Here is a 227,682-nt window from a genome sequence, read left to right as displayed (position 1 = left end):
TTGTTTTTTAAGAATATAATATACCTAAGAAAATAAAACTAAAAAATGATTATGTTTGCAAGATTGTTTGGGGGGGCTTGGTGGGCTTTTGGGGGGCTAAGCCCCCTCAAGCCCCCCCAATTTCCGCCAATGTTCAGTCGACTCTAATTCAGCGTAAAATCTTTTAAGGTGATCCCTCAAATTGCTAGTATTGCCGCTTGTCTTATATTCTTTTTTACATTTGTTACATTTTGTAATTTTCCTTATTTCTCGTAAAATGTAATCAAATGTTAAAAATTTGTCGACGAGACATATTCAAAAAATATTCGACGCTATTACACAAAACACAATTCAACACTATTAGATAACTATCACTTTCCTTTTTTTACTTGATTAGTGTTTACTGTTTTATTTTTATACCAAACAAAATACAAATATAATTATTTTCAAATATTTCCAAAAAAAAATTATCGTTAAAACTATGATAACTGATAAGGACTATCGCTTACTATTGATAGCCTAAAAATTAAATATCGATTGTAGACGATAGTTTGAACTATCAATAGTGCTATCGATAGTTTCCCACCACTAGTGTTGTGTACGTTGCGTCTGTATAATAATAAATTATAATAATTATCACGAAGGGTTTTACCCACAATATTATATCAAGTTGTATCATTCTAATTGCCATCTTTTCGAATATATTGATATTGTTATATAATATATATATTATATCGTTTCGAATTTCAGAATTCACAAAATAGTCATGTCGTAAGTTGATGGAACGGAACTTAATCGAACACGAATTATTTAACTCGTTTAATTTATTGCACAGTTACCGCGCACACATAATGAGCAATCACTGCAAGGACATCACGGACCGTGGAATGAAGAGTGCTTGGTTCCTTAAATGTGTGGGATGCAACACTAGACGGATTTACTCATCGCATGTGTACAAGTGCACTGGTGAATAATTTGTCAATCCATTATGCGCTCACTGGGCCGTCGAGGAGATTTGGGACTATTTTACCCCAGATCCTAAATTTTTGGTGGCCACAACATCCATTGCTTTTGTTATTAACCCCATAATTGCTCCTGGTTTGCCATTGTATAGGTCTTACTAAAATTTACGACGGCCCTGTGCACTCTAATGACATTATTTCTGTTGCATGTTAAGATATTATGTTAAAATAAATAAATCAACGGCGTTTGTTGTTGTCTCATGAATATTTTTTCTCCCGGTGTTTTATAGTGTGTAAGGTGTCCATACACAAACGTTGTTGGGAATTCGGTCAGTGCTGCGCGATCAAGGCTTCAAACGAACGGTCGGCCACTATCGCCACTGGAGTTGAAGTCTCCGAGAACGCAGGACCATCTGCACGGACGATGGTGGACTTATGCGAAGTCTCAACAGAGACAACCATAACGCATTTGGTAGAAAGTTCAATGCAGACGAACGTATTCGACCAATTACACGTCTCGACTTTGACCGATGCGTTAGACCAGTGTCACACATCGACTCAGTCCGAGGTGTTAGACCAGTCTCACGTGTCGACTGAGACCGATGTGTTGGACCAATGTCACGCATCGGTTCAGACCGAAAAATTGAACCCGTGTCATGTGTCGGCTCAGACCAATGTGCTGGATTTAGACCAGTGTCACGTGTCGAGCCAAACTGAACTTGGACATGACACTTAACCGATCGCCAATGAAAGTGCAGTTCCTCCTGGGGATGTTCCGATGTGCGAAAAAATCCACAGTGGACCGGCAATGGCGTTAAACAGAAACGTTCGGCTAACGACCGCGATATCCACGAATAACATATAAACCGCGTTATCGGGGCCAGACTGATCGATTCGGCGAACCGATTTAAAATCGTCGGGAACCAGCCGCAACATGTTGCGGTTTGACTTTACCGATACGTTTCGGAAAGTATCCCACAACACCATATTTTGTATTGAGCTGATTACACCATACGGATTATCGGTTGCGGTTTATAATGTTTTATATAGCAGTTTATAAATTATAATTATTTTATAATTTAGATGGTATTGGTTCATCAAGTTCACCAGCAGCTTCGGCCAAACAAAGAATCTCCGCGAGAGAACTCATTTTTAAAGAAACTCTATTTATTAATATTAAATTGCATTAATTATAATATAAGAAAAACATTGAATACCACGTATACCTACGTAAATCGTGATATAATATTTAAAAACTTACCTGAATTGTATTTAAATATGTATTCTAAAAAATCGGTGTTTTCGGAATAATTTAAATCTTGAAATGTTTCAGTGAAATAGCGGACAACACATCCGAATACTTTTGCTGCAGATTGTGAACTACGTAGTTATACTTAGCACCAATGTACAAATTATTTTCTAACATTACGTAATGACAACAGTTTGTATCACACATATTTCGTTGAAATCAAATCAAAATGTTAAACCTTTCTTATTAATCTTTAACAGTTTATAGAAGGTATTATAGTAATAAAGTAATCTCTACCAGCTAATTCTGTTGAAATCAAACCTAATATAATATATTATATAGTATACTATACTATAACCTAATATATAGTCCATGTAATATATTTTCCAAAAACAGATTATTTTAAATTAATATATTTCCCGCGCTTTTTAAATCGGCAATCGATAAAACGCATAGTGTGGTCAATCTTCCCGATTGCGGTTAATCGGGATACATTTTATTGGCAACCGACAAAACGCATAGTGTGGTCAATCTTCCCGATTGCGGTTAATCGGGATACATTTTATCGGCAACCGACAAAACGCATAGTGTGATCCGGCACTAAGACTTAATGACGATTGACGACTGACGTACCTATTAACTATTAATATTAATAGATATATCGATATAGAAATATCGTTTATGTGAAACGATCTTATCAGTTAACGCAGTATAAATATAAATACAAAAACAATGATATACACAAATTGTATTATATTATGAAATTTAGAACCATTTTCTAAATACCACGAACGAAGCACTATATCGCCGCCCGTATGGCCATAAGTCGATCAACGCTTATTATGGATATTTCCTATTTTTATTTTAATATTCGATAATGCATTAGCCTTTAGCCGTTCGTCTATTAGCACATAATATTGAAAAAATTATCTCAAAAATTAATTTATGATTCGAAATTTTAAGAGTATAAAAACATAATTAATAATTTTTGTTACATTCGATATTTTTCATTTTATAATAAGGGTTCCGGTTCAGTCCCGGTTCCCAATATTTTAAGGATTCTTGGATTCCAGAACCGGTTCTTTTGGGTTAAGTTCCAGAACCTCCTTGCAATAATACTTGAAGATGAATAATGTTCGACAATGAAAAAATAAGGGGCAGTCAAAAATGATGTGGTAGATGTCGCAGTTAGCTCCATGAGGGTAGAGAGTTCAGGGTATAGAAAAATTAAATGAGGGATGATGGTTATGGCCAAAACGTAGTCATAAATATTAAATGATTGTGAAAGTTATAGAAAAACGGATTAAGACCCTTAGGGTCCGAACGCACTGCGGTATTTTCGCCGTCGGGTCCGAACGGTTTTACCCGAACGGTTTTTTACGTTCACACCAAACTGCTATATTTAGACGGACTGCACCGCACTCGACGGTTTCGCCGTTCTCCGCCGTCGGTCGCCGCAACATGCTGCGGTTTGACGGCGCTGCCGTTGTACCGTTCGTAAAGTAAACACATTGTTTCGATGGAAAGGAACCCACTGTGACTATAGTCAACGGTTAATTTTGTAATTTTTCATATACTTATAATTTTTTTCTAATTCACCAAATGCTTCTGCGACAGCAATCACTTTAAATAAATTGTCATAATCATCTAACTCCATTCTAAATAAATTAAATGTAATATAATAAGTAGGACTATGTATTAAATTAACTAATAATTTAATTTATAACTTACTTACATGTATTTAGGTGTTTGTGTATAAATCGTGGTACGTAGGTATAAAAAATTTAAATTTACAGTATTAGATATAGTGAAATATAGTAAATACAGTAGATCACAGACCATAGTAGTTGGTTAACCAACCACTGTACTATCAACTATCAATATTCAATTTTCTTATGGAAATTAGAAATTGATATTTAGCCAGTTTAGGCGCGAAAATTTAGTGATAACACCTATTGTATTAGCGGTAAAAAATCGCAGTGCGGTGCGGGTCGTAAAATCCGCAAACGGTAAAACCGTTCGGACCCGACGGCGAAAATACCGCAGTGCGTTTAGACCCTTATTTTGCGAATGGAAAGGAAATCAAAAACCTATTTAAAAAAAAAAAAAAAATAAGAAAATAATTATATTTTTTGTAGAAGTGACCACTTGGTCATCTATTTTATCTCCTAGGATACTTAATTATTACTCACACGTTAATTTTACCATATAAATGTAATTCAGTGGCTCTGGAGCAATAACGTAATAAATTATAATATAATGTACTATATAAGCAGTGCTCGTGGGGGGACGCAGGGGGACGGAGTACTCCAACGAATTTTCAGAAATTTTAGCGTCCCCCTACTATTATTACGCTATAATCATAACGCTCAGCCAGTTTTGGAGACGCTCTTTTTTTAAAGTAAATAGAGCCCCTTTCTTTAATTTTACCAAATCGAGCACTAACTATAAGAATGCTTGTGCTCTGAAGTCATACAGTCCAGACATTGAGAATTCATGAAAATAAATCTAAAAATTGTGTTATATACGTAATTGTCACTTAATTAAGTTTTAATATCGTAGGTTTAGATCTTGAATTTTACTAGTAATATCAATTTAATATTTCCAAGTTCTAAAATAATTAGTTTAATTATTAGTATGAACAATTATTACTCGATGCATGAATAATTGATCGAATGATAAATATAAATGTGTTTACAATAAGAAAACTTATTTATATTTTTGAAAATTAAATAGATCAATTTTTTAAACATACCTACATTATGAAGCCATTAAAGATAAATGAAAAAATTAAATACCTTATATATACAGTCGACTCTCAATAGTTCAAACCTTCGGTAATTCAAAGCAAATGCTTGGTCTTGAAAATCACGCGGTAATTCGAATAAGAACAATGCATTTAAGTACATTTGGTAATTCGAAATTAAATTTTGGGAAAACTTGCAACTAACACGTAACAATTCGAAGTATCATCTGTCCAACGCTCGGAAATTCAAACTATATTCAACAAATTTAATTTATCTGTATTCTTATAATCTTTTTGTTAATAATTTACTATACAATTGTGTAGAAATTTAGTGCATTATTTTCGATAACTATAGAATTAATATTGTAAGAACTTTATCGTTTTATTTCTTAATCGTCACTAATCGTAATTTATCTCTTCGATAGCCGTCAGCCGAATGTATTATTTTAATTTCGTTTGGTCAGTTGTAAAATTCTTGTGATGGTTAGGTTTCAATACTATTGAAAAAATGAAACCAAGTAGAAAACCATTACAGATTTCTTCAAAAAATAATAATTATTTATAATAATAATTTAATTTACATAGTATAATTATTATGTGGTTAAAATTTACATTTTAAAAACAATAAATAACTAATACCACCTAAATTGCTGAAATAATTAATAACTATGTACAATAATAAAAAACTAAATTTTTCTCTTAATTCAGTAATTCAATTTTTTTTTTCTCTCATTTTTTCTAACTACACAACAATTCGAACTCTCGGTAATTCGAAATTTTTCAACAATCCCGTCAAATTCGAATTATCGAGAGTCAACTGTATATATATATATAGCTAATTCACTCGGCTTTCCACGTGTTTCATAATAATTTTTTGTCAAGACATTAGATTGAACATTAGTTGAGACATTTACATTTGGAACTTGAAAAACCAGTCAGGTCAGGTACCGATAGTAGTTTTATGAATTCTAATACTTTTTAACACGTATAATAAATAACTGGAATAATTCCAATAGTATTCAAATGTAGAGAATTAAAACTAGGCATAAAATTTAATTACTCTGTGATGTACTCTATCGTTGAAAATAAATGTAAGACGTTTGTACAACGATTGTATGAGTAGTGTTGGAGATTATGCGTGACCACCAAATTACTTTTTCATATATTATTATGTGTATGTGTATTCTGCGTACTGTATTTTTTTTTTGTTATTCCAAGAATAATTCTAAATTTATATAGTTAAAATTGTTTATTATTTTAATGTTAGGGCAACGTGGTGTTAGATTCTAATGGCTAAAGGCGACATGAACAAAAAATGATGAGAAACACCGATCTACGCGTTTCAACGCTGTATTTTATTTTATACTCTTACAAAGTATTAATGTGGAATGTATTTTAAAACGCATACTGTACAAATGTTTATAAATCTTCAGTCGGCACCCTTAGCCATCTTGGGCGTATTCAGATGTACATATATTCACTGGTGACCGTCGTAAATAAGACCATGTGCACGTGTACACCTGACCGCACGGCAGGGGTTGGTTTTTATGTAATGGCTTTGTTCACTGTGGAATGTTGATTGTTCAGTAGAACTATAAAATAAACGACTAGAGGGGATGTTGTTCGGCGGGAGGACTGTAACAGGTTTTATACATCATCCGCCCCAGAGATGCGACGGTCTGACGGAGAAAAAACTCATACATTTTATTGATGAACGATAATGTCTGGAATAATTCCATTTTCATTTAAAATAGATCTGATCAAATACCGTTGTATACTGTTATTATTTATTTTTCTCGAATACCACACTTATCCTATCACTGGATTGTGTAACAAATTACGAGTATATTAATATTATAACCAACTAAAATGATTACCGTATACCTATACTGCTGACTCGGTCAAAATTATACATTTATGTTATTACTCTTATAGAACAATTTAACTAATTGCAATAAAATATTATGAAAATGAAAAATTATTTAAATAGTCCTTATAGTTTTCGGTTGGATTGTTCTGAACAAATAGTTGAAGGTTTTATATATATATATATATATATATATATATATATTTAAACGAATTATTACAAATAAGCAAAACCATAACTAGATCAAATAGGCACTATCATAACTATCACATACTATACTAGTAAAAATTTAACTACGAAACTAATAAAATACGCCCGTGAAGTGGGAATTATGCGTTCCATCGCTGTTGCCTATCAAATCGTACATATCTTTAACATTTCATAATACAGGTATTACATACCTTTTGACTAAGTACAATAAAATATTAGTAATGATTTTGAAAATGTCAATTCAATTTTAAACTGACGCTTATAGTTTCCAGATTGCATTTATAATTATTAATATTATTATTTTTTTTTATAAAAGTTTAAAACTAAATATTTGTATTTATTATTGATTTAGATAAACAGTTATAACATTTGTAATGTATTATAAATAGTTATTTTGATAGGCATAATTAATTAATTGTTAAATCAATTCAATGTTGAATATTTTAAATTTTGTTTTAATGGACCGTTATTTGTTATTGGTCAAATCGGTGTGTTGATGTTACACACATATCCCCACGCATTCATACGGTGGGTAGCCAGATTATTTGATGCACTCCTCGAGGTACCCGGACCAGCCGGATCATTCAAACGAAGACAATCCAGCGAGTCGAACACAGGTGCTCAACAAGTGCGTGCCACTGCTAACGAATATCAAAACAAACCAGAACAATAGGAGTTTTTTTCCAGTTTCCCGTATTCCAAAGGTAAATATATTAGTTACCATATTAATTATGGTATTAGTTTACTTATATTGATTTATTTTATAATTATTCACAAATAGAAGTATACTTTTACGAATCGAAATATATACACATAGTTATATATTATGTTCAAGGCCATATTAAAAGGATGTTTCATGGAGGGAATAGTATGATTAATACAATGACTGAAAAAAATGCAAGTTTTGTTTTCACGTTTTATAACTAAAAAAAAAACTATTTTATGGTGCATATGCATAAGTCTTAAGATTGTTATTTATATTTTGTGGGTATATTAAATATTGTGTACATATGTACTAAAATGGAAAAAATATATTGTGAACGAAGAAAGTAACTTTTTAATAATGATGTTGGTTATTAATTATCCAGTGTGAATGTGATGCAATGCAGAGCTGTTGGGGAATGAGGTAGCAACATTTTAAATACGATACTGCAGTATATAGCTATTTTGTTTTATTGTTAATTTTTCAATTTTATTTGTTTGCACTAAAAATATACAGATACTATTATCAGTACGTAAACACAATAGCTATAATATCTTAAATTGAGTTAATCTGCATAAAGATATTGTGTTTTTAATGCAAAAAATAACTTTAAATATTTTATTTATTTAGTTTTTATTAATTAATCTGCGGTAACTCAGGTTATTGGCTGTTCGACGATTTTTAACAGTGCTATAGTAGTTTTTTTTTTAGTTGGTTTTATTGGTTTTAATTTATGAGACACATTTTAGATGTTGGAGTGGGGAGACCTGACGGTTTCTTCTCTCTGGACGGTCGTCCCGTCCACAAAGCGTAACTGCCGGTGATCGAGTTTGAATCGGTAACTGTACGTTGAGATACAAGCGCCTTTTCTCGCTCGGTCAAAATACTCCCTACTATAAAAAAAAAATTTTGTACTACCCATATATTCCAAAAGATGTATTCTTCTAATTCTTTAAGAGAACCTCTTCCTTCACCCACGGCAAATCTTTGCGATTTCACAATTTTTAATTACTCCGAATAGTATAGTTAGGTAGTAATCGATATCATTCAATTTTTATTGCAAGTTGGTCCTCGATAACAAGGAAAAATATTATAATTAGTCACTAATTTTAATACATTAATTTTCATAAATAAAAATCAAACTAAATGAAACGAAAAAAATTGGAATACATTTTTTCGATATAAGTACTTCATTTTTAATTATTTGATTTATTTAATATCATTATATATTATTTTTACTATAATTGAGAAGATCGCAACAATATTTATGTTGAATCTTGTTACTTTTCGTAAAAAGTCTTTTATGTAACAAAAATATGCGGAGCAGGGTAGATAAAAAGTTAAATTGTGTCGGAATCATGTGTTACCCTTTATAGAGACGTAGAGTTATTTTAGACATAGGTGATTGTACATTTATAACCTGTTTAAATAACTTGTACACATAATAGGTAATTAAGATTAAAATCTCATAATGTAAAATTTTCAAATACATCAAAATACCAAACGTATATTGTGGTATATTATTGCGTCTGGTGGTATATTATTAACATTATTATGATTAAGGAACAACATGGACAATAGTGGCCGAAATTTATGTGTTACATAAGGGTGTAAATAATACGTTTTTCGAAATTAAAATAACTCGATTAACACAAGAGAACTCTTTTGTTGGAAAATGTATAGGTAGATCGATGTATCGAAATCGGATCGTTTGCATTAGATACATTTCCCTTCTCAAGATTATATATATAAAAATTTTAATTTACAGTACATTTTCAAATACAATCTTTATAATGCCACTGTAAAAAAAATTCTGATATGATTGTGAATTTGAATGATTGAACAATGTTTTATGCGTACTTACACAGTTATTAAGGTTTAACATGAATATTCATAATAAATGTGTTCGCGCAAGTGTCGCCGAATAAATTGCCTGCGCGCAGGTTCGGCTCAAGTAGTAGGCGACATATAACATTTTCAAACTATAGATAATTTGTAAAAAAAAATATATATATTACAATTTCTAGTATCTAATTATATCAAATTATGTGTAGTAAAAAATAAGACTATAAATTGTTTTGCTTTATTTATATTAGTAGTGGTTTACTTAATTATCTATACATAAATAAATATAATGAACTGAGAATTAAGTCTATTTTAGTATTGCTTACGTAAAAAATAATATTTAATGTAGTATTTACATGTAACGAGCGGTAAAACTTAAATTTAGCTTTGGTGTGAGTAAATATTTGAGCCAGGCCTGCCTGCGCGATAAGATCTTTGTGCGACGACCGGTCCGACAAGCGACGTGAACATCTCGATCTTGCGAGAAACCATCGTGCCGCCATCATTACGCTTATCATCGGACCGGGGAAGCTGTCGGGCTGTCGAACGCGACGCCCTGGCTTAGTCGTACCTGCGTAACGCTCGATTGGCAATGGGACTTGCCGTTCACATAAGTCAGTGGTTTCCAACCTCTTATATTCTAAGCCATCTTCATAGATTTTGAACAATCTCCCCCCCCCCCTTAGTATAAATTGAAAAAAACGATCACCTTTTTTTTGTTTAATTTTCAAATAAACTATGAAATATTCGGAATGACTACTTTTTTATTGATTATATTAATTTTAAAATATAAATAATAAAATGGAGTAATCAATTAAGATGAAAAATTATAGTAATAAATTAGTATAAAATATTAATAAGAGTAAATAAAAATAATATTAATGCTGACAACACTTTTCTTTCGACAGTTTTTTTATGTTCTGCTCAATATTTGATAGAGAACGGTTAAAGAAAACCTGTCAATTATTATTTTTTTCTCTACGTTTTAAAATATAAATTATTTAATCAATAAAAATTGTACTTCGTAAAAACTGCTTGCACCTCCCCAGCAATGTGTACACGTCCTCCAGTTTGGGAACCAGTAACTTCCGTGAAGTGGTTCGTTCGTTCATCGTTCACTAAGACCAACTAGTTCGTTCAAATATGTCTACGTCGAGTGAACAATTTATTCGTAATACGAATGACGGCAATTAATTCGTTCTTCGAGAGCGATATACAAGCTCACTAGTTTACTCAGTGCTTCTCAACCTTTTTCAAACGGCCACCCCCCCCCTAAAAACCAGAATGTTTTTCAACGCCTCCCTTCGCTTCATTAAAAAAAAAAAAAAATAGTATACATGAAATGTTTATAATTGAATAATAAATAATATAGATGTAAATGTAAATATAATAAAAATTAAATGTAAAATTTATGTTTAAATATAATTTAAATGTTTTAAAATGTATTGATTAGTGAAATACTTGGTGATTAAAAGCCAATTTTTTTACGTTTGGTTCAAAATTTGTTAGATGTAAGTCTCCTTTTTTGACGATGTCTAGTCGATTTCTTTTTTCTGTTATTAAATAATAACGCGCTACCTTTGATATATGTAGTTTATATTTCATAATCACGAATTTATTTTAGAAATTGATAAACGGAAATCAATTACAGATAAAATCTTGATACGTTGCTTTGAACGGAAAAAAAGTTCACCACCCCCTAATCACCCAAAACGAGCTCACCGCCCATCGGGGGGGGGGGGGGGCCGATATTGCACCCGTTGGGAAGCACTGGGTTAACCGGTTCTAACCGTTCAGCTGGACGATTGGTTTAATTTAACTACACGTCCATGTCAACTCTCGACATGGTCGGTTTTCGTCCGACAGCGACGTTATGGTCACAGTAAAACGCCGTCGTACTCAGGTGCGGATCCAGAGTAATTATTTGGAGGGAGGGAATTTTATACTGTGGACATAATGTATATGTATATGTATATGTATAATGTATAAAATTCAATAATTCTAGAATATTATAAGTATTACCTTTTAACATAAATATTTCTTAACACTGCAAAGGAAAAAAACTGTCAACTAAAAATTTAAAAAAAAAAATAAGTAGGTACATTGAAAAGAACATTTTATTTAAGAACAATAAAAAAAATATTAAATATGAAATTTAATTAAAAATTATTGAGAGAAATTTTATTTTATTTTGATTTTTGAAAACATGTCATTACATAGTTGCTTTAGAAGAATTATAATTGTTATTATTGCTTAATATATAATGTTATAATTATTTTTTTTAATTATTTTGTTTCGTGAGATTTGAGGAGGCCATCGTTCCCATGCCTGGTCTCGGCGTTCGTCGCACGTGCCTTCAGCGCGGTCGCGGGCACAACCAGTCGAATGCCAGACCGTCTGAGGTATTGGCGCCTCGCGCTTCGTAACTCATAACGTTTTTAATTTATCATATTATTCCATTGTATCGTGATACATTATTTCCTTTATATTGTATTGCGCCACCATGGTTTTTATTATTTATTATTATTAGGGCTCGGATGTATTAAAAAAACCAAAATATATAAATATAAATATTTAAATAAAAAAATCACTTTATACGTGACGAAAAAGAGTTAAAGAACGTATGATTTTCTATAAGTAACCAAGTTACAATATTTTACCAAAATCTATTGTTTTTTTTAAAAATAAAGAAAAACTAAATAATTTAATTAATAGACAAAAATATTGGTTACATGGTTTTTAAAAATATATTATGAATGGTCGAAGATATGATCAAATGTTTATTATTATATTAAAATAATATGAAATTTCCGTCATCGTTATTGAAAATAGATAAAACTCGGATAGCAATAAAATAAAACTAAATAAAAGTAATGAATAAACAATATATGTAATAGTTATTGAAGAAAATTTAATATTTTAGTTATTGTATTTCACTTGAACGTCTGGCGTATTTATAATTTTATAGTTGTTATTTTAAGTTGTAATTTATACGTTACTGTTTCAAAATTTATTTTGCAAAATCCCTAGATAACAAATTAATTTAATTGGACTCATGAATAATCAAATAACTAGTTCTAAATTGCCTTCTAAGAGGGTCTGTTTATCTGTTTTATTTTATAATTTGTGTTTAGTAAACCTAAATTAAAATGTTAGTTCACGCTTGGTTATTGATGACTGTTCAATTTTATGGAAGAATTCTCGAATTCCAATACATGATAATTCAGATTGCATTAAGAAACTGAAAAAATTATAAGAAGAATGGAGAAAATTAGACAAAAATAAAACACGAACAACAGAATTACAAAAATCACATTAAAACAAATTCGAAGAACAATTAGATAAATAATTTGATATATTCCACATTATAATGCCTTAAATTTAATTAAAATAAAAGAAGATAAGCAATTTTTATTTAGACAACGAGAGAAAGGTCGTCTTGGTTCATATTCGTACGAATATGAAATTAGCGGATATTGAAAAACGTAAAGCAACTTTTAAAAAAAATAAAGATGAACAAAAAAAACAACGATAAATGGAAACCTTAAAATTCACCGGTAAATTAATTAAATATAAAAAATGAATTTATATACATATTTTCTTAATTTTTATTAGTATAATAATTTATTTTTAAATAATGATTTTTTAGAAAGAATTCGACTTCATAGTTCATCTAGTTCTGAAGATCAAAATAATACACTTTTAGATGAAGTTTTAAATGAAACTCCTAGTTGTTCATTATCAATGCTTAGTTCTTCAAAATCAATGTGGGTTAAAAAAAATATTATGACATCTCGCTTATCAACAGCTCTAGGTAAATGCAAAATTAGTGATCGGGATGCAGTGCATTTATTAACAGCTGCAACTGAAAGTTTTCAGGTAAATTGTTTGGAATTTATAATAAATAGATCAACTATTAAACGAGCCCGTGAACATTTTCGTAAGTAGTCATCTGAAGCTATTAAATTAATATTTATTGATCAAAATTTAAATTATATAATTGTACACTGGGATTATAAAATATTGCCCGATATATCAAGTAAAGAAAATATAGATAGATTTCCTGTAATTTTATTGGCTTTGAATGTAAAAAAGCTTTTAGGGGTTTCTGCTCTAACTTCAGGTACTGAAGAAAAAATATCTTCGGAGGTGTACAGTTTATTATTAGATTGGAATTTGGTGGATAAAGTTTAGGCGTTTGTATATGATACCACAGCAAGTAATAGTGGTTGTCTTAATGAGGAATGTATTCTTTTAGAAAAATTATTAAACCATGATATTTTATTTTTCGCGTGACGTCATCATATATTTAAGATAGTTTTGCAAGCTATGTTTGCTCATTTGAAGATTACTATTTTGAATAGCCCTGACATACCCTTATTTAAAAATATAGATTTAAGCGATTTTAGAATATATTTTACTTTTTAAAATTCGCTTAAAAATTTGAAAGACGTTATAAATTACATCTCTTTATTTTGTATATAAAGATTAAACAATAATTTCCCGAGATATGACTACAGAGAATTTCTTGAGCTGGTTTTAATATTTCTAGGAGGTTCATCTCCTCGTGGAATTAAATTTAGACAACCAGGTGTTTATCACTTGGCACGATGGATGGCAAAAGCCATTTATTGTATTAAAATTGTATTATTCAGTGATCAATTTAAAATTATTACAAGAGAACAAAACTCACTCTCGAAGAAGTTTGTTTTTTCATTGTTAAATGCTATATTCAAGAGTGGATCACCGCACCAAATCCAGTTACAGAACCCATGAATGATTTGTTGTTTTTAAAAAAACTAAAAAACTACAATGGTAAATTAGGAGAAGTCACCATAAGTAAATGTATTAAATATTTATGGTATTTGAACGAGGAATGTGCCGTGTTTTCTATATTTGACGATCGTGTTAATAATGAAACAAAACAACGTATGGGAAACTACATTTTAGAAGGGAAAGAACAATATAGTTATGACAATGAGGAAGAAATGAGGAATCGAAAAAAAATTATATTTAAAGTTTGATGACTTAACTCATTTTTTAAATAAAGATCATCCATTTGATTTATTAACTAATAAATCGTGGAAACTATTTGCACGGTTTCAAATTTCTGATATATTTTTATGAGCAGATCCAAGTACATGGAAAGACATAGAAGAATATAAACAAGCTAAAGAAGTTATATCGTCATTAAAAATTTTAACGATGTAGAAGAAATAGGTGTTAATTTGATGGAGGAATATAATCAAAAATTTTCCAAAAATGAAGAACATAAACAATTTACTTTACAAGTAAATATAAAGAATCAATCGAATCTTCAATCAAAAATACCTAATAATTTAATATATTTTTCTGGTTGTTCAAGAACATTTTCCGGCTGCAGTCGTGAAGGTTTAAAAAAAAAATTTTTATATTAATTTTATTAATTATAATTTATATAATATTCTTGTAATTAAACTGAGAAATTTAACTATAGCAACAAAACTGTTTATTCGATAATATTTTTACTCATAATATTATTTGTAGAAAATTAAATTTTATTTAATTAGTATATCAAACTTTTTTTTCATATCTTCAGCATTTAACTATAAGTGACCTTCATCCGTAAAGATCATTAAAAATATCTAAATAACAGCAAAAAAGATTCCGAAAAAATTCGTATTTTTATTTTTAGATAACTATTTGAATATTGATCATGATAATGATTAATAATAGAGTATATAAATAAAATAAATAAATAAATACATGTACAGCCAGGAGTATTATATTTGTAATATACGACCGGTTTATAATTAAAAAACAATCATCAGGTATATACGATATCAATAAGTCGCGATCTTGTAGCATTATACATTAAAATATTAAAAAGTCTAATCAATTTTAAAATCTTAATAATAATTTTTGATCTTACTATTTAAGGTTAAGGCAATCAAATGTCGGACGAAATGCCATATTGTTTGATGATTGGTCATCACATCTGCGTTTCAACCATAAAATATTCCTTGGAGAAATGCGTATTTTGCAATGAGAGATGTTTGTTCCGTTTACATAAAATGCTGAAGTGTACTGGTAAGTTGATTTTATATTCAAATGTAAGGTTCTTATTTTTTCATTTTGTTATCATTATGTATTTTAAGTTTAAAACATTTTTAGTTTTCTTGAATTTTTTTTAAAAAATTATTTAATTAAGTTGATTTTTAAAAAAAAAATAATATCATTATAGTATTATATTATTATATTATTATTATATTATTATTCTATCATTTAATTAAGATAGATATAGAAAGTTGAATGTAAATCTTATATAGATACCAAATATTAAAATACACGCAAAAATATGAAATATTATTTTTTTATTTCTTTTTTTTTCAATGTTTCATTTATGTTCATAGTAATAATAATTTTTTTGGCATAAATTGTTAAAAATTAAATGTACGTTTAAATCAGTGCTTCTCAACATTTTTCAAACTGCCACCCCCCTAAGAAGTAGAATGTTTTTCATCGCCCCCTCCCCTTCACTTCATTAAAATAAAAATAAAAATAGTATACATGAAATGATTACAATTGAATAATAAATAATATAGATATAAATGTAAATATAATAAAAATAAAATGTAAAATTTATGTTTAAATATAATTTAAATGTTTTAAAATGTATTGGTCAATGAAATGCTTGGTGATTTGAAGCCAATTTTTTTACGTTTGGTTTAAAATTTATGAGCTGAAGCCGTTAGTCTCCTCTTTTGACGATGTCTAGTCGATTTATTTTTTCCGTTATTAGATAATAACACACTGCCTCTGATATATGTAGTTTATATTTCATAATCACGAATTTATTTTAGAAATCGATAAACGGAAAACAATTACATTTAAATTTTGGTACGTTGCTTTGGAAGGGAAAAAATTTCACCACCCCCTAATCACCCAAAACGAGCTCACTGCCCCCCAATCTCCCGAAACGAGCTCACCACCCACCGGGGACGATATCGCCCCTTCTGGGAAGCATTGGTTTAAATAGCTAAAAATAAAACAATATTGCTTTCACATCTCTATGATTATCAGAATAGCATATCAATATTCTATCCAAAATTGTATTTAATTGTTTCACAGTGTGCACAAAAGTAATGCACATAAGGTGCCTGATGGTGTACAATCACCTCAACCATCGAACCTCCCGAATAAGAGAGCAATTTGACCAAGGGAACATTTCGGAAATTTCAAAAACCAACTAACTATTATTAATCACAATTTCAAAATGCTTGAACATATATTAATATTATTAAGAATTTCAATTACATGCAGAGGCTACAACAGGCAGTTATCACGAATGGCAAAGACGATGAACAGATGCAAGCAAGGGCGTCCGTAAGAATTTGTCAAGGGGGGAAAGGTATTTTTTTTTATAATTTTTGTTTCATTATCTAATTAGTGATAAATAAGGTGCGGATATATATGTATTTAAAATTAAAAATATGTACTTATATATGTATTTATTTTTATCAAAATATATAATAAAAATACAAGATATGCAAAAAAAAAAGTTTTTATTCTTGAAAAAACATTACAAAATAAGTACCTAGGTACTTAAATATAAATCATACAACTACATTAGATTATTAACATTTATTACACTTGTCACTTGTGGCTTTATCACATGCATCACAGTACAAAATATTTGAATCACTACGAAACATTTCTTCCGGAAAATCCCGCACATACCTCATTACGAGGTCTCTTTTTTTAGGAGCAATTTTCAGCATTTTTAACTAAACACAGTATTAATTAAAAACTAAAAAAACACATACAAATAACAAATACGAAAAACACGAAGACACATGGACACTTCTCTAAAGCCGGTCCCACACGACTCGTGTAATCGGCGAATATTCGTTAATCGTACTACTTTGCGAGTCGTGTGTGAGGTATTTAATCGTAAAGCACGACGATTATTTTTACTCGCCGAGTCACTCGCGATTTCCCGTCGGTGTCGGATACAACATGAGTGACTCGTGCTGATAAGAAATTTAATTTTGGATTTTCCCCCAAAATAGACTATTATTTATTGTTAATTGTTGGCGATTACGAGTCGTGTGACGACACGAGTCGTGTAGGAGCAACATAATTACAAACATCGTACATCGTACAAACTTGGCAAGTACACTCGCCGAGTATACGCTCGTAAAGTACCCGTGTCGTGTGGGACCGGCTTTACGAGTCTACGACAAATAATGAAATTAAATATACTTTTATCGAAACGCGTACAGCATTGCAGCACTGTCGATAATATGTGATAACGCCGATAACGATCACATACAATGCATAAATATGTACATTATACAATATTAAGCTTTGCCATGATTAATACCTATAATTTTTAGCCATATATGATTGCATGGTGTGGACTTGTTATGGGTACAATCGAGTGATTTCAACAATCAAGACGTTAATAATCGAGAAGATTTAACAATCGAGAGATTCACTTGAAAAAAATCTCTCGGTTAGTACTTACGAGTAATAACTCGTAGTTGATAGTAACTATTTACTGATTACTGAATAAAAATTTAAAATTCTAGTAGGTAGTACCTAGTGTAATATTATATTATGAAATCGCTCGTTCGTTTGAACAATAATTCAACTAATAAGTACGTTGTATTACTTATAATAAATACATTAACCATAATACATTTTAATTATATACCATATATGAATGAACCATAAAATTAAACATGTATTTTTTTGGGAATATTTTAGTTTATTATCAACTTCATATAAATAAAATAAAACTACATTCTTGTTTAAAACAATAAAAATTGATACTTATTAAATTACAAATCAATATAAAGTAAATAAAGAAAAAAAACGTTCTAAAGTAAAAAAAAAAAGTTAAAAAATATTTAAATTACTGTTTAAAAATATTATTGTGACTAAAAATGGATAAAAACTAAAATAAAATATAATATCACAATATCATACCATTAAAATTTGTCAATTTTAAACTACTACATTTGTAATATTTAATTTAATGAATGCATCTTTACAAGCAGTGATTAAGAATTTGAATTGTTGGATTCAATGATAAAATACCTAATTAAATTTTTAAACTTTAAAATATGTTATATATTATAATTTTAAATAATCAAAACTGGGTGTTGGGAGTTAGAATATCCAAATCTAATTATTATTGCTGGTATGGCAATAATAAATTAGTACCATTTTATTCGCTCATAAACGTATAGACGACGTTCGCGAGCATTCGCGAGCGTTCGAAAACGTTCGCTGAATAGGTCGAATAGACTCGCACGACGAACCGATCACTGTCGGTTTTTCAGTTATGTTCAAAGGAACACCGCGAGCATTCATGTCACCGTTTGGACGGTATATTAGTTAATTCAAACGTGCGTTATAAAATAATAAATAAATAAGTACTTAACTTACACTTTTTTATTATCTATTTGAAAATGGATTGGGATAGCAAAGATTGCTTGAATTTAATTGAAGCATTTAGATTGCAAGAAGTGTTGTGGGACTCGAAAAATCCATCATATTTTTCAAAAAATGCCAAACATGATGCTTGGTGTCATTTGGCAAAAGAAATGAAAAGACCGGTTGAGGAAATTAAAAAAAAATATTAAGCTTACAGGGATCATATCGTAGAGAAAAAGCAAAAGTAAAAAAAAGTTATGGAACTGGAAAAGGTAAAGATTAAAAATTAATAATTAATAATAATTAGAATGAAAATTTAGAAATTAAGTACCTACCTACTTATAATATTATTTTTAAAAGGTGCCAACGACATATATCACTCAAAATGGTTTGGTTTCGACGCCATGCATTGTTTTTTAGCTGATAGAGATGATCCAATGCCGACTATGACATTCTTGTAAAACTTTGAAAATGGAAACTGTGTACATCAGACTACATACTATTTAACAAATTAGCTCCTCTATTTTCATTATCGATGTAAAGTTTTGATCTCCAAAAACGTCTTTTACGTCGAACTTTTTTTCTTTGATTTTCATAAGTTCATACATTACAATAAATGCTGCACTTGCAACTTGTAAATGATTACTCATTATTCACCAATAAAATAATAATTAAAGAATTGTTATACTTGAAAAATTGTTTTTGTAACACTTTTTTTGTATTTAAACCAAAACACTACGTTTCGATACTAAAGTATGTTAACAATTACTGTACTCGACTTTGGAATGGGCCCGAACAGCTACGAATAGTATATTTTGTGCGTCGCACATACAATATGTGTCCACACGAACAAACAGAATTCGTCCGAATGCTCATGCGTGCTCGTTCGCGTTCGAGTGAGTTCACTTCGAACGTCGTACAATGTTCGCTCGTGAGTACGCACCTTTAGACCTTATCTAACCTAACCAGCACTTTTCACTCGATTACTTCAACTGATATAGGATTTTGTTACCGAGAGAATAACTCGGAACTAAACGAGTGTATGAGTAATCGAGCATTTTTCACTCGATTATTTCAACTGATTTTGATTCCGAGAGAATCCTCGATGATTTTCAAAACAATCGACAACAATCGATTACATGGAACAATAGAGTATTTCGAGTATTTTCTCTCGATTGTTCCCATCACTAGTGTGGACTATGGAGAGTTGCAACTCGTGACTATTATTAGCACACGGACGGACTGAAGAAGATAACACATAATACATAACGGCGATACAGTACTAATTTTGTAAATAAATGAATATTTAACAAAAATATGTAATAGCTATAGCTTAAAATTATCGGATAGTCATGGAATATATTTATAAAAATGAATCATTCGAATATTATTATTTTCAACAAATATGTAAATACATACAAATCCGCACTCTAAGTACCTTATTGTTTTTGACGTGTTTTCTATTATATAGGTAGGGAACGTAAAAAATTAAATTATTAATTATGTGTATAGTTAGATCGTTCCCGGTGTGCAAAATCCTATAGCATAGTAGTCGCATAGTTGTCACACTGACGGTTGAGAAGTTACGAATAAGTACCTGTTGACTTCTCAGAGATGTGTTATGGACGCTTAACGCCAGGTTGAACGAAGTAACTGTATGCGATATCAATATGTGATTACTGAGTAGTCAATAATGTCATATTGAGAGGTTAATAATGTTAGTACATAAAAATTAACGGAACTTCTCATTTTCTGAGCATAGACTTCGCAATGATTATTGCCAAGAAAATAAAAAAAAACCGTAAGTTTATTTCATGCTCGCCGATATTTGAATCGTTCACCCCTACCTACCTATTCCTAGACCTATATTACTGGGACACCCTATCGAGACATTTAGTAATAAATAAGTTAGTATACTAAAAGTAAAAGTAAACATTATATATGTAATATTAGGCTGGGGCCACACGAGCGTACAAAATGGGTCGATACGCACGTACTTTTTGACGCGCGTCGTAGGACTACATTATCGGTTATGGGAGCAGACAAACGAGTAAAGGTACGGTTCCCAAGGCGCGGCTGCAGTTCGCGACTGAGCTAGAGCCGCCGCGGCCGGCGGCTCTACCGCGACGAGAGCAGTGTATCGCGACAGCCGCCGGCCACTCTAGTCGAAAATAGTGTTAAAACTTTTGCAGTCGCTGATAGTAGTATATACATATATTATATACTACCATAATTGAACAAATATTCTAGTATTGAATTATAATAATATTTTAGTATTATAATATAATAATATCAAAAATTGTGTTTTTGTCGGAACACGAGGATATACTTTTAGAGGAAGTCCGGAAAAATCCTGTTTTATACGACAGTGCTGATTTAAAGTACAAAGATATAATTCTAAAAGATGATATTTGGAAAGAAATTGGCTTGAAAATTGGCAAATCCGGTAAGTAGTTTAAATTATTTTCACATTCAATTTATTGGTTATTTTTTTGGTACACCATGATACAAAATTGTTGAATTAATAATAATAATAACTATCGGTTAACTCGTTATCGTATTTAATATTATACACATATTCATATTAATGTAAAATAAAATAATAATGGTGGTTTTATTATAGCAGATGAATGTAAAAAACGTTGGAAAAATATAAGAGATACTTATAATCGAAACAAACGTAAATTGGTCACAGGTTCATCTAGAACATCAAAAAAAGTATGGCCTTTGGCAGCACACGTTTCATTTCTTGATGGATTAGAGTACGAACGAAGGTACATATTCATCATAAATATAAATTTAATAATCATAGTTAAATTATGTAGAATAAATAATTATGCATGTCATTCCTTATCTGTATTAAAACACAGTGGGGTATAAATGATAAATAATAATATGTTTTAAAATAAATATTTATGGACATTGTAATGTATTAATATCTAAATATACACTAATTCCCGCTGGAAAACAAACACAGACACGTGAAGACACCGAGACGCAAGATAAAAATGTAAATTGCATGTTTACAGTAATAAGATAATAATAATATAAAATTATTGAAACATATTCATACACATTAGTAACCATCATCGGTCATAATAATTTACAAATTATTACTATATATTTTGTTTGTTACATTCGATACCAGTGGTGCTAAATAAAAGTTAAATTAATTTTTTTTCCAAATTAGTTTATGGCTTGATATAATATTAAATTAGTTCATAACAAATCACATATTATTGTTTGCAAAAATGAATATTTCCAAAATTAGTTAAAGAATACAGTTAGAGAAATTCCATTTGCAACTAAATTCTGCAGCTTTGGATTTGAAATCGATAGTACTTGGATTAAGTATAAAAATTAGAACTAATTTTGTTTTCAAAACGGCCAATGTTTGTTGATCAATTTTGCTTATATAGCTGTGACAAACACGAAAACCAAATGACAATGAACGAAAAGATTCACCAGTAACCATATATCTACAAAAATATTACGTATTAATTTATTATTAGCCTATACATATTATTTTTAAACAAATGTACACATACCTCAAGGTAATCGCCAACTTTTCTGCTGCAAAAATGGGGGTTTTCACTCTATTTGAAGGTTGTTTCGTAAGATTGAATTCAACTAAAGATAATATGAAATTAAACTGGTTGTGATTGATGCGAAAAAACTCTCGAAATTTTGTTTCATTTTCAAATAAATGTCTATTTATCAAAATTTCAAAATAACCTTCAGATACACGATTATTAAATAAAACCTTAGTTGGTTTCCTTTTATTTAGATTTAAGTAATAACGTAAAAATAAATTATCTTCTTCCTCCTCTTCTTCAAGCAAATCAATGATCATTTTGTTATTATTAAAAACACACATTAAATCGGACATGGTTTAACACTTAAAATATACGTTTTAACACAACAAAATGCGAAGAACGACTAAACATATAATGATATTATGTTTAAAGCCGCGGCGATTTGTATGTCTAGGAAACCAGTCAGACTTCGGCGGCTGATCGCGTGGCTGGTCGCTGCGATCGGCCGCCGCGGTTAGCCGCGCCTTGGAAACCGTACCTTAACGCACGTTAATACGGACGTCAAATTTTATCGTCGTATTACCTCTTCGACGCACGTACAACGGACGTCGAAAATATCAACGCCAAAATTAAATTTGTATTGTTTTAAAATGTGAACGTCAGCTGCGTGGTCACACGGGCGCACTTTCGTATGCAGTACGCACGTTATCCAGACGTTTCTAATCACCCGTCCACGTGTAATAATAATAATAATTAATTATAATACTATACAAAAATAATTATAATTATTATTATTATAAGCACAATAATAATTATTATGGCAACATATCTTTTCGAAGTTTATAGTACAACTTCACGTAACGACCATTTTTATATCGTTCACAATTAATTGGATAAACCCAATGTTCCCTTTTAGTCCGTTTTTGTTTTAGGTATAAATATGTTAAAGAACTAAAGGAAAAAACTTCGTCTGGGTCCATATTTAAAAAAAACTTTGTGAAAATAGTATGAAAACGTATAAAATACGTATATAGTATATGGTATAAATACGTCTTTACAACTTTACAACCAAGTAGATACTATATACAAAAAATAATAACAAATTTTTAACGGACGTCATATCGACGCTCGTGTGCCCGCTCTAGCGCGCGCGTTAAATAGTACGTCCGTCGCAACGCGCGTACTAAGTGCGTCCGTGTGGCCTCAGCCTTATACAATGATGCGTTTATAAATAAATCGGTGATGGTTTTTTTTATATCGAAACTGGTGGTAAATATACTTGTACATGTATTTGCAATACATTTTTATTTTTATCGTATATTATAATATATAAACTATTTGGTATTATTAGGAATAATTTTCAAAAAATTATTTAGGTATATAATTTATTATATTCATGTTTAATAATAGATACTTTACTACTTTCAAACATAAAACGTAAAATGAAATGTAATAAAATGGCGAGCAACGACCACAAAATAAAATAATAAAACATAAACCATAACCAAATCATAAGTATACAGTTCGACAGCGACCATCGGGATGACGAAAATATACAATATTCAATAACAACGTAATTATATAATATAATATAAAATAAAAAATAAAATATAGTAAAATATTATTTTGCAATCGTGAAAATCAACTATTATAAATGTTCGATGTCAACGAATAACAATATAGCATTTTTTTTTTTTAGCAATCAATATGATGGTGAATTCCCTAATAAGCGACCAAACAACAATTTACATGCTGCCAGCATAATATTTTATAAGCTAACAAATCAGTTGAAAATTATGAATATCCGTTTGATTTATTGCAAATTTAATTGTTACTATTCTCTCCCTTTTACAGTATTGTTAATGACGAATTTAAAAGTGTCCATTCTTTAACTACACGTAGGTATTCGCTGTATGATTATAATTGACAGTTTTGGGAATAGATAACTAAATTTTTATCTAGATAAAGATAAAGAATAAATATTTTATCTAGATAAAGATAATTAAACAACCATTTTATCTAGATAAAATTAAGATAAATTGTATAATATGAAAATTTATATTTTTCGAAATAGATGTTTAACTGTTCTATTTTCATAACCAACACAGCCACAGAATTCAATGTCCTTTTAATAGAGCAGAGAGATCTGGATGAATAATACGTATAAAATAGGTATTAATATTAATTGTTGTATATAAGCATAGAATAATAAATTACAGCTAGTAACTTACTACTATCTACTACAAATCAAGTCTTATTTTTAAGGTATAAACAATAATAAAACTTTTATTTAAAAGAACATTATTATGTTATAATTAATACACTTTTAAATATAATTGCATATGAAAAAAATCTTTTAATTTTAAGCAACACAATTATATACAAATAGGTACTTGATACATATTTTAAACATTTTTAACATGGCTTACTTCTACTAAAATTTATTTACTAATTTAACATAATTTAATAAGTTTTCTCTACTTATTTGAAAAAAAAAAAAATCATTCAGTAGACTTGCAACATAAAAGCATTTCAAACACATCATCACTAAGATGATTACGTCTGGGAGTTAACACCTGTATAGCTTTGCTAAACAGTCTTTCAACCGGAGCTGACGACGGCAAGGTGGTGTTATACTTAAAAAATATTTGCTTAACAATTGGAACATCATTAACTGACATTACTTCTTTTTTCTTTGAGTTAAGATATGTCAATGCTTCAGCACCAGCTGTATTGGAAACATTTGTATCTATTTCAGCTGAATCACCATCTTCGGACGGATGAAAATATGTAGTTAAATTTCCAGATAAATTGCTGTAAAATTCATCACTAGAATCACTGTCTGCATTATCAGATGCAGATTCAGATACAGAATTTTCATCTTTAAATGTATTACATGCATTCAAAAATAATTGTTTACATAAACTTATGTACCTTACTGGAACCCAGGACATTTTAAACTTCGGATGACTTATTGAGGCAAGAATAAAATCTTTGCTTTTTGCATTACTTAAATCATAAATGTAGTTAAATCTTTTTTCTAGAGAACTTATTAATGCTGAAGCTAATGGTTTGCAATATTTTACATTACTTGATTGAATTAACAATTTTCTCAAAACTATTAATGTAGGAGCAACATAACCTAAATAACTATTTTTCTCTCCTTGTAACTTGTCCATTGAATTTGATAATGGTTTCAACAAAAGACAGTATTCTTCCAAAAATAACCACTCATTAGGTTTGAATTTATTTAACTTTAATACATCAAATAAATTATCCAATTTCTTTTTGTGTATTAACACTTTTTGAGTAGCATCATATTTAGAGTTCCATCTAGTAATAACTGGAATGGGAAACTTACAGTTACAATGTTCATAGACTTTATCAGAAGCTACTGAACTTCTACTAACTAAATTCCAAAAAGCTTGTAGCTTGTTAAAAGTAGTTTTAGATAAACGATTATAATTGTCATCAGAAATTTTAGATATATCTGTAGTAGAAATAAAATTTAGAGAATGTGCTACACAAGTCATGTGTTTTGGTAGACAAAAATTATTATAGTTTCTATGTTCATTAGTATTGTAATAGTTGGTTAACACTGAACCAACATTAATTCTTTCAATATCAGGACAGTTGTTTTCATTATCACTATCAGAGTCGTGATTATAATCGATTGCACGCTCGGTATCTGAATCATCAATAGTAAAATTTCCAACATCGTATTCGTTTGAATGTTCTAATACATTGAAATAATTGATATGAGTAATGAAGAGAAAAGCAGGTATAAAGTGTAAGACAATACTCTTAATAATTAAATATATGTTGACAATTTTAGTTTACGTGAGACACTGACCGAAAGGCGAAATGATAACATATTAATGCACTAAATAAAATTAAACAAGTTGATAAAACTAATCTAAATGATGACGCAGCGAACGCAGAGAGAAACACGTCTATTCGCTATGACCGACTATAGCTAATTGAAATATATATATATATATATATATATATATATAAGTATAAAAGCAATTAAGAATAAATTATTTTGCCTTAATACATTGTTATTTTGTTTCGTTTTCATTTTCCCCATAAATTTTTAGTTGCGTACCTACCTATATTGTATTATTTACGTCAGCTCCAATCTTAATTTATATTATGGGGCAAATGTAAAAACGCACATAATAACCATTCGAAAACTAATATAACATACTGATTATTTGTTTAATTTTTGTCTATTTTCTCCCTCCCAGATTTTTTTCTTCTATAGTGGCCACTAAATTGGGGAGGACGCATGGTCCCTCTCCCACCTGTGGGTGCCTTTAGTGGTAGTGGTAGTGTTTAAAATGTAGGTGGGCGGTCTGAATTAATATGTGCACTCCTAATATAAATTATCTCAATCCGCCACTGTACATAATATATACACAAATGTGTTTATAATCAACAGTATTACATCAACCTTTTAACAAATCAATAAGTACTAAAACATCATCTCATTATATCTACTTAACCTTTGACTGATGGTTAGATAACTGATTAATCTTTGGGGAAAGTGACAGTATAATAAGTATAACTAGTATAAGTATCTCTAAAAACAAAGCTGTACAATTTATATTAATTTAAAACATTTATTCTTGATTTAATCTAAAACAGTTACTACACTAATTAATAATATTCTTTATGGATATTAAATACTAATCTACCTTTTAAAAAATTTCTTTTCTTTATATTTTCAAATTATGTATTTTAATACTGAACATAACAGTTGTGTCAGTAAAATGTCGAATGTTATTGAAGTGCCATCATGGACATAGGTTTGGTAGTTCTGGTATTGACCCTAAACAAAAACCAAACTTTTTGTCCGGACTTTTCTTTAAATAAGTATTTAAATAAACTGTACAGTTTTATCTCGGCATTTTCAAAGTATTTTTATTTTATATTAATCAAATAATTCAATACGATAGTGGATAATATGAAAAAAATGGGAAAAATTTATTTCGGTTTACCACGTTTGTCTGTAAGTGAAGTCACTAAGGCATGAATTGTGAGTAAATCACATTGATTTAATTTAAATAAATATAACAATATGTTACGTTCTGTAATCGGAGATTACTTTCATAACGACTTCATCGAAGGAAATTGTTATAAACAGAACGATTCAAATTGATCTGAAGTCTCCGAAATTTGGCTAAAAGGTATCAGGCAATTTTAAATGTAATATTTTCATTTCAAAACAAGAGTGGTGTTTTTATCCTATTTTATTTTCCGATAAAAATGCACTGATCAACTAAAATAGTGCGCAGTCTCGGCTTGCAAAGCTAATTAGTAAGTCATTACGAGGATTCTCGACCGCAAGTAGTGCAGATATAGTACGACTTATGGTACGTACACTTGACGTCTGCAGTTGCAGTTTCATAGAGGCGACGAAGAGGTACACACAATGGAAATAAAAATATTGATTTTATATGTTTACAAAACCATGATTCGGTTGTATATTTTCTTTTTAAACGTTCACAAAATGTAAAACACGGACAAAAGTGTACGATCGGAGCATCGCGACCTAAATCGTTTCAAAACGAAAATAAAAAATAAAATACAAAAAAAATATTGCGTATGGTGGTCGGTGATCGGACGGGAACACGTGAAATCGGTTGAAAACGGTGATGGCATTCGACCGGCGAACGGCAATACGTGCCGCGTACGTTTACGGGCGCACACGGGACCGCCCGGACGACCGGTAAACGTCGCCGTCCGTTATTGACGACGCAATACGCGACGGACATGGCACCGGAACAGTTGGCAGACGGAACAGCGGTTCCTGGGCCCCGGAATCGGTGCGGTCGTCCCCCGGACGTCGCCCAGCGGCAGCCAGGCGTACGCTATTTGCTCCGGCGTGACTTTGTGCTCGGACACCGTCCTCATCAGCCGCGCGACCTGCGGGTCGTCCATCACGTAGATGATCGTGCCCGCGGGCAAGACGGCCACGCGGTGCGGACACGGCGGCCCGTAGTTGCGGTGCGACGTCACGTACGACCACCGAGCCGTGCGCAGGTCCAGGCGCCACACCTCCGGCGAGAACTCTTCGGTGTCGTGGCCGCCGGTCATGTACACGTGATGCTTGTCGGTCGGGCACTGCGTCCACCCGAAGTTGACGCGGTCCGACGGACGGTGCCCGTAGCGGCTGTCGGGCAACGTTTCCATTTGGTCCCATCGGTTCGCCGACAGGTCGAACACGTACATGTTCTGCGTAACATAATCGCGCGGCCAATGAGAACGACGACAAGTTGTTGTGCGCCCACTGCTGGCGACCCACCGTCGGTCGGGTCAGCCGCGTCCGCACTAGCGTAACAATCAAAAAATATGTGTGTACGTTCGCGTAGGTTCGCGAATAGCTAACCAGTAAATTGCCTTATAACTCGAATAACTTTTCCGAATAACTTCGTAGTAGTTCGGTCTATCGTTGAGTGTAGACGTATACGAGTTAAATGGGTATAATACTTAACTATTGTAATCAAATATTCTAAATGTTATGCATAATGACTATGCTGCAATGGCTGTCGGCAGTTAACTAATCTTAAAAGCTGTTTGTAAATAATATTAGTTTGATTTTGTGTGTCCCTGAAAATGTTCGAAGACGTGTTCATACCTGTCGTAACATCCTTTGATGTTACGTCGAAATACCGACAACTGACGGACCGCCGATTTGTTCGTTGGAATGTTACAAGTTCGCCCATTTGTTACACACGAATCTTGTTCGCGAACACATGCTCGTCGTTTTGTTACGCTAGCGTGGACGCGGTTTAACGTTACGACGAACGCTTACGAATCATAATACTAAAGGTGGAATACGTTTTTTCTGAGTGTTTGGTATTTTTTTTTTTTTTTTAGTGCACGAATGCATAAATATTACAGTCGTTTTGAGGAGTATATAAACATCCGAGGGCTTACCATCGTTGAACAATCGGTAAACGATCCGAAACGAGTTTGGAAGAGTATTTGGTACAGTACGACGGAAGAGTTGCTTAATGTTAAACACTCAGGGATAGCATAGGCAGAGTACTAAAGATAGAAATCGGTAGAGAGGAGTACTTTATCACTCTACTTGCTTTCATCGCCGTTTTAACTGTACTCTATCACAATTCTACTGATGTAATCTAGTTTATTTTGGTACAGTAAAGTAAAATGTCTTCATACTGTACTCTCTTCTACCAGATCACTAGTTTTGCGTAAACTGTTATTCTACTAAAACTAGTAAAGTTAAAATAATAGGTAAGCGTACTATATCAAATATTCTACCAATGTAAGCCCGACTTAAAGTAATCGTAAATGTGCGTGGTTGAGTAAGTAGGTGTACGGGCCCGCCGAAAAATATTTGAATTTACGTTCGCCATTTGTAGAGGTGGTTAAATTTAATTGGATGTACAGCAGATACGTCATTCTATTGTTAAAATGGCTGGAACCCGATTGAGCACGATTGATCTTTTTAGTAGCCCGATTGAGCACGGTTGCAATCAAACAATAGGAACCAAAAAAGAACTCAAAAACCACACGATTGAGCACGAAAATGGGTGTGACGTTGCCGCTTTGTACCATAGAATATTATTCGGTGCACCGTATTACTGTGCCTTCAAGATTTTTTTATAATTATTATGTAATTCAATTTTAGATTTGTAACGATTATTTCATAATTTAAAATTTTTACGGTTCAGGTTTCCTAAAAGAAATAACTTTCCAATAGAAAAACGACAAGACACTTTTTTTTCGCATTTTTTATATTGTTGGTGTACAGAGCTCGGTGCGTCCATATTATTATTACAAAATAAAATACAATTGAATATACTCGTATTTATTTATAATTAAAACTCTTTTATTGAATTTTAATCACATGTTATAATTACATTTTTTTTTTCTAAAAGTAGCATTTATACAATTGTCATGAAAAAGTTAAATGCTTAATCTCAAATGCTCCATGGTTTGTTCGAAACGATGCACTGCACTCAGATTTTAAATAACTAACCATCAAAAACTATATCAAGGAACTATCGGTAAGCTTCTTCAATCAATTACCAAAAGCAAGTGGTCCACAGCATTATAGGTTGAATACCCGTCCGAACAATCGTAGACTTCAATGTGGCCATCCTCATGACGTCTTAAGTCCCTAATAACTACTATTATATATTATGTATATTTGTTTTATATATTATTTTAACTGTTAATTGATTCGTTATGTAAAAATTGTTATTCTTCCGTACATTTTAAATCCATAGTTCTAACTACTTATACCATACGTTGATCCAATTTACAAAATGTCAAAAAGTTTAATTCTTTACATCTAAGTTTATATGATGAATGTTAGGAAAACTTTAAATATATATATATATAAAAAAAAAGGTAAAAATTTAAATTTTTTTCCCTAAATACTTATTTTCAACTTTCAATAGGTTAGGTATTTAAGTAGGTTGTCAGCATTTTTAAATTCAGAGTACTCACGATAAGCCTTTATAGCAGTATTTTTAACGTACGGTAAAGTCAAGGTGCACGCGACAGTTTTCGAAATATTGCGCCATAATTTTACTGCATGACACTCGTGTGTTGTGCTCTATTTATTTTAATTTACTTTAACAAAACGCGCAGCAAAATTACAGCGCGGTAAAATAACACTAGTGTGTTGCCAGCCTCCTAATAGTTAATTTTCAATCTGACAACGTTGTACACAATATTTTTTTTTTACCTTGCTCAATCGGGTCGTCAAAAAGGTCGGCTGATAACGACCGTGCTCAATCGGGTATTACTGGTTAAAATAACTGGTAGTGCCTATATGTGTGGACGCAGCCACTGGACTTTACAGTAATCGTTTGTACATTATTCACGATAGAAACATATTTTCAACGATAGAAAGTCATTTTGAAAATTAAATTTATTTCGTTTGCTTATAGTTCTATATGTTGCCAAAATCATGATACTCAAAAATAGATGATTATACTTTATTAGTTGATAGTATTTAATATTTCATTTATAAATAATAATATACCTAATATTAAATGGATTAATAGATTTACTGGAAAATATGGGTTAAATTTAATTTTTGATGCGTTCAAAATTCCAGACAGAATAAATTTATGGCCAGCGTAGAAATATGCGAGCTGAGAAAAAATTGAAATTATTCCACTGATCACTGATTATTGAACAATTTTGTTTAGAACCGTTGGGTTCTACCAACGAATAAGTTTTCTTTTCCATGTGTTTTTAATAAAAGAAAACTGTACTAATGATCAATTTCTCTCGTCATGCAAATGTACAGACTGTAAATATTTTATGATACAGAAAAAATAAATGTTTTCCACACGTTCCGTCCAAAATATAATATGGGCTTATATGTTTATGTGTATTATCTATTTTTATGTTAAACTGTTTTGAATAAATCGTTAAAATGATATATAATTATAGTTAAAATTTTTAACCGCAAAAACGCAAACCTTTTTCGATTACTGTAACTACAGTGAGCGAACGGAGAAATACATGACATTATTATTTATTATAATGATATATTTGGACTTACTTTAAATTGAACCAGCGATTCACCATTATCGTTCGGCAAGGTATGGGTGAACAAGAATATGCGTTTGTCGTAATAGACTGCTTGGCATTTAACGGCCTGCCTGGACAACGATTTGGACGAAATTTCGTGTAATTTCCATTTCTTATTCTTAATATCAATATTATAAACAGCGATTTCGGTTTCTTTCGAAATATGTGAAGCAACGACAAATAAAAAATGGTCGTCTGTTAAAATTCGTTGACTTATCCATTTTCCACTAACATTGAGTTTAGATACACCGATTTCATCGAAGCTCAATCCTTGTTCGTTCAGATACCCTAAACAAATACGGTACAAACACTTTAAATATTAGGTACCTACTCATGCTTGTCGCACTATAACGTATTAAAATTAAAGTAATATTTAGCGTAGTAGAATCATATTTATTAATAATACCGATTCGAGTGGTGTATGAAGAATCGTCTAAGAATATTTTCCCATTAATTATCAAAAACTTTCCTTTGTATAACACCATAGAAAAATCGTATAAATTATATGGTAAATTTTGACATCTCAACAATTGCCATCGTCCATTTTCAAAGTAATACTTTTGGAAAATTCCTTCCATAAAATGCTAAAATTCAAACATTTAAATATTGTTTACTAACATATATGGTATATATAAATATAAAAGTACAAAAGAGCTGAACAAAGGTGCGTATTAAAAACATACAGTGTATCCGTAAGCAATGATGTATTCTTCATTATACACGATATCTTGCAACCGTATCGATTTGTAATCATGGGTTTTTCCGTTGACCGGCTGCGCTGTTAAATTAATGAAAGCCCCTGTCATTGATCTTGATTATATATAACACGGTGCAAACTAAAAAAAACCAGTAGCCGTTATACGGAAACAGGAAAAACAATTTGTATAAACTCAGTAAGTAATAGTTAATTAATTATTAAAATATAAAAAAATAAGTAAAAAATATAAAAATCAAAATTCATAAAACCCTTTATTTATTCATATCAACCATTATGCTTGGAAGAATTTTTTATGCCGGGTAAAACGGTTTTCATTCATGGTTTTGAATGACTTGAAATCGGTTAATGCACAACAGCTAATTGTCGAGGACATACAAAACTACTTTATCAAAGTTTTGTCGGGGGAAAAGTGTACATGATCTGTCATCAAAATATTTACGACCCGCACATACTTTGTGATTTAATAGGGTATGAGGATGGGGAAGAGAATGATTGCCTCAAATTTGTATCGTGTTTTCTTGTAGATACCATAACAATAGGTGAAACTGTAAAGACACTAATATAAGAATAGTATAGAACGTAGTATATTGCTGGTAATTAATACATTCTCAATACTGTCTCAGTTAATGCGCTGATATTGAGTTTCTGAGGTATTATTTCGGTATTTTAAAGCTTTTTAATTAAAAAAAGTCTGTTATATTTTTGTTAGCACGTTTATTTATTTTATTTGTTAGACGGCGACGAAAACTTTTGAACAACTGAACTGATATAATAATAATATGTATGGACAGACAGTCGAGCAAATATTGTGCTATCTACATTTTGACAGTGATAAATTGAAAATAATAGCTATTAAATACCTACTCATTACTGTGAAATTACCAAGAGGCGGGTGTATTGCCGATATTTCAGAAAATTAAAAAAAAAGACACTCTTGTGATTATCATTATCATCATAAGAATATAATAGTTTACACGGTTGTAATAATATGTTTATTTTCACGATAACTGATGAAACATTTCAGAATCCGTTCTATGTCATAATGAACATTTATAAATTGTAACAAATAATGATTTACATTTAACTGCCATAATGGTATTACAATGTGTTTTAATAAACCTTATGAATAAAATATGGCGGCAGTTAAACGTTATAAATTTAAAAAAAACATTTTCAACATTCATCGAATAAAATTTTTATAAATTAAAGGGGGGGGTCCAGATAACCAAAACATCCCCCTTGTTTGCGCCACTGTTCACATAATTTGATGGATAGGATAGAAACCGTTTAAGAATTATACTAATTGTTCATAGGGAGAACGCATTCTATGTCATCGTTCTATCTTTGTCTAGCCGAGTTATGCGATTGGCAGTTACCTAACGGTGGGCGAAGTTCTGGGTACGACAGCGGCCGTCGGCGAGCTAATATGTGGGCGTCCAAACTTCCTTCTCCATGCTATCACGCCGCGCTGCAGTTTTGATACCACACCGATATTGTACACAAGCAAAATTTAATATTTCTATTAACTAATCGATTAAATTTTTAAAATTCTCAAATTAGATGGCTCGTCTGCACTCAAGAACACAAAGTACTCACGTTTAAAAAAAAAAAAAAAACATCACATAGGTTTTGTAGAATTTCAGATATAACTGCCATAAAAATCCCCCCCCCTTTTCATACTATAATATGTATTGAACGTTATGCTTGAAAATTGCCACTACCCAAACGATCTCTGAACATCGTTTAAGATGTTCTCACATCAATAATTATTCATATAATACATTAAGTGTTGCCGTTTTTGTTTTGTAGTATACTGTAAACGTTCAGTCTCGAAACTTTTCATTAGTACATACATTTAATTGTATAAAAAACACAATTTATATCTGATTTGTGACCAAGATATGCCAAACGATGTTATAATATTGATTTATAAGTTAAAATTATAAAAAAACGTATGCTGCATATTGTAAAATTGTGATTTTTGTATTCGTAACTACTGAGCCATTAAATATTGGGAAATTTTTGGGTGTGGTTGGTAATTGGTTTTTGTTTGTTGTGTGGAAGGGGGGGTCGGTGGATATTTTCTCTGGACAGTCGTTTTGGCCAAAAAGCGTAATTACCTCGACCACGTTTAAACCAGTGGCAATGCGTTTAGACACAGCCGCCTTATCACAATCAGCCACGACCCCCCCCCTTTCATATTAAGATTTCATTTACCTATAATTGCAAGTATCTAATTATTCTCACTTTTTATTATTGAATAATTTTGAAAACATTTTAATTTATTAGTTTATATTGTACCTAAAAAAATTTTTTTTAATTAAATTTATCATTAACTTATGTTACCATTTTTATTTATATTAGCTACTTATTTTACTGCCATTACATAAATTGCAAGAAATAAAAATCAATATTTGAAACTAAAATCGAAATTAAAAAAAAATAATATCAATAATCAAAATTGAAATTAAAATCGAAATTTTTTATTTCGATTTTAAGTCCGGTTACAATTAAATTGTAATTATAACTCGATTATAATATAAAAGTATTTCATGCTATTAAATCGTCTTTTTAAGGATTTTTGGTATTTATCGGTCATTTTATTTAATGACTTATAAATAATTATAAATCGTACACCTTTTTAAAATTTAAAAAACACAATATTAAACGTAAAAATAAGATTAAAAAAATACTTTATTACAATTTAAAATATTTTTTCTAACAAAAATGTTTCGTGAATTTTGCATTAAAACATCTCAGGACGTTAGAACCATTAAAAGTAGTAATTTAAATAATATTCGTAAATTTTTAATAAATAACTTGGGTTATTCGCTGACAGTCAATTTTCAGTTAGCAGTTTGACCATAACTACATTTACTTACGCAACTTAACTATCCTGTTACACTATGATGCATAGTATATAATCGTGTAATTGAACGATTTGTGACAAAACTAAACTAGTGGGTCAAACTGATCAGTTGCATGTGTGAACTCGTTGTCGTATAATACTGTAGAACTCACTTATGCGATTAAAGTATAGGGACAATGCTCATAAAAAAAAAAAAAATAACGAGACTATTATATAAGCACAATTGGGGGGCTTGGGGGCTTAGCCCCGCCAACATTAAAATTAGCACCCAAATCATCATCATGATTAAAACAAAAAATATAAATTTTTCTACATAAAATAATAATTTTATAATAACATTTAAAGTTTTATAAATTATGACATTTATTAGTTCCGGTCAGTTCAGCAACATGTGAACGTTCATTCTCTGCTATGCGAAGAATAAAGACATGGCTAAAAAATTACATATTTCAAGATGTATTTTCCAATCGATCATTATTGCAAGTAGAGAAAAAAATGTTTACCCAATAAATTTCTACAGATATAATTTTTGATGAATGCGCCAAATGCGACAGTAGGTTTTTAAAAAAAAAAAAAAAAAATGTAATAATTATATTTTAAATTTATGTAATAATTGCATAGTTATTGCAAAGATAGTATATAAAATATTTTTTGCTGAAATATTATATCTTTGTTATGACAATTTATGTATAGGGCAGACGTCATTAAACGATAATGTGTTTTAAAAATGTTAGCCCCCCAAATAAAAATTTCAAATTGCGCCAAAAGACAGTTATTACTTCCCCTATCAAATTGCATCACAAACATAATTATAATAATTATAAATATAATACATTTATTTTTAAATATTAGAAGACTTTTTTTTTTTATTTACAAGAAAATAATTTAATTTTTATTATTAAAATATTTAAAAATAGGAATATTATTTCTCATTTTTACTGATTCATTTTTTTAACTATCAACAAGAAAAATACTTAGAAAAAAAAAATAAAAAATTAGTTATCTTCATTATTCATGAATTTGATAAACCTTTTTTTACAATTTTCACTTTTTTAGTACTTTTCTGAAAAAATTATTGAATTTAACAATTTTCGTAGCAATAAAAGAAATTCACAAAATTTTGAACAAGTAAAATTTTTAAAGTGTTTTTTTGCAATAATTATCGATCTTTTTAAAGTTTATACATATCCAATTAAATTTTTTTCTCTTTTGTAAATTAATGTAATAATATAGAAAAAACGAGATTGTTTTTTTAAAAACAGGATAAAAAGCGTCCGATTTGTTTTTTGTCGGCACAATTGGATATAATTATCGAAAAGGGATAATCCGGTTTTAAACGAGACTACTGTAGTGGTTACTCTATATTTTGCGCAACTGAAAATTATGAGCCTTTAGAAGAGTTTAATAAGTCGATAAATTTACCATAAAAATGCGGACGAAACGACTGACGTAAAAGCAAAACGATAAAAAAAAATGTATAGGTTTTTAAAATATTAACCCCTAGAACCACTAAATTAAATAATAAAAAAAAAACAGAAAGTATCACGGACGACCTAAGGTAGACCTGAAGACGTATATACGAGATTAGAAATATAGATTTATTATGTAGGATTGATGTAAATATTCTGAATTTAAATCACGTGCTTTCATATTATCCGTAGGATAGGATTGAACATTTTTAACAATTATATTTGTTCAAAAGCCGCGTCCAGATTGTAACATTTTAACATAAAAACAAATAACAAATAACAATAACAATAACAATTGTTTGTAACAAGTTCTACAACATCAATATTAAATTTAAAAACTCGAGTTATTAACATCTCTGAACAAATAAAAATAATAAAATTAAAATATGAGGATGTTAAAAAAAATCAATAATTCAGTAGTCTGCGTAATGATGTCTAGTGAAGATGTAGTTTTTACTGCAGCAGTATGTATAATTTTGAGCGCTTGTTCCAAGAAAAAGAAACAAAAAAGGTTAAAAGAGAATAAATCATTTTAAATATTATTTAAAAAACTCGCCGTACTGTTTGGGTTTCACATTGATAACAATTATAACAACGATTACACATTGATAAACCAAAGTTAAATTTTAAAATTTTATAAATTCCGTCCAGATAAGCTTGTAACTGAAGTTAGTAACATTTTTTTGAAATTTACCGCTAATTAATGGAAAACATTATTTCTGTTGACAACAATGTTATTAATTTCAATTTTAGTAACATTTACAAAAAATAAATAACATACGTTATTAACTCGTGTTAATAACAAATTTACAAAATCTGGACGCGGCTAAAGAGAGAACGCGCGTTCAATGCCATCATTCTATCTTTATTCAGTCATTGATGGGCGGATACTATAGGGGGGTAAGGTGCGGGGTACGCAGCGGTCTGCGACGGGCAGTAATATGTGGCCGCCCAAACTTCCACCTCCACGTCGCATTTTTGTACCGTCGCGACGCGATGCAGTCTTCACTCCGAACCCATATAGTATACACGGAAAATTTAATATTTCTTATAACTGTTTAATCGTTTAAATTTTTGAAATATTATTAGACGGCTCATCGGCACACAAAGGACTCGCGCTTAGAAAAAAAATCATGCAAATCGGTCCGATATCAAATATAACCGTCACAAAAACCGCCTCTCTTAATAATAATTATAATATAATAGGTATCGAACGTTACGCGAAAAAATTAACGCTGGAACATTTTCATTGTCCAAGCGGAAAGATCTGAACGTCGTGTAAGACGTTTTCGCATCAACAGTTAATCAATACTCGTGATTAAAATAGCAAATTATTATTTGAAAATAATTCATACACAATATTAAACATAATGTACTGACCTATGGTGAAGGTAGCGGCCGAAATGAATGTGGCAGTTCTTGTTGTTCGGTTTGGTGACAGTAAATTTCGTTGTAGCACATGTGTCAGGACGCCAGATGTACCCAGGTGTTAATTGTTCGGTTGCTTCGATGCGAATGAATCGGACGATGATGTGATAGGGTGTCCAGGGTCGAAAACAACTATATGTTTATAGACCTGATTTTTTTTTATCCCCCTATTGCTTGTAGTTGATGCTATATTGTATAAAAATATACACACATTTAGTAGTAGGAGATGTACGAGTAGAACCCGTGTATAACAAACTCGTTGGTTATTTGAAAACGATTTGTTAATAGAAATTTAATTTTTTTTAAATTTAATACACTTTCTATTGAATTTTAAAAATTTCCCATTCGCATTATATTGAATTGGATACGTTAAAATTCGCAATTCGGGGGCAAAATATTATAAAAATTATACAAATTTCTATTTAAATCTTAAAATGGCAGATTTATTAAAATTTGTCAAGGAAGCTATCGAAATTTGCCACGTCAATGAATATCAACTATTAATTTTTATTTTCCATTGCATTTTTTTTACTTTTATTAAATGTTCACAATCTCGAGTAAAAATCAATAAATAAAATATTGATTTTATTTTTATAGTTACTTACGATTGCTCTGAAAAAAAATCGTCACGCTAAGCTTGAGACCTACTGAATACAGATTTGTCTGATGTATACTGATCTTATAATATAAGATATATTATTATATTATATAGGTTCATAGTTACCTTACATAGTGTACCAATTATAAGTATATAATAACTCTTAACCACAATTCACCAATTTAAGATAATGTATTTTCTGTAAATAATTTATAATTTTAATATTAAGATCGTATTTTAGGATTTTCGTAATCATCATCACCACTTATTGATAATTATTTTAGCTACAACGTAGGTCACGTGGTTGTCACGTTGTCGGGGTTTATGTGCATTGTATATTTTATTCATGTTGCAGTATCGAGCCTGTATCTGGACCTTTTATTTCATTTTTTCGGGTGGGTTACATTCCTTTGTATACAAATATAAACGTTTCCCACAGTTAAAATGTGAATAATGTATTTTCTACATTCCTCCCATTAAACCTCTTATCGACCTTCACTATAGTAATAACACAAATCAACCCCGAACCCCTGTCGTGCGGACCGGTACGGTCATCCCACATGTGTGTGTATATTACCCATGTACATACACACACACATTAACATATATATATATATATATATATATTGTATTATGAATACAAAATCCTGTAACATTTGAGTTTTCAGAGAAACTAAAACCACTTTTATAAATATTTATGTATAACTGCCTATGCCTAAGTTAGTTTCTGTAATTGAAAAATGTTGTCCTTAACGAATAAAATATAATAATATTTTTTTTTTCTCCAAAACTGTTTTTTAAATGCATGAGATAGAATAAATAATTCATGTCAATACGTTCTTCTAGTCAAAATTCTGTCCACAAAGAATATTGAATAAGTAAAATTAGGTTGAATTAAATGTTTCCAGTTGCTAGGGAAAAACATTTTATAGATCGTCACTAATATAACATTGCCAAGACCAGCAGCGCCGAACACGTACTCTGTACATTCCGTAGTTTAATTGAAGTGCCTAAAAAAATTGGAATGTTAGTAAAATGAAAATGATCATTAAAAAATTAAAATTACAATTTTTATATAATACTTGATAAGTATTTTATATTTAAAATAGTAAACGTATATTAAATAATTAAATATTATATAACATCTTTAATAATTCAAAATGTTTAAAAAAATTTTTTGATGTCTGAATGGGTGGTAAATTTGAAGAGGGGGTGGGTAAATCTAATTATTTGAACTGTCAGTTTCAATATTCGACGCTACTGACTCATTTTGTAGAAAACAAAACAATTTTAGTGTCATATCTGTTATTTTCAATTATTATTTTTATAACATATATTATTTTTCGTGGAATTATTATTACTTACCGTACTATCTATTGTTCTAATATTCTAAAATTGTTACCCGTTTATTAATAAATAAATAAATAATACCATAAATGATTTAATTAACTTTTAACCAAAAATCTTTATAAATAGGTGTAGGCATAAAAAATAAATAATAAGAAAACTACAATAGCAAATATTCATATATTTCTGGGTTTTTAAATCTGGGTTAAGTTTTAGATTCCAAATGAAATAAAGAATATATTGGTTTTACCATGATGTGATATTTTTTATTTTTGTGTACTCGATTTTGATCAGAATTATTCCGATTAACACCAAATAAAAATTATAAGATAGGGAATAGGTTCTAGTTTGTACTTTTGGGTGTCATTTTTTTCATTTCTATACAGTATTCTGAATATTTGAGTAAAATGAAGAAAACAAATAAGTTTCAATCGATATTCGAACCCTTACTACTAAAATCATCTATTATTTTGTAGGGGACTGTGCAAACGATTTCAACCAGAGGAATTGATCTCTCATCATGCTCTAATCATAATCATTGAAAATTTTCGATAGGAAATATTGTTTGATTGATACTTTGAAAGGATTTAGTGACTATCATGGAATTCAATAAAATTAGTTAATAACACTAAATTATTATTTTTATTTGTTAAAAAAAATCCTTTAAAAATGTTTAATGAGTTAACTAAAAACAGGTATATTGTGATAACTAATAACCAAAAATTATTATAACCATTTAATTTAATTTTGATATCGAATTCAGTAAATATCTCATTGTAGATTTTTGATTAATAAGCAATAATAATCATAAGTAAATTATAAACAATATTTTCCTCCTAAATATGTATTCTTTATTTACCTTGTCATTGTTAAATGCCATTTTTAATTTTTATTTTATATTATTGAATTACCATCTGTTAAATAAAAAATATTGATTAAATAAGCTTTTGATATAAATGTGTATACGTGAAATACGTACCTACATAAGTAATGATATGACTGAACGCGATAATTAAGATTAACTAATAAATTAAACGTGATCGATGATAGTGTCGGTTCCAAGTCGGGCCAGGTAAGGCCATGATTTTTTTGAAAATTCTTGGTCCTATCACTGGCCTAAATTGTATACATTTATTCATTTTCACTAACATTGGTTTAATCAATGTAATTCAGGAACTCAGGTATAAATCTTTCGTGGACAGTTTTTGTTTGAGATCATCAGATGGTTAAAATTTTCGCAATATTATAATTTTCACCGGACTAACGTTTACTTATGGTCGGTTAGTTTCTGGAATCCGTATCATACGAGGTTCGCCGTCTACATAATTATAAAATAGAAATAAAATAAAAAAATAAAATACCTTTTTTTAAATATTATATTTAAAATATTAAAATAGAATAAAAAAACCTAGAGAACATAGAATTAAAAAAAATTCTAACCGTAAATTAAACCGTAATAATAAAATTTCCAACGGCACGAAGTGTTCCCATGCTTGACTTCAGTGATTGGATAAGAATTGGTGTATTTAACATGATTTGGTCGTTGGTAATTCTCTATGTTATTTATTATGGAATATTATAATAAGATATATGCCTTAACCAATAAAAATAACAGTAGTGATTTGATAAAATTTAAAAATAGAAAATATGTAATAAAACTAAGCAAAAGATTATCTTTGGTGGAAAATTACATTTCCGATACATCAACAGCTTTATTTTATACAACAAATATTATAAAACAAGAAAGTAAAATAGATAATATTAATTATAATAAATTATAATAACTAATTTTTTTCTACGTATATAATTTATTTTCATTATCTATCTGTACAAACACCATTGTAAAATAAAAACATTACAACAGTATAAATAATTGTTAGTCAATAGTATTATAATTTTGACTAAAAATTATAATAATGAAATTTACCTTTTACACCAATGACATCATGTATCCTTTTTAGCGCTGAACTAAATATTTGGTTTCGAATCAGTTTCTGATTTACTCAAATGTGTATGTCAATACATAGTTAAAAATAATACTTAGATACCATTTATAACTGTTCTAAATAAAATTTATGCATATAAGAGTATATTTGATGATATAGGTAGATACGATCAAACCGTAACACGTTTGAGTATAGTCGACCCTAAATGCAACACGTTTGGGTACAAATGAACACACCATTTGGGTACACTATGTATCTAGACAAATAACACATTTGGGAACATATTGATAAAAATTTGGACGCGATTTATTGACAATTATTGATTTGGCAACGTCATATTTTAATTGTATTTTTATTTTTTATGAATTTACTAAATTTATAATTGTTTATCGCAACGCACTTTTTCCCATGTTTGGTCTCAAAAACATCGGAAACGTCTACGTCCATAATATTCAGGACCGGCCCAAGCAAAAATAGTGCACTAAGCGAAATTAAATTTTGCCGCCTTAAAAAAAAAAAAAATTGAGATCTCATTTTAACTTATTTAAAAGCCTCTCCCCGTATTTTTTATGTGACATATCTACATAAAAAATATTTAAATTTTTTTCTTTATATATGTACAGAGACTTAAAAATTATTTCTATAATTATCACTCAAAACACATCATTATTGCTATGGCGACTATCGGAAATCACGGAAGTAATTGTGTGGTTATTTATATTTTTGGAATAATTGAAATCGCCCAGCATAGATCTTTATATAAAGTAATATAATAACTTTGGGTATATCTCGTTTTCGCCAAAAATCCGGTATCCTGATTTACGCATAGCCCTATTTCGCCAGAAACGAAAATGGTATGATTTTCGTTTCCGCCAAAATGTATTTTTGTGAAAAGACGTTTGGGAACCATTTAAAATTGTTACATATTCTTTCATTATACATTTTAATACAAGTAGATAACAATGATATATTAGTCAAATATAGGCACAATTATATTAGAGTTTTTAAAATATTACATAATTTCATATTATAATATGTCCATTCTATTTAACTATTTATAAAGTATAAAACAAGTATAGGTTAAATATTGTCTCGGTAGAGTTTTGAATAAACACATATCGTCATTTTTAAATATTTAAAAATGTCACAAAAAATATAAATTATAATACAAGTATATGTCAAGTTTAAAAAAATTTCATTCGTTAGTATAGATCAGATTTTAAAAAATGTTATAATTAAAGGAAACAGTTTTGACAAAAGTGTACCTATTAATTTCATTGGAATTTTTTTTATACTATTTTGAGCACCGTTAATTTTGATATATTTATATATATGTATCTTGTATAAACCATTAATATGTCCGGGGGTGCCAAATTATATTTATAATTTTAATTTATTTGAAATGTGCAATTGCCCTTGTACTTGGTAATAGTCGTTATGATTACGTTTGAGATGCAGCTGTCCATCTTTAAAAAAAAATTAAACTTCACTGGTTAGTCTAGATGTCGTATGAAATTAGTGACAGAGTAGACTAATATTCTATTTTGCGTTATCGTAACATAAATCTACTTATAACCATAGTATATTTTATATTTCACAATTACAATACATTATCATTTTTATTTCTGTAGTCGTTAGCTCTAATTGATTTATAATCGTTCAGAATACGGGTATTGGCTACTAAGATTCTTAAAAATGTTCCAACGCATGCACAAGTCAATGGACACGAAGAAAATATTTTTGCTCCGGTTGTAGGGCAGAAATTTGATGCAAACCGTACCGAAAAAGAAATAGAAATTCACCTAGTATCGATTGACTTGTATTAATTTTGAAAATGATTGAATTCGTTAGTCTATTTTCTAGGTTTGCTCAGAAATAGATTTACGATTTTATTTTTAGTTAATATAATATGATACATAGTACGTTTATATTTTTCTCAAAATAAACGTATACTTGACTTAGTTGTAGATAGCGACAAAATGAAAAATATAAGATTCCACTTTCGAGCAAACTTAGAAAAGAGGAAGACAAACCAAAATTATTTTTCAAAATTTAAATTGAGCTACTGGAAGTATGTTTAATTTACTTTCGCTTATTAAGTTAAATGTATGAAAAAAAAAAAGTGGTCGCTCCAGCCCCCTTAAGAAAAAAATAATTCTTAACTATAAAATAATTGTTTAAAATTATTTTAACAAACCCCTTACAAAAATACTTTTTTATAAGCACGTCTGTACTTTTGGTTATCTAACTTCACACTGTGTGCAGTTCATGTTCATAAAATATGTGAATCCATCAACAAATTTATATTCTTGTAACCGTATGGTTACACGTATTTTAACTTTATTTTTACCTTGTATCTTTTAACCGACAAAAATTAATCGAACCAATAATTGCAGAAACGTCACGAATTAAATATCTTATGAAATTTAGATATTAGTAAAAATGTATACTAGTCATGTGTTTCTATGTGTTTAATATATGGTAAAAACGCTGGTTATTGTTATTGATTTATCTGATAAAAAAAAGAATATTTAAAGAAAGACATTTTTACATTCAACGCACAGAAACACATGACTAGAATACGTTTTTACTAATATTTCAATTTCATAAAATATGTGACATTTCTGCAATCATCGATTAAATTAATGTCTCATTCACTACATAAATGATCCAAAAATTCAATGACATCGTTTTGTGAGACATTTTTTTAATACAGCTTGTCAAGGCCGTAACTGGGGGGGGGGGTCCAAGGTTTCGGACCCCCCCCCCGAAATTTTCAAAAGTAGAAACATTTTAGTGATGAATATAGTTTATTAGCTATAAATTGTATTAAATAATAATGTTAGACACTCTTGAAATTTTTTTCCAGTAACGGCCTTACTTCACGTTGCAAATCTTTTATATATATTACATACGAGGCTTTTAAGCGCATTGCTGTTAACTGCCAATGGGTTTTATATTACCTTAATATTTTTCATTACTGAATTTTTATTTTACGGTAATTTTATAATTTCCTTTGTTTATAATATTATTATTATTCAACCCCAATATTATATAACTTATAAGAGAAAAATGATATTAATCATTAATCATTATTCTATTGGTGCTGTAAATTTACAGTAATAAATATCCAATAATTGTAACCAGTAGAGTTAATTGCTGTATTTCAAACACTAATGTTTTGTTTTTTCACATACATACTAATTTAAATTTTTTCCAGTTTATGTGTTGATTTAATGAAAAAGCAAAAATGATTAATAATATTTTTACTATATTTCATTCAATTTGTATGCTTTTTTTTTAACACTTTGACAAAGAATAAAGAATATTATATATAATATGTTTTATAATAATAATTCAGACAATGAAAGAAACAAAATAAATAACTACCTATCTAATGTATACACACACTAGTACAACACACAGGATTATAAAATACCTTAAATTGATAAATGTATTAAATATATATTATAAATTATTATTGTACAAAAAACGATGACACCATTTAGCTAATTAAAAGGAAATTTGGCAACGGAGTATTGTTTTTTTCAACAAAATCTATTGCGTTGGCGATTGATAAAATATTGATCAATTTTTTTTTTTTTTTTACAGGTTTATCTTTATACAATATAACAACAATCTGTCTAAGTAATTGCTCGTTAAAATTAAAAAAAAAAAAAAACATATTTACAAATAATAAAAATAATAATAATAAAAAGTTAAACAGACTTTTTTTCTTGTAATACATTAAAACATCGATTCACATTCAAATATTATGATTTGATAATAATCATAATACTATAGTTTATATAACAATATTATGTAAAGAAAATAAAAAGTAAATCTATTCATTATGTATGTACGCATATGAAAAAAAATAAAATAATAATAATAAAACAAAAAACAAATATTTGTTGGAGAGGAGTTGAGGAGACGAAATAGAGAGAACAAAATTAAAATTGAAGTTATAAAAAATATCAGGCATTGTACCATGATGATGGAAACTGGCGTTTGAGATGGGTTGGGAGAGGATTAGCGAAATTGACTTCAATAAATCTACTTATTTACTACATTATCTACCTTAATATCTAATTATTTACATTATTACGTACAACTGAATTATAATATATGTTTGAAGAAAATTTAGTTTTGTCTCTATAAATGCTAGTCTCCTTATATACGTTATAAATATTTAATAAAATTATTATACAATATGTACAAAATATGCATAAAAAAAAAAAAATAATAAAAAAAAATAAAATAAAATAAAATACAGTAGACTAATAAAAATTTCTTACCATCACGATAAAATAATAATAAAACAGAGATCATAAAGCCGACGGCGGCGTTTGTACGACTATGTATCAATAACTATATATATGTACAGGCAATTAAGTATCTTCTCGTTCGAAGAAAATAATAATAATGGTTACACAAATTTTAATAATATTATATTATTTACTATTTTGTCAATCGATCACTGCGATGTAACTCGCCGCCGTTACGGCAAAACATAAGAAATTACAAAATCTCGCATATATACTATATAAAATATGTACATGACGCACGCGCTTGTGTGTGAATGTGGTGCGTGTGTGTGTACAATTTTTAAAATTGTATTATCACAAAAGATTTATTATTTACACATAAAATATATTATTAATAAATTAGCAACCGTTAAAATAACGTTCGTATTTAAAATTTTACTTTGCCAGTTCAATATTATATTAGGTCTATAGAAAATTAACGGAGACATGAATAAAATGCTTAACGGAACGTTGTCTCCTACAAAAATTATTATTAACAATTTACACTAAAAATATTATATTTATTATAACCACTAAAATACAATATTGTTATAAACGCGCGATATTATTTTTTTCTTTTTCGTTTTACTAATAATTACAGATTATATAATATAATAATTTATACATTTTTCTACACGTACGATCATTACTGTAATAAAATAGTAATTTATACTACACATTTACGTTTGGTTAATATTGGTCAACGACTACCAATATACACTATGCGTATACACACGTATCGAAAGTATATAGTATATTATGTACAGTACTGTAATATATACACATACACGTTATAATGCATATATCAGTAGTCGAGTGTACTGGCCTTTTATACTGGTTAATAAAGCGGTGTCGGAACGTAGGCGGAGATAACAAAGAAAAAAAGGATCAACAACGATATGAGTTGACGCTACTCACTCAAAGACACACGCACACGCACACACACATAATATAATATGACATTCTGAATGACGGCGGAAGAAGTGGCATCGACCGGTTAACAGTATCTGCATAGTAGACGTAAGACGAGGAGAAAGGACGAACATTTTATGTAGTATACACCTAGTCCTCGTCGTGACTGTCGCCACCGAAGGACGGAGAATTGGTCGGCGAGTACATAATATCCGGTGATATTGACCCGTCGGGCTGATACCCGAAACTGGTGCCGGCCACGGTGGGCCCGGAACCCGAAGGGCCTGAACCTTCACCTCCGTAAAAAATCTGACGCATCTCGGTCCGGCGCTGCCTCATCAGCGTTTTGTACTCGGATATCCTCACTTTCTTGCCGTTCATCATACATGTCCGCTTCGGCCTGGGTCGGTATCTGTAGTCCGGGTGCTTTTCCATGTGCAACTTGGACAACCGCGACTGTTCCTCGTAGTACGGCTGTTTGTCAGCGTTTGTCATCGCCTTCCATCTGGCACCTGAAAACCACACCGTTTTAATAAATATTTTAACGTATATTATGAGTTTAAGCAATAGCGTGACATCATTTGTAAAAGTGCATTTGGGCTCAATAGTAATGCCTAAAATGGTAAAAACAGGTGGGGAACTCTAATTCGTTTACAATTTCTAGGAATTAAAAAAAAATGTATATTGTCTAAAACATTGGAAATAATAATTATAATTTTAAGCGCTTGAAGTGTATTTAAAAAAAAGTGGGGCTGATATTTAGGTTCTCTCAAACTCAGGTACAAATACTATTAAATCTGTTATGTACACGTTTAAAGGTTACCTACCTAATATTTTTGAAATGTTCGAATTGTGCATATCAGGGCAAGCTTTCAAAATCTTTCGTCTTTCATCTTTAGCCCAAACCATGAATGCATTCATGGGTCTCTTTATGTGCTCGCCATCTTTCTTTTGTTGTCGTATCATACGACCTGCAGAAAAAAACACAACATTGTTAAACATCATTAGCTTTATTAACATCGTTAATAAAATTTTGGAAAAATGGTTGCACTCGTAAAATATACAGATTATTAATGAAAATCGCTTGCGATCCCATCATTTTTGTAATGCAACTTTCTACGATATTTCTGTATAGTCTAGGTAGAATGAAAATTACTGATTTTACACTCACTTCTATCGCTAGTATCATCGGCGAGTTTAAAGTTTGGATCGCCGGATCCCCAGGCTATAGGAAATTAACAAAAAAATAATCAAATCCCATATCAATAGGCAACAATATTTTATAGTTATCGCGCTTACCTAAATCCATGTTTTCGGAAAGTTCTTCTCTATGGAGATGCAGTTGCTGATGCTGTGTATACAGTTGGAGCCCTGGATAAGGCGACATCTTGTCGCCGTCCTTGCCGGGCGATAAGCTAAGTCTTTTACCTGTAAAAACAACATTACATCGTGATAACAATAATATTTGGCTACGTGATGAGTTTATCGGGGATAAATATAGCATTATCATTATTGTTATTATAATATGTTTTTTAATCGAACGCATAAACTTTGATCTCCTTATTCGTCTACATTCTATATTATATTATTTTTACACGTGGTTTTCTTTTCAATTAGATCGCGACCGACGAACGGTTTAGATAGCAAGAAGGTTCAAAGTGCAGTAAAAATATTATTTGTCCATTATTATTTTAATTCCAATGAGACTATTATATTTTTCATTTTTGCCAATTCATATGTATTTTACTATGAAATATATTTTAGTGTTTTTTTAAATTTAATATTAACACACAGTTATTGTTTAAATCGATCACATAATTGAAAATAATAAATATATATAATATAAACAGTGAAATGGGTATTATGTATTTGTACAATTACACAAGCACAAGTATCATTACAGTTTTTTTAAGACAGACGAAAAAATAAAAGCGGTTATTAATTAATTACAAAATTAAATATATTTTAATAATAAGGTGATTTATCGCTTGACCTCTTACGTGTACATCGATAAGATCCATTCAAGAGACCCAAACATTGAAGTCTGACCCTATAGCAAGTCGTCAGGCGACACCACTTAGATGCCGTTAAACGAGTTATTGAAAGAAAAAACACGCGGGTATTCTTCTCTTTTACATTCATGTTGTGTTTACAAAATATTAATGGAAGAAAAATATAAAAAAAACCCTACAGGTTAAAACAATATTGTGTTTAATCTGAAACAGAATACAATAATAAATTATATTCTCATCAGACTCGTTTTCAAATTATCGAACAACGCAGATGTGCGCAGATAACACAAGAAAATAATTATTGCATTGAACCGTGAAGCGCCGAGGTAGGTTCGATAAAGCGAATAATAAGTCATTAACGGTTTACCGGATTTCCAATAAACCGATTTCCAAGGCTCACACGAAAATAATTTATACTGTTTGAATTTTCGCGACTGCAATTTTCGTTGACTCATATAGGATTAATGGCACACATCGGTTCTAAAAGAAATGAGTTATATTTTTTTTTTTAATAAATCTAACTATATTATAAATTATTACAACCGGACAGCTACAGCATAAAAGTGTATTACATACTCAACATTATTATACGATTTTCAAGCAGTGATTTTAAAGTATAACATATATACATATAAACATTATACATATTTTAAGTACCAAAATAAATGTTGAAGATGGTTTGAATATTAATATTATAAGGTATTATAATAAACGGAAATAAAAAAAAACTCACCGGCCGACGAGTTGTGCAGTGGTGGCGGAATGCCGGCGTAGGGCATGAATCCTCTAGGCACCGGTATAGGTGGAGGCAAGAGTTTCGGCGTGGCCGCGGCCGGTGGACTGACTAGTCCCTGGCCCGAACCGGACCGCCTGTTGGTCGTGCTCAGCGTGGTGGCCGGCGGGGACGAGGACGAGTTCCAGCTGACGGTGACGTCACCCAGAGTCCTCTTCTTGAACACGGATTGTTGCATTTGGAAGTGGTGCTGTTGCTGCTGCTGCTGTTGCTGCTGGAGGTGCTGCTGCTGTTGCTGCTGTTGTTGGTGATGCTGTGGCGTCGTCGACGGCGGCGGCGGCTGTGGTTGAGGCGTGGGCGACTTGCGTTTGGTCAGGTTCAGTGGCGCATCCGGGTCGGCCGCCGATGATTGTTGCTGCTGCTGCTGCTGCTGCTGCTGCTGTGCCTGGGGCGATGGCGTGTGTTGCATTCGCTGCAGTTGCTCCTGTTGCAGTTGCATTGGACACAGACTAGCCGACGACACGGATGGCGGTCTGCCGTTGTTCGACCATCCGACCTGCGAGATGAGCAAAAACCAAACAATGAACATACATTCGAATTCGATAAGAGAAACCGTAGGAATATTATTTTCGTAAACATAATTTTTAGAAAACAGCAACGCGATTCCTAATAACAGAGAAGACGGCCGAGGAAACGTTAGGTGAAAGACGGAATGAATACATCGAGGTCTCATAATCAATTTTCACGCGGGTATAACGTCGTATAATACAGACGTCCAGATGCGTACATTTACACAATCCAAAAATTGATAACCAAGCCGAGAGTAAAATATGTTTGTAAAAAACATCGGGTACTTACGTTAACGTTGGTTGTCGTCGCCGTCGTGGTTGAAGGCTGCTGCTGTTGACCGGCCAACGTAGATGCGTTGGAGCAATTTGACAAATTGCGCAGTTGATCCAACAACGGTAGAAAGAACATCGACTGAGGATTCGGTAAGCTCGGTAATCCTTTTAGGTGTCCGAACTGAAATCGTGAAAAAAGAAAATTAAAAAAATAATATCACGGAACGGTATATTTATAATGATAACAATATATTAATAGTAGTGATATATATATATATATGTATGTTATATATTGAAATGGATACGACGAAATATTGTGCGACTTGCTTACCATGACAAAGCCAACAGTGACTACGACAACGATGAACAACGGCCACTTAAAAATCGCGTATATTTGATTAATGAATGTTTATAGATGAGCGGACGATTCTGAGTAAAACATAAACTAATATATGTGAGTGTGTCACATGTATCTGAGCCAAGTATATAAATTCTGCACACGACTGTCAAGGGACGGCGGTTTTTTTTTCTTTCGTGTCTCGTTTATACACTCCCCCACGTGACAGTTTTATTGTTATACGTCGTTTTTTTTTAGTTTTAATTATCCGAATAGTCAAAATCTTTTTTTTCATCTCGATCGCAACAGCGAAGCGGTGTTCCACCGCCTCAGTATTCACACATCCTGCTCCCCCTCTACTCCTCAGTCCTCATCACCACGTTAATTCTCATTTCAAACGAAAACCATTTCTGTGAGGAATCCAACGCATCAAGTACAATATCGTTACGCATATGTGCTAATTTATTTATTAATATCGTCGTGTTCCGGTTTCCGGTGCAATTTAAACATGTGTTTTCGTCACGCAATTCTTACTCCACGGTGAATCATAAGCATGTCTAGTTCGATTCGCAAATCGTATTTTCGTCCGAATGGCGCATAGGTATGTGTATATAAATTTAATACGATATCGGTAGGTTCTACAGGGACGATACTAAAAAAAAAATCCATACACTCGCACACATGGAGACTCTTTTTAAACGCACATCATAGCGGTTTTCAAGTGTAACCGGAAGTAGTGACGCACTGGTGAAAACCAATATACGATGGTGAACCATATAATATTTGAGTCGATGAGATGTGTATATGAAAATAGTTACCGGTTCTTTTTTTTCATCAGCGTATACATGCGTTATTTGCAGACTCGGTTCGTAGTGAAATACAAGTGAATTGTTGTTTGTTTAATTCTTTCGAGTTCTCTGGTCCACACTCACACACGCACATGAATGCAGAGCATTTTTAAAAGATTATGGCCGAAAGACAAAGTGCGAAATCGTGGCAACCGTCCAGTACTTAAAATATAATAATATACCATCGTCGTCGTCGTATGAGAGAGTATATGGCAGCGGAGCCTAGCGGCGACATTTGAGGCAACCATCCAATTCTTTAGATTTATTATTATTTATTAGATTATTTAACGCCTATACGACAATTTCCTCGTATACACACTGACACATATACATGACGGCAGCAATTCGACCGGATAATAGTGTGCAGTAATGTGCGCTTGCGAAACAGACAGAACAGGGCGTGAATAATTTTGGAAGAAAAAAAAAACTAATTTTTACGTAAAAATTGGTTTTTATTTCTACCAAAAACATATATATATATATATATATATTAACGAGTTTCTTCGGAAGGGCGCTAAGTTTTTTTGGTGGTGTTTATATATTTTTTTTTTCGTGTCATATTTTCGCATAAAGTGGGTTTACTGGCAGCATCGGAAAAAGCACTTACGGCAAGCAGTACACTGTTACGTCACCTTTTCTGTTGACTTATTCATACAATGCTCGCTTCAAGGATAAAAAAGAAAATGCTTTTAAATTATTCTTTTTGTCGTTGTTTTTTTTTTTTTTTTTTGTGTGATGTGACCCGAAAATTTGCGAAGCAAAAGATTTTTATGTTTTTTTTTTTACTATTATGTATTTCGTGGGGGCGCGCGTAGTCATTTATGAATATTGAACGAACCCGACCACCACGGTCGTTACGGTCTTTGAATCGCACGCCTTGTGTTTACCCTTAAACGCGAGGTTCTTTTCAATTTTTAATTCACGATACTTATCGATTGCGACCAGCACGGAGACGTTGTATAATATTATTCGATCCGAAGACGACATTAAATAGCCGGCACAGCCGTATTCGCTTGTCAAAAGTTTGGCTCAGCAGCCGATGAAAACGGAAAGTAAAACATTTCGCCGGGACGTGATCCGTATACGTGTTTTCATTATTTCGCTTCCGTTCGGAAAAAAACAATTCGAACATGATCATTTAAAATTAAAATCTATACAAGTGCGCACTACTGTGTACGCGCCACGTCGCGACGTCTCCGGGGCAATTGAAATGTTATAACGTACACCGCAGAGGAGATTTCAACACACACATAAGGACCGCCCCGCAGATTCGTGCGCGCACGCAATGCAATATGCGTGCGCGGAGGACGTGTGCAGTGTTATTGTTGACAATGCACTTCAAAGTGAAACTGTGTACGCTGCTCGAGCACGGGCGTGTGTGCACGCGCAGAGGAAGCAGCCCTCGCGTGGTGTGTCTGTTATTATTATTTTTTCTTCTACCCGAATCACACGAGTGGTACGTATATGCCAAATGCAAACAATGATACTACGTTCTAATTATTCTCCACATATTGTGTTTAGTTTTTACCGTGCTCAGTTTTTTCGCCCTTCACCCTGTCGTCCCCATCCCTCATCTTGGCAGTCAACGGAATGACGAAATATATAATATATATATATATTTATATATACGTGTGTGTGTGTGTGTATGTATACATCTATTATATATATTTGTTTTGGATTATTGAGCGCGTGCCGTGTAGAGGAGGAGCGACATCGGACCCAGGACCTCGGAAGAAGATAACCGAGGATTAGGTGAATAATTATCGTATACGATTCCCCACGTCCCCTGACCAACGTGTATATAAAATACACCGTTGTTGTAGTGTCGCATGTGCACAATTATTCTCCGATTGATCGGATCCCCGTATACACGTGCCGCCGATTTTAGAGATCGAGATCACACGCGACCTACGGTTTTACTATTATTATCATTGTGTATATACATACATATATACACTACTAGAGTCCTCGAATAAATAATTACATTACCATGCCGCAATTCCAATTATTACGTGTTCGGTTTTCTTGTATTTTTATAATCCACGTGCGGTCGTCTCTGTACGTGAAAATCTACACGTTCCCAACGAGTTAAGAATAATATTGTAAATTTCGCGTCGGGGTTCGATCGAAAATACGCGTATACACTTTCAATAACCGCTTACGTACCCAACTACAAATAGAATCCGAAAAAAAATTTTCCACTACGTCTTAACCACCATTGCGTAATGATTGTTGATTGCGAAACGTGACATTATAGTTTAAAAAACGACTAGTCATAATTTTAAACGCTGTTAATTTAAAATAAACCGTTTTATTTGGTTTACATATATTATTTTATATCATGAGAGTTGTATGAAAACACGATGTTAAATAGTGCCTGATTTTGACACAGTTTTAGTTAATGTACATAATTATTATGTATTTTATATTGTGTAACTGTTTTAAAGGATTTAAAGCGCGTCAAAAACGTTGATCGATAAATTCGGGCAACTCGTGGGCAAAATACTTTTGTTGTTGATAATCGAGAACAGATGCCACAGCTAACATGTGATTCCTATACATGATAATAGCACAAACTACACACATGGCATATGTGTGTAATATTTATCTGTACGTTTTTAATATCTATATGTGCAACACAACAAAGGCCAACAATACAGATTAAATAGTAAGTGAGTGTGTGTGTGTGTGTGTGTGTGATTAGCCCTTGAGGGGATTGTGGCTGAAGCGGTGGTATCAAAGAGAGATAACATTGCGGATAATACAACGTGGACGAGCAAACAATGTAACATTTTATACACATACACGTTTTATGTGATATCGAATGATGACGATAATATGACGACGTGCATTCTCTTTAATAAACAGCAAAGTAATAATAACGTCCCCGCGGTCCAGCGACAGACATTCATACACACACACACACATGTACACGATGTGTAATCACAACGCTTTGTCGTCACCGACTATCCACACCGAGAAACTTAGGGTCGACCCCCCAGAAATCATTAGGTACATTACGTAGTTATCCAGTTTTTCCTCTCCCTCTGTCATCATACGTACTATACACACGGTTTTGTTTGTTGTTATTTTGGGATTTTTTTTTATTATTTTCACGTATATACTATATACTATATACATATAATAAGTACCCCGATGGTCATTAGCTTTCACTTGTCTCCATCAATAAACTAAATGGACTGTTGTCGAATCTGTCAACGTAATGTGTACTGTATTGTACACATAAAGGTATATAATATGTACATGATTGTGATAGTTTACACTGGAAGAGGGTTGTGATGCTTACATTATCTTGTCGCGTCGAAACTAAAAAATAGAATGCAGGACGTCAAACACAAAGGGGTAGTGCGGCAGAATGACAATACGAGGAAGGCCAATTACGAGATTAACATACGACGAAATCTAAAAGCTAATTACGTGTTTAGTACCAAATGAATCACAACGGATTTTTTGAACCGATCGTCGACGGCAAGTGTACATTGAACGGAAAGGAATCACATACGGGTATACTTGTTCAACACGCGACATTTGTTAAAGTGTATGTATTTAAAGTGGTCCAACTGTACAAGGAATATTAATAAATCGTGAGTTTCAGATTTTAATAATTATAATAATAATAATATTATTGAATAACTGTCGTATGTTTAATATAAAATATTCACGTAGAACTAAATAATTATTTTACCACCACATATATATATATACATTTATACGATAATTACATACAAATATATGATGATAATGGTTTTATAAGCGATATCAATAGAACTATTAATTATTGTTATATTATATATTTTGTTGGGCTTAGTTTTGTATTATATATACAATTAAAAAATTCTTCTTGATATAGCCAATGATTATCTATAACTAAAATATTAATTTCATTTTCGGTAGATTTGGAAGTTATGGGAACAAAAATTAGCGGTTTTGAAAATTTACCGTCGGTTAACCTATATCCAGTAGTAACTTAACAGAGCAGATGTTAAATCCGATGTTATGTGTATAGTTTTATACATTATCAAAAGAAAAAAGAGAATATAGTGTTTGGTAAAAAAATAATTACTGTATAACTATAATTATATTTTTTCATACTTTACAATATTATACATGCAATTGTGCACAGATATGCACCTACTTAATTGTGCGATAAAAAACAGTTGACGATAGAGGTGGTACACTGCACACATCCACTGTACACAAATGGCGGTGGAAAACGATGAGTGGGCGGGGAAAAACTCTTTGAGTCAGGGGGATACACGATAATAATAATAATCGTAATTATAATAATAATAATTATAATCGCTAGTACCTATACACATAAGACCCACGGAGAACGCGAGAACAAGTCACAATGGCAAACGCCAAGAACACTAACACAAAGAGTTTTCACTTTAGAAATAATAATAAATCCGAATGAATAATAATAATAGAGTTTTGTGTTACTTCAGCGGTGGTGGTGAAGTGTATATGACGGCCGTCCGATCGGCGCAAGTGTAGGCAGGGGTGTTTTACAAGTGTGTCGCGGTTTTTATTTTTTAACAACGCGGTTATTTCAAAGAATTATATTTTTAATGAGGCCTAACCAACCCTCACTCCTTAGTCCTGAGCGTTATAAACAACCGTCACGAGGTTTTTCAATATACATACAATATACACCTCTGCACACCTATATACATATATAGCTTGTACTACCTCCCCTCTCGCTTGTGCAACGTTACTTGTCACCATAGAGAGAATTAAAATAATAATAATAATAAATACACAAAATCGGATTTATTATTGCAGTATAATGAATGTATTATAGTGTGTGTGTATATATTTTATCTTTATGTTATATACGAGGGTAATCTAAAAAATAAGGTCTCCAAGTATTGAGCATTGCAATGGAAAAAACAAACACGGTTTGTCAGTCGACTTCTTTTTCATTGTTACATCAGTCATTTTTTTTTTTTTTTTGTCTAATAAATCACTTCTAAAGCGTATTTGTGATTTCATAAGACAGGCTTAAGTTACCGTACTATTCTTAAATTATTTTCTTAGTGAACTGAGCAACCGTAGCTTTTTAAGATTTTGTGGAGGTGAAATGTCACGAATGTGTTGTTATTTTATTTTTTTTTTACTATAAAAGCCTTACGCTGTTTATCAATTGCGACAGGTTTTGGACCTTTCGGAGTAAACATTTCACCACCACATGTATTTCGCTCCGTACGGGGAACGTTGATTGTCAATCCCATAAAAAACGATTGTAATAAACAAAACTAATAGACTCAATATACATATATCTTTCTGACCAACTCGAATCAATTAATAAAGGAACGATGTAACGATGTAACGATGTAACGATAGAAGTACTAATTTTGACTTGGAAATGTTCAAAGAGCGCTAAAGCGTCGGAAAGTTTATTTTTTTGAGATAACGCTCGTAATAGTTATGGTGCAGAAAAGTCGAAAATTTCATCTACACACGAAAATGTTGTCAATAATATACTTCATTATTGATATTTTTTAACGGCGCATCGGTATAAAGATATCGCAATGGTGTGCGTGCACGTGCGTTTGCCAAGATAAGAGTAAAATTGGTTCATTAGGTCGGGCAGGACGCGCCAAAATAGTTGCTGCGCGATTTCACTTTTCTAAATAAAAGTGTGTGTAAACATATGTACGCGCATGTCTCGAGTTCTTTCCGGTTAATTGATTAAAATCTTTGCCAAAGTTCAGTATGAAATGTGTGTCCTCTTCTCCGCTCGAATGGTTTAGATTACTAATGACACTGTCGACCGCGATTTGACAATGGCAAATTGTTGTACCTGGCGACGCATGTCTTCGTAAAAATAACGTTTCAATCTTTTTCGTGCGACGTGAAGTGAACGACTTACGATCATCTACGAGTAAACCCAGTAACTATGAATTACGTACTCGTGTGCGCGCTACACATGCGTTAATCTAAAATTGTGAAACATACAGTACATGTTCTTACTAAGTTTCCGGAATAGGAAATAAATCGAGTCGCAGTGGACGAGACGTTCGTAAACTAACTATAACTAACTAACTAACTATACATTGTGTTTTACATGAATTACTTCGCTATGATAAATTTATCATTAACGATGACTTGATCATTTATCCTAATTTCCAAACACGATTTCCTTCTAAAAAGTCTACGGCGATGTTGATGAGATTAAAAATAATGTTTCCGAGCATAGCAATAAATGTATAACCAAACTATAAGTAAACGGGATATAAGATAAAAGTACATGAAAAATTCACAAGGCAATGTATTAGATGGGAGTTGAGAGTTAGTAAAAGATTAATAATTTGTATTTTGACCACGAAATCTCTTCCTCACCGCTGCAAAATATCACATGGATAACCCTGCACACATAGCGAAGTTGTCGTGCACTCGTTGTGTCCCTGTAGCTCTTGACAAAAGCGTAAATCGTTAAAAACCTTTTAACGGACCTAGCTAAGACCGAGACTTTGCGCGGTTGCGTTAAGAACCATAATGCCATATCTAGTCCCCACTCGCTCCACGTTTACTACCCTACTCTTACTCTTGTAGTTTTGTAATCTTCTTTTTTGTCCCGTGTGAGTTCATCTTCTATTTTTTTCCTCTTGTTCGTACATACATGACCTCGTAATACGTTTGACATTTACCATATGTTCGTTTCCTCTGTATACGCACATACAAAACACTTGTCGTGTCCGTAAAAAAAAAAACAGCTGATAGCACATAGTGCACCGGCGAGCATCCTGTACACTGTACACACGCTCGCATAGCGTGGACCTTTTGTTTTCGACAGGAAACGCGTTTTATTGTTAATATTATTATTATATTTGACACATTTTATATGCTTCGAACGATTAGTACACAGCGGTGACTGTGATATATTAAATCGTCACGATTCTTTCGACTTTACATCATAAAGTATAATTTACACGCATGCGCGTCATATACACAACCAAGCTATTATTACGCGTGTAGTGTACCCGCACGTCCGCCGAATAACAACGGAAATTTATTTTGAACAGCGCACGCGACGGTTTTATTTTTTTTCCTTATAGTTTATTGGCCTTGAGTGCATCATAATATAATCGAGCGACGGGAAAAAAAATAAATATTCCGCGCGAATAGCTAATATGCCGCCGCATTCCTCTGGGGGAGGAACCCTTGTCGTTTTATAACTATAATTATTATTTCCCCGTCAAACATATATATATATATAAACGTACGGGCGTAAGGACGTTTTAACGAATATCAAAAATAAACTCGGCCGACCGTTGTAGAGCCGTCAACACACGCGCGAGCGACAGTGACGACGACTAAGAAGATAATATTTTTTAAATCGGTCTCCAGGTTAATTTATTACAATATTTATTCGACTCTGTGCGTGCGCGAACGTACTGTGTACGCGTGAATACAAAAGACAAAGACGGTCATTCAGAGAGCGACGCGCCAACAAAAAACACATCATTTAATGACGAAAAAGAACGTCGTCTATTATATTATTATGTGCGTACGAAACTGTAAATAAGATTTCCTCTATTATAAATTATTAAAAACTCGCAGCGACCACTGGGAGAGGGCCACGAGTGTGGGGTAAAATTATGTGAAAATATTACACCACATGCCTGAAAAATATGAATTATGACAACTTTGGCGACTGTTATCATTTTTCCTCTCCGCTCCGCTCTCTAACCGAACAGTCGTAAACACGGATTAACCGTGTGTGCTGCTCTGCTGCGCGGCGTATAATGCAATGAAGGCGGGCGGCGACTTGTATTACGAACCGTGCATTACGGAAATTAATGATCTCGTTAAAAAAAAAACCCTCCGACCTTTGTGATTTGTCGTTACAAACGCACGTACATTGCTATTATTAAAACACGGCGAAACAAACGCCCTTTGAACAGAAAATTAAACCGAACAAAAACCACATGGATATCGCGCGCACACACGTTTTTCGATCACCTGCAGAAAAAAAAAACCAACCGCGAAAACCCTGAATTTTCGCATCACGAGGGAAACGATTCGGTCGTTATGCGCAGGGACGTGCTCCGCTGCGGCGCAGGCTTCTAACGTGTATAAGCCGCTCATTTTTCGGGGGAAGGTTATTGCCGCCAAAAGATTCTCATCATATTCTTCGACACTGGTTGCCGCGACGGTCCGCTGGGAATCGGTCGGCCCCCCCGGACGAAAAGAGATTAACGCGCGATTCCGCTGCGGTGCGTACGCGCACACCGTCGCGGTGTCCTCCTTGTCCTTTCACCATTGAACCGACACAAATGTACAACGACAGCGAAAATATTATCGGACGACAATATCATCCGACACGCGAGTCGTTTTCACCCGGATTGTTCAACTGAGTGTGTGTACATAAATATAAGATTTTATATATATATATCTTCGCGCGCGGCGCGCACGGGGGTAATTATTGGGCTTCTGAAAAAATCGTTTCCGACAAGAGAGCATCGCATGTAATAACAAGGGCTGTACAAGGAAAAATACATGGCCAATAGAGAATTTACTACGGAGATTACCCTCCGCTGCACGTTAACGCACGCGTTCAGTTGACTTTATCCCACAACCGTCCACGGGATTTACGCGAGAGACGATATTTATTATGATTGCGATACATTGCCGAGATGATTGCTGAGATGGTGGTGGTGGTGGTGGTGGTGGACCGACAGTGAAGGCGTCTTTAGAGCGACAGAGAGTGAGCATTTTGTCGGAAAACACATATTGCGAACAGATTGTGTTTCGGAGAAGAAAACAACTGTCAAAAATTCGAAATAAAATGAAATGTGTCGATGATTTATAGCGGTCACCGGGGGTGTCTAGCCGATCGAACTGTTTTAGAAGGTCGTACCAAAGAAAAAAGAACCCCGCAGGGTTCGGATTACGTTCGAAAACAAAAAAAAAAAAAAAAGGGTCGTTAAAATCGAACGAACACGAAACGGTCATTCTATCGCAGACGAGAACCTTCGGCCGTAGTATGTTATATTGACAAATCGTTCATCGGGAATAACAATAGCGTACGAATGCTGTACATTGTAACAGATGTGAGATAGGATCTAGTATAATACAAAAGCATAAAATCTTCGAGAGCACAAGATGTAAAATATTCCTGGTGTTGGGGATTAAAATTTAAATTTTCTACACTGTCTGTTTTCAACAATTGCTGAAATTACCTGCGCGGATATAAATAATATTTTTATGTATATTATACGGAACACAATTTAATATGTCTACACGCAGACACGCGTTATGGTCATTTGACTATTTGATGTATTATTTATGAACGAATCATAATATACCTCGAAGATGCAACGATATACGATGAGCGCGCACGCCCGTTCTTGATCGGTTTTTCCTTGGGAAATCGGATACGACGCGGAGGGGAAAAATGTAAAATAAAATCATCGCCGCGCGCCCCGTCTACGGCACACACGAACACAGGTGCGAGTCGTAATAAGTTTTTACATAATAAAACATACATCGGCGCAGTGACGTGTTGACAGGAGCGGTTGTCAGCGTGCGGTTTGTCGCCGCCGCCGCCACCCGTGAAACCGAACTGCGTTTTGTAGCGTGTGACGACGTTATTACGCGGCGCAAAGGATATAGGAGAGAGAAAAAAAAAGGTAATAATAAAACGCGTGCGCCATCGATTGACGTCTTGCACCCGTTACCCGTATGTGTGTGTCTCGGTTGTCGTGTACGGCCGAAGAAATTAATTGGCCAGGAGAACGAGACGCACATTTCGAAAACACGAATGCAGCAGCAACAAAAAGCATTCGTCTTCGTAATGTTATTGTAACGATTATAATTATTTTCTTCTTGGGCATTTATTCGTTCGACACGACGTGACGAAATATTTATTTCGTGTCTTAAAGTTGTACGTGTATCATTATTATTAATGTGCACTGTAGGGTTGTCCAAAGCGGAGGATAACTGACAATAGCGATCCTCGACGTATTGTACAGCGGTTATTATAAACACAAGTTCAAAAACACACACACACAAAAAAAAAACCAACACATGGTTGATATGATGCATTAGTAGGCAAATTATAAATCTTTGGTTGTATTTGTAACTAAACTGATTTTAGAGTTGATGACATAATATGCCCAGGTAGCTACTACATACGTCGCCGTGGAAACATACCAATGTATTAATTATACTTAACTATACTTCCCCGATGTCTTAAGACAACAACGATCTTAGTTAAGTTACAAATTATTATAAATCATAAACAAATAATAGTACAATGCTTTTTCTCAAACCTAAACAACCCGAAAATAAAATAAATTATGAAGTATACATCATAACATACTATAGCGTCTATAGTCGAATGAAAATCAAATTGGTAGATTTTTTTTCTTTCTTTTAAATTATTTAACTAGGAATTAAATACATATGGAACGGTTAGACTATTATGTTCTAATTGAAAACAATTAGGCTTTTGAAACAATATTGCAAAATTTATACGAACGCTTTAAAAAGGAAATTTATGCACATAATTATTTAATTTCGCTTTGAGACTATAGAACGAACAAAACTTAAATATTTTTTTTATCGGATTAAACAAGGCGTCAAAATACATCATTCGAGAAACACAAATATAAAAGTTGAACGCATGGGTATGGCAGAAGCACTGAGACAAAAGGGGCAAAATAAAAGTTTGTCATAAACGGACTGAAGAATATACCTTTCGTTTCTACCGAATATATTGTGACAACGACGGCGCTGCGGTCGACCAAAAAGCAGGAAAAAAGAGACTTAAGATGATTATTAAAAAATAGCGAACAGTAAATAATTCTTTTATTGCGGTTCAAGACAATTTGGGTGATTATTATTATTATTTTTTATCTAGTGGTATATGTACTTGCGAAAATCTTATTAAACGCTTACGCTCGTTTTGCTATAAGTATAATTAAAATTTGTTTATTAAATCGGAAGAATATTATCTCTATAGGGAAAGATCATACCCTCCCGTTTTCTCTCGAGAAATATAGTACGTATATACTTGCGTGTAATCCGACAACGTCTAAGCATTATATATACAGGGAAACCGGGATAAAACGTAATTCAATTCTGCAGGCTTTATATATGCGCAAACCATGTTATAAATGTTATAAATGTATACTGAATTAAAAGGTTAAGTAATTTGTACATGAATTCGTATTGTTTTTTTTTGTAAAATTATTATTGTTTTAGAATTAATAAAGTTAACAATAATTATGTTATTGTTGTTATATTATTACTGTATATAATTGTAGTTTTGGTATAAATTATATACATGTTATAGCGATATATAGGAAGCAATGAGCGTACCTTAAAAGATTTATGTAAATGTTTGAGAAACTGCAGTTAATACATTTATATAAGGTCGAATGGAAGGGAAAATAAAGAATTTATAAAGGAAAACGACGAGGAAAACATATAGATAACATCCTTTGTCGCCTTTCATTTTCCGGAAAAAGGGTTAACAAATAAAATGATGTTTTCCGTTAATTATGTACTTTTAACCGTTCCTTCCGAGAATTACCCTTCGTATTTTACTTTCGCACGCCCACCGCCGCAAACAACTCGATACAACGCGTATACTGTTCAAATACAATATAAAGGGTCCTACGGAAAGACAAATGATAAAATAAAAATACTTCTATAAAAGGAATTTAATAATTTATTTTTTAATTTTTCTCGTAGCAAACTCAAAGGCTTCATCGTCCGCTTATTCCAATAGTATGTACGCGGTTTCATACCAACTATATATATGTTGTAAAAATTCAAACAAAAATTATTTAAAAAGAATTAATAAACTGACGTGCCACGATATTTATATATATATGTATATACTTACTGCTACATCCATTATTAAGTATATGTGAATATTGTTAAAACAGAATATAACACAATAACTGTTAACGGGAATATTTTTTAATTTTTATTTCTATTAAAAAAAACCTGCAGAAACCATATCGATTGATGACAAATAACATTTTGTACCGTGTAAATAATACACCATTGTAAATTATGAATATTATACTATGCACATGATGAGCGAATAAATAATGTAAAGGATCGGATGGACGTTAAATCGATATGCGAATATAAATATAGAATGATATTTAACGTATCTTGTATTTTTTTCTTTCTCGCGACGATTCCGTGTTATTACCTTGGTTCGGCCAAGAAAATGTACGACGAGCCCAAGGAGGCGGTTTTCCGCAGTTTGCTTTCCGAACAGGCGTGACGAGGAAAAACAATAGGAGAGGAAAAAAAACATTTTCGGAGGGTCTGCCGGCACGCGATTGGCGCGACCGACGAAGGGCTGCTATTGGCTGCTGCCGACAACAATACATTTTCACGTCGCCGCGGTCGCCGCCACGTGCACATGCACACAGGTGGACACAAACACTGCGCGCGAACAATGGCGATGGCGCTCCTTCCTCTACCTACCGACTACATATAATGCGGTGAAAAAAATAAAATAAAAATAATGATCCTATTGTATTATTATTCTCCTCTTCTTCCTTTTCCTTCACGTAAATCATACACACGCATAAGTGCACGTATAGTATTCATCTATAGTAATATATCTGCACATATTTACCACTTACTTACGTTTTTTACAACACTCAGCCATTAAAATCGAACATATTACTGTTTTCTTCTCAAACGCAAATACAGTTCCGGTTTATGTATTTATGTATCTAATGTTAAGGAAATCCATATCGAGATATTTAAAGACTACAATATACAAGAAACTCAATTTCGCACGTTTCCATAAGCTTTTTGCTGGTTTGGGAAAATTCAGTTTTCTTGGTTAATTTATAAGGCGTAGTATTTTACATGTAATTTTTGTAACAAAATCGAATTCTAAGTATACGCGTATAAAAAATACTTACGAACTCTATTAATATTATACAATACGATAATCTCATAATGTAAGTACTAGGCGAATGCATACAGATAATAACCAAAAGGAGAGGGGAAAAAACTATGATTTTTGTAAATGTTGACAATTTGACATATTCGTGCAATAAATATAGAGTTAATTTTGACCACGTAATATAGTAATCTCGACAAACCAATAAATTTTAAAACAACACGTTTACCACACCCAATATAATACAATATATAGTATACATATAACTAAGGGCATTGTTTTCAGCAGTAGCGATCGTTTTGAATAGACAGAAAACTCGTATTGTATCCATTATAATATTATGTATACATATACTTATAATATGCACGGCAGGGACATCGTATATTAATTATTTAATTATAAAACTTATCCGGGAAGAGGACTTTTAATTAAAACGGCAGCACGACGACTTTGCGAAGGAAGCATATGTGTGATGGCAGGTCTAAGGTTACACACGCTGCAACGAAACGAGGGTACCCAAAGCAACGTACACCCATATATGATATAGGTATGCATACAGACAGTCGTGTGGGAAAGAAACCAAATTCTACCCTGTCGGCCCTTTTTCGTGAAATACAATCCACATATATACTAATATACAATGTAATTTATTATTAAACTGCTGTAGAGATTTTCGGTTTTATAAATATACGAGTATAAGGACCAAGGATGATTTCCGCATGGGCAAACGACACGTATATTTTATTGTTGTGTTAAGTATATATACTATGTATATTCGCGAGACGAAACTAAAGTCGTCGTCGATAATGCAATAATGGGTTCGGAGACTGTTTCCAGATGTTTACGCGTGTATACAGATGGTTTTCAGAACAAATGGACTAAATGACGACGACTATGGTGCGTCGCACATATTTATTATATATATGCATTATACACGACAAGTCAATTTTCTGACCTACATATGTGCGCGGCAGTAGACGTTTTTCAAAATCTCCAAACATAATAGAAACACGTTTAGGCGTCGTATGGTAGCAACATATTATTATATAAAACATGCTGTTGAAACATATTATATATATATATATATATATATATATTATGTGTAGGTAATTTTACGTATATGAATATCGGCTTTCTGTCGAAAATGACAAAGAATAATTTACCGAAACTTATATAATATAACGTAATACAAGTACTCGTTTACTTTTCTGATAAATCATATTTGTTTTCTCTTCTTCAATATATTTTTCAACAAAATTCATTCGGGAAACTCGACGTTCAATAACATGGATGAAAAAGCAAAGTTGATTCTTTGAAAATATATACATAGCGGTTTCACGCACCGCTTGTCCATAATAAACATGCGCAAAGGTTTAAAATAATAATTAGAAATACACAGTACGCATATAGCAGCGGGATAATAGCAAATTATGATAATACTATAAACACGGTACGGTACTTAGCAGCTTCAGTATAATAATAATACATTACATATTTCGTAACTCAAATTCAATGTGAACAAAAACAAGTCAAGATATACAAGTTCTTGAGTTTTAAAAGTTTGAGTTATAGAATTCGAGCACATTCCTACTAACAGTGTTTATTATTATTCATCGGAATCCTATGAAGATACAAATACACTTTGTATATGTATGCAAATACATTAACTTTTAATATGCATACGATATTATATAAAATAAATACAAAGTATATTTATATTTACCATTATAATTCTTCACACACACGTACACAAACACATTGGATGTGAACCTCGCTGCCAAGGTGAATGGAGTCTTAGAATAACGCGTTAAAAAAAAAAAAAAATGATGCAACCCGATGAGACAAGCTGACAAAAGGTGCGTATATGGCAGGTATATCGTTGCCACCGACAGAGTCAACCACCGCGTTGAGTTAAAAAAAAAAAATAAATAAAAAAAAAACAATTTTATTATTACAATAAAGCCTAGGCAAATAGACAATGCGTGCATTGTACGTGCCCACAATGGCGTCGTCATTATAATACAAGTAGGTCGTCGTGGTCAACAAAAGTTAGTGTATTTCGTTTTGAAAAAAAAATATTACGAACAAAAAAAATATATACGTGTAATAATAAACCGAAGAAATAATAATAAATAGTACACAAAACAAACAGTACTTTGATAAATGATTTCTTTTTCTGTTCTTATCCTTCGCTTCTTTATTCTTCTCGCCGTTGCCTACCGCCGCGTGCGCGCGTCGTTGTTCCAGTCTCACAATCGCAATAATACACACAATAGCCGCCATTTTCCTCTGTTAGGTTAAGACGACGACGACGATGATAATAATAACATAATTATTGTCGTAGTGTAACGCGCGAGAAGGAAAAAACTATGTTCTAGCTCTCATTTGATGTAATAAATCAATCGGCCAACAAACGCATACACCACGCATACCAGCAGCCCAGTAGACTACATTGCAAATATGATCCAAAACGTTGGAACATCAAAAACAGACAGCGATCGGTATACAAATATATTTTGTACTATAATATGTACGAAGTATACTGGTAAGATTGCAGTTGATTCAGTGCTATTACTTACATAATCAAACATCGACGTGTTGGTTTATACTAAAAATAGATAAACATAAAATCGTGTCTAATGATATATAGTTGTAGAGTGCATCACTGACTACTAACTTTTATTTTGAAATATAATATGTAGTAGAAACGATTGAAAAACAGAGGACCGGATCCATCAAATTAAAATCAACAACAATCGAACTGTTAAATCGACGGATTTCAAGACAAAATCTTTGACGTCGGGTACCCATCACCGACGGAGTCACGGATACGACGGTACGCGTTTTAAACGTTGCGCCCGTGGCAGAGGGACTGAATGAATAATTGTTGGCAAATCTTCGGACAGGCGTGTGCGACGAATTCTAATTTAAACACTTCGCGCTGCGGTCAAAGTACGCGGTGTAATGAATTCTTTATTGTCACGCACCCACATTCGTGGTATAAAGCAGGAAGTGTGTAAAGACGCGGAGACATTTGATGTTCATAAAATATTTTAATATCGATATTGCACATATACCGCTGAAGTATACGCACGCGATTGTAGCCCTTTTATTGCACGTTGAATACAACTATCTACGGATAAACTATTCTAATGAGCGTTTGAAAAAACATAATTTTTATCGAAAATCAAAATTGAATACAATTATTTGTGGTAAAAACACGTATGCAAGCATACAACTATTACTATATACTATTTTGTGTTTCTGTGCGATACATTGACGTATACTAATATATTATTTGTGAACTAGTTGATACATTTCTAAGGGTGCTTCGAAATGTTTTGGAAAGACTATGCCCTCTCAAGTTTTCATCTTCATTTAATTGTACAATAAACACGGCATCGTCGGAACCCGCTTTCGTAAAACCTGAGACACCCTCTCGATTAAGTCGTCGGCGACACATTTAAGCCCGTCGACCGTGAACGATTAAATGCCTGTCTGTTATTATAATATGCTTTGTACGCATTATTAATTTCATACACACGCACTCACTCGCATTAGCTGTACCATACGTATACCACACAAAACATACATATTATACATATTTTGGTACACGTCATGTATCGTTGTACAATTTGATGTTATGTATATACATGTATATGTGTAATACATCCCTCGAGGACCGCAGTCTACCTCGTTTGTGTCGATCGCGTGAGCAATAACGCAAAATATCAAACATATGTTTATGAATATTTAATGCACCGGCGGCCACTTTACCAAAACCCTCGTCGGAATTAGCGGTGAATAGTATTATACGCGCATAGCGGACTGCAGAACCCCGACGATCACTGCAAGAATACTATTCTCCGTAATAAATCATATTAGCAACCCTTTCCGTGCCGTCCACCCACCGTATGTCCGGTTCTTCGTTTTTGTTTAATTTTTTTAATCCTACTGTCGCAGCAACAGCCGTTGGGAAAATTAATCAAAAATGGATTTTACGCGCGCACGCCTCGTCTCGTACTCGAGCCCTGTCGGATTAACTTCTCGTTATACACACACAAATACATTACACTACACACATCAAATGCGAATGTACGTATAACATATAAATACCTACAAAACGCGAGCGGCGTGCACGTTTTTTTTCTCGTAATGATGTTTTGATCACGGTAAAATCCCGCGTAAAACCGTGTCAGCCGATTTTTAATTTCCAAAACGTTTATCGTCCGCTGACCTTTAGCAAGATCCTTTTCGAAAGCATTACGCGAAAAAGTTAAAGAGCGCGGCGCGGTGCGAAACACAATGCCGACGGACGGTTGGAGAGCTGTTCCGATAAATCTGCACTGCGGCAGCGGCTTTGTGCGTAAAAGTGTATACATTACTACTACCGCACCAGCGTTTTTACGGTCATTTGAACGGCAGAGCACGTCCGTTCGTTGAAAAGTTTACATAATGGCCGGAAATAATGAGATATAACCAGGGAAACAAAATGATTATAATATGCGATACAGTACGAGGGGGTCGAATACACGGTGAACGGTGGATGTGGTGTTGGTCGGAGGAGGGAGCGCAAAAGGAAAGCATTTCTTTTCAAAAGCACAGGAGCAGATTAAAGTCCGAATGCGGAACAAAAGAAAAACGGCAGAGTAATGAAAAAGAAAAGAAGCGTGTATAGTATGCGCGCAGCCGGCGTTGTGTTATTAATGAAAACGAAGGAAAAAAAACCAACTACACAATATAATTTAGGTAAAACGGCTCGTCTTTCCACGTACATAGTGGACTCTTCTCCGGTTTTTTTTCCGACTCGTCCCAAGTCCCAGGCTTTTTCAAAGTATATTTTTTATTTTAATTTCTCGTCGAATGCGCACAGCCGGCCGTCCGCCACCCGCTTATTTCCACATGCCACTGTGCGCACGCAGCACCGCGTAATAAAATCAGCTCTTTCAATTGTGCGGAATTATTGCGCGAGCGAGACTTTTCATATTTCCGATCGTAAAAATGCTACCTAACAACGGCGGCTGCGGTGACGTACAAAAGAAATCGTAAAGCTCTATCAATGTACACTAATTAAACGGACTCGATGTGAAAATAAACTATCAAAACAAATCGATTCCGTTGTAATTATTGTTATTATTATTTTATTTTTATGTCGAATTAAGCCAATGTTTTTTTTTCATTGTGCGCTCGAATAAATTTCTGCATAACCGAATACAACGAACGAGTGTCATATGGGCATATAATACATTTGTACGTATTAATCGAAGGATTTCGCACAATACATGTGGTTTTTATTTATTCGAAATAATATAGTCAATAATGTAATGTTCAAAACGAAATGCTAAAAAATAATTATATTTATATACTTACAGTGCAATAACAAAACCACCCTTTATTACGTCAATACGATAACGGTGCGATGCGAAACATTTGAATTATAAAAATAGTTTGATTGTGTGAGTGCGCGTATTATTATATTATGACACAGCAAAACCGGCAGTAAATCAAAAGTTATTATGAAACATAAATGTCGACTAGAAGAGAGAAGGCAGTTAAATATTTTTTCTCTGTACTCGTTTATGTATATATAAACATATGAACGTATCACTCGATCGAGAACTCTTACGTTATGAACGATGGGTGTCTGAAAATTGTCCAAGTGCTTTTCTTCGTGTATGCAACAATGCAGCTGTATCAGATATCAGCGATTTTCAAAATGTATATACGTGTGTGGGCTACGAAAGAATTTTAGATGGCCTCGCGAAATATTTATTATTATTCGCTTTGACAGTGAATAAAATCATTACGATAAATTTGTACACCGATTTTTAACAACCAATTATATAATTGTATACATACCGCCGCCGTTGTAGTCGCAACGAAACATAATAATAGCAACGTCAACATGAAATTAAGCCGTAACCCATTAAAAAATTCCCCAAATTTCACCCAAGGGGTTCGATTAGTAACAGTTAACATAATTATTCATACTTATACTTTATATAAGCACCCGGAGATATGGCATGAAAATCAATTACCTTATTCGGATGATGTTGTTGAGTGAGCAGCTGTCCTTGTAGCTGTTCCCGGAACAATTGCAACTGTAAAATCATTTCCGACAGTTTGCGTTCTTTTTCCGCTATTGTTGTACACGAGTCATCCTGCAATTGCTGCAGTAGTTCCAACCCCGAAGGCACTACTTCGCCGCAGTCCATATCCACACCCATATCCGGTTTACTGTTGACAAAATTAAATATTATAGTAAAAAACATATATTTACTACTAATATATAAGATTTTTGCATTATTAAAAATCATCAAAATGCATTCAAATTGGATTTAAAATTATTTATTATTTGATATTGGAAAAATCTATTTAGCATCTTATTTCTACTAATCACACACGTTTAGTAAAATTATAATAACGAGTAAATACCAGTTATTTTAAACTTCACGAAAAACATTTTTTTTTTTTTACAATGAAATAATACAAAATATAAACAAAACGGATAATAATAAAACATCTAAGACAAACAATATTTTGAACTATTCGTTAACATATTATTGTTTTTAGAGTTATAAAATAAACTTAACAAAAATATGTTTATGTTATGTTTATGATGTACGAATCGGAATGAATATTAGAAGATGTACCAGCAGTGTAATGTAAACTGTAGGTCTAATAATGGAAAAAACGAGCATTTGATGGTTAATAACATAAAACATGTGTATTGATTGAATAATATTACTTATTTACTTTGGATTATTCTCAAATAATAAGTACACATATTTTTATTCACAATACTGTACACGGTGCATTACGCGAGCATATGTTAATTTCATATAAATTGTTTACCTTAATTATGCAGCCAGTAAACATTTTATCGTTTCAATAGACATAAAATCGTTATATAAAATTAACTGATTTCACCTTATCAATTTAATACGTACAAAATAAGTGCTAATTAAATATATAACAACGTAAGTATCAATTCTTTAATTATATTATATATATAAAAAAATAATAACCAATCGGAATGTATACGAATAGTTCTCTAAATTCAATACAATATTATATTTATCCGTAGGCTTATATACTCATTTGTATAAAATAGAAATCATTCTCCTTCTCTCTCTACTTTTTTTTGAATGAAATAAAAAAAAAAAAATTGTCAAAAAATCCTTAAAAGTATACATTTAACTCGATTCAACGAGTAACATATTAAATTAAGTCCAATAAAAGTACATACATATTATATACACATTCTATTATATACTGTATACAGATCGATTTGAGTTTCGACTTTTTACGAAAGTAAATCGAATCAAAAGTGAGTGGCAGCAGCAATGAAACAAACTATACAGTCGACAAAAATAAAATAAATTCAAGACATTTTCGCATTAGAAGCTATGTAAACATAAAAAAAATAAAACAATCAGACGGAAAGAATTATAAAAAATATCGGTTGCGTAGGGGAGGAGGTAAGTTCTATCTATTGAATAATGTGACACATATATTTTCCGCCAAGGAAGCCAAAGCACATGGGAGAGGTAAATCGATGGTGATTTATACGAGTTTAACCCTAAACAAACGTACTACCCTTCCGACATCGGTGCGTACATATACATACAACTACTGTAAGTAGATATTCGTCGTCGTGCGCGTGTATATATTGAGTACAGTGTTTTATTATTTATTCACAGGACCCTTGGGGGTGCGACCCCGCGCATCTCTCGTCCCCTATACATATGCAATTACCCTTTTGATCCTGCCTGTGGCGGTTGTGCTACTGCACTATCCTTCTCTCTAGCCCCACGGCAGGACCGTTTCATCCCGTCTATGCCACGTATCCTATCCCAAGAAATTTGTCTCTTGTTCTTTCACTACACACATACGCAACCGCTGCCGTACATATATTTATTATGTCGACGCCACCGCTGGATGCCCTTCGTCCGAGATACAGAGCAGAAAGTGAAAGAACCCATCCCCGACGGCTGCCGCGCCCATTATACTTTTATGTTGCTCGGTCGTATATACACAATGTTGTTATTTTGTCAAGTGCCCCGTTATATATCTATACACACATGTGAATGTGAACACGAGTAGACACGCATATATGTGCGTCATGAATAAGTGAACACCGTCAAAAAAAAAAAAAAATAATAAAAAATTAAGTTCCGTTTTCTAATAATCGTTGTTGTATATGTGAGATATAGGCTTGAATAGGTGTTATTATTGAAAAACCTAAGAATTTTCAGCAAGACACTAAGATCCAATTTTTAATTGTTTACACTTAATCAAAAGTTAAATCGACTTGATTCCTAAATTTAAAAACAGTTGATATAATATATTATCGTATATATTTAATAAAATCAATATATACGAACATAAATCTATGATTTGCACAAAATCTAAAAAGATCTAAAAATTAGTTGTTAGAATACGTTAATAATTTCAATGGTTACTAAAGATATTCTTACACAAAGCGATATATCTAAACGTATAAGACTATATGTACAACGTAAGTATAATAAAAAAAAGTAATAACAATTTAACAATGATTATAAGAACATTTGCAAACATTATTTGGTGAGCTCTGAATATGGTGAAGGCTAAAAATATATTTCAGATGGATGAACCCTTTAAATAGCGGTAATGCAAATGATTTCGTTTTGGTTTTAAATTGTAATAAATATAATTAATTTTTTTTTTTTAATCATTAACATAATTAGACAATAGAATAATAAAATAAAATATTTTAGAAATTATTGAATTATTTTAACTAAACTTACATTAGAATAAATAATATAAAATATATGTTACACACATTAATATACGCAATACACGTAGTGTCGATGGAATGTATACACAACATGCAAGAAAAAAATTAAAAATATATTTTTTATTTTCTTTTTTATATACGCTAGCAATACATTCGTCGACAATGAAATGATTACGTGAAACGTTTAAAAAATAAGGATAGACAATTATAGGTATTATATATAATATATATATTCGTTAAATATTGTGTTTGGAACTCACTTAAGTGGTTTGAAATAATTTAGAAAAACAAATTCTTCTTGATGTTTGTTACCCTTGTAGCCGTAATAATATTTTGCATACTAAGCAATTATTGCTAAAAAACTCATCACTGCGATGACGATTTAATGTGTATGTTATAGGCAAGAATTTGTCTGAAAATATGATTATAATTAATAATGTATTGTCATCCGGCAGGTGCGTATACTAATCGGCTCTGTAATTCAGTATAATGTGTTTTTACAAATAAATCTACATGCGAATACCATTTTATCACTACGTGTAATCAACTTCTGTCTCGGCATTCCGATCCCGATAAAAAATGAAAAAAAAAAAACTGCAGAAAAATAACTATAGTGTAGTTTAATAATTAAAATATATTATAATTATATTATTGTTTTCTACCGCGGACGAATCAAACATTAAAACCTAGATTAGAACTTGACCTATACTCTTTTCGAAGAGCAAAAAAATAAAAAATAAAACTTCGGACATCGTTATTATATGATTTAACCCCGCAGCCGCGTCTGGTGGTCAAGTGCGTGGTCGTTAATTTATAACTTACAAAAGTGGTTTTCACATAGCGCGCAACTACGTTAGACAAATATTGCTGTTACTTCAATTGCAAATATAATTATGGCCCTTGTACGATGAAGTATTATGTGTTGTGCATTGTTATAGAAAAAAAATTAATAATATACTGTCGGTAGTGGCAGAGGCCATCTTTCAATGACCTTGATGTAAGAATAATAATAAAAAAATTAATCGTATAAAATAAACAATAAGAACTAAGAATTTAGACAGTACTGCAAGGGAAAAAATATGTAGCCATACTATAGGCGACAACGATATCGAAAATGGTAAACGTTAACAGCTAGAAGGAGTATCAATAAGATATGTCTTATCTCTATCTTATTCACTATTTTCTCTAAGCAGCAACTAAGAGAGAATCTTTATAGAAATAACATATCATGAATGTTAATCTATATAAGTTACGTTATTCCATAATATATATATATATATATATATTAATAATTGATTGACAAATATCGTAGAAAAGTAAATAAGCGATATTATTTGCACGAGTCACGTGCAAAGTGGACAAAGTAAAATGTATATGAATCATTGACGTTCATTGTTCATAGCGAAAAGTTCATAAGCGTAAAATTAAAGAATAAAAGGAATAAAATAATATGAAATTATTACGACCCGTAATGACCGTGCGCGCAGCTATGTAACCGAAGATAAAAAATAAAATATTATTTTTAGAGTATTACGATTATTATATTATTTGAAACATATATTATAACAATTAGGTATTAAAAAAATATTCGCCTTTAACCGATATTTCACCGGTCACGGGGGCAAAAGTTGTTCGGAGCAATATGAAGTAAAATAAAATAAAATATATAGAACAAAATTAACTATGTACTTTTATATTTATGAGTTTATTATAATATATTATGTGTACTTAATGGGAGAGGTATTTTTTGTAATAAATAATAAGAATAATAATAGTTGCAAAAGCATCATTATGCAACAAAATAAAAAATCTATAATGTTCTCTCTAATCAGGCCTCGAGCGAAAGCACACATACTACAAAGTAATAATAATAATAATAGGTGTAGTACTGAATATACAATGTTAAGACGGCAGTTCTACTCGACGCGTTCGCAGTTCATAAATCGTTTAATTGAAATTCAGATAACGGCACTATCGCGCACAACAATATGATTGCTTCTATTACTATTATGATAATCGTGGACGAGTGATAAAAGATTTTTCATGTGGATACAACAAACCAGGCACGTAAAAAGGTGCTTATTTGAGGGGGGAACGGGAGATTAATCTTCTTCAAAATTATTGGGTATTAAATAATGTGCAAAAGAGTGGTATAAACCGTATATCTTAATTCGTGGTTACTACATTACGAATTTTGAGGGAGGGGGCGATCGTTCGTACCGCCTTCCTAAATTACGCGCCTGATACCAAACAATTTGATATCGGTTCGGAGTGAAAACGTAAAAATAAATATAAAACATACTACTGTGCGGACAACGACGCCGACGAACGCGATCGCGAAAAAAAAAACCATTACATTTGTTATAATATACATTGCGCATATCTACCTACACGCGAGGGAAAATAAATTACCGGCTTCGTGAGAGGGGGATGGTAGGAGGGGGCGGGAAATCAACACGGTCGTTTATTCGTTGTCGGTTAATCAATTACGCAACGTGCGCCGGCGTATTATCTAAAAATAAATATAAAAAATCACCTTGGACGTCCGAGAGAACGATATGAGATTTCGGAAGAACGCCGTCACGTGTGTGTACCGACCGCGTACGGGCGTCGGATGTTGTAATCCCTCAGCGCAAATGTAAAACGCGACCAACACCACCGCCGCCCAGGAGTACCGTGAGAAACGGCCGAACGCGAGGAGGCGACAACGTTTTAACGAAAAATCCGAGCAATATTTTTCGCGAGCAAGATGGAATCGCACAACGCAGTCGAAACGCATAATTTAATTTGGAACAATACGTCGCGAACGTCTGCTATATAGCGGTAACCAGAGCGGGGTTACGGGAGGAGAGGGATACCGTTAGCATCGTCCAACATGCCCTACGATATTATTATAATAATTACTATCATTTAATTGTTATATTAATATATTAATCGTAGCTTTTTGACCAGCATTCGTTATCTGGCGATGCGTGTTGTTTGTACAAATATACCTAATGCAATCGATACCTATATTAATTAATAATTAATAAGCATCGGGTGTTCTGATTCATGATATAAAGAAACGATCGTATGCTATCGGCGATGATTATTCGGTTCGCCCGCGATCGATAAGGATGATCAGAACACATACATATGATATACATATCATATACAATATGATAAAATATAAATATACACACATTACTCATGGCTGTATCGTGCAAAACGTGTTCGTCGCGCACAGCGGCATTATAGTGCGTTGATTTATGACTATTTTTTTTCGACCATTTATTATTTCGTCGAATAATAATTATAATTATACAATGATAATTCTCGTCGGATACGATATTATTTGGTGAGAGTGTGAAAAAAACACATTTTTTATCTCCGACTGATAATAACGCGGCGGCAGCGGAAGGCTATAGCACAAATGTGAGGATTCAAATGCAATTTTACAATATAATTCATACCGTCTATTCATCTCATCTACTATTGTAGCCACGAGCGAGATAATAATGTTTTGATTTTGTCTGTTTGTATAACTTTGAGTAGAGAAACGTAGGAACGAAAAAAACAATATTGAAGAATGAGATACTTGAGACAAAGTATAATATTAGAACTAATAAGTATAAGAGATTATAACACAGAACTTATAAAAAACATCGAGTCAGTAACAAGGGTTCTTTTTGCTCTTGTTGAATTATTAAGGGTGAGTCTTCTGGCAATTATCATTTGAAAAAAAATAATTTTGCACACGAAGATCGACGTGATATATACCAAATATATATTTGCAGAGAAAAACTAATAAATACCTATCTATCAAAAGTATCATAATCAGGGGTTAAATATCCGATTGATATTTTGCGAAAGACTTGCGGTGGAGCTTGTCGAATATCTTTATCGTATAGGTTGAGCTCAACTATAGCACGGCGTATTTTGTGCACTTGTCATCAAACTCGTCTCGTTTTGCTTCGATCGGTAAACATACATATAAATAAGACATAACTACGACATATGATACTGCAGTTACTGGTGGTACCACGGCTACGACGATTATTATTATAATTTTTTTTGTTATTAATATTAAAAATCTAAAAATACGAAACAATAAACCTACTAAACAAGCCGTGGAGAGCAGCAGCAGTAGCAGCAGCAGCATAAGAGGAATTAGCTGTAAATATATTATATGATAATAATAAAACCGAAAGAGCGTTTATAAACGCGTTGCGTACAACGGAGAAAGATAATGCGTGCGTGAGAGGGTGGACAACGCGTGAAGAGTGGAGAAGGCGCGCGCGAAACAGAGCTGGTCCGTAGAGGCTATAAAACCGAAACGCGGAGGTTTGCCGCGGGGCAGATAAATTTTGTTGGCCCTTGGCCACGGTTTTATATACGATTGAACTCGGTGTATGCATGTAAAATGTGCGCCGGATAGAAGATGCGGTGCACGGGGAGAGGGCGAGGATGCTATCCATTAGCCCTAGGATCCTCCTCACCCTCCAACCACGGTATGTTGTAATTAGACAATTAATTTACGACGGGCAACCTAAGCTGCGCGGAAATTTATTAGAGATCCGTCATGTAGAGTAGGAAATTTGTATCAATTTGTACACATAACATGATATTATAACGTAAACTCGTCGTACGTGGACGAAAAGACTACGCGAGCTTTTTTTTTCATTTTTTTCGACCACAGCAGAAGGAAATTGTCAAACCTTTTTTAGATATTTCAAAATTATTCAAGAACAACACGCACGGTTCACCGTAATATTCATATCTTTCTTTGATAACATAACGTATACGTCATTTGAGAATTATAATACACGTGGACACTGCAGTGCGTGTGCACGAAAATAAATCTACGAGATTCAAAATACTACATTCATGCTGTCGTCAGTGCAGCACTCGAATGCATAAATAAAATGTCGGATTAGTGGACACTTGTTTCGAGTGCGGTAAGTATGAAAAGCTATCGAGTAACATGATTGATTATGAGGTAATAACGTATTTAGGGCTAAATAAATTTTCTAACATACTGAACAATGCACCGATAACATTAATTTTATTAATAATAATAAGAAAGTAAAATATTTTCATTATTTAATCTCGATAATGTAATATATATTTTATAATCTATTTTTTGCAAAGATTTTACAAAAAAAAAAAAAAAATAATAAATAACGTAAAATCATTAAAAATGTATTGTTAATGAACGTTGATGCCAAGAATACACATTGTAATAATTTGAACAGATTGACATATTTGGCGTGCGATTTTTCCTTTTTTTTAAACGTTGGTATACACAAATGAACAAGGAAATTAAACTAGATTAAGACAATAAATATAGGTTTTATTTTATTTATATCGTTACAAATTTAAAGTCGATGATCGACAGCCGTGAGTAGTGAATAACGATTGTAACGTCATATTATTGCCGGCGGACAACGGGTTTAAAGTTCGCATAGATTACCCGTAAAACAATTATTGTACGTGCGGAACACGGCAGAGTGGCGGCAGTGGCCGGTCGACTAGCGTGTGCGAAACGTACGCGGACAACCGTGAACCTGCGCACACTTATAACCGCGGCGGTAACAACCACGTTCGCGTCGTCGAACATCCTTTCGAAACTTTTAAACTTACCCCAGACCGTAGTTGCCGCCACTCCGTCTGATGAGCAACATGCAATTCGAACACATGGTGATTTAATTTTCCGTCGTCCTGCGTCTCTTACCGTTTATTATCTTTTTGCGACGAGAAAAATAATATTTCCTGCGGCGCACCCGGCGATGGCAAATCGATCGTTAGGCAGAAGGTTAGCTACGAGGAACCACAGGGCAACGGCGCGGTACAGGTATATTCGGAATACGACTTTTGGGGGTGCACGAGCCTGCCCTGTATTAGTGCGCGGTAAACGCGTCGGACGAACGCACTGAATTACGAGCGGGACACGGCTTTGAGCTGAGCGCTACCGGAACCGAAAATGTGCTCAATAATTTTTAGACGTAGGGACGACGAGCGCGCAGCGTTACGGCCGAGATTGAACAACGACGACGTTTGCGTTCGATTATTAGTATAATAACGATAATAATATGCATTCGACGCTACTACGTCACTACGGGATTAAAACATTAGAGCGGTTTGTGCGTGCGCGAGCGCGTGGTCGAGTGTGTTATAATATTGTATTATTGTTAAACACGTCCCGCACAGTCCCCGCCCAAAAACTGCGCGAATGCCGTACAACGCGATATTTGATGTGTATATGCAAGCGTCGGCGGCGGTGGTGGCGGAGGAAAATACGACACCCGCGTTCTCCTCTCTTCAACTCGACCCTTCGTCGCCCCCTCCACGATATTTCTCGATATAGCCAACGGATTGCTATTTTTAAGAGCATTATCTCTAGAAGAACAACAATCGACTTTCCATCGCGGAACAATACTCAATTATAATACATTAAACGGTATAATTATTATATACGAGAACAATCGAATGCGTGAAGTGTACGACGTACACTTATAAGGTAGCTGTAAAGGTACATGATCTCGAGTGGTCTATAAAAAAAAATTTCTTCGAGTATCTCATCATGAATAATCGTTTGTTGTTAATATTTTTTTATCTTCAACGTATACATATAATACCGCTTTCGATTGTCACCGAAAACTAGAACGCACACCAACCACACATATTTTACCTGCTCATCAATCACTCACAATCATATTGTACCTACCATCAGAGGCGTACCCAAGGGGGGGTGGTTTAGGTTCGGACCCCCCCCCCCATTGAAATTTCTACATACTCAATGGTTTAATAGTAAATAATATATAGTGTATTTTAATTTCTCATTACCTTCAATATACAAAGCTTATAGATTATATAATATACCAATAATATATAAACCAAGTTTAATTTATACTGATTTTTTTTCATATTATTTCTTATTATTAATTAAATATTATATTTTTTTATAATATTTTACATCCAAATAAAAATTGATTTCAAATTATAGTACCTACCTATTGTAGTAAACCTTTATGCACAATATGTATAATGTGTGCATAATTATTGTGATTTTTACTATAGCTATTAACAGTAATTTGTTGGTATTAAATTAAACTATAATTATAAATAGAGAACAGATAAAATAAAAACTTTGGATCCCCCTAAAAAATTCCTGGGTACGTCCCTGCCTACCACCGTACAGTACGACCACCAATTCTAATCGTCTGCGGGAATGAAGTTTTTATCACATTTTTTACCTACACGAAATGAACCGAGATTAACGTGACCGAAATTAGGATTATGGATTTTGATACCTGCATACAAGAGTGTGTTTGTTGTAGATTTCGTAAGATATTCAATACCGATTGGACTTTCTATCATAAAACATAAAATATGCCGTAAGCAAATGCCAAAATCAGGCATTTTATTAAGGACTCCGCTAAATACCTACAAGAAAATCGTCAAACAATGTTATTTTAATGTAGTTTTACTATCCGTCAAGGTGTAAATGTCTTAACAGTCTTATTATATTTTCAGCTTGATTTATTTATACACCAACAATACGTTCATACATATATATTAGAGAAAATATTAAAGTACTGAGGTCGTATAAACATACAAATGGACTGACCTGGTTTTGGGAGACTCAGGACGTTGGACGGCCATCGCGATACCGTGATCGTCTCTGATGTGCATTTTCGACGAGATTTTTTTGAGCACGTCGTCCATGGACCGCTTATTATTGTTATGGTTGTAGTTGTTGTTGTTATTGTTGAGGTGCATGAGGTGAGCGAGCTTGTCAGCTTCGTCGGTACCGCTCTTACGGAGCCGTTGTTCGATGTCAAAAAACGGCGAGCCTGCAGCCGCGACCGCGGCCACAGCAGCTGCGGCCTGGACACCGTCCATCAGGTGGTGGTACGGCGATGACAGGTGTTCTTGTTGCTGCTGTTGCTGCTGCTGCTGGTGGATGTGGTGGCCACCAGCGTTTAGAAATGCTCGTTCGTACGCGGCCGCGGCCACAGCTGTTTCGTAGAAAGCGGCGCTGGGATTGAGCATCTGCTGGAAGGACGTTTGCATGATCGGCGGCGGCTGGTGGACGGACGACGAGTGCTGTTGCGGCGGCGACCCTGTCGACTGTTGACGAACGTACCCGGCGTACTGCTGCTGCGACGCCCTGTGGTCGGGCGACGCTCCGAGCGCAGCCGCCGCGGCCGATCCGGCAGCCGACGAAGGGCTCTCGGTGCGTTGGCGTTTGTTGTTGTTGTTGTTGGTGGTGTTGCTGCAGGACGATTGTCGACCGGCGCCTTGGACGGGCGACGAACCGGACGCGTATCGGCCGCCACCACTGCTACTGTTCTCGCTGTCCGACGACGGTGACGGCGACGTACCACCGCTGCTGCTAGCCGGTCGGGCGGTGACCGACGATGGCCGTGGGCTGTTGGTCATCACGGGGCTGCCGCAACTCCTGTCCGTCACAGTCGCGGACGCGGTGGCCGTGGCCGTTTCCATGTTACCGGTGGTACCGTCGTCCGACTGATGGCCGCCGCTGCTGCTGCTGCTGCTGCTGCTGATACTGCTCCTGCCGCCGCCGCTACCGTTCTCTTCGGTCGCCGCAGCGGTACCGGTGGTGCAGCCTGTCGTCGTCGTGTCCGACGCGCTCGTAGCGTTCTCTAGCAGTTTGGACGGCGGTGATTTACGTTTCGATGACATTACACTGCAACAGTACAACACGTGAAAATGTTAATACCGCGAATAATTTTGTTTGAAAACCAAAGTGCACCCCGAAGTCGCGCATTGAACACGCTCTGCAGCAATCGGGGAAAACGAAAAAAAATAAATAAAAAAATTATCCCAACCAGTTAACTCGACCCGTTTTATGTGTATATTGCTGTAGCAGAGTACGATCATTTTTGTAATTGTTCACGTGTGAAACGCGTTTTTTTCCAGAAAAAAAAGAAAAATAAATCGAACAAATGACAAACGAAGAATGGCGTATCCGTAAATTGTTATACTATCATATTCTGATGTGTTAGGTCTAAACTTGTATGTAAACTATGGACGGGTATAAATTCAAAATTAACTTATCAGATTACGAAAGTATAAAAAACTTGTATACTATTATAAACACTATACATATTATACTGTAAGGTGTTTATTATGTCCTCCAGCCTCGTGGAGTCGACGTATTGCGTGAGATCAGTTTTATCAAATATTCGCCGGGTTCGGTCGACCGCACGCGCGTATTAAAATATAATAAAATCATTGTTGTACAGTACAGTGTACCGCTTGGCATTATTTGATGAAGCCGATGAAAAAAAGCCATGTGGAACTTGACTAAAAATTAAATTCTCATGAAATTTCTCCTCATAACTGTGGTCCGCAATACTCATAACTTCACTGTAACTTCTGCCTCGTGGCATCAAATTATTGAGTAAGGTCAGTTATATCGGATATTTGCCGGCTTTAATCAAACGCACGTGTGAATGAAAATATAATATAACCATTGTTATATAGTAATGTACCACTAGGCATTATTTTACAAAGCGGATAATGAAAAAGAGGCGCGCGTGTATTGTAATAAAAAATAAAAATAATTGAGAGATGTCTCTTCATAACGTCATAATATCATCTATTTGTTGCATGCAAAATTATTTAAAAAAAAAAAAAAAAATGGAAAATGCATAATGAGCGTATTTATCAAAAGATTTTCTAACAAATTTGAAAAAAAAATGTATACACAAAACAAATATATATATTATACAGTCAGAGCAACATAATTTGCTTTTCAAGCACGTATTCTTTATTGCGAAAAAAACACATTTTGTTTGATTTATTGGAGCTATCGGTCAATGCATTTTCACGTGGTTCTCTTGAAACGGTTCGATGAAGCGAACAAATGGAATTCGTTCTCTCTCTCTCTCTTTCTCAGTACCTAATGGTTAAATATATATTTGCAAACACTATATATATATACATTTTACCATTTACAGAGCACATACACTCATATGTAATACTGTAATACTCATGTAATACTCGCACAACTAAATCGTGTTTTTTATTATTACGCTTATACATATTTTCAAGACATTTTAGACTTGAATCGTTTAATTGTTTATAAGTATGTGCTACAAGCGAACGTTATGAAGGCAAATTTCGGAGTCAAAAGAGAAGGTTACGCGTTAGAGGTCAAAAAATCGATTTAAAATATATATGTGTATACCTGAATTTGTATTAAAATTATCAATGTTTTTACAAAAAGTTTAACGAGGAAAGACAATTTTAATTATGTTATCCGTTGTGCATTGATAATATTCTGAAACAATAAATTATCATATATACCACGAATGACATACAGCACCGTCGTGATAAAAAAAAAAAAAAAACTAGAAGATACGACAATCCTTTACATTTAATTAGTAAACCGGACACGAGTCACCGTAGACGCTACTTATTGGACTTTAAAACTATTTTAAATACATAATTTTACACAACACATGATGGGTAAAAATATAAAAAATCTTTCACGGAATTTTATATAAATTTCAACAGTTTTTATTAAAAAGCACACCTCACATTAAAATACATAACAATCTATTTCTAAACATTAATATTACTATGTTATTAATTCACATTGATATATGTGTTATGATAACAGAGTAACATCAAAACGACGACGGACTACACGACGAAAGATGTCTTGAATAAACAAAAAGCGTAAAAAATAAAAATTATTGAAAAAAATTATACTTAGGTAATACACGACCGATAAAACTAAATAATACACACACACACATACACGCATCATATACACATGCGCACACACAAAGCGGTACAATTTTTTTTCCCGAGGTTATCAACTCGAGCAAACGGTCCGCCGATAACTCTATGGCAGACTCGAATTTAACAAAATACCAATTGAAAAAGATAAAACACTTTTATAGTTTATACAAGCATATATCAATCATTGTTATTTTTTTATTGAATTTATTGACGATTATTTTTATAAATTATGCATAAAAAATAATAATAATAATAATAATAAACGATGACCCTTCACACCTTGTAACATGCATTTTTTTCTACAGTGCTCATCTTCTTGTCTCTCTTCATAGCGCGCGCACTCGGACGCACCACGTATGTGTATAATGAATGTTATACGTATAAGAACATTTCAAAGAGACCTCATTGCCTCCTTATAACACATTGAATACACATATTAGAGAACGATTACAACGAACGATACGACGAGAGTTCAGTAAATATCAACAACAACGTATACAATAATATCTAACACTTAATAGAGTTCTACGAAAAATATTAAATTTATTTCGAAATCACCGATTAATCTGTATTGTTCTTCTCTGACAATTGACATTTTTCACTCTCGTCCTACGCACACCGCATTTTCCGCAGTCTCTTTCCGTTCAACCGCTATCACATACTCACGGTCTTTCGTCACCAATCGTTGTTTCAATTATAATTATTATTACTGTACTGTATACATACAAACACTCATACGGTGAATTGCGATTTAAAAAAATGATTTATGTTTTTTTTTTAATACAGCACTACTTACTTTCACGCTCTAAACATTACAAACTCGACTTTGAATAAGTCACACCGATATACATCACATACTTTCAAAATACATGCATTCAACTTTAAAATTACATATTTAATAAGTTAGTATTTTTATTTATAATATATAATTTACTGAAGCTTGAGCTTTTGAATGGAAATGATAAATATGTATAATTTATAGAATTTAACGACGAAAGTTTATTCTCCCGCTACCATGTAGTTTCAGCAATAAATTAATTAATTCTTATCGTATCAAATATTATTACGTGTAAGTGTAACATGCAATGAACAGACTGAAAGCAAAATAATAACACTCCTTGTCGCTGGGACCGCCAAATACATGCTCCGGTAATTTAATTGCAATAGCAACTACAATTAACGAAAATAAATTTTAATCGAAAATATCACAAATGCAATGCAATCCAATAACAAGAAACAGACCGCATCGTCTTGTGTTTATTCGACGGTCCGATTTATAGATATAAATTAATATGTACATATGTTCATGGATTAAGATGTGCACGTATTTATCAACGGACGGAGACGGGTCGCAGCAAATCGGATATACGTTTATGCGGCAAGGGTGAAACGATGGATTTTCGCGACGGCTAAGAAGACTCGCAGGAAATGGTCGTAATTTCCCGCGCGCATACGCGTCTTTGCAACGTCTTCATATGTGTTTAAATTGAATGCGAACGCCAAATGAACATAATGCACAGTTCTCCTACACGGTAAAACGTAACCCTTCGGAGTCATTGGTAGTGCATACGTGTGCGGCAGTGAGGAAATCACATTGCCACGCGATGAAAGACGACGCGCATATAAACTACGACGAAGGGTCAGCCATATATTTTGCGTCAAACGTCTCGTCAACGCATCCACGAAGGGAGTGAGGTGCAGCGGCATCGCGTGATTGATAATCTTAATAATAACCAAAGTTCACGATCGTATGCTGGTCAGGTGGTCAATCTCGACGAAAATTGTAATTTATTCTATTATGCTCTTGACCCGCGTCCGAATACGGTGAGAAAATTACAGACTAGCCCGAGATGTCTCCAAAAACCGAAGACAAAACCGTTGATATTTGTCTAAGAACACTTATTGCGTACGCATTGTGTATGCATACAGACGTATTACATCCTAATATAACGTCGAAGAGCGAACCGACGGACGAATTGGATTTTACGGTTTTTCGAACGCTGGTATAAATCGTTCGTCGCCATTGTTGTTCGCGTGATGATGACGATGACGATGATGGTGGCGATGATAATAATGATAGACACCACACGACTATACAAACCCGGTCGGTGGTCGGGGGAATGTTTACACATAACGCCACCGCCGCGGTTGTTCCATTAAAAAATTCTCGAGTTATTTAAACTGTGGCGCGCGCATGTTTATACACATATAAAAAAGAACGACGTAAACATTATACGCACATTATATCCTCGTGGCGTGTGTTGTCCACGTGCGGTTCAACGAACCGTTTACCGAATGGATTTTAAAGAGAATAACAAGATAAAAACAACAAAAAACCGCCCTTCAAATAGTCCGAACCGATATAGTAATACATACGCATTACCTATACATAAATGATACGCTGAGCCGTTCGCTTAGATGGCATTAGCATTTTTTATTCACCGCCGTTGCGCGCCAAGACACATTTTACGTATTTTACATTTTTTGTTGGTTTTTCGAAATGTTAACAAGACAATTTATGATTTTAAAATACATAAAAATTTAAACGGAACGCTATATAAATAAATCTGTATTAATTAAAAGAATGGTCATCGCCCATATTATATTAGAAATATATGATGTGTTACGATACGGGAAAAATTTTTTTTTTAAAAAAAAAAACAAATAAATATATAAGAGACAAAAATAAACGAGAGCACGGGGTCTGCGTTTTCAAATGAAAAATACAGATACAGATACACGCGGACTATTATTATTTTTTGAATCCAATGAATAGAGGAGTAACGTCACCTCAAACAAGTCTCCAAATGAGTAGCGTATATCATTGACAAAAAATAATACGTATATAAAATCTACTGATTGAGGGCGCGCTGTAAAAGTTCAAACGATTTTCGCTCTTTATTGTAAATATTTTTTTAATAAATATTCGATATCATATTTCTAATCACTTTGAAAGCTCGATTATTATTCTCAGCTCGTCCACCCATTAAATCCATACAAACCCACACAGATGCACATACATATCAATAGAAATGTTGTGGCGACTATACGCGGTCCCTTCGTAATACATTTTGGTCCGTTCATTCCGTGAAAAGGGATGTAGAAACAACAACTGCAGTAAATAGTAGCTATCAGAAATAAGTTAAAAGCGTTTCGAGTGGAAAAATAAACTTACTGAAGATGTACGAATTGTAATATACTTAATGCATATTATTAATAACATAATGTATACTTTCATACAAAGTATTAATAATATTGAATGGTTAGGTTAAAAGGTCGTCGGAACCGTATATTGTATTATTATTATATAACTATACTATACGTAAACTTAATTATCAATCGACAATAAGCCCGCGAGTCTATTATACCGAGTGATTAAAAAATACAGTTTTAATATTGGAAACTTAAAATATATATGTATAAATAAATATGATTTTATCGGTATTGGCCGACAGTGGAAGGGAATAGGAAATTCCACAAAAAACAAGTAAAATACGTATTTAGGACATAAATCAAAATAGTTAAAACTGAAAAATGTACGGTCGAACAAGTCGCGTAAGATATTTACTACGTGTTAGAAAACTGAAGCACACCCCGCCGCCACCGCCGTCGTTGGTTTGCAAATTTCAACAAGTAATTTTTATTATATATAACATTTATAAATGTTTTATTATAATTATTTATTTGTTTTTCACCACCGTAGCAGCAACAATAAGTAACGCGATAACAACATGTACTCAGCGCGGATATGTGTTGATGATAAACGCGCTACAATTTTATGGGCTCGTAAATTCTCTCGGACATCACATCATATTGTTCGGTTGTTTTCGACCGGTGATAAAGCAGAATGCAAATTAATATTGTCTGCTCATTCCAGAACACCAGACTGGGTGATGCGTTTTTTTTACACATAAAATAAGAACGAAAAAAAAATATACGACAACTGCGACAGAAATTAAAAATTGCACAGACGCGGTTGGCATCAACAGTTGTTTTTTCACGCGAAATCCCTATGCCAGGAAATCCGTAGAGTTTAAAAATCATATCAAGATGATTGCACAACAAAATAATAACAATAATATTGAATTATAATAGAAGTTCATCGCATATAGTAAGAATAAAAACATAAAATAACTCCATTATTTAACATAATTATTGTTAATTATATTATGACAATTAATACATATTTAACATACGGGGTCATGCATATTATATATGATTATTAAACGTTTTTACCGTACGATTTGTAACAAGGATGAAAGAGTGATCATAAAATTGTATATTATACGTAGATAGAAAACGATTTTTTACAACAAATTAACGAACAAGTTTAAAAAATTATTGTACAGGTTTTGCTAGCTATACGGCGATACATATTATATTGCTGTGCATATAGATTTAAACAACTAACGAGTCATTATCAAGGAATATATAAATCTATAAGCGCCGGAGGAAAACGCGCGTACAACAAATCATACAATACGTCGTTCATAATAGCTGCATTCGGTTTTTATGTTGTACAGGAATTCGTTTATAAGTACGACGCGTACGAAGAAAGGCGTCGAGACAATATAAGTGTACAGAAAACGTATATAATAAATATAAAGGCCAACACATAAACTATTTGTCGATTCCCCCTTTTTTTGGGGTATTTTCTTTCTTTTATTTTTTACACGTCCGGGGCCTTTTATATAAATATAAGTGTTTTTTTTTTTTTTTTTTGTCGATGACAAATGATCCGGTAAACGGTCGAGTGTTTTTCTATACATCCTATACACTTACTCTATTATATACTTGTATATTGTAAAGCGCGTACAAGAGCGCTTACTATACGAACATAATATTTTCGAACACAAATCACCCGTGCAGTCTTTCTGGAGTCTAGGCGCACGCGCAAATACACACAAGACGTCAATATACAAACAGGAACCGATTTTTTATTTACTCAATATATATATATATATATATATATATATATATATATATATATAAATAGACGCATACACAGATGTGATATGTGCAGCGGTCGTGATAGTCCGGGAAAATCGCAAAGTTATATTTTTCTCTGTTTTTTCGGCCGCAAAGGAAACAAAAACGCCAATGCGGTGGATATCATCCATTATTCATCGTCAGATCCTGTGTAGTATAGTAAATTATAGCACTGGCGACATTTTTTTTTCAAAGTATACGTGTATACAAGTTTGTGTGTGTGTGTGTGTGTGTTTTGTTTCCATCAAAAAGCAAATGCAATGCTGTTGAATGATAAACCGATGACGATATTGCTCCGGTGAACATCATCTGCGCGTATATATATATACACAGGTATATGTGAAATACGATCGCGGACCGCTGTAATATACATTGTAGAATAACACACACACACACACACACACACACATGTGCATTAACCTTATACAGAAAGTATTAACGAATGGACATCACATACTGTCAAGTATTCTGTAATATATAAAAAATACGACAACCACGTACATCAATATCGATGAAATCCTATCGACAAAATGTCTTTATTTTTCGACGAAAGAGGTGTTTCGTCATTGATGACGTACGATCGAATTAAATGCGTGTCACGTGAAGTTCTTCAAATTTTAATTTCACCCGCCAACAATTCAAAATAATATTTATTAAGGGTCCGAATATCGAATTTATTTTTAGGATTTTATAATCGGGTAGGTTTTTTAATGTTTAAAATAAATTATATTATCAATAACCATTTTCGAATGTTGAAACATATTTTACGTCTATCATAACATTAAATACACATCACGATCGCTTACCCAATTTTCAAGATTACACATTAAAAAAATATCAGTAAATAATTTTGATAACTGTAAGTATCTTTGTATTGAACATACACACACACACACATCATTCTTATTATAAATATTAATAACATTAATTGAACAAAAAAGAATAAGTATACCTGTTGAATTGATTTCGAAACAATAAAAGCAATGATTTTCGAAAGACTATGTTTTAAAAATGTATGTAAACCAACAAATACTAACAAATCCCTTACATTCGTATAGCGTTATAATTCGACTTTTAGGGGGGATCGGATGCGCTACCGGAAATAATCGATACATAATCAAGGCAATTGGTCATACCGAAGTAAGTGCACTCGGCCGATTACCATTGTCACGGCGGCATGACAATGGGCCCGTTGGCTTTGAAGTCTATTATTATTATAGTTAGTGTACGCATATGGTCTGTAAACACTACGTATACACGCGTCGTATTTGAACTGCATTCGCCACTGCACAAACATGCATATACACGTATTTAATACGATGTTTAGGCACTCAGGTACACCCATTTTAGTGTTAAAACGCGCATACATCAGTTGTGGCAAAAAATCTTACACAGTCACAAGTGTACAAAACACTACAACGAAATAAATACTTGCCAATCGACATAAATGTATGCGGCGAAGAGCGATGGTGCGTTTGTTCATTGGTTTAATACTTTTGTAGTGTATGCACGTCAGGTACGTGTAAGTGTACAGAGTATACAGAGCTTCAAGTGACAAAATACGCATCAGGGGGTTGGGGGGACCGTATACCGTTTGTCCGTGTACCTATCCATACAAATTAACTATCGGTTGTACGTACAAAATTATATGGTATAAAACGACTCCTTTATATTTGATAAGATTAAGTTATTGTTCGTAAAATACTGTTTCTCAAACCACAAAATATATTCAGAGCTCAAATTATCTCAGCTACGGTCGACTGCTGCTGACGAGACGTAATTGCTGATTATGACATAAAATAAAACAAATAGTTTTTAAAGTTGTACTAATTCTTCTCTCCTTCCACTTGAAGCCCTGTAATACCTGCACGAATTTTTAGTCGCTTTCGCGTGTACAATCGAGACATAGGGCGTAGAACAGTCCTACACGGTAACACAGGAAATCGAATAACAGAAATAGAGAACGGACACGAATTACGCGTAAAAATAGACGTACTCTCGTCTCAGACCGAGAGGAAAAAACGAAATATCTGTTCGTGTGTATAGATGTCCTAGCGCTGATAACCCGCGTCGCCGTCGCGCCGTCCACTGAGAGATAAAACGCGATGATAAGGTGACACGCACCACCCCCCTGTGGAGAACTACTGCCAAATGATCCGTGCCGACCGCATGACGAGACTTTAACCTTTTTGTCAGTCTCTAGCTAATTGTCCGTCAAGACCCTTATACATGCGACGTCTACACATATAGGAATATACGTGTCCACATTCGAGGGGGATTATTTTTACACGGACTGAAACTGAAGAGAAAGAGGGGAAGAAAAAACAAACACGATTCCAGATAAAAATGTAGAAAAAAAATAGAAACCTCATGAGCGGCCGGCGGTTGCGGCAATGACCTTGCGCGAAGACGAACAAAACTTCGATTGTCTGTTACTGACACACGAACGTTGCTATGGTGTAAATAGGCGTAATTAAGAGATGTGTTTTGTTAGGAAAAAAGTAATAATAGTAATAAACCAATTCGAGAGGGTCACACGAAATGAATAACGACGAGTGTAGAGCGACACAATTAGTTCGAGAAAACAACGCTTAAGTAGAAAACTACAATAGGCGATGAAGTTTTATGGTTTTTTTTCCGCTTAAAAAAATACACTTTTTACTGAAAACAAGTCTATTATCTTCAACACTACATGATATATAATAATAAGTAAATATCGATTAAAATCATAATTTTACGTTAAAAATAAAAAGAAGATATTTAGGTATTTATATTTGTTGCGTATTTTAAATGTTACATATACGATAATATAAAGCATATATATGCATAGATACGTTCTCGTATACATGCATGCAATACATTTTAAATAATATATAATGATGACTATTAATAGTAATAAAAGGTTCGAATGAAGCATCATTTTTTGCTTTATCGTCACCCAATATAAACGAATAATAATAAAATATCACGTGGGAAGAACTCATATTATAATAAATACGATATTTTTTTATGTGTTTATGAGTGTTATAGATTAAAAACAATGCACGCAATGTTGACCGATTTCATACATCCTCTGTGCGCACTACTATCGATAACTGTATACGACGAAATACCGAGACGGCGACGTGAATAAAAATCCGTAGCAATCCCAGTAGCACTCGGGCGTGGTTTTTCGAAAAAGTGAGCGCGGGAGAGCAAAAAATAAAATTTAAAAAAAACTGGTAATTACACGACTCCAACCGTATTCGGTGTGTACGCATACATGTTTAATAGAGTTATATATGGCTGTCAGAGTACGTCGAAAATATGTATAACCAGTCGCACCCCGCGATAACCATCTCAATACACGCTATAATATACGTAACGGCGTACGGTCAACGAATGTTCATTGTCCCGCTGTCGGTAATAAAAGTCGACTATATACATTGCACGCAGTACAAGGCGTTTTGCGTAAATTTTTAAGAGAGTTTCCACCGTTTTAGCACTTTGATTATCAAAAAGTACAGTGATCTCTCAAACGCGTTGTTCGGTTTCATTATAACATTTTGTTTATCTTTTTTTATTGCATGCCGTCGGAGAAGATTGGTATGGGAAATGCATTTGAAACACAATAGGAACGATCGATTCGAGTGCGACATTAGAACCACGTGCAATGATGAAATTACGAACGACGACTTGTCGACATTGTGTATAACATTATAGTAAAAATAATTTATTTATAATATATATATATAACTCGTATATAGTTAATAAACAATAATCATATAGGTACAATGTGTGCCGAAGTGAAGTGATCGGCCGCCGTCGTATGAAAGTATACTAAAAATGACGAAGATATACCCTATAAAAGAGGGTCTTACTTTTTTATTTTTTAAGTTAAGGGAAATTTACCTTTATTTTTATGTATCTTTAAAAACCTTTTACTATTTCAACGTGATTTTATTTTTATTTTAAAGCTATTTAATTGTGCTATCAATCAACATATGCAATGAAACCAAAAAGTATAGAAATTAATTTTATTAAATTGAAAAAAGTAACATTTTTTTTTTCTTAAAGTGTTTTTAAAAGTGAATCGCGTATTTGCTATAGTTTTTCGTTTTATTTTATTGTTCTATCATTGATTATATAAAAATCAATGGTTCTATTTAATAATACCTAGAACATTTTAACATTTTGGTTTTCATATCTTCCATGATTGCAGGGCCGTCTATTACGCTGTCACTATCTCAGTTTTCTTAGAATCGAGTGTAGGTCGTTAGCTTTTATTTCTTTGATACATTTTAGCTTTGTTGTGTGTACCTAGAAGATGTCTGGTTCAACTACTTATATCAAGCAAACTTGTAATCAAGTTTCAGAATAACCAGGTTATTTGATTTACCATTCGATTTATTTTATTACCCCGGGGGGAACACGCTGTTATTGAACGATTGCGTTTTATCGGGGAAAAAACTGCAAGCAATGCAGTGCTCGAACGTGTAAGTATAATATGCAAGAATATACATTACGTCGCGGTCGTTTACACTGTTTATGTGTCCGTTGACGTTTTCGTTTCCCCTCGTGTCCGCGGAGGAGGACGGCGACGACGACGCCGGAAGTGGATTTAAAACGAATTTGTCACATACGAACCGAAAAACAGTTCTACCGCGGACACGGCCGGCGGTAGAGGCGGCAGCCGTTTGGATAAAAATAGTGTTTAAAAAAAAGACGAAAAAAAAAATGAAATAATAATAATAACGCGTACGGAAAAAAAACGGTTTAGTCACGGTTTATACGAGTCTCGGTCGGGTCTCCCCCGTCCCCCGCGCGCCTTAACCCTCCCACACGTTTGTAATACCACCGCGCGTGTGGTTTATGACGTATCTGCTACCACTACTACCGTACGCGCGCGAGTAAGTACCCCGTCGCTTCAAAACACTAATGTGCATTTGCACGCGCACGCGGAAACTTTATATAGAACAAAGGACATTTTTATTTTTTTTTTGTAACCGAGAAACTGCAACACGGTCGCGGTGGAGGAATGACACATCTGGTGAACATTTCGTGAAAAGACCGTGGAACCCGTAGCCGAACACAATAATAGTTGTTGTTGTTATGTCGTTTTTATGTTATTGTTATGAACATAACACGTGCGCGTGCGCGTCCAACACTGTATGGCAACGTTATTGTTATCGTTTCCGTTCGGACGAGAGGTGTCGCCGCGGCGGCGCACGGAAACATCGAGTCGGGAAAACCGGACGGTCGGCGTCGCGCGACGGACGAGCGCTGCCGCGGGTTGCACGACACTCAACCCGTCACATTTCCAAACCGTGCGCGGAGGACGGCGTGCCCGCCTCCGTCGGCGAAACGTGGAACCTACGCGCGCGCGATATGTCAACCGGGCTCCGCCACGCGAAGGCTTTTACGACCAATAAAACCAACGATAATGAGACGGATTTACCGTTGTTTGTTTTAGAGCGTTTTAAATTGAAAGGATACTATTTTAATCCTTTTGACGCACGCGCCCCCCGCGCCCACCGAGACTTTTACAACGCCGATCCGGAATGCAGTCCAAAGAAAATACACGCGGCAGCCCATTTACCGAAACCGTCACTGGACCGTTCACCGAAAATAGATACCTTTTTAACGGACATCCGTATAGTGTGAAATCATCTCCGTCACGACGGATCCACGTCGTCGTACCCGGGGGGCGACACACTAACGAGTCCGGCGGACTGTGTAGGCAATTTCAATACGTTTTTTTTCACGTGCGCGCGCGTACGAGTAACGATTAAATACCACACAAACTACCTTAACATACTGCGATACGTGTTTATTCGAATTATTTGATTTACTTATTGATTTCTATTTATAAACTGTTTGTCAATATATCAATTGAACCATTTAATATATTTTCTTCATTTTAGTAATATTTTTATTATTTATTCAAATTGTCATAAGAAAGAAGGTGGTGTACAAGTTGTCTTCTAATTTAATCTTAATAACGGTTAACTGGAACAATAATAAAAAAAACTATGATTTGAAGTTAATTAATAACGTTTATAAAAGCTATTGAAAACTGCTATACAAAACACTTGAAACTCGAATCGTTTATAATAAAGCATAATATAACAATGTTGAATACTGTAGTCCGTTTAAAATTACGATTTTTCGAGTATTTTTTGGTTAATATAAAAGACCTTTGTCGATCTAAGAAAATGAAAAGCGGTATTTATTATTTATAATCGCCACAACGTATAATAAAATGTTCATTAAGAACAATGTTGATTGAAATTCACGCCGCAAACAGTAAAGAGCTGTAAGTTCATCTTGACGTGGTGAATAAATGACAACAATATACTATTTTATTATGATTACATCGTATATATATAGTGAAAACCGCATGTATACAATGTACATTTAGGACTATCGTAGGTGGGTTTACGGCCGAGATACTGTTCAACGCGTGCACGAGTACAGCATATGGATGCTATAAAGTCGGTTGATTTATACAAATTATTACAGAAGAAAAGACTGAATTTAGAGGAATCGTATTATATGGGTTTCTCCCCTGACACGACAACGGAACAAAACGCTAAGGGCCAAACCTGTTGGTAGAACCGAATTTTTTCTTTTCTCTCTTTTTTTTTTTTTTTTTCACGAACACATGTGTATACAAGGCGTAGTAGACGCATAGGAATCGGTCTGCGAACAGGGGATAATTACTGCAATGGCGCAGACTACGATACAGGAAGACACATTTCTGTGTGCTGACATAGGATTCGCATTGAATATTTGTTCATCCTGCTGGTTGTCACTATTACATCGTTTTACTTAAGCAGTACATGGCATTACAAAATAGACCCGCACCAAATAACCAAATACAAGAACGAAAATATTTTAAACACTTATAACACGTTTACGCAAAAATATAAAATTGCGTTGTTATTTGTGCCCGAGTATTATAATATATAAATATATATTTGTATAAATTTAGGTACGTGTTCGTGATAAGGCGCTTATCGTAAATTAACGTCGGTCTCTGGCAACCTGACAGCCGCGTTCACTAATTTAATTAATTCGAAATAGTTTCTACAACATATATATATATATATATATACACATATATTATTATTATAATAATACCGATTATATTGATAACCACGTAGGAGACGGTGGGTACTGAAGTGAATGCGAAATGATGTGTTATCAGCAGAAATAATCAAATTATTATTTTTAAGGGTTTTCACGGCAAAGAATACACGAACATCGAAAATAACTTCTACTTTTTGTTTTTAATTACTCCGTAAAAACAACAATTCCAATACGAACTACAATCGAAAGTATGTAAATCGCAGCACGTGTATTGCAATTCATATCATATTATGATTATATGATTGTCTTTTATGCAGAAAAAAGTCTTTCGAGATTATTGAAAAATTTAAGTACCTACCCCTGGTCCCTATCCTACGCGAGTGTACTCTATATAAAACACGTTTAAGACAGAGCCATCGTCGTCGTCCTTATCTCGACAGAAATAGAGAGGCCGTCGTAAAATTGTGGAATCATTCTGAGGTTTAATATCTTCAAGATGTGTGACAAACGACAAATGATTACATGCATCCGATATTTTTGGTAAGGAAAAAAAAACAGAAAATACCCGTCTTGCGATTCTCCGTTCAGTCACAAATGGGCCAACGTACGAGGAGTACCTCGGATGGCACCGTAGTGCAAGAAGAGTAGGTAATTATATTATTTTACGTGCAGTGCACTGGCGCGGTCGTTAAAACGAAAAAACTAAAATACACCCCCACTGCCCCGCGTAAGGCTCATTAAATTGATACCCTCACCGCCGGAAACGACGTTGTTGTTGTTTTTATTGTTAACACGACTTCCAGATTAGTCGATCCCGGTCCCGAGGGCGAGTCGGAAGAGAGAAAAATGAGATCTCTACGAACGCACAAGGGGCGCGACGGCATCAAGTCGTTTTCGATGTGTGTCTTCTGCGATACGTTATACAGTCGATGGAATCTTGCCCGTGGTACACCTATACTATATATGCGTGTAAGGCCGACATACACATACATTTTATACACATAATTGCCGACGATTATTAATCATCGTCGAGTATGTACACCGTTATAATTATTATTATGCCAAGCTACTGTGTATGTACGAATGTGTCAATGTCGGTAATGTGCTTGGATTGCACATGTGAACCCGTCGAACAACAGACACTCCATTATAATTTACGTATTACATTATATATTATATACGTTCGTATACGGCACGTATGATACGTTTATATGGAAACGCGCGAATGGATCAATTCCTTTGCGATACGCTCCATTTATTAAAATTTAAATAAAAAGGAAATTAATAAAGAGTACCCTATGTACAATGTACAATATGCGTGTACAGTGCGGTATTAATGACGTTTGTCGAGTTAAAAACCGAACCTTCGTTATAAAAATATTGCGCACGGGCGTACCGGTATATACGTACAATATTATATTGTGGTCAATGAAAGCGCTTTGTTATCGTTCGACACGACGACGACGATGACGAGGGTGCGCGACATGGCCGCATTATCGGCGACATCAGACGCGTTTGTTAATATTATGTTATATTCAGGTTGGCTCATTAATTGTAATAATATAGATTAACGCATTTTTAAAGGTAATTATGACTTCCGAAAAAAAATTTATAACTCTAAAAATATATGATGACAGCGAAAAAGTGTACTTTAACCAAGATCAATTATTACTTTAAAATTCCGCATATAACTCATTAAATGCTAGTGATTTTGTGCCGCCGCTTTATTCGTTCGGTTTTAATTCTATAATTATTTTTCTGCAGGCGAACGATAAACCCACCAAATATCAACGAATAAAAATTGATTAAAAAGAATAAAAACGAAACGAAAACGAATTGATTAATTTCACACAAAAAAAAAAAAAAAAAAGAAAAAAGGGAAAGGCGATTCTTGTTGTTGAGCGTTATTGAGGATGATTATTTTTTTCACCTCTCAAAGGCAGGACAACACCATTTACCTTGTATTGTGTACAGGTATATTTGTATGATATTAGAGTGTTGGTACTAAGTATTTTAAATTGTTTGAATTTCACGATGAAATAGGAAGTCGATGTATCATAACATCCAAGTATAGTAGAAAATTGGTTGTTAATTTTAATCATGTAACTTAACCTTTATCAACAATATTATATAATAAATATAAAATGTAATACATAAATAATGGATGCATTAAATAATAAAATCATTGTTAGAATATTTATAAAAAATACTGCTTTTGTAAGACTAAACGTCATTTAATATTCAAATCCAGAAGCGACTGGATCATGAACTTTTTTATTCACTGATCTACCAAAAAGTTTGGAGCGGGTGTCATCTTAATAGATGGGTCTTGGTCTTGGCCACTGGCATCAATAAGTAATATAAAATGTTGGTAATTTAACAGAAATTAGGTACATTTTTTTACCTAATATGATTTTTTGGTAGGTGGGTGGTTGCTATTAACTGTGCTTGAACCAACAACTGAAAAAGGTCAAACCACCTATGTTCAAATCAAAACTAGTTAAATCTTGAATTCTTATGGCGTTTGGGTACTTACAAGTACGACGCGATGTACATTTCAAACGTTATCAACAGAAGTTTTTCCCCAGGTCGACCGGCACACGGCACCAACAAAAATATTAGTTATAAATAATAATAGTCCATATAATAAATTAAAATCATCGTTCCTGCATAATGTATATCCATCACACACGCGTGCACACAGTACACAGTAATTCGATAAAAACACATACACCACATATAAGTAATTTACTAATTCGCAACGAACACTTTTTAATTTTTTTCGTTTCAAACTTTATTTACGACCGTTATTGTTGTTACACGCCGTCGATTTTTATCCACATGCTTGCCCGATTTATTATTGCATTCCGCCGTATATATGTATATATAAGAATAATGAAATGTGTATATATTACGATATTGGTTCGGCCAATATGTAGTAGAGTTTTATTTTTGATTCCAGACGCGTATAAATATATACGCCTATTTAGATCACTAGCAGTGGTGGCAGAGTCCCATATGTATCATTATGTTATTATTATTACACTACTGCGGTGTACGAGTATAATGCGAATTTTCGTCCGTGGCGAAAAATTTTTTTTTTTTTTTTGTTCTATAATAAAAAGACAATCTCTCTACCCCCACAGTATAATTAACTCAAATTCTTGGAGAATATTTCATTCAGTGTTATTTTTTTTTAATTGTTCAAAAAAAAATTCTGTTACTTTGCCATATTATTACGGTTAATGTAATAATATGATATTGTCGAGGCATCGCGCGTGTGTCACGTATGTTGTGTGTATGCGTATGTCTTGCGAAGAAAATCTAGTGAGGATTTATTCGCTAAAAATACGGATTTCATTTGTATTTTATTTTTTGCTCGGCTAAAAATCATTCAACAAATTTAACATAACAGAGGACGCCCGAAAGTAACTTGTGTTGTACTAGAGACAATTAAAAATAGTTGCATCTAAATATAGTTAATTCATTGCACGTCCGAATATAAATTTCATAAAAAGAGATAAAGGGACGTAATAATAAGAAAATAAAAATAACGTTTAATATTCTGGTTTAACTACATGCTTTGTCGTAAAATAATAAAAACGTAATAATGAAATTTAACCCAGGATATTATTATAATACCAAATATACGCGTGTGTACTCAAGTTATCAAATGTCATATACAGTAAATAATATCTAATTATTACAATATGAATTGTTATTAAGATATTGCCAATCTTTCGATCGATGTAACACGTTCGTAGTATAGAATATCTGTTTTATCAATAATCACAAAAATTAAATGTTCATTAATCGTACAACCACCACCAATTACGGAGTTAAAGATATTTCGTCTGTATAGTAATTCGACCGTAAGCTTTCTGAAAGTTTACGAAAAAACGATTATTTTGAAATAAATTCTTCGAAAACGTCGGATATGCAGTAATTCGGTCGTAAAATATTGTTCACGCGTGCGCATTATGGCATTTAAAATGTGGTATTCCGAGACAAAGCATTAGAAGCCCCGAAGATAAGTTTTGGTACAGGTGATTAAACATTTCCAGAAATCGTAACGCTTTACCTTATCGGAGACATAAAAGAAGTTCAGATGACATTTGTTAGATAATAATATTGTACGCATCGGCCGGTTTTGGACGATCGATAAATTTGTTATAAATACAGCGAAAGAATGAATAATACGAAGAGCGTTTTCCGAGACGTGCACGTTGGAATGCACAAATAAAATTCAATTAATCGTCCATACGGCCACGAGACGTTGATTGCCGTCGCTCCGACGAATACACACGATTATAACAAAAATCAGGATAGACTTATGAATGAAGCAAAATAAAAATGAAATAGCATTATAATTTTTAATACGTTGAATTAGATCGTAGTACCCAGTATAAATATGAACAGAAATAAAATATGTAAAAGAACAAGTGTAATTATACAAAACGCATAAAAAAATAAATCGTTAGAACGCTGCACCAGCCAGGCATGAGTAACAACGCGAGGACAACCGCGTGCGCGAGTGTAAAGTGTAAACTTATAACATTTTCTCCTTTGATTAGCAATTTTCGTAGCCCATAAACGACACATGGGGTTTTATTTATAAAATAAAATTTTTAATATATTAAACATTTTTAACATTATACATATTATACATAATTTTAATATACGTACCTACACGTATAAATGTATACTTTTTTTTGTCGTAGTACCAATGATACATGGACGTATCATGTTAATGAGATTAAACGACGCGACGAAAATATCGTTTGAAACTGGGCACGCGAATTTATATATTTATTCCATTTTTTTTATTTTTTGTCGGCACATTTACCAAAAGACGATGGAACACCGGAAATTCGTTAACGTCGTCAATCTTTTTATGTGTGGACCTGCTAAACGGTTTCGGTCAGTTTCAGATTATAATAAAGTCAGTAGTTACACGAAACCTCATAGAGTAAAAAGAACTGGGTTTAATTCATAGTTTCTTCTGTTGAACAATGCGATAGTTTTTTTCTTATTGTACCCACAGCACAGCGGGAGTTATTTATTTTATTTTAAATTTTTCAACGCGTTTTTTTATTTTTTAAATGTTTTTATAAGGCACGTGCGTGTACGCATAAAACACGCCTCCCAATCCTTGATGACCGCAATGCCAAGATAGTTATACCAGTGACAAAAAAAAAAAAAAAACATCAAAGACCCGATGCAGTGTAAAAATCGCAACACCTTTGTAGATGTCATCCGGACAACGTAAGGGTCCATTGCCACCGCCGCGGTGTGCAATGAAGGGAATTATGATAATTATTAATATTTCTAATGGTTGAAAAAATAAAAAATAAAATACATTATAATACTATATATACACCTGATATTATACACGTGAGACATCAAAGCGGGCAAAGTTAACGGATGGGCGGAAAAAAAGGTTTACACGAACACAACATGTATGTAGAAACAATATGATTACCATTGTAGTTGTTATATAAATATTACTGTCAATCCGCAAATATAATTATTATTGTGTTGTATATTTATATACGAACGATTGGGTATATACACCACTACCAAAGTGTGTCAACGGAAACGATAAAATAAAAGTATAAAATATAATTACGAATTACGATAAATTATGTTTATTATTTTCCTGTGAAAAACGCCCGCATGGCCAACAATAATTTTGTTGTAATGTATCATAATAGTCACATCGACCTGAATATAATGTAATAACTTGAACAAGCAAATTGAACACAAATAATTTTATTCCGTACTGATTATGTGAAAACAAATATATATGTAAATATAAACGAGTGCATAGATTTAGTGTAAGAAGTACCTATAATTGTATTTTCATAGAAGGTTCGCATTTATTTTCACGTGTTCCTATATTTCGTCAATCATAGTTTGTATATAATTATAAATAAAAATAATATCATAATGCCTTGGGTTATTATTTCGTAGCTTAATAAATCGTAATATCATTTTCATCGTATTCGACATAACGGTTCGATGAATGGTTCCCATGCAGTGAAATTCGAATTACGAGAGACAATCGCGTGTCTCGATAAGATTTCTTTTAACGAGAAAAAAAAATTGATAAAATTCATTACCAACACAATTTACAGTAGTAGCGCAGCAGTAACCGCTTTCGGATCAGAACCGAATCGTAAAACAAATTTTGCAGCGGTCAATCGAATGCGTTAATGGTAATAAAACGTCTTTGAAAACCGGTGAACGAATCACGATTGCCTAATGAATCGCGTGTGCACTTAATCATGGAATTATGCACGGTGGGGGCAAAAAAAAAAAAATGGCAAACTATAACAGTCGCCGGTCTAACCGCGGTCACGGTTCGGAAAATGCTGTTAGATCCGAGGATGGTGTGGAGATGTTTATCGTTTCTCCGCCAGAACGAAACGTACTTATTCTACCCCGAAAGCCGACGAAACGGCAAAAAAAAAAAATAAAAAAATAATTAAAAATCACTAAACAAAACGTATCAGCGGAAAGAGACTTACCGAGATGAGTATTGTGAACGGAACGGACGACACCGGCCGGGAACGCCATCGGGAGAAAGAAAAATGTTGCACGATAAACGTCGACGACTGCGGCGGCGGACACGGCGAGCGAAGGATCAGCCGAGTGCGGAACCGAACCGGGGGGCGTGGGGAAGGATTAAAATTGTTTCGTCGCGGAAACGCGAAGCAGCGAGAGCGATGGCGTGGAGAACGGAGGAGCACTCGTGTCGAATACGGATTGAGTGCATCGATCGTACACCCGAGAGACTGCAGCAGAAATATAAGTGTGGAGGGAGAGCGAGATGTCCCGTAAGCGCGTGATAACGACGTTTGAGGTGTACGCGGCGCGGGCGAGCGAGCGAGCGAGCGAGCGATCGCGCGGGACGAGCTGTACGCGATGTGCACACCGTAACGTGCGAGGTACACTGACTGACTGACTGACGGACCGTTTGCTCGCGTCGGCGGCGGCGGTGGCGGTGGCAGGCGGGCGGCGGAGTCGTGGCCGCCGCCGCCGCCGTCGTCGTCGCAGTCCGTCGGAGGGCGGTGATCGGCGGGCGGGTGGAAATTCGGGTGGCTACGGGTGCTGCCGCCGTGCCGATGGGGTTTTCGGTGTCGCGCGCGCGCGCCCGACGCGAGCGTGTGTGACGTCGATCGCGCGCCCGTGTGTGTGTGTGTGTGCGCGACGGACGCCGGTGGTGGCGATTTCGGTGCGCGTACGTACACCGCCCGCCCCCCGCCGCCGGCCGAAGGCGGTGTGTCGCGCGCGCGGCGTGGAGGGGTGGCCCATACCTTTTGTCTCGGGCGAATCAAAAGGTTGGAAAACAAAGAACCGCCGCCGAGACGGTCCGCAGGCATGCGCCCCGGCCATTGTTACGGGCAGCCGACGACGGCGACGACGGCGTCGGCGACGGGGCGAAGCGGTCGACGGACGGTAGCGGCGGCGGTTACGGTCAGGCCCGGCCCTCCTCCTACTATTGTCGCTCGTTTCTACTGCACATCGTTCATATTGTTAACCGTACACCTTTCCTTCCGTCTATTGTTGATCCGTACCGATCACCTTCCAAGGATTTTACGCGCGACGGGGCGCTTATGCCGTCCCCGATCGTACCACCCCCGTAAACTGTTTTTGGTTTTCGTTCGTCGCGATCATTTTTTTTATTACGTTCTTTCCACGCCTAGAAAACGTTCCGACACATGTACACGTCCGTTGAGCATCGATTTTTGCCCAATCGGTACGAAAATCACAATTGCTAACCGTTCCTCCGAAAAATGCGGTCCTAATCGTACGTTTCAGTAACGGATGGAGGGGAAGGTATACGCGCCGATGTCACCCACTCGAGCCCGTAGAGAGCTCGGGGTTAACAATGCGTGTGGCTTTCGAGGCAATCATAATATGCTACAACATTAATTATTAATGCTGTATCAATACTCATATTTGGAACCCCTGCAGTAAAACACCTGTGTGTCACCGCCAAACGAATATTTTCAACAAATGAGATTGATCAAACATCATTCAAAAATTTAAACTATTATTCTGATGTATTATCAACGATTACTTATCAAATAGAAAAACAACGTGCACAAATATATTGACAAAAATATAATATGTGCATTTACAAAATATCAAAAAACTGTATTTACATAATTATTTTTGTATTTGAGAATCAAAATAATCAAGTCTCAATTACTGTTCATCAATGAAATATACCGTTGCATAAGGTATACTTAAAAGGTTATTTTCCACTTAATAATTTTCATATATACGTTTCAAGTGACTCGCAATAGGTATTTAAAATTAAAATTACTGTACTGTACTGAAAATTGTACTCTCAAGTTCTTTTATCTTAATCAATGTGGTTCATAACCTGAAAATTAATCTCACAACTCAGTCAGTCTTAGACGTCCGGCACTGTATTCTACTACCGTAGCATTTTTTACACCCTAGAATCGAACTGATGTCTGCGACATCGATTACATGATTATACGTACACTGTAGTACACTGGCCCCCAGTGTCGTTGACAAATAATTCAACAGAATTTAACTATAACCTTAAATCATAAAAGGTTACTATCCACGGAGCTTTTTTATATATATATATATATATGTAAACATATAATTATTTATACATGCTTAGTTTTGATTTTAGTGTATCAAACGCAACAACAGAAATTATAGCAATGTTTCTAGTGTTCACTTGTATTCGTGTAACAAAGCAATGATTGCAGCAATAAACACCGAAAATGTTGTGAACGATCATACGAGTACAGACAATCTTTTCGAAAATCAAAAATTACTTTTTCCTCGACAGATTCGGAGCCGGAAACACTATTCTATACTATTCCAAATTAATGATACACACACTGCTTTTATTTTTTTTCTAGTAATTATTATATACAGAGCGCTTCATTACGTTCATACGTGTCATCATCAAAACGTGTCTAAACACTGTGTATACGAATATATATATATATTCATGCTGTGATCACGTAACCCGATTCTCTTTCGTTGAATCTGTTTTTTTTTTCCGAATACGGACGTATATTTTTTTTCTTCTTCTTCTTAAACGTCCTCAATCATTGTTGTTACACATATTATACATAATATAATATTATACCGTTGATAAACCCGAGCATGTGCCCGTGTATGACCACTCCTATACGTTTATACATATATAATACACGTTTGTACTTTCTATCACAAACCCAACGTTCTTATCGTTCATCTGTGTACGCATGTCACTATATACATAATATGTCTCGGACGTCTACAATTTACATTTCAACGCGCATATTTACAAACAAAATCGCTATTGCGGCAACTAAGGTTGTTGTTCTATGACCGATCATTTTTATTTCATATTGCGATCATTATTGCACTTTCTACCCGATGAGAGTACACACACAATAATAATACGAACGCGTGTTATTATCATCAAATTCACGTCACCCGTCATCCATTTATCCGACGACACATGCCGTCCGCATCCGTTATAGCGATCTTTACTAATAAAACCACTCTTATAATATATTTAAATCCATATTTTATTATTCCATGATCAACGGGAACTGCATGGTACCTACTGTTTAAAACAATCACATATTTTCCAATTATAATTATTATATTTATTTATTTATAAACGTGTATTTGAGATGTTTCAACTCTTTAATAAAAAATAAATAATTTTTCATACATCTCAATGCATATTGTCAATAAATTAATCGAAATACTACATCTAAAATGGTTTATATTTTTCATAAAATAGCTGTTCGAAGTATAACCACTGTCAACCATTGTAACTTTTAGTATAAACTTTAGGACACTACAAGGTGATTTCATTGATTTCATTACGTTTTATTGTCTAGAATAAATATTATTTAAGTTCCGATATGTGTAATATCATAAATCTAATAATTTTTTACAAAGTTCGTTATTAAGTTTTTTTTCTTTACATATTATTAATCTCTTGAAAAAAAACTTGTTATTGATATCACCACTACGTAATTTGGTCAAAAAAATGTTTTTGTTTCATTAAATATTTTAGAGCAGTTCAAAATATATACAAATATAAACAAATAAAAGACAAGTACATCATAGAACATCATTACATAATTTCTAAAACTACAAAAAAATAATTCAGAAAAAATAAATCCCGTTGCAGATAAGAAAAATGTATAAGGAATAATAAGATTTATTAGGCATAAAGAATAAATTGGTTAGTGAGCAATTTTTGTAATGCATTCCGTGCACATGTTACATGGTAACAATGAATATCAATGGTTATCCCACGCGTGTACCTACTACTATAAAAAAAAGTGGATAGTTGTATATATATCATAAATTAAAGAATTACTATTATTTACTATATATATTTAATTTGATTGTTCGAATTTTAAATTTACCAATCCTTCTATGGTTTAAAATAAATTTAAAAAAATATTATTTCAAGTAATGTTTATTTTCAAATAATTTTAGGGCCAAATAAGTTAGAATATTGCGTTATGATTTTAATAAAATAGCAAAATAACAAAGTAGCAAACACGTAATGTATATTAGGTTATAATCAAGACTCGGAAGTTGTAGTATTAAAAATGTTACTTTTTAGCTCTTAAATATGCACTTAAAAACTTTAAAATATGCGCTATAAATAGCACGAAAAATCAAAAAATATGCATTTAACTTGAAAAAAATGTAATTTTACAAATTGTTGAGATCATTAGACACAGTCTGGACTGATTGAATTATAAATTGTTAGCAAAAATGTTAAATTACTTAAATATATTTGTAAAAATGTACTTATTATTAAATTATTTTATGTAATTACCTTGGAAATTATCCTAGATTATTAAAATGTTTGGTAATCTAATGCAATGGTATAAGGGAATAATAATGACATCACTAACTATTAATACATCAAATTGTCGATGAAAAAATTAAATAATATTTGATGAGGTCTATTTATTTCCAATAAGTAAAATATTTTTTAAAAAAATAATCAAATAAATATAATTATTATCAACAAAATGTGATTATTTCCTACATTATGTAAAAATATACCAGAAAATAGCACTCTAAATTAGCAAAATAGCAATAAAACCCGTAATTATGCAAAAAATAGCAAAATTAAATTTTGTGTATGATATCCGAGTAGTGAGAAACATATTTGCATCTTACTTTGGATGTTCTAAGATGAACCAAGAAAAATATGCATTTGCTAAAACTTCCGAGCCCTGGTTATAAAATACATTTTTATCGTGGAAATAGATTATAAATGATGTATATTATTAAATAGAATTGAAAAATCAGAGAAACTCGTAAATGACAGAAAAAGTACCATGTAAATAAACGAGTCGTAGTTTCAAGTCCAATAGAGCAAGAAGCTCTGTTAAGGAAAATAAAACAATAATGGATACATGATAATATATATCTTTATCTCTTATAATTTCCAGATATAGGTGATACAGGTATGGTTTTATAATCACAACCTATGTGATCGATTTAGACTTAATATAACTTTATAATTTAAATTATAATATATCTTCAAATATACGTAAAAATATTACTGCACAATATGTATAGATAAAATCTAGTAAATCTATTTTTTGAATTTCCGAAAAACAAATCATTCACACTGAAAACATAAAAACAGACAAACCCAAAGTATAATATAATAAATGGGGATGTTAAACACAAGATGTAAATATTGTACATCAGCAATAAATGTGAAACTTTTTGAAAATATTTTATTTAACCTCATTTAAATATTTTGTCGATATTTTATTGAGACGTTTAATTTTAAAGTTTGTCTAGAAGTCCAATTGATACTTTTGTTTCTGATTATACATCAAATTGTGGTATTTTATGTTTAATTTTCTGTTGGAGTTAAAACAGCAATTACGTTAATGTATTTACTGCTTACAATAAAGCTGCGTCCAATCCAAATTTGTTGATAATTCATCTATTGTATAAATGAACCTTGATAATCATTAATTAAAAAAAAAAAAATTAATTGATAATATTAAAATATTTTGTAAATATTATTTGGAATTATACATTTTTCATTATGACATCGGCCTTGAATGTCAAAATGGGAAGCTCGGCAAACTCCTGCTCCTATTTACCTATTTTTCGTTATTGTTCGTTTCATAATGATTTTTTTTTGTCATTAAAATGTTTTCATCGAATCTATGTAAAATTATTTCATATAATATGGTGATAAAAGTATTATGTGATTGTCGTTCATTTTCAGATTTCATGTTTTATTATCTACATTTATTTCATGAATTATTTTAAAATACACTGCAATCAATGTGTTATATCAGTGATAATCGATAACTACGACATTATATAAGTTTGTGAACTCAGAATACAAAATTTGTCAAATGCATAAGCGGATATGATTTCAATTAAAAATGTTCAATGAATCCACGCAAAGATGTAGATAACCTAAAGGTTAACCTTTGCTTAAACACATGTTAAAGAATATCACAGGCAAAAATATTAATGGTGAAACAATATTTATTTTTAATTTGTATATGCATAACAATTCTATAAATTTTATTCCGATAACCCTGAAATTTACTTAAAATAATTTATGATTATTTTATACATACTCGTATTAATGAATTAATGTATGTACACGTTATAATCAATGCTTAAACTATTATTTAAACAAATTAAAGAAAAAATTATGTGTGATGATAAACATAATTTAAAAAAAAACTATTTATTAAATTAAAAAAAATGTCCAGGATTATACACTAAGTTATTACTTAATAAACTGTACTAAAAAATATAAATATACTAAAAAGCCACCATTTAATTTTTTATTGATCAGGCCTGTATTATATTAATATTTCGCACTAAATATAGAAACATAAATTAGAGCGAATGTTTTTAATATCAACTCAATGGAAATGTAAATTATGTAGTCAACTATTTGTTAAAAAGAAACTTATTATGTCATGAGAAATATCATAAAAAAAAGAGTATTCAACGGATATATTTCTTTAAGTATTTACATAAAATTCCGCCCGGAAAAACTCAATCAAAGTATACAGCAAGTAACAAAGTTTAAATCAATAAGTATTTATTTTTTCATTCATTGTTTTACATAAAAATATGATTGTTTAACAAACTTTATATTTGTTATTTATTATGAAATAGATGAAATATAAAATTTAATGTTTTCGAACACTCTTTTATTTTTCCGAAGTGCATCCTGGCTTCGTTAATGTATAAAAATAAAAATGTGGGTCGACTCCAATAAGTATGAGTTTTAATAATTATATAAAAAATGAAGAACTTGAATGATCTCGGCATCCGACTTCATTGGTAATTAATTTATTTTATTAGTCATTCTTTGTTTATTGACGAATATATAAAAAAGTGACGAAGGCGATCATATGAATAGAGCTCTAATAAATATATATATATATAAAATCAAATTGAACTAAAGAAAAATAAATACATTTTCCCAGGTTTTGGCGGCAGAGTTGGTAACTGTTTGGCAGAAAACTAGTCTACAACAACTCGTATTTATTATTATAATTTTTTCTCTCCCCCAACCAGCGACAGAGTTCATAATTCTTCATCGCTGTGTGTTTATTATTATTATTATTATTATTATTATTATTTATGAAATATAATTAAATGGGTCGCTTTCACAATATATAAACGGCGGTCCTTGTTATTACTTTGTACAGCTGCCATACCGAATCGGTTGGCCCATGACGTTTGTTTGTTTTGCGTGCTTCTATAAAGACTACGCGAAACTTAAAATATCCTCATCTCAAAATATCAAAAGCAATAAAAAACGAACATGTCATAAACTGGATTTTTTATTTCTATACAATTATAATATTATTATTATTATTATTCACCAAATAATACTATTAAATTCATATTTACGCTGTCGACTGTGCATCACCGAGTGTAAATAATTAAACACAAATAAATTGATATACAGTTATGACGTTGAGTATGTACATACTGTCTCGCAGTTTCGTGTATTGACCTGAGCTGGTAGGTCAGGAAAGGGTTTTGGACTAAATATATATACACGTATAAGATGTGGCTTTTGGGGAAATAACGATCGCTTTGTCGGCCGTACCCAAGGGACGAAGCGTTATTGATAGCTTCCACTGACCCCCTTCGAAACAGACAACTGTTCAACGTCTTTTCATTCTCACTACCTCGCTATTCTGTGTATTCTGTGCACAAACTTCTTATATCCAACCTGCCTGGTGCACGAAGTTTTTTTATACACTGAAATATATATATATAGGAGAATGTAAGAAATGAGACACAAGCGATAATGACAATGGTGGAGAATTCAAAGCAAAACCAAAAACCAATATCAAACCATCGGATCCTGCCGCAGTGGCTAGCACACGGGGAAGTAGTGGTGAGAACGAAGGACAAGAGAGAGAATGGAACACAGTGTCGAAAATAAAAGGACGACGACGACGTCTTGCTTTATCGATCGTACTCCAAAAGTAGACGAGGGTGGGGGGGGCCTTTTGAAATAACGTGCCCCCCTTTGTATACTCGTTTATATACAGTTGAAGGGACGACTAAAGTCGATGAAACAGTTGTGTGGGGTTACGAAGGGGGTAAAGTTGTGGACCCGCGCAATGGGAAACACGCCCACCCGTACCCTTCCTTTCCCCCCTCAAGGAAAAAGGATGCGAATATCGAGTACAGGAGAATTTCAAGGGGGATCGTGAGGTAGAGGGGTGGGCTGTACATAAAACGCCCAGAGCATCGTCTTGTAAGTTCTATATATATGTACAATACACGAATGAGCGAACGAAGCGCGAACGTACGATAAACCGCAAGGCAACGGCGTATAATACCCGATAACCTTTCTTCTCCCTCTGACCACTACACTCCTGCAAACCTTGCAAGGAGAAAAGGAAATATTGTCGATTTTCTCTAGAATATATACATACTATATCCCTTTTGTGTGTTATTCTCTTTCTTCATACACACACACTCACAAACATTTATTATACAAGTTACATTGTATGCGTAGCTTAAAAAAAAAAAAAAAAAAAATGTTATTTTTGGCGATATATTTACATACAAAAGAAAAATATAAATGTATAAAATGCCATTGTTATAATATGCTTTTTAAATACAAATTTGGTGAGAATTTACAATTTTTCAATAATACTACTGGGTTAGTTAACTTTTAGGATTATTATGAAATGTTGATATTTTAGTAAATATACATAAGTATTGCAATTAAATATCATACTCGGTGAATGCAATTATATGATAATTATGTTAATTTAAAATAATAGATAATGAGTTAGAAACTTTTGTATCATGCAAAGTATTTGTAAATAATTACCTTGAAAACAAAAATCTTGAACGTAAATTATTAATAAGATATTCTTGTGTCAAATTTTGCTTATGATCATTGGTATTTGAAAACATTTCTCTTAAACCTATAAATTAAAATAAAACAAAAATCATAAAATAAACCAATAAAAATATGGTGTACAGTTTTTTATTTTATGTGATGAACAATTTAATTAATAGTGTCCTTTGAAACAAATAATGTTACAAGATACATCAGATGCTTATCTGACTTAATTCTATATTTGAAGGTGGGTAGCGAATAAAATTTCACTTAAGAAGAATGGGGCTATATTTATTATATCCCCCCCCCCCAAAAAAAATATCCTAGATGTACCCTGGGAGTTAGTTAAAACAACATTTATTGCACCTAATATGAGTACCTTTTTTTTAAATTTACACAGTATGAATTTTGAAAACCTAAAATCTTCGAGGTCTTAAACACATAAAATAATAATACAATATACATTAGGTACTAAAAAAATTTTTTTTCAAAATAATAATCAACAATAGGTAATAATAATAATAGGTAACAATAATAATCAACAATCTTGCTAAATCTTAAATTCCAAGTTTCTTTGTAATTTTCTTAATTGTATTTAAATATAGTAAATATATAGCAAGTACCTACATAAATATATCAATTGATGAGGTTGATCACCTTCATCGCAGTTCTCCCCTTCTCCCCCATCAAATACACTATTATGATACGTAATATTCCAAAGGAAATATATGGTAAATTATTTGAAAAGAGTAACAATATAGGTATTTATGTATACGTATATTGTATAAATAAAATGTTAGTTATTTGTAGTCATAGTTGCAAGTTAGCGTAGACTGGTAACAACAAAACAAAACTGATTCTGTCAGATTGGAATAATTTTAAAAATAAACAAATTCAGGTTTGCTAAGTAAGCGGATAAACAAAAATAATAATATTTAATTTTTTTCGTATTATTATATTGATATAATATAAGTGCGCTATATTTTACAATTTACGTTCATCGTAAAATTCGACTTCATTCAATGTACATATTGTCAAAGACCAAAATAAAACGTGATAAAAGAAATCAATAAAGAGGTTATACACGTACGATAGTTATTCCTGTGTGCTATACAGAAGCAAGGATTAAGAGTTCTGGAGAGAGGTATGTCAAGAGATTTAATCCGATCCAACGACGACGAGGGCATTTATTTATGCATGCGCATTATGTATATTTTGATACGAGACAAACTCGATGGATCCCAGTTTGGTCTTGTTGGAAATGTTGCCAGATTTGAACACGGTAGACGACGGAGGCGATGGATTGGAAGCGAACGCGGGGCGGGGGGAGGACGATTGTAATTTTTTTTTTCGGAAACGGCTGAATGATAATAGTAATAACGACGACAAGCAGGAATTTCGTGATGGCAGAGTGGTACGTGGGCGGTGAGAACCGTGTATAACGTTGAGGCTTTAAAACAGAAGTTCATTATGGCAATTAGTGTCGCGCTCGTCTTTCGGCAACGGAAAATATCCTCCACAAAGACAATAACGACGACGACGTTTCCCTAATTCTATAATCTTTTTTTTTCCTCCTCTCGTTTGTTGTCCGACCGTTTGCCCTCTGCACGCGGTCGAATAACGAGAAACGAAATCACTTACACAATAGACGCACGCGCGCGCGCTCACCACACACAATGTCTTCGGTTGCCAATTAGCAGCAGCGCCTAACCAAACCCCGTCGTCGTCGTCGGCGTCTACACAGAGTCAGAGCACAGCGAAAACTTCTCGCGGATTTACAGGCGATTCTCGTCCACGTTCCCACACCACTCGTCGTCGATGGTTTTATTCGTGAAATTAATCGCACCCCTTTCCTGTATTGTACATACGCGCTGCACGCCCCTTGCCCTCCTACACACACGGCCGGCAATCATTGAGCATGCACACAATGTACCGCGTTATTGACTGTGTTTTTTTAAGTGGCTGTTGCTGCGGCGGAGGAATAAAAAACTAAATAAAAGAACGGCACGTGGACCCCTCCTCCACACCCGGATTTGGAGTAGCAGTCGCGATATAACCGCGGAAGTAGCACCAGGCAGCCACGTGTGCACCCACGTGTATGTTTGTGTCCATACCGACGACCCTTTAGGGGTTTTTGATTTTATTTTTTTATTTTCCCTAAGACTTTGAACGAACAAGTAGAAATACGTTTTTCATTGAAGGACATATTATTGTATTATAATCGTCGTGGGTACGTTGCGTACAACTAAACCGTGCAGTGGTTTCGAATCGCAAATGATGGACGCACAAAATGCACAATTTATGATTATTACACTTGGATACGTGCTTTGTTTTTTCTTTTAATTATATACACAGAGAATATATATATAAAAATATACACGTTTATAATTTATGTATGTTGTAAACATGTATTATTTTTTTGTATATATACCAATGAGTTGGTTGAGCACTTAGTGAGAGGGAAGACTCATTAAAAATGTAATAATTAATCTAAAAGAGCGAATGAGTGCACAAAGTGAATTTCATGTACGGTTGTCCCTACAGTTATGCAATATATGTACGAGTGTTCCCTTTTTTGATAATTTTATTTATGTTTTAATTATTATTTTATCCCCTTGTTTGCTCTTCTGTCTATTTGATTGTCGGTGATTTTATGTCAACGAATATATTATTATTCGACCAACCCTCCACGTAATCATCAAAACGATATAAAAGCGAGCACAAATTAATTTTAAACAAAGATATATTTATCACAGATTGATCAAAATGAATTTTTAAGTATATCAACACGTACACAATAACTTGTATATTAAGATAAAAACTCAAATTTGGCTAAAACTAAGGATACTGTTTTATAAATATCGAAGACGTTCGTAATAATGTGTTTTAATTATTATTTATGGATAATTCAACAGTTTACCGTAGACATAGAATACATCTGAGAATAATCCTAACATCGTAAATAAGCTATAATAGCTCAATCGATGAATAATATTGACATTTTTGAATATTTATTCTATTTTAGAATGTGAAATAAAATGTAAACATTATTTTTTCAAAAATATTTATATTACTTTCAAACACAAAGTTAGTAGAGAAGTCAACGATTAAATAATAAATTACCATTAGGTACCTAGGTTTATCTTATAAATTGTACAATATATAATAGTTTTGTCATAACTAATCTGTAACAAATATTCAAATTTACTAACACATAATACTAATACATCATACTCGTAATACACTACATCAACAATAGTTATAAGACAACTTATTATTTTATAAGATAATTATTTTTGAATTCCGGATATAACACCACTGATCTTGTTATATTTCTTGATTTTTAATTTCATTTAAAATGTAGTCATTTATATTGATATATTTATCTCCCATGTAATTTAATTAGTCCTTTATAATGTTCAATAACAAGAAATAAATGAACTCGTGATTAATTTGTCTCGGAGCAGTTTTAATAAAGCGTTTAGTTTTTGTCATACATATTAATTAAATTCCGAATGTTAATTTACAATACAACGTTTCCGGCAGTAGGTATTGGCGTACAATTGATAACAAATCGCATACAATATAATATACACTATATTACAGTGAATGATATAATATTCTCAAGTTAATTTCTCAATGTACTTATGACGATCAAATAAATGCATAATGTGATTTTCCAAGATACTTTTAAGTAGATTTATCAAAATTCCCTTTCCTTGTTCATCGAACCGACCATAAACAATGTGATGGGAGTAAGAAACGCATAAAGAGCGAGAATCGGGGTGAGAAGCGGTGAAGTGTATACAGATGAGAAGCAAAAGATAAAAGCAAAAAGGACCCAATTTCATCCGCCGCCGCCGCTACCGTCTTTTACAGTATAACGTAATTAAAAACTTTTGCCAGGGCACCATAAATAAATTGCGTTGTTTTCCTACTACCATAATTCCTCTTTGTGTGTTCGTTTTCAACACTATACTATGCTGTATTATAGTTATCAACTTTTGTCACTCAGAACATTTTTTTTTTTTTATTGCCCTTAACTTCTTGTCGTCTCTTAAACTCTGTCGCCCACGTGTAATCGAATCACGAAATAATGTACCTACGTGCATGTACGTCCTAAGCTTGTGTAGATATATGTATATACTTAGATATAAACATAAGCGTACGTGCTATTAATGTTTGAAGTAAAGAATTAATTAATAGAAAATTAAAAATATAATATGCATTGTTGTAGCTATTTGCAATATTTTGTTAATTATTATTATACACGAAACACTATAAAACAAGTATATTAATTATAAATGATATATAGTTGTAAAAATATGAGTAGTTATGAAAATTTAAATAATATTTGTTTATTTACTTATTTTTTTTTTATATATATTGGTTTATATAAATGTATGGGTTAATTTTCATAACATTATTATTTAAGTGAAAAACCTAAAAATTTAACCGCATTATCTTATGAGATAAGTTTATTATGATTTTTGACAAATATGTGTAAAAGATACCTAGGTATATTATAATTAAATAATGACATTTAATTGAAAACAAATGTTAAAGTCATATTTATTTATTCAGTTATTTTGGTGTAAGGAAAAATATTGGTTTCATTATTATTCAATTAATTGAGTTTTAGTTAATTTTAAATACTTAGAATTCATACTAAGTAGTCATGAGTTATTGTAATGTAAATAGTAAATATTCGTATAAAAAATGAGTGATAACACATTTTTTCATAATATAAATAAGAATTGGTCTTTCTTTTATAATTTATAATATATGTTTCGTAATAGCAACAGAAGTCTGAAATTGAAAGCTTTTATAGTACGTACAAACTTTGAAAATAACCAACAATTTTGATTGGGTTTTTGAAAATTAATTTTAAAGTCCTATATTAACTATTTTAAATTGTTTACAAATATCGTTTATACCTCTACATAATTTAATTGGTTTTATTGATTATATCTATGGATTAAATTAGGATTGCATAGTTTAATCATTGATGAGAGGTTATTTTTTTGTTATATTTCGAACATATAAATAAAAATTGTTCCCCGTAAACTTTTTACTTTATTTTTAAATACGTTTAAATAAATTTTTACTTTATTTTATTACTTAATACAGAGAACGGTACTATAGGATATATAAGCTGTAAAGTTATAAAATAGTAAAAGAAAGTTAGCCAATTTTTTTATGCTACATACTCTGACTTCTGTATATTATAATATAGATACATATTTTAAGTTTAAGTTAAGGATAAGTGTGCTAAATAATTTCAATACAATTTAAATTATTTTAAAATTATCCACCATAGAAGGTATTAAAAATATTAAAAGGACGAATTCTATGACTCAATACCTACCAAATTAGATTTATATACATAAAACATTTGAACTTACGTATACTCCTGACAGCACGGTAAAAGTACATCATTCACATTCGACAATTATTTACGACCGTTATATTATGTATCTAATATCGTAATATATTTATTTCAGGTAACAGTTCAAGCATTTATATTATAGCGAAATAAATTAATTTGTTAATTGAAGTATACTGTGATCATTGATCGGCTGAAATCTAAGACATTTAAAGTATCAGTGCTAATATATAGAGTTTAGATTGTTAGAATGAAAAAATGCTGATACGTTGAGATAAACTATTACGTCACAGATGTTGATGTAGTAATCTATTAATTCAGTCACATGTTTAGTACCCCAATTTAATTTCCATTGGCCCAAAAACTACAAAATATATATCTTATAAATAGAAGTAAAATATATTTTTAATGTTATCATCAATTAATTTGAAAGTGGGAAATAAAAAAAAAAAAATTGAATTCTGCTTTTAGTAATTCATGGCGCGTGTGATATAATATTATACGACGGATGAACGCAGTGTATAAATATATGGTCGTGTCTATAACAGACAGAAATATAAAATACGAGGAATACCTTGCGCGACGACATCCTGTTTCGCAAATAAAATATACATATGTACGAGTATATATCACACACACACACTTATATATAAATAATATACACATACAAATAAAGAAATAAATCAAACCGATCTAGGGCTTATCATTAATATATACATACATATATAATACATCTGTGATGTACATATATTTATCTACCTCCTGAAGGTGCCGTTAGTTGGTGCTTCTGTGCAGGACACGGACGAAGACACGAAGGACCGACGACGTTCGTGTACCGAAGGACGGTGCATGTCGGTAGTACGCATTCTTAATTAATAAGAGGGCGCGCGCGGAACACTTTGTGTTCACGGGCCATTAATGATGCACAGCAAACGAGTGTACCGCGGTGGCGATACACACCGGAGAGGGGATGGAGATCGTATTATTATAATAACGCGTGAAGAATTTTTTTTTTTTCCTCGCGTTAACGGAAATGCGGTGGCTGCGATGATACTACGTGTACATATTATGTTATATACACGTACGCTTATATATTTACATAGGAACGCGCGTATATACACGCGTGAAGCCTGTACATATATACAATTATTTATAATATTAGTGTTTTTTTTTATGAATGGACGACGGTGTGTGGTGGTATACTGCGGCCAGCGCGTGCGCGTGAATGTACACGTATAAATATTCAATCGCCTCGTATGTGTAAAGGGAGACGATCGAATAGGAAAAGTCGACGTTGCGGCGTATATCATACGCGTGCGTTGCTGACTCGTTTCCTTTGTGGCGGCCAAAAATAATACGCATTTTTGTTTGTTCTTTCTTATTTTTGACATTACTGTATTATTTTCATTATCATTCGGTTCTGTGGCTCGGCTTCAGTGTTTACAAAAAATAGTATATACTACACGATATAGCTGTCCCGCGAATAGAGAGAGACAGTGATCGTATGGTGCGAGGAGGAAAGTAGGAGGTCGGAGAGCGTCTTTTTACTCTCTATATGTTTTGCAAGTGCGATTGTTTTTTTTTTTTCCTCAGTCACTGGCGACCGCCGTCGACGTCGGAAAGAATCGTCTTTCCGCCGTGGCTCTTGTCCAGCAACCGTATATTTCTGGTTTTGTGTGTACACATATAATACGTAATGTGTGTGTGTGTGTGATAAAAATGAATACGTTCAACGATAAACGAAATATGAAAATAATAATAATAATAATAACGATAATGACAATAACGAAATGTGACAAATTAAAAAACAAATTATATTATGGACAAAAGTAACAGAGATGTTTATAAAAAAAATAAATAATTAAATAAAAAAAGGTGTGCGACGGTTTATTTTTAGGTGACGTAGAAAAACTGGCCGGAAGTCCATTCCACCACTACCCTTGTCCCCTCAACAACGTATTCCGCTGCCTACGCAGTTATTCCAGCGAGGCTGTGGTTCATTAATGAGAAACAACGACGATGATAGTTTTGTGAACCTGCCTGCTGTGATCGTTTGTTCGGTCCACCCGGGAAAATTATACTTTATTTTTTTTTTACGCATATACGAACACACACATACGCATACATGGATGGATTAGTGGATAACTAATTTGTCTGCGGGTGACAAATTCCACGAGAGAGAGGGATTTGAGAAATACAAAAAATTATATTAGGGCGAGATACGAAAATAAACACACAGAGCTCGAAAAAAAATACGAGTATACGTCTTTTTCTTTGATTTGTATTAGGGTTAAGATAATGATGGGTAAAGTTAAAAAGAGAAAAATTGTAACGCATCAATAATTTTTTTTTAACATATAAATATATATTTACGACGATCGATTGCTATTAGACAGTTACTAATTTATAGATGTACAAAAAAAGTATTATCTACCAAAGGTTAATAATATATCAACTTATTTCAGTAAATGTGCGTATAATTATGGAATGCCTGGGAGGATTTGAAGTTTTATAAATATGTCTTCAAAATTATTTCTTTAGCTGACAAGTAGTCATTATAGGTACACATTATCATTGTACACAACAAACAAATGCGGCCAAAACGTTTTATATCATTATTTACATTGAATATAAATGATTTTCATGTAGTGAGCATAGGCGAACTTTGAAATGAGTATACACTGCGTAAGCGTTGTCTAAGTATATGAATTAGTAGTCCAGTAGTCAATTTATTAAATTATACAAACTATATGACTAATAAGGAGAATGATACGGTTCAATATCGTTGATATAAAAATTCTCTAAGCGAGTAATTATCTTATTTACATATTTATTGTAATAGTAAATGTTTCGGGTGAATTATGAATTATTGCATTAACATTAGCTGTACGAGTTACGTTATTTACGTTATCAAAACGCGATTTATATTATTTATTGTTCATAGAAACCTTTGAATAATAAAAAAAGGTGATGTTTAGAGCGAAATCCCGTGCACGGGGATAGGACGAGTGGTTGTAATAATATTCGATACGTCGTGGTTGCTGCTGATCCGCGTGGTGTCCACGGGTAGATTAACAATAATATTGGATTAAAAGAAAACGCCTTGAACGCTGTGTTGTCATACTGTTGTGCAACAGCTGTGTGCTAAGTAGAGCCTACACAATTCGCCGTCTGACCGGCCACCGACCGTTTTGGGTCATACAAACCGGTTGCATATAATAACATTTTATTATGATTATATTATTGTTTTACGCGTCAGGCACAAATAGAATAGAAAATAAAAATGTGTTGAATTTTATACGAATCAGTTGACGATTACCGTAGTATCGTCATTACGACTGACACGTTGTGTATAATGATAATAATATTATTATATGATATACACATGCATGGAAAACGAGACTTTCTTCGTTTCTAACACTATGCACAAATTAGTTCATAGATAGATAATGATATTATTTAGGTACAAGTTATTCGTATGATGGTTATTATATTATGTGTTATATATATACTTACATGATGTTTTTGTCCCGTTATTCTGTTGTTTGGCCGCGGCATCGTCCTCGGCTAATGGCCTGCGAAAAGAAAAAAACAAACGTTAATTCATCAATATCAAGCATGGTGTAAGGGTACGTCTATATATTATTGTTGTTACTTATTAAATATAGCATACAGACTGGTGGTTCAGTTATAGAAACAGAATATTTTATTACAACTGTTCGGAATAATAATTGGAAACGTACGTTTTGTCACTCCACATGACAAGTCCTGAACACATACACACGCACACACACACACACACACACACACACCCGATGGTATAATAATAATTATTTTATCGCAGACATGCAGAAACACATTTGCGTGCATATACGTATAGGGGAGAATTGGCATGGTTCAAGAATTTCTCGATGAATAATACGCATAATTAAAATATTGTCGACTGGAACAGATAAATAAAAATATGCACAATATTGCTGCAATGAATATTCAGAGTAGGTATGTATATATACAATATACATATTATCTACCTTGCAGTATACGTATTCTGTATGCCTCAATGGTTGTCTTCCAGGCATATACAGTATTTATTTAAATATAATTAATCATTACGTATTCATTATAAAAAACATATATACATATTCAATTTTTATTGAACTCCCTTTATTGGTGATTTAATAATAATTAATAGTAGGTAAAAATTGTTTTAAAATAGTAATGTGATGAGAGAGAAAAAAATTAAACGGAATTGAAATACGTCTTAAGTAAACTATAACATATATGTATATTATATGGACATATGATACTTATATACATACGTATATTACATTATTCATATGTATGCAACTATATGTTTTGGTGTTCAATATTTGACTTCAATAAAAAATCTGTATCGAGTGTAGATGGAGGTGAAAATAAAATTTTTTATTTAGAAATATAATTAACTTGTTCACTTACAATGACTATTGGTGTATTATATACAGTTATTTCAACACCATTACCAGAGCCGGATAAACCTATAAATGAATCAATTAAGGCTTAAGGCTCTCGAAAAAATTTGGTCCGTAGAATTTTTTTTTGTAATGAGAAAATTTAAAATCTGTTTACAGGTAAGAGTTAGTTATAGTTAGGTTATATATATAGTCAGTTAGGTTATAAACCGACACACTAAGTCAATGGATAGACTCGGAATTGGCTGAATTATTTGAACGTTTATCGGGGACAAATTCGGCCGACAGAAATAGATTACATCCAAATATCGGTTGAACTAATCACATTTTTACAGTATACACACATGTATTTCTATTTATTTTTGTTTTAATTTAACGTTCAATAAAGGCTATTTAAGAATATTAAATTTATTAATTTTTTTCATTCGACCATTTTGTAAATAATGTTATTCATGCGAATGCCGAAAGGAAAATGGCAAATATACAGTTCATGCACTGTGGTTATAATATTATAAAAATTAAATTAAATCCTACAAATATTATATTTGTTTGTTTTCGTTTTATTTCTGTAATAATAACATAGGTGCGTTGGTTTGATTCAAATAAGGTTGTTACAAAAACAATTACAAAAAAAAAAAATTAAAAGAAATTAAAGTTATTCTCATGAACCAATTGAAAAATAATTATTTAAAATAAACTTTTTTTATATAATAATTGATTAGCTTTATGTGCTATAGTGCTCTAAAACATAAAATTGACGCTAATAATTGCGTAAGAAAATTTTAAATTAAATTACTATCCAAAATTTGAATGGGTATGGAAAACGAAGAAATACAAGAAGGAATGAAAAATTTGTTAAACAGGTTTCCAAAAGATTTCCCAGGCAATTTTATAAATAAGGTTAAACAGTTATTACGATTTTCATCATCATATTGATTATTAATCATCACGAACGAAAAAAATAATAAGAATATTTTGCTAAATATGTATAGTTGATTTAAATTTGATTTCAAATGTTGGTTATAACGATTTTATTTTCCGATTAAAATTATTAAAATATATAACGATCTTCGCTATCACAAAATAATCTGCAGAACTTTGGAATTTTGAGCTTCGAGATTACATTTATAAAATCTCTAAACCTTAATGATGCTATTCGAACTTTTTTAAATTAAAAAGCTAAAAAAAATTATGTATAGATGAAGAGGATAGACAAGTAAACAATTGCAACGATCACAGTGACTAATTTTATAATAAATATACAAATATTTTAGTGTTTACCTATAATTTAGTAATGTTCTTGATATGATAATGTAATTTTATTTTTAATTCGTAATTTAGAAGCACGGTTGAAATATAGGACACATAAATCTTTATTTTACTTTTTATGGTCGATTAGGTCCGTCTGATTTATTTGCTTAAGGCCTGTAAAGCACTTAATACAATACTGTTCATTGCCCGATAATTTTTAATGGAAATAATACATTGTGTACGGTAATATAATGAAATTACAACAACGCTGCGTCACTTCTTAAGCATCATATAACTCTTCGGAGTCTCTGCCATATTGTAGAAGCAAAACACATTTTGAAAAATTTAAATACAAATGACTTTTTTGAAAAAAATATAAAATAAAAACCTATAATATAACGTGAATTTATATATAACGTGAAAAAAAAATGAAAAACAAAATATAATCAAACTTATTTTCCTGATCAGTGGAGATGGTCAGTCATTCCATATGAATATTTAACAAGGAGTTCTAGCAAAAATATATATTATGTTATTATTTTGACAGGATCACGATAATATGAAAGTATAGCGGGTGTAAACTTATAACTGTTTTTATTTGATACGAATATATTATGGGTATTATAGTATGTTGAATAATGATATAAGAAAAATTTTAGAGTAATGAAATGTATGAAAATGGATTGTATTTATATACATGCAATACAAGTCTAGTAAAATAAAGCAAATCTATCGTGGTTATTTACCAAAAGTAAATTATTTGAAACAAAATATGACTTTAAAGTGATATTTATTATCAATGACATGAAAAATAAATATTAACACACCGATACACTTAATACAACCTTCCGATGGTATGATGTGATTCGCATCCAGGGACTATTGTACTCTACATCGTCATATAAAAGGGTCGCAGGTCGTTATATAACACCGAAATAAACAACAATTTTATACCATTAGTATTATTGTTTCAGACTTCAATATCATATGATATCTTGCACTAGATAATATACAGTAGACTTCTAACATATAATAACGTGTGGTCTCGTATATTCGACGAGAACACAATAGAACAAGTGATGCAATTGTAATCAGTTATAGCAAGCCGAGCACTGCAAATTCATTCATTACAATATAAACACATCATTCATACATGTATATATGAATGTAGTGACTTTTTTTAAGCGGTATCAGAATTTGGAACGTCATCAAAATAGGTCAAAAATGTTTGCGGTTGAAAAAATATCTGTACTGTATTATCAGCAGAACCGCATTGCGTCCGCTAAAAAAAAAAAAACCGAGAGATGAGATCCGATACGCAGATCTTTGTAGCAGTAAATCCATCCATAGGATTCGTGGAGAGCTCGCAAGAGTTAAAAAAAAAATTAAAAAAATACAGACCACCCCACGATCGCGATTGTTAATATTTCGTTTACGTTGCTTACGAGCTACTCAATCGTCGTCTGTTCAAGTCACGTCGCCCTAATGGATAAATAATTATACACTGCTGCAAAACCGATTGCGAGGGAAGTAAACGACTACAACGAGCAAAACGAGGGTCGTTGAAGTAATAATAATAATATGTACATATATACGTATATAAACTGTGATGTATCACAATTGTTTTGCGGTTTTGGCTTAAACGGTTTGACCCACTTGTTGTTGTCTCCCTTTTGTTTTAGCCTCCCTCAGACAACAAAATAGAGGGTGGTTGCAATGCGTCCGTTATAGGTTGTACGCACGTCACACACGACCGAAACGCAGCAACAGGCCGTCGCCGCAGGGTTTCCGCCGCCCCTTTTCTCGGCATAAACCACATATTTATACTAATACTCTCACCCCTTTCCCCCCATACACACACATACACAATGTCATAATTGTAATACGATAATTAATATATAAAAGGAATATATGTACACGGTTTCCACGTCAACTATTAATTTCGTTGGGATATTTGTACCACAGCATGGTTTTAAAATGTATATTACGTTTTTAATCCATTTGTGAACCAATGACGACTAAAGCTGAAAATTTATAACATTGTATTATAGGTACATATGAGATTTACCTTCTATAATTTACTTGGTACGATCAAAGTAACTTAAGATAATTGAAAGTAAGGGAAACGTTAATATTGGCTCAATACCTATATTATAATATCAATAGTTCATTACAAAAAATAACATGTTTTTATTTTAATACCATATTAAGAATATTAAATCGTGGGATAAAAATCCCTAATTTGGATATAGGGATATACTGAGTTTTAAGCTTTTTTATTTTAAAACTGCAATTTTCAAGAGATGATGCATTGTCTTTGATATAATTAATTATATGATTGTTATATGATGAAAACTATGAACAAAATAAATAATAAAAGAATGGAATCTTTCTTTTTTCATTCACTTTCAAGCATTAAAAAACGTAAAGTGAATAAAAATCTAACCAATAGTCATTACAGCTAATAATTACACTGCAGGAATTTACATGATATCAAATGTGTAAGAATACACACAAATGAATTAATTTATGTAATTATAATATTTAACATACATATTACTTATTTTTAATCAAGTTATTATATTATTTATATGTTATAAAAATTAATCGTCATTATTTATCGTACACACATAATATTTTTTGTTTGAGTCATATATTTATGTTTTTCGGGGCGTCGCCCGATTGCGGCCCAAAGTAACCTTTTTACCTTTTCACCTATCTCGATTGCGGCCCGTACATAGCAGGTAGGAATTACTATTCAAGTGGTTATCAAAACCAAATAAATATCCCGATTGCGTCCGATACGTATTTTGACATCGTAATCAACTATCGTAATCATAATTCACACGATAATCGATATTCGGCGTGGTAATTTCCATAGATATATACAACAACTATTATCTATTTTTTTATTGCAGACAATTTATTATTTTGATATTCGACTATTTATTGACTATTTACTGACATAATTGTATTTCATATCTTTTTATATTTTAAAAAATGTATTATTTTACTATTTTACTATTTGTTACTGCAATCTTGTAATTATACTTTTAAAATAAATATTAAACATTTTGTGAACCAATTTGTGACTGGACGCAATCGGGATACTTATATTTGGGATAAAATACGACTATCTGGATTCGGGCCGCAATCGGGCAACTCCGGTTTTTCGTATTAAAGTGTAAATATTTACTGTAATATATTAATTGCATAGGATTAAAATATTCGATAAATTTAACTACAACTAGCATATTGCACATATCATATGGTTTAGAACATTAATAAGTTAGAATTTAAAATAATGGAAACACGTTATTATACTCGTTGTTTGTTTTTAAATTTACGCAGTTACAAAACCACTTAACATTTAAATAAATATCACAAATATTTTGATAAATATATCGCGTTAATATCTTGTATTTTGCGTGTAAAATATTATAAATCAATATTTTAACATATAATTAAAAACCCTCAACACAAAAAGCCACGTGGAGTAGGCACTGTTCAAATCGACGAGATCGATTTTTGATTCTTAATAAGTATTTGATGACTTGTTGGGTAGAATATCGTTAATTGTTGTGACGGCATTTTGAGATTCCAGAAGAATGGTCAAAGTATAATACTTCGCACGACTTAGCACAATTCTATCGAACAAAACATCATATTATATTATGATTATAAATGTTGATACCGTGCGTGTACGATAGTAAGATGTTGCAGACGGGTTAACGTGGTTAACCGTGATCGCGGTGAAAAAACACATACGTATTATTGACTGGGCAGAGAAGGAATAATAATAAGAAGAAATAATAGGAAGGAAGAAGAAGAAGAAAAAAAAATACAATTTTCTTCGAGCAAACGAGAACGAGGGACAGAAGGAGGAGGACGTGACAGATTACCAGTTACCGTATATGCGAGTACCTATACATATATATACCAGAACCGTTTTTTTTTCTCCACCGTGCGCGTCCTTTCAGTGCTAATGATGACAATAAACGGATCACGTGCTGCCGTCGCCGTCGGAGTCCGTTGCCCGGTGGTTTCAATTATATGTAGCGGTCCACCGGGAGCGAAACACCGCGGTTATCGTCTCACGTGGATAGATACTCTACACGTTCCACCGTCGGACGTGTACCCGGCAATACCCGAAGGGGTTACCAACACTGCAATCCATAACCGAGTATATTATACGTGCGTATGTATCGTTCCACGCGTACATACGATATTCGTACACGGTAGGTATACTACTTACGGATTTCGTTATTCGCTTCTTTTTTTTTATTTTTTGTTTAGTCATTATACGTTTTACTGCTGCGTGTGCCCGCGCGCGTACTCGACGGTAATAAATGACGTGCGAGAGCACATGCGTTGTAATAGTGCATTTTTTTCTCCAGTTACACCGATTACAATACGTAATATATAGTAAAGGTGCACGAGAGAGGGATAATACTACTACTACGGCGATGGCGACGACAATAACTACTACTACTACTACTACTACTACTACTACTACTACTACTACTACTGTTATAGCGTATAATATAATATACCTGCGGCCGACTCGGGTAATGGACTAGTGACAGGCGCCCATCAATCTGTTGCCAACAATCGGACCCGTTTGTTTTCGGACAAACATTTTATCCATTAGTATATTTTTCCGTCTTCCCCCTTCGCGTCGCTCCTCGTTCCTGTACGTGTATATACGGCTCTCTGCAGTGTGCGCGTTTGTCACGCCCTTCCTTCACCTCTCGTCTTCTGCGTATTCTCAGTCGCTGCGCTACGGCACGCGGATCCATTCAACGCGACCGCACTTTTACTACATACTTTATTACAGTATAGAAGTATACGACGAGCAGCTGTGTGTACTACAATGATCGTTAGCCCCGCACAACGTTAATGGCTTACAGATTGTTCTTTTAGTTTGTAACAAACACTCAATTGTCATGCGGACCGTTGTTCTCTCTTCCTCTCGCATGCACACGTACATAAACATTATTGTGATTATCGTCCTAAGTCATTTTTATCTCGTCCCCGAAGTACTTGAATAATTGTATTTATTTTTAGCATATGTTACAATTATTCGATTGATTATAACAGTTTCGATAAGGTATATAATTAGAGAAAAAATATATTAATATTAATAACAACCTTAATGTGCATTACATATATATAGTTTGATACATTCTAATAATTATTACCAATCTAAATAATAAAATAGCAGACTTAAAAAAAAAAAATGTAAAATTATGCCATAGACCAATTACATGGACTACGAAACGAAAAAATAAAAATGACTTTGGTTCAATTAATAGATGGTTAATTAATATAACTAATGGTGATACTAAAATTTGTATACGTCGGTTCGTTGAAGTGCTAGTCTAAGGGAGATAGCCGCATGACGTCACAAGATCACAAGGCACGACGGCGGCTTATACATTTGTACAGAAATTACCGAGGCGGTCTAGGTTTTCTATTAATATTTTTTGTTGTATTAAACAAAAATGAAAAATTAAAGCAATTATATAAGGTTTCAAGCGGTCATACTGGCTTGTACATACTGTACAAAATGTTTTGCATGTGGTAAATCTTTTATATAATCTTTGGTGATTATAACTTTTTTTAATGCATACGTAGGTAGTATGATTCGTCATCGGATTTCAATCATAGTTTTTCATTTATTTTTTCGTCTGTTAAAAGATCATGATCGCATGTTTTTTTATACTCTTTTTTACTTCTTCCCATTCATGCCTATTTTTTATGCAATGTAGTGTAAACAATTTATAATTGACCGTCACCATTGCAGATTTGCGAAGACCACCAAAGATAATTATTAATACTACTTTTCCATAAAAAGGCATTTTCTTGTTTTTTTTTCTAATCAAACGATAAAAATATTCACGTTAAAATAATACATTCTTTTACAAAGACGTGTAAACGTAAAATGCGGTTAATCGTCGTTTGTCAAAATATAACATATTTTATTTTAGAATTTAAATGAAAACATAATTATCCAAATAGAGTTTTTATATATGTCCGTTCATTGTTGTGACTACGAAGTAATTTATAATAGAATAAGTATATTATAAATCTATAATTTTATAACTACTTTGTCGAATATTATAAAAAATACAAATAAATAACCTAGTCCACGTCGGCGATTACTGTATTAAAGTATAGGCCGCCTCCGCGGCGTGTGATATAACGTCCACGATTATTTCTTTTAGGATCTAGCGTCTCAACGAATCGATGCGCACAAATTTTAGTACCACCGATTGTTATATTTATTAATTATCTATTAATCAAGCCAAAATCATTTTTATGTTTCATGGTCCTTTAATTTAATCTCTCGCTATATGAAAGGTATTAATTTTCTAAATATATATTTATATTTGCTTACATTTAAAATAAGATTTCTGGTCAAACCTTCCATTAAATTATTGTACTGCTGTTATGCGACACTAAAAGTTTTAATGAGTAAAAGAATAATAAAATTACGTGTACACTTCCATCATTCTATACACCTAACCATTAAGTATATACTCAATTGCATATAAAGCTATGTTGTTATACATTTTCAGACTAAAAATACACCCACACTGTTTTAAATTACTCGAGCTAATTATTCTGTCAACTTTTTATAATTACAATACAATTATTATCAGTGTGTTTGATAATATTTTCTTGTTGACGGATAAACACCGCCCATCAAAACAAGACTACGGATTTTCGTTAATTCAACAAAGTATTTATTCCGTAAATTGTTTCAAAGTAAAAAAGTTACACTCGGGTGGTCCGAGCTAAACGGTCGGAATGAATTCTTCTTGTAAATAAATTTTAATAATATGACATAATAATGACTTTGTTTTCTAACGATGCGGCACAACGTCCAGATCGGTCTATTTACAAAAATGAATTGACCGTTTATAAAAATCATAATTCTACGGAGGTTTATTATTATATTATAATTCGATGGTAACGTAAAAAAATTAATCATAATAATAACAGCATAACTATAACGCAAACAGTTTCTTCTAACCAACTAATACACCACTTAAGCTATTACACGCAGTAACATCGATTGACACACAGTATCTTCTAATAGCAAAAAGCAGAATAATCTAACTTAAACTAACCTAACTGTTAAAATATTAACAATTTCTTCATATTGTGGAAAAAACTATTCTACACTGATTCTCACAATTAAAATAGATATGGTACAAAAATAAAATAATAAAAACAAATAATAAATATATTGTTGCATCAAGATGTTAAATAGACAATATGCATAAATGTGTACAAATACACATGCATCTTCAACCTTAAGTAATATATTAATCCGTGTGCTTCTTAATTCAGTAATCATTATAGTGATTTGTTCAACTGATAAGTAGAAATGTAGAAGTTTAAGAATTTAATCTAATTTAATCAGTTTTATTATTATGCTGTTATTATTTAACATGGAATGGGAAATAAAAATAGATTGATTATCTGCGGTATGCAAAAACGCGCATTTTCGCATAAACCATAATTAGCAATTTCATCTTATTTATTTGGTATTCGTTTAAAAATTATTAAGATTCCTACAAAAGCAATCAGCTAAATTACTTCTCCTAAACCAGCTTGAACATTAGTTGAAATTAGGAACGACCATGTTCAGCTAGCTGAATTTAGGAACATATGGAATATTGTGATAACAAATCTAACAGCATTCAAATATATCCCTATTATTTATATATTTATGAATCAATCGAATTGTTCGACGGTTTCATTTGCATTTAAAAATCCCGCGTTGGGATATAATTTTTTCCTTGAGATATATACGATTGCAACACATATCATACAGAATTATTCAACAACCGAAATACATGTACATTTTTTATTCCTCGGCGATTCGACCGTATAAAATTCGGTTAGGTTAGAATAGGTATGTCATGGTATATCAATCGATACCGCCAAGGATTGAAATCAAACGAAATCGATGAAAACGATAACGTTTTGGGTGACGTCTCATCAAACACGCGAGAAAACTCAATGACAACCACCACCCATCGATTGACTAGTGCGTTCTGACTTCTTCTTCGGGCAGTTGCAGCTACTACTAGACGCACTTTACCCGTAAATATGTACTACTCTCTGTCGTCGTCTCTTAATCCCTTGAGGCTTTCTAATAGGCTGTGTAATTTCCGAACAAGAAAAAATAGCATATGCGATGTGTGTGCGTATGTGTATATACAGGGGAATATACGTTTACACGTTTTACCGAAAAGCCCGGAGCGCACTGGAAATGGCACGCCCACGTGCTGCAGTCTTTTGGGCCGCCAGCTAAACACATGTGGGAATCGGCTGTATCGTACGTACATCATATACCTATAAGCAAGAATGCGGTGTGCTTCAGATGAGCGATTTGACGTCGCGCGCCAGCACAACGGACACGCGTAATAAACCGAAACAAAAACGGTTGATGGAATTTCGACGGTGCAATGAATACGATACAAACGCGTATAAGTTGATGGCGTAGCGCACAAATGTGATAAGTAACATTTTCTTGAAAAATTAGTTAAGTGCATATTCAATTAAATCATAAAATTCTGTACATTATGCACAAACAAAATTATAACGTTGTTCAAGTAATTGTTGTTCTTTAATGAAATTAGAAGAAAAATGTGATGTGTTTAAGTATTGCTCTTTACGTGTACAAAATGTGTTAAGTACAATATTTTTTTTTCAAATTTTTTTTGACAATACAAATGTGGTGATTGCAAGTTTTTTAAACATCATTATTCATTACATGTTAAGGAAAATACAACAAAAATGTCATTACAGTTCGTTACATTTTTGAATTGTTAAAACAGCTCAAACTAAAAAAATCATTCTCGTGAACGATTACGAAAATATCACTTATCACACTTATACACTGCGCCATCGATATAAACACCATATATCTCACCGAGTGTATGGACGTATACTATATCAGGAGACAAATTATTAGCGGTCGGATATTTATCTGTGTTGCAACATCGCGATCGGTGGCAGTGCGATAGATTATCGTGATAATTTTCACGCACACATTGTTCCGCGTAAATGTATCTATAGTATTAAATTATTTTTATTTCAGTGAGCCATCAGAGAATAGGACTGAATATTAAACAGATAATAAAAAAAAATTAATTTAATTTGGGCTGGTGGGCGAATAAGTTTTTCAAGACTATTACACTATAACAGGGATGGCAAATCCATGGAATGCTCAGGCACGCAAAAAGATTTTGTGGGCACGCGAAAATTTTTACTTATATATATTGTATAATATATGAAGGGTACAGGGAAAAAACCAGAAAAGTCACTTTTTTTCCGTAATGGTTATTTTGGTATCAAATTATTTGTATTGACGTATTCTATAATTCAAGAAGTCGAATCTGGGAAAAAAGCAGATTAGTCGTGAGTTATGACCACCGAAAGTTTTGGCATACAGGCAAAAATTATTAGGTTTTGAAATTAAAAACACGTTTTTCTCGAAATAAATAAAAAGTAACTTTTCTGGTTTTTTCCCTGTACCCTTCATATAATATTATAGAACCTATAATATAATAATATAATATAATATAAATAATTAATAAAGCAATATTATTATAATTATTATTATGTACCTAAATTAACCTTTTATACTAATACATTAATTATACAATCAAATTATAATATAACAAAATATAGTATTTTTTTCATGGCACGCTCTACAAAAAAAAAAAAAAAAGGTAATTTTGGGCACGCAGTGTTTAAAAGATTTTCCTTCCCTGCACTATAACATACAGATTAGTTGATATAATAAAAAAGATATATAAGGAGATAATTTGCGAGTTTTCGACGGATGTATAAGGACTTTTACCTAAATAGAACACAGAAAAAATTGTACTTGGATTTGTAATATGCAAGCCTATAAAAATAAAGGATATATATATATATATATATGTATGCACACATACACGCATGTAAATCGATAACACCACACGGCCGTAAAAGGCGTCTCACCCGAAACAAGGTTATCGCACGAGTTCTGGTAGAAATCCGAAAATATAGAACACGCAGACATCATATTAAAGTACGCGTGTATTATTATAATTAATATCTCCACGTCGTGCATACGTCGAGTAGGGTGTATGCAGCTAATTACTAGTATTATATCAATGCCTCCGTGTGACCAAACCACACGCCGGCCAGAAGAACCGAGTACTTATATAATGATATACCGCATCGCATAATATATAGAATATTATATTGACGTCGCGAGCCGAAAGTGGTACAAATATTTTTTTAAAACGGATTATAATTATCTAACAATGATATATTTAATGTACATACCATATATAAGTATATAATATAAATAAACGTAAGTGTACCACACTTGTATAATAATTTGTGTTTTTTTTTTGTTAAAATTTTACATTACATTGTAAAGGCATGGTAATATAATTCCGAAATCCTAAAAATTGTTTCATTTTATGAAGTAATTGGTGATATTTTTTCTTAAAAAATTGATTTTTATTAAGCTAGATGAATCAAGTATATACTGTGAATCGTATACCATTGTTTTTATCGTCAAATACTAAATTTAATACATTCGACTCAGAAAAAACTCAAGATTAAATGGTACGATCAAAATTAGGGTTTTTTTTTAATGAACTTGCATTTAATTTTAGAATACTTTTAACATGATACTTTTCAAGTGACATATTAATTTAAATAGGCATATTTAGCATATTTTAATTATATTAGTTAATTTTGAATTTTTTAGACGATTAAAGGATTTTAGCGTGTAAAATAAGGTCATATAAATTAAGTTTTTGATATTTCTAAAGCATTAAAACTCTAAATACTCTAATATTACATAATATCTAAGTAATAGGTATTTGGATACAGTACTTGATATAAATAGGTGTAATCAGAGACGTATTCAGAAATTTGGCACCTGAGTGCTAACGTTTTCCGCCCCACCCCCACATATAAAAAATTATTTAAATTTTTCCACCTACTGAGCACATCGGAGCTTACCTTCTAGTAACCACTCGTAGGCCATATAATAGCCTTTACATTATCGTTATCGTTTCAAGCGCTTTCTAACTTATTTGTTACATTTTTGTTTTTAATGTATTCACTTTATGTATTCTCTGGTGGAACCAGTTCCCATTAACTATTTAATCAAAAATGTCCATTAAACAATTTTTAGTTGTTACAAAAAGAAAACACAGTTTAAACTTTAAACAATATGTTATCTTTATAAATTAGTCACAAATATAAAATAGGTTTATTTATTATTTATTATTATTAAATTTTAATTTTTTATATTATGTTATTGTATATCTCTATTATATATAAATTGTAAGTCTTTTTTTCGGATTATGGATTACGTATGGTACAACAAATTATACCTAAAACTTTTTTTTTTTGCTTATTTACGTTTTGAAGGAGAGGTTTTTCGTCGAAAATTTTTGTCCCCCTCCCTCCTCCTATGAATATTTCCAATCTTAGAATATTATCTTAGATAAAAAAAAAAAAACCAATTTATATTATTGTTCATCAACATAAAATGGACTAAGTAAAAACCATATACCGCCCAGGGCTATCGCCCCCTCTACCTCACCCTAAATACGTCACTGGGTGTAATAATAAAAGTAGAGGCATTGACGCGTGTAAATCAAAATATAATGTATTATATTGTACTCTTGACCGTACCGTGTTAGTGTATAATACGGTATGAAAATATGATATACAAGTAAAATATAAGCCTCGCACGAGGGCGTTGGAAATGAGAAAAAGGAAACATATATAGTAAAACTTTTTCTTTTTTGCTGTAAAGTAATCGGCGATGGAACTGGGGAAGTGTTAATAACACACCGCGTGTAGGAGGAAAGAGATGAGACAGTCGGAGGCGCACGTAATGCCTCGGAGGTTTTTGTGAGTATAAAGGTCTAAGCTCACCCCCCTCTCTCGTCCCTCCTCGCCGCCATGTCGTATCGTTCATTTTCCCTGTACATCTCACCATCCTTGCCACCGGCGGCAAGGGACGCACACACGAGAAGGGACGTATTAAATATGTGACGATTCCGATGGTGCGCTTTCACCGAACAGCAACATAATCTTTCAATATGAGACTACCGTCATCATTATCACTACACATTACACCGTTGTCGTATTGACACTCTCTGTGGACGGCTTTGCAGCCATGACACGAGTTTTATATGTCTATACACACTCACACACACACACACACACACACACACACACACAAATATAATACGTATATAGTAGTTTCTTTGTGTGCGAATGTGTACGTATACTATAATCCCCGGAAAGTCTGTGGAATTGACTCTCTTCTCTCTATCCGCAACAGACTATTATTATGTGTACGAGTGCATTACACACGGTACCCGTTGTTGTACTTCCGTATACGATCTGTTCGACAATACCGTCAACCAATTAGTATATATATATATATATATATAGATATACGAGTATATATGAGTGTGTGCGTGCTCCGCAGGACGCTATACTGTCGATAATGCGCCTACGAAAAATATCAAACGCGAAATAGGAGAGAGAATTTGGTTCCGAATGTTTACAATATCATTTGAGACTTATAAATTGTAATATTCCGCACGCGGTTACATCGTTTACATACGTCGAACGAGGGTAGTAATAACAAAGGATTATACGTAAGATACATATAGTATATATATGTGTATATATATATTTGATTTCGTACTGCGGTTATAACGAATAAGTATATACAGAATTGTAACAAAGAATAGTCGCACGATAATCCTGTAGGAAGCATAAAAAAAAAGAAACTGTGGTGTATACTTATAAGATGGAAAACATTTCGGGGCGATGACTCTTCGAGTTTTTGCCAATAAGTTGGGATACAACTATAAATAAGTTGTGCAATTGTCATTATTTTTTATCGATACAGTTGAAACCATTTTTTAAGAACACTTTTGGATCAAGGTGAAATGTGTCCATTGTTTCTAATAAGCAATTGGTTTTATTTATTATAAAAATAATGCATAAATCGAAAAAAATTATCTACTGTGAAAAAAAATGTAGGTATGTGTTAAATAAAATATTGTTGTCTGTTGTTTTGCGTCGAGTAATTTGATAATCATGGTTTCGTACAAATAATGTTGTCCAAAGCCATTTTCATTCGCACGGTGCAGTAATGCTTTCCCGAGGATACTTATAGTTTCTACAATCTCTTTACTTCATGGAGATGCTACGCTTTTTTTTTTTAATCATCAGTGACAGCTGTTAAATTGTTCGAGGGTTCATAACCGTATTACAGATCTTTTCTTCTGCTGGAACCTCTGTAACATTGATGTGTGAGTCCATATCGATCCAATCTTCGAACACTTCTCTTAAGAGTTCGACTGGTTTTGACCGTAACGGCATGAGGTAAAGTACATTGTAATTACAATACATTTTTTATCGCCAAGTAAACGGAATTTTACTAGAAGTGACCTTGGCACTTATTATTTTAATAGACAGATCAATTAACAATGTTTTAATATACGGCCGATTCATCCCTAGACATTTTGTTTCAATAACGCAATTGTATCAATTATCTGTGTTCCTAATAAGCGGCTTCTACTGTTAAAAATTATCCAAGGCTTTGCACCCGAATAATTTTTTCGGGTTTCTGGTTTCGGGTGTTGAATATATTCCGGTGTTCAAACACCGCAATACAACATTTAAACAGACGTTTGGGTGTTATAACCGTTATTATTCGGATTAATATTGGTTAATACGGGTGTTAAGTAGTCAAAGAAAAATATTATTTTTCATTGGTGGAGGGCGGTGGGGAGGCTGAGCCCCCCTCCACTAATGAAATATTTATATTTTTTGTTACCTGCCTATGTAATAAAATATCAATTTCTTATACAACTGTGCAACAGTCTTTTTAGACCAAACTATTATTATGTTAATTTCAAGCAATGGTGTAACTACGATTTATTTTCGGAGAAGAGGGTGTTATTTTATATGTATATGAAGCTTATAAATTATAATATCTATTAAAATTAAAAGTACTAACAATATGTCCTACTCATAGTTAGTGCGGGCATATCGTATGCGACAAAAAACAATTTTCTATTCTGCGTTTGTGTTTGTGGCATAGATGAAAATCGGGGGGGGGGGGCTAAGCCCCCAGAAATTTAAAGTACAGGTCTTAGCCCCTCTAGCTCTAAAAATTGTTAAGTGACTAAAAATACAATAATTATTATAATTATAAAATGTATTTTTAATAACCAAATTAAAAAAAAATATTCTGTGATAAAAATTAAATCAAATTCGTAAGATTTTACAAACTTCTTGTCATGACTTGGAACGATTGCAATTAACATAATATTAATAATATGTAATAATATCCGTAAAGGTTGTTTAATTTAATTAATTAATAATTTCTGTTTGGTAGGTATTCATCTACTCCAAAAATGTTTAAGATAAGGCACATAATTGTTTTTTGTTTAAATTTTTGATTAAAAATGTCAAACTGTCTAAGTTCGTAAATTACCTTATTGATATAAATAATTGCGTGCAGTGGTCTCTATAGGTGTAATAAGCAAATAATGCTTAGCCCCCCCCCCCCACAAATTTCACCAAATCTCACTAAAAATCTCACTGCACGCACTAAAAACGCACTAGCTAGAACATAGCATAATACAAAAATAATAATAATTTGTATTTATGAATGTTATGATGAAATTATTACACCAACAAAAATTGACAATTCACGCCATAGACATATGTACTACATGTCATACACTGAACAAATATGAATAACGCGAACAACAATTTAAGTAATCATACGCGAGGAATCAATTCTATTTCAGAGACTTACAGTATTGCAATAAATAACGACTTGGTGATTCGTGGAAGACCTATTACCTATTAAATTATAATAATACAACGTATCCCCTTGGGATAATTTTAAAAATAGTATCCCGGTTTTTTACACTTGAACATCCAACATACCTACCATTCATGCACACCTGTCAATATGATATATAACTATTGTCTTTATTTAGATAAATTTTGATTAATTAACAATTTTGTATATTAATTGTGAAATTATTTCTGTGAATAATAATTTTACTATTAAACAACTAATGAAAAAATTGAAATAACCACAAAAAATACATACAAAATGATAGTCAAGATTGTAAAATAAAAAATTATTCGGGTATCGGGTTAAAACCAATATTTTATTCGGGTTTTGGTTAATTCAGATGTTTAAAAAAAAAAAATCATTCGGGTTATATGGGTTTTGAGTGTTTGATTTTTTAAGGGTTTTTAGGCATGTTACGGGTTCGGGTTAATTCGGGTGCAAAGCTTTGAAATTATCCTACATTGTGGGCGGTTTTATAGTAAAAATGGAAAATATTTTAAAAAAAAAACCACTGATAGAACCTACACCAATTGGATGATTTACAACTTCAGTACGAGTACATGTCAGTCGAGAACTCAAATATAGTTTTTCTAATTATGTAGTGATTAAATGCCGGATAACAATGATGGTCGCGTAATCAGCTGATAACGTGGTTTATAAATTCATAATCCGAAAATTGATGAGATGACGACGTGAAAATGATACATTTTATACGGGTTATTGATGTTGTTGGGGTTTTATGGTATCCGGAATGCGATCGCAAAACACATTCTCACGCAGGTGATTTTCTTCGGGGTTATTTTTTAACGGAAAAAAAGTGATTTTAACCCTACCAATGCATTATACACATAATACATCCGTCGGAAGAGCATGTGCAGAGATAGCGGCGCCGTAGCGGGTGTGTCTGATATTTATGAGACGTTTGTCTCGGAATACACATGGATGGATGAAAGAGAAAAAGAATTATATATAAATGTAATATACGCGTGCATATTACATATATACATATAATGTTTGTCGTCTCAGTGATATTTAAATAGCTGTTGTATATAACAAGCACTCGGTGCACAAGCGTTATCCTCGTATTTGCCGGCAGAACAGACCGTGTTGGTGGCCGCTCAAACCCTTTCCTCCGGTGACTGTGGTATTTTGATTTATGTTACCTACTTAGGACCTCCCCTGGGACCCTTCCTTCTTGATGTGAAATATGTACACTACAGTTTTGCAGAAGCAGCAACAACCGCTTTGATTTGTCTACCGTGTAACCAGCTTTGTCTAAACGGTCTGTGAACGATTTGTCATTTATAATTATTTATTGCACGAGCACCGCACAGCAGCACTTGCTGTACAGTCGAAAACGCACACGATGCGAAGGTGCATGCGCACTCTTCTTCTCACAGCGTTATTACTACGCGAACGTACGAGACGTAATCGTGCGATTGTGGTACTGTTTTACGGTCGGCCACGAACTAGTTAGTCCCTCGTTTATTTTTTTCGATGACGAAGCCACACCGACGATTCACCCAAAATCGTTATAAATACATGCGATACTATCCCTGCGTGTGTTGTACACAATATAATGAATGCACGTGTTGTACGGGTGCGTGTGTATATTATTCTGTTAGTGCGAGAGAAAACACATACACAAATACAAGGCGACGACGGATATAATGTGTGTACATACCCGTAATAAATACAAGAGATCGGCATGCAATATAATATGATATTTTTACTAGTCATCGTCGATATATAGGTGGCAGTGACGGTAGGACGAGATAAAACGCGTACACATCGCATACAGCTCGTATCGTTCCACGCACAATGTCATTACGCCACGATTGTAAGAGGGGTAGCAGTAGGGGATGCAGAGAGACGTGCCCGCGAGGGGGTGATTAATGTGAAATCCATACCCGGACACTTAACGCTGGTTATGTCAAATCCCAGTCCGCCGTCGACGCAAAACTTTCGTCGTATATACATGTATACGTCGACGCGTATACTTCAAACTTTTCACGCCAAACTTATATGTATATAGGTGTATTCATGTATACTTCGTACCATAAATACACACACATACACACACACACACACACACACACACACACACATATATATATATATATATATACTTCTCAAGCATCCCTTGATGTGTATATACGTGGTGAGCGTGGGTAAATACGAGCGGGAAGGGTAGACAGGGTGCAATAATGAGAGACGACGACGACGACGACGATGGCAATGCAGCAAGAGAAATGCTGAGAAATCGGCAGCCAGAAGAATAAACAGGATGATGGATCGTGAAATTTGCGAACAGCTTTTTTCCCTCCACTATACTCTTTCCCATTTCAATACTCTCGTTTTTCCCAACAACACCCTTAATAGCTCGTTCAAACGCGTTTTTCGCATCGCATGGATTTTAAACATATACACGTCGTACAACTATGTGTATATATATACACGGGCGTTTACCAAAAACACTACACATATTGGCAATAACTGAACATTTTGTAAAGTTAAATTGTTGACATGGTTAAATTTTCGAAAAAAAATCGCGTTTGGTAAACGATATTAACATCGAATGATAGCCATTACGTAAAAATGTATACAAATCTTCCAATCAATTTTCTTTTATAAAATATATTTAGTTTGAAAGTAAAATTTGAATGTTAAACCTTAATTTTGAGCTCTTCCCTTGAATTTATAACGAATGGCTTCGTCTCAATGTCTCAATGATCTTCGTGAAATATATTTAAATACTAATTTGAGCCATTAAAGTTTCCCGAGTTAAAATATACGTTAGTGGCATATTATTATATAATTTATGTAATATGTAATAGTAATTAGTATATGACAGGTAATCTTTTACCGATTTAACTCCTTTATTTTGGTATAAATTAAGTACTTGAGGTTTATTCCAAACTATTTTATATACAAAATTCATTGTATTTGTAATGAAAAGACAATTTATACACTTACCTACAAGTATGTAGGTATGTATACGATGCACTGCAAGTCTATAACTTAAGAGACTAAAAAGTTGTAGCCTTTAATCGATAATCAGAATATTATATTACATTAACCTTTAAATATTATTAAATATAATCCCAATGGTTGAAAATGGCCATGACTTTGGTAGTAACAATTTTTGTTTTTTGGAACTGCTATGGTATTATTACTTTTATTATTATTATAATTACTGTTATATATTATTATTAATATATTATATTACATACAGTACCATGCGGTAATTATTCCTCGAAAATGTTCTAAAAAACCTGTACAGGAACTGTACACACATGCACACACACATACACACACACACACACATACACATTTATATATATATATAATACAGTAATATACATACTGTCAAAAATAAATCTAATACGACCGAGTCTCCTCGTCCGTCCCCTTGCTTGCAAATGCCACCGTAGTCGTCGCGTTGTCATCAATCATAACGTTTAAAACGGTGCCACGTCGTGTAACTTTTGAAAACAGCTTTTCTGTTGTTACACAGGTTTTAATTATCTCGAGCTGCAACAGGGACTAATGATGGATGAAGTCATTTTATCATATACACCTCGCAAGATAACGTCGAGTTATCCGGCTGGTCCCACTTGACATATTTATTGTGTTCCTGTAAGGAGCAGGTTTTTTTTTTTGTTTCGTTCGCCAAACAGAGCCGCCGCAGAGATTGAAACAAACACATCCCGGTAGATGTATAAAACGTAGCTGTGTCGTTTTTATGTATGTATGTGTGCACACGCTACGTCGGCAGCTGCACATGAAGCGTGCGAGGTATGCGCAAACGAGATTTTTAAAACCTCCGAAAAATGGCATTGTACCGAAAATTCGGCGTAGTTTTTCCCCTGTGGAATTAGTAGAAGGAAAAAAACACCTTTGCCAATGCCTTTATTTATTCTTCGTGACGGAGAACATTGAAGGTTCTGGTGGTGGAAACACATTGAGTTGTGTTTTTCTTTTCTTTATACACGCTACACTATATTTTGTTCATCGCATTAGTCATGCTTGAATGGCCTCCTATTTCATTTTAAATTGCATTACAGCCTTGCGTTTGTGCTCGACGACGACCGATGGCAAATTACCCAAGTTCATTTCGTTTTGGAATTTCCGAGGTGCCTCGGTGACGCACATTACGGGTAGGTAGTAGCTTTTTTTTTGTTTTTCTCTTTTTCGACGGTGAAAAATTACATGAATTGACATGCGCATACGCATTTAAACAGCTCAATTATGTGGATTATTCAAAGACGGTAAAGTCGTGTAATTTTTAATTCTTGGAAAATTCGAGAAACTTTCGACTTACTCTCGACAATGATATTCGATGTAATATTTCTGGTTCCGAGAGTTAGAGGTATTAAATACTTGTTAACATATTAGAAAAACGTTAAATCTTCACCCTTGAAAACTAATTCTAAGCAAAAGTCAATAAAATTCGAGTAGAAGTTTCTAAAAAAAAAAAAAATAAAAAAATATACTTAAATATAGTAAATTATACTATATTTAAGTAAACAAACGATCATTCTCATTCAAAGACAAAACTAGAGTTCAAATCTTGGAGGAACTACATTGTGAACCTACATTCCCCAAAATTCTACATAACAAACATTTATATTATACCATAATTACATTCACAATACCATTTTACGAGAAAAAATTTAACACATTCTATTTTCGTATTATAGTATTTTATTATGTTAAATTTGTATCCGTCAAACTAAATTGCCCATCAATATTAACAAATGTGTTTAATATATCATCTGAAACACGGTCATTAACAATAGATATTTTAAATTCACTACGATATTGATCACGGGGACGTATTAAATTAAGTTGGGGATGTTTAAGCATCCCTTAGCACCCTCGCAGTTGTACCACTTCCTCACCAAAGTGCATTCGATTGCCCAATAAAAACGAATTCGCTGCTGGACAAGGAATAGATAAAAAAATATTAAGTCATGAAATCATAGCATTCCAAAGTTTGTTCGAAATCCGAAGTAAAAAAAAAAAACCACCCAGACGTGGATAATAGATGTAGTCAACCGGGCGTGTCGCACGCTTGCGCGCGCAGATACAAGACGCGGGTCGTCCAGAGAGAAGAGAAGCGCTTTGTGCGCGTCGAAACCGAGTGATTGATGTGTGTCCAGCGACGGCAACGCGTTACAATATTATATATAAATTATATACGTCCACAGGACGGCCGGGATATCATATTGTGAACGTGCGCCGCGGACCCGCTTCGGCGAACTATCGCCTCTTCTGCTCGTCCCGTAGTAATTAACCGTCGCCACTGCAGATAGCGGCGTCGACGCGCATTATAGTGGCGTGCCAAAGAGACGTGCGCACACGGGGTAGTAGGTAGTAGCGACACGAGCGCGTGTGCCGTTTTCCTTTTTATTTTCTCTCTCTCTCTCTCTCTCTCTCGCGCGCGCGCGCGCGCGCGCGCGGGTACGTACACACGGGATGACTTGCAACCCACGGTGTTACTGGCTGAAGATAACAAGACCGACCGGCCTCTGATTAATGAACGTTAAATGCGCTTTTAATACGTTTACACGGACGCGCGCCCGGGCGAGGCTGTATATTATGTTATACATCATTATTGTACGACGTGTATGCGTACATATATAAATGTATTAGATATCGTGTGTACACAGATTTCTACCTTCCCTTCCAACCCGGCAACGTGTTATTATTTTTCTAGGAGGATGTCTTTTTTTACGGTTCACCGGATCGCCGTTGTTCGCGTACATGTAGAGCGGAAAAAATCAAATCCGAATTGAAGTAAAAAAAAAACTTAATACGCATAATACTACATTACGTTACGTATACTTCGTCGATTGTTCGCTCGTATACGAACTGCAGGCACGCGTTGTATTGTGCTCCGTAAATACGTATAAATATGTAATATTACACCACGCGTACGGTAAATTAAGCAAATTCAATTCTCTTGGAAATGCGCGTGTGTGTACGTATATATATTTATGTATGCCTACTAATGTGCGTTTTTGTTTCACGCTTGCTCTTTGCTACATTATATGAACTAGATATAAAATGTTCGCCACAAGTATGTAATACAATAAATAATATACACCGCGTGTGTGGCTGCTACAGGGACATGAAATGTAACGTTAATAATTATTACGACGACAACGAATATGAAATGCGAAGAATATTGTGTACATTACGCGTGTCATAAATATATTTGCTGCTAGCGTACGTTTGCGCGGGCTTGGATAGAAATGTAACTAGAAGAAACGTTGACTAATGGCTAGATTAATCTCGTTTATTTAACCATCGGGTTTTCATTCGTCGGGTGCAAAGCGTTTTTTCATTTTGTCAATGGTTTTAAAATTTAAATTTTGTAAGACCAAAGAGAAATAAATAATACTATTATTAATAAAATTACTTTCCCGCTATCGGCCGAAATTATTATCCAACATTTTATATGCACTATATAAAAAAATCGACAATAACATAAGAAAACGAATTTATAACGGTTCAGTATACATTTTTTTCTTTAAATGGTGTAACGTTTTCTTGAAAATTTGAAAATTGTGTGTTATAGCCGATTCTACGCCATCGTGGGTTAACTTAATGATTTTATAAATTCTGAACTTTTAGTTTTCGCTTAAATTCGTTTTCTGTAGTCGCCGTTGTTTAGGTGCAGGTGTTTTGACACATATATTTGACACGACGTCTCGATTGATTCCAAAAAGGAAAATCGAAAGATCTTGATGATGGAAAAGTTCGAATTGGCATATCTGCATCTCTCAGGAGACAAATATTATATGTTCAGAATTATTCTGTTGAATTATCGGAATTTTTAAATTTTGCCGATTTATTCGTTTAATACGATATTCCCTAGTCAAAATCATGCGATAAATCCGCAATAACAAAAATAATAGGATAAAAAGATAATTAAAAATCAAATTATTAGAGCTTATAGAACATCTAAAATTCATATTTTAATCTTAGAAAAATAGTAGACATAAGTTTCTACGATTATAAATGGGAATTTATTCGTTTACAAGGAAAATAAAATATTGGCTACCACCGTTATATTCTTGTGGTGTGTATACTCTAATATTACTACCTAGTTTTATTTTATTGACATAACAGCAACGTTTTGCAATTTAAATATGTTATATTCATCTACCCACATGTCTGCTCGTGTTTAAGTAGATAATATACATGAAAGTTTATTAGACATGTGATGTTACGAAACTTTTTGATATACATATACCCATTACTTATATTATTGTAGATTTATATTATATCGTAATAATTAATAAATATGCAATCGATAATTTACGAATATTGAAGTATGAGCAAATTTGTTACACGACCTCAGATAATAAATAACACTCAATGCCGAACTATGACTTTTTTCATACAATTTCGACAAAATTTCAATATTGAAATGATATTTTTGTCTTATACGAACATTGTCAGTCAATTAGTACGGAATGTAATATAATTATGTTTCACATACGCATCGCAGACGAGTGCAGTGTTATTATTCGAAAAGAGTCTGGGTCCCTAATTTTCTGTGTGCACTGCGACATAACATATAGCAGAACGAAAAGGCAAATAATATGCGTACGTGCTACGGATTTGTTTAAAATGTAAGAAGTGTTCCTTCACGGATTTTCATGTACACGAAAAAAGAAAGAAAAAAAAAGAAAAATGCGTACGTTTTGTAATAAACTTTTACCGTGTAAAAGAAAAAAACAGCAGAAGCACATAAGACTGTAACAATAACAAAATGTCGACAAATTAACTGTAAAAAAGTAATCGCATGTATCTTTACCAGAGACCGTTCAATTTTTCAATTTTTAACCGGAAGAGCAAATATAAATGAATAGGATTATACGAGTTTCAAACGCGAGATATCGAATATGAAATTTTCTGCAACATCGACAATATATACATACATTTATTATTATACTATACACGTTATACATTACATAATATGAAAACACAATACCTACACATTGTGTGTATCTCCGGTTTATCTGCACCGACCCACGATTCGCGTGGATGTATAAATAACAAGACATTTATAGCAAACGACGTGGTTCAGCGATTTTACCGATGCAGAAACTGGCGAGTAGTTATCCATAACATGACAAGGACTGACTGAGAAAGAAGTCAGGAGTATCACGATCGACCTTTCCGCGTACGCAATACACAACGTTGAGCGAGGAGGAACCGACCGACCCCGATCGTAGGTTTTGGAGGCAGGTCGCCAACGATTGCCGTTCGTGATTTGTGGCTCAGAGTAAGTACTAACGGTCTGTTCACGTCGGAATCGGCCACTCCTGACTTCCATCAAACGGAAAGCAAACAAATCGATATCAATACACCACGGACGCGATCCGTTTGATAAACCGATCCGAATACGGTGCACGACACCGAACAAAGACGATGTGGAAATCATTTCGCAATGTTTGCAGACTGTTCATACGTTATGCGTATGTGAAAACATATCGGTTTGCACCCGATCTGTTAATCATAATAACTTCTTACTTACATAACTCGCTGACCTAACCGTTCAAAAATAATACCGACCGTTTGCAACAATCGTTAGAGTAGAGCCCGATGATTTCGGCAACATTACTCGGAGTAATATTAAAAAAAAATAATCGTCTAACATATATAAGCGCGTGAAGCCAGAGAATAATTTTGAAATTTTTACACCCTAAAAATTATTTCCAGGGTATTATACGGCGGCGAAACGAAGGAAAAGAAATGATGAAATACGAGCACGCGCACATCCGTGACGGAGGCAATACCGTCGATGAGGCAATGTGGCGAATGCGTAGTCTCCACGGAACGTCAACGGTGGCGGCGGCGGCGGCGGTAACACAGACGGTGTTGAAGACGACAATGTCGAGGACCAATACTCTTTTGTCAAAGCATTTTTATTCACAATCATTTTTATCTGTACTACAATGAGGCAACATAAGAAAGCATATTATTTTTTTATTCACTTTTTACGTAAGTTTAGTCCAGGTTATACTGTAATAATAATAACAGCATTGTTGTACATAAAAACAGTAGTAGCAGACCCTTATATGCTACCGCTTTTACACTAAGGGCACGTATTTATATTGTTTATATTCATATATCATCGAACTATTGTGGTGGCACGGCCGGCAGTGTACCGTGGTGGCAGGGCAGTCGCGATTGCTGTCGTCCCTTGCGACACACAATATGCTATGAAATACCTTTTGTCGTTTTTTTTTTATTCTAATTTTTTTCCATTACGAACCAGTTGTAAAACATCGAAACGTTCTTCCGTTTTGTTTTGCAAACATACTCGACCGCATTGAATTATTCATAAAATATGTTTACAAATACTACACACACACACACACACTCATGTTTACAGATACGTATACATGCACGCGAGTATAATATATATTTATCCTTTGCGTAGGAATCGTTTTTTATCTGTGCGACAGGTCTTTCCGCCGCGTCGAGTTATCTGGTCTTACATACCATATACCTAATCGAAAAAAAACTGTTATAAATGCTAAGAGACCGCGTGTTCTTTACCGGAGTAGCGGTCCGCTAGACGTTAACGTGCACGTCCGTAACACACGGAAACTCATCGGTAGTAATTGTATACATAATACCTTTGTTGCTATCCGCACATTTGCATAAACACGTCTACCTGCGACTTTAGCTTTATTTCGTTGTTTATGTTGACATTTCTCCCGTTTAACTAATGTTTCTTATATATTCCCCTATCCCTTGCACAATTATATATATTTGTTGATCAATCATTTACACTCTTAACGCGTCGGCCGACTTTGCACATAATATAATAAATAGTGCTGTGAAATTTAACACGAATTCAACAGTGTACATATCTATTGAAGTAACCAAATAAAACATAATATACCTATAATATTGTGTAGCCGGATAAAACCTTTGTTGGGGCCACGGAAATAAAAGTTAAAAAAAATTCACATTTTAATATGAAAATACAATACATCAAATCTTGTCATGTAGTTAAAAAATATACTTAATAAGTAAATTTAAAAATGGTTTAACATTTTGCCGAGACTATTTCAACAATTAATATATTTTATCAAGTGATCGTTAAGTTCGTAGTATATCTAGTAAATAACATCAAGGTATCGTATATACAGTTTTATTAAGTCCCGCATTTTACCGATGGTAAACTTTGTTATATCTTTATTATTATTTTAGAATAATGCATGAAGTTCAAGAGCCTTCAATTGGTCTCAACTTCTATAAATCATATTCTACTATTACGTTAATAAAAGCGACTGCGGCCATACGTTGGACTCTCCAAGTAAGTTTATATAATTATAATGTAGTCATATATTGCATATATATTATATTATCGTACCAAAACATCGGCACTAATTATTATTATAATAAAGTATTAGTATTATTTTTATTGTTGTTGTATATATGCAGTAAGTAGTACGTAATGTTACAACTTTCTCTCGAATACAATTTATATGTGTTTGTTGATGTGTATATCGAGGAGCGGCTCATTTGACAGTTCTGAATTCGTTTTATAAAACGTCACAGTCAGTTTCGGTGAACGAACGTAATATCAATTATTGTACACTTCGTTGACCCTTGAGGATATATGTTACAATAATTACAACAAAATGATGAAATTCACGGTGAAAAAAACATGCGTAAAAGAAAATTATAACAGGACAAATTGACTTAAGATATATTTCCACGATTCAAGATAAATTTTAAGATCGAACCAGTGGCGTTGAAAAGGTATTATTTTGAAGCAGTTGCTCATATAACATTTTTGATGGGTGGATGATCCCCCTGTCATAAAATACTTTGTCACATAAGTGACAAGATATATCATAGAAAATATGAATTTTCTAGGTATAAAAATATCGTATTATTAACTTTTCAACGAAGATTTACAATTTTTTATTTCATATATTAATGTAAACTACGCATATGCGTATGTAATTTATTTATTTTTGAATCCAAAAAAGACTAGTTTGTCTCGCGCTATAAAAACCGTGCTAACTCGTCACTATGTGGTGAAGTGAGTAGGGCACTCGCTTTTTAAAAATCAATTAGAATTCCGATAATAACGTGCACGCTCGCATTATGGTTTTTTTTTTTATTTGTTCTCTGTAGCTTTTCTCGGGATAAAAGGCCCACGCACGAACTATTATATGCGACGTACACGCTTCTCTGATATAATATAATAACATATAATAACATAATACGCGCATAGCTGTCGGCCCGACACGAGAGAGGCGCTCGTTGACACTTGTTTGATGGAAGACACTGCCGAAAAGCTGCGGCGGTGGCATTATATCGGCGCGCGGCGAGTGCGACAGAAATACGCGTATAAACGAGCACAAAAGGAGACTGCGGAGGCGGTGGCGGTGGTGGCAAAGTAACGGAGGCAATAATTATATATCGGGCACCAAGATGGATCACCATCGTTCACCACTACCATCGCCGACGCCGCCACGACTCACGACAATGTCTGAGGGTCGGCTGCGGAGGTGAGTAAGGCCTTCCTTTTCATCATCGCCACTGCCAGTCTAGGCAATACCAATTTTCTTTTGACCCTTTTCATTATTGAAACGCGCGTGAGAGCAGCGTTTTCCTCTCCCGCCGAGAATTTTGATTGAATACTTATATCCCGTCGCCACCAAACTATCCTTGCGCAGCACCCGTAACGTGCACGTCTCTGTTCTCGAGTTTCTCTCCCGCGAACACGCCGTGTCGTTCGATCGGATTAAGTTTTGAAATAAAAAAAAATAATAATAATAATAATAATAATAGCGAGTAATAATATAAAATTTTCACGAAGGTTTTAAATTAAGTTAATGATTCGTTACGACACGCCGATGAGGTGGTGCTGGTGGCTCTCTCTCTATTTTTCTCTCTCTCCTTCTTTTATCCACTATTTTTCCATTCTGTCTGTTTCCGTCTCGCACTCTTCTGCCACTGCCGAGAGCTTTATTAACGCCCGAATACAATATTATAATATTTTATTGTACGCCTATACTTCGTACGTATGTACGAACGCACACGCCCCGAGTGCCGGCGTAGATTTTTCGAGCATGTACACGCCAAGTGCTCGACGAAGGTTTTGTACAAGGAATAATAATAAATAAAAGGAAAATTCACACGAACGAATTCATCCGGATGTAAATTAGTGTCGTCTAGCATAACTATACACACATATACACGCTACGCAGTTATTAAAAGAAACATTCTCAAAAGGAGTACTATACGTTATAATATTCGAAGTATTCGTAATAATAATGATTTACAAAATAAAACGCTAACGTATAATCTTGCTAAAATACTATGTACGCATATAAGAATGCACCGCTAACACAGCTTCCGTTCGCCTATGTACGTACATAAAAATATTATCGACTGATAATAATCTAAAAGTACAGTAAACCGGCTGTCCTGGCTGCAGGTATATATAAATAAAAAAGGGATTAAAAATTTGTTATTTTTCGACTATGATTTTTCTTTTCTGTTTTTTTCGACGTTCTGAAATTCATTCAGTTTGATTTTCACCTGAGGCCATCGTGGTTTTTTTAGAAATATATTTTAGTCACTCAAACACACACACAAACACACACACAAAATATATAATTGACAACTGCTACAAATTCAATTTATAATAAACTTTTGATAAACAACTTTCAATCTGACAAGTTTTTGATTTAGTTTATCTCCTTCGACGTAAATCCTTCTCTACCGGAACGACCGTTTCACAATCAAATTACATTTCCAACGAAACTAAACACTGTATTATTTTGTTTTATAAATTTAGAACACATAACCACATATATTATGTTGAATTTAATAATTTTACTATGGAAACTATCAACCATCCGATTTTTTTTATCTAAGTGAATTTGCAAAGGCATCTATAATGTTTGTATTTTTTTATTTTTTATAATTATTTGATTTCGATTTTTCTGAAATATTGTAATAATGTAAAACTTAAATGAATATCTAAACGTTTATAAATTGTACAACTCGATATCACCGAAAAATTTTGTTCCAATGTTATTATATAAATATATCATTAAACGCGTCTTTATATCGTGTGTCGTATTTCATGACTGTATTGAAATAAATAATCTTAAAAAAAACCACGGTTAAAACGGCGTGTATTGTTCTAAGTATAATAGTATATAGTGTGTATGTAATATTACTCTTTTAATACGTTCAGCAACAATTATTAAATTGTATTATACCAATGTCCGATTACGAATATTGAACTCTCTAATTTCTAACTATATATACACACAAGCATATTTATTTGCTCAAAGGATTTTGTACAGTTCACATAATTGAACTTTATTCGCTATATTTTAATGTGGCCGTTTATTTATTATGTACCGTACTAAATAGAAAGCATATATGTGGCGTATAGAAACTTGCACGTAAATATACATAAGTGTATACTGTATACGTAGTACATGCAATATTATATACATGTATAGCTTAACAGCACTGCCAGTTTTACGTCATGATTCATTGGTTCAGTTGTAAAGCAATTTACGTACAAGTCTCGTTCTTTACATAAACTTGGCTTGTAACTTTGATAATGTAAAATCATCGTAAAACTATATTGGCCGGCGTAAAATTTTATGGACACTTATATAAAGAGAGAAAGAAAGAAAAATAATAAATAAAGAAAACCCGGACGGGGTAACCACGATTTAGAGCCAATGGATTGTACGGACCATAAACAACAAGAGCCGAGCACACCACCACAGTTATCCTTAAAATGTAAAGGGCGAAAATAAACAGCAGGCACACGTAAAAAAACATTGAAAGAGTGAGAGAGAGGGGAAAAAAATTGAAAAATAGCAGAAATACGACGGGAGCCCGTTTGCTCGACCGGCTCGAATTTATCGTTCCCCAAGGATTCGGCCCTTGAAAATAAGAAAACCTTTAAATAACCATATAAATATGATCATTGCCACTATGAACTACCGTATCGGTTGCAATGGTGTTTTCTATTTTTCTCTTCTTATTTTTTCTTCTTTTTTTAGGCATTCGCCCACGGTCCGTACATGTTCATATATATACGTATATGTGTGTGCGTGTTATAAACCTAATACAAATTTCATGACTGCAATTTCAAACCGTTTCCATCCAATCACTATTGTCGGCCGCCCACGTGTCCCGATATCGATTTTCGCGGGTTCCGAACAAATCTATTTTTCTTGCTACTAATGTTACACAACGGTGTTTATGTACCAATACGAAACTCCGTTAATGGTCGGTTTCACGTGCGTAGTGAAATCCCGCATTGCGTTAACATAATTATAATAATAAACTTAACGTGTGCGGAAAAGATTTTAGTACATACACTACTACACTACGTCAGTATCAGAAACTAATAGGATCTCGCGTTCTCCGATCGGAGGCTTCTTCCCTTTGTGCGTAGCCAAACCATTTTAATTGCATCGTGAGAAAGCTGTTTTAACTTTAATTTAGAGCCGCGAAAACAAGAATAGCTATCCAGCATCGTCTACTACGCAAACGGTTGTCGTTTAACGACTTTGTAGATTTGTTCGTTCATATGTGTTGTTTGCGCTCATGTATACATTATAATTGCAGCAATAATAAGGTTAAGAGAAGAGAAAAAGTTTCGAGAAGACTACATGTATATTATATACCGCAGCACTGGTAGCAACTAAACGTTTAGAATTCGACATGCCTCCGGGAAATCGGGGAACAAAACGAGTTGATCAAGATGAATGGTCGATCGGATCCATCTCGAAGCGACACGACGCAAAAAAGAATTCATTATGCATTTTGTACCGCCGCATATATAGAAGAGAAAGCCATTTTATATTAATAACCATATCAAAACCGAAGAGGATGTATCATGTATTACAAAGTGTACCTATTCATATACGATGGAAGACCAACACCTATGTGTACAGATATATTATGCGAGTATTTATATAAACATAAAAATGTACATATAGTAAATTAGTATTGTCGTGCATTGATCATATCGACTAAGTGAAAATAGTTAAATGTTTTTTTCGTTTTAACGTAATACATGGACAAGGTTAAACAAAAAAAAATAAATATAAAAAATATTGAATTTTGGTGAAATTATTCATCTCATCGAACCGCAACTTTTCAAACTGTAAAGATATATGCTCATCAAGCTCTATGTGTACTATATTTATAGAAAAATAGTGTAATGTACGTTAATTACTCGTTCGGGGGCAAATATTAAAGTTACAAACAAGTTATTTCGGTCAACATAATATGTTGATATTACGCATATTATGTGCATTATGTGTGTACACATAAAATGGCAAAATCAGAATAAGTTAAGATTTTAGGACCCCAGGTGTTTTATTTTTCTTACAAGTTGTTCACTCTCTAAAATAACATGACCTGTATATCAAACATTATTCGTTTTTTTATTTGAATAAAAACATAATGTAGTGATTGCGTAATTTCTTCGCGCTGTGGGATACGTGCACCGTGAACAACAATATTCGACGAACTGGTTAAAACAATGCGTGAAAAGGGAAAAAATTTAAGTTTTACTACTTTTTGCTCAGCGCCTATAAATATAGTATACATTTATACTTGGACACATCATGTATATATTTTTTGTTCCCCCTTGCGTACTTGTTTAACAAGCTATTGAACACGTATATTTTTTTGCTCTGCCGTCCGCCGGGGAGAAACGAGACAATCGTAATAGATATAATTGGTAACTGAATTCCCGGGAATGCTACCGTATTGTAACGTAAGATGCGTTGGTCGTGGTGCGCGCGCCGGGGGAATGATAATTCAAACATAATTGTCACCCGAAGGGCAAAAGTTTTGTCGTCGGGCGATGTGGGGCTTACAGAAAAAAGGGTCGAATTCAGCACACGTCCACTCTCATTCTCAAACTTTTATTCTACACCACCGCCGCAGAAGTAGCAGTTATTACGCGATTTACTTCTAAGAAAAAAAAAAAAAAATCCCACGAAAAACATTTTTACTCTTTTCTTCTTTAATGCAACGTAGGCCACCAACCACTCGGTAATATTACAGCACCAAGAGGCAGTAGGGGTGAAAAGGTCGAAAAAACCACCTCGTTTTGTGTACCGACCTTTAATGAACATCCGCTTGTCAATTACTATCAGTTAACAACTCGAACATGGAATATGTATAACAAATGAACCGGCAAAGAAAAGGGTTCAACAAGAAGAAAAGTGAATGGGTAATCATTAATCATTTCGTCGTTGTCGTCGTAGTCGTATACAATTTTCCAAGCGCATAAAGGTGGTGGTACACAGAGGCTACGGAACTCGCGGAGGGTGATCCCGCGCTCAGAGCCAAAAATTGACAACACTTGTGTATAATGGGAAAACCGAGTTATTATTTGACAAAAAAAAACTCCAAGAAGATTCCACAAGTCAGAGAGAACGATGATATTGAATGAATAAATTAAACTGTACGTTAAAAGGGATTGAACTCCGTAGTCCGTACTGTATATTGTATATAAATGGAAATTATCTGTGGACATCAAAAGAAAAAAAAGTTTGTATCAACGATCAATATTAATATAATTTCTCCGCGTTAATCTACTGATAGCACTCATTTTATAGTATTTAACTATATATTTGAGTTATATTTATCCACGATCAATATTTTGTTTGAGGAGCAATGTGACTATACATTTATTTATTAAAAATCAAAGAGGAAAAAAAATCATTAGGTACATTTGGAGAAACTATTTTGCCTATAGAAACTTGGTCGAACATAGAAGCTATATTATGCAATATATAAATTATATAACACACATTTTTGAATTTTGATATAACAGAATAATTACTACTCGCTTATTATATTATTGTGTTCATGAATTGATTATTTGCTTATTCGCATTTTTTATAAACAGACTTTATTTTTTCACATTTTATATTAGTAAATTATATTTATTTTAATACAATAAAATAGTTACAGTTTGAAATATTTTTAATGCCAATTCGAAACACAACAATAACTATAAAAATTCATAAATCTATTTCAATTCAACGAGGATGACAACACGTTTTAATGACAAATGAAAAATAAAGATCGAGAAAATGCCATTACTTGAGCCGAAAAATACTATTCCGAATTCTTCAAAAAATTTAAACGTCAAAAAAAATATACGCCCAGATCGGTATGATCTATTACTGCACTGCAGATGTTTCATAAATACGGTGCTGGATTAAGGACCGATGCCGCCCTAGAGCAAACAATGTTTGCCCCCTCCACCTCAAAGAAATAAATTTTAAGTGAAACCAAAAAAAAAAAAATCCTGGTTTCTATATATAAATTAAAAAAATAAAATATTATTATAAAATATAGGTTAAATGTAATAATTAATCTACATAAACCAGTGGCATACCCAGGATTCATTTAATGGGGGTGTTTTAAAATTGAATAGACTTATGGTAAGTGGAGGTTCTCCCCCTTCCCGTATTACATTAATGAATACCATGAATTTATATAAATTATTATATAAATGAAAACGATTATATTAAGACAGTATATGTATAATCTACAAGTTGTATACAATGTTTCTTCGAATTACGCTGTAAGTTTGCAATCTGGTGAAATACCATAAAATACGATCGAGGGGGGTTGTTCTAACACCCATATCACCCCTCTAAATACGCCCCTGACTTAAACTAAAAAATATAAATAGGTATATGTTTAATGTCACAGAATAATTTTGCAAAGAATTTTTTTGAACTAGTGGAAAATATTGATAAAATACAATTATAATGCTAATAAATTGGTTCTAAATATACAGATAATAATTTAAGTAATTTTTAATATTAACGCCAATTAAAAAAAAAATTATAACCATATAACTATGTATATATTATATATTATTATTTTTTTTTTATAATATTATTTATTTTTCTTTAATTATATTTTTTTTATGGATTTAACAATTACAAGTTTTTATGTTAGTTCTTCTCACTTCATTTCTCAACCAAATCAGATCCTGTGCATAAAATTGATAAATTGGACATTTTTTCTTGTATTAATGACGATCTTAAATAATTTTTTTGAGGCTATTTTACATATAGACCATAGACAATCATCTCTACGTTAAATTTAATCGATGGTTTTAGTTTTCCTGATATTAATACTTCAAAATCTACAAATTTAGAACTATTCATAACAAATTATATCATGTAGAATACTAATTTTATACTGGTTTACATGATTTTTTTCATTAATTTTATTTGGCGTTTTGCACTAAATGGACGATAATAATAATAATAATAACCGTGAGTTCTTTGATTTTGGTTTAATTATTATTTATTACGTATCTACAACTATCTAGTGAGTAATATTATTATAAGTATTTAAAATAAACAAATTTACGAAGGATCTATAAACTGTAAAAACTAATAACAAAATGTAATCAAAATTTATAAATCAATATGATTGTGTTTGTAATGCCAATAACGTGTAAACATGTCACAGCATTTTTTGATGCGGCATCGTGGTGTAACCTCTGAAGTCACGGGCGTCGTTGAACGTGAAAGGAAAGAAAGGAACGTATTAATTTTTTCCGGCATGCTGGTAAATACTGTTGACCGCCTAATTATTTTAGTTTAGAATGAATTTTCTAAAAATGTATTAATCGAATAGGTTTGGCCCCATACGTATGAGGTACCATTTTTATTTGCAACACTTTGCTGAAAACTTAGCCTAATGCACGCAAATTGATAGCATGGTGAGGAAGAGTGGGATCACTGCTGAGTGCTTGGTGGCGCGTTGCCGCGTATCACCACGCCAACAGCCGGTCTGACACGCCGCATGTCTTATGTCATAAGATGTTTCACGTCAAAAAATCAGAAACTGTGATGGACACAACATAAGAAAACAGTTATCAAGCAATAACATTTTAATTCGTGGGCACATTGAGTACGAACCGAATATGATGCATTCAGGGGCGTCATTTCAACTTTTGATTAAATTTGCCAACTTCATAATATTTAAAAAATTATAGTTACCTATATATTTAAATATTTAATATTTATGGACCATGGACCATCAATAAAATATTTTTTGAAACAAAACATGTAAGAATTAGTAATTAATAATGATGTCGTGATGATAAATAAAAGAACATGAAACGTTTCAATTTACTCAATTAAATAATAACATTAAAGATAGTAAAACATTAATTTATTTACTTATTCTATAGGCTATAAGTTACTTATCAATAGGTTTAACGGAATAATAATATAAATCTAATTAAATAAATACTAATAATTTTATTATTTGTAAATTTAATATTTTACGGAACTTATTTATAAAAACAAAAAATTGTATTTCAAATATAATGTATCATAGTTTGAAGTAAATAGGAACGATTTTAATGGTTTTTTTTTTATAGATTATGAGCTCAATTTTTATGGTATCGATATCACGAAAACTGTTTTATAAAGATCACATACATAGAAATATATAATATACCAAAAATAAAGTTTATAAGGTTTGCGTATTAATAATTGTCATAAACCGGGCAAGAGCGAGTATTTCCCAACTTTTAATAAACCGTGAACGTGTATTTAAAAAAGAATATTATCTGATTTCTGAGTACAAAATAGTAAATAAAAATTTACTATTTACTGATTTTAGCATATGATCATCGGACAAAGAATTGACGACTTTTTAAAATTTCTTAGAGTGGGGCATTTGCCATAGTCTGCTTTCCCCCAAATGACGCCTCTGGATGCATTTTATGTCAGATGAGTTGGACAAAAATTGTGATTTGTGTGATTTAACCGTAAAAGTGTAAGGTAAGATTCAAAAATTTAGAAAGTGGCAGAAGGCCATCGATATTTTAATAACGGCTTTAAAATGCACTCTTTGTACGTCTTCGTATGGGAATAATAATATATTAAAAATAATAACAATAATAATAATAATAATAATATTGTTGTGGCCTTCCCGGATGCTAAGCGGGGCACTTTTATTTTGGCAGTAACATAGACAGGCCTCAGTGACAGAAATAACTGTAAGCTATAAAGACGACTAAGAAATATCTGGCATGGACAAAAAGAATATGAATAATTTCATAGTGTACTTTCATTGATATTTATGTACATAAATTATACGCTAGTTTATTACTTTGCGTCAATGTACACATGTATAAATACTTTAAAAAAAAATTGCTAACAAGTTTACACTAAGGATTCTATCGTGTACACTCTGATGATATTAAACAAAGATCATTAAATTTAAAATATATTATGAGGGTATTTTTATTTTACTATCACTTTCGTGATTAAAAATTTATTAGAGCGAATACATTTAATTTTATAGTTACAATACGGTATAGTTTGTCATTTGTCAACAGTAGAATGTTTTGGATATAATTACAATAATCGGTAATTCTATATTTGCATTTGAAATTCCTAAATATTTTTTGAAATATAGATAATATACTATGAGAAAAATATAATTTTTAAAGTACGTAAATTTAAGTTACTTTTGTGATGAACAAAATATAACTAATTAAAAAAATCTGACTGAGTAGATAATATAATATACTTGTAAAATGTACTCGTTTAAAAATACTTTTATAAATTATGGACGATTTTTAAACATTCCTTTGATACGGACGAACAATTTATTAGATTTATTTTTTTAAAGACATCTTTCTTTAAACTATCTTTAGAGTAGTGGATTGAAGACTTCGGATCACAATCTACAATATATATATATTATGGTATAAATACATATGCAGTACATTATATTTACTTCCCACTCTCTAACTCTCTAATTTTCCGGATAGATCACACAATTATTGGGTTAGTCGAACATTTACTAGATGAATTCTTATATACTACTGCTATTGTTATTTGTTTACTATCTGATAGTGATTATTGGTATCAAACTTTTGCCAAACGTCTAATTTAGTACAATTATGCGTTCGCTTGACCGTTATTTTCTTCTAGTAAACTATTTCAAATACTTTAGCGATTAATACTTTAGGAAAAGGCCACTGTACCATTGTGAATAAAATATTTGTTTATCAGACAAAAACCTATGAAGCAAGCCGATTCCGTTTTAGAAAAAAAAATTTCGATATTATATAATAATTAATTGGTTAACTATATTCGAATCATAGTGCTCGTTTGATGCTTATTAATTAATTTAATTAGTTCTTACTGTTGGCTTCGAGACACGAATTTGTGCTTCCTCAACAGGATTTAATTCTATTTTTCTTTATAATTATATAAATACGACAAGAATTATTATACCTACATAAAAACAAAAAATGCATTTATTACATGAATAGTCACGTAGAGCGTAAAAATATATAATTACTCTAGGGAAAAAATGAAGAAATTAAAATAATCACCTGACGACTTCTAGCCATGGCACAACGCGTGTGCGCATTAAGTCGTAGATCGTATAATCACTTTATGGATAACGGAGTCTGTTAACACGGGATTATGAATGATACATTGGGGTGTGTAGTAGTAGACATATCGTCATCATATACAGCTAACGAAACGTAACGGGTTTTATACACTTTTTTTTTTTTTTTTGACAACTTTAGTTAGGAAACGAAGCAATTGAGAGACGAAGAACAAGGGGAAAAGGGCGTTATTTTATGATAAAAAACAAATTGTTTTTTATTCTTAATTTTTTTTTACACAACCATTACTCGAATACAAAAATAAAACACTACTTCCGCCGTTTAAATCCGAAATCCATGCCAACTGTTGTGCGTTCGGAGTCGAATTCCACGCGCTCCTTAACTGGTTTATAGTTTAAAATATTAATGTGCGTGAGCGCGTACGCATACACACGCACTTGTAAAGAAGACACACATGGTGAAAGGATTGGTACACTGTCGTCTATTTACAGGTGACGGCAGAGAAGAGATGAAGAAGGACGCACGTGAAAAGTTTAAAAAAATAACCGAAGGAATTAATATATGTTCTACGGTAAGATTAATATAAGTCCCTTGAGAGAAGTATGTACACATACATACACACACGCTCGTGCACACACATAAATAAATTTATATATACGAACGCTGGAAGATCCGAAGATAAATATTTTCATTCGTATTAGAACAGTTAACCAAAAATAAACATATCTTACCTGATCGTTTGTGTAGTGTTGAGCGATATTGAATGATTCTGACAGTTACAGTCATTTTTCGTGGCAATGAATGCTTTTTCGACAGTGTGTTATTTCTGAAATAGAAATTTGTAAAATGTCAACAAGAATTCAAGAAACCACTTTTATTGTACGTTCGAAAAGCGTAAATGTTATATAGTCCTATATAAGAGTACAATACAAGTTTATCGGTGAGTATATTTGTAGAGACTATATAATTTCAAGAAATGTGGTTTGATAATTTCACACATTATTAAATATCAATCGATTTGATTCGTTTATTATTAATTTAAATTCGCAAACTTAAAATTAGACGGGCATAAAATTTTGAAGCACTTCTCTAGAGAACGATGTTTTTCATGAATATGTAAAATATTACATGTACATACTAGAGTAATAAGACTAATACACAACTTTGAAAACGACGTATGAACTGAATTATTGTTTAAAAAAAATATACATAATACATTTTATAAACTATGGAGTATACCAGTTAATTTTCTGACTACATTTATAGTGGCTTTAATAATTTCAATAGGACGCATAATACATCACAATATGTAATTAAAAAGTTTTATACGTCATAGTCTGTAAAATTTCACTACTTAAACAATTTAATAGGATTAATTCGACAACATTAACTATACTATTAAATTAACTACTACTACTACTACTTATTAAAAATACCAATTAATAAAAATCAACACAAAAAACTAATTAAAAGTGCCAATATGTAGAGTTATTATATACGAATATAATATATATATATATTACATTTTCCTCTCGAGAATAAATCATATTCCAACAGAATGTGTTTTCGAACTACTCAGATAAAATTACTTTTTTATCTTGTATACCTGTACGTGTAATTTACACTAGTAATTTAAATTATTTAACTAATTTAAAATTATTTATTACATTCATTAACATTTTAGAATCTTAAAAAGAAGAATTAAAACAAGCAAATCGAAAACCACGGAGTAATAAAAGTATATTATAATCGCGAACATTCAAATTGAAATTCAATAGCCTACACGTAAATGCAATGGTGTAGAAATAGGGTGGCGTGGGTGGATAAACGTCGAACAACTAATAATTATATTATATTTTTATGGACGTCTTGTAATTAAAAAAAAAAAAAACACCATTAATAACTTCTGGATTCTTTATACGCGTGGGTAGCGAAAACGTACCCGCACATAAATATGACAAATATTTTACTGATAAATATATTCAATGATCAAACTTATTATTAATTTTTATTTACTGTTGAAAGAAAATATAATGCGTCTTTATTAATTTGAAAGGATACTTGACAGACTTGATAGACATTGAGAACATATGCAATAAAATTTTTTTGAAATCAAACATTTAATGTAAATTTAAAAGAGAAACACGCGCGCATATAAATACGCATCTATGTATCCTGACAAGTTGAGTATACGTTTATAATAATTATATAATTTATTTTGAAAAATAACACTACGTCTGAGAACAAACGTAATTAATTATTAAAAACATACCTAATACGATTAAGAATAATATGTATTTCAATTTAAAATACGAAAATTCTATCTCTTTATTCCTTTGTAATTACAAATGTATAATAATAAAATCCTTGTGAAATATAAATAGGTGTCATTACACACATACAACATATTAGTGAGCGTACCAATGTATCAATAAACATATTATGAAAATGTGACGTAAAGGTTAAGAAAATAATAAAATTAATACATTATCAACACGGGGTAGTTTGATTAAAATTTAATTCGATGACGATTGTTCGACTGTCACATATGGTATGAAGAAGAAAAACGAAATAATTGTAACCTACTAATCAAAAAATAAATATTAATACTCATCGAGAACAATTAATACAATATATTATTGGGGATCCATAGAGGTCCATCACGTACAGGTAAGTAATAATTATAGTATGATGTAAACACAGATAATAACACGAAAGTGTCCACGAACAAGTTTATACACGTATTTATACGCGTGATAGCGGCGGAGTTGGTAGAGATGTACATCACGATTTGATGATAAAAATTGCTGGGCGATCAATAATCGATTTTTCCCGTCCATAAACGCATATCATGACTTCCGAAAATAAAAACGAAAATTAATACGATGCTTGCGGTGGCGGACGGTGCGTGGCTGATCCTTTCGCTTCGTAAAATAACAATAAACTCTTGGCGTACGGTCTCTCGTGTGTGGTGAAAAAAAGCAATACGCTAATATTGTGATTTTATGCAATTACGACGTAGTAATGAACCACAGTGGTTGCGGTGTCTACGATTATATATTTTACTACGTTAAAAAAAATACGGAACACGTATTAATCACATGTCCATAACAATTGATATTATGAACTCATTATTTTATCCCAATAATTTACAAACTTTACCAATAATACCTGACCAAAATTGATCATTTTTATTTTTAAAGAAGCTTTCGTTAACAGCAGAAATATCCCAACCCGCAACTTAAACATAAAATAAATTAAATTAGCATAATTAAAGCTGTTTCTATAGAACTGAAATAAAAACAGTAGGCACTCGTATCCTATAAATGCCTTCAATTAGTTCGTATGTTTCACTGAATATTCGGTAATGGTGTTGGTGATTTCATGAAACTAACCAGCAAAATAAACATTTGAATTACGAAATTCAACAGCTATCACAAAAATTCAATATTTAGTCTTTAAATTGGATACGAATTTATTTTTTCAAAATTATTTTCCAAGATAAAACTATAAGGTCACATATTATAAATTTATGTGGTGAAGATTCACACCCATCACCACTATGTGTATATGCCTAAGTGATAAGTACTCGAATAAAAATATAATTATTTATTTTTATGTATGTACACATGTATTGTACATAAAAAACAATGTTGCTCCCCGAAAATGACGACTTGTTATATATTGTATTTCGTGGATAACGGATCTCTTCCTATTCGAATGGAGATGGTGGCGCGCGGAGATCATTATTAATATTATTGTAGTGTACTCGTTTTAGAACGAGTTGTTATTCGTAGAGCTCATTAAAAGCAAAAAATAAAATATAATAAAAAATAACAATAAACGGCCGAGAGTCGGCAGGTGATGGGTATAATACATTTTATTTATGTGTTTTGTGCGTGTGTTATTTTCAATAAAAAAAAAAAAAGCAAAAGATCACATTATAAATTTTATACATTATTATCCTATTGCCGATTATGACGTTGTCGCGTACGTATAAAATACTAAATTGTCTGCGCGTTTTCTCATAGCGTGATATAATAAAAGGCGTATATGTACGTAATAATAATAAGAATATTATGTGTATAGAAATAAATATGCGATGCCCACACGCGTCCTTCCGAGTTAATATACATCGTAGCTGCAAAGACGACGAATGCTCGATGTTGCACAGCCCAAGACGATAAACGTATATAAACGCGGCGGCTAATGGCTTAATCCACTCGCGCATTGTAAATCAATTAACTGGTGTTCGACGTTTTATACTCCATATACCTTTATATGTGTGTATAAACATAAACTACGAGAGGACATTTTTTTTTTATTTTTATAAATATTTGTCTTGCGATTATTTCATTGCTCGAGAATTCCATACGAGCGCGCGCGTCCATTTCATATCTGCAGTAGTTCGCATGCAATAATTATGAAACAATCAATCTTCCATACTACTACTGCTTTTATTACTATTGTAATTGATACTATACATAGGGAAAAGAAGAACAAATCAAAAAAATAAAAAATTATATCAACGTGATAACTATGTACATACGATAATATATTTATAACCCCTTCGTAGCACCATGTTATTAAAAATGCATCATAACTGCAGCAAGCAATGCAGAGAACAAGGCGCATTAGGACTCGCGGGTTCAATTATAAGTTGTTATATTGTTTTAAGCATAGGTATTTTACTTATGATTTATTTTTGACACTGATCGATCGGAGACAATGTATATTAAACGAGATGAAAATAGTAGCGTTTCGTTAAGAAGAATAATAGATTTTATAGACTTAATGTCACCAATCAAGGAATTTATAATGATAATGACGTACGGTAGATTATAATTAACTTAAGCGCCCATTTTAATAGTTTTTCTTCTCTATCACAGCATTCTCTATCACTCTATCTTCTTTTAAACAATTTTTAAGTGAAATTTTTTTCACCGTGTAAATTGGTGAACAAATTATTCCTCTCTTTGTCTAGAAATGTCCGAAAAGCCTATTGTTTAACGTTATTATTTGTTTATAGTCAATGATTCCAGACTTCAATAAATATTATAAATAAATTATATTATATTTAATAATATTTACAATGTACAATATAATAGCATAGTATTTGTATTTATTAATAGTAAAATTATTACTATATTATTAATTAAATGCATAAACTCATAAAATCACTTTAAATATGATGTATAAGATTTATTTAATAGTATAGTTATCATAATAAAAACCAAATAAAATATAAGTTGTAATAATATTACTTTTATAAGTCATTTATATAATATTTTACTAAACCATACAATTGTACAAGTAGTTAATGTGCAATTCGCTACTATGGTAAAAAAAAAATCGTTATCATAATCCAATACGCTGTGTACTAATTGAGTTCCTATACCTAAACGAGAAAAAATGAATATACTAATTGAATCCCAGGTACATACGGGAGATACACTAAATGAATCACAGGTTAGGAAACTAATAGTATACGAATTGAGTCCGAGTATTATTTTAAGTAAAATATAATATCAACCATCTAGATTCTAAACATAGCGGAAATTATGCTATGCGACATTAAAAATATATGTTATTGTCATACTCATGACTTATTACTCTGGGCCTCATTTACATATTCATTAACGAGGATCACTAATAGATGTTAATCATTCGCTCGAAAATCAATGCTATATTTTATTCTGTCCATCTAAACATTTACTAATTTATAACCATTTTGTTAAATGTACACTATGAAACATATATGAGAATTAGAATGTTATTTCATTATTACCTAAATTTCTTTAATTATTCAAAAATTATTAATATTTATTAATTGACCTACGGCAAAAAGTATTTAGTTTTCAAAATAAACTAAAACTTTTCATACGAGATTTACAATCAAACAATTTTACTCACTTTTCATGTTTAGAAAAAATAGAAGCGTCCCTGATAGAATCAGAAATAAAAATTAATTGTGACGACTATGTACTTAAACTTGAATTTCTATTTACTGACTTCGAAGAACGATTTCGAGACCTAAAGGCATTAAAACCCTCATTCGGATTTTTAGAAAATCCATTTTTGGTTAATGTCATTGAAAAGGGATGTCCATTATCACATCCAATCATCACAAATAAAGCGGATCTCGAAATAGAACTCTTGGAGTTATTAGAAGATGAAGGTCTTAAGCAGTTTATAAACAATTGTCCCTCTATATTGGAATTTTGGAAGCATATTTCTATATTAAAATACCCAAATATTAAAAACTGTGCGGTAAAATTGATATCAATTTTTGGAACGACGTATTCGTGTGAATCACTTTATTCAACAATGAAAATAATTAAATCAAAATATCGTTCAAATTTGACTGATGATCATCTTACAGAATTACTAAGAACTGCTCTTACATCAATTCAACCAGATCTTAAGAAGCTTACTAAAAAAGTAGACACGAAAAAAATACCACGCAAACAAAATTAGCTTAATGTTTAATTTTTTAATTTATTATTCATATTAATTAATTTTTTTTGTTTGATTTAATCTATATTCTATCCACTATAATACTAAAGCCTTAAATAAATACAATAAAAACATTTTTTTATAAATGTATACAAAAAAAATTTAAATATTTTGGTTTTTGTAAATAAGACCGCGAGCCGCATACGACTGTGACGAGAGCCGCATGCGGCTCGCGAGCCGTGATTTGGCCACCCCTGGCATATACCCTAAAATAACCCGGGACTCAATTTGTCAAAGATTATATTGTGACTCAGTTCGTTTGCAGACATCCAGTATGATTATACAATTATTGTTATATATATATGTTTCTGTCAATATGGATAATTCAGGTATTATGCAAAATGCCAATGCATTATGCAAATTGCCGACCCATTTTAGGCAAAGTAAAACATATGATTTTCAATATTATTTTATAAAAGACCTAGGCATTATGCAAAATGCCAATTTTTTTTTAGGCAAAGTACAAAACATTTTATTATATGTTATAGTACATTAAAATTCTTATAATTATTATACATTATTACTCATATTATAGACAACATTTAATTTTTATCTATTATTATATAATTACTATTATATAAATATTTTACTTAAACTACTATTTACTTATTATAACATGTTGTAGAAAAGTGACATTTTGAAGCGCATGAAATATTATTTTTAGGGCAAATACACTTTTTATTTTAACACTTGGACTTACAAACACATTTTAAAAACCCTTGGCCAATTCTTGTGAATTGAATTTTTATCAACTTATTACACTATTCATCATTTAAAAAACTAGTATTAATGGTTAAATTTAAAAAAAAAAAAATTGTAGTTTGTTATAACAATTTGACTTCATATAAATCGTATGCATATACTACAGTTGCAACACCAAAACGAGACACGAAAATGACGAAAAAAAATTACGATATTGTAATAAAATTATTAGTACGTTCAATATTGTATCTCAGAATTATTATTATAATAGGTAGTAAAAAAATATTAATCTTTATTGCATTAAATCGTGAACGCACATTTATGATAAACGATAAGTAAAGTCGTTGGTAATGAGGGATGTCCAATTTTGTTAGTTTTCTTCATATTGCCTACTCCACAATTAGCATTATACATAATACCTAAGTAAAGCTCGTATTATATATATTTCCGAGTGATTTTTGGTGTTTTGTATAATGCCTAGGAATTTTGCAAAATACCGGATTATCCATATTGCTGGTAACATATATATATATATATATATATATATTCCTATTCTTATTCCAAACAATAATAAAAAAAAACTTTTATAAGAGTTGAAAATTTATTTTTACGTATGCAAGGTTTATAAGCAGAATAGTTTTGTGTGCTGTATACGATGTACTAGCCGCGTACATTATAAAATAATGACTGCATATTCATCGTTACCACGATTACAATTAAAAAACATAACAAAACAATATGTTATTATGAAGTATATTATGTATAACCCTTGTTCTAAACGACTTTTTTTCTTTTCTTTTCTCGACGACGCAACAGCAGCAGCGACGTTATATACGCATTCTTAAGTGGCCGACAACAATTTTTAATTATTATTATTATTTTCCGTGGAGGCACAACTCGAAAAATAAACCGAGCTTTAACAAAACAAATTTCGAGTGGCTTTTGTCTGGCAACGGCGCAATAGCGTGGCGCGGAGGAAGAGTTTTCCCATTAACCGGGTGCTGCGGCGTGGTTTTTCATTATTATTTTATGTATTTTTTTATACTTTTTCTTTTTCCGTCAATAGGTTTTCACCATGCATTTTTTATCCATTCTGCATTGTCCGCGCATCCCATATTATACCATAACATGTGTCTATGGCGTTACGAACCACCACCGCATAGTTTACACAATAATGAATGATGAAGAAACCCTTTTTCACCACCACTACTCCACCACCAGCCAGCACTCCTTGTCTGTCAGGCACTACGTGTTTGCACGTGATGCTTGGCACACTATCTTCCCTTCCACCACTATGCATTTATAATCATCATCATCGTCATCATCATCGGTATAGTTATAATAATAATAACAAACCGTGTAGTTATATGAGTAAAAAAGGGGGAGAAAGAGAGAAATATATGCTCTATTAGTGTTTAACTACCGATCTCCTTGGTTTTGTTACCGACCTTACCGTGGATCTGTATAATATATATATCTGTATGAAGTTATGACTGTGTTATTAGCAATACACTATCGCTACGAAGGGGAGCAAAGTAAAAAAAAAAAAAATGCACAATCATGCCTTTTCTACCAGTTTTTTATTTTACATATTACCTATATTTTTTTTTCAATTATTTTCACATCAACGGCGACCAAAACAATGTTCTCCGCGACCGCGTCATTTGTAAATCGAGCGTCGAATGCAATCCGTCTGTTTTTCCCACATAGTATTTATTGTACCTACCCATACTTGCAACAATAATATATTACATTCCACTTCGGTCGACGAGTAATATTCCAGTGATTATATTATGAGTGGAATAATACTTAGTGAATAGGTACCATCCGTAATACTATTGCCATTAGAGAAATAACGCCAATAAAGTATTATAATATTAGGTATAATAATGAATAGTAACTCTCTTCGTGTGACTCGTGCGAGATAAATTTGTTCGATCATCCTATTCGTAATGCATAGAGTACTTTTAGGGCTTGAATGATAAAAAATCTTAAGTTTGACAAATTAATCACTATGAATATATACTTGCATCTGATTTGTCATATATTGTTTTCATTTTTACGGTTTTATATTACACACAATAGTATGCGTATACATTTAATCAGAAAAATATAGATAAATACTAATAATAAATGCTGAAAACTAAAATGTTAACTACTTTTACGTTGGATACTAATATTATAACTTTTATTTTTGTTATTTTTACTAATAATTTTATATTTTTAAATTACATTATAAAGTAAACAAATTTATGCTTTTTTCGATAATTTATATATACACACGTTTTATAGAGTTTAAAGGATATAATACGTATGGTTTAATCAGTCTAACTTGTATAATCGTCCAACCACAGGGCTTTGACTGTGATATATAATATATTATACATATTATGTACTAATGTACTAATGCACAATGATAATTATGGTATCTCAATAAATTTTCAGTACGACTAGTGACCATTGTCGTCATCGAAACCATAATTGGATACATACGTCAATACAATGACTTGACACAATTTTAATTGCAATTATCATCTCTTTCTATCATTATCATCAGTTCAGCATAAAGCAATAACACTATAAGTAGGTATATTTTGAACACGAATCAATTTCACGCAGTTTATAAAAAAAATATCTGCAACGGAACCAACACAGAACCATGAGATGACAAACAACCAGGTTTTGATAATACGATGTTTCAACCCGAAATTTCTGTATATCATATACCTACATCTTTAAATTTATACAATATTTTAAAGTAAATCTAAACATTTGTTAGTGCATATACTTGAGACATCATTCTCAAACCATAGTTAAAGATACCCGCAATACGAAACTAATTAAAGATAAAAAAATTAAAAGAACCAACATGAATGATTTGAGTACTCGTGTTTTACATGCAAACTAGAATGGATGACAAATAAGCTCAAAATACTGGTTGCCCACTCACACATACTTACACGGATACGTGGTCTGAAATTATGACCGGTGCGCGCCCGGACAATGTCCAGGAACTAGTTTGGTTTGGACACATTTCGAAAAATGGGCGTGTTGATTATTATTATATTTCTACTTTGATAACAAATAAAAAAAAAGAAAAAAGTCAATGTAATAATATGTTGCAAAGAACGCATGGAACCGATAAAGGCTATGTACATACAGTGGCAGTAGTACTCCGACGTACACGGCAGCAGCAGCAGCAGCAGCAAACCCCTAAATTATTATTATAATACATATATACTTATATATGTACCATAACCTGTGTGCGTGTAGCTTGATTGTTGATTGTCCCTTGACATTTGACGCACGCGCCATACACGGCTGCTTTAAACATTTCCGCCTTTGTGTCATTATTACCAGATTTTTTTATTATTATTATTATTATTACTATTATTATTATTACTTGATGCAAAAATACAAGTGAAATTACGTCTCCCTCCGCACCAACGACTGCAGGAAATCTTATTTATTTACATGTCACGTTCAGACTTCTGAAAGTCAAAGACGAAAGTAATCATTATTATTAATATCGCGAGTATTTATATAAAAAAAAAAAAAAAATAACAAAAAAAAGGCATTGATTTTTCTAACGGTCGTGGATTGTTTTTGCTCTCTATCGCTACATGACGCAATTAAGAATTTTTCTCTTCTGTTTTTCCATTTCTCTCTCCCTCTATTTCTCTTTTCCTCACCATAAAGACTATTCCCCACACTCCTTCTATTTATGTTTGTTCTTATTAACTTTCGTTCAACGCACACCGCTCGCTATAGTTTGAAACTGACTTCGATGTAATATTCAATTCAATTTTCTTTCTTACGGCTGACATAATTTGCAATCATTGACGTTAATGTAAAGAAAAATTCTTGGTACAAGTTTATTTGAATATCATTTTTTTTATGTGAGAAAAAATGAACGTTGATTTACCTACCCTTTCCCTCAAGAGCTTTAAACTAAATAATCCTGAACTAAATAAAATAAGATACGTAAATATCGATTTGTAATTGAATCACGGTGAACTATTCGGTTAATTATACTATACAGCATTGTAACGCGTAAATTGAGCTTTTTAAAAATAATATGCTTTATTGCATATACGAGTATACAAGAATGAATAGATAAATCGGCAAAACAGACCACAACAAATGAGAAAACACAAAGTAAAATTGTACAAAAATATTGAAATTAATTATCTTGTCATGTGCGCACAAATGTCTTGAGTTGAGCAAAATTCATTATATTTTAAATTAGTTTTTTAATGAAAAAAAAAATATGGTGCGTTAAAATATATGCAAGCCGTTCACATTTGTCTGTTACGGATCTCTCTTGACTTACAAGAATACACTGTCTTGTATTTATAACTTTCAGTAATATTTATCACATACGATTAATCCAAATTTCCAAAATAATTATTTTATTTTTAATTACCCGTAGAGAAATTTATTAATTTTTTTTCTTATCTGTTTGTTTTTCTAAAGTAGCACTGCACTATAGGAATCACTATATAATATATAATAAATAATAATATCTATGCTTATTTAAATCATGCACGGAAAACATACTGTCATAATTTCACACCCGACACAGTTCGATTTACAACTAAAAAGATAAATTAATCAATGTATAAATAAATAAACAAATATATTATGTAACTGGAGTATTATAAACTATTTATAATAAATAACAGTCATATATGAAAATAATAATAATACTCCAAACTAACCACTTATTTATTTATTTATATATAGATAAGTATACATTTTTTTTTTCGTTCATATATCAATTTAGGAGTATCAACCACTTAATAATTTTAATTTTTTATTATTTTATTGTAAATTAATCATAACAAGAGTTTCTATACTATTGCAATTCGAAATTATACAAAATCGTATACATATTACACATATTAATACACATATATCTATTTATAAAATTTTGTTACTAGAGGACGAAAAACTTGAAGAATGCGATAGAATCGTGAAGATTATTACATAGCACGACAAAATATGACATATTATAATCGTTTAAAAATTAATTTTGTTGTTAGCTATTTTTTTTCAATAACGAATCGTTCACTCACTGTTTTATCGTTGTCTTTCTAGTGAAACGGACTTGGGGGGTTAAATATAAATATAATATTACATGCGGAACGGTTTTGGTGGGTTTTTTTTTCTGTAGCGGTGACAGCGCAGCCCACCCGCCGTCTCATATTCGACACTATACACGCTCACTATGCAGCGATTTCCCTCGGGAATAAGAGGAATCACTCGATAAGATATCTTGGAGAATTTCGTTTTCTAAACGCTTTTGATTTGTTTTTTTATTTATTTTACTTTTTTTTCCCCCGAACGATCAGCCTATACCACCGCACCATCACGGGTCGGTCGTTCACCTTGTTGGTGCGCGAGCACACATAACATCGCGTATAACACGCGCGCTATGTTTACGTATAGGTACAATATAAGCGTACGCATAGGTATACAACGTACTCGCGGTCGTCGCAGATAGATATACCGAACGACGTGTGTATACCGGTTTGACGTTATAAAGTGGTCGCCGACAATGGGCTGCTGTTGCTGGACGTACGGGAAGAAAACGGGGCTAAAACACGTGCTGCGCGGGCACGTATAGAAAAATATAATATAAAATTATTAAGTGTGTGCTGTAGAGGAAAACGCGACAATTGACTGTCCGACCGGTACGCAGGCGACGAGCTCGCGCACGCCACAAAGATCATGTAATAAATACGTACGCTTCACTCTCTCTCTGTTTTTTTATTTTTATTTTATTTTTTTTTTTTTGTTTCTTTTCCTCCGCAACGGTATTGCACGACAAAAAGACAACAATATTCTAGTCAACAGAGACATGTTTTTAATTCGTACTGCGCATACACTTTGTGTTGGTCAGTCAATCGAGTGCAGTTTAAATTTGAATAACACCTTAGCATTTCGTTTGGAATGATATATTTAAAAATCAAATTTCTAATTTTGTGTTAATCGATAAAATATGCGCATCATTGTACAAAAAAAATAAATAAATACTCTATTATGTTTTACCGTAAATCGTGTGGATTAAAAAGATTAAAAATAAAAAGATTATATCGTAAGTATTCCACAAGTATATACAAATGTTTATTTATTGAGAATTTTTTTTATATTTAAATACTTATTTTAGCTTTTCTTTTGGTCAACAATTTACTGTGCGTTTTCGCATGAAAATGATCAATATTTATTCAGATTTAATTATTTGGGATTATTTGTGAGAATTTAATTTATATTAAACAAAGTTTATTAATTAAATTTGGGTCTTATAAAGCCAAACATGGTTATACATTTTTTGGATATTCTGATTTGCAATTATAACTTTTCATCTTTTTATAAACATCATTTTTGTCAATCATCGTTTACCGTTTTAAGACAAAAATAATATGGATATTAATAAAAGAAATAATTACTAAATTTGGAAAATAATTTGTGGCTCTTCTAACCACGGCAGAAAACGTCGTTAAAACGATATCAACCCACGACGAATTTTCACCTGCCTCGCATCTAAAGATGATGATAGGTTACCAACATTACATCGATGCGAGATAAAAAAGTATTAAAACAAAAAACTTTAGGGATATAATAATAATAGCAGTTTGCACGCGTACTGCTGCAGTCGTCGAATAATATCGGTCTTGCCATCAACGTGCAGAGGCGCACGGCGGCAACACGTTTAAAGAATTTGACATAGTGTTTCAATGTACCCATTATAATATACACGGCACCAGACAAAACTCGAGTTCTTGTACGTACAAGCGTGCGTACAAATCGAGTTTTTTTTTTTGTTAATTCGACAAGATTGCCTCTTTACGATGGACGATTCGGATGATTCACTCGAAAAATATTAAACCGTTGAACACACGCGGCGAGCAAACGAAAACAGTAAGAGAACGCGTAATTCACGCAATGTCCAACAATGAAATTTTGAACCAAACAATCACATACACACAATATTAATTAAGTGTTACTTGTACGCCGATTCGAATTCATCGTCTTCGTTGACGATGTTAATCGATTTCATCGACTTCGTCGTACTGATTTTCGAGCACGAATGACGGACGTGGCACAACGTTTCGGTTGCAACGTAAAAACGCACAAGCTGCGCCTCGGAACGATGTCTGGAAATAGGTTTACTGGAACAAAAGTAACGACGCCAATGCTCCGCGAGCGTATTAACGTATCATTTTTTTTAGGAACGAGCGCGCGCACAGAGCTCCCACGGAAGCCCACACGCGACCGATGCGGTCGGCCGATATCACACGGCCACGCTGCTGTGTCGGCCGCTGCTGCTGCACCAGGTACGCACCGGTGCGATGGGAGCGTAGCTCGCGGACGTATTTAACTCGGATTACGATCTTAAATGTTGTCTAAACGGTCGCGCGCGAGTCGCCCAACGGCAGCGACGCGGCGGCAACGAGCAACAATGGGAAATCCGCGGGTCGGACACCTCCGCGGGTTATTTGTTCCGTACGTTGTTCCGCGCTCGTGTACACCGTATTGTATTTACGAGTGTACGTGTACGGGTAAGCAACGGGCAAAAGGCATACGTGTGCGTGCGGTTTTTTTTTTCTCCCGGTTGTACTTCAAGTTCTCTCCTCTGAATATTATTATCGTACACATTATATTATTATAATACATATTCTTTAAAAATGATACACACACACACACACACACACACACGTTTTACCCCGGGGGGGAGAGGCAGTGCAGGTATCTTCGTTGTTCTCTTTTTTTTCTTTCCCCGTGATATAATCATTCAAGGCTAACCCGAAAGCTTCAGGACAAACGTGATGGGCGGGCGAAAGTGGTCCGCCACTGTATACGAAATACGAATTCCATCTGGCCGCACGTCAAGAATGGTTATCGCACAGGAAGCGTAAAGCGCGGCGTCGATGTTTTTCATAATTGTTTATGTTTTTTTTTTACTCCAGAAAACGCATACCGTATGGAATAGATACAACGTGAGCTGTAGATGTTATTGATAAAAACATAATTTTTCGACTAAAAATTGGCTAATAGTTTTAATAAAAAAAAAAAAAAAACTATATTGATGAGAAGGTAACGGTAACATCCAAGCACTCGATATCGGTAACACGGAACTAACTACAATAACGTCGCAACCGTACGATTACTTAATAAAGAACCAATACTTGAAGAGCATTACATTTTTTTCAAACTGGTTTTATCGAAATCATATACCGATGTATTATAGAGTTGAAAAGGAACGATATGCTGTTTTAATTTATTGTTATCAAAACGTTTGAATTTTTAAATTAACTGCTAACATGTATTTCGCAGTTCATCGTTAGGAGAGATTTTCCGTTTTCACGGTTCGATATCCACAACGATCAGTTGACGATCGGGGATTACGTGGGGGGTAATATGACATTGACACCGCAATCGATTGATTAGATCTTTTAAATCATAGATATTAAGAATGATGGGGAAATAAAAAACTTTTCATAGCGAGAAATATATGATGTATAAACAACAATTGCAAATCGCATCGGTAGACACAAAAATTGAGTACCGGAAATTCTAACACTAATTTTCTTTTAATCATAGAATACCGATTTTCATCGAACATAATACCATTGATTTTAAACACTAGTATATAAAATCAACGGTAATACACATACACGTATATTAGATTACTATGTGTATGTATTAAATATTTCACGATGATAAATCGTAGCGATTAATTATTATTTGTTTTTCATTTATTTGTGCGTTATTTATACGTTTATTTATACGTTGATATGTAAAGATCTAAGAGTACGGATACGTATATAATATAAATGAACACATGAGAAGTGCATATCCATGACGTACACAAGGTTCGAAATGCGCGCGGGCACGTAAGACCTTTGAAGTTACACACGTCGTATGTTGCGTAGCGCAAAACCAAATCGAACCTTCGACGAATTTTTACGTTGACAGAAGTACAACAATATTTAATTATACAATATAAGAATATCACATACATGTACACGCATGCACAAATCTATACTTTAAAAGAGATACGATTCGATTGAATGCACATGAGTATATTGAACATGAGTAATACGCCATCAATATCACGGCGTGAGTAACGTATACTACGGAGAATCTCTAGAGGCGATGATTTTTTTTCTTTACCTTCGATAGCAATCTGGAAACAAGTCGAATACAATTTGTAAACCATTAGCAGTTGCTAAACACATATCACGACATATGCGAGCACAAATACAGGCATACCTACGATACACGTTTTAACTATTATTATTGCTTTTTTCTATATTGTAATAATAGGCAGATATTGATTGTCGTCGTGGTACTAGAACCAAATAATAGTAATGGGTATTGAGTTTTACCTTACAGAAACTTGTTGCACTTCAGTGCGATAAATATGTTATTTCCTAGTTAAATCTATTCAAAATTATGTTTTCAAAGAACTCCAAAATGCACGTATAATACATTTTAAATTATAAACATGTAAAGGGATGTATTAATTTAAAAAATTAAATAGAAGGATTAAAGATATATACTAAATAAAAAGGAGCGTGTCCTACGTCCTATTAACATTGGCAGTGGCGCCGATCCTGTTGTTTGAAGAGGTGGGTGTCCATGAATTATGTGATCTTTTTTATATGTTTATCATTTGCATCAGTGGCGTAAAATTATATGGTATTCTGTATTTTACGGTAAGTTCACAGGCATAAGTTCATAATATAAAAGAGTGGTGGTTTCAAAAATATTATACCGCCATTCTTCTTGAAATATAGTTTGGCGCCATTGAACCTTGCACGAAAATGAGTTGTTGCGAAATAACACTATCTCGGCGCCATATATACTAACGATTGGACTGTTGGAGTGAAGTAACGTAAAAAATAAATATATAAGAATGGAAACTAATCAATTCCTCTGTGGAATCCGATCGTTAATATTTGTCGGGCGGTAGTTATGTGTACAATATAACGATCGATTTATAATTTAAAAAATTACTACGTCGTCATGATAATATACGGAATAATTAATCATTCTCGGTAGACAAACGAAAGAAAATAATAGGAACGTATGTATCATAATATTTGACATTCACGAATTCGGTAGTCGTAATACGTTTAAGCACCGGCTGTGCTATGTACAAACACACACACACATACACACACATATCCCAAAACACAACAAAACTAAGGTAATCATTTTTCTTTTTTTTTTCTTCTTGGCTCATAGGATTATTATACAGCATCAATTCCATACATATTGTTCATACGCTATTGTTGTCCGCGTGTGTTAAAGATGTCATAATATGATAATAGAAAACGATTAAATCAAAAATACATGCCGTGACCGCATTCTTAGCATCTTGCTGTCTTACGGATTCCACTACGTACAAAGGTACCAATGGTGAACTATTAAGTTGAACTTGGTATTTAACGAGCGTCTATAATAACCTGGTAACAATGTAACCGTGAATACTGTCTAAGGCACGTTTTACACGGGCGCGTATCGTACGGACGTTGATGAAAATACTACGTGTACCGAAACGCAATTCTCTTTACGTATTCACATGTACGCGTACCATCAAAGTGACTTATCATATAGTGGCTCTAATTTTTTTGTCACATCCTTCCGGTATTTGATTTTTAAATCTCGATCCTTGTACTAGCATAATTACAAAGTTTAAGGTGGCTCAGTTATTATTGATTCTGTGTACATTGAGTTTATCGTCAATATAATACACACAATGGGTTCGAATTTTAACTTATAACTTTAAAAAATTAAACAAATCAAATCTATTGTCCACAAACCTCACTAAACTTATCATTATCTATATTTATTTCCTTCACTGTATTACGTATCAAACAACTAAAATCTTTAATTGCTTTGTAAATATTAGTATCATATTATAAACTACACGAATGGCATACGCTGTAGTATATTAAATGTTACAAACTTTTATGAATATGAATAATAATTTGCTGAAAAATTTTAAGTTAAATAAATATAAAAACAAAAAAAAAACATAATGTGTAAACACATATTAAGTGTTTTATAAAAGTAAAAGTAATTATCATGCTATTCTTAAAGTCTAATTCGAAAGGAAGTTTTATTCTATGGGCGTCTTTGTTCCATTATTCGCAAAGAATAATATGAAAAATCCTATTGTTTCAATTTGATCGATTCGGCGTTTCGAGACGATCGCGATATAACGAACGAAAGCAGACTTGTATAGTTACGAAAATAGAGTTCCAGTCAGCTCTGGTATGTGCAAGTGCGTGCGTGCGTGAATGCGTGTGTGATTGTTTATATAATATATATCATAATGTAGGGGTATACGGCAGAGGAATGGCAATCCGGGCTCAGAACAATCAAATAAGAGAAAAAATATATAATGAAAGCCAAAGAGCCTGGAGCAATCATAAAGTGTATACAGGTAGATATTATTCAACTGCAGTAAGAAGCCACGTCTTAATGGCATGTCATAATCATTTATGGTTAACAAAGATATATATTTATATACGTAACGGTATTTCGGTAGTACAAGCATAATATAATAACGATTGTTAATACAATTCTATGAAAATTACAAATAAAAAAAAAAACATAACTAAGACAATTACTTCGTAATTGATATGATTAGACTCTCAGGCATAAAATTATAGAGGTACAATTGTGTTTAATTATTTTACGTGTTTGAGTCATCAAACATTTGATATACAGTTAATTGGTAGTTTTATTGCATTAAAAAATGATGTTTCGACGTCGTTATGCGAGTGCTATACAATTTATTTTCGATCGTGTGTATATTTGGCAAAACAAAGTTACGAATTGAACCAAAATTGATAAATAAAATGCATTCCAACCATCTGTTAACATAAAAACAAGGTGCTAATTCACCATGAGTCTACGAAGGAGGGGTTCTGTTCGACAATAGTGCAAGGTGATTTTATCGCATTCTTACCGCTTTCGGGAGGTGAGAAAAAACTGTTTTTCGTGAAATCTCAAACATAAATCGTAAATGTAAATTAAAAAACTGTTTATATAGCCACGAAATTAAAGACTGCAAATCGTTATTTTTTTTTTTTTACATCGTTGCCGTTGGCTTAAGAATAAAACAAAAAAAAAAAAAAAAACACACCCATGAGAAAGTAGCCACCGGAGTAGCAACGTGCAAAGTAGATACCTACTATTATTACTACTGCTAGGAACGAACAATATGTACTATAATCCGCACGGCTCAAAATTGCACCGGCTTGATAATTATTTCAATTATGAAATACACTGGATCCGGTGTTTTCATTTTTGGTAACCACTAGCGATGGGGCGACCCACGTTCAAACATGTATATATAAGTTGAACAACAACAAACACGTTAATACACATAAATACACGCACAACACTCAAACCGAATATAAGTAGCCCACGTATGAACGCAAATGGAAAATATATGCGAGTAGACGTGTGAGTGTGTGTGTGTGTGTATGTGTCGTGCACAACAATTGTGTATTACAGTCATGTGTCCCGTAAAATCTCGTTAGCACCCGCGGCCAAGTTTTGTATTAAATATACGTACATGTATTGGTAGTTAAGTAAAAGAGACGGAAGAGAAAATACCAAGAGAGACGGACAGAGGATCTGACGCGAAACTTGTACAATGACTCTTATTTAAACGTATAAAAACGTACACGTACGTGTATAATACTCGCATTAACTCGCGTACAACATATACTTGTATTATATGCACGGAACCTTGCCGAAAAGAAAAGAAGAGAGCAAAAAATAATACACCACTCAAGAAGGCGATATTGACCATCCCACTCACGATGTAGTCTATCCGGTTCTTTAAATATCTTCATATACATGTACTATGTCCACAAACTAAATACATAACAAAACACACTCGGTGGCAAACGTTTTACAATTTCGGCAAATTACGTGATTCCATTATTATACTAACATGTGAGCTATATAATAAAAGTACTTAACTATTTCAATACGTAAGTGTTTGTGTTAAAACAAACGAATGAAAATAATACAATATGTATATGTACATAGTCTTCACGCTATACCATAAAATTACCAAGGGGTAGAAACGCTCGATTCGCAACCCGCACCACTTTAGTACTGTTATAGTTATATATTATTATTTAGTATTATTATTATTATTATTATTTTAATTTGTTTGGGATAGTCCTATTTGTTAATAAGTATTATTCTGTGTAATACGCGGTACACGACGCTGTAGTGCGTTATTTATTACAAATTAATGTAACCAATTCTTGCAAAACGCATACAATACGAACATTAAAATCTTACAAAAATGTAATTATTTCAACAGTCAACATGTTGTATACATTTCTGTTTTTGCGTTTGACGGTTCTAGATTCTAAATTCATGATTATCAGTAAATAGATTATATAAATATGTAAATAATAACATTGATGTACAACAAACTCCTTCGAATGACAAATACAAATTATCATTGGTTTTTAAGTGTTTAAAAATTAGGTTCGTTCAAAATGAAATCCGAAAGCCGACGATAAATATTTGATATTTATACAGTCACTGAATAAGATATACATTATAATATATTTACAAAAAATAAATTAGTATACATTTAAAGAAAAAAGTTAAAAAATTAAAAAAAATAAAATATAAAATCAGTAAATTTTTGAAGATAAAGTAAAATTTGTTCTTTTTTTTTTAGTTCGTATATTATTTATATACGAAGGAATTCTATAAACTTCAATTTTGAAAACATCATTTAAGTAATATATGTATATATTATATTTCCTCACAAATAAATGGAACTCGAATATATTTTTCTGAAAAATATTTAATAAAAAAAATTATTAGGTCTTATATGTTATATATTTTATTACGTAGAAGGCTTAGGTGGTGAATTAGTTGGTGGACTCTATTATCATTACTAAGTAAATATATTTTAATGATTTCTACAAGCAATGAATTAAATTAAAAATTTAGAACCTATCTATTTGGTTTGTTTTGTGTACAAAATTAAGATTTCAATAATTATTTCAATTTAAAACTATTTTATTACAATACAAATTTATTTTTCTTAATTGCTATAGTATATTATAATAAAAATAAATCGTTAAGTGTATTCCAGAGTTGTAAATAGAAAAAAGTTTTATTGGTTCTTTTAAAATATGTCAGCTTCATCAATACTGTTAATGTTTTTTACAAAACACTTATATATCTTAGTTAATTATTATTTTACAGTTAAAAAAACTGATAAACATTAGGTATTTTATAAAATAATAGAGAAGGCAAGATAAAAATCTAAATTTCATGACAAATACATTCATTTTAGAAATCGATTCAATCAAGACGTTTTGGACGAATTTTAAAGTCACTATATAATTTAAAGTATACAAGTCTATACAAGTATATTGGTTAATAACAATTGTTCGTATAACACAATTTTTTTTTAAGTTCTTAAAATTTTAACATGTTATCCATTTTTAGAATAAACTTGATTTTTAATAGATTTTAAAAAATACTCTGTTCCGAAGACATTATAATCACGCTATTCAGATGTGCCTGAGGATTTATACAAGCCTGTTTATTTTGCTTTCGGGTCACTCAAATATAATAAGTATTCATAAATATAAGTGTATAATTACTAACAATTATTATTTTACACATTTTATATGAAGGTTTTTAGACGGTATTTTGTTTTGAAATGAATACCGGAGTACTATGTGGTTTCGGCGAAAGGATGTCCGTTTTAATTTTTTATGAAATCATCAATATGGCCAATCGTTGTCATGCGTGTGTTCTCCGGTAATCGTTAGAAAATTATAAGCCGTCAGCGATAGTTAAAAATAATAAGTACATTTTTATAAAAAACGAAATATCGAATATAATGGTATGCTAAACATTGCAGAAGATATAAACAAAAAATAGTGTACAATGTCGTGTGTTATTATAATGTTATAACACATAATTTTACTATAGGTATTACTTGAAAAACGTGTTGAAGGGTTTTTTATATATTTTACACTACGAGTAGAACTCTAAAACGTAGAAATTCCAAACATTGAAAAAGGTTTGTTTAACCCAGAATAAAAATATTGTTTACAGGGAAATAATGTGCGAAGTCGCGGTAATTGCTATTCGTCACGATCTGCTCTTTTGTTCGTTTTAAAATCTTAACTTAAAAACAAACCGTACAATTCTTTTTTCAAATATTTTGTTCCATAATGATCAAATAAATCGGTATATGTTAGTGTTAGTAGTATATAGTAACGATATAAAAATATAATATACATCATTTTTTACATTTTTTCGACCAAAGAAATACATGCACGTATTATATATTAAACAACTATAGTAAGTTCCAAAGTAAAGACAACAATGATATAATATATATATATAAAATATGAGTATATATAAATTTGAAATGTGTGTGCATTGTGTATACATACTGAACAAATTTAAGGATTATGTGGTTAATTAAATTACATAAAATCTACATTTAATCAATTTTTAGTTAGTATTTTTTACAATACAATATCAGTGTTTCCTAATTTTTGGTTAATATAAAAATAAGATAATGTTTTTACAATTTTACACACAATATATGTATATTATATACTATATATATATTGTATAACAATCGTAAAATCGCCAAACTATATGACCGCTAGTTTACAAAAAAAATCTGAATTTATAGTCTTAGAATAAAAATAAAAAAGTATGAGTATCTAATGACCACTACCGCACAGATACAATGATAATGTTAATGAGCTGCTGCTACTGCTATACATGTTTAGTCAAAAAAGACATTGTGTGTATCTAATGCTTCGGCTGCTGTTGAGGGTCACTGGCTCTTAACAGTTATTATCTGTAGCCCGTTCAGTGGACGTTTTTTATCCATGTATTATTTGCATCCCGACATCGTTATAAATCTAATTTTAATCGTAAAAATAAAAAGATTCAACCTAATATCAAACTCAATTATGGCACCAATAAAATTGGTGTCGACTGACTTTTTTATTGTTGACTCGACTCTGCAATATAATAATGTTTTTTATGGGATTGCGTAAACATTTCTGACCACGACTTTTTGAATCGCAAGAATTCTTATCTGACCGCGTTATATACTGAACATACATATAACGTGATCAGATATATATATTATAGGTACATATATATGCAAAAGAAATTGTCAATAAAAATAATAATCGTGAAGTTACAGGCTATACGCGACGAAGTGGTTTTAACGATTTTGACATTTCTATTATGGAGACCGTTAATAACAAAAAATGGTTGCTTAGAAGTAATATAATTAACAATTATAGGTTTATTATTACTTTATAGATGGAGTGTCATTTCCTGCAAGCTATGTCGACGAGAAACATGTCATTATATGTTAACAACACTAAAAAAAATCAAAAATTAATAATATAACAAAAACAAAATGGGTATTTCATTAATATGCTACCCTAAAATCTATATTGAAAATTCATAATAAATAAATTGTATTTATGCGATAAAAAATTTTGAAAACAGATTTATAATTGTCATTAAGTTCACATAATAACATTTTTTCTACTATTTTTATTGTTTCATCTAGGTTTTAATAAATTAACGATGTAAATTTTTATCATGAACATCTTTCTGTAATAAGTTTTGGTGGTATCTGTAGGGATTCAATCAACGTTGAAGGAATCAATGAGCTGATTAATTTGAAATAGTGCTGAATTAGAGTATATATAACACTATTAATGTAAGGTCTTATTTCCGATCAGGTTTACTAAACGATTTAGTATTTTATGTGTATTGACACATAAATGCTTAAATAGTTTAGAGGCACTGCACCGCATATTAAATAGCAATATAGTAATTATTTTATAAAATGACAATATTACACGCGCGTAATTATTTATCACACGACTACGGCTAAGTTTGCTGTCTTTAATAATTGTTTTACAGCCGCTACCGGATGACCTATTATAAAACGATTTCGCTGAATGTATCCTTCTGGAATATATTCTCTTTTTGTAGCCATTTTTAAGCGGCTTGTTGTATAGACGATATTATATTATGTACGTGAATGCGCGTTTATTCTAATCAAATGCACTTATATGTATGATCATAAAATTAATATTGTCGTCGCTTTATGTAGTACAGAAATGCACTCTAAAAAAGATGGAAAAAAACGTACCAATAAAAATAATAGTGTAGGTACTACCTATGTTATTATTATTACGTCTGATCGTCGCACAAAAACTTTCTGTAATAATATAATATCTCGGAATATAAAATAGTAATAATAATATAACAACATAGTTTACGGCGAAACATCTACGGTAGTACACCGTGACTTCCGATCGAATTACGAGTATTATTATGTAGGTTAAATGCAAGCCCGGTGTTAAGTATTTTGCCACCCCGTGCAAATAAAACAATGTTACCCCTTTCAATAAATTGTTGCCCTATAATTAGTACATAGTTATTTATACAAAATTAACAAAATTAATTACAAATTGGGTTATATTGTAGGAGATATCAAACTATAAAATTTCGTCTTCCGCAAATTTAAAAAAACTTAGGAAAATTTAATTAATTATAAGTAGATTGAATTAAGACACAATAATACTTTTATTTAATAAAAATTAGAACAAATAAAAATGATCGATATATTTATTTCAGTGTTATACTTTTTTGAAATAAGTTTAAGGTACTCTGATACTCATTATCACACCTATATATCAAATAATATTAATTTTTAATTTTCAATTGTTTTCACTTATTTAAGTAAATTTTTTAATCATTTTTTATATTAATTTTCAAGAGTGTTTAGAGCATTTTAGCTTTTTTTTTTTAGTCATTTTTATGTTGTTTTAAAGGTCATCAACATCTTAATTCTAATTATTATTATTAGGAATAAAATGTATTTATTTATTGAGAAATATTTGTATGTTATAATATGTATGAATTATGTACTGCACTTTAAAACGAATTATGGATATAAAAATACTATTAAAATTTAAATATATTAAACGACGATTCAGTAAGAATCTTAATGTTTACATGTGAAATATCGAAAGTTTCGTACACCAAAACGGGTAAAAACGTGTAATATGACTATAAACCGGAAGTATTCGATAAAACGGTCGGTCGTAAATCATAATTACTTTAAGCAAGTCCGATCGTCAGTGACGACTTGCATTTTAACACATTTACCTGGCGGCGTGGTGCAAACGACGTAACTCTTTCATCCGGGTCGATTAAAAAAAAACTATTAAAATATGTACTATAAATTTTTTTAATCCCAAACACATACACACACGCACACGCACACACTCACATACACATACACGTGTCTGAGAGAAAGAGCTTTTTTCAATTATGATAAACGTCAATTGCGCGGAACGTCTCAGTCGGGTATCTCTCGCGCACGCTCACACGCCGCCGCCACCGCCACAGTCTAATTATTTATTACGAAACTGGTTCTTCTTCTTTTCTACGTTGGTAATGGATAAAAGTGCACGTTTATACACACACTCACTTATGTGTGTGTAATAATAATAAAAAAAAAAATCACCGGACAACAGATCGTATTATGTTATATAGATACATATACGCGCCGTCCTTATCGTACACAACGTATAGTGACCGCGAGTTTGGAGCGCGCACGCGCGCGAATCTACTTTAGTTCTGTAAAAAATACTTATGAAAAATATTTAAAAAAAAATAGAGAAAATGTATTATGAATATTAATTTTTAGAGTGTAAAATGTTTTCAATTTATTTATTCATTTTGGCTAAGTAATTCACAAGAATTTAATTGTTTTATTGTGGCATTCAAATTAATAAAAATACAATCGGAAATAACTATCATTACAATTCACTATTTTAATGATGATATCTATCTCTATCACAATAATTATGTTATTAGTTTTCAATCTTTATGTAAAATTAATAGTTAATATAAATTATAATTGGCCAATATAATGAAAATTATTTTATGGTTTACAAAAAATAATCTTCGGCAATAACATAAGTATGAACAAAAACATTAATAATATACGTACTCGAATATATTAATTGTTATTACTTAAAACATATCCAAGAATAAAATATAAAATATATATAATATTGAATAAAATATGTGCAAGAAGAGTAGGTATATGATATTAATATAGAATAATTTCTAATACGTTATGGGACTGGTGAATGCATACTTGTTTGGTCTGTCTCTCCTCTTCTATTACCACAACATACTTTAGCCGTATATTTAATATAGTATAATTTCGAAGCCTGGCGAATGTAATACAAACGTAAATATTACATGACATGTAAGGTAGGTGCCCTTATATGTAATTGTATGTGTACCTATGTATATTTCACGTTTTGCCAATCTACCCACGCCACATTCAGTGTCGAACTTAAGGATCTCAAAAATCTCTTTAAGAACCCAAAGAAACTACTAAAGAAGGGGACTTTTATAAATATATCAATAAAAATGCATATAATTTTTATATATTCGATATTAAATTGAAAAATTTTAAATAAATAAATATTATATTCAACAAACTTTAATAAGAAATAATTATACGTATATCATTATCATAATTTAAAAAAAAATTTATGTATATGTAGTAAATTTTTATTTTGGTACTCGACTGAGTCCCGGGCCCTGGGAACGTAAGGGCCTTTAGGCAGCTGCCTAGTCTACCTGGGCAGAAGTTCGGCACTGGCCACGTCACCACCATGTCATAGTTAATTATAATCTTCGCGCAAATTATGTGTTCAAGCTTTTCTCTCGAAATCAAAATAATATACTTCTTAGTTTACAATTATAATATTATACACATACACACTGGGAAAATGGAAAATAATGAGAGAAGAATGAGATAAAATGTAATCACGAATAAATGTTAAAAAAAACTGGTTTCCTCCGTTCAATGCTGTATTATTATTATTATTGTATTTATATTTTTAAATAAATCTATATTTATTCATACGCTCTGTAGTACACAGCATTAGTATCTTTATTGTTTTCATTAAATACACACCCGTATATAATAATGTGCATACAAAAATAAACGTGTATGTTTAAAGTGTAAAATCATGTAATCTTTGATATTGTTAACCCTAACCATCGCCGAAGGGATGAGACATTGGGATGACATGTTCATGGACAACACACACTATCTAAACAGCTTCTTAATGCTCCCCCGAGTATACACTCGACCATGGTATAATTTAACTTAAGAAAAAACCTAGACGTTTCGGTTATCAGATATTAATCGAATGAACCGTTATAATACATTAATGAATTTTGTTCAACTCGATATTGAGGATCATAATGATATGATATTCTAGCCATGATCAATCTTAACTATGTAAATTAAATTATACATGTCTAATACGTTGTCAGAATTACCAATTATGGATTATTATATTAATGTATACTGTATATAGTATATAATAGTGTGAAAAATCATCAGCGGTCGCAAAGCGATCGTATAAATCATCTCACGAAGGTGTAAGCAAATTTTAATATTTTGTAAATAAAAGTTATATCTATATTAGATATGGAGACTGGAAAAAATGACCACGACGTAAACAAAACACGAAATAAATGTTGATAATTTGAAGTATTAAAGTCCATAGTATCATTCTAGAGGGTAATAATTAACGTTAATGTTCACATGCAACTGTGTCACGTATCTTATTAACATATATATTATACCTGGGGATTATATACATATAATAGGATTACGACGCATAACTATGTATAGTATTACGTACACTCGAACGAGATAATACTTTTTTCCAGTATATATAAAAAAAAAAAACATACGAAATAACGTAATAAACGACCAGAATATGCCAAAATTGAGTTATACGTTTACCGTAAAATAATAATAATAATATGCCACCCTTATTGGATTTAAACATTCGCCATCGACAATACGCGGAATGTAAATGTCAACGGTTTAGAGTCAATTTTGTACAGATACTGGCCGATCTCGACTGTTTTGCGTGCAGTGTACGAATCACGTGTTTCTGGCAGGTTATTAAGAGCACGCGCGTTGAACTATACAGCGGTGACTGTGCCACTGCAGCAGTCCATACATCTGGTTCGTTGATTTCGGTTGACAGTGAGTGATACGCTCCGCGAGAAGAAATAGCTACACGATATACGTATCTCAAATAATGCGACGTACACCGTTGGTAAAACCAATTTTGTCCGTGTGCAATATTATAGTCACGGAGATTAAAGCTTTTTTCTTCTTTTTTTTTCGAAAAAACTAAATCGAATCAAGTAAACCAGCAATTAATAGCAATTAATAGGAAAACACGACGGCGATGTAATCTACATAATGATCGCGCGATTATAATATTATAATACATTATCACTTTCTCAATTATTGACAGCTACTATAATACTGTTCGTATTTGATTATTACGGGATTTTTTTTTTTATTCTAATTTAAAAAGAATCCTTAAATAAGGAAAGAGTAAAAATGTAATAATAATAATAGTTATAAGCTGAGTTTAATTTAATTATTTTCCTTTCGACGTCGTAGGAGAATACAATTTTTTTTATTAAAACATACGTTTGTTTATGTGCAAATCAAAAATTACGTAGAAAAACCAGTTTTTAAATTTTGTAAAACTAGAACCATACAATTTCAAACCCATCATTAAATATTTGATAATGCTGTTATACCAAAGGATTATTGATATTTATTGAAAAATAACAAACGACGTGCACAATAGAATTATCAATTTAAATAATATATGCACAACAAACAACGTCATGTGCTAGCCGATAATTGTTTGAATAATTAATTAACATTAAAATATCGTTTATCAATAAATGAATAACATTAAAAAAATTGTATCCATTTACACTTTACAGCAATCTATCAAAGTCAAATATTTATGTACACATATATTTATTTATGTACACAAATATTTAATTAGGAAAAACCCTACAGATTACAGGTGACGTATTTTTGGTAGAGACGTGCACATATGCGTTTCATTCAAATATGCAGAACAGATCATATAGTGGGTAATATACTTCCTGTGGACAACAATTATATTAGTGTATATATTAGACAAATACTCGAAATGATTGAGATGACAAGAAAATAGAATATTATAAAGAAATAAGAAACATGAAAACATAAAACATTAAATTTTAATAAATTCAAGCACCAAATTGCCGCCTCCCAATTTTATGGTGATGTGACATCAGTAAAGTTTACTAAATAAAATTTAGATTTATATGATCCCTACCTTTATGAAATCATTTTTCATCACATTATAATTTACTAGAATTTTAGAGCTACCTACTAAATAAACATACAGACGGTTTTCCATAGAGAGGACGGCAAACCTGCTTGGATGAGAGTTAACAAGTTAACAATACTTACTGAATTATTATTATTACTTAATTATCCGGCTTCGCCCATGATTAGTTTTGTACTAACAGTGTAGGACTTTTGTAAACATTTACAAAAAAACGCATCGAGCTGAACAGTTTTCTAGTAGATACAGTCTCAGAAGGTCTCGTACAGCTCGACGGATTTGTGCGACTTACAGCGGTGAGACAACATGTATTATTTGCTGCGGTGGCATACGCCGTATAGGTTCTAGTACCAATTTGTTATTGCGCTATAAATATTATATTAGATTCTATATATTTTATATGTTGAGTGTTATGTGTGAACTGGTAAGAGTGTGTGCGTCAGAGTAAAAGAGAGAGAGGAGAAGAGGTGGTCTCTGGTTTTACTTAAAAAGGCCATTTCGACGCGTTCCGGTATTAAATATATATAATGATATGTATAAATATTTTCTATTTTTTTTTTTTACCTCGTCTTTCACATACGTGTGCGTACAAAAGGCAAATCCGCATCACGCATAATATATGGCTAGATTTATCTCTATCTGCCGAAAGCGGCTCGTATACCATTCGACCGCGGGGCTCTTTGAATAATTGTCTAAACGCGTTTAATAAGTAACTGCGTAAACGAGAAATGATAATAAAAAGTAAAAAGTAGTAGGTATAATATTTCGTCAAGCGCGGCGCTGACTGCAGTAACAGATCGTTGTTTAAAGTGTCCGGCGCGTGCGTTTCATCAGATAAGATTAGATATGAGACATATGTGTACGAATGTGAACTATAATAGGTATAACAACAAAAAACGAGGTCATTTTTTTAGTTGATTTTTCGATTTTTTTTTTTCTTTTTTTAAAGTTGTGCAGTTGTCGAGCAAAGTAAACCCGCACGCGGACTGTTTGATCCGATAAATCGTAAATATGTCTTGCAAGTAAAAACGTGCGCAAGGAATGCGTACATGAACATTGCGTGTCACGTTGACACGTGCCGACGATGCGCACACAACCTGGGTTTACTGTTACGACAAGATTATACGACGATTTACTTCGTGTATTCTCTTTTCCCTCCTTCTTCTTCTTCCGCATCAGGCTTATAATTTCTACATACATCATCGCCTACCAAGCACTAAATCTAATCACTACTTCATGTACATTCCGCCCCACGCGCAATAACTATTGCAGTTTTTTTTTTTTTGTTCTTTACTGAACAATTAACGTATCTGTAGTTAGTAACTTTGAAATCCCCCTCCTTCGTCGATCCTGTGACTCAACCTACTTCCACCGACGGAGAACAAGGTCGGAGATCGCAATCGCCAAAGCCGCGGTGGAATCTCTTTTATCACAGAGTATATTTTCAAACACCATATGTCAAACACGAATAACTTTTATCGGAAGTTTAAACGCCTGCAATGAGATTCTTGTACCATGCACGATACAACTGCGATACAACGCTTGAACCCCCCCTACCCCCTTCAATTAAAGTCGGTGATCGTCACCGATATAATTTCCGCAGTACATCGACATCGTATACATTAAACCGACTTAACTCCACACTGTGCCATGTTGTAAATAATAATTGTTTCTGATTATAAGAATCGCAGGGTTACATTTAGACGGACCATGGTCATTATGGAACTTATAATTCATCACACATTTCAAAAGTGATCATACGTTGCCACGGAGCTGATTTCTTGTCCAACTTTTAAACGAGTGGTTACTGGTCAACAGATACTATGATATGATGTGTAATCAGGGTTTGATAAAGGTAATAAATAAATAACAACTTTGTAGTACATATTAGAAAACATTTTAAAAAGTACATGGCATGGTAAAATACATAACACGATGAAGTGTGAACCCGGTATAATAGTTCACAGCACTCATATAGTACACAATATTAAAATCAACAAATATAAAATAATACCATACAAACGTTGCGTGACGAAACCGCAGAAGCGGTGGTGCACGCTGACGTTATACAAGTTTTATAGACTTGAATGCCTGCTGAAAATATTCATGAAATCAACCCATGTGCTTATACGACGTTTCTCAACTTTTTTGATACTTCCTGTCCATTTGATGCGTTTTGTCGCGTATGTGACACAGATATTTATAATAAATAAAACGTGTAAGACACGGTCGAAAAGGACGTAAATAATGTATAATGTAGTAGCTGCTACGCGGGTATGTATTTTTATTACACATGTGTGTACGACGACTGAATTTGATTTGCACGTCCGTCCTGCAGTGCAGGTTTCCGAATAAGTCCTGCAAGACGCTATTTGTACGATAAACGTATTAATCTATTGATAATTTACCGTCGTGTACAAAGCGTTATGTTAATAGGAATAATTTGCGAGTAATCTTTTTAAGGTACACGTACGCTACACGCGAGATCAATGGATAACACGTACTGCAACGCATGTGTATGTGTGTGAGTATTTTAGTGTTAATACATGGCTTGCCACAAATATACAGATCAATTAAATTTCTTAATTGCTTCACGCGCCATTTAGGCGCTTCGCAGCTTCCACCAAAGTTTTCCGAATTTCTCGATTTTCTGCATCCTCAATACTCACTCCAATTCTCAATCTTTTTAAGTCATCCCTTACTCGATCCATCGTTGACGTGATTACAGATCAATTAAGTTACAAGTTATTGTATATGCTACAACATATGAATATATGTACAAATATTATTATCAAAAGTAATTTAAAAATTAAAATGTATACAATTTATGCAGTTTTCTTTAAAGAAATACAACAAAATCAGACGAAACGTGATACTAATAAGTTATAGTAATCGATAAATGTTTTTTGAAACAAAATGACACACAATCAAATAGTTATATTAACTTTTTTTAGTTTAGGGTTGGGTCAAACTCCCTGATATAGGCTTGTAGTTCATCCATGAATTGCTAAGTCGCGAATCGCAATGCGCATTTACGAGTTCTCTGCGAAAATGATAATATATTTTGTACGCGTGCGGCAAAGTGCACAGGGTACAATAAATGCGTTATGTTTTTAAATGCGACGACTTATTATAAATGACTCATCTGTCGCAGTAGTCCCGTCGAAGGGTATTCAATAACGGCCGTGTACATTATGTATATATATTATTCTTGTCGCGTATACGATCGCTCGCGCTGCCTGGAGCATCTTAGTCCGGACTCGAAACGAGCGGGCGGCCATTGCAGACAAGCCAGTTGATTCCCTTAAATAACGATTATAATACGTGCTATAAAAATCGTTGTCCCCGAGGCGCATCCTGACACAATGTGACAATAATTATTATTGTATTGTCGTGTACTATACGCGTACTGCCGATATTATAGACCTACAGATAAAGACTGTCCGTCCGCTCGCGCGAAACAAATTAAGTACGCGCACGCAAGTCCATCGAGTAATTGAATTGCTACATCACATAATAAATAGTATATGTAGTATACTGCTGATGTGTGAAGGGTGTTAATGGAAAAAAAAAAGTAGAAAAAAAATTAACATTTCATTCATAAGTTAAATTTAATCGCAGATCTTCATATATTATTTGAATTAATCATAGCCCATCATGAATGGTTAGTTTTTAAATATATCCACACTATTTATAATACTAAAAGTTTATGATTCAATACAACTACCTGAAGATTCTAAATGAATGCCTATATATTTTAAACAATAATAATCAAAAACATTTAAATTATATCTCACCACTTTGTTAACATTTAACCATTCCTGGTCAAAATGACAGGACCGCATTAATTTTCTTTCACATCTTATCCAATAATAAATCGTGTATACAACATACCTGCAACAAAAAATAAAAAAAACATTTAGGATACATTTTTGGAAATAAAAACATTATTTAATAAAAACTGTTTTTCAACAAACAACAAACGAACAATGTAATGTAAGGTTAGTATTTATTATTCAATCAGATATCTGCCGTAACGGCTTTGTAGCTTCGGTCGACGCATAGGGATTGAATTTCCAATACTATATCAATTGATTATAGTTACACGCATGATAAATTAAATCGTATACATGTTTGACCCGATAATAATATTTTATCATATTTATTTTTATTTTTTTATTTATTTTTTTATAGAAATTATCAATTGTCAAAACGCGTACTTTCGAACGGTATGGTACAAACACGAGAATATAATAATTTATACGTACGGTTTCAGAATACGCGTCAAACAATATACTATACACAATTCAATGGACAAAGCAAATGCGTTGAATTTAATTTAAAAAATCAATCCAAGCAGTTCATTGGCAAGACACGTTTTGAAACGTTTCGAATAAAGTAACCTAATAGAGGTACGCGTCTTTTCTTCTTTTTCGATTTAACACGTGTCTTGATTTTTTTGAACTTAACCTTTTGTATGCACTATATACAACGTGCCCATACCTACCCATATATACCCGACTTTATGCGTGTGTCGCCGCGGGATCAGAGTCGCATATAACACGCGTACCGATTTCGATTTTAGGGGTGGAATTTATTATCCGAAACGGAACTTACACGTTTGTATTCCAAATCGAGAGCTCAACGAGCCATGTATTATTCATTGAAGATCACACGTCAACGACAAATACATCGACTCTGAAATAACTCCATACCTATTACCGGACACAATATGATATGCACTACAGAGTTTACCGATAACATCGTATGCATAAACGTCATTTCCGAAAAGTTAAATTTCTGCATACGTAGATGCAACTAAATATTATTATTATTGACAATAAAATAAAATTTAGTTCAAGAAAAATGTTAAACATGAAGGTTCAAAATTTGTAGAAAACTTAAGTGGAAACGTTGGTAGTAACAATATACAATAGTTACAAAATAGTTAAAACTAAAGTAATGGAATTTGTCATAAATTTTCGGCAGAAATATAATGACACGGCGGAGTACGTGATATCATATAAATTAGGTGGATTATGGTAGATGTAAGATGCTAATTTAATTCGTGAAAGCACGTTTGTATTGTTATTTTACACGACAAATCGAATCACTCGGTATGTACGAGGTGAAATATGAAATAATAAAAATAATATACCATCGGAATCGATACCTTACCTACAATGGGGGAATACTGATTTAACAATGTCTCAAATTCCATAAAACTTTTAACGCACATAAAGGTTTTATTTACAAAACGATAATAAATCTTTCTGCACTACAATTTCAATGCAATGAAGCCGTTTTTGTTTTTATTAACTATAATTATTACAGCACAGAACAGTTAAAAATTCTTGGAAACAAAACTAAATGTGTTTGGAAACACGATTTGAATAGGTAATAAATAATAGTAATAAACAAATAACCCAATTAAATTAGTCAACGGAGCAACGCCGTCGCGCCCTATGCACGGAGGGATGAGCACGCGGGTATATTTTAAAATGAATGTCTGCTTAACAAGATTAATTTGTTGGCTGGTCGAGTTAGTGCGAATGCGTTAAATGATTGTTTTATTTATTCCGCATAACGTGTGTGCGAAATCTGTAAAAGATTTAACCGGTGAAGCATACACGTAGAAAGAAATTAATAATTTTGCGTGAAGGGACAAAAACTATACGTCAAATTGATTGCAGCAAATGTAAGATTTACTATCGGGAATGCTAAGAATTCGATAAAATCAACGAAGCGTAATGGCGGTTCATCGGTCAAGTATGATTTTATAATAACATTTTTGTAAGTGCATACAATAAAATATACACATAAAGTAATATGAATTTTAATTCATATTATTAAATGATCGAAATATTTAGAATAAATTTACGTTTACTTTTCTTCTGAGTTGTAACAATTATTTTTAAACGTTTTATAATACATGTATTATAATTACAACTAAACTCTGACTGAATATTAGAAGAAAAAAAACCGAATAGGTATAAGAAGTAACGATGTCTCGTGAAACCGTACGAATTCACACCCGTTTTAATAACTCGAAGTATTTTCGGAATATTTGAATATTTATTACCGAGCAGAAACTTTTTTCGATATTTGATTTTAATTATTTAAGGCGTACTTAGATTTTTAGCAGCAACCCAGTCCCCCGAGACTTCTTGGATTCGGTTAGGCTGTACATGAGAATATAACGCGTTACAGGAGGTGAGTTCGTACGCTCGTTCACTCGTGTACACGGTGATATATGAATATAAGATATTGTAATGTATAATAATATGATAACAATGACAACACGGTCAGCGGACGACGGCGTACACGATTGTGCGAGCGCGTGTAGTTTATCACCGGCGCGACGCAATAATTTCGAACCAGCAGCCGAAGTGTTTTATGGTGGCGTCTTTCCCGTGGCTTCGCTGTGTCGTATTACAACGTGCGGGAAGGTGCGCGTTGTAATAAAATCGTCTGAACGTACGACCGACATTTCGCCTTTAGACGTACGGTTCTTCCTTTTCCATTACCCCCGCGCTATCAACTATTCCGAACCGCTTTTATCCTGTCGGTAAGTGTATTTATTTTCCGTAACCGTTTCCGAAGTATATTTTCGCGCGCCGCAGTGCGCCCGCGTGCTGCAGCGAACACGAGAAAATACGGCGGGTAAATATAACGGGATAACGCGACTTCGTCGGCGCAATGAGACGTCGATCGTAGTAGCCAGTGCACCGCGGCAAAGCGGTGTTTTCTCTCGGGTATTGGGCGTGCGGAGAAAAAGAAATTTCGCAAACTTTCGGTACACGGTACGCATTATGGTCTAGCCGCTCGCACGCGCGCGTGGTGGTGGTTCACCACGTCCACGTGAGATTTATGGTCGAGGAAAACACGCTCACGACCGATCATTTAACCGCGTCCGACCGTAACTAATAGGCAACGTAATAATATATTTATACGGAACATATAATTTTACGATGGAGAAATAAACGACGACGACGACGACGACGACGACGATCACGGCGACGACGGGTGACGCACACCGTTTGTGTTTTCGGTGGAGGCGGGCGGCGAGAGAACAGACTGGCAAGAGAGAGAAAGAGTAACGGACGCTGCGGTGCCGAGGACGAGGGAAGGACACGATTTTTCGATTATCCGGAAACCCGCGTCCCGCCACCACTCCCACCGGCCGCGGACCGATGTGTGTACGTGGCGCGAACGGCGGCGGCGCCTGTTTATTGAAATAATGATTTACCGGTTTCCGCGCGTGATTGATAGACGCGCGTTGATGTTGTACACGGGCGCTAATATACGTCGCCGTCATCAGTGGCACCAGGCCGCCGTTGGCCCGGGCACAAACGTGGGCTTGGTAACGTTGCGCAACCGATCTCGGACGAGGTACCACTTATCGTTTTACGGTTCTCCGAACGCATTTTTCGTGTCAATAGAAACGGTTCGATAAGTTTTCCCTCCGCGGAATTCTGTCACACCGATGCGATTATTTCTGTAATATTGCATTCAAACGTTTTGTCCTTAAAAATATTATAATATCATTAGTCTTTGTAGTTTTCAAAAAAAAAAATCGGAAAGTATCCTAAAGATACGTTTCTATATTGAAACATTTTCACGGCCGATTTTTATTTTATTTTTATATTAAATTCGATTTCATAATTACGTTGTTTTAATGATCTCTACATGTATCACGCATCACGCGCTACTTCCTTGACACAGCAAAATGTACCGATTTATTTTATTGATTGATTGATTCTGTTATGTACATTTGTTAGATCATTAATTCGTTTTAAGCATTTGCAAATTTGTATCATCGATTGGTTGCGATAGAAATAAGTTTTACTTCATTCGATTTTATTAATTTTTCTACTCGTTCTCGACTATCCTTCTCCTTTATCGATTTATACATTTTATGAACAGTATACATTTATTTTTAAATAATTAATTAATTAATTTGTTTTTTTAATTACTATTGTTACGTAATCGATAAATTTAGAAACATTTTTCATAATATCTTATACTGATTCCTGGTTATCGCTTTATATATATATATGCATAAAATAAATTATTTAAATTTGTTCGAGTGCAAACATTTGATTCAAACTACAAGTCGCAACAACTAGAAATTTATTGACGGCTTAATACAATTTTATTTCGATGTTCCGTAAAATTAGAAAGGAAAAAGTTCTGTAGCATAGCACTAATGCTATACATTATCGGTTTTTATATATTTAATTCGATAAAGCCCCACCCCTGCGTCCAATACTAGATGTGCGAAGAATGTCAGTTTTTTTTTTTTGTATACTCGTATGTACTATCGGAGGTCGTGTTTTATAAATAAAAATGTAAATATTATTCACTCAGTTCACCCGAACGTATTCAGTAAAGTGAAAAATAAACTAATAATAGCAATAAAATAGGATTACGCTACTGTCCCAATAATAATAATAATAATAATAATAATAAAATATAATCGAAGCTCTTGGCTGGCTATGACGACGGAGACGACAGATTTTAAATAATAATAAAACCGCGGAAAGCGAAGAGTTCACGTGTGAAAATACTCGGAAAAACAATTCCACAAAATATGATGATTACTTTATACATAAGTAATATAGTAACCGCTTAGTGTAATAATATATATATATAAAGAAATTCATTACTTTATTAACCGATACACGCGATATAATATTACGTTCTCTTGAGATTATAAGATCACGTTACTCGAAAAAATGTAGTCTTTGTGACGAACGTTGATTACGGATCTATTTACACTACAATAGATCATATTATACACGTAAAAAAAAAAATGTAAAATATTCATAATAAACTTTTGACTATTAAATGAAAATATTGTTATCGAACCGGTTTTCTTTTTTTTGACCGAACATAATATTCCAGTCCGTAAAAACGAAATAAAAATGCAATTTGTACACTAATAGTTTCTTTGTAACACTATGCTTACAATAATATCATAAGCAACCGAATAAAATCTCTATTCACAAAATGTTAACGTTTAAAACCTGCCCAGCTTTGGTCAATATCCATGCAAATATTCACGCGTTCCAATAAAAAATTGTTTAAAAATGAGTGTTCTTCGCGTCATGCCTTCTATCTCACGATATTTACAAGAGAAGGTACGCATGGGTATATATTATAATATCGGAATGATAAACAGTTAGGCAAAACGATACACAACACGAGTACAACCGAATAATAGACAACAAAAACTTTTCGTCGTGTAAGATGTTGCTCTTATTGTAATGTACAGACGTGGAACAGCAATGTGCGCATCACTCCGTATTATACGACAATAAGATAGATTTTGCACAATGACTGTATGTATACAAGACGCGAACATACATGCATTTACGTACTCGCATTTAAACGGTTTTTTTTTTCCGAGTCATTATCCTCATTGTTCGGCGTATATATATATACAAGTCCTCTCGAAGAACAGTGATTTACAGACGTGCGCGTAGTTGACCATCTTCAGTGAAAGGAAACCCCTCCTCAGATAAGCGCGCGGAACTATTATTACTATTATTATAGTTTTGTATGTGTATATATAACATATGTGTGTACACACGCACTGTCTTATACTACTACCGTATTGATTGCGTTTTGGGTCGTGACTCGCAGGAGCCATACGATTTATCCTTTTTATTTATTTATTTTTTTATAACGTCCGTCTGACCCCTCATTTGTGTTCCTGTGTGTGTGTGTTTGATGTATATCGGTCGGAGACGACTGTACGGCCTGGCTAGTCCATTAATCTTATTGTGATTGCCGCCATATTAAATAGCGATTGTCAGAGATCCGAACGCGCAGTTGCCGCGCTTATTAAACTAGTAAACCACCGCCGTCGGGTCAACGTGATCCAGACAATAATAATTATTAATTAATGTTCATCATACACGTATTGTTCACAAACATACGCGTTTGCACATAATAAATATACACCGGGTTGCGATAACATACACATATCGACCTTTAAAGTACACTAGAAGATACATTGTACTGTGTGTTACGATCTAAATACGGTTCCATGAAAATCTGATAGAATTTTTATCCGTTACTTATTGGACATTTTTTACAAAATATTGGTGGATAAGTGTTTAATAGTTCTAATAAAATTGTCTCGTATTTCCCAAGATATAACCTGCGATTCACGTTAAAATAATCACCTTGTACACTTGGAGTAGATTGATTCGTTGTTTTTATTTGTACCGCGACATTTGGCTTATTGAAAACGTTGGAAATGCAGGACGTTATTTAATTTTTAATTTTTGAAGTATGTTATATTATATTTATAATTCATATTTAATGGATAAACAATAATCCACGTTTAATCGAATATAAAATAATTATAAACCGTATTTTATGAATTAACTTTATTAAGCATAAATAGTTATACATTGTACATGTTTTCGAACTAGAGAAGGTTTTCTTCGTTTACTCTTAAATCGATCGACTTCAAAGTACCGTTATACGATGTAAAAAAAAAAAGGATTATTATTTTATATAGTCTCTTGTAATCCCATGTATACTTATCCCATTTTTATTATTTACTTTACTTATCCCATGTATATTTCAATACGGAAACTGTAAAATACAGTCGTCATAACGCAAGTACGACTGATGATCGTTCAATCTCTACGGGATCAGATATTTCAATAGAATCGGATACACTACATAAGACACGAGTAAATATACATGAGTGTGTATCCGCACGCCGGTCATATCTTACTTTTCGTATTAATTGCGAGTATTTTACTTTGACTACTTTAACACACGGATCACGAGCTTAACTCGTTGTTGTCGACGAACACTGTAAACCGCACAATACGGTCTTACGTTGTACCAGTAGTCGGCAATCGGCGACCCGCGGGCCGTATCCGGCCTACACGTCCTTTTTATACGGCTCGCATTAAATTCCAAAACTGGGATATGTCATTGAATATCATATCAATTTTGTGTATTGTCTGGTCCGTAAATCCTTTTTAACTCGTGAATGTGGCCCAAGGGTCCAAAAAGGTTGCCGATCACTACGTTATACGATGGCTATTGTCGCATCGAGGGCATATTGTATTTGCTCGAGTAAAGCGACGGTGTTTTTTTTTTTTTTTTTAATGAGAAACAATAATATTATAATATATATATATATATTTATAATGTATTAGTATAACAATAACATGATAGAAAAAAAATCGCACAGCGGTTGTTGCAGAACAGGAGGATCACTTCGTATGAATAATATGATATGCGTGTGCCCGAGCTGCGGGCAAGAAGTATAGCAAAACCCGTCCACGGCCGAGAATAAAACGACAGTATCTTCACGTCACGCCGCAATTGCGTCGGTGCCACGAGAATATGACATTAATTTTTATTGGTTTATAGAACACGATTTATCGTCTGATTAAATGTACCGTTCGCACCAAAGATGGCAACCGATTGTGGTGCATCGTACGCGCTATTATAATACCGAGCCGGTAACGACGACGCGTTTGGACTCGTACGCGATTCGTACGTTGGACAGGTCAGCAGAAACGTGTGCGCGAGTGTACACATATTGTACGAGACGAAACGCGTGTCCGGAACAAGGTAGGACAACGCGATAAACTACGATTATAACGACTAATCGTTATGGTATTTGTGTGTATATAATTGTATCTTAGGTATTTATTGTAGTACTCGTTCTTCCCGAATTGTAAATATGAAATAACAAAAAAAAAAAAAAACAATAACGGTATAGTTCGACGCTGTATTGGCGAATGAAACAACAAGACATCAGGATTCAAGCGAAAACCACCGATTTTTACGTGCCCAAACCACCAGCGCTTTGAAAATAGAAATTCGTACACAACGAACACATGCAATACCATACACGAGTTGAAAAATCGTTGTAATAAAATAAACGTGCTTCATTACAAGACAAAAAATGAATCGTACGTTTTTAAGTTATTCCTGCGCTTTTCCGTAGTTTCGCTAACCCGATCGAATAAGTTATGAGTCGTGAATGTGTTAATAACTAGTTTACAATCTGTTACAGGACGAGGCTCAATTATACGCCAAGCATAATATCGCTGCAACATGGACATGACGTTGACGTTCTAGGAAACGAATAATCCGATAAGCAGATTAGGACAATGTACATGTTAAAATATTGTAGTTCGCTCCGAGCGGCACGTCAAGTACATAATACGTATATACTTATTGAGCGACCATGTGAAGTATATTTATATTCCCGAGCAGAAGTACAATGAGGCTTCGATATTTTAGATCGTTGTCGACGACGACACCATCGGTGGCATGTTAATGTAACGTTGAACAACGTCTGAACATTGTATTATATTGCGTATTTGCGTCCGAAAATATTCGTATTATTCAATAAATCGCCTTATTATTCCATACATTTGAGAGCACTATACGTCTACGAAGCGCAAAGAATGAATATAGTAGGTGCGAGCTCGAGATAAACGACAGAAAGGCTGAACAAAACAAAATGTATATTTACCCAGCGGCCAGCAAAACCTCTGACAAACTCGTTTGGCTGCGAAGTATATACGAGGCGCAACCTAACAATGTATAATAATATTTAATAATAATAATAATAGTAATAATATAAGTCGGGGAAAAAGAAGTAAACACTAAATAATGGGCTTTCATTCTCGCACTCCCTCTCTCTCTCTTTCCGAGAATGAAAAAACAGCAACACACAGTACGAAAAAATATTCCACAGGGCGCTAATGACCCAATACATCAGCCACGTCAGTTCATATACGTGCCAGTGTATACGACTAAACGTGACGGTTAAGCCTTTCCAGTGTACAATATAACGATATAATAGTAATAATAAAAATAATTATAATATTTTTCACGTGGTTCAGCTTATTACGACTATAATTTATTGACGCGGTCGGCGATTTTTCATGGAAAAAAAATTATAAGCGCATATGCATATATTTATACGGTATGTGTACATATAAAACGTGTACATGTATCAGAATAGAGAGCATAACACTTTAATTCTAAACTATTACCTACTCAGTGATAAAATATATTACGGCTTGGCGTACTTATATGTTTAATGGGCGAGTGCACAAAAGGTTTGGTGGCGTCGGCGGCACCTTAATCTGACCCGACCGTCGTCGTCATCACAGCACAAGCATAACTGGTCACAATCGAGTATCGTTTTTAAAATCATTCCCGAAACAACGATAATACTCGCACACCCGAGTAAAGTATGTAAATGAATGTATATGTTTGTTTCCGTTCCAAAACGTTTTCTATTTAAAAATAATTATATCACACACACACACACACACACACACACACACACTCGTATATACGCACAGACACACATAATAAAATAAAAAAAAAAAATAAAATGAATATACTGCGGTAGAAATCTGAGAATATTAGTGAGTTACTCGGAGACTCGGGTACAGATCACCCGTTGACGTAAAGAAACAATAATAATAATATTCAAATAAGTCTTATGGTTTGTCAGGAAACACGCGCTCCCGTCGAGGAAGAAAAACAATTATAATTTACAAAAAGAGAAACACATCGTGCGGAATGGATACTTACGCGTTATACTATTGACATAACGATATCGGTTATACGCGATGATATTTTTCCACACGCGGTCGTACAACAGTTGGAATAACGATCATCACGTACGATTCATACGTTTGCCGACAACGGATTAAAAGCAGGTCGACGGAAAAATAAAAAACAAACGTCGTTACCGGATGGCGGATTTTTTTTTTTTTTTGTTTTCCAGCCAGCGATAAAAAATCGGGCACCGGAACACGGGGTTGTTCGCCTATATTCGCTGCTGAGCGACTTTATTTTTCCGTCGTCGAGTTGAAAAAAAAAAAAAATAAGTAATAATATCGGACGATTAAATAAAGGTAAGTGCCCCCCGTGCATGACCCGCGGTCGCGAGCCATTATTCGAGTGCGCTGTTTATCGTTGTTATTATTTTCCTCGGCCGTAGCCGACTTTCTTCTTCTCGAACAGCTCGCGCCCGTCAGTCCGCCCGTACACGTACGCGCACGACGTGAACGTTCGGCGGACAACTCGTCAGAACCGATCAAAGGGGAAAAAAAACGTGCTAGCGCGCGCGCGTGTGTATAGCGTTTATACATTTTTATAACGTACACACGCACATAATCCATACGTTATAACGCCATCGTCCCGGAGAAGTTCCGATAACAACTCAATCGGATCGACGACCTCGCGCAGTGGCTTCAGCGTAGTCCACCGGCGGTGCCAATCATACGTGTACAAGTGTACACATTTACATCGCACACCCATTATCCGACGATGTATACGTATATATGATATGTACGAGCGAATACGACACACGCGCGCGCCTGTTGTATGGGCGCCGAAGCTATAGGTGATGGCACAACACGGGACCCCGACTCAAGGTCGTCCGAAGAAAACATCTCCCCGCCGTACGTTTCGTATTATAATAATGTATCGCTATCCGTACATAAATAAATGTCTTAATTATTTATGGAGTATTCTTTGGACGTGATTCGTTTACCCGTTTCAATGTTTTATCGCGATCCTTCTCGCGCGTATCATAACGTGATGCGTGTGCGGTAAAATTAAAAAAGAACGTCCCCGACGCACGCGAGTTATATGCGTTCGCGCAGTGTTCGGACAGCGTATCTTCATAGTGGCGAGAGTAAGAATGAAAACGAATCATGAGAAAAATCAACCTTTTGATCGACAGCCGAACAATATTTACTGCATCGATTACAATAATCCACAACCAGGGACGCCCGAATGGGGGGGCCAGTAGGGGCCATTGCCCCCCCCTGAGATTTTCGCGTCACTTACAAAATTGGAAGTTATTTTACATAAAGCTGATCTTGGGTATTCAGTGACTATTCGACAATCCTTGTATCTAACAAGTATCTAACATTTTTTTTAATCAACAAATAATGATTCAATTAATTTATTTGCTTCAAACAAAAGGAAATTGTCATTACTTTTTGAATAAAATAATAAAATATGATGCGAATTCAATCAAATAAAGTTGTTTTTTTTTAAACTTTATTATATTTTTTCTTATAAACATTAAAACTATTAACTAATAATGTAATTTTATATAAACTTAAATGAGTTTTGATTTTTAAAAAATTATTAATGATAGTAATACAAAATATGAGTAGATGAAATATGTAGCAGTAAATCTTCCTATAAGTATTTAGATACTTACAATTTTTTTGCCCCCCCCTGAGCTACATTTCTGTGGGCGTCCCTGTCCACAACTACAGTTTTTCACAAAAACAATGCCGAAGAATAAAAAAAAAATATTTATATAATCCGAAATGATTTTCATTCTACCTCATGGGTTATTTATGCGAGTATGAGAGTGAGGATTAGTTTTATTACTGTCTATAGCTCGTTTATACGATATATTTACATAGTTAATTATAGATTAAACTAAATTTACATCAGGTTTTGTAAAAGCGCTTGTCTATTCGGTAAATAGGTTGTTTATACATATATATATATATATATATATATATATATTATATATTTGGATAAAAAGGGATTGTGCGTGTTAAATTTTACATACATTATAAACATATGTGTACAAGCTAATAATATGCAAACATATTTTTTCTGTCTTAAAATAAATATGTAAATATATATCCTTACATAATTAGTATAGAGATACATTTCCAAGGGCGATATAACAATAAATATTTTAAGGTTAGATACTCATCTAGGAGGGTTTTTAACTCATTTTCGTGTAATGATATATCTCCGTATAATAAAAACTGGTTTGATGTATTTAATTGTAAAGCAGCTAACAAGAATCATTCAGGTAAAATAACAAGTAAACAAAATTGCCATAAAGCGATGATTGAAATAAAATAAATATTATACGTTGACATTCGAAAGAGAGCTGTAGTGCTGTAGTAGATTTTATAACAATAAAAGATTTATCACAAACATAATCAATGGATCACTGGACAACTTTCGGTTTAGATCGGAAAAAAAATTTGTTGACATATCTTGTAACTTAAAACGGAAAACATCACATACATTAGGGTTAAAATATATACGCATATACTCTATCACTTAAAACTGAAGGTAAAACTAAAAATTGATTTTAATTTAAACATGTTTTAGTTCTTCGGCATGGAATATATTATTGTCTCTATCGCAAAAAATTGAATAAGAAATTGAAAAGAAAAGAAAAGAAAAGTCACGATACTACAATGCAACCAATGATAAAGAATGTCAATGTTATAGCTGCTGGTTATTGCAGCATCTTATCCATTCCGCCAACGGTTAGGAATTTAAATGTGCGCGCTTGGGGGTCATTGTGCCACGCGGAAATCCAAACACGTATTATATAGTACCCATATAGAATACACACTGAACGGATGATAACAGACCCTTGCTTAGTCCGGTCATCGATGCATACGGATGCCATAATATATTCAACTATTGTAATTTTATGATGATAAATTGAGGACAGGACCGCGACAAGACACAACTGATCGTAATATAATACAATCGGTTACACTATTATTGCCTTACTGACGATCTCAATGTAACCCACGAGTGCATATTTACTCTGATACAACAAAGATATTTTTCCATTACTGTGAGTTTTATTATTTTTCTTCTTTTTTTTCGTTAGCAAAGGAAACACTCAAGTGTATTATACTATTATATTATTTTTATAACAAAACATAATCAACTCAACCCATAATTTCTCTATATACTCGTATATTATTTCATCACCAGCTTAAAATGAAGATTATTTGACTATTAATTATTTGCTCGCATCGATAAGTAGGCGTTTTTCCTATTCCTTATAAAGTCTACTGTAATTGACTATTGAAAATTAAACTGAAATCAATTTTAATTGAATACTTACATTTACCTTACACGTAGAAATACTTGTATTTGAAATGAATAAATCTTGTTTTGTTATTTACGAAAAAAAAAGGTACGATTTTTATCGTTGACTATACGGACTGTTAACTATTAACAATTGGATAATTCTAATAACCGGTTTAAGAACGTCAAACCATAATGATTTACATAAAATAAAATCATCTGTTCAGTAATTGGGTTGATAAAATAGACAGTTATTCTAATACTAACACTGTTAATAGGAATAATGTCAATTTATGAGTGTTAACCATTTAATAATTTTTAATTTTAATTTAATTTAATTAATTTAATAAAAGTATTATATCCAGTATAACTAAATTTAATCGAGTAATTTAGTTTTATTTTATTTACTGTTTTAACCATAAAAAATATGCACAGTAAACCTATATTATTGTCATCCTCTATTAGCTGCATATTCCTTCTATAACCTGATTTGCATGTTTTTTTTTTCTAACAATCTTCCACTTCCTTTCTCTTCCTTAACACTGAGTGTTATGCCATTCTCGATGCACTTTTATTTACCTCACATTTAGCCCCTAATAATTACTTAATCGCTTCTGACCCCATGTCCTGCTCACAGTATCTTATATCTAATACATTTAATTCTAAATTATTCCCTCTAGTGTATCGAATTAAATTACATATATATTTTCTCCGATCAAATTTTCAACCAATGCAATCGCCTAATTCATCTTATATGGGTCCCAAGATACGTTGGCATACTTGGTAACAAAATGGCTGACAGACTAGCCAAAACTACTTCTAATGCAATTCTTCCTCCCCTCAATTACCATTCTCAGGTGCAACCACTGGAATAGTTTGCCAGCTTATTTTGCATATAATTATAAAACTATTTTCCCCATTATTCCTTATAAAAAAAACTTAGTTTTACATTCTAAAACTACCAAGATCTACCAGTTTCCGCTTAAACCGACTCTGCATGGGCCATTCGTTTCTTCCAGACCGTGCATATAACTTGGCTTAAATGATTCTCCCCTTTGTACACTTCACATAACGGAAAACGTCTGTGACATTTCTCATTTACTTTTTGACTGTCCTTTATTATACTCTAAACGCATGTCCTTGATCAACTATGTTAAGTCTCAAAACATTCCATCCAACCTTCCTTCCATGCTTAATACTCAATCTGAAACCATCATTATAAAAATAATTTATCTATTATTGGAAGCTGGCTTAAGGTGGTTAATATTATCGTCGCAAAATACTAGCCAATTATAAACTATATATTTATAAACTTTTATTGTTCATTGTCACTATATATTACGTTGTATATCGAATTGTATAATACTGTAGCTGTCATAGTTATTAACTATATTCTATTAATAAAAATAAAAAATAAACCTATATTATTGTTTGAATATAATTATCACATTTTATATGAACTACAAGCATTAAGAATATAATATGTAAAAAAAAAAAAATACAATGTTATTGTGTTGTATTATGTGACCTTTTTAAAAATCAAGTATATACCCAAAAACAGGTTATCATAATGATGACCAATCAAGGTTACAGATTTTGGGTCACTTTTTTCAAAAAAACGGTACTTTATGACAAGGTAATTTATATGAATAATTGTTGTATTGGGATTTTTATAAAATTAATTAGTTTTTTTATCTATTCATAATATTTGTAATAAATATTGTTAAAAATTAAACAGGTTTGTGAAAACAACACGTATTCTTCCTATAGGACCGATCGACTATCGAGATCATATTCCGTTAGACGCGCAGCCTTTTTTCATCAGCCGTTCGTGCTTTCCAGTTTGGTCCCACCTACTCATCAAATCCGCGTTGCTTTTAATCACGTCCTCCGATTTTAAACAGTATCTCCCAACTGGTCTTTTTCCTATTGGATTCTTTATGTGTAAACGAATAAAATTAAGGATGAATATTGCACTTGAACGATAAAAATCATTACCGATCGTGAAAAAACACACACATCATCGATGTAAACGTTGGTTCGGGTCGCTTCGACGCACATAAGCCGAACTCTTGTAACCTTCGATTCATTGTACCGCGGTATCACACGAGGCGTTGCTCGCGAAATAAATTATTACAATTTCGTCGATCGTGATTGGCATGCGCGACGTGTCCGTGTAACGCCGTATTATGTAAAAACTGTTAAAACAATGCTACGGCGAACCAGTGGTTAAAGTAGTGGGGGACGGAGGGGGACGGAAATCCCCTTCTTATTTAAGGTAAATATATGCGTCCTCTTTAATTTAAGTCGTCTAATGTCCGGGTGGACGCTTAAAGGCATTGGTCACTAAAATACAATATTGAATATACTTATTATAATATTACAATATTATATGAAATTAATTTTCTTGATTTATTTGAATAAGTGGAAAAAATTTCGGAGAAATAATATTTAGGTACAACGATAAGAAAAAATGGTAGATAATGTGCACCATGGGTTAATTTAATTGACGCTGTGTCTAATTATAGATGATCCCAAGCGGTTATTACCCATAGCTCTAAAATTAAAGTGATAGTGATATCGACTATTATTTAGAATATAAACAGAATAGAATAACTATAAATAGTATAAATATTAAATTAAGATAGAGAATAGACACTATTTTATAATATAAACAGTATACACCTTATGTGCAATGTAGGTATTTGTTACTGTCTACGTTGACCAACAACTAGCAAGGTTAGTAATTGTTTCTTTTTAGTTTTGTTAAGTTCAAGTTTTTTAAACATTACCTACTACGTATTTCAATTTATTATTTTTGATCAGGCATATGTGTAGAATTATTTTTCTTTGGGGAAATTTGTTTTTACACCCTATGAAAATAAAATTTTTATGAACATATATATGTAACAAAATAGATTTAGACCTCATGGGTTTCCTAAAAAAGGTTGGTAAGATTTAAAATTAGGAAGGGGAACGCTCTTCAATTTTTGATGAATATAGTCCCCCACAATATTTTCCCCGCTTTAACCACTGCGGCGAACCGAAGCGTTTCGATAACGATCGGTGCGTGATCTCGTTTGCACAGTATACATTAATAGTAATAATAAAAATAATAATAACGAAGATAATAATTTTTTTTTTATTCCCATCGCCGTCGTTGTACGTTAGCGGTAAACACATAACCGTTTAACCGAGCGTCGGAGTGACCGGTAAAAACGGTGGCGATAACGGACCATCGGGCGAATTTCTCACGCGTACCGCGCGCAAGAATAAACATTTAATCGATACACCGACTGTACCATAGTATTACTATTATTATCACGGTCGCCGTCGCCGTCGTTATCGCACCGTTGTTTTCGTCCCGGCGTACGTGGAAACCGAAGATGGAGAGAAAAAGATAATAATAAAAATAATACGAGCGATAACGACTCACGTATAATCTATACATGCCGTCCATATACATAATCTATGTACGCGTACGCGTATAAGCGGATACGTATTACGATCGAGTTTGGAAAGCTGCCAAATTGGCGGTGCCCATGTAATTTAGTAGTTCGCCCCGTTGATTGTCCGACTATTCTAAAATAGAATAATAACAAGCGGCGAGAAGAGGACGGAGGGAAAAACTCGCACCCGGTAGTTACCCGGCTCGCTGCGGTGTACACTCGCACGTCGATCCGTTACAAAAGTCCAACGTCGTCAATCCGGTTTCGAAGAGGAAAAAATATCAATTATTTAATTTTTTCTTCTTCTTTACCAACTTTTTTTCTTTTTTTTTTTTTGTTATTCACACACGTTGACGTGTGCACGCATACACACACACACACACACACACACACACACACACACACACACACACACTGAAATATTTGCATATTATACAGGAGGCGCGACGAGTAGGTAGAGGTCATGAATATAGGGTGTTGCTTCAGTGTCGCGGTACAATATTTTTAATGTATTTCTATACGCCTTTTTTGCTTACACTATTAATATCCCTTATCCCTGAAAATCGCCCGGGCCTTACAATCGTTGCAAATATTTTATACAATGTTAACCTGCACAATAAACGACATAATTATTTATTTTGTTTTGAACATTTAAACATTTTTACCAATCTGTTTATACGTGTATATGTTTAATTATACACACTCACACGCGCGCGTACACAAATTTCATTTCGAACGAAGAAACCGGTTGCTGATGGCCGGCTGTAGTTTCTGCTGCTGTGTTGTTTTAGAGATATGTTGGGTAACATATAGACGCGTTGTAACGTGTTATACCAATTAATGAGAATAAAATACAATACTCCTTAAAAATTTAGAGCCTTATTTAGTACCTTGTGTCAATATATGGAGTATATCACATTGAGTTACTTTAAGTAAAAATGTTTGCATTTCCATTGAAAAATAAAACCAAACAACAACTAAGTTATTAAAGCGTAATTGCTGTATTCGGTCAAAGGATTAGCTATTACCATATATGTGACTGATATATATATTTACGATTTGTTAATACATTATCGGCACCCACATTGATCGATTTATTTAATTAAAGTACTTTTAGTTATAATATATGTAAATACTATCATAAAATACGGACGGCGGCGAGTGTAGGCAATTTAAATACTCATCAGACGATAAAAATATTCGACAAATACATAATATTAAAATACCTTAAAAAAGTAAAAAAGAGAAAGTACTAGTGGTACTGACCTTGTTAAAATAAAAATCGAAAAATTTTAATATAAATAGTTTTATTAAATATTGTTAGTATTAAATAATACTAATATTTTTATAGAATTATAGAAGCATTATAATTATTTGAAATATTCACATAAACCAAAAATATCTAATGAAGGACACAAAAATATACCTAGAATAAATAATGTTCATCCATTAACCTCAATGATTTATACATATCATACATACAGAATATGCGTGTTATGATGTATATATAGAAAGGATCAAGTTGTACAATCGAAGAAAAATGATTTATGCTAATCGGAATACCAACTATTAATAAAATTATACACAATTCGGTATAGTAATTTAATAGAAGCTATTTAACATATCCAAACAAATTTTTATAAAAAATAACAATTAATTAATAAAAATATAATCCGTTCAATGGGCCTAGAAATTACTAATATAATATGACTGTATACTAGTTGCAACAAATTATTCCAATCGTATTTATAATGCAGCTCTATGGACACAAGTTAAATTATCAACATACTAATTTTTAAAATACAGTTAACAAAAACTATATGAGTTACGGACACAACCTAAAAATATAAAAATATTTGTATCTTGATCGCAAAGAAACAGTCTCTATTTTTTTTAAAAAAAATTAATAATTCTATTGTCATCTTAGACTTTGGGTCCACAATTTTTTTAAAATAGCTTATATAAATATTGATCTATTTATTTCACCAATTGAATATTGTAATATTTGGTTATTAATAAATGCTTCCTTATCGAAAGTTTTTTTTAATTTATTTAAATTTCGTATAACAGTACAGTTAATTTTCATCTAGCTATTAATTTATACTTTAATTATTTAAGGTTTCTCGTAATTTATAATTGACATTTTAGTCGATAATTTGGGCGTATACCGTTTGGGCGAATCGACCCAAAATATAGTCTGTTTGGACGAATAAATACATACCGTTTGGATGGTATAAGTAAGCTTAAATATACACTCAACAATTAATTAAACAAAATTATATAAAATATAAATACTTAACAATAAGTTATATTTAAAAAAATATTGATATGAATATTGATAATATTATTATATATATTATATAACTTTATAAATAGTTAGTAATCTATAGTCAAAAAAGTTTAAATATAATTACATATAATATAATTAGTATATTTTAAAGTAATATATTGGCTTTGTATGAAATATTTCATAATATATGTTCAACAATTAATTGAAAAAAATCATATAAAATAAAAACAATTAATAATTAGTTCTGTTTAAAAAAAAATATTGTTATGGATATTAATAATATTATTATTTGTAAGTAGGAAATAATCTATAGTCAAAAAATTAAAATAATAAAATAAAATTACAGATAATATAATTATTATTAGTTTTTAAAGTAATCTATTGGCCTGTTATTTTAAACCTAAATATTTTATGTATTCTAATTGGTTAATATCCCCTTTATTCAATTTATTCCATGTTTCTTGTATAAACTCTTTATTTTTTATTAGAAATAATATCATCCGTATGTCATCAGATTTTTACCTCGCACGGGTAAAAATAATTTCACTCGCCCAAACGGTACACATGATAGTCGCCCAAATGGACTATTATTTTTTTGGTCAAAATTATTACCTTCGCCCAAACGACCACCACCCGATAATTTAACTAATTTTCTAGAGAAAATATTGTCGTCTCGTTGTTAACATGATAGTAAAAATTGTTCGACATCCGTATTGGAACCCGTATCCACAATCATTCCATTGAAAATATTAATTATTCATTTTTCCGCAATTAATATGTTTTATTTGTATTCGTAATTTGTTTTTTAGGTTTCGTTCACAGCTCACATGATTTTTATTACTTTATCTGCAATTGGGAATATCTGTATGATATTCATTTGCATTTAACTAGGTGCACTGTAATTATATTTGCATTCATCTATGTAATTAGGTCGTTTTTGCAAGATATTATCCATCGATCTAAATATTTACGATATCCGCATATTACCCTATAAGTGAATATTGGTCGAGTTATAATTTATAAATGTAACAATATTCGTAAATAATTCCTTCAATGGATAAAAAAAAATAAATCATATGCCTGCGAGTTAACGCAACAGACACAACAATCAATTTATTATCGTCATAAATCATCCTACGGATATAAATAATTGTGGGAACGATATTTTCTGGTAGAAATTAAATTTATTGATCGGAATAGATATGTTTTTGTTCAAATACGTCATAGATTAAGGAGTGAAACGTGCGATCGGACTGCATGTAAAACGTCTTCACTGCCACCGAACAAGATACATAACACATGGTACAGTATCATATACATATGAATATATGTGTGTGTGTGTCTGCGTCCTTAGTTCCGGTAAAAGTAGATAAACTGGATTGAAATTGTCTATATAAATAATAATAATAATGAGCTGCGAAAAAAAAAATATAATGGTACATCTAATATCCATATATACCGTAGCAGTACTATTATTATGTATTATACAAGATAATTGTGGAAACGGATTTTTTTTTCTGCGGCCAGGCAAACACTATACGTATGAAGATTTGGGTTACCATTATTTATCGCGTTGTATTAAAACGAACGAATAAAAACACTCCGAATAATTGAAATCCGTACCATACATATATACATATATACACACAATGGATTATTACAACTAGAGATCTAGAATGTTACAGATTTCGCCATTATTTAGCAATACTGATTGGCTGTTCTCTCTTTCTTACTCTTTCGTTCTATTTTTCAGAATACACAATAGCAGTGTACAGTGATAATTTGACTGACGAAAATATCTCGAAATACCCAAGAAGAAAAACGATAAAAAAAATGATTACAGCACCGACACCAATAATAGTGTAATGTAGCAAACTATAACATATTATATTATCTGCGGGCCATGTAGTCATGCATGCGCAAGCAATGGCTATCGTGTATTAAATCGTATACAAATGGTAAAATCAAAACCAACCAAGTTCAAACGAAAAAAATCGTTTGAGCGCAATATACGAACGACTACCGTAATCGATCCGGAGGTATATAACTAGATCGTTGCGTAATAAGATTGTTAAAAAAAATGTATCCCGTTTCACGGGAAGAACGCGGTCATCGATAATATGAAACTGGTTTAAAGTAATACTGACAAAATTTCATAAATTATTAATTGTTATCATTTTAGATTTATCAAACGAGTTCTTGTAAAAGTACAGGTGCCATAAAATAAATATGCAATAATAATCTGTGTCTAGGAACTTTAAAAGCATACAGAAATGCATTAAACAATTGCATTCCGTTATGTATACAATTTATTGTTTTAGACTTTGTGGTAATTATGAGAAATATAGGTATGGAAATGTATTTTATAAAAATTAATTACGAGATTATAGGTTAATAATAATAGTTTAATATTTGACTAAGGTTATATAGTTTAAAACGATTCATCAATCAGTAAAATAGCATGTTAGTAAACTACTATATATTAGCAGTATAACGATGTTTATACGAAAACATTACAGTCAGGAAAATTGGAAAGCATAAAATATAAATAAGATAATAAATACTTATATTATTACATTTTTTTTTTTTAGCTTAAATTGTATGCTTATACAATTTAAATGTATAAATGTATATTTAATGCATAAAAAAACTCATGAGATTTAGATTCTATTATCATCACGAAATCATGACGACAACACTGGTAATAACACATCAAACACGTCGCGAGTATATAAATAGGTGTATAAGTAAACACACAATGGCAACTTACTGTTAGCATTATAAACTGGTTTTTGGAGTATTCTACGAGTGGGATCAAGGTGATTCTCGTTTGCACACAAATGACCCAAAATGTGGTCCGTTTTCGACAATCTATAGTTTGGCATGTGCGAATTATATATTTTTTCAACCCATACCAAACCCACTAGTAAAAAACGCACATATAAATGAGTATCTCTGAAATTCAAAAAATATGCAAAAACAGTGTTAAAAAAATGGTCGCAATCATTTTTACGATAGAGACTTAAGACTTAAGGGCAAATATGGGTTTCATTAAAATTCGTAAAACATTTTTAGAGATTTAAATCTCAGACACGTATTTTTTTTGTGTATTTTATTATACTATTTCTTAAATCAACAACAAAAGAACGGCGACACACTATAAAGATTTTGAAATTTATCACCGAACGCGCTAATGAAAATTTAGCATCGCATATTCCTACCTTTTTTTATATATTTTTAATCAAAATGAAACGTTTAATATGAATACATTTATATATATATATTATACTGTGTTCTTTGTATATAAAAACATTTAGGTAGTATTTTTACGACTCAATTGCACTCACAATATACATTAAATGAATATTTATATTTAGATAAGTACTTTGCAGTTCAAAGACAAAATGACATTTAATATAGATTATAACGTATGTAACGTATAACACAGAATATTAAAAAAATTACTTTATATTGTAATTTTTTCAAAAAAAAATATTTCGTATCAATGCCAATAAATGAAATTTGTACATAGTTATTTCAATATCAATTATTTTAAAAAGAAACAAGAAAAAATGTTCAAATTATCTACATATTTAAGTTTAAATCATTCAGTCATATAAATGTAAGGACGAATATTGTATATTATAGTGTTATATCTAACCACTTTTGTACATTATTACATAACACTGTGCACGTTGTTTCAATAATAATATATTTTAATACGACTACAACAACTATATCTACGTACATTACAGCGCTGTAATACGTTCGATTATGAATGACATAATCGTACGTAGAAACCTCCACGGATAATACATAGGTACACTGATAATCGTATACAGAAATACATTACCAAAAAAAAAAATAAATCATTCTAATTGATGCAATATACATTGGACCTGGGAGACTTTCGTATTACGGCGGTCGCTATCGATCGAGTGGAAAACGTTCAGCAGCGTGTCAGCCTATTTGGTCTATTTATCCTTCCATCTCTCAGCCGCGCGAGTCCGCGAAGGTTTAAAACGCCGCAACGGGAAAGGCGGTGACCACACCGTAAAACCGAGTTCACCGCGTCGTCATCATTCATATACCCGCGCGCGTATGTATAATATAATATAATAATAATAATAATAATAATAATAATAATATATTTTTATTACCACGGTGGGGGGGGGGGGGGGGGAGGCGTTACCCGCGACTAACCAATCGCAAGTTGCCGGTAACGTAGTAGGTATGGGTGACGATTATTATTACCATTGCCATAGATGCACGCGCAAACAAGTACTACCAAAATTAAGTCATTTATACGGTTCAACGATTGCTCGATGAATGATGATCAATATTTCATCGAACCACGCAAATTTCAATGTGAAATCATCGACTTATTCGATCGGTGTTGCTTTGTTAAATTTTTATACGCGTGTGCGGATCGAATCCGTAAACGATATGCGCAAAAAGTATAATCATAATGTTAAATAATCCGAATCTTTTTTCTAGTCGTTTGCTTTATGATGCATAATGTTATTGTAGTACACCGACGAAGACTTTAACGCGCGAACAACTCATACGCTAGCGGCGATCACACTATATGCGTGTCTTCGTACAGTTTATCGTTTTATCAGCTTTGTAATAGCCGCCGCTCCACTGCCAAATTAGGGCATACCCCATGGTTGTAGTTCCATACACAACTCGACCCGCGATCTATAGCGCCGTCGTCGTATCTGCGGCTGACGAGAAATGTAATTCGTTCAAGAATTCATTATGCCACCTGTTCCCGCTGTATCCTATATCCGATTGGTATTACTGCATGCATATGCGCTGCGGACCGACGTACATTTTAATATCTGCCCTTTTCGTCAGGTAAAGCTGATGTAGGCCTTTTACGAGAAAAATTTCAAACAAAATAAGACAATTGTACACGTATACATATATGTGAGTTGTGTTTACATGTAAACGGAATTTTTTAATCGTTGGATACTCATCGTAATCGTTCATGTGTATATTATACGGAATTTAACATCTTCTGCATATAGATGTATAAGATTTGATAAGATATTTTGACTTGTACAAAATCTTTACAAATACGAAATAACATCGCGGTTATTAAATTTTTTATACCATGTGCGAGTTGATTAAAAATGAAGTAATGCCACATGGGTGTTTACTAACGATGTTGTACATAAAATTTGATGCATTCCTCTACAATATTACTGTGGCAGGGTTTATACGAGAAGTCCGTCTTCAAAATCATATTTTATTCAGCAATTGTTCGAATACACAGTCTCCTCGACCCAATGTACCCACTGAATATTGACACCGTGGACCGGGTAAATAATTAATATGGAACTCATCCAATATGCTATCTACCGTAGGTTCGTATGCTGTATATTATATATACTTTATAATTTTGCTTTCGTCGTGATTAAGCTTGTACAAAACCCTAAATTGTATTACATTTAAACCTTAGTAGGTATAGCTTTATATTATACCTGTTTAGTGTGTGTGATTCGTATCGATTATATGTGTTTTTACTGTGATTTATTTATTATTATTTGTTAATTATTATTATGAGTTTGTCAACTATGAGTTGTTTATATAGAAATATAATTCGAAATGAAGATATGTGCGAAAAATGTTTAAGCATACGAGGTATATCACCAATCGACCGAACATGTACAAAAATTAAAAACCAAACAATTTGTGGCGTTGAAAAAAGTTCTTAAAAAAAAATCATTCCTCGGAGCGATCAGAAACGCGCGTTCACATAACTACGCGGCCAGTTAAAATATTTACGGTGGACAGAGCATACTTAACCATCAAACGTGCGGTGGACAGCATATTGGACGAGTACCATTAATATACCTACCGCACAACGTACGGGGGGGGGGGGGGGGGGTGATGGGTAATAAAATCGAAATCGTTAACGAACGCGACATATGATAACGGTGACGTGTGTGGTGTATAGCCCACCCATTCGTCTTTCGTCGTCCCCGCAAAAATATGTACGATATAGGAGAGTAACAGTGCAGTGGCCGAAGGCGGTGGCATTCCGTCACGTCACCGCAGCAGCGGCGGCGGCACAGGCGGTGTGTGTGTGTGCGCGCGTGTGTTACAAAGGTTTATCGAGATAATTGCGTGTAAAAACCGTATTGGCGGCAGCGGCAGTCGGGCAAAACGCGACAACAATAAAAGCTCGTCCGACGACGTTCTACGCGCGCACATAAGAAATTCAATATATAAATGGAGTAGAACGGTGCTAGCAGCGGCGTATCCGCGCGCGAACCAGCGGTGGTCAAGTCGTCCACGTCGTCGTCGTCGTCGTCGTCGTCGTCGTCGTTAAAATCCAATTAAATTTAATTGAACCGACCGGAACACGGTATAAATATAACAACAGTAGCTCTCTCTATCACTCTATCTTTCTCTTTTTCCCTGTATCTTTGACCGCCGCTAATCTTGTTTCTCTCGATACGTTTTGCATTGCAAAATGTGTTTATCGTCCAAATCCATACGGTGCAAAACGAGACCGCTCGACGGGTAGATTTTATCGTTTATTGTTGCCAATGCACACATGTTCGTGTGTCGTGTACACATTAATATACGTTGTACGCAAGTATCTCTTAGTGGGTAACTTCTGTTTAGATGTGAATATCCGTGTCGCATACATACCCTATGTGTACCCGCGTTGTCGGACGATCCCCCGATCCGTCCACCTGTAGGTATTAGGTCTTCGATTTCAATTCAATGGCGTATATACGTTGGGGGGGGGGGGGGGGTCCCGGGGTTAAAACCCCCCCCCCAGGACCAAAAAAAAAAGAAAAAAATTGTTTTATTATTGATGATGTGTAATATATTCGTAGTTTCATTATTACGCTTTGAACTTAAAATATATGACTATACAAATATTATGATGATTAAATAATTATATTGATAGGTGTTTGAAAAGTTCTGTTAACTATGCTGTTTTTATATTCCAATAGCTATTCATTTACTATAATGTAAAAGTAAACTGTAAATTGGTAAAAAAGTTGTATAAAATAATATCTTTTTATAGCAGTCATTTATCTTATTTATCTGTGCAACGAAAAAAAAAAAGACAACGATTATTTTTATTACAACCCCCCCCCCCCCGGGGGGCAAGATTGAATATACGCCATTTTTTCAATTAGTATTCAAATGAAATTTTATTGTACACGACAACAGCGAAGAAGACGGCGGACTTGTGGCCACATGTAACTGATGATTTTAATACGTATATTGTAAGACGTGCGGTGTAAACAACAATTAACATTAAACCATAATTACAATTTTTCTAGTTCAGTAAGTGTTATAATATCATATTATACGTATCCTACCAGTAATTTACTCATTTATCATTGGATCCGTAATACCTATTTCACAAACGATTACAACGTTTATATACGTAATGAACATACATGACATTGGATTTAGAAACTTTAATTCCGTCGTAAATAAAGTTAACATACCATATTATAATACGCAGCTACATTTGTATATGGCCTGTGCACGCACATTTTACTGATTCAACACAACTAATTAACGAATTCGCTGGGTTTTCTTTCGAATAGTTTCTGTATATCATTAAGGGAGCAGCACTTACACATACGTGATACACAAATAAGACACACAAATGAACTATGCATGTAATTGTATGGTTGGCTCACGAACATGGTAATATTATACATAAAAATAATAAAAACTATTAGATTGAAATAATATTTTCTGCTTAAAACTGTCACGCAATATTATTAATTCAAACGAAATCATGTATTGCGGGTAGAATAGTACTCTCCGCCAGTGTAAATTATGTTTTGCATCATTTGTAAAAAAATAAGCCCATTGAAAACGAGTATATTACAGTACACATAATATAATTTGATCGCATCGGGTCTGATTGCATTTAGCTGCAAGATAACCGCCTTACAAATAATTTATTATTATTATTGTTATATAATATAATCATTGCGACCTAACCACAGAGTTTGTAAAATAAACATTCACCTAAATATAACAAGGCAACAAATACCATTTAGAATAAACGTACATATATATAATTATTATTATATACGTTTATAAGTACAGTATAACATGTAAAACGTTGGTTTTTATTTAATATATATTATATACATACTATTGCTTGTTGTGAAGAAAATAAATCTCATAATTAGGAATAAACATAATTTTATCTAGTTTCGAAATATAAATATATACGTAATACGGATAGCAAAAAAAATTAAGTTCCATAAAAATAAAAATACGATCTCGTATGTAGGGAATGATAGCAAAATTTACATATTATTGTACGATGAATTTGTGCGCATACACAGCACCTCATATTATATACTTTCACTGTAAACGTTGTTGTCGACAAAAAATAAAAGAACTACGTAGGTACATTATACGAGTACATATGTTCATACAACATGGACATATATATTATTATTATTATTATTATAACGATTGTTTTATACCCGATTATGAATTGATGGGTTTTTATAACATTGTTATTTCTTATATTATCAGCGTATTTGCTCATTCATGTTGTGGAGCGATATTTAATTTACTCTCTCTCTCTCTCTCTCTCTCTATTCATCTCCTATCACCATAGTCTATAACTATGAGCTTCGTTGGCGTATTATATATGAACGTTTATATTATATCCCCATCCATAGGTGTTACGCAAAATAAAATAATACTATTACCATATTACTGCTTACATGTAAATTATTACATTCGAACGGAATGATTTTTTTTTAAACTACTTATTCATTGTTTGAAAAAATAAATATAGAATAGTATTTGTTGTGATCTACATATTAAACATTGTTTTCACGACGAGAAAAATACGCGCGCCACTCAAGAAAACCACAATAACACATCACACATATACACACATACACGCGCGCGCAAAGCACAAACGTACGCACATGAACACATATATACACGTACACTATGTGTATACAATATAGGTAATATAGGTAGATTGGATGTGGTAATCAAAATCGAAATGTGGTGACAACCAAATTAAATTGACATGTCGTCAGGTTCTTTGGTTTCTGCCACAGCCCCCGGATCGTCTTTGTCGTAGGTGCTCTCTAAGAACGTACTACTAACATATATGTGACACGTGAAAAACATTTTTTTTCAAGTTTGAATTATCATATTAACTTAACGTATTCGTAGTACGTGTAAAACTATAGAATCTACCAGATTATAATGATTGATTTATATAAATATATATTCATTTATATGTATTATATAGAAATGTGTGTATGGATAAAATCGGTTTCTCGAATTCGATTATATCAAAAAAGTAAGGAATATAGTAAGTTATAGCACTACGGGTAATATTACAAAATAAATTAATATAATAAGAATAATAAATCGAATGAACATAAATTCGATTAGTAATTTACATAATAAGTTTCGTTTCATGTAAATTTGGATGAATAAAAATTAGAAAATATTAACAAAATTACGGTCCTACATTAAGCCACTACACCAGTGACCAGTGGTCTTAAACTCAAATTACAAACGGGCAATATATTTACGTCAAAGATTTGCTGGCGAAACACTTTTTTTTTTTATTAAAGCTAGAATAAACAAAATAAATTAAGACAAATGTATTTCTTTTATTGATTATAATTATGATAAAAATTGCAGTTTATTGAGTATTGATTTTTTTTTTTATGATAATAATTATTTATTTATTTATATTTTTGAACAACACTAAATACTTAACAACTCTTATTTTGTACCAAACTATCAAAATATAAAATATTTTATAAAACAAGAAAAAAATCAAAATTTTTGAAGAAATAAATATTCATTGCGAACCACATTGAAAGAGCTCGCGGGCCGCATGTTTGAGACCACTATACTACACCAATATAGGAACAATCTAAATGATAATACGGTGAAAATGGCATACAAATCTAACAAATATTTTGCAACATCTTATTTATTTAAGCTTTATGGTTAAAAGTTAAAAATAGGCGACTCCTTTATTCAAATTGTAAACGCAATATATTTAAAATATATAATCATTCCCTCTACCTATATTTGTCAATTATCAAAATTTTATTTTAAATTCGTGGTTTAGTCACAAAATATACTCCTTTTGATCTTATAAAACAACATGTAACTAGCAATTAATACGAACCAGTAACTAATACTCAACAGAAAAAAATTAAAGGTCTATGGCAATGCATTTTTAAAATACGATTCATACAACGTGAAATAAAGAAACAAATGAAACTTCGCGGCTATATGTATATTATATATAAAGTGTCATACATTAAATTATCTTACGGGAGGGTATATAATTATATACATAATTTTTGTCAATATCAAAGTTTTATTTTAATATCTCCTCGGATTAAAAATTAATGTTATTGTGATTCCATCACAATTGATAAATATTACATTTTATTGTTTATATTTATTTATACATTCATAATGTGTGTATTTTTAATTTAACCTTTATCAAATTTGAGTTTTTTTTTTAGTCCATGAGGTGATTTATCACGAAATCCCATTTGTACGCTACTGTATATATATTTAACTACTGGATCCACTTTACTTTAAAAGTATAATAAGTATAATAGGTACCCAACAAAAACAGTATACCTACTCGGAAATCACTATATTTATTAAAAATATAAAGGATACTTTTTAATTGGATTTAAATAGTAGAACAATTGTTTAAATTTAAATTTATAAATCATACGGTTAAAACATTTTGTAAATATATTTTAAGAGATTTGGCAAAGGGTTGACGGTAGGCTTTACTGTTACCGATTGAAAATATTAATTACTATCTGTTACGCATAATAAATCGATATATGCTTATTTATATTCAACTAAACTATATAATTTATATCATAAGAAACTCAGCTACAAAAATACGGAGGACCTTCCGACGCCAACAACAACACGTCTCGCAGTATCGAATAACATCGTTCAAATTGATCTCTACTATCCATACACTCATACGTGTTTGTAAGTTATGAATTTAAAGACTAAATAGTATATAATACATGTGTACGTGTATGTGCGTTTGTGTATATTTATTTCAATGCACACACGCAGTTATCGTAGGTTCCACTTTCCCGTTTCATTATAATAGCTTTCGATTCAAACTTTAATACGAATCGAAGGAAAACAGTTATAAGACGTATACATATAACTACAACTTATACATTAATAGTACATTTATGCATACATAACGGAGTGTGACGTTGTTTTATACAAGCGCAATAAAATAATCTCTAGACAGAAATATAAAACAATCACACACTATAATATAATATACGTCGTGCACGTATTCGGTCATAATATAGAATTTCTCGGTATAATTTAAGATTAATAATGAGTTGACTTGACTGTCAGTCCTCGATCGCTACTGTGCAGTCGGCAGCTCCCGGTGGCCATTATATTGTAATTATTATACACAGTATTTATGTATACACATAATAATTACAATATAATGTATAATATATGTATCGTACAATACGACAATGAGGGAATAATTCTTATTTGATTCGTCGCGTAATTGTTATTATTATTGTACGCGTGAACGGCTTCAGTCGGTCGGTGGCGGCGCTCATTAGCTACCTCGCGAGATGCCGTAAAAAAAAAAAAAAAAGAGTTATTCGGAATATTCGCGCCAAGTGCATGTGTTTGTACTACGCATGTGAACGTTTCGGAAAACCGAATCGCCTCTATTGTGATACGATTGCTTCGACAATAATATATATACGTACGTCTTTACACTCATTAATATGTATATATCCTTATTGATGTATTATTATTATAATAATAATCGATACGCACCTATAGTAGGTACGTGTACATATTTATCACAATCACTTATTATATTGTTGTTTTTCCTTACAAAATCCACGCGTACATAAATAGAAGGTTATATTTTACCAGTAGCGCCGTGCATTTGTCCATTTCTCATTAATTAACGGCGGTGGCATTTTCCCACGAAAGCTAAAAATGATCGTCTATTGTGCGCGCACAAAGTTTTATGTACTATATAATGTATACATGTGAAAGTCGCGCAAGTGTATCTGTGTACACATATCGATTCGATTTCAATAATATAAGCACAACGGGTGTGTGTGTGTGTACACGTTATTTTTATTCGAACAAGACCTTGTCACGAGACAGTTATTATTGGCATGTGATTGTCAACATTTTTTTTTTTTTTTTACACTATTATAGACTTTGGAACAATGAAAATACTAAGTAAAATAATCGTTTTGTGAGTGTTACAGGTTATATGAACATCACCCGCCGTCGAATAGTTCTTGAATAGATGTACCATCGAATAAATTCAATCATTATTGATTATTTAGGTTCAATTATACAAAGTTTGATTGAAAAAAATACTGATTTTAATTCTTAAATAGTATTAGATGCATATAAAAACATACTTTAATTCTTGTTTTTATTTTGAAAATTTAAACTTTCTATTTTTTTTTGAAATTAAGTTGTGCAAGAAATGAAATAACATATTTTAAATATATTTATTATATTTGTTGGTATATAATAAAAATTATATCCTATAAATAATACATTAATAAAATACTATTATTAAGGTAATTTTTCACAATTTAATGCGTCAAATCATTGTCCATTCAAATGTATAGTATAGTGATCAATATTACTATGGTATTATGAAAATTATGAATTAATTAAAAATATCTATGTACATATCATACAAATTATGAAATCCCTGAGTCTTACGAAACATAATCTTGTATTAATGACAACCACACCTTTTCAATTAAAGAAAAAACAAAGTAAAAATTAAAAAGGGTTTATTTGTTATTTTATATCATAAATATTATTGTAGTTGTTGGTCCAACAAGTATCGCAGTACTTATGTCAAAAGCAATAAAAAAAAAATAAATATTTATGTTTCTCGTGAATTGTGTGTGACTCAACCACTTATTCCAACGTATATCTTAGAAATAAAACTTATTTACATGTTTTATTAATACAGTGAACCAGCTAGTGATAAATTTATTTATAAATATATATCATATTTAATTTATCTGGAACCATAATAATATGACATTTATCACACTATTATCTATCCCCGAACAAATTTGTATAAGCTTTTAATCAACAGGATTATAGAAAAACAATGACACCGATTTTTTTTTTTTTACATAAACATTCTAGTTAAAATGATCTAAATTCAACCAACGCGGCTTCCTGTCGATACTAAAAAAAAGTTTAAGATTCGGGAAAACGGTCCGACTTATAATTTATAAATGTTGAGACTCCGTAGAGTCGATCAGTAGATTAATAATATTATATATTTACGTACAAGTGATGGGTTGAATACCTAAAGTATACTTTTGGACGGTGTACACAAGGAGTGGAGATAAACGTATGCGATTTTAGTTTTAATTACCCATTATACTGTTATTAACGTTTTCGCGATTTTCATTGGAAGGTAGACAGATTTTTTCGAGCTTTGTATAAAAAAAAAAAAAAAATGTACGCCAAAGTAATACGTATCAACCGAACACACCGGTACCAGCCGTGTATGAACCGCGCAATTAATTGTTCCGAGAGAGGTACACGCGTAGCCGACATAATGTTAATGGACAATAAAATAATGTAATAATTAGGGGCGGGCCGATCCTAGAACCGATATTGGTGATATCGGAAATATCGGTATCGGTTTATTTTCAAAACCGATAATTGAACCGATACCGCAAAAAAAAGGAACCACCAGCATAAAATACATTAATACCAATTATAGCAATATTTGAATCACTAAATATCGATAGTACTGTGGTGGGCCACTGTAAAATAATTTAATGCTAAAATTATGTAATATCGGTTTTATCGATTTGTGGTATCGGATTAATTTTGGTATCGGTTCATGATTTTCGTCAAAAAAGTTGATTTTTTTTTTATGTAATACATTAAAAATCAACTTAGTTTTTACTTGTGATTATAATATCGGTTGCATATATCGGTATCGGTAAAAAGTGGTATCGATCCATTTTTAGTAATGATAACAGTATTGGTGTTCCCCGTTAGCAAAGCGTAGTAAAACGATTCATTTATTCCAACCCGCCAAGGTCGAGACGCGAACGCGGCGGCCGATCCGATCGCCGTCGCGTCCGATTCGACAACGATTCGTACGCGAAACTGTTGATGGACGGGGTACCGGGGAATCGTGAAAATAACATCGTTTTTGTCCGCGAATAACATTTGAAACAAATACGTTACACTTTGCCGTTAACCCGAATCGGACCGTGGTATGACCCGCGACGTGTTCGAAAAATTGGAAAACACCATCAAGTGCGCAGTGATATTTCCGAGAAATCTTGGGAAATCACGAGACGCGCGAAACCGAGAAAGTTTACCGGTAGGACGTGGAAACAAAAAGTCGTGCGGGCCTGCGCCAGCGAAAACGTAAAAACCGATCGGGGGAGGAAACCCCTGTGCACGTCAAGTGCGACGTAAAGAATGTTTGACGTACGGAAATATTACGCTGTACGCGCGCGTTTTTCCACGCGCGTTGCACCGCGGCCGCAATAGTGTCCGGCTAGGTGAACACATATCGAGCGCGTCCGAAATGCGGGCAAACCCCATGGCAACGACACCGTTGCGCTTATGATTGTCGTTATTATCATGGTCGTAATCATACGTGTGTCGATATTGTACGCGATACATCTTTCAAACGATAGAAAAAGAAAGAAAAAAACCACGCCGATAATATTATAATATTATTTACGTAAGTATTGCAATGATAATCCATCATCGACGAACAACAACCACTCGGTATAGATGGACGTGTACAACGGTTACTTGTTTTTCGTAGGATTTCGTTTTTTTCTTTTCTTTTAAGGCAATAGGTAGTTTAGTTTTTTTTTGTAATTATTATCCGATTTTTTCTTTTTTTCCTTTTAACCCGGTGCCGTACGACTGAGATATGGACTACAAATGTAATACGACAAACGAGACGGTTATTGTTGGTCGCTCGAACCGCCCAGTGCACCAGAACCGATTCGTGTACATAAACGCACGGATACGGCTGCGCTGCCGAGAGATACGACGCATATATAATAACGTCGCGACGGATTTCGCCCACGTTGCGACAAATTGCATTTCCGATAAAACGTATCTGTACATATTATTACAACTGCAGCAATATCTGTACGCGTCCGGTGAGGATTTTTTTCTCTATACGCGTACACCGTACGAGAACACACAACAATAACTCGGAAACGGCGGACCGCCAACGCCGACCCAAGGATAAAATCTACAAAAAAATGAGGTAATCCCGTACGGGATCGGTACACCCTTAGGTATGTCGATGTAACTCGCCAACGGACTTCGAGCGAGAAATCAAAATGAAATACGTTTGAAAACGCCATGTGTGCATTCTTACGAACCACGACGTCACGCAAACGACGATGGCGGAAAATCGTTACGCTCCGCAACGGCACCGATGCGCGTTTTCAGCAAATAAATCTCGCGATCGAAATCAACGTTGACTTTTGCAACCGACTTTTGTACGTAAACATTTTATTCCTCCCCCTCCCCGTCATCATGCACACGCACTCATTCCGCGGCGGAGGAAACCGCGCGG

The 227,682-nt window shown here is 32.8% G+C and overlaps 2 protein-coding genes and 1 pseudogene across 3 annotated transcripts; 2 read left to right on the top strand and 1 right to left on the bottom strand.

Annotated features, from left to right (window-relative positions):
* Positions 1–18,950: 18,950 nt before the first annotated feature.
* On the top strand, positions 18,951–19,445 carry LOC112680252 (annotated as a pseudogene).
* Positions 19,446–47,389: 27,944 nt separating this feature from the next.
* LOC112680253 (alpha-protein kinase 1-like) lies at positions 47,390–170,559 on the bottom strand. 2 transcript variants are annotated; one of them, XM_025550289.1, is made up of 12 exons: positions 170,483–170,559; positions 160,593–160,687; positions 121,281–121,339; positions 112,367–112,463; positions 81,773–82,855; positions 71,420–71,618; positions 51,303–51,467; positions 50,445–51,000; positions 48,999–49,127; positions 48,871–48,924; positions 48,527–48,670; positions 47,390–48,211 (listed from the first exon to the last, which is right to left on the bottom strand). In XM_025550289.1, exons 4-12 carry the CDS (start codon positions 112,450–112,452, stop codon positions 47,850–47,852), a joined length of 2,778 nt encoding a protein of 925 aa, XP_025406074.1. In that variant the 5' UTR covers positions 112,453–112,463; positions 121,281–121,339; positions 160,593–160,687; positions 170,483–170,559; the 3' UTR covers positions 47,390–47,849. The 2 variants fall into 2 exon arrangements, with proteins under 2 accessions (XP_025406074.1, XP_025406076.1); XM_025550291.1 differs by lacking the exons at positions 112,367–112,463; positions 121,281–121,339; positions 160,593–160,687; positions 170,483–170,559 and adding an exon at positions 103,512–103,931 and having other exon boundaries at positions 47,850–48,211.
* LOC112680251 (SCAN domain-containing protein 3-like) lies at positions 164,442–166,345 on the top strand. The gene is made up of 2 exons (XM_025550288.1): positions 164,442–164,508; positions 165,749–166,345. Exons 1-2 carry the CDS (start codon positions 164,442–164,444, stop codon positions 166,336–166,338), a joined length of 657 nt encoding a protein of 218 aa, XP_025406073.1. The 3' UTR covers positions 166,339–166,345.
* Positions 170,560–227,682: the final 57,123 nt, after the last annotated feature.

Source organism: Sipha flava, unplaced genomic scaffold (genome assembly GCF_003268045.1).
Source record: "Sipha flava isolate LNK unplaced genomic scaffold, YSA_version1 175_pilon_pilon, whole genome shotgun sequence".
In the NCBI taxonomy this organism is placed as follows: domain Eukaryota; kingdom Metazoa; phylum Arthropoda; class Insecta; order Hemiptera; family Aphididae; genus Sipha; species Sipha flava.
This window is presented reverse-complemented; position numbering and strand designations above follow the sequence as displayed.

Bases quoted from the DNA above. Each gene is read 5' to 3' on its own strand.
- LOC112680253 (XM_025550289.1), bottom strand. From the start codon at position 112,452: ATGTTTTCAAATACCAATGATCATAAGCAAAATTTGACACAAGAATAT. The intron at 71,619-81,772 runs GTCAGTCCATTT...TTTTGTCAACAG, and splicing joins CCTGAGTCTCCCAAAACCAG to TAAACCGGATATGGGTGTGG. The intron at 48,925-48,998 runs GTAAGCGCGATA...AATTTCCTATAG, and splicing joins TTCCGAAAACATGGATTTAG to CCTGGGGATCCGGCGATCCA.
- LOC112680251 (XM_025550288.1), top strand. From the start codon at position 164,442: ATGTTATTAAAAATGCATCATAACTGCAGCAAGCAATGCAGAGAACAA. The intron at 164,509-165,748 runs GTTCAATTATAA...TTTTCATACGAG, and splicing joins AGGCGCATTAGGACTCGCGG to ATTTACAATCAAACAATTTT.